This window comes from Taudactylus pleione, unplaced genomic scaffold (genome assembly GCF_031769625.1).
Source record: "Taudactylus pleione unplaced genomic scaffold, aTauple2 ptg001720l, whole genome shotgun sequence".
Classification (NCBI taxonomy): Eukaryota; Metazoa; Chordata; class Amphibia; order Anura; family Myobatrachidae; genus Taudactylus; species Taudactylus pleione.
This window is the reverse complement of record NW_028286117.1, coordinates 203,898-490,785: the sequence shown is the minus strand read 5'-3', so window position 1 is coordinate 490,785 and position 286,888 is coordinate 203,898. Positions and strand designations below refer to the sequence as shown.

Here is a 286,888-nt window from a genome sequence, read left to right as displayed (position 1 = left end):
GCTGTCACCCTGTGCGCTGGGCTGCAGCAGCCTCTCTCCCCAAACCAGCAGACATGCTGCTGTCACCCTGTGCGCTGGGCTGCAGCAGCCTCTCTCCCCAAACCAGCAGACACGCTGCTGTCAGCCTGTGCGCTTGGCTGCAGCAGCCTCTCTCCCCAAACCAGCAGACATGCTGCTGTCTCCCTGTGCGCTGGGCTGCTGCAGCCTCTCTCCCCAAATCAGCAGACACGCTGCTGTCACCATGTGCGCTGGGCTGCAGCAGCCTCTCTCCCCAAACCAGCAGACATGCTGCTGTCACACTGTGCGCTGGGCTGCAGCAGCCTCTCTCCCCAAACCAGCAGATGCGCTGCTGTCACACTGTGCGCTGGGCTGCAGCAGCCTCTCTCCCCAAACCAGCAGACATGCTGCTGTCACCCTGTGCGCTGGGCTGCAGCAGCCTCTCTCCCCAAACCAGCAGACACGCTGCTGTCAGCCTGTGCGCTTGGCTGCAGCAGCCTCTCTCCCCAAACCAGCAGACATGCTGCTGTCTCCCTGTGCGCTGGGCTGCTGCAGCCTCTCTCCCCAAACCAGCAGACACGCTGCTGTCACCCTGTGCGCTGGGCTGCAGCAGCCTCTCTCCCCAAACCAGCAGACATGCTGCTGTCACACTGTGCGCTGGGCTGCAGCAGCCTCTCTCCCCAAACCAGCAGATGCGCTGCTGTCACACTGTGCGCTGGGCTGCAGCAGCCTCTCTCCCCAAATCAGCAGACGCGCTGCTGTCACCCTATGCGCTGGGCTGCAGCAGCCTCTCTCCCCAAACCAGCAGACACGCTGCTGTCACCCTGTGTGCTGGCTGCAGCAGCCTCTCTCACCAAACCAGCAGACACGCTGCTGTCACCCTGCGTGCTGGGCTGCAGCATCCTCTCTCCCCGAAACCAGCAGACACGCTGCTGTCACCCTGTGTGCTTGGCTGCAGCAGCCTCTCTCCCCAAACCAGCAGACACGCTGCTGTCACCATGTGCACTGGGCTGCAGCAGCCTCTCTCCCCCAAACCAGCAGACACGCTGCTGTCACCCTGTGTGCTGGGCTGCAGCAGCCTCTCTCCCCAAACCAGCAAATGCGCTGCTGTCACCCTGTGTGCTGGGCTGCAGCAGCCTCTCTCCCCAAACCAGCAGATGCACTGCTGTCACCCTGTGTGCTGGGCTGCAGCAGCCTCTCTCCCCAAACCAGCAGATGCGCTGCTGTCACCCTGTGTGCTGGGCTGCAGCAGCCTCTCTCCCCCAAACCAAGCAGACACGCTGCTGTCACCCTGTGCGCTGGGCTGCAGCAGACTCTCTCCCCAAACCAGCACCCCTGCTGCTGTCACCCTGTGCGCTGAGCTGCAGCAGCCTCTCTCCCCAAACCAGCAGACACGCTGCTGTCACCCTGTGCGCTGGGCTGCAGCAGCCTCTCTCCCCAAACCAGCAGACACGCTGCTGTCAGCCTGTGTGCTGGGCTGCAGCAGCCTCTGTCACCCTGTGCGCTGGGTTGCTGCAGCCTCTCTCCCCAAACCAGCAGACATGCTGCTATCACACTGTGCGCTGGCCTGCAGCAGCCTCTCTCCCCAAACCAGCAGACACGCTGCTGTCACCCTGTGTGCTGGGCTGCAGCAGCCTCTCTCCCCAAACCAGCAGATGCGCTGCTGTCACCCTGTGCGCTGGGCTGCAGCAGCCTTTCTCCCCAAACCAGCAGACACGCTGCTGTCAGCCTGTGCGCTGGGCTGCAGCAGCCTCTGTCACCCTGTGCGCTGGGCTGCTGCAGCCTCTCTCCCCAAACCAGCAGACATCCTGCTGTCACACTGTGCGCTGGCCTGCAGCAGCCTCTCTCCCCAAACCAGCAGACACGCTGCTGTCACACTGAGCGCTGGGCTGCAGCAGCCTCTCTCCCCAATCCAACAGACACGGTGCTGTCACCCTGTGTGCTGGGCTGCAGCAGCCTCTCTCCCCAAACCAGCAGACGCGCTGCTGTCACACTGTGTGCTGGGCTGCAGCAGCCTCTCTCCCCAAACCAGCAGACGCGCTGCTGTCACACTGTGTGCTGGGCTGCAGCAGCCTCTCTCCCCAAACCAGCAGATGTGCTGCTGTCACCCTGTGTGCTGGGCTGCAGCAGCCTCTCTCCCCAAACCAGCAGACGAGCTGTTGTCACCCTGTGTGCTGGCTGCAGCAGCCTCTCTCCCAAAACCAGCAGACATGCTGCAGTCACACTGTGCGCTGGGCTGCTGCAGCCTCTCTCCCCAAACCAGCAGACATGCTGCTGTCACCCTGTGCGCTGGGCTGCAGCAGCCTCTCTCCCCAAACCAGCAGACACGCTGCTGTCACCCTGTGTGCTGGGCTGCAGCAGCCTCTCTCCCCAAACCAGCAGACACACTACTGTCACACTGTGTGCTGGGCTGCAGCAGCCCTCTCTCCCCAAACCAGCAGAGACGCTGCTGTCACCCTGTTTGCTGGGCTGCAGCAGCCTCTCTCCCCAAACCAGCAGAGACGCTGCTGTCACACTGTGTGCTGGGCTGCAGCGGCCTCTCTCCCCAAACCAGCAGACACACTGCTGTATACTGTGTGCTGGGCTGCAGCAGCCTCTCTCCCCAAACCAGCAGACACTCTGCTGTCACACTGTGTGCTGGGCTGCAGCAGCCTCTCTCCCCAAACCAGCAGACACGCTGCTGTCACCCTGTGTGCTGGGCTGCAGCAGCCTCTCTCCCCAAACAATCAGACACGCTGCTGTCACACTGTGTGCTGGGCTGCAGCAGCCTCTCTCCCTAAACCAGCAGACATGCTGCTGTCACACTGTGTGCTGGTCTGCAGCAGTCTCTCTCCCCAATCTATCAGACACGCTGCTGTCAACCTGTGTGCTGGGCTGCAGCAGCCTCTCTTCCCAAACCAGCAGACACGCTGCTGTCACACTGTGCGCTGGGCTGCAGCAGCCTCTCTCCCCAAACCAGCAGACGCGCTGCTGTCACCCTGTGTGCTGGGCTGCAGCAGCCTCTCTCCCCAAACCAGCAGACACGCTGCTGTCACCCTGCGTGCTGGGCTGCAGCATCCTCTCTCCCAAACCAGCAGACACGCTGCTGTCACCCTGTGTGCTGGGCTGCAGCAGCCTCTCTCCCCAAACCAGCAGACACGCTGCTGTCACCTTGTGCGCTGGGCTGCAGCAGCCTCTCTCCCCAAACCAGCAGACATGCTGCTGTCACCCTGTGTTGCTGGGCTGCAGCAGCCTCTCTCCCCAAACCAGCAGACACGTTGCTGTCACCCTGCGTGCTTTGCTGCAGCAGCCTCTCTCCCCATACCAGCAGACACACTGCTGTCACACTGTGCGCTGGCCAGCAGCAGCCTCTCTCCCCAAACCAGCAGACATGCTGCTGTCACACTGTGTGCTGGGGCTGCAGCAGCCTCTCTCCCCAAACCAGCAGACATGCTGCTGTCACCCTGTGCGCTGGGCTGCAGCAGCCTCTCTCCCCAAACCCGCAAACACACTGCTGTCTCCCTGTGTGCTGGGCTGCAGCAGCCTCTCTCCCCAAACCAGCAGACACGGTGCTGTCACCCTGTGCTCTGGGCTGCAGCAGCCTCTCTCCCCAAACCAGCAGACATGCTGCTGTCACCCTGTGCGCTGGGCTGCAGCAGCCTCTCTCCCCAAACAGCAGACACGCTGCTGTCACACTGTGCGATGGGCTGCAGAAGCCTCTCTCCTCAAACCAGCAGACACGCTGCTGTCACCCCTGTGCGCTGGGCTGCAGCAGCCTCCCTCCCCAAACCAGCAGACATGCTGCTGTCACCCTGTGCGCTGGGCTGCAGCAGCCTCTCTCTCCCCAAACCAGCAGACATGCTGCTGTCACCCTGTGCGCTGGGCTGCAGCAGCCTCTCTCCCCAAACCAGCAGACACGCTGCTGTCAGCCTGTGCGCTTGGCTGCAGCAGCCTCTCTCCCCAAACCAGCAGACATGCTGCTGTCTCCCTGTGCGCTGGGCTGCTGCAGCCTCTCTCCCCAAATCAGCAGACACGCTGCTGTCACCATGTGCGCTGGGCTGCAGCAGCCTCTCTCCCCAAACCAGCAGACATGCTGCTGTCACACTGTGCGCTGGGCTGCAGCAGCCTCTCTCCCCAAACCAGCAGATGCGCTGCTGTCACACTGTGCGCTGGGCTGCAGCAGCCTCTCTCCCCAAACCAGCAGACATGCTGCTGTCACCCTGTGCGCTGGGCTGCAGCAGCCTCTCTCCCCAAACCAGCAGACACGCTGCTGTCAGCCTGTGCGCTTGGCTGCAGCAGCCTCTCTCCCAAACCAGCAGACATGCTGCTGTCTCCCTGTGCGCTGGGCTGCTGCAGCCTCTCTCCCCAAACCAGCAGACACGCTGCTGTCACCCTGTGTGCTGGGCTGCAGCAGCCTCTCTCCCCAAACCAGCAGACATGCTGCTGTCACACTGTGCGCTGGGCTGCAGCAGCCTCTCTCCCCAAACCAGCAGATGCGCTGCTGTCACACTGTGCGCTGGGCTGCAGCAGCCTCTCTCCCCAAATCAGCAGACGCGCTGCTGTCACCCTATGCGCTGGGCTGCAGCAGCCTCTCTCCCCAAACCAGCAGATGCGCTGCTTTCACCCTGTGCGCTGGGCTGCAGCAGCCGCTCTCCCCCAAACCAGCAGATGCGCTGCTGTCACCCTGTGTGCTGGGCTGCAGCAGCCTCTCTCCCCAAACCAGCAGATGCGCTGCTGTCACCCTGTGTGCTGGGCTACAGCAGCCTCTTCCCCAAACCAGCAGATGCACCTGCTGTCACCCTGTGCGCTGGGCTGCAGCAGCCTCTCTCCCCAAACCAGCAGACACGCTGCTGTCACCCTGTGCGCTGGGCGGCAGCCAGACTCTCTCCCCAAACCAGCAGTCCCGCTGCTGTCACCCTGTGCGCTGGGCTGCAGCAGCCTCTCTCCCCAAACCAGCAGACATGCTGCTGTCACCCTGTGCGCTGGGCTGCAGCAGCCTCTCTCCCCAAACCAGCAGACACGCTGCTGTCAGCCTGTGCGCTGGGCTGCAGCAACCTCTGTCACCCTGTGCGCTGGGCTGCTGCAGCCTCTCTCCCCAAACCAGCAGACATGCTGCTGTCACACTGTGCGCTGGCCTGCAGCAGACTCTCTCCCCAAACCAGCAGACACGCTGCTGTCACCCTGTGTGCTGGGCTGCAGCAGCCTCTCTCCCCAAACCAGCAGATGCGCTGCTGTCACCCTGTGCGCTGGGCTGCAGCAGCCTCTCTCCCCAACCAGCAGACACGCTGTTGTCACCCTGTGCGCTGGGCTGCAGCAGACTCTCTCCCCAAACCAGCAGTCCCGCTGCTGTCACCTGTGCACTGGGCTGCAGCAGCCTCTCTCCCCAAACCAGCAGACACGCTGCTGTCACCCTGTGCGCTGGGCTGCAGCAGCCTCTCTCCCCAAACCAGCAGACATACTGCTGTCAGCCTGTGCGCTGGGCTGCAGCAGCCTCTGTCACCCTGTGCGCTGGGCTGCTGCAGCCTCTCTCCCCGAACCAGCAGACATGCTGCTGTCACATTGTGCGCTGGCCTGCAGCAGCCTCTCTCCCCAAAACCAGCAGACACACTGCTGTCAGTCTGAGCGCTGGGCTGCAGAAGCCTCTCTCCCCAAACCAGCAGACACGCTGCTGTCACCCTGTGTGCTGGGCTGCAGCAGCCTCTCTCCCCAAACCAGCAGACGCGCTGCTGTCACACTGTGTGCTGTGCTGCAGCAGCCTCTCTCCCCAAACCAGCAGACGCGCTGCTGTCACACTGTGTGCTGGGCTGCAGCAGCCTCTCTCCCCCAAACCAGCAGATGCGCTGCTGTCACCCTGTGTGCTGGGCTGCAGCAGCCTCTCTCCCCAAAGCAGCAGACACGTTGCTGTCCCCCCTGTGCGCTGGGCTGCAGTAGCCTCTCTCCCCAAACCAGCAGACACGTTGCTGTCATCCTGTGTGCTGGGCTGCAGCAGCCTCTCTCCTCAATCTAGCAGACACGCTGCTGTCACCCTGTGTGCTGGGCTGCAGCAGCCTCTCTTCCCAAACCAGCAGACACGCTGCTGTCACACTGTGCGCTGGGCTGCAGCAGCCTCTCTCCCCAAACCAGCAGACACGCTGCTGTCACCCTGTGCGCTGGGCTGCAGCAGCCTCTCTCCCCAAACCAGCAGACATGCTGCTGTCACCCTGTGAGCTGGGCTGCAGCAGACTCTCTCCCCAAACCAGCAGTCCTGCTGCTGTCACCCCTGTGCGCTGGGCTGCAGCAGCCTCTCTCCCCAAACCAGCAGACACGCTGCTGTCACCCTGTGCGCTGGGCTGCAGCAGCCTCTCTCCCCAAACCAGCAGACACGCTGCTGTCAGCCTGTGCGCTGGGCTGCAGCAGCCTCTGTCACCCTGTGCGCTGGGCTGCTGCAGCCTATCTCCCCAAACCAGCAGACATGCTGCTGTCACACTGTGCGCTGGCCTGCAGCAGCCTCTCTCCCCAAACCAGCAGACACGCTGCTGTCACCCTGTGTGCTGGGCTGCAGCAGCCTCTCTCCCCAAACCAGCAGACACACTGCTGTCACCCTGTGCGCTGGGCTGCAGCAGCCTCTCTCCCCAAACCAGCAGACATGCTGCTGTCAGCCTGTGCGCTGGGCTGCAGCAGCCACTGTCACCCTGTGCGCTGGGCTGCTGCAGCCTCTCTCCCCAAACCAGCAGACACGCTGCTGTCACACTGTGCGCAGGGCCTGCAGCAGCCTCTCTCCCCAAACCAGCAGATGCACTGCTGTCACCCTGTGAGCTGGGCTGCAGCAGCCTCTCTCCCCAAACCAGCAGATGCGCTGCTGTCACCCTGTGCGCTGGGCTGCAGCAGCCTCTCTCCCCAAACCAGCAGATGCGCTGCTGTCACCCTGTGCGCTGGGCTGCAGCAGCCTCTCTCCCCAAACCAGCAGATGCACTGCTGTCACCCTGTGTGCTGGGCTGCAGCAGCCACTCTCCCCAAAACAGCAGATGCGCTGCTGTCACCCTGTGCGCTGGGCTGCAGCAGCCTCTCTCCCCAAACCAGCAGACATGCTGCTGTCACCCTGTGCGCTGGGCTGCAGCAGACTCTCTCCCCAAACCAGCAGTCCTGCTGCTGTCACCCTGTGCACTGGGCTACAGCAGCCTCTCTCCCCAAACCAGCAGACACGCTGCTGTCACCGTGTGCACTGGGCTGCAGCAGCCTCTCTCCCCAAACCAGCAGACACGCTGCTGTCAGCCTGTGTGCTGGGCTGCAGCAGCCTCTGTCACCCTGTGCGCTGGGCTGCTGCAGCCTCTCTCCCCAAACCAGCAGACATGCTGCTGTCACACTGTGCGCTGGCCTGCAGCAGCCTCTCTCCCCAAACCAGCAGACACGCTGCTGTCACCCTGTGTGCTGTTCTGCAGCAGCCTCTCTCCCCAAACCAGCGGATGCGCTGCTGTCACCCTGTGCGCTGGGCTGCAGCAGCCTCTCTCCCCCAAACCAGCAGACATGCTGCTGTCACCCTGTGCGCTGGGCTGCAGCAGACTCTCTCCCCAAACCAGCAGTCCCGCTGCTGTCACCCTATGTGCTGGGCTGCAGCAGCCTCTCTCCCCAAACCAGCAGACATCCTGTGTGCTGGGCTGCAGCAGCCTCTCTCCCCCAACCCAGCAGACACGCTGCTGTCAGCCTGTGCGCTGGGCTGCAGCAGCCTCTGTCACCCTGTGCGCTGGGCTGCTGCAGCCTCTCTCCCCAAACCAGCAGACATGCTGCTGTCACACTGTGCGCTGGCCTGCAGCAGCCTCTCTCCCCAAACCAGCAGACATGCTGCTATCACACTGTGCGCTGGGCTACAGCAGCCTCTCTCCCCAAACCAGCAGACACGCTGCTGTCACACTGTGTGCTGGGCTGCAGCAGTCTCTCTCCTCAATCTAGCAGACACGCTGCTGTCACCCTGTGTGCTGGGCTGCAGCAGCCTCTCTTCCCAAACCAGCAGACACGCTGCTGTCACACTGTGCGCTGGGCTGCAGAAGCCTCTCTCCCCAAACCAGCAGACATGCTGCTGTCACCCTGTGTGCTGGGCTGCAGCAGACTCTCTCCCCAAACCAGCAGTCCTGCTGCTGTCACCCTGTGCGCTGGGCTGCAGCAGCCTCTCTCCCCAAACCAGCAGACACGCTGCTGTCACCCTGTGCGCTGGGCTGCAGCAGCCTCTCTCCCCAAACCAGGAGACACGCTGCTGTCAGCCTGTGCGCTGGGCTGCAGCAGCCTCTGTCACCCTGTGCGCTGGGCTGCTGCAGCCTATCTCCCCAAACCAGCAGACATGCTGCTGTCACACTGTACGCTGGCCTGCAGCAGCCTCTCTCCCCAAACCAGCAGACACGCTGCTGTCACCCTGTGTGCTGGGCTGCAGCAGCCTCTCTCCCCAAACCAGCAGACACACTGCTGTCACCCTGTGCGCTGGGCTGCAGCAGCCTCTCTCCCCAAACCAGCAGACACGCTGCTGTCAGCCTGTGCGCTGGGCTGCAGCAGCCACTGTCACCCTGTGCGCTGGGCTGCTGCAGCCTCTCTCCCCAAACCAGCAGACACGCTGCTGTCACACTGTGCGCAGGCCTGCAGCAGCCTCTCTCTCCAAACCAGCAGATGCACTGCTGTCACCCTGTGCGCTGGGCTGCAGCAGCCTCTCTCCCCAAACCAGCAGATGCGCTGCTGTCACCCTGTGCGCTGGGCTGCAGCAGCCTCTCTCCCCAAACCAGCAGATGCGCTGCTGTCACCCTGTGCGCTGGGCTGCAGCAGCCTCTCTCCCCAAACCAGCAGATGCACTGCTGTCACCCTGTGTGCTGGGCTGCAGCAGCCACTCTCCCCAAACCAGCAGATGCGCTGCTGTCACCCTGTGCGCTGGGCTGCAGCAGCCTCTCTCCCCAAACCAGCAGACATGCTGCTGTCACCCTGTGCGCTGGGCTGCAGCAGACTCTCTCCCCAAACCAGCAGTCCCGCTGCTGTCACCCTGTGCGCTGGGCTACAGCAGCCTCTCTCCCCAAACCAGCAGACACGCTGCTGTCACCGTGTGCGCTGGGCTGCAGCAGCCTCTCTCCCCAAACCAGCAGACTCGCTGCTGTCAGCCTGTGTGCTGGGCTGCAGCAGCCTCTGTCACCCTGTGCGCTGGGCTGCTGCAGCCTCTCTCCCCAAACCAGCAGACATGCTGCTGTCACACTGTGCGCTGGCCTGCAGCAGCCTCTCTCCCCAAACCAGCAGACACGCTGCTGTCACCCTGTGTGCTGGGCTGCAGCAGCCTCTCTCCCCAAACCAGCGGATGCGATGCTGTCACCCTGTGCGCTGGGCTGCAGCAGCCTCTCTCCCCAAACCAGCAGACACGCTGCTGTCACCCTGTGCGCTGGGCTGCAGCAGACTCTCTCCCCAAACCAGCAGTCCCGCTGCTGTCACCCTGTGTGCTGGGCTGCAGCAGCCTCTCTCCCCAAACCAGCAGACATGCTGCTGTCACCCTGTGTGCTGGGCTGCAGCAGCCTCTCTCCCCAACCCAGCAGACACGCTGCTGTCAGCCTGTGCGCTGGGCTGCAGCAGCCTCTGTCACCCTGTGCGCTGGGCTGCTGCAGCCTCTCTCCCCAAACCAGCAGACATGCTGCTGTCACACTGTGCGCTGGCCTGCAGCAGCCTCTCTCCCCAAACCAGCAAACACGCTGCTGTCACCCTGTGTGCTTTGCTGCAGCAGCCTCTCTCCCCAAACCAGCAGACGCGCTGCTGTCACACTGTGTGCTGGGCTGCAGCAGCCTCTCTCCCCAAACCAGCAGACGCGCTGCTGTCACACTGTGTGCTGGGCTGCAGCAGCCTCTCTCCCCAAACCAGCAGATGCGCTGCTGTCAACCTGTGTGCTGGGCTGCAGCAGCCTCTCTCCCCAAACCAGCAGACATGCTGCTGTCACCCTGTGCGCTGGGCTCCAGCAGCCTCTCTCCCCAAACCAGCAGACACGTTGCGGTCCCCTGTGCGCTGGGCTGCAGTAGCCTCTCTCCCCAAACCAGCAGACACGTTGCTGTCACCCTGTGCGCTGGGCTGCAGCAGCCTCTCTCCCCAAACCAGCAGACACGCTGCTGTCACACTGTGCAATGGGCTGCAGCAGCCTCTCTCCCCAAACCAGCAGACATGCTGCTGTCACCCTGTGCGCTGGGCTGCAGCAGCCTCTCTCCCCAAACCAGCAGACATGCTGCTGTCACACTGTGCGCTGGGCTGCAGCAGCTTCTCTCCCCAAACCAGCAGACACGCTGCTGTCACCCTGTGTGCTGGGCTGCAGCAGCCTCTCTCCCCAAACCAGCAGACACGCTGCTGTCACCCTGTGCGCTGGGCTGCAGCAGCCTCTCTCCCCAAACCAGCAGACACGCTGCTGTCACCCTGTGTGCTGGGCAGCAGCAGCCTCTCTCCCCAAACCAGCAGACATGCTGTTGTCACCCTGTGTGCTGGGCTGCAGCAGCCACTCTCCCCAAACCAGCAGACATGCTGCTGTCACACTGTGCGCTGGGCTGCAGCAGCCTCTCTCCCCAAACCAGCAGACACGCTGCTGTCACACTGTGTGCTGGGCTGCAGCAGTCTCTCTCCCCAATCTAGCAGACACGCTGCTGTCACCCTGTGTGCTGGGCTGCAGCAGCCTCTCTCCCCAATCTAGCAGACACGCTGCTGTCACCCTGTGTGCTGGGCTGCAGCAGCCTCTCTTCCCAAACCAGCAGACACGCTGCTATCACACTGTGCGCTGAGCTGCAGCAGCCTCTCTCCCCAAACCAGCAGACACGCTGCTGTCACCCTGTGTGCTGGGCTGCAGCAGCCTCTCTCCCCAAACCAGCAGACACGCTGCTGTCACCCTGTGCGCTGGGCTGCAGCAGCCTCTCTCCCCAAACCAGCAGACACGCTGCTGTCACCCTGTGCGCTGGGCTGCAGCAGCCTCTCTCCCCAATCCAGCAGACACGCTGCTGTCACCCTGTGCGCTGGGCTGCAGCAGCCTCTCTCCCCAAACCCGCAAACAAGCTGCTGTCTCCCTGTGTGCTGGGCTGCAGCAGCCTCTCTCCCCAAACCAGCAGACACGCTGCTGTCACCCTGTGTGCTGGGCTGCAGCAGCCTCTCTCCCCAAACCAGCAGACATGCTGCTGTCACCCTGTGCGCTGGGCTCCAGCAGCCTCTCTCCCCAAACCAGCAGACACGTTGCGGTCCCCTGTGCGCTGGGCTGCAGTAGCCTCTCTCCCCAAACCAGCAGACACGTTGCTGTCACCCTGTGCGCTGGGCTGCAGCAGCCTCACTCCCCAAATCAGCAGACACGCTGCTGTCACACTGTGCACTGGGCTGCAGCAGCCTCTCTCCCCAAACCAGCAGACATGCTGCTGTCACCCTGTGCGCTGGGCTGCAGCAGCCTCTCTCCCCAAACCAGCAGACATGCTGCTGTCACACTGTGCGCTGGGCTGCAGCAGCTTCTCTCCCCAAACCAGCAGACACGCTGCTGTCACCCTGTGTGCTGGGCTGCAGCAGCCTCTCTCCCCAAACCAGCAGACACGCTGCTGTCACCCTGTGCGCTGGGCTGCAGCAGCCTCTCTCCCCAAACCAGCAGACACGCTGCTGTCACCCTGTGTGCTGGGCAGCAGCAGCCTCTCTCCCCAAACCAGCAGACATGCTGTTGTCACCCTGTGTGCTGGGCTGCAGCAGCCACTCTCCCCAAACCAGCAGACATGCTGCTGTCACACTGTGCGCTGGGCTGCAGCAGCCTCTCTCCCCAAACCAGCAGACACGCTGCTGTCACACTTTGCGCTAGGCTGCAGCAGCCTCTCTCCCCAAACCAGCAGACACACTACTGTCACACTGTGTGCTGGGCTGCAGCAGCCTCTCTCCCCAAACCAGCAGAGATGCTGCTGTCACCCTTTTTGCTGGGCTGCAGCAGCCTCTCTCCCCAAACCAGCAGAGACGCTACTGTCACACTGTGTGCTGGGCTGCAGCGACCTCTCTCCCCAGAACAGCAGACATGCTGCTGTATACTGTGTGCTGGGCTGCAGCAGCCTCTCTCCCCAAACCAGCAGACATGCTGCTGTCACACTGTGTGCTGGGCTGCAGCAGCCTCTCTCCCCAAACCAGCAGACACGCTGCTGTCACACTGTGTGCTGGGCTGCAGCAGCCTCTCTCCCCAAACAATCAGACACGCTGCTGTCACACTGTGAGCTGGGCTGCAGCAGCCTCTCTCCCCAAACCAGCAGACACGCTGCTGTCACACTGTGTGCTGGGCTGCAGCAGTCTCTCTCCCCAATCTAGCAGACACGCTGCTGTCACCCTGTGTGCTGGGCTGCAGCAGCCTCTCTTCCCAAACCAGCAGACACGCTGCTATCACACTGTGCGCTGGGCTGCAGCAGCCTCTCTCCCCAAACCAGCAGACACGCTGCTGTCACCCTGTGTGCTGGGCTGCAGCAGCCTCTCTCCCCAAACCAGCAGACACGCTGCTGTCACCCTGTGCGCTGGGCTGCAGCAGCCTCTCTCCCCAAACCAGCAGACACGCTGCTGTCACCCTGTGCGCTGGGCTGCAGCAGCCTCTCTCCCCAAACCCGCAAACACGCTGCTGTCTCCCTGTGTGCTGGGCTGCAGCAGCCTCTCTCCCCAAACCAGCAGACACGCTGCTGTCACCCTGTGCGCTGGGCTGCAGCAGCCTCTCTCCCCAAACCAGCAGACACGCTGCTGTCACACTGTGTGCTGGGCTGCAGCAGCCACTCTCCCCAAACCAGCAGACATGCTGCTGTCACACTGTGCGCTGGGCTGCAGCAGCCTCTCTCCCCAAACCAGCAGACACGCTGCTGTCACACTTTGCGCTAGGCTGCAGCAGCCTCTCTCCCCAAACCAGCAGACACACTACTGTCACACTGTGTGCTGGGCTGCAGCAGCCTCTCTCCCCAAACCAGCAGAGATGCTGCTGTCACCCTTTTTGCTGGGCTGCAGCAGCCTCTCTCCCCAAACCAGCAGAGACGCTACTGTCACACTGTGTGCTGGGCTGCAGCGACCTCTCTCCCCAGAACAGCAGACACGCTGCTGTATACTGTGTGCTGGGCTGCAGCAGCCTCTCTCCCCAAACCAGCAGACATGCTGCTGTCACACTGTGTGCTGGGCTGCAGCAGCCTCTCTCCCCAAACCAGCAGACACGCTGCTGTCACACTGTGTGCTGGGCTGCAGCAGCCTCTCTCCCCAAACAATCAGACACGCTGCTGTCACACTGTGAGCTGGGCTGCAGCAGCCTCTCTCCCCAAACCAGCAGACACGCTGCTGTCACACTGTGTGCTGGGCTGCAGCAGTCTCTCTCCCCAATCTAGCAGACACGCTGCTGTCACCCTGTGTGCTGGGCTGCAGCAGCCTCTCTTCCCAAACCAGCAGACACGCTGCTATCACACTGTGCGCTGGGCTGCAGCAGCCTCTCTCCCCAAACCAGCAGACACGCTGCTGTCAACCTGTGTGCTGGGCTGCAGCAGCCTCTCTCCCCAAACCAGCAGACATGCTGCTGTCACCCTGTGTGCTGGGCTGCAGCAGCCTCTCTTCCCAAACCAGCAGACACGCTGCTATCACACTGTGCGCTGGGCTGCAGCAGCCTCTCTCCCCAAACCAGCAGACACGCTGCTGTCACCCTGTGTGCTGGGCTGCAGCAGCCTCTCTCCCCAAACCAGCAGACACGCTGCTGTCACCCTGTGCGCTGGGCTGCAGCAGCCTCTCTCCCCAAACCAGCAGACACGCTGCTGTCACCCTGTGCACTGGGCTGCAGCAGCCTCTCTCCCCAAACCCGCAAACACGCTGCTGTCTCCCTGTGTGCTGGGCTGCAGCAGCCTCTCTCCCCAAACCAGCAGACACGCTGCTGTCACCCTGTGCGCTGGGCTGCAGCAGCCTCTCTCCCCAAACCAGCAGACACGCTGCTGTCACACTGTGCGCTGGGCTGCAGCAGCCTCTCTCCCCAAACCAGCAGACACGCTGCTGTCACCCTGTGCGCTGGGCTGCAGCAGCCTCTCTCCCCAAACCAGCAGACACGCTGCTGTCACACTGTGCGCTGGGCTGCAGAAGCCTCTCTCCTCAAACCAGCAGACACACTGCTGTCACCCTGTACGCTGGGCTGCAGCAGCCTCCCTCCCCAAACCAGCAGACACGCTGCTGTCACCCTGTGCGCTGGGCTGCAGCAGCCTCCCTCCCCAAAACCAGCAAACAGGCTGCTGTCACCCAGTGCGCTTGCCTGCAGCAGCCTCTCTCCCCAAACCAGCAGACACGCTGCTGTCACCCTGTGCGCTGGGCTGCAGCAGCCTCCCTCCCCAAAACCAGCAAACAGGCTGCTGTCACCCAGTGCGCTTGCCTGCAGCAGCCTCTCTCCCCAAACCAGCAGACACGCTACTGTCACCCTGTGCGCTGGGCTGCAGCAGCCTCTCTCCCCAAACCAGCAGACATGCTGCTGTCACATTGTGCGCTGGGCTGCAGCAGCCTCTCTCCCCAAACCAGCAGACATGCTACTGTCACCCTGTGCGCTGGGCTGCAGCAGCCTCTCTCCCCAAACCAGCAGACATGCTGCTGTCACATTGTGCGCTGGGCTGCAGCAGCCTCTCTCCCCAAACCAGCAGACACGCTGCTGTCACCCTGTGCGCTGGGCTGCAGCAGCCTCTCTCCCCAAACCAGCAGACGCGCTGCTGTCACCCTGTGCGCTGGGCTGCAGCAGCCTCTCTCCCCAAACCAGCAGATGCGCTGCTGTCACCCTGTGCGCTGGGCTGCAGCAGCCTCTCTCCCCAAACCAGCAGATGCACTGCTGTCACCCTGTGTGCTGGGCTGCAGCAGCCTCTCTCCCCAAACCAGCAGATGCGCTGCTGTCACCCTGTGTGCTGGGCTGCAGCAGCCTCTCTCCCCAAACCAGCAGATGCGCTGCTGTCACCCTGTGCGCTGGGCTGCAGCAGCCTCTCTTCCCAAACCAGCAGACACACTGCTGTCACCCTGTGCGCTGGGCTGCAGCAGACTCTCTCCCCAAACCAGCAGTCCCGCTGCTGTCACCCTGTGCGCTGGGCTGCAGCAGCCTTTCTCCCAAACCAGCAGACACGCTGCTGTCACCCTGTGCGCTGGGCTGCAGCAGCCTCTCTCCCCAAACCAGCAGACACGCTGCTGTCAGCCTGTGCGCTGGGCTGTAGCAGCCTCTGTCACCCTGTGCGCTGGGCTGCTGCAGCCTCTCTCCCCAAACCAGCAGACATGCTGCTGTCACACTGTGCGCTGGCCTGCAGCAGCCTCTCTCCCCAAACCAGCAGACTCGCTGCTGTCACCCTGTGTGCTGGGCTGCAGCAGCCTCTCTCCCCAAACCAGCAGATGCGCTGCTGTCACCCTGTGCGCTGGGCTGCAGCAGCCTCTCTCCCCAAACCAGCAGACACACTGCTGTCACCCTGTGCGCTGGGCTGCAGCAGACTCTATCCCCAAACCAGCAGTCCCGCTGCTGTCACCCTGTGCGCTGGGCTGCAGCAGCCTCTCTCCCCAATCCAGCAGACACGCTGCTGTCACCCTGTGCACTGGGCTGCAGCAGCCTCTCTCCCCAAACCAGCAGACACGCTGCTGTCAGCCTGTGCGCTAGGCTGCAGCAGCCTCTGTCACCCTGTGCGCTGGGCTGCTGCAGCCTCTCTCCCCAAACCAGCAGACATGCTGCTGTCACACTGTGCGCTGGCCTGCAGCAGCCTCTCTCCCCAAACCAGCAGACACGCTGCTGTCACACTGAGCGCTGGGCTGCAGCAGCCTCTCTCCCCAAACTAGCAGACACGCTGCTGTCACCCTGTGCACTGGGCTGCAGCAGCCTCTCTCCCCAAACCAGTAGATGCGCTGCTGTCACACTGTGTGCTGGGCTGCAGCAGCCTCTCTCCCCAAACCAGCAGACGCGCTGCTGTCACACTGTGTGCTGGGCTGCAGCAGCCTCTCTCCCCAAACCAGCAGATGCGCTGCTGTCACCCTGTGTGCTGGGCTGCAGCAGCCTCTCTCCCCAAACCAGCAGTCACACTGCTGTCACCGTGTGCGCTGGTCTGCAGCAGCATCTCTCCCCAAACCAGCAGACACGTTGCTGTCCCCCTGTGCGCTGGGCTGCAGTAGCCTCTCTCCCCAAACCAGCAGACACGTTGCTGTCACCCTGTGCGCTGGGCTGCAGCAGCCTCTCTCCCCAAACCAGCAGACACGCTGCTGTCACACTGTGTGCTGGGCTGCAGCAGCCTCTCTCACCAAACCAGCAGACATGCTACTGTCACCCTGTGCGCTGGGCTGCAGCAGCCTCTCTCCCCAAACCAGCAGACATGCTGCTGTCACACTGTGCGCTGGGCTGCAGCAGCTTCTCTCCCCAAACCAGCAGACACGCTGCTGTCACCCTGTGTGCTGGGCTGCAGCAGCCTCTCTCCCCAAACCAGCAGACACGCTGCTGTCACCCTGTGCGCTGGGCTGCAGCAGCCTCTCTCCCCAAACCAGCAGACATGCTGCTGTCACCCTGTGTGCTGGGCTGCAGCAGCCTCTCTCCCCAAACCAGCAGACACGCTGTTGTCACCCTGTGTGCTGGGCTGCAGCAGCCTCTCTCCCCAAACCAGCAGACATGCTGCTGTCACACTGTGCGCTGGGCTGCTGCAGCCTCTCTCCCCAAACCAGCAGACATGCTGCTGTCACCCTGTGCGCTGGGCTGCAGCAGCCTCTCTCCACTAACCAGCAGACACGCTGCTGTCACACTTTGCGCTGGGCTGCAGCAGCCTCTCTCCCCAAACCAGCAGACACACTACTGTCACACTGTGTGCTTGGCTGCAGCAGCCTCTCTCCCCAAACCAGCAGAGACGCTGCTGTCACCCTGTTTGCTGGGCTGCAGCAGCCTCTCTCCCCAAACCAGCAGAGACGCTGCTGTCACACTGTGTGCTGGGCTGCAGCGGCCTCTCTCCCCAAACCAGCAGACACGCTGCTGTATACTGTGTGCTGGGCTGCAGCTGCCTCTCTCCCCAAACCAGCAGACATGCTGCTGTCACACTGTGTGCTGGGCTGCAGCAGCCTCTCTCCCCAAACCAGCAGACACGCTGCTGTCACCCTGTGTGCTGGGCTGCAGCAGCCTCTCTCCCCAAACAATCAGACACACTGCTGTCACACTGTGTGCTGGGCTGCAGCAGCCTCTCTCCCCAAACCAGCAGACACGCTGCTGTCACACTGTGTGCTGGGCCGCAGCATTCTCTCTCCCCAATCTAGCAATCACGCTGCTGTCACCCTGTGTGCTGGGCTGCAGCAGCCTCTCTTCCCAAACCAGCAGACACGCTGCTGTCACACTGTGCGCTGGGCTGCAGCAGCCTCTCTCCCCAAACCAGCAGACACGCTGCTGTCACCCTGTGCGCTGGGCTGCAGCAGACTCTCTCCCTAAACCAGCAGACACGCTGCTGTCACCCTGTGCGCTGGGCTGCAGCAGCCTCTCTCCCCAAACCAGGAGACACACTGCTGTCACCCTGTGCGCTGGGCTGCAGCAGCCTCTCTCCCCAAACCAGCAGACACGCTGCTGTCAGCCTGTGCGCTGGGCTGCATCAGCCTCTGTCACCCTGTGCACTGGGCTGCTGCAGCCTCTCTCCCCAAACCAGCAGACATGCTGCTGTCACACTGTGCGCAGGCCTGCAGCAGCCTCTCTCCCCAAACCAGCAGATGCACTGCTGTCACCCTGTGCGCTGGGCTGCAGCAGCCTCTCTCCCGAAACCAGCAGATGCGCTGCTGTCACCCTGTGCGCTGGGCTGCAGCAGCCTCTCTCCCCAAAACAGCAGATGCGCTGCTGTCACCCTGTGCGCTGGGCTGCAGCAGCCTCTCTCCCCAAACCAGCAGATGCGCTGCTGTCACCCTGTGTGCTGGGCTGCAGCAGCCACTCTCCCCAAACCAGCAGATGCGCTGCTGTCACCCTGTGTGCTGGGCTGCAGCAGCCTCTCTCCCCAAACCAGCAGTCATGCTGCTGTCACCCTGTGCACTGGGCTGCAGCAGACTCTCTCCCCAAACCAGCAGTCCCGCTGCTGTCACCCTGTGCGCTGGGCTGCAGCAGCCTCTCTCCCCAAACCAGCAGACACGCTGCTGTCACCCTGTGTGCTGGGCTGCAGCAGCCTCTCTCCCCAAACCAGCAGACACGCTGCTGTCAGCCTATGTGCTGGGCTGCAGCAGCCTCTGTCACCCTGTGCGCTGGGCTGCTGCAGCCTCTCTCCCCAAACCAGCAGACATGCTGCTGTCACACTGTGCGCTGGCCTGCAGCAGCCTCTCTCCCCAAACCAGCAGACACGCTGCTGTCTCCCTGTGTGCTAGGCTGCAGCAGCCTCTCTCCCCAAACCAGTGGATACGCTGCTGTCACCCTGTGCGCTGGGCTGCAGCAGCCTCTCTCCCCAAACCAGCAGACATGCTGCTGTCACCCTGTGCGCTGGGCTACAGCAGACTCTCTCCCCAAACCAGCAGTCCCGCTGCTGTCACCCTGTGTGCTGGGCTGCAGCAGTCTCTCTCCCCAAACCAGCAGACATGCTGCTGTCACCCTGTGTGCTGGGCTGCAGCAGCCTCTCTCCCCAAACCAGCAGACATGCTGCTGTCACCCTGTGCGCTGGGCTGCAGCAGCCTCTCTCCTCATCCCAGCAGACACGCTGCTGTCAGCCTGTGCTCTGGGCTGAAGCAGCCTCTGTCACCCTGTGCGCTGGGCTGCTGCAGCCTCTCTCCCCAAACCAGCAGACATGCTGCTGTCACACTGTGCGCTGGCCTGCAGCAGCCTCTCCCCCCAAACCAGCAGACACACTGCTGTCACACTGAGCGCTGGGCTGCAGTAGCCTCTCTCCCCAAACCAGCTGACATGCTGCTGTCACCCTGTGTGCTGGGCTGCAGCAGCCTCTCTCCCCAAACCAGCAGACGCGCTGCTGTCACACTGTGTGCTGGGCTGCAGCAGCCTCTCTCCCCAAACCAGAAGACGCGCTGCTGTCACACTGTGTGCTGGGCTGCAGCAGCCTCTCTCCCCAAACCAGCAGATGCGCTGCTGTCACCCTGTGTGCTGGGCTGCAGCAGCCTCTCTCCCCAAACCAGCAGACACGCTGCTGTCACCCTGTGCACTGGGCTGCAGCAGCCTCTCTCCCCAAACCAGCAGACACGTTGCGGTCCCCTGTGCACTGGGCTGCAGCAGCCTCTCTCCCCAAACCAGCAGACATGCTGCTGTCACACTGTGCGCTGGGCTGCAGCAGCTTCTCTCCCCAAACCAGCAGACACGTTGCTGTCCCCCTGTGCGCTGGGCTGCAGTAGCCTCTCTCCCCAAACCAGCAGACACGCTGCTGTCACACTGTGTGCTGGGCTGCAGCAGTCTCTCTCCCCAATCTAGCAGACACGCTGCTGTCACCCTGTGTGCTGGGCTGCAGCAGCCTCTCTCCCCAAACCAGCAGACGCGCTGCTGTCACACTGTGTGCTGGGCTACAGCAGCCTCTCTCCCCAAACCAGCAGATGCGCTGCTGTCACCCTGTGTGCTGGGCTGCAGCAGCCTCTCTCCCCAAACCAGCAGACACGCTGCTGTCACACTGTGCGCTGGGCTGCAGCAGCCTCTCTCCCCAAACCAGCAGACATGCTGCTGTCACCCTGTGCGCTGGGCTGCAGCAGCCTCTCTCCCCAAACCAGCAGACATGCTGCTGTCAAACTGTGCGCTGGGCTGCAGCAGCTTTTCTCCCCAAACCAGCAGACACGCTGCTGTCACCCTGTGTGCTGGGCTGCAGCAGCCTCTCTCCCCAAACCAGCAGACATGCTGCTGTCACACTGTGCGCTGGGCTGCTGCAGCCTCTCTCCCCAAACCAGCAGACATGCTGCTGTCACCCTGTGTGCTGGGCTGCAGCAGCCTCTCTCCCCAAACCAGCAGACACGCTGCTGTCACACTTTGCGCTGGGCTGCAGCAGCCTCTCTCCCCAAACCAGCAGACACACTACTGTCACACTGTGTGCTTGGTTGCAGCAGCCTCTCTCCCCAAACCAGCAGAGACGCAGCTGTCACCCTGTTTGCTGGGCTGCAGCAGCCTCTCTCCCCAAACCAGCAGAGACGCTGCTGTCACACTGTGTGCTGGGCTGCAGCGGCCTCTCTCCCCAAACCAGCAGACACGCTGCTGTATACTGTGTGCTGGGCTGCAGCAGCCTCTCTCCCCAAACCAGCAGACACGCTGCTGTCACACTGTGTGCTGGGCTGCAGCAGCCTCTCTCCCCAAACCAGCAGACACGCTGCTGTCACCCTGTGTGCTGGGCTGCAGCAGCCTCTCTCCCCAAACAATCAGACACGCTGCTGTCACACTGTGTGCTGGGCTGCAGCAGCCTCTCTCCCCAAACCAGCAGACACGCTGCTGTCACACTGTGTGCTGGGCTGCAGCAGTCTCTCTCCCCAATCTAGCAGACACGCTGCTGTCACCCTGTGTGCTGGGCTGCAGCAGCCTCTCTTCCCAAACCAGCAGACATGCTGCTGTCACACTGTGCGCTGGACTGCAGCAGCCTCTCTCCCCAAACCAGCAGACACGCTGCTGTCACCCTGTGTACTGGGCTGCAGCAGCCTCTCTCCCCAAACCAGCAGACATGCTGCTGTCACCCTGTGTGCTGGGCTGCAGCAGCCTCTCTCAACAAACCAGCAGACACGCTGCTGTCACCCTGTGCGCTGGGCAGCAGCAGCCTCTCTCCCCAAACCAGCAGACACGCTGCTGTCACCCTGTGCGCTGGGCTGCAGCAGCCTCTCTCCCCAAACCAGCAGACATGCTGCTGTCACGCTGTGTGCTGGGCTGCAGCAGCCTCTCTCCCCAAACCAGCAGACACGCTGCTGTCACACTGTGCGCTGGCCAGCAGCAGCCTCTCTCCTCAAACCAGCAGACATGCTGCTGTGACACTGTGTGCTGGGCTGCAGCAGCCTCTCTCCCCAAACCATCAGACACGCTGCTGTCACCCTGTGCGCTGGGCTGCAGCAGCCTCTCTCCCCAAACCCGCAAACACGCTACTGTCACCCTGTGTGCTGGGCTGCAGCAGCCTCTCTCCCCAAACCAGCAGACACGCTGCTGTCACCCTGTTTGCTGGGCTGCAGCAGCCTCTCTCACCAAACCAGCAGAGACGCTACTGTCACACTGTGTGCTGGGCTGCAGCGGCCTCTCTCCCCAGACCAGCAGACACGCTGCTGTATACTGTGTGCTGGGCTGGAGCAGCCTCTCTCCCCAAACCAGCAGAAACGCAGCTGTCACACTGTGTGCTGGGCTGCAGCAGCCTCTCTCCCCAAACCAGCAGACACGCTGCTGTCACCCTGTGTGCTGGGCTGCAGCAGCCTCTCTCCCCAAACAATCAGACACGCTGCTGTCACACTGTGTGCTGGGCTGCAGCAGCCTCTCTTCCCAAACCAGCAGACATGCTGCTATCACACTGTGTGCTGGGCTGCAGCAGCCTCTCTCCCCAAACCAGCAGACACGCTGCTGTCACCCTGCGTGCTGGGCTGCAGCAGCCTCTCTCCCCAAACCAGCAGACATGCTGCTGTCACCCTGCGTGCTGGGCTGCAGTATCCTCTCTCCCCAAACCAGCAGACACGCTGCTGTCACCCTGTGCGCTGGGCTGCAGCAGCCTCTCTCCCCAAACCAGCAGACATGCTGCTGTCACCCTGTGCGCTGGGCTGCAGCAGCCTCTCTCCCCAAACCAGCAGACACGCTGCTGTCAGCCAGTGCGCTGGGCTGCAGCAGCCTCTCTCCCCAAACCAGAAGACATGCAGCTGTCACCCTGTGCGCTGGGCTGCAGCAGCCTCTCTCCCCAAACCAGCAGACACGCTGCTGTCACCCTGTGCGCTGGGCTGCAGCAGCCTCTCTCCCCAAACCAGCAGACATGCTGCTGTCACACTGTGCGCTGGGCTGCAGCAGCCTCTCTCCCCAAACCCACAAACACGCTGCTGTCAAACTGTGCGCTGGGCTGCAGCAGCCTCTCTCCCCAAACAAGCAGACGTGCTGCTGTCACCCTGTGCACTGGGCTGCAGCAGCCTCTCTCCCCAAACCAGCAGACACGCTGCTGTCACACTGTGCGCTGGGCTGCAGCAGCCTCTCTCCCCAAACCAGCAGACACGCTGCTGTCACCCTGTGTACTGGGCTGCATCAGCCTCTCTCCCCAAACCAGCAGACATGCTGCTGTCACCCTGCGTGCTGGGCTGCAGCATCCTCTCTCCCCAAACCAGCAGACATGCTGCTGTCACCCTGTGTGCTCGGCTGCAGCAGCTTCTCTCCCCAAACCAGCAGACACGCTGCTGTCACCCTGTGCGCTGGGCAGCAGCAGCCTCTCTCCCCAAACCAGCAGACACGCTGCTGTCACCCTGTGCGCTGGGCTGCAGCAGCCTCTCTCCCCAAACCAGCAGACACGCTGCTGTCACCCTGTGTGCTGGGCTGCAGCAGCCTCTCTCCCCAAACCAGCAGACACGCTGTTGTCACACTGTACGCTGGCCAGCAGCAGCCTCTCTCCGCAAACCAGCAGACATGCTGCTGTGGCACTGTGTGCTGGGCTGCAGCAGCCTCTCTCCCCAAACCATCAGACACGCTGCTGTCACCCTGTGCGCTGGGCTGCAGCAGCCTCTCTCCCCAAACTCGCAAACACGCTGCTGTCTCCGTGTGCTGGGCTGCAGCAGCCTCTCTCCCCAAATCAGCAGACACGCTGCTGTCACCCTGTGCGCTGGGCTGCAGCAGCCGCTCTCCCCAAACCAGCAGACATGCTGCTGTCACCCTGTGCGCTGGGCTGCAGCAGCCTCTCTCCCCAAACCAGCAGACACGCTGCTGTCACACTGTGCGCTGGGCTGCAGAAGCCTCTCTCCTCAAACCAGCAGACACGCTGCTGTCACCCTGTGCGCTGGGCTGCAGCAGCCTCCCTCCCCAAACCAGCAGACACGCTGCTGTCAACCTGTGCGCTGGGCTGCAGCAGCCTCTCTCCCCAAACCAGCAGACACGCTGCTGTCAGCCTGTGCGCTGGGCTGTAGCAGCCTCTGTCACCCTGTGCGCTGGGCTGCTGCAGCCTCTCTCCCCAAACCAGCATACATGCTGCTGTCACACTGTGCGCTGGCCTGCAGCAGCCTCTCTCCCCAAACCAGCAGACATGCTGCTGTCACCCTGTGTGCTGGGCTGCCGCAGCCTCTCTCCCCAAACCAGCAGATGCGCTGCTGTCACCCTGTGCGCTGGGCTGCAGCAGCCTCTCTCCCCAAACCAGCAGACACGCTGCTGTCACGCTGTGCGCTGGGCTGCAGCAGACTCTCTCCCCAAACCAGCAGTCCCGCTGCTGTCACCCTGTGCGCTGGGCTGCAGCAGCCTCTCTCCCCAAACCAGCAGACACGCTGCTGTCACCCTGTGCACTGGGCTGCAGCAGCCTCTCTCCCCAAACCAGCAGACACACTGCTGTCAGTCTGTGCGCTGGGCTGCAGCAGCCTCTGTCACCCTGTGCGCTGGCCTGCAGCAGCCTCTCTCCCCAAACCAGCAGACACGCTGCTGTCACACTGAGCGCTGGGCTGCAGCAGCCTCTCTCCCCAAACCAGCAGACACGCTGCTGTCACCCTGTGTGCTGGGCTGCAGCAGCCTCTCTCCCCAAACCAGTAGATGCGCTGCTGTCACACTGTGTGCTGGGCTGCAGCAACCTCTCTCCCCAAACCAGCAGACGCGCTGCTGTCACACTGTGTGCTGGGCTGCAGCAGCCTCTCTCCCCAAACCAGCAGATGCGCTGCTGTCACCCTGTGTGCTGGGCTGCAGCTGCCTCTCTCCCCAAACCAGCAGACACGCTGCTGTCACCCTGTGCGCTGGGGTGCAGCAGCCTCTCTCCCCAAACCAGCAGACACGTTGCTGTCCCCCTGTGCGCTGGGCTGCAGTAGCCTCTATCCCCAAACCAGCAGATACGTTGCTGTCACCCTGTGCACTGGGCTGCAGCAGCCTCTCTCCCCAAACCAGCAGACACGCTGCTGTCACACTGTGTGCTGGGCTGCAGCACCCTCTCTCCCCAAACCAGCAGACATGCTGCTGTCACCCTGTGCGCTGGGCTGCAGCAGCCTCTCTCCCCAAACCAGCAGACATGCTGCAGTCACACTGTGCGCTGGGCTGCAGCAGCTTCTCTCCCCAAACCAGCAGACACGCTGCTGTCACCCTGTGCGCTGGGCTGCAGCAGCCTCTCTCCCCAAACCAGCAGACACGCTGCTGTCACCCTGTGTGCTGGGCTGCAGCAGCCTCTCTCCCCAAACCAGCAGACACGCTGCTGTCACCCTGTGTGCTGGGCTGCAGCAGCCTCTCTCCCCAAACCATCAGACACGCTGCTGTCACCCTGTGCACTGGGCTGCAGCAGCCTCTCTCCCCAAACCCGCAAACACGCTACTGTCTCCCTGTGTGCTGGGCTGCAGCAGCCTCTCTCCCCAAACCAGCAGACACGCTGCTGTCACCCTGTTTGCTGGGCTGCAGCAGCCTCTCTCCCCAAACCAGCAGAGACGCTACTGTCACACTGTGTGCTGGGCTGCAGCGGCCTCTCTCCCCAGACCAGCAGACATGCTGCTGTATACTGTGTGCTGGGCTGCAGCAGCCTCTCTCCCCAAACCAGCAGACACGCTGCTGTCACACTGTGTGCTGGGCTGCAGCAGCCTCTCTCCCCAAACCAGCAGACACGCTGCTGTCACCCTGTGTGCTGGGCTGCAGCAGCCTCTCTCCCCAAACAATCAGACACGCTGCTGTCACACTGTGTGCTGGGCTGCAGCAGCCTCTCTCCCCAAACCAGCAGACACGCTGCTGTCACACTGTGTGCTGGGCTGCAGCAGTCTCTCTCCCCAATCTAGCAGACACGCTGCTGTCACCCTGTGTGCTGGGCTGCAGCAGCCTCTCTTCCCAAACCAGCAGACACGCTGCTGTCACACTGTGCGCTGGACTGCAGCAGCCTCTCTCCCCAAACCAGCAGACACGCTGCTGTCACCCTGTGTACTGGGCTGCAGCAGCCTCTCTCCCCAAACCAGCAGACATGCTGCTGTCACCCTGCGTGCTGGGCTGCAGCATCCTCTCTCCCCAAACCAGCAGACATGCTGCTGTCACCCTGTGTGCTGGGCTGCAGCAGCCTCTCTCAACAAACCAGCAGACACGCTGCTGTCACCCTGTGCGCTGGGCTGCAGCAGCCTCTCTCCCCAAACCAGCAGACATGCTGCTGTCACGCTGTGTGCTGGGCTGCAGCAGCCTCTCTCCCCAAACCAGCAGACACGCTGCTGTCACACTGTGCGCTGGCCAGCAGCAGCCTCTCTCCTCAAACCAGCAGACATGCTGCTGTGACACTGTGTGCTGGGCTGCAGCAGCCTCTCTCCCCAAACCATCAGACACGCTGCTGTCACCCTGTGCGCTGGGCTGCAGCAGCCTCTCTCCCCAAACCCGCAAACACGCTACTGTCTCCCTGTGTGCTGGGCTGCAGCAGCCTCTCTCCCCAAACCAGCAGACACGCTGCTGTCACCCTGTTTGCTGGGCTGCAGCAGCCTCTCTCCCCAAACCAGCAGAGACGCTACTGTCACACTGTGTGCTGGGCTGCAGCGGCCTCTCTCCCCAGACCAGCAGACACGCTGCTGTATACTGTGTGCTGGGCTGCAGCAGCCTCTCTCCCCAAACCAGCAGAAACGCAGCTGTCACACTGTGTGCTGGGCTGCAGCAGCCTCTCTCCCCAAACCAGCAAACACGCTGCTGTCACCCTGTGTGCTGGGCTGCAGCAGCCTCTCTCCCCAAACAATCAGACACGCTGCTGTCACACTCTGTGCTGGGCTGCAGCAGCCTCTCTTCCCAAACCAGCAGACACGCTGCTATCACACTGTGTGCTGGGCTGCAGCAGCCTCTCTCCCCAAACCAGCAGACACGCTGCTGTCACCCTGCGTGCTGGGCTGCAGCAGCCTCTCTCCCCAAACCAGCAGACATGCTGCTGTCACCCTGCGTGCTGGGCTGCAGCATCCTCTCTCCCCAAACCAGCAGACACGCTGCTGTCACCCTGTGCGCTGGGCTGCAGCAGCCTCTCTCCCCAAACCAGCAGACATGCTGCTGTCACCCTGTGCGCTGGGCTGCAGCAGCCTCTCTCCCAAACCAGCAGACACGCTGCTGTCAGCCTGTGCGCTGGGCTGCAGCAGCCTCTCTCCCCAAACCAGAAGACATGCAGCTGTCACCCTGTGCGCTGGGCTGCAGCAGCCTCTCTCCCCAAACCAGCAGACACGCTGCTGTCACCCTGTGCGCTGGGCTGCAGCAGCCTCTCTCCCCAAACCAGCAGACATGCTGCTGTCACACTGTGCGCTGGGCTGCAGCAGCCTCTCCCCAAACCCAACAAACACGCTGCTGTCACACTGTGCGCTGGGCTGCAGCAGCCTCTCTCCCCAAACAAGCAGACGTGCTGCTGTCACCCTGTGCACTGGGCTGCAGCAGCCTCTCTCCCCAAACCAGCAGACACGCTGCTGTCACACCTGTGCGCTGGGCTGCAGCAGCCTCTCTCCCCAAACCAGCAGACACGCTGCTGTCACCCTGTGTACTGGGCTGCATCAGCCTCTCTCCCCAAACGAGCAGACATGCTGCTGTCACCCTGCGTGCTGGGCTGCAGCATCCTCTCTCCCCAAACCAGCAGACATGCTGCTGTCACCCTGTGTGCTCGGCTGCAGCAGCCTCTCTCCCCAAACCAGCAGACACGCTGCTGTCACCCTGTGCGCTGGGCAGCAGCAGCCTCTCTCCCCAAACCAGCAGACACGCTGCTGTCACCCTGTGCGCTGGGCTGCAGCAGCCTCTCTCCCCAAACCAGCAGACACGCTGCTGTCACCCTGTGTGCTGGGCTGCAGCAGCCTCTCTCCCAAACCAGCAGACACGCTGCTGTCACACTGTACGCTGGCCAGCAGCAGCCTCTCTCCGCAAACCAGCAGACATGCTGCTGTGACACTGTGTGCTGGGCTGCAGCAGCCTCTCTCCCCAAACCATCAGACACGCTGCTGTCACACTGTGCGCTGGGGCTGCAGCAGCCTCTCTCAACAAACCAGCAGACACGCTGCTGTCACCCTGTGCGCTGGGCTGCAGCAGCCTCTCTCCCCAAACCAGCAGACATGCTGCTGTCACGCTGTGTGCTGGGCTGCAGCAGCCTCTCTCCCCAAACCAGCAGACACGCTGCTGTCACACTGTGCGCTGGCCAGCAGCAGCCTCTCTCCTCAAACCAGCAGACATGCTGCTGTGACACTGTGTGCTGGGCTGCAGCAGCCTCTCTCCCCAAACCATCAGACACGCTGCTGTCACCCTGTGCGCTGGGCTGCAGCAGCCTCTCTCCCCAAAACCCGCAAACACGCTACTGTCTCCCTGTGTGCTGGGCTGCAGCAGCCTCTCTCCCCAAACCAGCAGACACGCTGCTGTCACCCTGTTTGCTGGGCTGCAGCAGCCTCTCTCCCCAAACCAGCAGAGACGCTACTGTCACACTGTGTGCTGGGCTGCAGCGGCCTCTCTCCCCAGACCAGCAGACACGCTGCTGTATACTGTGTGCTGGGCTGCAGCAGCCTCTCTCCCCAAACCAGCAGAAACGCAGCTGTCACACTGTGTGCTGGGCTGCAGCAGCCTCTCTCCCCAAACCAGCAGACACGCTGCTGTCACCCTGTGTGCTGGGCTGCAGCAGCCTCTCTCCCCAAACAATCAGACACGCTGCTGTCACACTGTGTGCTGGGCTGCAGCAGCCTCTCTTCCAAACCAGCAGACACGCTGCTATCACACTGTGTGCTGGGCTGCAGCAGCCTCTCTCCCCAAACCAGCAGACACGCTGCTGTCACCCTGCGTGCTGGGCTGCAGCAGCCTCTCTCCCCAAACCAGCAGACATGCTGCTGTCACCCTGCGTGCTGGGCTGCAGCATCCTCTCTCCCCCAAACCAGCAGACACGCTGCTGTCACCCTGTGCGCTGGGCTGCAGCAGCCTCTCCTCCCCAACCAGCAGACATGCTGCTGTCACCCTGTGCGCTGGGCTGCAGCAGCCTCTCTCCCCAAACCAGCAGACACGCTGCTGTCAGCCTGTGCGCTGGGCTGCAGCAGCCTCTCTCCCCAAACCAGAAGACATGCAGCTGTCACCCTGTGCGCTGGGCTGCAGCAGCCTCTCTCCCCAAACCAGCAGACACGCTGCTGTCACCCTGTGCACTGGGCTGCAGCAGCCTCTCTCCCCAAACAGCAGACATGCTGCTGTCACACTGTGCGCTGGGCTGCAGCAGCCTCTCTCCCCAAACCCACAAACACGCTGCTGTCACACTGTGCGCTGGGCTTGCAGCAGCCTCTCTCCCCAAACAAGCAGACGTGCTGCTGTCACCCTGTGCACTGGGCTGCAGCAGCCTCTCTCCCAAACCAGCAGACACGCTGCTGTCACACTGTGCGCTGGGCTGCAGCAGCCTCTCTCCCCAAAACCAGCAGACACGCTGCTGTCACCCTGTGTACTGGGCTGCATCAGCCTCTCTCCCCAAACGAGCAGACATGCTGCTGTCACCCTGCGTGCTGGGCTGCAGCATCCCTCTCTCCCAAACCAGCAGACATGCTGCTGTCACCCTGTGTGCTCGGCTGCAGCAGCCTCTCTCCCCAAACCAGCAGACACGCTGCTGTCACCCTGTGCGCTGGGCAGCAGCAGCCTCTCTCCCCAAACCAGCAGACACGCTGCTGTCACCCTGTGCGCTGGGCTGCAGCAGCCTCTCTCCCCAAACCAGCAGACACGCTGCTGTCACCCTGTGTGCTGGGCTGCAGCAGCCTCTCTCCCCAAACCAGCAGACACGCTGCTGTCACACTGTACGCTGGCCAGCAGCAGCCTCTCTCCGCAAACCAGCAGACATGCTGCTGTGACACTGTGTGCTGGGCTGCAGCAGCCTCTCTCCCCAAACCATCAGACACGCTGCTGTCACACTGTGCGCTGGGCTGCAGCAGCCTCTCTCCCCAAACTCGCAAACACGCTGCTGTCTCCCTGTGTGCTGGGCTGCAGCAGCCTCTCTCCCCAAATCAGCAGACACGCTGCTGTCACCCTGTGCGCTGGGCTGCAGCAGCCGCTCTCCCCAAACCAGCAGACATGCTGCTGTCACCCTGTGCGCTGGGCTGCAGCAGCCTCTCTCCCCAAACCAGCAGACACACTGCTGTCACACTGTGCGCTGGGCTGCAGAAGCCTCTCTCCTCAAACCAGCAGACACGCTGCTGTCACCCTGTGCGCTGGGTTGCAGCAGCCTCCCTCCCCAAACCAGCAGACACGCTGCTGTCAACATGTGCGCTGGGCTGCAGCAGCCTCTCTCCCCAAACCAGCAGACACGCTGCTGTCAGCCTGTGCGCTGGGCTGTAGCAGCCTCTGTCACCCTGTGCGCTGGGCTGCTGCAGCCTCTCTCCCCAAACCAGCATACATGCTGCTGTCACACTGTGCACTGGCCTGCAGCAGCCTCTCTCCCCAAACCAGCAGACACGCTGCTGTCACCCTGTGTGCTGGGCTGCCGCAGCCTCTCTCCCCAAACCAGCAGATGCGCTGCTGTCACCCTGTGCGCTGGGCTGCAGCAGCCTCTCTCCCCCAAACCAGCAGACACGCTGCTGTCATGCTGTGCGCTGGGCTGCAGCAGACTCTCTCCCCAAACCAGCAGTCCCGCTGCTGTCACCCTGTGCGCTGGGCTGCAGCAGCCTCTCTCCCCAAACCAGCAGACACGCTGCTGTCACCCTGTGCACTGGGCTGCAGCAGCCTCTCTCCCCAAACCAGCAGACACACTGCTGTCAGCCTGTGCGCTGGGCTGCAGCAGCCTCTGTCACCCTGTGCGCTGGCCTGCAGCAGCCTCTCTCCCCAAACCAGCAGACACGCTGCTGTCACACTGAGCGCTGGGCTGCAGCAGCCTCTCTCCCCAAACCAGCAGACACGCTGCTGTCACCCTGTGTGCTGGGCTGCAGCAGCCTCTCTCCCCAAACCAGTAGATGCGCTGCTGTCACACTGTGTGCTGGGCTGCAGCAACCTCTCTCCCCAAACCAGCAGACACGCTGCTGTCACACTGTGTGCTGGGCTGCAGCAGCCTCTCTCCCCAAACCAGCAGATGCGCTGCTGTCACCCTGTGTGCTGGGCTGCAGCTGCCTCTCTCCCCAAACCAGCAGACACGCTGCTGTCACCCTGTGCGCTGGGGGTGCAGCAGCCTCTCTCCCCAAACCAGCAGACACGTTGCTGTCCCCCTGTGCGCTGGGCTGCAGTAGCCTCTATCCCCAAACCAGCAGACACGTTGCTGTCACCCTGTGCGCTGGGCTGCAGCAGCCTCTCTCCCCCAAACCAGCAGACACGCTGCTGTCACACTGTGTGCTGGGCTGCAGCAGCCTCTCTCCCCAAACCAGCAGACACGCTGCTGTCACCCTGTGCACTGGGCTGCAGCAGCCCTCTCTCCCCAAACCAGCAGACACACTGCTGTCAGCCTGTGCGCTGGGCTGCAGCAGCCTCTGTCACCCTGTGCGCTGGCCTGCCAGCAGCCTCTCTCCCCAAACCAGCAGACACGCTGCTGTCACACTGAGCGCTGGTCTGCAGCAGCCTCTCTCCCCAAACCAGCAGACACGCTGCTGTCACCCTGTGTGCTGGGCTGCAGCAGCCTCTCTCCCCAAACCAGTAGATGCGCTGCTGTCACACTGTGTGCTGGGCTGCAGCAACCTCTCTCCCCAAACCAGCAGACACGCTGCTGTCACACTGTGTGCTGGGCTGCAGCAGCCTCTCTCCCCAAACCAGCAGATGCGCTGCTGTCACCCTGTGTGCTGGGCTGCAGCTGCCTCTCTCCCCAAACCAGCAGACACGCTGCTGTCACCCCTGTGCGCTGGGGTGCAGCAGCCTCTCTCCCCAAACCAGCAGACACGTTGCTGTCCCCCTGTGCGCTGGGCTGCAGTAGCCTCTATCCCCAAACCAGCAGACACGTTGCTGTCACCCTGTGCGCTGGGCTGCAGCAGCCTCTCTCCCCAAACCAGCAGACACGCTGCTGTCACACTGTGTGCTGGGCTGCAGCACCCTCTCTCCCCAAACCAGCAGACATGCTGCTGTCACCCTGTGCGCTGGGCTGCAGCAGCCTCTCTCCCCAAACCAGCAGACATGCTGCAGTCACACTGTGCGCTGGGCTGCAGCAGCTTCTCTCCCCAAACCAGCAGACACGCTGCTGTCACCCTGTGCGCTGGGCTGCAGCAGCCTCTCTCCCCAAACCAGCAGACACGCTGCTGTCACCCTGTGCGCTGGGCTGCAGCAGCCTCTCTCCCCAAACCAGCAGACACGCTGCTGTCACCCTGTGTGCTGGGCTGCAGCAGCCTCTCTCCCCAAACCATCAGACACGCTGCTGTCACCCTGTGCACTGGGCTGCAGCAGCCTCTCTCCCCAAACCCGCAAACACGCTACTGTCTCCCTGTGTGCTGGGCTGCAGCAGCCTCTCTCCCCAAACCAGCAGACACGCTGCTGTCACCCTGTTTGCTGGGCTGCAGCAGCCTCTCTCCCCAAACCAGCAGAGACGCTACTGTCACACTGTGTGCTGGGCTGCAGCGGCCTCTCTCCCCAGACCAGCAGACACGCTGCTGTATACTGTGTGCTGGGCTGCAGCAGCCTCTCTCCCCAAACCAGCAGACACGCTGCTGTCACACTGTGTGCTGGGCTGCAGCAGCCTCTCTCCCCAAACCAGCAGACACGCTGCTGTCACCCTGTGTGCTGGGCTGCAGCAGCCTCTCTCCCCAAACAATCAGACACGCTGCTGTCACACTGTGTGCTGGGCTGCAGCAGCCTCTCTCCCCAAACCAGCAGACACGCTGCTGTCACACTGTGTGCTGGGCTGCAGCAGTCTCTCTCCCCAATCTAGCAGACACGCTGCTGTCACCCTGTGTGCTGGGCTGCAGCAGCCTCTCTTCCCAAACCAGCAGACACGCTGCTGTCACACTGTGCGCTGGACTGCAGCAGCCTCTCTCCCCAAACCAGCAGACACGCTGCTGTCACCCTGTGTACTGGGCTGCAGCAGCCTCTCTCCCCAAACCAGCAGACATGCTGCTGTCACCCCTGCGTGCTGGGCTGCAGCATCCTCTCTCCCCAAACCAGCAGACATGCTGCTGTCACCCTGTGTGCTGGGCTGCAGCAGCCTCTCTCAACAAACCAGCAGACACGCTGCTGTCACCCTGTGCGCTGGGCTGCAGCAGCCTCTCTCCCCAAACCAGCAGACATGCTGCTGTCACGCTGTGTGCTGGGCTGCAGCAGCCTCTCTCCCCAAACCAGCAGACACGCTGCTGTCACACTGTGCGCTGGCCAGCAGCAGCCTCTCTCCTCAAACCAGCAGACATGCTGCTGTGACACTGTGTGCTGGGCTGCAGCAGCCTCTCTCCCCAAACCATCAGACACGCTGCTGTCACCCTGTGCGCTGGGCTGCAGCAGCCTCTCTCCCCAAACCCGCAAACACGCTACTGTCTCCCTGTGTGCTGGGCTGCAGCAGCCTCTCTCCCCAAGCCAGCAGACACGCTGCTGTCACCCTGTTTGCTGGGCTGCAGCAGCCTCTCTCCCCAAACCAGCAGAGACTCTACTGTCACACTGTGTGCTGGGGCTGCAGCGGCGTCTCTCCCCAGACCAGCAGACACGCTGCTGTATACTGTGTGCTGGGCTGCAGCAGCCTCTCTCCCCAAACCAGCAGAAACGCAGCTGTCACACTGTGTGCTGGGCTGCAGCAGCCTCTCTCCCCAAACCAGCAGACACGCTGCTGTCACCCTGTGTGCTGGGCTGCAGCAGCCTCTCTCCCCAAACAATCAGACACGCTGCTGTCACACTGTGTGCTGGGCTGCAGCAGCCTCTCTTCCCAAACCAGCAGACACGCTGCTATCACACTGTGTGCTGGGCTGCAGCAGCCTCTCTCCCCAAACCAGCAGACACGCTGCTGTCACCCTGCGTGCTGGGCTGCAGCAGCCTCTCTCCCCCAAACCAGCAGACATGCTGCTGTCACCCTGCGTGCTGGGCTGCAGCATCCTCTCTCCCCAAACCAGCAGACACGCTGCTGTCACCCTGTGCGCTGGGCTGCAGCAGCCTCTCTCCCCAAACCAGCAGACATGCTGCTGTCACCCTGTGCGCTGGGCTGCAGCAGCCTCTCTCCCCAAACCAGCAGACACGCTGCTGTCAGCCTGTGCGCTGGGCTGCAGCAGCCTCTCTCCCCCAAACCAGAAGACATGCAGCTGTCACCCTGTGCGCTGGGCTGCAGCAGCCTCTCTCCCCAAACCAGCAGACACGCTGCTGTCACCCTGTGCGCTGGGCTGCAGCAGCCTCTCTCCCCAAAGCAGCAGACATGCTGCTGTCACACTGTGCGCTGGGCTGCAGCAGCCTCTCTCCCCAAACCCACAAACACGCTGCTGTCACACTGTGCGCTGGGCTGCAGCAGCCTCTCTCCCCAAACAAGCAGACGTGCTGCTGTCACCCTGTGCACTGGGCTGCAGCAGCCTCTCTCCCCAAACCAGCAGACACGCTGCTGTCACACTGTGCGCTGGGCTGCAGCAGCCTCTCTCCCCAAACCAGCAGACACGCTGCTGTCACCCTGTGTACTGGGCTGCATCAGCCTCTCTCCCCAAATGAGCAGACATGCTGCTGTCACCCTGCGTGCTGGGCTGCAGCATCCTCTCTCCCCAAACCAGCAGACATGCTGCTGTCACCCTGTGTGCTCGGCTGCAGCAGCCTCTCTCCCCAAACCAGCAGACACGCTGCTGTCACCCTGTGCGCTGGGCAGCAGCAGCCTCTCTCCCCCAAACCAGCAGACACGCTGCTGTCACCCTGTGCGCTGGGCTGCAGCAGCCTCTCTCCCCAAACCAGCAGACACGCTGCTGTCACCCTGTGTGCTGGGCTGCAGCAGCCTCTCTCCCCAAACCAGCAGACACGCTGCTGTCACACTGTACGCTGGCCAGCAGCAGCCTCTCTCCGCAAACCAGCAGACATGCTGCTGTGACACTGTGTGCTGGGCTGCAACAGCCTCTCTCCCCAAACCATCAGACACGCTGCTGTCACCCTGTGCGCTGGGCTGCAGCAGCCTCTCTCCCCAAACTCGCAAACACGCTGCTGTCTCCCTGTGTGCTGGGCTGCAGCAGCCTCTCTCCCCAAATCAGCAGACACGCTGCTGTCACTCTGTGCGCTGGGCTGCAGCAGCCTCTCTCCCCAAACCAGCAGATGCGCTGCTGTCACGCTGTGCGCTGGGCTGCAGCAGACACTCTCCCCAAACCAGCAGTCCCGCTGCTGTCACCCTGTGCGCTGGGCTGCAGCAGCCTCTCTCACCAAACCAGCAGACACGCTGCTGTCACCCTGTGCACTGGGCTGCAGCAGCCTCTCTCCCCAAACCAGCAGACACACTGCTGTCAGCCTGTGCGCTGGGCTGCAGCAGCCTCTGTCACCCTGTGCGCTGGCCTGCAGCAGCCTCTCTCCCCAAACCAGCAGACACGCTGCTGTCACACTGAGCGCTGGGCTGCAGCAGCCTCTCTCCCCAAACCAGCAGACACGCTGCTGTCACCCTGTGTGCTGGGCTGCAGCAGCCTCTCTCCCCAAACCAGTAGATGCGCTGCTGTCACACTGTGTGCTGGGCTGCAGCAACCTCTCTCCCCAAACCAGCAGACACGCTGCTGTCACACTGTGTGCTGGGCTGCAGCAGCCTCTCTCCCCAAACCAGCAGATGCGCTGCTGTCACCCTGTGTGCTGGGCTGCAGCTGCCTCTCTCCCCAAACCAGCAGACACGCTGCTGTCACCCTGTGCGCTGGGGTGCAGCAGCCTCTCTCCCCAAACCAGCAGACACGTTGCTGTCCCCCTGTGCGCTGGGCTGCAGTAGCCTCTATCCCCAAACCAGCAGACACGTTGCTGTCACCCTGTGCGCTGGGCTGCAGCAGCCTCTCTCCCCAAACCAGCAGACACGCTGCTGTCACACTGTGTGCTGGGCTGCAGCACCCTCTCTCCCCAAACCAGCAGACATGCTGCTGTCACCCTGTGCGCTGGGCTGCAGCAGCCTCTCTCCCCAAACCAGCAGACATGCTGCAGTCACACTGTGCGCTGGGCTGCAGCAGCTTCTCTCCCCAAACCAGCAGACACGCTGCTGTCACCCTGTGCGCTGGGCTGCAGCAGCCTCTCTCCCCAAACCAGCAGACACGCTGCTGTCACCCTGTGCGCTGGGCTGCAGCAGCCTCTCTCCCCAAACCAGCAGACACGCTGCTGTCACCCTGTGTGCTGGGCTGCAGCAGCCTCTCTCCCCAAACCATCAGACACGCTGCTGTCACACTGTGCACTGGGCTGCAGCAGCCTCTCTCCCCAAACCCGCAAACACGCTACTGTCTCCCTGTGTGCTGGGCTGCAGCAGCCTCTCTCCCCAAACCAGCAGACACGCTGCTGTCACCCTGTTTGCTGGGCTGCAGCAGCCTCTCTCCCCAAACCAGCAGAGACGCTACTGTCACACTGTGTGCTGGGCTGCAGCGGCCTCTCTCCCCAGACCAGCAGACACGCTGCTGTATACTGTGTGCTGGGCTGCAGCAGCCTCTCTCCCCAAACCAGCAGACACGCTGCTGTCACACTGTGTGCTGGGCTGCAGCAGCCTCTCTCCCCAAACCAGCAGACACGCTGCTGTCACCCTGTGTGCTGGGCTGCAGCAGCCTCTCTCCCCAAACAATCAGACACGCTGCTGTCACACTGTGTGCTGGGCTGCAGCAGCCTCTCTCCCCAAACGCTGCTGTCACACTGTGTGCTGGGCTGCAGCAGTCTCTCTCCCCAATCTAGCAGACATGCTGCTGTCACCCTGTGTGCTGGGCTGCAGCAGCCTCTCTTCCCAAACCAGCAGACATGCTGCTATCACACTGTGCGCTGGGCTGCAGCAGCCTCTCTTCCCAAACCAGCAGACACGCTGCTGTCACCCTGCGTGCTGGGCTGCAGCAGCCTCTCTCCCCAAACCAGCAGACATGCTGCTGTCACCCTGCGTGCTGGGCTGCAGCATCCTCTCTCCCCAAACCAGCAGACACGCTGCTGTCACCCTGCGCGCTGGGCTGCAGCAGCCTCTCTCCCCAAACCAGCAGACATGCTGCTGTCACCCTGTGCGCTGGGCTGCAGCAGCCTCTCTCCCCAAACCAGCAGACACGCTGCTGTCACACTGTGCGCTGGGCTGCAGCAGCATCTCTCCCCAAACCAGCAGACACGCTGCTGTCACCCTGTGTACTGGGCTGCAGCAGCCTCTCTCCCCAAACCAGCAGACATGCTGCTGTCACCCTGCGTGCTGGGCTGCAGCATCCTCTCTCCCCAAACCAGCAGACATGCTGCTGTCACCCTGTGTGCTGGGCTGCAGCAGCCTCTCTCCCTAAACCAGCAGACACGCTGCTGTCACCCTGTGCGCTGGGCAGCAGCAGCCTCTCTCCCCAAACCAGCAGACACGCTGCTGTCACCCTGTGCGCTGGGCTGCAGCAGCCTCTCTCCCCAAACCAGCAGACACGCTGCTGTCACCCTGTTTGCTGGGCTGCAGCAGCCTCTCTCCCCAAACCAGCAGACACGCTGCTGTCACACTGTGCGCTGGCCAGCAATAGCCTCTCTCCGCAAACCAGCAGACATGCTGCTGTCACACTGTGTGCTGGGCTGCAGCAGCCTCTCTCTCCAAACCATCAGACACGCTGCTGTCACCCTGTGCGCTGGGCTGCAGCAGCCTCTCTCCCCAAACCCGCAAACACGCTGCTGTCTCCCTGTGTGCTGGGCTGCAGCAGCCTCTCTCCCTAAATCAGCAGACACGCTGCTGTCACCCTGTGCGCTGGGCTGCAGCAGCCGCTCTCCCCAAACCAGCAGACATGCTGCTGTCACCCTGTGCGCTGGGCTGCAGCAGCCTCTCTCCCCAAACCAGCAGACACGCTGCTGTCACACTGTGCGCTGGGCTGCAGAAGCCTCTCTCCTCAAACCAGCAGACACGCTGCTGTCACCCTGTGTGCTGGGCTGCAGCAGCCTCCCTCCCCAAACCAGCAGACACGCTGCTGTCACCCTGTGCGCTGGGCTGCAGCAGCCTCTCTCCCCAAACCAGCAGACACGCTGCTGTCAGCCTGTGCGCTGGGCTGTAGCAGCCTCTGTCACCCTGTGCGCTGGGCTGCTGCAGCCTCTCTCCCCAAACCAGCAGACATGCTGCTGTCACACTGTGCGCTGGCCTGCAGCAGCCTCTCTCCCCAAACCAGCAGACACGCTGCTGTCACCCTGTGTGCTGGGCTGCCGCAGCCTCTCTCCCCAAACCAGCAGATGCGCTGCTGTCACCCTGTGCGCTGGGCTGCAGCAGCCTCTCTCCCCAAACCAGCAGACACGCTGCTGTCACCCTGTGCGCTGGGCTGCAGCAGATTCTCTCCCCAAACCAGCAGTCCCGCTGCTGTCACCCTGTGCGCTGGGATGCAGCAGCCTCTCTCCCCAAACCAGCAGACACGCTGCTGTCACCCTGTGCACTGGGCTGCAGCAGCCTCTCTCCCCAAACCAGCAGACACACTGCTGTCAGCCTGTGCGCAAGGCTGCAGCAGCCTCTGTCACCCTGTGCGCTGGGCTGCTGCAGCCTCTCTCCCCAAACCAGCAGACATGCTGCTGTCACACTGTGCGCTGGCCTGCAGCAGCCTCTCTCCCCAAACCAGCAGACACGCTGCTGTCACACTGAGCGCTGGGCTGCAGCAGCCTCTCTCCCCAAACCAGCAGACACGCTGCTGTCACCCTGTGTGCTGGGCTGCAGCAGCCTCTCTCCCCAAACCAGTAGACGCGCTGCTGTCACACTGTGTGCTGGGCTGCAGCAACCTCTCTCCCCAAACCAGCAGACGCGCTGCTGTCACACTGTGTGCTGGGCTGCAGCAGCCTCTCTCCCCAAACCAGCAGATGCGCTGCTGTCACCCTGTGTGCTGGGCTGCAGCTGCCTCTCTCCCCAAACCAGCAGACACGCTGCTGTCACCCTGTGCGCTGGGCTGCAGCAGCCTCTCTCCCCAAACCAGCAGACACGTTGCTGTCCCCCTGTGCGCTGGGCTGCAGTAGCCTCTCTCCCCAAACCAGCAGACACGTTGCTGTCACCCTGTGCGCTGGGCTGCAGCAGCCTCTCTCCCCAAACCAGCAGACACGCTGCTGTCACACTGTGCGCTGGGCTGCAGCACCCTCTCTCCCCAAACCAGCAGACATGCTGCTGTCACCCTGTGCGCTGGGCTGCAGCAGCCTCTCTCCCCAAACCAGCAGACATGCTGCTGTCACACTGTGCGCTGGGCTGCAGCAGCTTCTCTCCCCAAACCAGCAGACACGCTGCTGTCACCCTGTGTGCTGGGCTGCAGCAGCCTCTCTCCCCAAACCAGCAGACACGCTGCTGTCACCCTGTGCGCTGGGCTGCAGCAGCCTCTCTCCCCAAACCAGCAGACACGCTGCTGTCACCCTGTGTGCTGGGCTGCAGCAGCCTCTCTCCCCAAACCAGCAGACACGCTGCTGTCACCCTGCGTGCTGGGCTGCAGCATCCTCTCTCCCCAAACCAGCAGACATGCTGCTGTCACCCTGCGTGCTGGGTTGCAGCATCCTCTCTCCCCAAACCAGCAGACATGCTGCTGTCACCCTGTGTGCTGGGCTGCAGCAGCCTCTCTCCCCAAACCAGCAGACACGCTGCTGTCACCCTGTGCGCTGGGCTGCTGCAGCCTCTCTCCCCATACCAGCAGACATGCTGCTGTCACCCTGTGTGCTGGGCTGCAGCAGCCTCTCTCCCAAACCAGCAGACACGCTGCTGTCACCCTGTGTGCTGGGCTGCAGCAGCCTCTCTCCCCAAACCAGCAGACACGCTGCTGTCACACTGTGCGCTGGCCAGCAGCAGCCTCTCTCCGCAAACCAGCAGACATGCTGCTGTCACACTGTGTGCTGGGCTGCAGCAGCCTCTCTCCCCAAACCATCAGACACGCTGCTGTCACCCTGTGCGCTGGGCTGCAGCAGCCTCTCTCCCCAAACCCGCAAACACGCTGCTGTCTCCCTGTGTGCTGGGCTGCAGCAGCCTCTCTCCCCAAACCAGCAGACACGCTGCTGTCACCCTGTGCGCTGGGCTGCAGCAGCCTCTCTCCCCAAACCAACAGACATGCTGCTGTCACCCTGTGCGCTGGGCTGCAGCAGCCTCTCTCCCCAAGCCAGCAGACACGCTGCTGTCACACTGTGCGCTGGGCTGCAGAAACCTCTCTCCTCAAACCAGCAGACACACTGCTGTCACCCTGTGCGCTGGGCTGCAGCAGCCTCCCTCCCCAAACCAGCAGACACGCTGCTGTCACCCTGTGCGCTGGGCTGCAGCAGCCTCTCTCCCCAAACCAGCAGACATGCTGCTGTCAGCCTGTGCGCTGGGCTGTAGCAGCCTCTGTCACCCTGTGCGTTGGGCTGCTGCAGCCGTTCTCCCCAAACCAGCAGACATGCTGCTGTCACACTGTGCGCTGGCCTGCAGCAGCCTCTCTCTCTCCAAACCAGCAGACACGCTGCTGTCACCCTGTGTGCTGGGCTGCCGCAGCCTCTCTCCCCAAACCAGCAGATGCGCTGCTGTCACCCTTTGCGCTGGGCTGCAGCAGCCTGTCTCCCCAAACCAGCAGACACGCTGCTGTCACCCTGTGCGCTGGGCTGCAGCAGACTCTCTCCCCAAACCAGCAGTCCCGCTGCTGTCACCCTGTGCGCTGGGCTGCAGCAGCCTCTCTCCCCAAACCAGCAGACACGCTGCTGTCACCCTGTGCACTGGGCTGCAGCAGCCTCTCTCCCCAAACCAGCAGACACACTGCTGTCAGCCTGTGCGCTGGGCTGCAGCAGCCTCTGTCACCCTGTGCGCTGGGCTGCTGCAGCCTCTCTCCCCAAACCAGCAGACATGCTGCTGTCACACTGTGCGCTGGCCTGCAGCAGCCTCTCTCCCCAAACCAGCAGACACGCTGCTGTCACACTGAGCGCTGGGCTGCAGCAGCCTCTCTCCCCAAACCAGCAGACACGCTGCTTTCACCCTGTGTGCTGGGCTGCAGCAGCCTCTCTCCCCAAACCAGTAGACGCGCTGCTGTCACACTGTGTGCTGGCCTGCAGCAGCCTCTCTCCCCAAACCAGCAGACACGCTGCTGTCAACCTGTGTGCTGGGCTGCAGCAGCCTCTCTCCCCAAACCAGCAGACATGCTGCTGTCACCCTGTGCGCTGGGCTGCAGCAGCCTCTCTCCCCAAACCAGCAGACATGCTGCTGTCACACTGTGCGCTGGGCTGCAGCAGCCTCTCTCCCCAAACCAGCAGACACGCTGCTGTCACACTGTGCGCTGGGCTGCAGCAGCCTCTCTCCCCAAACCAGCAGACGCGCTGCTGTCACCCTGTGCGCTGGGCTGCAGCAGCCTCTCTCCCCAAACCAGCAGATGCGCTGCTGTCACCCTGTGCGCTGGGCTGCAGCAGCCTCTCTCCACAAACCAGCAGACGCGCTGCTGTCACCCTGTGCGCTGGGCTGCAGCAGCCTCTCTCCCCAAACCAGCAGACACACTGCTGTCAGCCTGTGCGCTGGGCTGCAGCAGCCTCTCTCCCCAAACCAGCAGGCATGCTGCTGTCACCCTGTGCGCTGGGCTGCAGCAGCCTCTCTCCCCAAACCAGCAGACATGCTGCTGTCACACTGTGCGCTGGGCTGCAGCAGCCTCTCTCCCCAAACCAGCAGACACGCTGCTGTCACACTGTGCGCTGGGCTGCAGCAGCCTCTCTCCCCAAACCAGCAGACGCGCTGCTGTCACCCTGTGCGCTGGGCTGCAGCAGCCTCTCTCCCCAAACCAGCAGATGCGCTGCTGTCACCCTGTGTGCTGGGCTGCAGCAGCCTCCCTCCCCAAACCAGCAGATGCACTGCTGTCACCCTGTGTGCTGGGCTGCAGCAGCCTCCCTCCCCAAACCAGCAGACACGCTGCTGTCACCCTGTGCGCTGGGCTGTAGCAGCCTCTCTCCCCAAACCAGCAGACACGCTGCTGTCACCCTGTGCGCTGGGCTGCAGAAGCCTCTCTCCTCAAACCAGCAGACACGCTGCTGTCACCCTGTGTGCTGGGCTGCAGCAGCCTCCCTCCCCAAACCAGCAGACACGCTGCTGTCACCCTGTGCGCTGGGCTGCAGCAGCCTCTCTCCCCAAACCAGCAGACACGCTGCTGTCAGCCTGTGCGCTGGGCTGTAGCAGCCTCTGTCACCCTGTGCGCTGGGCTGCTGCAGCCTCTCTCCCCAAACCAGCAGACATGCTGCTGTCACACTGTGCGCTGGCCTGCAGCAGCCTCTCTCCCCAAACCAGCAGACACGCTGCTGTCACCCTGTGTGCTGGGCTGCCGCAGCCTCTCTCCCCAAACCAGCAGATGCGCTGCTGTCACCCTGTGCGCTGGGCTGCAGCAGCCTCTCTCCCCAAACCAGCAGACACGCTGCTGTCACCCTGTGCGCTGGGCTGCAGCAGATTCTCTCCCCAAACCAGCAGTCCCGCTGCTGTCACCCTGTGCGCTGGGATGCAGCAGCCTCTCTCCCCAAACCAGCAGACACGCTGCTGTCACCCTGTGCACTGGGCTGCAGCAGCCTCTCTCCCCAAACCAGCAGACACACTGCTGTCAGCCTGTGCGCAAGGCTGCAGCAGCCTCTGTCACCCTGTGCGCTGGGCTGCTGCAGCCTCTCTCCCCAAACCAGCAGACATGCTGCTGTCACACTGTGCGCTGGCCTGCAGCAGCCTCTCTCCCCAAACCAGCAGACACGCTGCTGTCACACTGAGCGCTGGGCTGCAGCAGCCTCTCTCCCCAAACCAGCAGACACGCTGCTGTCACCCTGTGTGCTGGGCTGCAGCAGCCTCTCTCCCCAAACCAGTAGACGCGCTGCTGTCACACTGTGTGCTGGGCTGCAGCAACCTCTCTCCCCAAACCAGCAGACGCGCTGCTGTCACACTGTGTGCTGGGCTGCAGCAGCCTCTCTCCCCAAACCAGCAGATGCGCTGCTGTCACCCTGTGTGCTGGGCTGCAGCTGCCTCTCTCCCCAAACCAGCAGACACGCTGCTGTCACCCTGTGCGCTGGGCTGCAGCAGCCTCTCTCCCCAAACCAGCAGACACGTTGCTGTCCCCCTGTGCGCTGGGCTGCAGTAGCCTCTCTCCCCAAACCAGCAGACACGTTGCTGTCACCCTGTGCGCTGGGCTGCAGCAGCCTCTCTCCCCAAACCAGCAGACACGCTGCTGTCACACTGTGCGCTGGGCTGCAGCACCCTCTCTCCCCAAACCAGCAGACATGCTGCTGTCACCCTGTGCGCTGGGCTGCAGCAGCCTCTCTCCCCAAACCAGCAGACATGCTGCTGTCACACTGTGCGCTGGGCTGCAGCAGCTTCTCTCCCCAAACCAGCAGACACGCTGCTGTCACCCTGTGTGCTGGGCTGCAGCAGCCTCTCTCCCCAAACCAGCAGACACGCTGCTGTCACCCTGTGCGCTGGGCTGCAGCAGCCTCTCTCCCCAAACCAGCAGACACGCTGCTGTCACCCTGTGTGCTGGGCTGCAGCAGCCTCTCTCCCCAAACCAGCAGACACGCTGCTGTCACCCTGCGTGCTGGGCTGCAGCATCCTCTCTCCCCAAACCAGCAGACATGCTGCTGTCACCCTGCGTGCTGGGTTGCAGCATCCTCTCTCCCCAAACCAGCAGACATGCTGCTGTCACCCTGTGTGCTGGGCTGCAGCAGCCTCTCTCCCCAAACCAGCAGACACGCTGCTGTCACCCTGTGCGCTGGGCTGCTGCAGCCTCTCTCCCCATACCAGCAGACATGCTGCTGTCACCCTGTGTGCTGGGCTGCAGCAGCCTCTCACCCAAACCAGCAGACACGCTGCTGTCACCCTGTGTGCTGGGCTGCAGCAGCCTCTCTCCCCAAACCAGCAGACACGCTGCTGTCACACTGTGCGCTGGCCAGCAGCAGCCTCTCTCCGCAAACCAGCAGACATGCTGCTGTCACACTGTGTGCTGGGCTGCAGCAGCCTCTCTCCCCAAACCATCAGACACGCTGCTGTCACCCTGTGTGCTGGGCTGCAGCAGCCTCTCTCCCCAAACCCGCAAACACGCTGCTGTCTCCCTGTGTGCTGGGCTGCAGCAGCCTCTCTCCCCAAACCAGCAGACACGCTGCTGTCACCCTGTGCGCTGGGCTGCAGCAGCCTCTCTCCCCAAACCAACAGACATGCTGCTGTCACCCTGTGCGCTGGGCTGCAGCAGCCTCTCTCCCCAAGCCAGCAGACACGCTGCTGTCACACTGTGCGCTGGGCTGCAGAAACCTCTCTCCTCAAACCAGCAGACACACTGCTGTCACCCTGTGCGCTGGGCTGCAGCAGCCTCCCTCCCCAAACCAGCAGACACGCTGCTGTCACCCTGTGCGCTGGGCTGCAGCAGCCTCTCTCCCCAAACCAGCAGACATGCTGCTGTCAGCCTGTGCGCTGGGCTGTAGCAGCCTCTGTCACCCTGTGCGTTGGGCTGCTGCAGCCGTTCTCCCCAAACCAGCAGACATGCTGCTGTCACACTGTGCGCTGGCCTGCAGCAGCCTCTCTCTCTCCAAACCAGCAGACACGCTGCTGTCACCCTGTGTGCTGGGCTGCCGCAGCCTCTCTCCCCAAACCAGCAGATGCGCTGCTGTCACCCTTTGCGCTGGGCTGCAGCAGCCTGTCTCCCCAAACCAGCAGACACGCTGCTGTCACCCTGTGCGCTGGGCTGCAGCAGACTCTCTCCCCAAACCAGCAGTCCCGCTGCTGTCACCCTGTGCGCTGGGCTGCAGCAGCCTCTCTCCCCAAACCAGCAGACACGCTGCTGTCACCCTGTGCACTGGGCTGCAGCAGCCTCTCTCCCCAAACCAGCAGACACACTGCTGTCAGCCTGTGCGCTGGGCTGCAGCAGCCTCTGTCACCCTGTGCGCTGGGCTGCTGCAGCCTCTCTCCCCAAACCAGCAGACATGCTGCTGTCACACTGTGCGCTGGCCTGCAGCAGCCTCTCTCCCCAAACCAGCAGACACGCTGCTGTCACACTGAGCGCTGGGCTGCAGCAGCCTCTCTCCCCAAACCAGCAGACACGCTGCTTTCACCCTGTGTGCTGGGCTGCAGCAGCCTCTCTCCCCAAACCAGTAGACGCGCTGCTGTCACACTGTGTGCTGGCCTGCAGCAGCCTCTCTCCCCAAACCAGCAGACACGCTGCTGTCAACCTGTGTGCTGGGCTGCAGCAGCCTCTCTCCCCAAACCAGCAGACATGCTGCTGTCACCCTGTGCGCTGGGCTGCAGCAGCCTCTCTCCCCAAACCAGCAGACATGCTGCTGTCACACTGTGCGCTGGGCTGCAGCAGCCTCTCTCCCCAAACCAGCAGACACGCTGCTGTCACACTGTGCGCTGGGCTGCAGCAGCCTCTCTCCCCAAACCAGCAGACGCGCTGCTGTCACCCTGTGCGCTGGGCTGCAGCAGCCTCTCTCCCCAAACCAGCAGATGCGCTGCTGTCACCCTGTGCGCTGGGCTGCAGCAGCCTCTCTCCACAAACCAGCAGACGCGCTGCTGTCACCCTGTGCGCTGGGCTGCAGCAGCCTCTCTCCCCAAACCAGCAGACACACTGCTGTCAGCCTGTGCGCTGGGCTGCAGCAGCCTCTCTCCCCAAACCAGCAGGCATGCTGCTGTCACCCTGTGCGCTGGGCTGCAGCAGCCTCTCTCCCCAAACCAGCAGACATGCTGCTGTCACACTGTGCGCTGGGCTGCAGCAGCCTCTCTCCCCAAACCAGCAGACACGCTGCTGTCACACTGTGCGCTGGGCTGCAGCAGCCTCTCTCCCCAAACCAGCAGACGCGCTGCTGTCACCCTGTGCGCTGGGCTGCAGCAGCCTCTCTCCCCAAACCAGCAGATGCGCTGCTGTCACCCTGTGTGCTGGGCTGCAGCAGCCTCCCTCCCCAAACCAGCAGATGCACTGCTGTCACCCTGTGTGCTGGGCTGCAGCAGCCTCCCTCCCCAAACCAGCAGACACGCTGCTGTCACCCTGTGCGCTGGGCTGTAGCAGCCTCTCTCCCCAAACCAGCAGACACGCTGCTGTCACCCTGTGCGCTGGGCTGCAGAAGCCTCTCTCCTCAAACCAGCAGACACGCTGCTGTCACCCTGTGCGCTGGGCTGCAGCAGCCTCCCTCCCCAAACCAGCAGACACGCTGCTGTCACCCTGTGCGCTGGGCTGTAGCAGCCTCTCTCCCCAAACCAGCAGACACGCTGCTGTCACCCTGTGCGCTGGGCTGCAGAAGCCTCTCTCCTCAAACCAGCAGACACGCTGCTGTCACCCTGTGCGCTGGGCTGCAGCAGCCTCTCTCCCCAAACCAGCAGACTCACTGCTGTCAGCCTGTGCGCTGGGCTGCAGCAGCCTCTCTCCCCAAACCAGCAGGCATGCTGCTGTCACCCTGTGCGCTGGGCTGCAGCAGCCTCTCTCCCCAAACCAGCAGACATGCTGCTGTCACACTGTGCGCTGGGCTGCAGCAGCCTCTCTCCCCAAACCAGCAGACACGCTGCTGTCACACTGTGCGCTGGGCTGCAGCAGCCTCTCTCCCCAAACCAGCAGACGCGCTGCTGTCACCCTGTGCGCTGGGCTGCAGCAGCCTCTCTCCCCAAACCAGCAGATGCGCTGCTGTCACCCTGTGCGCTGGGCTGCAGCAGCCTCTCTCCCCAAACCAGCAGATGCGCTGCTGTCACCCTGTGTGCTGGGCTGCAGCAGCCTCTCTCCCCAAACCAGCAGATGCGCTGCTGTCACCCTGTGTGCTGGGCTGCAGCAGCCTCTCTCCCCAAACCAGCAGATGCGCTGCTGTCACCCTGTGCGCTGGGCTGCAGCAGCCTCTCTTCCCAAACCAGCAGACACACTGCAGTCACCCTGTGCGCTGGGCTGCAGCAGACTCTCTCCCCAAACCAGCAGTCCCGCTGCTGTCACCCTGTGAGCTGGGCTGCAGCAGCCTCTCTCCCAAACCAGCAGACACGCTGCTGTCACCCTGTGCGCTGGGCTGCAGCAGCCTCTCTCCCCAAACCAGCAGACACGCTGCTGTGAGCCTGTGCGCTGGGCTGTAGCAGACTCTGTCACCCGGTGCGCTGGGCTGCTGCAGCCTCTCTCCCCAAACCAGCAGACATGCTGCTGTCACACTGTGCGCTGGCCTGCAGCAGCCTCTCTCCCCAAACCAGCAGACTCGCTGCTGTCACCCTGTGTGCTGGGCTGCAGCAGCCTCTCTCCCCAAACCAGCAGATGCGCTGCTGTCACCCTGTGCGCTGGGCTGCAGCAGCCTCTCTCCCCAAACCAGCAGACACGCTGCTGTCACCCTGTGTGCTGGGCTGCAGCAGACTCTCTCCCCAAACCAGCAGTCCCGCTGCTGTCACCCTGTGCGCTGGGCTGCAGCAGCCTCTCTCCCCAAACCAGCAGACATGCTGCTGTCACACTGTGCACTGGGCTGCAGCAGCCTCTCTCCCCAAACCAGCAGACACGCTGCTGTCAGCCTGTGCACTAGGCTGCAGCAGCCTCTGTCACCCTGTGCGCTGGGCTGCTGCAGCCTCTCTCCCCAAACCAGCAGACATGCTGCTGTCACACTGTGCGCTGGCCTGCAGCAGCCTCTCTCCCCAAACCAGCAGACACGCTGCTGTCACACTGAGCGCTGGGCTGCAGCAGCCTCTCTCCCCAAACTAGCAGACATGCTGCTGTCACCCTGTGTGCTGGGCTGCAGCAGCCTCTCTCCCCAAACCAGTAGATGCGCTGCTGTCACACTGTGTGCTGGGCTGCAGCAGCCTCTCTCCCCAAACCAGCAGACGCGCTGCTGTCACACTGTGTGCTGGGCTGCAGCACCCTCTCTCCCCAAACCAGCAGACACGTTGCTGTCCCCCTGTGCGCTGGGCTGCAGTAGCCTCTCTCCCCAAACCAGCAGACACGTTGCTGTCACCCTGTGCGATGGGCTGCAGCAGCCTCTCTCCCCAAACCAGCAGACACGCTGCTGTCACACTGTGCGCTGGGCTGCAGCAGCCTCTCTCACCAAACCAGCAGACATGCTGCTGTCACCCTGTGCGCTGGGCTGCAGCAGCCTCTCTCCCCAAACCAGCAGACATGCTGCTGTCACACTGTGCGCTGGGCTGCAGCAGCTTCTCTCCCCAAACCAGCAGACACGCTGCTGTCACCCTGTGTGCTGGGCTGCAGCAGCCTCTCTCCCCAAACCAGCAGACACGCTGCTGTCACCCTGTGCGCTGGGCTGCAGCAGCCTCTCTCCCCAAACCAGCAGACATGCTGCTGTCACACTGTGCACTGGGCTGCAGCAGCTTCTCTCCCCAAACCAGCAGACACGCTGCTGTCACCCTGTGTGCTGGGCTGCAGCAGCCTCTCTCCCCAAACCAGCAGACACGCTGCTGTCACCCTGTGCGCTGGGCTGCAGCAGCCTCTCTCCCCAAACCAGCAGACATGCTGCTGTCACCCTGTGTGCTGGGCTGCAGCAGCCTCTCTCCCCAAACCAGCAGACACGCTGTTGTCACCCTGTGTGCTGGGCTGCAGCAGCCTCTCTCCCCAACCAGCAGACATGCTGCTGTCACACTGTGCGCTAGGCTGCTGCAGCCTCTCTCCCCAAACCAGCAGACATGCTGCTGTCACCCTGTGCGCTGGGCTGCAGCAGCCTCTCTCCCCAAACCAGCAGACACACTGCTGTCACACTTTGCGCTGGGCTGCAGCAGCCTCTCTCCCCAAACCAGCAGACACACTACTGTCACACTGTGTGCTTGGCTGCAGCAGCCTCTCTCCCCAAACCAGCAGAGACGCTGCTGTCACCCTGTTTGCTGGGCTGCAGCAGCCTCTCTCCCCAAACCAGCAGAGACGCTGCTGTCACACTGTGTGCTGGGCTGCAGCGGCCTCTCTCCCCAAACCAGCAGACACGCTGCTGTATACTGTGTGCTGGGCTGCAGCAGCCTCTCTCCACAAACCAGCAGACATGCTGCTGTCACACTGTGTGCTGGGCTGCAGCAGCCTCTCTCCCCAAACCAGCAGACACGCTGCTGTCACCCTGTGTGCTGGGCTGCAGCAGCCTCTCTCCCCAAACAATCAGACATGCTGCTGTCACACTGTGTGCTGGGCTGCAGCAGCCTCTCTCCCCAAACTAGCAGACACGCTGCTGTCACCCTGTGTGCTGGGCTGCAGCAGCCTCTCTTCCCAAACCAGCAGACACGCTGCTATCACACTGTGTGCTGGGCTGCAGCAGCCTCTCTCCCCAAACCAGCAGACACGCTGCTGTCACCCTGTGTGCTGGGCTGCAGCAGCCTCTCTCCAAAAACCAGCAGACACGCTGCTGTCACCCTGCGTGCTGGGCTGCAGCATCCTCTCTCCCCAAACCAGCAGACACCCTGCTGTCACCCTGTGCGCTGGGCTGCAGCAGCCTCTCTCCCCAAACCCTCAAACACGCTGCTGTCTCCCTGTGTGCTGGGCTGCAGCAGCCTCTCTCCCCAAACCAGCAGACACGCTGCTGTCACCCTGTGCGCTGGGCTGCAGCAGCCTCTCTCCCCAAACCAGCAGACACGCTGCTGTCACACTGTGCGCTGGGCTGCAGAAGCCTCTCTCCTCAAACCAGCAGACACGCTGCTGTCACCCTGTGCGCTGGGCTGCAGCAGCCTCCCTCCCCAAACCAGCAGACACGCTGCTGTCACCCTGTGCGCTGGGCTGCAGCAGCCTCTCTCCCCAAACCAGCAGACACGCTGCTGTCACCCTGTGCGCTGGGCTGCAGAAGCCTCTCTCCTCAAACCAGCAGACACGCTGCTGTCACCCTGTGCGCTGGGCTGCAGCAGCCTCCCTCCCCAAACCAGCAAACACGCTGCTGTCACCCTGTGCGCTGGGCTGCAGCAGCCTCTCTCCCCAAACCAGCAGACACGCTGCTGTCACCCTGTGCACTGGGCTGCAGCAGCCTCTCTCCCCAAACCAGCAGACACACTGCTGTCAGCCTGTGCGCTGGGCTGCAGCAGCCTCTCTCCCCAAACCAGCAGACATGCTGCTGTCACCCTGTGCGCTGGGCTGCTGCAGCCTCTCTCCCCAAACCAGCAGACATGCTGCTGTCACACTGTGCGCTGGGCTGCAGCAGCCTCTCTCCCCAAACCAGCAGACACGCTGCTGTCACACTGTGCGCTGGGCTGCAGCAGCCTCTCTCCCCAAACCAGCAGACGCGCTGCTGTCACCCTGTGCGCTGGGCTGCAGCAGCCTCTCTCCCCAAACCAGCAGATGCGCTGCTGTCACCCTGTGCGCTGGGCTGCAGCAGCCTCTCTCCCCAAACCAGCAGATGCGCTGCTGTCACCCTGTGTGCTGGGCTGCAGCAGCCTCTCTCCCCAAACCAGCAGATGCGCTGCTGTCACCCTGTGTGCTGGGCTGCAGCAGCCTCTCTCACCAAACCAGCAGATGCGCTGCTGTCACCCTGTGCGCTGGGCTGCAGCTGCCTCTCTTCCCAAACCAGCAGACACACTGCTGTCACCCTGTGCGCTGGGCTGCAGCAGACTCTCTCCCCAAACCAGCAGTCCCACTGCTGTCACCCTGTGCGCTGGGCTGCAGCAGCCTCTCTCCCAAACCAGCAGACACGCTGCTGTCACCCTGTGCGCTGGGCTGCAGCAGCCTCTCTCCCCAAACCAGCAGACACGCTGCTGTCAGCCTGTGCGCTGGGCTGTAGCAGCCTCTGTCACCCTGTGCGCTGGGCTGCTGCAGCCTCTCTCCCCAAACCAGCAGACATGCTGCTGTCACACTGTGCGCTGGCCTGCAGCAGCCTCTCTCCCCAAACCAGCAGACTCGCTGCTGTCACCCTGTGTGCTGGGCTGCAGCAGCCTCTCTCCCCAAACCAGCAGATGCGCTGCTGTCACCCTGTGCGCTGGGCTGCAGCAGCCTCTCTCCCCAAACCAGCAGACACGCTGCTGTCACCCTGTGCGCTGGGCTGCAGCAGACTCTCTCCCCAAACCAGCAGTCCCGCTGCTGTCACCCTGTGCGCTGGGCTGCAGCAGCCTCTCTCCCCAAACCAGCAGACACGCTGCTGTCACCCTGTGCACTGGGCTGCAGCAGCCTCTCTCCCCAAACCAGCAGACACGCTGATGTCAGCCTGTGCGCTAGGCTGCAGCAGCCTCTGTCACCCTGTGCGCTGGGCTGCAGCAGCCTCTCTCCCCAAACCAGCAGACATGCTGCTGTCACACTGTGCGCTGGCCTGCAGCAGCCTCTCTCCCCAAACCAGCAGACACGCTGCTGTCACACTGAGCGCTGGGCTGCAGCAGCCTCTCTCCCCAAACTAGCAGACATGCTGCTGTCACCCTGTGTGCTGGGCTGCAGCAGCCTCTCTCCCCAAACCAGTAGATGCACTGCTGTCACACTGTGTGCTGGGCTGCAGCAGCCTCTCTCCCCAAACCAGCAGACGCGCTGCTGTCACACTGTGTGCTGGGCTGCAGCAGCCTCTCTCCCCAAACCAGCAGATGCGCTGCTGTCACCCTGTGTGCTGGGCTGCAGCAGCCTCTCTCCACAAACCAGCAGACACACTGCTGTCACCCTGTGCGCTGGGCTGCAGCAGCATCTCTCCCCAAACCAGCAGACACGTTGCTGTCCCCCTGTGCGCTGGGCTGCAGTAGCCTCTCTCCCCAAACCAGCAGACACGTTGCTGTCACCCTGTGCGCTGGGCTGCAGCAGCCTCTCTCCCCAAACCAGCAGACACGCTGCTGTCACACTGTGCGCTGGGCTGCAGCAGCCTCTCTCACCAAACCAGCAGACATGCTGCTGTCACCCTGTGCGCTGGGCTGCAGCAGCCTCTCTCCCCAAACCAGCAGACATGCTGCTGTCACACTGTGCGCTGGGCTGCAGCAGCTTCTCTCCCCAAACCAGCAGACATGCTGCTGTCACCCTGTGTGCTGGGCTGCAGCAGCCTCTCTCCCCAAACCAGCAGACACGCTGCTGTCACCCTGTGCGCTGGGCTGCAGCAGCCTCTCTGCCCAAACCAGCAGACATGCTGCTGTCACCCTGTGTGCTGGGCTGCAGCAGCCTCTCTCCCCAAACCAGCAGACACGCTGTTGTCACCCTGTGTGCTGGGCTGCAGCAGCCTCTCTCCCCAAACCAGCAGACATGCTGCTGTCACACTGTGCGCTGGGCTGTTGCAGCCTCTCTCCCCAAACCAGCAGACATGCTGCTGTCACCCTGTGCGCTGGGCTGCAGCAGCCTCTCTCCCCAAACCAGCAGACACGCTGCTGTCACACTTTGCGCTGGGCTGCAGCAGCCTCTCTCCCCAAACCAGCAGACACACTACTGTCACACTGTGTGCTTGGCTGCAGCAGCCTCTCTCCCCAAACCAGCAGAGACGCTGCTGTCACCCTGTTTGCTGGGCTGCAGCAGCCTCTCTCCCCAAACCAGCAGAGACGCTGCTGTAACACTGTGTGCTGGGCTGCAGCGGCCTCTCTCCCCAAACCAGCAGACACGCTGCTGTATACTGTGTGCTGGGCTGCAGCAGCCTCTCTCCCCAAACCAGCAGACATGCTGCTGTCACACTGTGTGCTGGGCTGCAGCAGCCTCTCTCCCCAAACCAGCAGACATGCTGCTGTCACCCTGTGTGCTGGGCTGCAGCAGCCTCTCTCCCCAAACAATCAGACACGCTGCTGTCACACTGTGTGCTGGGCTGCAGCAGCCTCTCTCCCCAAACCAGCAGACACGCTGCTGTCACACTGTGTGCTGGGCTGCAGCATTCTCTCTCCCCAATCTAGCAGACACGCTGCTGTCACCCTGTGTGCTGGGCTGCAGCAGCCTCTCTCCCCAAACCAGCAGACACGCTGCTGTCACCCTGTGTGCTGGGCTGCAGCAGCCTCTCTCCCCAAACAATCAGACACGCTGCTGTCACACTGTGTGCTGGGCTGCAGCAGCCTCTCTCCCCAAACCAGCAGACACGCTGTTGTCACACTGTGTGCTTTGCTGCAGCATTCTCTCTCCCCAATCTAGCAGACACGCTGCTGTCACCCTGTGTGCTGGGCTGCAGCAGCCTCTCTTCCCAAACCAGCAGACACGCTGCTGTCACACTGTGCGCTGGGCTGCAGCAGCCTCTCTCCCCAAACCAGCAGACACGTTGCTGTCACCCTGTGCACTGGGCTGCAGCAGCCTCTCTCCCCAAACCAGCAGACACGCTGCTGTCACACTGTGCGCTGGGCTGCAGCAGCCTCTCTCACCAAACCAGCAGACATGCTGCTGTCACCCTGTGCGCTGGGCTGCAGCAGCCTCTCTCCCCAAACCAGCAGACACGCTGTTGTCACCCTGTGTGCTGGGCTGCAGCAGCCTCTCTCCCCAAACCAGCAGACATGCTGCTGTCACACTGTGCGCTGGGCTGCTGCAGCCTCTCTCCCCAAACCAGCAGACATGCTGCTGTCACCCTGTGCGCTGGGCTGCAGCAGCCTCTCTCCCCAAACCAGCAGACACGCTGCTGTCACACTTTGCGCTGGGCTGCAGCAGCCTCTCTCCCCAAACCAGCAGACACACTACTGTCACACTGTGTGCTTGGCTGCAGCAGCCTCTCTCCCCAAACCAGCAGAGACGCTGCTGTCACCCTGTTTGCTGGGCTGCAGCAGCCTCTCTCCCCAAACCAGCAGAGACGCTGCTGTCACACTGTGTGCTGGGCTGCAGCGGCCTCTCTCCCCAAACCAGCAGACATGCTGCTGTATACTGTGTGCTGGGCTGCAGCAGCCTCTCTCCCCAAACCAGCAGACATGCTGCTGTCACACTGTGTGCTGGGCTGCAGCAGCCTCTCTCCCCAAACCAGCAGACACGCTGCTGTCACCCTGTGTGCTGGGCTGCAGCAGCCTCTCTCCCCAAACAATCAGACACGCTGCTGTCACACTGTGTGCTGGGCTGCAGCAGCCTCTCTCCCCAAACCAGCAGACACGCTGCTGTCACACTGTGTGCTGGGCTGCAGCATTCTCTCTCCCCAATCTAGCAGACACGCTGCTGTCACCCTGTGTGCTGGGCTGCAGAAGCCTCTCTTCCCAAACCAGCAGACACGCTGCTGTCAAACTGTGCGCTGGGCTGCAGCAGCCTCTCTCCCCAAACCAGCAGACACGCTGCTGTCACCCTGTGCGCTGGGCTGCAGCAGACTCTCTCCCTAAACCAGCAGACATTCTGCTGTCACCCTGTGCGCTGGGCTGCAGCAGCCTCTCTCCCCAAACCAGCAGACACACTGCTGTCACCCTGTGCGCTGGGCTGCAGCAGCCTCTCTCACCAAACCAGCAGACACGCTGCTGTCAGCCTGTGCGCTGGGCTGCATCAGCCTCTGTCACCCTGTGTGCTGGGCTGCTGCAGCCTCTCTCCCCAAACCAGCAGACATGCTGCTGTCACACTGTGCGCAGGCCTGCAGCAGCCTCTCTCCCCAAACCAGCAGATGCACTGCTGTCACCCTGTGCGCTGGGCTGCAGCAGCCTCTCTCCCCAAACCAGCAGATGCGCTGCTGTCACCCTGTGCGCTGGGCTGCAGCAGCCTCTCTCCCCAAAACAGCAGATGCGCTGCTGTCACCCTGTGCGCTGGGCTGCAGCAGCCTCTCTCCCCAAACCAGCAGATGCACTGCTGTCACCCTGTGTGCTGGGCTGCAGCAGCCACTCTCCCCAAACCAGCAGATGCGCTGCTGTCACCCTGTGCGCTGGGCTGCAGCAGCCTCTCTCCCCAAACCAGCAGACATGCTGCTGTCACCCTGTGTGCTGGGCTGCAGCAGACTCTCTCCCCAAACCAGCAGTCCCGCTGCTGTCACCCTGTGTGCTGGGCTGCAGCAGCCTCTCTCCCCAAACCAGCAGACACGCTGCTGTCACCCTGTGCGCTGGGCTGCAGCAGCCTCTCTCCCCAAACCAGCAGACACGCTGCTGTCAGCCTGTGTGCTGGGATGCAGCAGTCTCTGTCACCCTGTGCACTGGGCTGCTGCAGCCTCTCTCCCCAAACCAGCAGACATGCTGCTGTCACACTGTGCGCTGGCCTGCAGCAGCCTCTCTCCCCAAACCAGCAGACACGCTGCTGTCACCCTGTGTGCTGGGCTGCAGCAGCCTCTCTCCCCAAACCAGTGGATGCGCTGCTGTCACCCTGTGCGCTGGGCTGCAGCAGCCTCTCTCCCCAAACCAGCAGACACGCTGCTGTCACCCTGTGCGCTGGGCTACAGCAGACTCTCTCCCCAAACCAGCAGTCCCGCTGCTGTCACCCTGTGCGCTGGGATGCAGCAGCCTCTCTCCCCAAACCAGCAGACATGCTGCTGTCACCCTGTGCGCTGGGCTGCAGCAGCCTCTCTCCCCATCCCAGCAGACACGCTGCTGTCAGCCTGTGCACTGGGCTGCAGCAACCTCTGTCACCCTGTGCGCTGGGCTGCTGCAGCCTCTCTCCCCAAACCAGCAGACATGCTGCTGTCACACTGTGCGCTGGCCTGCAGCAGCCTCTCTCCCCAAACCAGGAGACACACTGCTGTCACACTGAGCGCTGGGCTGCAGCAGCCTCTCTCCCCAAACCAGCAGACATGCTGCTGTCACCCTGTGTGCTGGGCTGCAGCAGCCTCTCTCCCCAAACCAGCAGACGCGCTGCTGTCACACTGTGTGCTGGGCTGCAGCAGCCTCTCTCCCCAAACCAGCAGACGCGCTGCTGTCACACTGTGTGCTGGGCTGCAGCAGCCTCTCTCCCCAAACCAGCAGATGCGCTGCTGTCACCCTGTGTGCTGGGCTGCAGCAGCCTCTCTCCCCAAACCAGCAGACACGCTGCTGTCACCCTGTGCACTGGGCTGCAGCAGCCTCTCTCCCCAAACCAGCAGACACGTTGCGGTCCGCTGTGCGCTGGGCTGCAGTAGCCTCTCTCCCCAAACCAGCAGACACGTTGCTGTCACCCTGTGCGCTGGGCTGCAGCAGCCTCTCTCCCCAAACCAGCAGACACGCTGCTGTCACACTGTGCACTGGGCTGCAGCAGCCTCTCTCCCCAAACCAGCAGACATGCTGCTGTCACCCTGTGCGCTTGGATGCAGCAGCCTCTCTCGCCAAACCAGCAGACATGCTGCTGTCACACTGTGCGCTGGGCTGCAGCAGCTTCTCTCCCCAAACCAGCAGACACGCTGCTGTCACCCTGTGTGCTGGGCTGCAGCAGCCTATCTCCCCAAACCAGCAGACATGCTGTTGTCACCCTGTGTGCTGGGCTGCAGCAGCCTCTCTCCCCAAACCAGCAGACATGCTGCTGTCACACTGTGCGCTGGGCTGCAGCAGCCTCTCTCCCCAAACCAGCAGACATGCTGCTGTCACACTTTGCGCTAGGCTGCAGCAGCCTCTCTCCCCAAACCAGCAGACACACTACTGTCACACTGTGTGCTGGGCTGCAGCAGCCTCTCTCCCCAAACCAGCAGAGACGCTGCTGTCACCCTGTTTGCTGGGCTGCAGCAGCCTCTCTCCCCAAACCAGCAGAGACGCTACTGTCACACTGTGTGCTGGGCTGCAGCGGCCTCTCTCCCCAGACCAGCAGACACGCTGCTGTATACTGTGTGCTGGGCTGCAGAAGCCTCTCTCCCCAAACCAGCAGACACGCTGCTGTCACACTTTGCGCTAGGCTGCAGCAGCCTCTCTCCCCAAACCAGCAGACACACTACTGTCACACTGTGTGCTGGGCTGCAGCAGCCTCTCTCCCCAAACCAGCAGAGACGCTGCTGTCACCCTGTTTGCTGGGCTGCAGCAGCCTCTCTCCCCAAACCAGCAGAGACGCTACTGTCACACTGTGTGCTGGGCTGCAGCGGCCTCTCTCCCCAGACCAGCAGACACGCTGCTGTATAATGTGTGCTGGGCTGCAGAAGCCTCTCTCCCCAAACCAGCAGACACGCTGCTGTCACACTGTGTGCTGGGCTGCAGCAGCCTCTCTCCCCAAACCAGCAGACACGCTGCTGTCACCCTGTGTGCTGGGCTGCAGCAGCCTCTCTCCCCAAACAATCAGACACGCTGCTCTCACACTGTGTGCTGGGCTGCAGCAGCCTCTCTCACCAAACCAGTAAACACGCTGCTGTCACACTGTGTGCTGGGCTGCAGCAGTCTCTTTCCCCAATCTAGCAGACACGCTGCTGTCACCCTGTGCGCTGGGCTGCAGCAGCCTCTCTCCCCAAACCAGCAGATGCGCTGCTGTCACCCTGTGTGCTGGGATGCAGCAGCCTCTCTCCCCAAACCAGCAGATGCGCTGCTGTCACCTTGTGTGCTGGGCTGCAGCACCCTCTCTCCCCAAACCAGCAGATGTGCTGCTGTCACCCTGTGCGCTGGGCTGCAGCAGCCTCTCTTCCCAAACCAGCAGACACGCTGCTGTCACCCTGTGCGCTGGGCTGCAGCAGACTCTCTCCCCAAACCAGCAGTCCCGCTGCTGTCACCCTGTGCGCTGGGCTGCAGCAGCCTCTCTCCCCAAACCAGCAGACAAGCTGCTGTCTCCCTGTGCACTGGGCTGCAGCAGCCTCTCTCCCCAAACCAGCAGACACACTGCTGTATACTGTGTGCTGGGCTGCAGCAGCCTCTCTCCCCAAACCAGCAGACACGCTGCTGTCACCCTGTGCGCTGGGCTGCAGCAGACTCTCTCCCTAAACCAGCAGACATGCTGCTGTCACCCTGTGCGCTGGGCTGCAGCAGCCTCTCTCCCCAAACCAGCAGACACACTGCTGTCACCCTGTGCGCTGGGCTGCAGCAGCCTCTCTCCCCAAACCAGCAGACACGCTGCTGTCAGCCTGTGCGCTGGGCTGCATCAGCCTCTGTCACCCTGTGCGCTGGGCTGCTGCAGCCTCTCTCCCCAAACCAGCAGACACTCTGCAGTCACACTGTGCGCAGGCCTGCAGCAGCCTCTCTCCCCAAACCAGCAGATGCACTGCTGTCACCCTGTGCGCTGGGCTGCAGCAGCCTCTCTCCCGAAACCAGCAGATGCGCTGCTGTCACCCTGTGCGCTGGGCTGCAGCAGCCTCTCTCCCCAAAACAGCAGATGCGCTGCTGTCACCCTGTGCACTGGGCTGCAGCAGCCTCTCTCCCCAAACCAGCAGATGCACTGCTGTCACCCTGTGTGCTGGGCTGCAGCAGCCACTCTCCCCAAACCAGCAGATGCGCTGCTGTCACCCTGTGCGCTGGGCTGCAGCAGCCTCTCTCCCCAAACCAGCAGACATGCTGCTGTCACCCTGTGCGCTGGGCTGCAGCAGACTCTCTCCCCAAACCAGCAGTCCCGCTGCTGTCACCCTGTGTGCTGGGCTGCAGCAGCCTCTCTCCCCAAACCAGCAGACACGCTGCTGTCACCCTGTGCGCTGGGCTGCAGCAGCCTCTCTCCCCAAACCAGCAGACACGCTGCTGTCAGCCTGTGTGCTGGGCTGCAGCAGCCTCTGTCACCCTGTGCGCTGGGCTGCTGCAGCCTCTCTCCCCAAACCAGCAGACATGCTGCTGTCACACTGTGCGCTGGCCTGCAGCAGCCTCTCTCCCCAAACCAGCAGACACGCTGCTGTCACCCTGTGTGCTGGGCTGCAGCAGCCTCTCTCCCCAAACCAGTGGATGCGCTGCTGTCACCCTGTGTGCTGGGCTGCAGCAGCCTCTCTCCCCAAACCAGCAGACACGCTGCTGTCACACTGTGCGCTGGGCTACAGCAGACTCTCTCCCCAAACCAGCAGTCCCGCTGCTGTCACCCTGTGCGCTGGGATGCAGCAGCCTCTCTCCCCAAACCAGCAGACATGCTGCTGTCACCCTGTGCGCTGGGCTGCAGCAGCCTCTCTCCCCATCCCAGCAGACACGCTGCTGTCAGCCTGTGCGCTGGGCTGCAGCAACCTCTGTCACCCTGTGCGCTGGGCTGCTGCAGCCTCTCTCCCCAAACCAGCAGACATGCTGCTGTCACACTGTGCGCTGGCCTGCAGCAGCCTCTCTCCCCAAACCAGGAGACACACTGCTGTCACACTGAGCGCTGGGCTGCAGCAGCCTCTCTCCCCAAACCAGCAGACATGCTGCTGTCACCCTGTGTGCTGGGCTGCAGCAGCCTCTCTCCCCAAACCAGCAGACTTGCTGCTGTCACACTGTGTGCTGGGCTGCAGCAGCCTCTCTCCCCAAACCAGCAGACGCGCTGCTGTCACACTGTGTGCTGGGCTGCAGCAGCCTCTCTCCCCAAACCAGCAGATGCGCTGCTGTCACCCTGTGTGCTGGGCTGCAGCAGCCTCTCTCCCCAAACCAGCAGACACGCTGCTGTCACCCTGTGCACTGGGCTGCAGCAGCCTCTCTCCCCAAACCAGCAGACACTTTGCGGTCCCCTGTGCGCTGGGCTGCAGTAGCCTCTCTCCCCAAACCAGCAGACACGTTGCTGTCACCCTGTGCGCTGGGCTGCAGCAGCCTCTCTCCCCAAACCAGCAGACACGCTGCTGTCACACTGTGCGCTGGGCTGCAGCAGCCTCTCTCCCCAAACCAGCAGACATGCTGCTGTCACCCTGTGCGCTTGGCTGCAGCAGCCTCTCTCCCCAAACCAGCAGACATGCTGCTGTCACACTGTGCGCTGGGCTGCAGCAGCTTCTCTCCCCAAACCAGCAGACACACTGCTGTCACCCTGTGTGCTGGGCTGCAGCAGCCTCTCTCCCCAAACCAGCAGACATGCTGTTGTCACCCTGTGTGCTGGGCTGCAGCAGCCTCTCTCCCCAAACCAGCAGACATGCTGCTGTCACACTGTGCGCTGGGCTGCAGCAGCCTCTCTCCCCAAACCAGCAGACACGCTGCTGTCACACTTTGCGCTAGGCTGCAGCAGCCTCTCTCCCCAAACCAGCAGACACACTACTGTCACACTGTGTGCTGGGCTGCAGCAGCCTCTCTCCCCAAACCAGCATAGACGCTGCTGTCACCCTGTTTGCTGGGCTGCAGCAGCCAATCTCCCCAAACCAGCAGAGACGCTACTGTCACACTGTGTGCTGGGCTGCAGCGGCCTCTCTCCCCAGACCAGCAGACATGCTGCTGTATACTGTGTGCTGGGCTGCAGCAGCCTCTCTCCCCAAACCAGCAGACACGCTGCTGTCACACTGTGTGCTGGGCTGCAGCAGCCTCTCTCCCCAAACCAGCAGACACGCTGCTGTCACCCTGTGTGCTGGGCTGCAGCAGCCTCTCTCCCCAAACAATCAGACATGCTGCTGTCACACTGTGTGCTGGGCTGCAGCAGCCTCTCTCCCCAAACCAGCATAGACGCTGCTGTCACCCTGTTTGCTGGGCTGCAGCAGCCAATCTCCCCAAACCAGCAGAGACGCTACTGTCACACTGTGTGCTGGGCTGCAGCGGCCTCTCTCCCCAGACCAGCAGACATGCTGCTGTATACTGTGTGCTGGGCTGCAGCAGCCTCTCTCCCCAAACCAGCAGACACGCTGCTGTCACACTGTGTGCTGGGCTGCAGCAGCCTCTCTCCCCAAACCAGCAGACACGCTGCTGTCACCCTGTGTGCTGGGCTGCAGCAGCCTCTCTCCCCAAACAATCAGACATGCTGCTGTCACACTGTGTGCTGGGCTGCAGCAGCCTCTCTCCCCAAACCAGCAGACATGCTGCTGTCACACTGTGCGCTGGGCTGCAGCAGCTTCTCTCCCCAAACCAGCAGACACGCTGCTGTCACCCTGTGTGCTGGGCTGCAGCAGCCTATCTCCCCAAACCAGCAGACACGCTGTTGTCACCCTGTGTGCTGGGCTGCAGCAGCCTCTCTCCCCAAACCAGCAGACATGCTGCTGTCACACTGTGCGCTGGGCTGCAGCAGCCTCTCTCCCCAAACCAGCAGACACGCTGCTGTCACACTTTGCCCTAGGCTGCAGCAGCCTCTCTCCCCAAACCAGCAGACACACTACTGTCACACTGTGTGCTGGGCTGCAGCAGCCTCTCTCCCCAAACCAGCATAGACGCTGCTGTCACCCTGTTTGCTGGGCTGCAGCAGCCAATCTCCCCAAACCAGCAGAGACGCTACTGTCACACTGTGTGCTGGGCTGCAGCGGCCTCTCTCCCCAGACCAGCAGACATGCTGCTGTATACTGTGTGCTGGGCTGCAGCAGCCTCTCTCCCCAAACCAGCAGACACGCTGCTGTCACACTGTGTGCTGGGCTGCAGCAGCCTCTCTCCCCAAACCAGCAGACACGCTGCTGTCACCCTGTGTGCTGGGCTGCAGCAGCCTCTCTCCCCAAACAATCAGACATGCTGCTGTCACACTGTGTGCTGGGCTGCAGCAGCCTCTCTCCCCAAACCAGCATAGACGCTGCTGTCACCCTGTTTGCTGGGCTGCAGCAGCCAATCTCCCCAAACCAGCAGAGAGGCTACTGTCACACTGTGTGCTGGGCTGCAGCGGCCTCTCTCCCCAGACCAGGAGACATGCTGCTGTATACTGTGTGCCGGGCTGCACCAGCCTCTCTCCCCAAACCAGCAGACACGCTGCTGTCACCCTGTGTGCTGGGCTGCAGCAGCCTCTCTCCCCAAACAATCAGACATGCTGCTGTCACACTGTGTGCTGGGCTGCAGCAGCCTCTCTCCCCAAACCAGCAGACATGCTGCTGTCACACTGTGTGCTGGGCTGCAGCAGTCTCTCTCCCCAATCTAGCAGACATGCTGCTGTCACCCTGTGTGCTGGGCTGCAGCAGCCTCTCTTCCCAAACCAGCAGACACGCTGCTATCACACTGTGCGCTGGGCTGCAGCAGCCTCTCTCCCCAAACCAGCAGACACGCTGCTGTCACCCTGCGTGCTGGGTTGCAGCATCCTCTCTCCCCAAACCAGCAGACATGCTGCTGTCACCCTGTGCGCTGGGCTGCAGCAGCCTCTCTCCCCAAACCAGCAGACATGCTGCTGTCACCCTGTGCGCTGGGCTGCAGCAGCCTCTCTCCCCAAACCAGCAGACACGCTGCTGTCAGCCTGTGCGCTGGGCTGCAGCAGCCTCTCTCGCCAAACCAGAAGACATGCAGCTGTCACCCTGTGCGCTGGGCTGCAGCAGCCTCTCTCCCCAAACCAGCAGACACGCTGCTGTCACCCTGTGCGCTGGGCTGCAGCAGCCTCTCTCCCCAAACCAGCAGACATGCTGCTGTCACACTGTGCGCTGGGCTGCAGCAGCCTCTCTCCCCAAACCCGCAGACACGCTGCTGTCACACTGTGCGCTGGGCTGCAGCAGCCTCTCTCCCCAAACAAGCAGACGCGCTGCTGTCACCCTGTGCACTGGGCTGCAGCAGCCTCTCTCCCCAAACCAGCAAATGCGCTGCTGTCACCCTGTGCGCTGGGCTGCAGCAGCCTCTCTCCCCAAACCAGCAGATGCGCTGCTGTCACCCTGTGTGCTGGGCTGCAGCAGCCTCTCTCCCCAAACCAGCAGATGCGCTGCTGTCACCTTGTGTGCTGGGCTGCAGCAGCCTCTCTCCCCAAACCAGCAGATGTGCTGCTGTCACCCTGTGCGCTGGGCTGCAGCAGCCTCTCTTCCCAAACCAACAGACACGCTGCTGTCACCCTGTGCGCTGGGCTGCAGCAGACTCTCTCCCCAAACCAGCAGTCCCGCTGCTGTCACCCTGTGCGCTGGGCTGCAGCAGCCTCTCTCCCCAAACCAGCAGACAAGCTGCTGTCACCCTGTGCGCTGGGCTGCAGCAGCCTCTCTCCCCAAACCAGCAGACACGCTGCTGTATACTGTGTGCTGGGCTGCAGCAGCCTCTCTCCCCAAACCAGCAGACACGCTGCTGTCACACTGTGTGCTGGGCTGCAGCAGCCTCTCTCCCCAAACCAGCAGACATGCTGCTGTCACCCTGTGTGCTGGGCTGCAGCAGCCTCTCTCCCCAAACAATCAGACACGCTGCTGTCACACTGTGTGCTGGGCTGCAGCAGCCTCTCTCCCCAAACCAGCAGACACGCTGCTGTCACACTGTGTGCTGGGCTGCAGCAGTCTCTCTCCCCAATCTAGCAGACATGCTGCTGTCACCCTGTGTGCTGGGCTGCAGCAGCCTCTCTTCCCAAACCAGCAGACACGCTGCTATCACACTGTGCGCTGGGCTGCAGCAGCCTCTCTCCCCAAACCAGCAGACACGCTTCTGTCACCCTGCTTGCTGGGCTGCAGCAGCCTCTCTCCCCAAACCAGCAGACACGCTGCTGTCACCCTGCATGCTGGGCTGCAGCATCCTCTCTCCCCAAACCAGCAGACACGCTGCTGTCACCCTGTGCGCTGGGCTGCAGCAGCCTCTCTCCCCAAACCAGCAGACATGCTGCTGTCACCCTGTGCGCTGGGCTCCAGCAGCCTCTCTCCCCAAACCAGCAGACACGCTGCTGTCAGCCTGTGCGCTGGGCTGCAGCAGCCTCTCTCCCCAAACCAGAAGACATGCAGCTGTCACCCTGTGCGCTGGGCTGCAGCAGCCTCTCTCCCCAAACCAGCAGACACGCTGCTGTCACCCTGTGCGCTGGGCTGCAGCAGCCTCTCTCCCCAAACCAGCAGACACGCTGCTGTCAGCCTGTGCGCTGGGCTGCAGCAGCCTCTCTCCCCAAACCAGCAGACAAGCTGCTGTCACCCTGTGCGCTGGGCTGCAGCAGCCTCTCTCCCCAAACCAGCAGACACGCTGCTGTCAGCCTGTGCGCTGGGCTGTAGCAGCCTCTGTCACCCTGTGCGCTGGGCTGCGGCAGCCTCTCTCCCCAAACCAGCAGACATGCTGCTGTCACACTGTGCGCTGGCCTGCAGCAGCCTCTCTCCCCAAACCAGCAGACACGCTGCTGTCACCCTGTGTGCTGGGCTGCAGCAGCCTCTCTCCCCAAACCATCAGATGCGCTGCTGTCACCCTGTGCGCTGGGCTGCAGCAGCCTCTCTCCCCAAACCAGCAGACACGCTGCTGTCACCCTGTGCGCTGGGCTGCAGCAGACTCTCTCCCCAAACCAGCAGTCCCGCTGCTGTCACCCTGTGCGCTGGGCTGCAGCAGCCTCTCTCCCCAAACCAGCAGACACGCTGCTGTCACCCTGTGCACTGGGCTGCAGCAGCCTCTCTCCCCAAACCAGCAGGAACGCTGCTGTCAGCCTGTGCGCTGGGCTGCAGCAGCCTCTGTCACCCTGTGCGCTGGGCTGCTGCAGCCTCTCTCCCCAAACCAGCAGACATGCTGCTGTCACACTGTGCGCTGGCCTGCAGCAGCCTCTCTCCCCAAACCAGCAGACACGCTGCTGTCACACTGAGCGCTGGGTTGCAGCAGCCTCTCTCCCCAAACTAGCAGACACGCTGCTGTCACCCTGTGTGCTGGGCTGCAGCAGCCTCTCTCCCCAAACCAGTAGACGCGCTGCTGTCACACTGTGTGCTGGGCTGCAGCAGCCTCTCTCCCCAAACCAGCAGACGCGCTGCTGTCACACTGTGTGCTGGGCTGCAGCCACCTCTCTCCCCAAACCAGCAGATGCGCTGCTGTCACCCTGTGTGCTGGGCTGCAGCAGCCTCTCTCCCCAAACCAGCAGACACGCTGCTGTCACCCTGTGCACTGGGCTGCAGCAGCATCTCTCCCCAAACCAGCAGACACGTTGCTGTCCCCCTGTGCGCTGGGCTGCAGTAGCCTCTCTCCCCAAACCAGCAGACACGTTGCTGTCACCCTGTGCGCTGGGCTGCAGCAGCCTCTCTCCCCAAACCAGCAGACACGCTGCTGTCACACTGTGCGCTGGGCTGCAGCAGCCTCTCTCCCCAAACCAGCAGACATGCTGCTGTCACCCTGTGCGCTGGGCTGCAGCAGCCTCTCTCCCCAAACCAGCAGACATGCTGCTGTCACACTGTGCGCTGGGCTGCAGCAGCTTCTCTCCCCAAACCAGCAGACATGCTGCTGTCACCCTGTGTGCTGGGCTGCAGCAGCCTCTCTCCCCAAACCAGCAGACATGCTGCTGTCACACTGTGCGCTGGGCTGCTGCAGCCTCTCTCCCCAAACCAGCAGACATGCTGCTGTCACCCTGTGTGCTGGGCTGCAGCAGCCTCTCTCCCCAAACCAGCAGACACGCTGCTGTCACACTTTGCGCTGGGCTGCAGCAGCCTCTCTCCCCAAACCAGCAGACACGCTGCTGTATACTGTGTGCTGGGCTGCAGCAGCCTCTCTCCCCAAACCAGCAGACACGCTGCTGTCACACTGTGTGCTGGGCTGCAGCAGCCTCTCTCCCCAAACCAGCAGACACGCTGCTGTCACCCTGTGTGCTGGGCTGCAGCAGCCTCTCTCCCCAAACATTCAGACACGCTGCTGTCACACTGTGTGCTGGGCTGCAGCAGCCTCTCTCCCCAAACCAGCAGACACGCTGCTGTCACACTGTGTGCTGGGCTGCAGCAGTCTCTCTCCCCAATCTAGCAGACACGCTGCTGTCACCCTGTGTGCTGGGCTGCAGCAGCCTCTCTTCCCAAACCAGCAGACACGCTGCTGTCACACTGTGCGCTGGGCTGCAGCAGCCTCTCTCCCCAAACCAGCAGACACGCTGCTGTCACCCTGTGTACTGGGCTGCAGCAGCCTCTCTCCCCAAACCAGCAGACACGCTGCTGTCACCCTGCGTGCTGGGCTGCAGCATCCTCTCTCCCCAAACCAGCAGACATGCTGCTGTCACCCTGTGTGCTGGGCTGCAGCAGCCTCTCTCCCCAAACCAGCAGACACGCTGCTGTCACCCTGTGCGCTGGGCAGCAGCAGCCTCTCTCCCCAAACCAGCAGACACGCTGCTGTCACCCTGTGCGCTGGGCTGCAGCAGCCTCTCTCCCCAAACCAGCAGACACGCTGCTGTCACACTGTGTGCTGGGCTGCAGCAGCCTCTCTCCCCAAACCAGCAGACACGCTGCTGTCACACTGTGCGCTGGCCAGCAGCAGCCTCTCTCCGCAAACCAGCAGACATGCTGCTGTCACACTGTGTGCTGGGCTGCAGCAGCCTCTCTCCCCAAACCAGCAGACACGCTGCTGTCACCCTGTGCGCTGGGCTGCAGCAGCCTCTCTCCCCAAACCCGCTAACACGCTGCTGTCTCCCTGTGTGCTGGGCTGCAGCAGCCTCTCTCCCCAAACCAGCAGACACGCTGTTGTCACACTGTGTGCTGGGCTGCAGCAGACTCTCTGACCAAACCAGCAGACACGCTGCTGTCACCCTGTGTGCTGGGCTGCAGCAGCCTCTCTCCCCAAACAATCAGACACGCTGCTGTCACACTGTGTGCTGGGCTGCAGCAGCCTCTCTCTCCAAACCAGCAGACACGCTGCTGTCACACTGTGTGCTGGGCTGCAGCAGTCTCTCTCCCCAATCTAGCAGACACGCTGCTGTCACACTCTGCGCTGGGCTGCAGCAGCCTCTCTGCCCAAACCAGCAGACACGCTGCTGTCACCCTGTGTGCTGGGCTGCAGCAGCCTCTCTCCCCAAACCAGCAGACACGCTGCTGTAACCCTGCGTGCTGGGCTGCAGCATCCTCTCTCCCCAAACCAGCAGACACGCTGCTGTCACCCTGTGTGCTGGGCTGCAGCAGCCTCTCTCCCCAAACCAGCAGACACGCTGCAGTCACCCTGTGCACTGGGCTGCAGCAGCCTCTCTCCCCAAACCAGCAGACACGCTGCTGTCACCCTGTGTGCTGGGCTGCAGCAGCCTCTCTCCCCAAACCAGCAGACACGCTGCTGTCACCCTGTGTGCTGGGCTGCAGCAGCCTCTCTCCCCAAACCAGCAGACACGCTGCTGTCACCCTGTGCGCTGGCCAGCAGCAGCCTCTCTCCGCAAACCAGCAGACATGCTGCTGTCACACTGTGTGCTGGGCTGCAGCAGCCTCTCTCCCCAAACCAGCAGACACGCTGCTGTCACCCTTTGCGCTGGGCTGCAGCAGCCTCTCTCCCCAAACCCGCAAACACGCTGCTGTCTCCCTGTGTGCTGGGCTGCAGCAGCCTCTCTCACCAAACCAGCAGACATGCTGCTGTCACCCTGTGCACTGGGCTGCAGCAGCCTCTCTCCCCAAACCAGCAGACAAGCTGCTGTCACCCTGTGCGCTGGGCTGCAGCAGCCTCTCTCCCCAAACCAGCAGACACGCTGCTGTCACACTGTGCGCTGGGCTGCAGAAGCCTCTCTCCTCAAACCAGCAGACACGCTGCTGTCACCCTGTGCGCTGGGCTGCAGCAGCCTCCCTCCCCAAACCAGCAGACACGCTGCTGTCACCCTGTGCGCTGGGCTGCAGCAGCCTCTCTCCCCAAACCAGCAGACACGCTGTTGTCACCCTGTGCGCTGGGCTGCAGCAGCCTCTCTCCCCAAACCAGCAGACATGCTGCTGTCAGCCTGTGCGCTGGGCTGCAGCAGCCTCTCTCCCCAAACCAGCAGACATGCTGCTGTCACACTGTGCGCTGGGCTGCAGCAACCTCTCTCCCCAAACCAGCAGACACGCTGCTGTCACCCTGTGTGCTGGGCTGCAGCAGCCTCTCTCCCCAAACCAGCAGACACGCTGCTGTCACACTGTGTGCTGGGCTGCAGCAGCCTCTCTCCCCAAACCAGCAGACATGCTGCTGTCACCCTGTGCGCTGGCCAGCAGCAGCCTCTCTCCGCAAACCAGCAGACATGCTGCTGTCACACTGTGTGCTGGGCTGCAGCAGCAACTCTCCCCAAACCAGCAGACACGCTGCTGTCACACTGTGCGCTGGCCAGCAGCAGCCTCTCTCCGCAAACCAGCAGACATGCTGCTGTCACACTGTGTGCTGGGCTGCAGCAGCCTCTCTCCCCAAACCAGCAGACACTCTGCTGTCACCCTGTGCGCTGGGCTGCAGCAGCCTCTCTCCCCAAACCTGCAAACACGCTGCTGTCTCCCTGTGTGCTGGGCTGCAGCAGCCTCTCTCCCCAAACCAGCAGACACGCTGCTGTCACACTGTGTGCTGGGCTGCAGCAGACTCTCTCCCCAAACCAGCAGACACGCTGCTGTCACCCTGTGTGCTGGGCTGCAGCAGCCTCTCTCCCCAAACAATCAGACACGCTGCTGTCACACTGTGTGCTGGGCTGCAGCAGCCTCTCTCTCCATACCAGCAGACACGCTGCTGTCACACTGTGTGCTGGGCTGCAGCAGCCTCTCTCCCCAAACCATCAGACATGCTGCTGTCACCCTGTGCGCTGGGCTGCAGCAGCCTCTCTCCCCAAACCCGCAAACACGCTGCTGTCTCCCTGTGTGCTGGGCTGCAGCAGCCTCTCTCCCCAAACCAGCAGACACGCTTCTGTCACCCTGTGCGCTGGGCTGCAGCAGCCTCTCTCCCCAAACCAGCAGACATGCTGCTGTCACCCTGTGCGCTGGGCTGCAGCAGCCTCTCTCCCCAAGCCAGCAGACATGCTGCTGTCACACTGTGCGCTGGGCTGCAGAAGCCTCTCTCCTCAAACCAGCAGACACGCTGCTGTCACCCTGTGCGCTGGGCTGCAGCAGCCTCCCTCCCCAAACCAGCAGACACGCTGCTGTCACCCTGTGCGCTGGGCTGCAGCAGCCTCTCTCCCCAAACCAGCAGACACGCTGCTGTCAGCCTGTGTGCTGGGCTGTAGCAGCCTCTGTCACCCTGTGCGCTGGGCTGCTGCAGCCTCTCTACCCAAACCAGCAGACACGCTGCTGTCACCCTGTGTGCTGGGCTGCAGCAGCCTGTCTCCCCAAACCAGCAGACACGCTGCTGTCACCCTGTGCGCTGGGCTGCAGCAGACTCTCTCCCCAAACCAGCAGTCCCGCTGCTGTCACCCTGTGCGCTGGGCTGCAGCAGCCTCTCTCCCCAAACCAGCAGACACGCTGCTGTCACCCTGTGCACTGGGCTGCAGCAGCCTCTCTCCCCAAACCAGCAGACACACTGCTGTCAGCCTGTGCGCTGGGCTGCAGCAGCCTCTGTCACCCTGTGCGCTGGGCTGCTGCAGCCTCTCTCCCCAAACCAGCAGACATGCTGCTGTCACACTGTACGCTGGCCTGCAGCAGCCTCTCTCCCCAAACCAGCAGACACGCTGCTGTCACACTGAGCGCTGGGCTGCAGCAGCCTCTCTCCCCAAACCAGCAGACACGCTGCTGTCACCCTGTGTGCTGGGCTGCAGCAGCCTCTCTCCCCAAACCAGTAGACGCGCTGCTGTCACACTGTGTGCTGGCCTGCAGCAGCCTCTCTCCCCAAACCAGCAGACGTGCTGCTGTCACACTGTGTGCTGGGCTGCAGCAGCCTCTCTCCCCAAACCAGCAGATGCGCTGCTGTCACCCTGTGTGCTGGGCTGCAGCAGCCTCTCTCCCCAAACCAGCAGACACGCTGCTGTCACCCTGTGCGCTGGGCTGCAGCAGCCTCTCTCCCCAAACCAGCAGACACGTTGCTGTCCCCCTGTGTGCTGGGCTGCAGTAGCCTCTCTCCCCAAACCAGCAGACACGCTGCTGTCACACTGTGCACTGGGCTGCAGCAGCCTCTCTCCCCAAACCAGCAGACATGCTGCTGTCACACTGTGCGCTGGGCTGCAGCAGCTTCTCTCCCCAAACCAGCAGACACGCTGCTGTCACCCTGTGTGCTGGGCTGCAGCAGCCTCTCTCCCCAAACCAGCAGACATGCTGCTGTCACCCTGTGCGCTGGGCTGCAGCAGCCTCTCTCCCCAAACCAGCAGACACGCTGCTGTCACACTTTGCGCTGGGCTGCAGCAGCCTCTCTCCCCAAACCAGCAGACACACTACTGTCACACTGTGTGCTTGGCTGCAGCAGCCTCTCTCCCCAAACCAGCAGAGACGCTACTGTCACCCTGTTTGCTGGGCTGCAGCAGCCTCTCTCCCCAAACCAGCAGAGACGCTGCTGTCACCCTGTGCTGGGATGCAGCGGCCTCTCTCCCCAAACCAGCAGACACGCTGCTGTATACTGTGTGCTGGGCTGCAGCAGCCTCTCTCCCCAAACCAGCAGACACGCTGCTGTCACACTGTGTGCTGGGCTGCAGCAGCCTCTCTCCCCAAACCAGCAGACACGCTGCTGTCACCCTGTGTGCTGGGCTGCAGCAGCCTCTCTCCCCAAACAATCAGACATGCTGCTGTCACACTGTGTGCTGGGCTGCAGCAGCCTCTCTCTCCAAACCAGCAGACACGCTGCTGTCACACTGTGTGCTGCGCTGCAGCAGTCTCTCTCCCCAATCTAGCAGACACGCTGCTGTCACCCTGTGTGCTGGGCTGCAGCAGCCTCTCTTCCCAAACCAGCAGACATGCTGCTGTCACACTGTGCGCTGGGCTGCAGCAGCCTCTCTCCCCAAACCAGCAGACACGCTGCTGTCACCCTGTGTGCTGGGCTGCAGCAGCCTCTCTCCCCAAACCAGCAGACACGCTGCTGTAACCCTGCATGCTGGGCTGCAGCATCCTCTCTCCCCAAACCAGCAGACACGCTGCTGTCACCCTGTGTGCTGGGCTGCAGCAGCCTCTCTCCCCAAACCAGCAGACATGCTGCTGTCACCCTGTGCGCTGGGCTGCAGCAGCCTCTCTCCCCAAACCAGCAGACACACTGCTGTCACCCTGTGTGCTGGGCTGCAGCAGCCTCTCTCCCCAAACCAGCAGACACGCTGCTGTCACACTGTGTGCTGGGCTGCAGCAGCCTCTCTCCCCAAACCAGCAGACACGCTGCTGTCACACTGTGCGCTGGCCAGCAGCAGCCTCTCTCCGCAAACCAGCAGACATGCTGCTGTCACACTGTGTGCTGGGCTGCAGCAGCCTCTCTCCCCAAACCAGCAGACACGCTGCTGTCACCCTGTGCGCTGGGCTGCAGCAGCCTCTCTCCCCAAACCCGCAAACACGCTGCTGTCTCCCTGTGTGCTGGGTTGCAGCAGCCTATCTCCCCAAACCAGCAGACACGCTGCTGTCACACTGTGTGCTGGGCTGCAGCAGACTCTCTGACCAAACCAGCAGACACGCTGCTGTAACCCTGTGTGCTGGGCTGCAGCAGCCTCTCTCCCCAAACAATCAGACACGCTGCTGTCACACTGTGTGCTGGGCTGCAGCAGCCTCTCTCTCCAAACCAGCAGACACGCTGCTGTCACACTGTGTGCTGGGCTGCAGCAGTCTCTCTCCCCAATCTAGCAGACACGCTGCTGTTACCCTGTGTGCTGGGCTGCAGCAGCCTCTCTTCCCAAACCAGCAGACACGCTGCTGTCACACTGTGCGCTGGGCTGCAGCAGCCTCTCTCCCCAAACCAGCAGACACGCTGCTGTCACCCTGTGTGCTGGGCTGCAGCAGCCTCTCTCCCCAAACCAGCAGACACGCTGCTGTCACCCTGCGTGCTGGGCTGCAGCATCCTCTCTCACCAAACCAGCAGACACGCTGCTGTCACCCTGTGTGCTGGGCTGCAGCAGCCTCTCTCCCCAAACCAGCAGACACGCTGCTGTCACCCTGTGCGCTGGGCTGCAGCAGCCTCTCTCCCCAAACCAGCAGACACGCTGCTGTCACCCTGTGTGCTGGGCTGCAGCAGCCTCTCTCCCCAAACCAGCAGACACGCTGCTGTCACACTGTGTGCTGGGCTGCAGCAGCCTCTCTCCCCAAACCAGCAGACACGCTGCTGTCACCCTGAGCGCTGGCCAGCAGCAGCCTCTCTCCGCAAACCAGCAGACATGCTGCTGTCACACTGTGTGCTGGGCTGCAGCAGCCTCTCTCCCCAAACCAGCAGACACGCTGCTGTCACCCTTTGCGCTGGGCTGCAGCAGCCTCTCTCCCCAAACCCGCAAACACGCTGCTGTCTCCCTGTGTGCTGGGCTGCAGCAGCCTCTCTCACCAAACCAGCAGACACGCTGCTGTCACCCTGTGCACTGGGCTGCAGCAGCCTCTCTCCCCAAACCAGCAGACAAGCTGCTGTCACCCTGTGCGCTGGGCTGCAGCAGCCTCTCTCCCCAAACCAGCAGACACGCTGCTGTCACACTGTGCGCTGGGCTGCAGAAGCCTCTCTCCTCAAACCAGCAGACACGCTGCTGTCACCCTGTGCGCTGGGCTGCAGCAGCCTCCCTCCCCAAACCAGCAGACACGCTGCTGTCACCCTGTGCGCTGGGCTGCAGCAGCCTCTCTCCCCAAACCAGCAGACACGCTGCTGTCACCCTGTGCGCTGGGCTGCAGCAGCCTCTCTCCCCAAACCAGCAGACATGCTGCTGTCAGCCTGTGCGCTGGGCTGCAGCAGCCTCTCTCCCCAAACCAGCAGACATGCTGCTGTCACCCTGTGCGCTGGGCTGCAGCAGCCTCTCTCCCCAAACCAGCAGACACGCTGCTGTCACCCTGTGCGCTGGGCTGCAGCAGCCTCTCTCCCCAAACCAGCAGACATGCTGCTGTCACACTGTGCACTGGGCTGCAGCGACCTCTCTCCCCAAACCAGCAGACACGCTGCTGTCACCCTTTGTGCTGGGCTGCAGCAGCCTCTCTCCCCAAACCAGCAGACACGCTGCTGTCACACTGTGTGCTGGGCTGCAGCAGCCTCTCTCCCCAAACCAGCAGACACGCTGCTGTCACCCTGTGCACTGGCCAGCAGCAGCCTCTCTCCGCAAACCAGCAGACATGCTGCTGTCACACTGTGTGCTGGGCTGCAGCAGCAACTCTCCCCAAACCAGCAGACACGCTGCTGTCACCCTTTGCGCTGGGCTGCAGCAGCCTCTCTCCCCAAACCCGCAAACACGCTGCTGTCTCCCTGTGTGCTGGGCTGCAGCAGCCTCTCTCACCAAACCAGCAGACACGCTGCTGTCACCCTGTGCACTGGGCTGCAGCAGCCTCTCTCCCCAAACCAGCAGACAAGCTGCTGTCACCCTGTGCGCTGGGCTGCAGCAGCCTCTCTCCCCAAACCAGCAGACACGCTGCTGTCACACTGTGTGCTGGGCTGCAGAAGCCTCTCTCCTCAAACCAGCAGACACGCTGCTGTCACCCTGTGCGCTGGGCTGCAGCAGCCTCCCTCCCCAAACCAGCAGACACGCTGCTGTCACCCTGTGCGCTGGGCTGCAGCAGCCTCTCTCCCCAAACCAGCAGACACGCTGCTGTCACCCTGTGCGCTGGGCTGCAGCAGCCTCTCTCCCCAAACCAGCAGACATGCTGCTGTCAGCCTGTGCGCTGGGCTGCAGCAGCCTCTCTCCCCAAACCAGCACACATGCTGCTGTCACCCTGTGCGCTGGGCTGCAGCAGCCTCTCTCCCCAAACCAGCAGACACGCTGCTGTCACCCTGTGCGCTGGGCTGCAGCAGCCTCTCTCCCCAAACCAGCAGACATGCTGCTGTCACACTGTGCACTGGGCTGCAGCAACCTCTCTCCCCAAACCAGCTGACACGCTGCTGTCACACTGTGCGCTGGGCTGCAGCAGCCTCTCTCCCCAAACCAGCAGACGCGCTGCTGTCACCCTGTGCGCTGGGCTGCAGCAGCCTCTCTCCCCAAACCAGCAGATGCGCTGCTCTCACCCTGTGCGCTGGGCTGCAGCAGCCTCTCTCCCCAAACCAGCAGATGCGCTGCTGTCACCCTGTGTGCTGGGCTGCAGCAGCCTCTCTCCCCAAACCAGCAGATGCGCTGCTGTCACCCTGTGTGCTGGGCTGCAGCAGCCTCTCTCCTCAAACCAGCAGATGTCCTGCTGCCACCCTGTGTGCTGGGCTGCAGCAGCCTCTCTCCCCAAACCAGCAGATGCGCTGCTGTCATCCTGTGTGCTGGGCTGCAGCAGCCTCTCTCCCCAAACCAGCAGATGCGCTGCTGTCACCCTGTGCGCTGGGCTGCAGCAGCCTTTCTCCCCAAACCAGCAGACATGCTGCTGTCACACTGTGCGCTGGGCTGCAGCAGCTTCTCTCCCCAAACCAGCAGACACGCTGCTGTCACCCTGTGCGCTGGGCTGCAGCAGCCTCTCTCCCCAAACCAGCAGACGCGCTGCTGTCACCCTGTGCACTGGGCTGCAGCAGCCTCACTCCCCAAACCAGCAGATGCGCTGCTGTCTTCCTGTGCGCTGGGCTGCAGCAGCCTCTCTCCCCAAACCAGCAGATGCGCTGCTGTCACCCTGTGTGCTGGGCTGCAGCAGCCTCTCTCCCCAAACCAGCAGATGCGCTGCTGTCACCCTGTGTGCTGGGCTGCAGCAGCCTCACTCCCCAAACCAGCAGATGCGCTGCTGTCACCCTGTGCGCTGGGCTGCAGCAGCCTCTCTTCCCAAACCAGCAGACGCGCTGCTGTCACCCTGTGCACTTGGCTGCAGCAGACTCTCTCCCCAAACCAGCAGTCCCGCTGCTGTCACCCTGTGCACTGGGCTGCAGCAGCCTCTCTCCCCAAACCAGCAGACACGCTGCTGTCACCCTGTGCGCTGGGCTGCAGCAGCCTCTCTCCCCAAACCAGCAGACACGCTGCTGTCAGCCTGTGCGCTGGGCTGCAGCAGCCTCTGTCACCCTGTGCGCTGGGCTGCTGCAGCCTCTCTCCCCAAACCAGCAGACATGCTGCTGTCACACTGTGCGCTGGCCTGCAGCAGCCTCTCTCCCCAAACCAGCAGACACGCTGCTGTCACCCTGTGTGCTGGGCTGCAGCAGCCTCTCTCCCCAAACCAGCAGATGCGCTGCTGTCACCCTGTGCGCTGGGCTGCAGCAGCCTCTCTCCCCAAACCAGCAGACATGCTACTGTCACCCTGTGTGCTGGGCTGCAGCAGACTCTCTCCCCAAACCAGCAGTCCCGCTGCTGTCACCCTGTGCGCTGGGCTGCAGCAGCCTCTCTCCCCAAACCAGCAGACACGCTGCTGTCACCCTGTGCACTGGGCTGCAGCAGCCTCTCTCCCCAAACCAGCAGACACGCTGCTGTCAGCCTGTGCGCTGGGCTGCAGCAGCCTCTGTCACCCTGTGCGCTGGGCTGCTGCAGCCTCTCTCCCCAAACCAGCAGACATGCTGCTGTCACACTGTGTGCTGGCCTGCAGCAGCCTCTCTCCCCAAACCAGCAGACTCGCTGCTGTCACACTGAGCGCTGGGCTGCAGCAGCCTCTCTCCCCAATCCAGCAGACACGCTGCTGTCACCCTGTGTGCTGGGCTGCAGCAGCCTCTCTCCCCAAACCAGTAGACGCGCTGCTGTCACACTGTGTGCTGGGCTGCAGCAGCCTCTCTCCCCAAACCAGCAGACGCGCTGCTGTCACACTGTGTGCTGGGCTGCAGCAGCCTCTCTCTCCAAACCAGCAGATGCGCTGCTGTCACCCTGTGTGCTGGGCTGCAGCAGCCTCTCTCCCCAAACCAGCAGACACGCTGCTGTCACCCTGTGCGCTGGGCTGCAGCAGCCTCTCTCCCCAAACCAGCAGACACGTTGCTGTCCCCCTGTGCGCTGGGCTGCAGTAGCCTCTCCCCAAACCAGCAGACACGTTGCTGTCACCCTGTGCGCTGGGCTGCAGCAGCCTCTCTCCCCAAACCAGCAGACACGCTGCTGTCACTCTGTGCGCTGGGCTGCAGCAGCATCTCTCCCCAAACCAGCAGACATGCTGCTGTCACCCTGTGTGCTGGGCTGCAGCAGCCTCTCTCCCCAAACCAGCAGACATGCTGCTGTCACACTGTGCGCTGGGCTGCAGCAGCTTCTCTCCCCAAACCAGCAGACATGCTGCTGTCACCCTGTGTGCTGGGCTGCAGCAGCCTCTCTCCCCAAACCAGCAGACAACCTGCTGTCACCCTGTGTGCTGGGCTGCTGCAGCATCTCTCCCCAAAGCAGCAGACACGTTGCTGTCACCCTGTGCGCTGGGCTGCAGCAGCCTCTCTCCCCAAACCAGCAGACACGCTGCTGTCACCCTGTGCACTGGGCTGCAGCAGCCTCTCTCCCCAAACCAGCAGACACGCTGCTGTCACCCTGTGCACTGGGCTGCAGCAGCCTCTCTCCCCAAACCAGCAAACACACTACTGTCACACTGTGTGCTTGGCTGCAGCAGCCTTTCTCCCCAAACCAGCAGAGACGCTGCTGTCACCCTGTTTGCTGGGCTGCAGCAGCCTCTCTCCCCAAACCAGCAGAGATGCTGCTGTCACACTGTGTGCTGGGCTGCAGCGGCCTCTCTCCCCAAACCAGCAGACACACTGCTGTATACTGTGTGCTGGGCTGCAGCAGCCTCTATCCCCAAACCAGCAGACATGCTGCTGTCACACTGTGTGCTGGGCTGCAGCAGCCTCTCTCCCCAAACCAGCAGACACGCTGCTGTCACCCTGTGTGCTGGGCTGCAGCAGCCTCTCTCCCCAAACAATCAGACACGCTGCTGTCACACTGTGTGCTGGGCTGCAGCAGCCTCTCTCCCCAAACCAGCAGACACGCTGCTGTCACACTGTGTGCTGGGCTGCAGCAGTCTCTCTCCCCAATCTAGCAGACATACTGCTGTCACCCTGTGTGCTGGGCAGCAGCAGCCTCTCTTCCCAAACCAGCAGACACGCTGCTGTCACACTGTGCGCTGAGATGCAGCAGCCTCTCTCCCCAAACCAGCAGACACGCTGCTGTCACCCTGTGTGCTGGGCTGCAGCAGCCTCTCTCCCCAAACCAGCAGACATGCTGCTGTCACCCTGCGTGCTGGGCTGCAGCATCCTCTCTCCCCAAACCAGCAGACACGCTGCTGTCACCCTGTGTGCTGGGCTGCAGCAGCCTCTCTCCCCAAACCAGCAGACACGCTGCTGTCACCCTGTGTGCTGGCCTGCAGCAGCCTCTCTCCCCAAACCAGCAGACACGCTGTGTCACCCTGTGTGCTGGGCTGCAGCAGCCTCTCTCCCCAAACCAGCAGACATGCTGCTGTCACACTGTGTGCTGTGCTGCAGCAGCCTCTCTCCCCAAACCAGCAGACACGCTGCTGTCACACTGTGTGCTGGGCTGCAGCAGCCTCTCTCCCCAAACCAGCAGACACGCTGCTGTCACCCTGTGCGCTGGGCTGCAGCAGCCTCTCTCCCCAAACCCGCAAACACGCTGCTGTCTCCCTGTGTGCTGGGCTGCAGCAGCCTCTCTCCCCAAACCAGCAGACACGCTGCTGTCACCCTGTGTGCTGGGCTGCAGCAGCCTCTCTCCCCAAACCAGCAGACACGCTGCTGTCACCCTGTGTGCTGGGCTGCAGCAGCCTCTCTCCCCAAACAATCAGACACGCTGCTGTCACACTGTGTGCTGGGCTGCAGCAGCCTCTCTCCCCAAACCAGCAGACACGCTGCTGTCACCCTGTGCGCTGGGATGCAGCAGCCTCTCTCCCCAAACCCGCAAACACGCTGCTGTCTCCCTGTGTGCTGGGCTGCAGCAGCCTCTCTCCCCAAACCAGCAGACACGCTGCTGTCACCCTGTGCGCTGGGTTGGAGCAGCCTCTCTCCCCAAACCAGCAGACACACTGCTGTCACCCTGTGTGCTGGGCTGCAGCAGCCTCTCTCCCCAAACCAGCAGACACGCTGCTGTCACACTGTGTGCTGGGCTGCAGCAGCCTCTCTCCCCAAACCAGCAGACACGCTGCTGTCACACTGTGCGCTGGCCAGCAGCAGCCTCTCTCCGCAAACCAGCAGACATGCTGCTGTCACACTGTGTGCTGGGCTGCAGCAGCCTCTCTCCCCAAACCAGCAGACACGCTGCTGTCACCCTGTGCGCTGGGCTGCAGCAGCCTCTCTCCCCAAACCCGCAAACACGCTGCTGTCTCCCTGTGTGCTGGGTTGCAGCAGCCTCTCTCCCCAAACCAGCAGACACGCTGCTGTCACACTGTGTGCTGGGCTGCAGCAGACTCTCTGACCAAACCAGCAGACACGCTGCTGTCACCCTGTGTGCTGGGCTGCAGCAGCCTCTCTCCCCAAACAATCAGACACGCTGCTGTCACACTGTGTGCTGGGCTGCAGCAGCCTCTCTCTCCAAACCAGCAGACACGCTGCTGTCACACTGTGTGCTGGGCTGCAGCAGTCTCTCTCCCCAATCTAGCAGACACGCTGCTGTTACCCTGTGTGCTGGGCTGCAGCAGCCTCTCTTCCCAAACCAGCAGACACGCTGCTGTCACACTGTGCGCTGGGCTGCAGCAGCCTCTCTCCCCAAACCAGCAGACACGCTGCTGTCACCCTGTGTGCTGGGCTGCAGCAGCCTCTCTCCCCAAACCAGCAGACACGCTGCTGTAACCCTGCGTGCTGGGCTGCAGCATCCTCTCTCCCCAAACCAGCAGACACGCTGCTGTCACACTGTGTGCTGGGCTGCAGCAGCCTCTCTCCCCAAACCAGCAGACACGCTGCTGTCACCCTGTGCGCTGGCCAGCAGCAGCCTCTCTCCGCAAACCAGCAGACATGCTGCTGTCACACTGTGTGCTGGGCTGCAGCAGCCTCTCTCCCCAAACCAGCAGACACGCTGCTGTCACCCTTTGTGCTGGGCTGCAGCAGCCTCTCTCCCCAAACCCGCAAACACGCTGCTGTCTCCCTGTGTGCTGGGCTGCAGCAGCCTCTCTCACCAAACCAGCAGACACGCTGCTGTCACCCTGTGCACTGGGCTGCAGCAGCCTCTCTCCCCAAACCAGCAGACAAGCTGCTGTCACCCTGTGCGCTGGGCTGCAGCAGCCTCTCTCCCCAAACCAGCAGACACGCTGCTGTCACACTGTGCGCTGGGCTGCAGAAGCCTCTCTCCTCAAACCAGCAGACACGCTGCTGTCACCCTGTGCGCTGGGCTGCAGCAGCCTCCCTCCCCAAACCAGCAGACACGCTGCTGTCACCCTGTGCACTGGGCTGCAGCAGCCTCTCTCCCCAAACCAGCAGACACGCTGCTGTCACCCTGTGCGCTGGGCTGCAGCAGCCTCTCTCCCCAAACCAGCAGACATGCTGCTGTCAGCCTGTGCGCTGGGCTGCAGCAGCCTCTCTCCCCAAACCAGCAGACATGCTGCTGTCACCCTGTGCGCTGGGCTGCAGCAGCCTCTCTCCCCAAACCAGCAGACACGCTGCTGTCACCCTGTGCGCTGGGCTGCAGCAGCCTCTCTCCCCAAACCAGCAGACATGCTGCTGTCACACTGTGCACTGGGCTGCAGCAACCTCTCTCCCCAAACCAGCAGACACGCTGCTGTCACCCTGTGTGCTGGGCTGCAGCAGCCTCTCTCCCCAAACCAGCAGACACGCTGCTGTCACACTGTGTGCTGGGCTGCAGCAGCCTCTCTCCCCAAACCAGCAGACACGCTGCTGTCACCCTGTGCGCTGGCCAGCAGCAGCCTCTCTCCGCAAACCAGCAGACATGCTGCTGTCACACTGTGTGCTGGGCTGCAGCAGCAACTCTCCCCAAACCAGCAGACACGCTGCTGTCACCCTTTGCGCTGGGCTGCAGCAGCCTCTCTCCCCAAACCCGCAAACACGCTGCTGTCTCCCTGTGTGCTGGGCTGCAGCAGCCTCTCTCACCAAACCAGCAGACACGCTGCTGTCACCCTGTGCACTGGGCTGCAGCAGCCTCTCTCCCCAAACCAGCAGACAAGCTGCTGTCACCCTGTGCGCTGGGCTGCAGCAGCCTCTCTCCCCAAACCAGCAGACACGCTGCTGTCACACTGTGTGCTGGGCTGCAGAAGCCTCTCTCCTCAAACCAGCAGACACGCTGCTGTCACCCTGTGCGCTGGGCTGCAGCAGCCTCCCTCCCCAAACCAGCAGACACGCTGCTGTCACCCTGTGCGCTGGGCTGCAGCAGCCTCTCTCCCCAAACCAGCAGACACGCTGCTGTCACCCTGTGCGCTGGGCTGCAGCAGCCTCTCTCCCCAAACCAGCAGACATGCTGCTGTCAGCCTGTGCGCTGGGCTGCAGCAGCCTCTCTCCCCAAACCAGCACACATGCTGCTGTCACCCTGTGCGCTGGGCTGCAGCAGCCTCTCTCCCCAAACCAGCAGACACGCTGCTGTCACCCTGTGCGCTGGGCTGCAGCAGCCTCTCTCCCCAAACCAGCAGACATGCTGCTGTCACACTGTGCACTGGGCTGCAGCAACCTCTCTCCCCAAACCAGCAGACACGCTGCTGTCACACTGTGCGCTGGGCTGCAGCAGCCTCTCTCCCCAAACCAGCAGACGCGCTGCTGTCACCCTGTGTGCTGGGCTGCAGCAGCCTCTCTCCCCAAACCAGCAGATGCGCTGCTGTCATCCTGTGTGCTGGGCTGCAGCAGCCTCTCTCCCCAAACCAGCAGATGCGCTGCTGTCACCCTGTGCGCTGGGCTGCAGCAGCCTTTCTCCCCAAACCAGCAGACATGCTGCTGTCACACTGTGCGCTGGGCTGCAGCAGCTTCTCTCCCCAAACCAGCAGACACGCTGCTGTCACCCTGTGCGCTGGGCTGCAGCAGCCTCTCTCCCCAAACCAGCAGACGCGCTGCTGTCACCCTGTGCACTGGGCTGCAGCAGCCTCACTCCCCAAACCAGCAGATGCGCTGCTGTCTTCCTGTGCGCTGGGCTGCAGCAGCCTCTCTCCCCAAACCAGCAGATGCGCTGCTGTCACCCTGTGTGCTGGGCTGCAGCAGCCTCTCTCCCCAAACCAGCAGATGCGCTGCTGTCACCCTGTGTGCTGGGCTGCAGCAGCCTCTCTCCCCAAACCAGCAGATGCGCTGCTGTCACCCTGTGCGCTGGGCTGCAGCAGCCTCTCTTCCCAAACCAGCAGACGCGCTGCTGTCACCCTGTGCACTTGGCTGCAGCAGACTCTCTCCCCAAACCAGCAGTCCCGCTGCTGTCACCCTGTGCACTGGGCTGCAGCAGCCTCTCTCCCCAAACCAGCAGACACGCTGCTGTCAAACTGTGCGCTGGGCTGCAGCAGCCTCTCTCCCCAAACCAGCAGACACGCTGCTGTCAGCCTGTGCGCTGGGCTGCAGCAGCCTCTGTCACCCTGTGCGCTGGGCTGCTGCAGCCTCTCTCCCCAAACCAGCAGACATGCTGCTGTCACACTGTGCGCTGGCCTGCAGCAGCCTCTCTCCCCAAACCAGCAGACACGCTGCTGTCACCCTGTGTGCTGGGCTGCAGCAGCCTCTCTCCCCAAACCAGCAGATGCGCTGCTGTCACCCTGTGCGCTGGGCTGCAGCAGCCTCTCTCCCCAAACCAGCAGACATGCTGCTGTCACCCTGTGCGCTGGGCTGCAGCAGACTCTCTCCCCAAACCAGCAGTCCCGCTGCTGTCACACTGTGCGCTGGGCTGCAGCAGCCTCTCTCCCCAAACCAGCAGACACGCTGCTGTCACCCTGTGCACTGGGCTGCAGCAGCCTCTCTCCCCAAACCAGCAGACACGCTGCTGTCAGCCTGTGCGCTGGGCTGCAGCAGCCTCTGTCACCCTGTGCGCTGGGCTGCTGCAGCCTCTCTCCCCAAACCAGCAGACATGCTGCTGTCACACTGTGTGCTGGCCTGCAGCAGCCTCTCTCCCCAAACCAGCAGATGCGCTGCTGTCACCCTGTGTGCTGGGCTGCAGCAGCCTCTCTCCCCAAACCAGCAGACACGCTGCTGTCACCCTGTGCGCTGGGCTGCAGCAGCCTCTCTCACCAAACCAGCAGACACGTTGCTGTCCCCCTGTGCGCTGGGCTGCAGTAGCCTCTCCCCAAACCAGCAGACACGTTGCTGTCACCCTGTGCGCTGGGCTGCAGCAGCCTCTCTCCCCAAACCAGCAGACACGCTGCTGTCACTCTGTGCGCTGGGCTGCAGCAGCATCTCTCCCCAAACCAGCAGACATGCTGCTGTCACCCTGTGTGCTGGGCTGCAGCAGCCTCTCTCCCCAAACCAGCAGACATGCTGCTGTCACACTGTGCGCTGGGCTGCAGCAGCTTCTCTCCCCAAACCAGCAGACACGCTGCTGTCACCCTGTGTGCTGGGCTGCAGCAGCCTCTCTCCCCAAACCAGCAGACAACCTGCTGTCACCCTGTGTGCTGGGCTGCTGCAGCATCTCTCCCCAAAGCAGCAGACACGTTGCTGTCACCCTGTGCGCTGGGCTGCAGCAGCCTCTCTCCCCAAACCAGCAGACACGCTGCTGTCACCCTGTGCACTGGGCTGCAGCAGCCTCTCTCCCCAAACCAGCAGACACGCTGCTGTCACACTTTGCACTGGGCTGCAGCAGCCTCTCTCCCCAAACCAGCAAACACACTACTGTCACACTGTGTGCTTGGCTGCAGCAGCCTCTCTCCCCAAACCAGCAGAGACGCTGCTGTCACCCTGTTTGCTGGGCTGCAGCAGCCTCTCTCCCCAAACCAGCAGAGATGCTGCTGTCACACTGTGTGCTGGGCTGCAGCGGCCTCTCTCCCCAAACCAGCAGACACACTGCTGTATACTGTGTGCTGGGCTGCAGCAGCCTCTATCCCCAAACCAGCAGACACGCTGCTGTCACACTGTGTGCTGGGCTGCAGCAGCCTCTCTCCCCAAACCAGCAGACACGCTGCTGTCACCCTGTGTGCTGGGCTGCAGCAGCCTCTCTCCCCAAACAATCAGACACGCTGCTGTCACACTGTGTGCTGGGCTGCAGCAGTCTCTCTCCCCAAACCAGCAGACACGCTGCTGTCACACTGTGTGCTGGGCTGCAGCAGTCTCTCTCCCCAATCTAGCAGACATGCTGCTGTCACCCTGTGTGCTGGGCAGCAGCAGCCTCTCTTCCCAAACCAGCAGACACGCTGCTGTCACACTGTGCGCTGGGCTGCAGCAGCCTCTCTCCCCAAACCAGCAGACACGCTGCTGTCACCCTGTGTGCTGGGCTGCAGCAGCCTCTCTCCCCAAACCAGCAGACATGCTGCTGTCACCCTGCGTGCTGGGCTGCAGCATCCTCTCTCCCCAAACCAGCAGACACGCTGCTGTCACCCTGTGTGCTGGGCTGCAGCAGCCTCTCTCCCCAAACCAGCAGACACGCTGCTGTCACCCTGTGTGCTGGCCTGCAGCAGCCTCTCTCCCCAAACCAGCAGACATGCTGCTGTCACCCTGTGCGCTGGGCTGCAGCAGCCTCTCTCCCCAAACCAGCAGACACGCTGTGTCACCCTGTGTGCTGGGCTGCAGCAGCCTCTCTCCCCAAACCAGCAGACATGCTGCTGTCACACTGTGTGCTGTGCTGCAGCAGCCTCTCTCCCCAAACCAGCAGACACGCTGCTGTCACACTGTGTGCTGGGCTGCAGCAGCCTCTCTCCCCAAACCAGCAGACACGCTGCTGTCACCCTGTGTGCTGGGCTGCAGCAGCCTCTCTCCCCAAACCCGCAAACACGCTGCTGTCTCCCTGTGTGCTGGGCTGCAGCAGCCTCTCTCCCCAAACCAGCAGACACGCTGCTGTCACCCTGTGTGCTGGGCTGCAGCAGCCTCTCTCCCCAAACCAGCAGACACGCTGCTGTCACCCTGTGTTCTGGGCTGCAGCAGCCTCTCTCCCCAAACAATCAGACATGCTGCTGTCACACTGTGTGCTGGGCTGCAGCAGCCTCTCTCCCCAAACCAGCAGACATGCTGCTGTCACACTGTGTGCTGGGCTGCAGCAGCCTCTCTCCCCAAACCAGCAGACCCGCTGCTGTCACCCTGTGCGCTGGGCTGCAGCAGCCTCTCTCCCCAAACCCGCAAACACGCTGCTGTCTCCCTGTGTGCTGGGCTGCAGCAGCCTCTCTCCCCAAACCAGCAGACACGCTGCTGTCACCCTGTGTGCTGGGCTGCAGCAGCCTCTCTCCCCAAACCAGCAGACACGCTGCTGTCACCCTGTGTGCTGGGCTGCAGCAGCCTCTCTCCCCAAACAATCAGACACGCTGCTGTCACACTGTGTGCTGGGCTGCAGCAGCCTCTCTCCCCAAACCAGCAGACACGCTGCTGTCACACTGTGTGCTGGGCTGCAGCAGTCTCTCTCCCCAATCTAGCAGACACGCTGCTGTCACCCTGTGTGCTGGGCTGCAGCAGCCTCTCTTCCCAAACCAGCAGACACGCTGCTGTCACACTGTGCGCTGGGCTGCAGCAGCCTCTCTCCCCAAACCAGCAGACATGCTGCTGTCACCCTGTGTGCTGGGCTGCAGCAGCTTCTCTCCCCAAACCAGCAGACACGCTGCTGTCACCCTGCGTGCTGGGCTGCAGCATTCTCTCTCCCCAAACCAGCAGACACGCTGCTGTCACCCTGTGCGCTGGGCTGCAGCAGCCTCTCTCCCCAAACCAGCAGACCTGCTGCTGTCACCCTGTGCGCTGGGCTGCAGCAGCCTCTTTCCCCAAACCAGCAGACACGCTGCTGTCACACTGTGCGCTGGGCTGCAGCAGCCTCTCTCCCCAAACCAGCAGACGCGCTGCTGTCACCCTGTGCACTGGGCTGCAGCAGCCTCACTCCCCAAACCAGCAGATGCACTGCTGTCTTCCTGTGCGCTGGGCTGCAGCAGCCTCTCTCCCCAAACCAGCAGATGCGCTGCTGTCACCCTGTGTGCTGGGCTGCAGCAGCCTCTCTCCCCAAACCAGCAGATGCGCTGCTGTCACCCTGTGTGCTGGGCTGCAGCAGCCTCTCTCCCCAAACCAGCAGATGCGCTGCTGTCACCCTGTGCGCTGGGCTGCAGCAGCCTCTCTTCCCAAACCAGCAGACGTGCTGCTGTCACCCTGTGCGCTGGGCTGCAGCAGACTCTCTCCCCAAACCAGCAGTCCCGCTGCTGTCACCCTGTGCACTGGGCTGCAGCAGCCTCTCTCCCCAAACCAGCAGACACGATGCTGTCACCCTGTGCGCTGGGCTGCAGCAGCCTCTCTCCCCAAACCAGCAGACACGCTGCTGTCAGCCTGTGCGCTGGGCTGCAGCAGCCTCTGTCACCCTGTGCGCTGGGCTGCTGCAGCCTCTCTCCCCAAACCAGCAGACATGCTGCTGTCACACTGTGCGCTGGCCTGCAGCAGCCTCTCTCCCCAAACCAGCAGACACGCTGCTGTCACCCTGTGTGCTGGGCTGCAGCAGCCTCTCTCCCCAAACCAGCAGATGCACTGCTGTCACCCTGTGCGCTGGGCTGCAGCAGCCTCTCTCCCCAAACCAGCAGACATGCTGCTGTCACCCTGTGCGCTGGGCTGCAGCAGACTCTCTCCCCAAACCAGCAGTCCCGCTGCTGTCACCCTGTGCGCTGGGCTGCAGAAGCCTCTCTCCCCAAACCAGCAGACACGCTGCTGTCACCCTGTACACTGGGCTGCAGCAGCCTCTCTCCCCAAACCAGCAGACACGCTGCTGTCAGCCTGTGCGCTGGGCTGCAGCAGCCTCTGTCACCCTGTGCGCTGGGCTGCTGCAGCCTCTCTCCCCAAACCAGCAGACATGCTGCTGTCACACTGTGCGCTGGCCTGCAGCAGCCTCTCACCCCAAACCAGCAGACTCGCTGCTGTCACACTGAGCGCTGGGCTGCAGCAGCCTCTCTCCCCAATCCAGCAGACACGCTGCTGTCACCCTGTGTGCTGGGCTGCAGCAGCCTCTCTCCCCAAACCAGTAGACGTGCTGCTGTCACACTGTGTGCTGAGCTGCAGCAGCCTCTCTCCCCAAACCAGCAGACGCGCTGCTGTCACACTGTGTGCTGGGCTGCAGCAGCCTCTCTCCCCAAACCAGCAGATGCGCTGCTGTCACCCTGTGTGCTGGGCTGCAGCAGCCTCTCTCCCCAAACCAGCAGACACGCTGCTGTCACCCTGTGCGCTGGGCTGCAGCAGCCTCTCTCCCCAAACCAGCAGACACGTTGCTGTCCCCCTGTGCGCTGGGCTGCAGTAGCCTCTCTCCCCAAACCAGCAGACACGTTGCTGTCACCCTGTGCGCTGGGCTGCAGCAGCCTCTCTCCCCAAACCAGCAGACACGCTGCTGTCACTCTGTGCGCTGGGCTGCAGCAGCATCTCTCCCCAAACCAGCAGACATGCTGCTGTCACCCTGTGTGCTGGGCTGCAGCAGCCTCTCTCCCCAAACCAGCAGGCATGCTGCTGTCACACTGTGCGCTGGGCTGCAGCAGCTTCTCTCCCCAAACCAGCAGACACGCTGCTGTCACCCTGTGTGCTGGGCTGCAGCAGCCTCTCTCCCCAAACCAGCAGACACCCTGCTGTCACCCTGTGTGCTGGGCTGCTGCAGCATCTCTCCCCAAAGCAGCAGACACGTTGCTGTCACCCTGTGCGCTGGGCTGCAGCAGCCTCTCTCCCCAAACCAGCAGACACGCTGCTGTCACCCTGTGCACTGGGCTGCAGCAGCCTCTCTCCCCAAACCAGCAGACATGCTGCTGTCACACTTTGCACTGGGCTGCAGCAGCCTCTCTCCCCAAACCAGCAAACACACTACTGTCACACTGTGTGCTTGGCTGCAGCAGCCTCTCTCCCCAAACCAGCAGAGACGCTGCTGTCACCCTGTTTGCTGGGCTGCAGCAGCCTCTCTCCCCAAACCAGCAGAGATGCTGCTGTCACACTGTGTGCTGGGCTGCAGCGGCCTCTCTCCCCAAACCAGCAGACACGCTGCTGTCACACTGTGTGCTGGGCTGCAGCAGCCTCTATCCCCAAACCAGCAGACACGCTGCTGTCACACTGTGTGCTGGGCTGCAGCAGTCTCTCTCCCCAATCTAGCAGACATGCTGCTGTCACCCTGTGTGCTGGGCAGCAGCAGCCTCTCTTCCCAAACCAGCAGACACGCTGCTGTCACACTGTGCGCTGGGCTGCAGCAGCCTCTCTCCCCAAACCAGCAGACACGCTGCTGTCACCCTGTGTGCTGGGCTGCAGCAGCCTCTCTCCCCAAACCAGCAGACATGCTGCTGTCACCCTGCGTGCTGGGCTGCAGCATCCTCTCTCCCCAAACCAGCAGACACGCTGCTGTCACCCTGTGTGCTGGGCTGCAGCAGCCTCTCTCCCCAAACCAGCAGACACGCTGCTGTCACCCTGTGTGCTGGGCTGCAGCAGCCTCTCTCCCCAAACCAGCAGACACGCTGCTGTCACCCTGTGCGCTGGGCTGCAGCAGCCTCTCTCCCCAAACCAGCAGACACGCTGTGTCACCCTGTGTGCTGGGCTGCAGCAGCCTCTCTCCCCAAACCAGCAGACACGCTGCTGTCACACTGTGTGCTGTGCTGCAGCAGCCTCTCTCCCCAAACCAGCAGACACGCTGCTGTCACACTGTGCGCTGGCCAGCAGCAGCCTCTCTCCCCAAACCAGCAGACATGCTGCTGTCACACTGTGTGCTGGGCTGCAGCAGCCTCTCTCCCCAAACCAGCAGACACGCTGCTGTCACCCTGTGCGCTGGGCTGCAGCAGCCTCTCTCCCCAAACCCGCAAACACGCTGCTGTCTCCCTGTGTGCTGGGCTGCAGCAGCCTCTCTCCCCAAACCAGCAGACACGCTGCTGTCACCCTGTGTGCTGGGCTGCAGCAGCCTCTCTCCCCAAACCAGCAGACACGCTGCTGTCACCCTGTGTGCTGGGCTGCAGCAGCCTCTCTCCCCAAACAATCAGACACGCTGCTGTCACACTGTGTGCTGGGCTGCAGCAGCCTCTCTCCCCAAACCAGCAGACACGCTGCTGTCACCCTGCGTGCTGGGCTGCAGCATCCTCTCTCCCCAAACCAGCAGACACGCTGCTGTCACCCTGTGCGCTGGGCTGCAGCAGCCTCTCTCCCCAAACCAGCAGACCTGCTGCTGTCACCCTGTGCGCTGGGCTGCAGCAGCCTCTCTCCCCAAACCAGCAGACACGCTGCTGTCACTCTGTGCGCTGGGCTGCAGAAGCCTCTCTCCTCAAACCAGCAGAAACGCTGCTGTCACCCTGTGCGCTGGGCTGCAGCAGCCTCCCTCCCCAAACCAGCAGACACGCTGCTGTCACCCTGTGCGCTGGGCTGCAGCAGCCTCTCTCCCCAAACCAGCAGACACGCTGCTGTCACCCTGTGCGCTGGGTTGCAGCAGCCTCTCTCCCCAAACCAGCAGACATGCTGCTGTCAGCCTGTGCGCTGGGCTGCAGCAGCCTCTCTCCCCAAACCAGCAGACATGCTGCTGTCACCCTGTGCGCTGGGCTGCAGCAGCCTCTCTCCCCAAACCAGCAGACACGCTGCTGTCACCCTATGCGCTGGGCTGCAGCAGCCTCTCTCCCCAAACCAGCAGACACGCTGCTCTCACACGTGCACTGGGCTGCGGCAGCCTCTCTCCCCAAACCAGCAGATGCGCTGCTCTCACTCTGTGCGCTGGGCTGCAGCAGCCTCTCTCCCCAAACCAGCAGATGCGCTGCTGTCACCCTGTGTGCTGGGCTGCAACAGCCTCTCTCCCCAAACCAGCAGATGCTCTGCTGTCACCCTGTGTGCTGGGCTGCAGCAGCCTCTCTCCCCAAACCAGCAGATGCGCTGCTGTCACCCTGTGCGCTGGGCTGCAGCAGCCTCTCTCCCGAAACCAGCAGACATGCTGCTGTCACCCTGTGCGCTGGGCTGCAGCAGACTCTCTCCCCAAACCAGCAGTCCCGCTGCTGTCACCCTGTGCGCTGGGCTGCAGCAGCCTCTCTCCCCAAACCAGCAGACATGCTGCTGTCACCCTGTGCGCTGGGCTGCAGCAGCCTCTCTCCCCAAACCAGCAGACATGCTGCTGTCAGCTTGTGCGCTGGGCTGCAGCAGCCTCTGTCACCCTGTGCGCTGGGCTACTGCAGCCTCTCTCCCCAAACCAGCAGACATGCTGCTGTCACACTGTGCGCTGGCCTGCAGCAGCCTCTCTCCCCAAACCAGCAGACATGCTGCTGTCACACTGAGCGCTGGGCTGCAGCAGCCTCTCTCCCCAAACCAGCAGACACGCTGCTGTCACCCTGTGTGCTGGGCTGCAGCAGCCTCTCTCCCCAAACCAGCAGACACGCTGCTGTCACCCTGTGCGCTGGGCTGCAGCTGCCTCTCTCCCCAAACCAGCAGTCCCGCTGCTGTCACCCTGTGCGCTGGGCTGCAGCAGCCTCTCTCCCCAAACCAGCAGACACGCTGCTGTCACCCTGTGCGCTGGGCTGCAGCAGCCTCTCTCCCCAAACCAGCAGACACGCTGCTGTCACCCTGTGTGCTGGGCTGCAGCAGGCTCTCTCCCCAAACAATCAGACACGCTGCTGTCACACTGTGTGCTGGGCTGCAGCAGCCTCTCTCTCCAAACCAGCAGACACGCTGCTGTCACACTGTGTGCTGGGCTGCAGCAGTCTCTCTCCCCAATCTAGCAGACCCGCTGCTGTCACCCTGTGTGCTGGGCTGCAGCAGCCTCTCTTCCCAAACCAGCAGACATGCTGCTGTCACACTGTGCGCTGGGCTGCAGCAGCCTCTCTCCCCAAATCATCAGACATGCTGCTGTCACCCTGTGTGCTGGGCTGCAGCAGCCTCTCTCCCCAAACCAGCAGACACGCTGCTGTAACCCTGCATGCTGGGCTGCAGCATCCTCTCTCCCCAAACCAGCAGACACGCTGCTGTCTCCCTGTGTGCTGGGCTGCAGCAGCCTCTCTCCCCAAACCAGCAGACACGCTGCTGTCACCCTGTGCGCTGGGCTGCAGCAGCCTCTCTCCCCAAACCAGCAGACACACTGCTGTCACCCTGTGTGCTGGGCTGCAGCAGCCTCTCTCCCCAAACCAGCAGACACGCTGCTGTCACACTGTGTGCTGGGCTGCAGCAGCCTCTCTCCCCAAACCAGCAGACACGCTGCTGTCACACTGTGCGCTGGCCAGCAGCAGCCTCTCTCCGCAAACCAGCAGACATGCTGCTGTCACACTGTGTGCTGGGCTGCAGCAGCCTCTCTCCCCAAACCAGCAGACACGCTGCTGTCACCCTGTGCGCTGGGCTGCAGCAGCCTCTCTCCCCAAACCCGCAAACACGCTGCTGTCTCCCTGTGTGCTGGGCTGCAGCAGCCTCTCTCCCCAAACCAGCAGACACGCTGCTGTCACACTGTGTGCTGGGCTGCAGCAGCCTCTCTCCCCAAACCAGCAGACACGCTGCTGTCACCTTGTGTGCTGGGCTGCAGAAGCCTCTCTCCCCATACAATCAGACACGCTGCTGTCACACTGTGTGCTGGGCTGCAGCAGCCTCTCTCTCCAAACCAGCAGACACGCTGCTGTCACACTGTGCGCTGGGCTGCAGCAGTCTCTCTCCCCAATCTAGCAGACACGGTGCTGTCACCCTGTGTGCTGGGCTGCAGCAGCCTCTCTTCCCTAACCAGCAGACACGCTGCTGTCTCACTGTGCGCTGGGCTGCAGCAGCCTCTCTCCCCAAACCAGCAGACACGCTGCTGTCACCCTGTGTGCTGGGCTGCAGCAGCCTCTCTCCCCAAACCAGCAGACACGCTCCTGTAACCCTGCGTGCTGGGCTGCAGCATCCTCTCTCCCCAAACCAGCAGACACGCTGCTGTCACCCTGTGTGCTGGGCTGCAGCAGCCTCTCTCCCCAAACCAGCAGACACGCTGCTGTCACCCTGTGCGCTGGGCTGCAGCAGCCTCTCTCCCCAAACCAGCATACACGCTGCTGTCACCCTGTGTGCTGGGCTGCAGCAGCCTCTCTCCCCAAACCAGCAGACATGCTGCTGTCACACTGTGTGCTGGGCTGCAGCAGCCTCTCTCCCCAAACCAGCAGACAAGCTGCTGTCACACTGTGCGCTGGCCAGCAGCAGCCTCTCTCCGCAAACCAGCAGACATGCTGCTGTCACACTGTGTGCTGGGCTGCAGCAGCCTCTCTCCCCAAACCAGCAGACACGCTGCTGTCACCCTTTGCGCTGGGCTGCAGCAGCCTCTCTCCCCAAACCTGCAAACACGCTGCTGTCACCCTGTGCGCTGCGCTGCAGCAGCCTCTCTACCCAAACCAGAAGACACGCTGCTGTCACCCTGTGCGCTGGGCTGCAGCAGCCTCTCTCCCCAAACCAGCAGACATGCTGCTGTCACACTGTGCACTGGGCTGCAGCAACCTCTCTCCCCAAACCAGCAGACATGCTGCTGTCACACTGTGCGCTGGGCTGCAGCAGCCTCTCTCCCCAAACCAGCAGACGCGCTGCTGTCACCCTGTGCGCTGGGCTGCAGCAGCCTCTCTCCCCAAACCAGCAGATGCGCTGCTCTCACCCTGTGCACTGGGCTGCAGCAGCCTCTCTCCCCAAACCAGCAGATGCGCTGCTGTCACCCTGTGTGCTGGGCTGCAGCAGCCTCTCTCCCCAAACCAGCAGATGCGCTGCTGTCACCCTGTGTGCTGGGCTGCAGCAGCCTCTCTCCCCAAACCAGCAGATGTGCTGCTGCCACCCTGTGTGCTGGGCTGCAGCAGCCTCTCTCCCCAAACCAGCAGATGCGCTGCTGTCACCCTGTGTGCTGGGCTGCAGCAGCCTCTCTCCCCAAACCAGCAGATGCGCTGCTGTCTTCCTGTGCGCTGGGCTGCAGCAGCCTCTCTCCCCAAACCAGCAGATGCGCTGCTGTCACCCTGTGTGCTGGGCTGCAGCAGCCTCTCTCCCCAAACCAGCAGATGCGCTGCTGTCACCCTGTGTGCTGGGCTGCAGCAGCCTCTCTCCCCAAACCAGCAGATGCGCTGCTGTCACCCTGTGCGCTGGGCTGCAGCAGCCTCTCTTCCCAAACCAGCAGACGCGCTGCTGTCACCCTGTGCGCTGGGCTGCAGCAGACTCTCTCCCCAAACCAGCAGTCCCGCTGCTGTCACCCTGTGCGCTGGGCTGCAGCAGCCTCTCTCCCCAAACCAGCAGACACACTGCTGTCACCCTGTGCGCTGGGCTGCAGCAGCCTCTCTCCCCAAACCAGCAGACACGCTGCTGTCAGCCTGTGCGCTGGGCTGCAGCAGCCTCTGTCACCCTGTGCGCTGGGCTGCTGCAGCCTCTCTCCCCAAACCAGCAGACATGCTGCTGTCACACTGTGCGCTGGCCTGCAGCAGCCTCTCTCCCCAAACCAGCAGACACGCTGCTGTCACCCTTGTGCTGGGCTGCAGCAGCCTCTCTCCCCAAACCAGCAGATGCGCTGCTGTCACCCTGTGCGCTGGGCTGCAGCAGCCTCTCTCCCCAAACCAGCAGACATGCTGCTGTCACCCTGTGCACTGGGCTGCAGCAGACTCTCTCCCCAAACCAGCAATCCCGCTGCTGTCACCCTGTGCGCTGGGCTGCAGCAGCCTCTCTCCCCAAACCAGCAGACACGCTGCTGTCACCCTGTGCACTGGGCTGCAGCAGCCTCTCTCCCCAAACCAGCAGACACGCTGCTGTCAGCCTGTGAGCTGGGCTGCAGCAGCCTCTGTCACCCTGTGCGCTGGGCTGCTGCAGCCTCTCTCCCCAAACCAGCAGACATGCTGCTGTCACACTGTGCGCTGGCCTGCAGCAGCCTCTCTCCCCAAACCAGCAGACACGCTGCTGTCACACTGAGCGCTGGGCTGCAGCAGCCTCTCTCCCCAAACCAGCAGACACGCTGCTGTCACCCTGTGTGCTGGGCTGCAGCAGCCTCTCTCCCCAAACCAGTAGACGCGCTGCTGTCACACTGTGTGCTGGGCTGCAGCAGCCTCTCTCCCCAAACCAGCAGACGCGCTGCTGTCACACTGTGTGCTGGGCTGCAGCAGCCTCTCTCCCCAAACCAGCAGATGCGCTGCTGTCACCCTGTGTGCTGGGCTGCAGCAGCCTCTCTCCCCAAACCAGTAGACACGCTGCTGTCACCCTGTGCGCTGGGCTGCAGCAGCCTCTCTCCCCAAACCAGCAGACACGCTGCTGTCACCCTGTGTGCTGGGCTGCAGCAGCCTCTCTCCCCAAACCAGCAGACACGCTGCTGTCACACTGTGTGCTGGGCTGCAGCAGCCTCTCTCCCCAAACCAGCAGACACGCTGCTGTCACCCTGTGCGCTGGCCAGCAGCAGCCTCTCTCCGCAAACCAGCAGACATGCTGCTGTCACACTGTGTGCTGGGCTGCAGCAGCCTCTCTCCCCAAACCAGCAGACACGCTGCTGTCACCCTTTGCGCTGGGCTGCAGCAGCCTCTCTCCCCAAACCCGCAAACACGCTGCTGTCTCCCTGTGTGCTGGGCTGCAGCAGCCTCTCTCACCAAACCAGCAGACACGCTGCTGTCACCCTGTGCACTGGGCTGCAGCAGCCTCTCTCCCCAAACCAGCAGACAAGCTGCTGTCACCCTGTGCGCTGGGCTGCAGCAGCCTCTCTCCCCAAACCAGCAGACACGCTGCTGTCACACTGTGCGCTGGGCTGCAGCAGCCTCTCTCCCCAAACCAGCAGATGCGCTGCTGTCACCCTGTGTGCTGGGCTGCAGCAGCCTCTCTCCCCAAACCAGCAGATGCGCTGCTGTCTTCCTGTGCGCTGGGCTGCAGCAGCCTCTCTCCCCAAACCAGCAGATGCGCTGCTGTCACCCTGTGTGCTGGGCTGCAGCAGCCTCTCTCCCCAAACCAGCAGATGCGCTGCTGTCACCCTGTGTGCTGGGCTGCAGCAGCCTCTCTCCCCAAACCAGCAGATGCGCTGCTGTCACCCTGTGCGCTGGGCTGCAGCAGCCTCTCTTCCCAAACCAGCAGACGCGCTGCTGTCACCCTGTGCGCTGGGCTGCAGCAGACTCTCTCCCCAAACCAGCAGTCCCGCTGCTGTCACCCTGTGCGCTGGGCTGCAGCAGCCTCTCTCCCCAAACCAGCAGACACGCTGCTGTCACCCTGTGCGCTGGGCTGCAGCAGCCTCTCTCCCCAAACCAGCAGACACGCTGCTGTCAGCCTGTGCGCTGGGCTGCAGCAGCCTCTGTCACCCTGTGCGCTGGGCTGCTGCAGCCTCTCTCCCCAAACCAGCAGACATGCTGCTGTCACACTGTGCGCTGTCCTGCAGCAGCCTCTCTCCCCAAACCAGCAGACACGCTGCTGTCACCCTGTGTGCTGGGCTGCAGCAGCCTCTCTCCCCAAACCAGCAGATGCGCTGCTGTCACCATGTGCGCTGGGCTGCAGCAGCCTCTCTCCCCAAACCAGCAGACATGCTGCTGTCACCCTGTGCACTGGGCTGCAGCAGACTCTCTCCCCAAACCAGCAATCCCGCTGCTGTCACCCTGTGCGCTGGGCTGCAGCAGCCTCTCTCCCCAAACCAGCAGACACGCTGCTGTCACCCTGTGCACTGGGCTGCAGCAGCCTCTCTCCCCAAACCAGCAGACACGCTGCTGTCAGCCTGTGAGCTGGGCTGCAGCAGCCTCTGTCACCCTGTGCGCTGGGCTGCTGCAGCCTCTCTCCCCAAACCAGCAGACATGCTGCTGTCACACTGTGCGCTGGCCTGCAGCAGCCTCTCTCCCCAAACCAGCAGACACGCTGCTGTCACACTGAGCGCTGGGCTGCAGCAGCCTCTCTCCCCAAACCAGCAGACACGCTGCTGTCACCCTGTGTGCTGGGCTGCAGCAGCCTCTCTCCCCAAACCAGTAGACGCGCTGCTGTCACACTGTGTGCTGGGCTGCAGCAGCCTCTCTCCCCAAACCAGCAGACGCGCTGCTGTCACACTGTGTGCTGGGCTGCAGCAGCCTCTCTCCCCAAACCAGCAGATGCGCTGCTGTCACCCTGTGTGCTGGGCTGCAGCAGCCTCTCTCCCCAAACCAGCAGACACGCTGCTGTCAGCCTGTGCGCTGGGCTGCAGCAGCCTCTCTCCCCAAACCAGCAGACACGCTGCTGTCACCCTGTGTGCTGGGCTGCAGCAGCCTCTCTCCCCAAACCAGCAGACACGCTGCTGTCACACTGTGTGCTGGGCTGCAGCAGCCTCTCTCCCCAAACCAGCAGACACGCTGCTGTCACCCTGTGCGCTGGCCAGCAGCAGCCTCTCTCCGCAAACCAGCAGACATGCTGCTGTCACACTGTGTGCTGGGCTGCAGCAGCCTCTCTCCCCAAACCAGCAGACACGCTGCTGTCACCCTTTGCACTGGGCTGCAGCAGCCTCTCTCCCCAAACCCGCAAACATGCTGCTGTCTCCCTGTGTGCTGGGCTGCAGCAGCCTCTCTCACCAAACCAGCAGACACGCTGCTGTCACCCTGTGCACTGGGCTGCAGCAGCCTCTCTCCCCAAACCAGCAGACAAGCTGCTGTCACCCTGTGCGCTGGGCTGCAGCAGCCTCTCTCCCCAAACCAGCAGACACGCTGCTGTCACACTGTGCGCTGGGCTGCAGAAGCCTCTCTCCTCAAACCAGCAGACACGCTGCTGTTACGCTGTGCGCTGGGCTGCAGCAGCCTCCCTCCCCAAACCAGCAGACACGCTGCTGTCAGCCTGTGCGCTGGGCTGCAGCAGCCTCTCTCCCAAACCAGCAGACACGCTGCTGTCACCCTGTGCGCTGGGCTGCAGCAGCCTCTCTCCCCAAACCAGCAGACATGCTGCTGTCAGCCTGTGCGCTGGGCTGCAGCAGCCTCTCTCCCCAAACCAGCAGACATGCTGCTGTCACCCTGTGCGCTGGGCTGCAGCAGCCTCTCTCCCCAAACCAGCAGACACGCTGCTGTCACGCTGTGCGCTGGGCTGCAGCAGCCTCTCTCCCCAAACCAGCAGACATGCTGCTGTCACACTGTGCACTGGGCTGCAGCAGCCTCTCTCCCCAAACCAGCAGACAAGCTGCTGTCACCCTGTGCGCTGGGCTGCAGCAGCCTCTCTCCCCAAACCAGCAGACACGCTGCTGTCACACTGTGTGCTGGGCTGCAGAAGCCTCTCTCCTCAAACCAGCAGACACGCTGCTGTCACCCTGTGCGCTGGGCTGCAGCAGCCTCCCTCCCCAAACCAGCAGACACGCTGCTGTCACCCTGTGCGCTGGGTTGCAGCAGCCTCTCTCCCCAAACCAGCAGACACGCTGCTGTCACCCTGTGCGCTGGGCTGCAGCAGCCTCTCTCCCCAAACCAGCAGACATGCTGCTGTCAGCCTGTGCGCTGGGCTGCAGCAGCCTCTCTCCCCAAACCAGCACACATGCTGCTGTCACCCTGTGCGCTGGGCTGCAGCAGCCTCTCTCCCCAAACCAGCAGACACGCTGCTGTCACCCTGTGCGCTGGGCTGCAGCAGCCTCTCTCCCCAAACCAGCAGACATGCTGCTGTCACACTGTGCGCTGGGCTGCAGCAGCCTCTCTCCCCAAACCAGCAGATGCGCTGCTCTCACCCTGTGCGCTGGGCTGCAGCAGCCTCTCTCCCCAAACCAGCAGATGCGCTGCTGTCACCCTGTGTGCTGGGCTGCAGCAGCCTCTCTCCCCAAACCAGCAGATGCGCTGCTGTCTTCCTGTGCGCTGGGCTGCAGCAGCCTCTCTCCCCAAACCAGCAGATGCGCTGCTGTCTTCCTGTGCACTGGGCTGCAGCAGCCTCTCTCCCCAAACCAGCAGATGCGCTGCTGTCACCCTGTGTGCTGGGCTGCAGCAGCCTCTCTCCCCAAACCAGCAGATGCGCTGCTGTCACCCTGTGTGCTGGGCTGCAGCAGCCTCTCTCCCCAAACCAGCAGATGCGCTGCTGTCACCCTGTGCGCTGGGCTGCAGCAGCCTCTCTTCCCAAACCAGCAGACGCGCTGCTGTCACCCTGTGCACTGGGCTGCAGCAGACTCTCTCCCCAAACCAGCAGTCCCGCTGCTGTCACCCTGTGCACTGGGCTGCAGCAGCCTCTCTCCCCAAACCAGCAGACACGCTGCTGTCAGCCTGTGCGCTGGGCTGCAGCAGACTCTGTCACCCTGTGCGCTGGGCTGCTGCAGCCTCTCTCCCCAAACCAGCAGACATGCTGCTGTCACACTGTGCGCTGGCCTGCAGCAGCCTCTCTCCCCAAACCAGCAGACACGCTGCTGTCACCCTGTGTGCTGGGCTGCAGCAGCCTCTCTCCCCAAACCAGCAGATGCGCTGCTGTCACCCTGTGCGCTGGGCTGCAGCAGCCTCTCTCCCCAAACCAGCAGACATGCTGCTGTCACCCTGTGCACTGGGCTGCAGCAGCCTCTCTCCCCAAACCAGCAGACACGCTGCTGTCACCCTGTGCGCTGGGCTGCAGCAGCCTCTCTCCCCAAACCAGCAGACATGCTGCTGTCACACTGTGCGCTGGGCTGCAGCAGCCTCTCTCCCCAAACCAGCAGACATGTTGCTGTCACACTGTGCACTGGGCTGCAGCAGCCTCTCTCCCCAAACCAGCAGACAAGCTGCTGTCACCCTGTGCGCTGGGCTGCAGCAGCCTCTCTCCCCAAACCAGCAGACACGCTGCTGTCACACTGTGCGCTGGGCTGCAGAAGCCTCTCTCCTCAAACCAGCAGACACGCTGCTGTTACGCTGTGCGCTGGGCTGCAGCAGCCTCCCTCCCCAAACCAGCAGACACGCTGCTGTCAGCCTGTGCGCTGGGCTGCAGCAGCCTCTCTCCCAAACCAGCAGACACGCTGCTGTCACCCTGTGCGCTGGGCTGCAGCAGCCTCTCTCCCCAAACCAGCAGACATGCTGCTGTCAGCCTGTGCGCTGGGCTGCAGCAGCCTCTCTCCCCAAACCAGCAGACATGCTGCTGTCACCCTGTGCGCTGGGCTGCAGCAGCCTCTCTCCCCAAACCAGCAGACACGCTGCTGTCACGCTGTGCGCTGGGCTGCAGCAGCCTCTCTCCCCAAACCAGCAGACATGCTGCTGTCACACTGTGCACTGGGCTGCAGCAGCCTCTCTCCCCAAACCAGCAGACAAGCTGCTGTCACCCTGTGCGCTGGGCTGCAGCAGCCTCTCTCCCCAAACCAGCAGACACGCTGCTGTCACACTGTGTGCTGGGCTGCAGAAGCCTCTCTCCTCAAACCAGCAGACACGCTGCTGTCACCCTGTGCGCTGGGCTGCAGCAGCCTCCCTCCCCAAACCAGCAGACACGCTGCTGTCACCCTGTGCGCTGGGTTGCAGCAGCCTCTCTCCCCAAACCAGCAGACACGCTGCTGTCACCCTGTGCGCTGGGCTGCAGCAGCCTCTCTCCCCAAACCAGCAGACATGCTGCTGTCAGCCTGTGCGCTGGGCTGCAGCAGCCTCTCTCCCCAAACCAGCACACATGCTGCTGTCACCCTGTGCGCTGGGCTGCAGCAGCCTCTCTCCCCAAACCAGCAGACACGCTGCTGTCACCCTGTGCGCTGGGCTGCAGCAGCCTCTCTCCCCAAACCAGCAGACATGCTGCTGTCACACTGTGCGCTGGGCTGCAGCAGCCTCTCTCCCCAAACCAGCAGATGCGCTGCTCTCACCCTGTGCGCTGGGCTGCAGCAGCCTCTCTCCCCAAACCAGCAGATGCGCTGCTGTCACCCTGTGTGCTGGGCTGCAGCAGCCTCTCTCCCCAAACCAGCAGATGCGCTGCTGTCTTCCTGTGCGCTGGGCTGCAGCAGCCTCTCTCCCCAAACCAGCAGATGCGCTGCTGTCTTCCTGTGCACTGGGCTGCAGCAGCCTCTCTCCCCAAACCAGCAGATGCGCTGCTGTCACCCTGTGTGCTGGGCTGCAGCAGCCTCTCTCCCCAAACCAGCAGATGCGCTGCTGTCACCCTGTGTGCTGGGCTGCAGCAGCCTCTCTCCCCAAACCAGCAGATGCGCTGCTGTCACCCTGTGCGCTGGGCTGCAGCAGCCTCTCTTCCCAAACCAGCAGACGCGCTGCTGTCACCCTGTGCACTGGGCTGCAGCAGACTCTCTCCCCAAACCAGCAGTCCCGCTGCTGTCACCCTGTGCACTGGGCTGCAGCAGCCTCTCTCCCCAAACCAGCAGACACGCTGCTGTCAGCCTGTGCGCTGGGCTGCAGCAGACTCTGTCACCCTGTGCGCTGGGCTGCTGCAGCCTCTCTCCCCAAACCAGCAGACATGCTGCTGTCACACTGTGCGCTGGCCTGCAGCAGCCTCTCTCCCCAAACCAGCAGACACGCTGCTGTCACCCTGTGTGCTGGGCTGCAGCAGCCTCTCTCCCCAAACCAGCAGATGCGCTGCTGTCACCCTGTGCGCTGGGCTGCAGCAGCCTCTCTCCCCAAACCAGCAGACATGCTGCTGTCACCCTGTGCACTGGGCTGCAGCAGCCTCTCTCCCCAAACCAGCAGACACGCTGCTCTCACCCTGTGCGCTGGGCTGCAGCAGCCTCTCTCCCCAAACCAGCAGATGCGCTGCTGTCACCCTGTGTGCTGGGCTGCAGCAGCCTCTCTCCCCAAACCAGCAGATGCGCTGCTGTCACCCTGTGTGCTGGGCTGCAGCAGCCTCTCTCCCCAAACCAGCAGATGTGCTGCTGCCACCCTGTGTGCTGGGCTGCAGCAGCCTCTCTCCCCAAACCAGCAGATGTGCTGCTGTCACCCTGTGTGCTGGGCTGCAGCAGCCTCTCTCCCCAAACCAGCAGATGCGCTGCTGTCACCCTGTGCGCTGGGCTGCAGCAGCCTTTCTCCCCAAACCAGCAGACATGCTGCTGTCACACTGTGCGCTGGGCTGCAGCAGCTTCTCTCCCCAAACCAGCAGACACGCTGCTGTCACCCTGTGCGCTGGGCTGCAGCAACCTCTCTCCCCAAACCAGCAGACGCGCTGCTGTCACCCTGTGCACTGGGCTGCAGCAGCCTCACTCCCCAAACCAGCAGATGCGCTGCTGTCTTCTTGTGCGCTGGGCTGCAGCAGCCTCTCTCCCCAAACCAGCAGATGCGCTGCTGTCACCCTGTGTGCTGGGCTGCAGCAGCCTCTCTCCCCAAACCAGCAGATGCGCTGCTGTCACCCTGTGTGCTGGGCTGCAGCAGCCTCTCTCCCCAAACCAGCAGATGCGCTGCTGTCACCCTGTGCGCTGGGCTGCAGCAGCCTCTCTTCCCAAACCAGCAGACGCGCTGCTGTCACCCTGTGCACTGGGCTGCAGCAGACTCTCTCCCCAAACCAGCAGTCCCGCTGCTGTCACCCTGTGCACTGGGCTGCAGCAGCCTCTCTCCCCAAACCAGCAGACACGCTGCTGTCAGCCTGTGCGCTGGGCTGCAGCAGACTCTGTCACCCTGTGCGCTGGGCTGCTGCAGCCTCTCTCCCCAAACCAGCAGACATGCTGCTGTCACACTGTGCGCTGGCCTGCAGCAGCCTCTCTCCCCAAACCAGCAGACACGCTGCTGTCACCCTGTGTGCTGGGCTGCAGCAGCCTCTCTCCCCAAACCAGCAGATGCGCTGCTGTCACCCTGTGCGCTGGGCTGCAGCAGCCTCTCTCCCCAAACCAGCAGACATGCTGCTGTCACCCTGTGCACTGGGCTGCAGCAGACTCTCTCCCCAAACCAGCAATCCCGCTGCTGTCACCCTGTGCGCTGGGCTGCAGCAGCCTCTCTCCCCAAACCAGCAGACACGCTGCTGTCACCCTGTGCACTGGGCTGCAGCAGCCTCTCTCCCCAAACCAGCAGACACGCTGCTGTCAGCCTGTGAGCTGGGCTGCAGCAGCCTCTGTCACCCTGTGCGCTGGGCTGCTGCAGCCTCTCTCCCCAAACCAGCAGACATGCTGCTGTCACACTGTGCGCTGGCCTGCAGCAGCCTCTCTCCCCAAACCAGCAGACACGCTGCTGTCACACTGAGCGCTGGGCTGCAGCAGCCTCTCTCCCCAAACCAGCAGACACGCTGCTGTCACCCTGTGTGCTGGGCTGCAGCAGCCTCTCTCCCCAAACCAGTAGACGCGCTGCTGTCACACTGTGTGCTGGGCTGCAGCAGCCTCTCTCCCCAAACCAGCAGACGCGCTGCTGTCACACTGTGTGCTGGGCTGCAGCAGCCTCTCTCCCCAAACCAGCAGATGCGCTGCTGTCACCCTGTGTGCTGGGCTGCAGCAGCCTCTCTCCCCAAACCAGCAGACACGCTGCTGTCACCCTGTGCGCTGGGCTGCAGCAGCCTCTCTCCCCAAACCAGCAGACACGCTGCTGTCACCCTGTGTGCTGGGCTGCAGCAGCCTCTCTCCCCAAACCAGCAGACACGCTGCTGTCACACTGTGTGCTGGGCTGCAGCAGCCTCTCTCCCCAAACCAGCAGACACGCTGCTGTCACCCTGTGCGCTGGCCAGCAGCAGCCTCTCTCCGCAAACCAGCAGACATGCTGCTGTCACACTGTGTGCTGGGCTGCAGCAGCCTCTCTCCCCAAACCAGCAGACACGCTGCTGTCACCCTTTGCGCTGGGCTGCAGCAGCCTCTCTCCCCAAACCCGCAAACACGCTGCTGTCTCCCTGTGTGCTGGGCTGCAGCAGCCTCTCTCACCAAACCAGCAGACACGCTGCTGTCACCCTGTGCACTGGGCTGCAGCAGCCTCTCTCCCCAAACCAGCAGACAAGCTGCTGTCACCCTGTGCGCTGGGCTGCAGCAGCCTCTCTCCCCAATCCAGCAGACACGCTGCTGTCACACTGTGCGCTGGGCTGCAGAAGCCTCTCTCCTCAAACCAGCAGACACGCTGCTGTTATGCTGTGCGCTGGGCTGCAGCAGCCTCCCTCCCCAAACCAGCAGACACGCTGCTGTCACCCTGTGCGCTGGGCTGCAGCAGCCTCTCTCCCAAACCAGCAGACACGCTGCTGTCACCCTGTGCGCTGGGCTGCAGCAGCCTCTCTCCCCAAACCAGCAGACATGCTGCTGTCAGCCTGTGCGCTGGGCTGCAGCAGCCTCTCTCCCCAAACCAGCAGACATGCTGCTGTCACCCTGTGCGCTGGGCTGCAGCAGCCTCTCTCCCCAAACCAGCAGACACGCTGCTGTCACCCTGTGCGCTGGGCTGCAGCAGCCTCTCTCCCCAAACCAGCAGACATGCTGCTGTCACACTGTGCACTGGGCTGCAGCAACCTCTCTCCCCAAACCAGCAGACACGCTGCTGTCACCCTGTGTGCTGGGCTGCAGCAGCCTCTCTCCCCAAACCAGCAGACACGCTGCTGTCACACTGTGTGCTGGGCTGCAGCAGCCTCTCTCCCCAAACCAGCAGACACGCTGCTGTCACCCTGTGCGCTGGCCAGCAGCAGCCTCACTCCCCAAACCAGCAGATGCGCTGCTGTCTTCCTGTGCGCTGGGCTGCAGCAGCCTCTCTCCCCAAACCAGCAGATGCGCTGCTGTCACCCTGTGTGCTGGGCTGCAGCAGCCTCTCTCCCCAAACCAGCAGATGCGCTGCTGTCACCCTGTGTGCTGGGCTGCAGCAGCCTCTCTCCCCAAACCAGCAGATGCGCTGCTGTCACCCTGTGCGCTGGGCTGCAGCAGCCTCTCTTCCCAAACCAGCAGACGCGCTGCTGTCACCCTGTGCACTGGGCTGCAGCAGACTCTCTCCCCAAACCAGCAGTCCCGCTGCTGTCACCCTGTGCACTGGGCTGCAGCAGCCTCTCTCCCCAAACCAGCAGACACGCTGCTGTCAGCCTGTGCGCTGGGCTGCAGCAGACTCTGTCACCCTGTGCGCTGGGCTGCTGCAGCCTCTCTCCCCAAACCAGCAGACATGCTGCTGTCACACTGTGCGCTGGCCTGCAGCAGCCTCTCTCCCCAAACCAGCAGACACGCTGCTGTCACCCTGTGTGCTGGGCTGCAGCAGCCTCTCTCCCCAAACCAGCAGATGCGCTGCTGTCACCCTGTGCGCTGGGCTGCAGCAGCCTCTCTCCCCAAACCAGCAGACATGCTGCTGTCACCCTGTGCGCTGGGCTGCAGCAGACTCTCTCCCCAAACCAGCAGTCCCGCTGCTGTCACCCTGTGCGCTGGGCTGCAGCAGCCTCTCTCCCCAAACCAGCAGACACGCTGCTGTCACCCTGTGCACTGGGCTGCAGCAGCCTCTCTCCCCAAACCAGCAGACACGCTGCTGTCAGCCTGTGCGCTGGGCTGCAGCAGCCTCTGTCACCCTGTGCGCTGGGCTGCTGCAGCCTCTCTCCCCAAACCAGCAGACATGCTGCTGTCACACTGTGCGCTGGCCTGCAGCAGCCTCTCTCCCCAAACCAGCAGACTCGCTGCTGTCACACTGAGCGCTGGGCTGCAGCAGCCTCTCTCCCCAATCCAGCAGACACGCTGCTGTCACCCTGTGTGCTGGGCTGCAGCAGCCTCTCTCCCCAAACCAGTAGACGCGCTGCTGTCACACTGTGTGCTGGGCTGCAGCAGCCTCTCTCCCCAAACCAGCAGACGTGCTGCTGTCACACTGTGTGCTGGGCTGCAGCAGCCTCTCTCCCCAAACCAGCAGATGCGCTGCTGTCACCCTGTGTGCTGGGCTGCAGCAGCCTCTCTCCCCAACCCAGCAGACACGCTGCTGTCACCCTGTGCGCTGGGCTGCAGCAGCCTCTCTCCCCAAACCAGCAGACATGTTGCTGTCCCCCTGTGCGCTGGGCTGCAGTAGCCTCTCCCCAAACCAGCAGACACGTTGCTGTCACCCTGTGCGCTGGGCTGCAGCAGCCTCTCTCCCCAAACCAGCAGACACGCTGCTTTCACTCTGTGCGCTGGGCTGCAGCAGCATCTCTCAACAAACCAGCAGACATGCTGCTGTCACCCTGTGTGCTGGGCTGCAGCAGCCTCTCTCCCCAAACCAGCAGACATGCTGCTGTCACACTGTGCGCTGGGCTGCAGCAGCTTCTCTCCCCAAACCAGCAGACACGCTGCTGTCACCCTGTGTGCTGGGCTGCAGCAGCCTCTCTCCCCAAACCAGCAGACACCCTGCTGTCACCCTGTGTGCTGGGCTGCTGCAGCATCTCTCCCCAAAGCAGCAGACACGTTGCTGTCACCCTGTGCGCTGGGCTGCAGCAGCCTCTCTCCCCAAACCAGCAGACATGCTGCTGTCACCCTGTGCACTGGGCTGCAGCAGCCTCTCTCCCCAAACCAGCAGACACGCTGCTGTCACACTTTGCACTGGGCTGCAGCAGCCTCTCTCCCCAAACCAGCAAACACACTACTGTCACACTGTGTGCTTGGCTGCAGCAGCCTCTCTCCCCAAACCAGCAGAGACGCTGCTGTCACCCTGTTTGCTGGGCTGCAGCAGCCTCTCTCCCCAAACCAGCAGAGATGCTGCTGTCACACTGTGTGCTGGGCTGCAGCGGCCTCTCTCCCCAAACCAGCAGACACGCTGCTGTATACTGTGTGCTGGGCTGCAGCAGCCTCTATCCCCAAACCAGCAGACACGCTGCTGTCACACTGTGTGCTGGGCTGCAGCAGCCTCTCTCCCCAAACCAGCAGACACGCTGCTGTCACCCTGAGTGCTGGGCTGCAGCAGCCTCTCTCCCCAAACAATCAGACACGCTGCTGTCACACTGTGTGCTGGGCTGCAGCAGCCTCTCTCCCCAAACCAGCAGACATGCTGCTGTCACACTGTGTGCTGGGCTGCAGCAGTCTCTCTCCCCAATCTAGCAGACATGCTGCTGTCACCCTGTGTGCTGGGCAGCAGCAGCCTCTCTTCCCAAACCAGCAGACACGCTGCTGTCACACTGTGTGCTGGGCTGCAGCAGCCTCTCTCCCCAAACCAGCAGACACGCTGCTGTCACCCTGTGTGCTGGGCTGCAGCAGCCTCTCTCCCCAAACCAGCAGACATGCTGCTGTCACCCTGCGTGCTGGGCTGCAGCATCCTCTCTCCCCAAACCAGCAGACACGCTGCTGTCACCCTGTGTGCTGGGCTGCAGCAGCCTCTCTCCCCAAACCAGCAGACACGCTGCTGTCACCCTGTGTGCTGGCCTGCAGCAGCCTCTCTCCCCAAACCAGCAGACACGCTGCTGTCACCCTGTGCGCTGGGCTGCAGCAGCCTCTCTCCCCAAACCAGCAGACACGCTGTGTCACCCTGTGTGCTGGGCTGCAGCAGCCTCTCTCCCCAAACCAGCAGACATGCTGCTGTCACACTGTGTGCTGTGCTGCAGCAGCCTCTCTCCCCAAACCAGCAGACATGCTGCTGTCACACTGTGCGCTGGCCAGCAGCAGCCTCTCTCCCCAAACCAGCAGACATGCTGCTGTCACACTGTGTGCTGGGCTGCAGCAGCCTCTCTCCCCAAACCAGCAGACACGCTGCTGTCACCCTGTGCGCTGGGCTGCAGCAGCCTCTCTCCCCAAACCCGCAAACACGCTGCTGTCTCCCTGTGTGCTGGGCTGCAGCAGCCTCTCTCCCCAAACCAGCAGACACGCTGCTGTCACCCTGTGTGCTGGGCTGCAGCAGCCTCTCTCCCCAAACCAGCAGACACGCTGCTGTCACCCTGTGTGCTGGGCTGCAGCAGCCTCTCTCCCCAAACAATCAGACACGCTGCTGTCACACTGTGTGCTGGGCTGCAGCAGCCTCTCTCCCCAAACCAGCAGACACGCTGCTGTCACACTGTGTGCTGGGCTGCAGCAGTCTCTCTCCCCAATCTAGCAGACACGCTGCTGTCACCCTGTGTGCTGGGCTGCAGCAGCCTCTCTTCCCAAACCAGCAGACACGCTGCTGTCACACTGTGCGCTGGGCTGCAGCAGCCTCTCTCCCCAAACCAGCAGACATGCTGCTGTCACCCTGTGTGCTGGGCTGCAGCAGCCTCTCTCCCCAAACCAGCAGACACGCTGTGTCACCCTGTGTGCTGGGCTGCAGCAGCCTCTCTCCCCAAACCAGCAGACATGCTGCTGTCACACTGTGCGCTGTGCTGCAGCAGCCTCTCTCCCCAAACCAGCAGACACGCTGCTGTCACACTGTGCGCTGGCCAGCAGCAGCCTCTCTCCCCAAACCAGCAGACATGCTGCTGTCACACTGTGTGCTGGGCTGCAGCAGCCTCTCTCCGCAAACCAGCAGACACGCTGCTGTCACCCTGTGCGCTGGGCTGCAGCAGCCTCTCTCCCCAAACCCGCAAACACGCTGCTGTCTCCCTGTGTGCTGGGCTGCAGCAGCCTCTCTCCCCAAACCAGCAGACACGCTGCTGTCACCCTGTGTGCTGGGCTGCAGCAGCCTCTCTCCCCAAACCAGCAGACACGCTGCTGTCACCCTGTGTGCTGGGCTGCAGCAGCCTCTCTCCCCAAACAATCAGACACGCTGCTGTCACACTGTGTGCTGGGCTGCAGCCGCCTCTCTCCCCAAACCAGCAGACACGCTGCTGTCACACTGTGTGCTGGGCTGCAGCAGTCTCTCTCCCCAATCTAGCAGACACGCTGCTGTCACCCTGTGTGCTGGGCTGCAGCAGCCTCTCTTCCCAAACCAGCAGACACGCTGCTGTCACACTGTGCGCTGGGCTGCAGCAGCCTCTCTCCCCAAACCAGCAGACATGCTGCTGTCACCCTGTGTGCTGGGCTGCAGCAGCCTCTCTCCCCAAACCAGCAGACACACTGCTGTCACCCTGCGTGCTGGGCTGCAGCATCCTCTCTCCCCAAACCAGCAGACACGCTGCTGACACCCTGTGCGCTGGGCTGCAGCAGCCTCTCTCCCCAAACCAGCAGACCTGCTGCTGTCACCCTGTGCGCTGGGCTGCAGCAGCCTCTCTCCCCAAACCAGCAGACACGCTGCTGTCACACTGTGCGCTGGGCTGCAGCAGCCTCTCTCCCCAAACCAGCAGACGCGCTGCTGTCACCCTGTGCACTGGGCTGCAGCAGCCTCACTCCCCAAACCAGCAGATGCGCTGCTGTCTTCCTGTGCGCTGGGCTGCAGCAGCCTCTCTCCCCAAACCAGCAGATGCGCTGCTGTCACCCTGTGTGCTGGGCTGCAGCAGCCTCTCTCCCCAAACCAGCAGATGCGCTGCTGTCACCCTGTGTGCTGGGCTGCAGCAGCCTCTCTCCCCAAACCAGCAGATGCGCTGCTGTCACCCTGTGCGCTGGGCTGCAGCAGCCTCTCTTCCCAAACCAGCAGACGCGCTGCTGTCACCCTGTGCGCTGGGCTGCAGCAGACTCTCTCCCCAAACCAGCAGTCCCGCTGCTGTCACCCTGTGCACTGGGCTGCAGCAGCCTCTCTCCCCAAACCAGCAGACACGCTGCTGTCACCCTGTGCGCTGGGCTGCAGCAGCCTCTCTCCCCAAACCAGCAGACACGCTGCTGTCAGCCTGTGCGCTGGGCTGCAGCAGCCTCTGTCACCCTGTGCGCTGGGCTGCTGCAGCCTCTCTCCCCAAACCAGCAGACATGCTGCTGTCACACTTGGCGCTGGCCTGCAGCAGCCTCTCTCCCCAAACCAGCAGACACGCTGCTGTCACCCTGTGTGCTGGGCTGCAGCAGCCTCTCTCCCCAAACCAGCAGATGCACTGCTGTCACCCTGTGCGCTGGGCTGCAGCAGCCTCTCTCCCCAAACCAGCAGACATGCTGCTGTCATCCTGTGCGCTGGGCTGCAGCAGACTCTCTCCCCAAACCAGCAGTCCCGCTGCTGTCACCCTGTGCACTGGGCTGCAGCAGCCTCTCTCCCCAAACCAGCAGACACGCTGCTGTCACCCTGTGCACTGGGCTGCAGCAGCCTCTCTCCCCAAACCAGCAGACACGCTGCTCTCAGCCTGTGCGCTGGGATGCAGCAGCCTCTGTCACCCTGTGCGCTGGGCTGCTGCAGCCTCTCTCCCCAAACCAGCAGACATGCTGCTGTCACACTGTGCGCTGGCCTGCAGCAGCCTCTCTCCCCAAACCAGCAGACTCGCTGCTGTCACACTGAGTGCTGGGCTGCAGCAGCCTCTCTCCCCAATCCAGCAGACACGCTGCTGTCACCCTGTGTGCTGGGCTGCAGCAGGCTCTCTCCCCAAACCAGTAGACGCGCTGCTGTCACACTGTGTGCTGGGCTGCAGCAGCCTCTCTCCCCAAACCAGCAGAAGCGCTGCTGTCACACTGTGTGCTGGGCTGCAGCAGCCTCTCTCCCCAAACCAGCAGATGCGCTGCTGTCACCCTGTGTGCTGGGCTGCAGCAGCCTCTCTCCCCAAACCAGCAGACACGCTGCTGTCACCCTGTGCGCTGGGCTGCAGCAGCCTCTCTCCCCAAACCAGCAGACACGTTGCTGTCCCCCTGTGCGCTGGGCTGCAGTAGCCTCTCTCCCCAAACCAGCAGACACGTTGCTGTAACCCTGTGCGCTGGGCTGCAGCAGCCTCTCTCCCCAAACCAGCAGACACGCTGCTGTCACTCTGTGCGCTGGGCTGCAGCAGCATCTCTCCCCAAACCAGCAGACATGCTGCTGTCACCCTGTGTGCTGGGCTGCAGCAGCCTCTCTCCCCAAACCAGCAGACATGCTGCTGTCACACTGTGCGCTGGGCTGCAGCAGCTTCTCTCCCCAAACCAGCAGACACGCTGCTGTCACCCTGTGTGCTGGGCTGCAGCAGCCTCTCTCCCCAAACCAGCAGACACCCTGCTGTCACCCTGTGTGCTGGGCTGCTGCAGCATCTCTCCCCAAAGCAGCAGACACGTTGCTGTCACCCTGTGCGCTGGGCTGCAGCAGCCTCTCTCCCCAAACCAGCAGACACGCTGCTGTCACCCTGTGCACTGGGCTGCAGCAGCTTCTCTCCCCAAACAAGCAGACATGCTGCTGTCACACTTTGCACTGGGCTGCAGCATCCTCTCTCCCCAAACCAGCAAACACACTACTGTCACACTGTGTGCTTGGCTGCAGCAGCCTCTCTCCCCAAACCAGCAGACACGCTGCTGTCACCCTGTGCACTGGGCTGCAGCAGCCTCTCTCCCCAAACCAGCAGACACGCTGCTGTCAGCCTGTGCGCTGGGCTGCAGCAGCCTCTGTCACCCTGTGCGCTGGGCTGCTGCAGCCTCTCTCCCCAAACCAGCAGACATGCTGCTGTCACACTGTGCGCTGGCCTGCAGCAGCCTCTCTCCCCAAACCAGCAGACTCGCTGCTGTCACACTGAGCGCTGGGCTGCAGCAGCCTCTCTCCCCAATCCAGCAGACAAGCTGCTGTCACCCTGTGTGCTGGGCTGCAGCAGCCTCTCTCCCCAAACCAGTAGACGCGCTGCTGTCACACTGTGTGCTGGGCTGCAGCAGCCTCTCTCCCCAAACCAGCAGATGCGCTGCTGTCACCCTGTGTGCTGGGCTGCAGCAGCCTCTCTCCCCAAACCAGCAGACACCCTGCTGTCACCCTGTGCACTGGGCTGCAGCAGCCTCTCTCCCCAAACCAGCAGACACGTTGCTGTCCCCCTGTGCGCTGGGCTGCAGTAGCCTCTCTCCCCAAACCAGCAGACACGTTGCTGTCACCCTGTGCGCTGGGCTGCAGCAGCCTCTCTCCCCAAACCAGCAGACACGCTGCTGTCACTCTGTGCGCTGGGCTGCAGCAGCCTCTCTCCCCAAACCAGCAGACACGCTGCTGTCAGCCTGTGCGCTGGGCTGCAGCAGCCTCTGTCACCCTGTGCGCTGGGCTGCTGCAGCCTCTCTCCCCAAACCAGCAGACATGCTGCTGTCACACTGTGCGCTGGCCTGCAGCAGCCTCTCTCCCCAAACCAGCAGACTCGCTGCTGTCACACTGAGCGCTGGGCTGCAGCAGCCTCTCTCCCCAATCCAGCAGACACGCTGCTGTCACCCTGTGTGCTGGGCTGCAGCAGCCTCTCTCCCCAAACCAGTAGACGCGCTGCTGTCACACTGTGTGCTGGGCTGCAGCAGCCTCTCTCCCCAAACCAGCAGACGCGCTGCTGTCACACTGTGTGCTGGGCTGCAGCAGCCTCTCTCCCCAAACCAGCAGATGCGCTGCTGTCACCCTGTGTGCTGGGCTGCAGCAGCCTCTCTCCGCAAACCAGCAGACACCCTGCTGTCACCCTGTGCGCTGGGCTGCAGCAGCCTCTCTCCCCAAACCAGCAGACACGTTGCTGTCCCCCTGTGCGCTGGGCTGCAGTAGCCTCCCTCCCCAAACCAGCAGACACGTTGCTGTCACCCTGTGCGCTGGGCTGCAGCAGCCTCTCTCCCCAAACCAGCAGACACGCTGCTGTCACTCTGTGCGCTGGGCTGCAGCAGCATCTCTCCCCAAACCAGCAGACATGCTGCTGTCACCCTGTGTGCTGGGCTGCAGCAGCCTCTCTCCCCAAACCAGCAGACATGCTGCTGTCACACTGTGCGCTGGGCTGCAGCAGCTTCTCTCCCCAAACCAGCAGACACGCTGCTGTCACCCCTGTGTGCTGGGCTGCAGCAGCCTCTCTCCCCAAACCAGCAGACACCCTGCTGTCACCCTGTGTGCTGGGCTGCTGCAGCATCTCTCCCCAAAGCAGCAGACACGTTGCTGTCACCCTGTGCGCTGGGCTGCAGCAGCCTCTCTCCCCAAACCAGCAGACATGCTGCTGTCACCCTGTGCACTGGGCTGCAGCAGCCTCTCTCCCCAAACCAGCAGACACGCTGCTGTCACACTTTGCACTGGGCTGCAGCAGCCTCTCTCCCCAAACCAGCAAACACACTACTGTCACACTGTGTGCTTGGCTGCAGCAGCCTCTCTCCCCAAACCAGCAGAGACGCTGCTGTCACCCTGTTTGCTGGGCTGCAGCAGCCTCTCTCCCCAAACCAGCAGAGATGCTGCTGTCACACTGTGTGCTGGGCTGCAGTGGCCTCTCTCCCCAAACCAGCAGACACGCTGCTGTATACTGTGTGCTGGGCTGCAGCAGCCTCTATCCCCAAACCAGCAGACACGCTGCTGTCACACTGTGTGCTGGGCTGCAGCAGCCTCTCTCGCCAAACCAGCAGACACGCTGCTGTCACCCTGTGTGCTGGGCTGCAGCAGCCTCTCTCCCCAAACAATCAGACACGCTGCTGTCACACTGTGTGCTGGGCTGCAGCAGCCTCTCTCCCCAAACCAGCAGACACGCTGCTGTCACACTGTGTGCTGGGCTGCAGCAGTCTCTCTCCCCAATCTAGCAGACATGCTGCTGTCACCCTGTGTGCTGGGCAGCAGCAGCCTCTCTTCCCAAACCAGCAGACACGCTGCTGTCACACTGTGCGCTGGGCTGCAGCAGCCTCTCTCCCCAAACCAGCAGACACGCTGCTGTCACCCTGTGTGCTGGGCTGCAGCAGCCTCTCTCCCCAAACCAGCAGACATTCTGCTGTCACCCTGCGTGCTGGGCTGCAGCAGCCTCTCTCCCCAAACCAGCAGACACGCTGCTGTCACCCTGTGTGCTGGGCTGCAGCAGCCTCTCTCCCCAAACCAGCAGACACGCTGCTGTCACCCTGTGTGCTGGGGTGCAGCAGCCTCTCTCCCCAAACCAGCAGACATGCTGTGTCACCCTGTGTGCTGGGCTGCAGCAGCCTCTCTCCCCAAACCAGCAGACACGCTGCTGTCACACTGTGTGCTGTGCTGCAGCAGCCTCTCTCCCCAAACCAGCAGACACGCTGCTGTCACACTGTGCGCTGGCCAGCAGCAGCCTCTCTCCCCAAACCAGCAGACATGCTGCTGTCACACTGTGTGCTGGGCTGCAGCAGCCTCTCTCCCCAAACCAGCAGACACGCTGCTGTCACCCTGTGTGCTGGGCTGCTGCAGCATCTCTCCCCAAAGCAGCAGACACGTTGCTGTCACCCTGTGCGCTGGGCTGCAGCAGCCTCTCTCCCCAAACCAGCAGACATGCTGCTGTCACCCTGTGCACTGGGCTGCAGCAGCCTCTCTCCCCAAACCAGCAGACACGCTGCTGTCACACTTTGCACTGGGCTGCAGCAGCCTCTCTCCCCAAACCAGCAAACACACTACTGTCACACTGTGTGCTTGGCTGCAGCAGCCTCTCTCCCCAAACCAGCAGAGACGCTGCTGTCACCCTGTTTGCTGGGCTGCAGCAGCCTCTCTCCCCAAACCAGCAGAGATGCTGCTGTCACACTGTGTGCTGGGCTGCAGCGGCCTCTCTCCCCAAACCAGCAGACACGCTGCTGTATACTGTGTGCTGGGCTGCAGCAGCCTCTATCCCCAAACCAGCAGACACGCTGCTGTCCACACTGTGTGCTGGGCTGCAGCAGCCTCTCTCCCCAAACCAGCAGACACGCTGCTGTCACCCTGTGTGCTGGGCTGCAGCAGCCTCTCTCCCCAAACAATCAGACACGCTGCTGTCACACTGTGTGCTGGGCTGCAGCAGCCTCTCTCCCCAAACCAGCAGACACGCTGCTGTCACACTGTGTGCTGGGCTGCAGCAGTCTCTCTCCCCAATCTAGCAGACATGCTGCTGTCACCCTGTGTGCTGGGCAGCAGCAGCCTCTCTTCCCAAACCAGCAGACACGCTGCTGTCACACTGTGTGCTGGGCTGCAGCAGCCTCTCTCCCCAAACCAGCAGACACGCTGCTGTCACCCTGTGTGCTGGGCTGCAGCAGCCTCTCTCCCCAAACCAGCAGACATGCTGCTGTCACCCTGCGTGCTGGGCTGCAGCATCCTCTCTCCCCAAACCAGCAGACACGCTGCTGGCACCCTGTGTGCTGGGCTGCAGCAGCCTCTCTCCCCAAACCAGCAGACACGCTGCTGTCATCCTGTGTGCTGGCCTGCAGCAGCCTCTCTCCCCAAACCAGCAGACACGCTGCTGTCACCCTGTGCGCTGGGCTGCAGCAGCCTCTCTCCCCAAACCAGCAGACACGCTGTGTCACCCTGTGTGCTGGGCTGCAGCAGCCTCTCTCCCCAAACCAGCAGACATGCTGCTGTCACACTGTGTGCTGTGCTGCAGCAGCCTCTCTCCCCAAACCAGCAGACACGCTGCTGTCACACTGTGCGCTGGCCAGCAGCAGCCTCTCTCCCCAAACCAGCAGACATGCTGCTGTCACACTGTGTGCTGGGCTGCAGCAGCCTCTCTCCCCAAACCAGCAGACATGCTGCTGTCACCCTGTGCGCTGGGCTGCAGCAGCCTCTCTCCCCAAACCCGCAAACACGCTGCTGTCTCCCTGTGTGCTGGGCTGCAGCAGCCTCTCTCCCCAAACCAGCAGACACGCTGCTGTCACCCTGTGTGCTGGGCTGCAGCAGCCTCTCTCCCCAAACAATCAGACACGCTGCTGTCACACTGTGTGCTGGGCTGCAGCAGCCTCTCTCCCCAAACCAGCAGACACGCTGCTGTCACACTGTGTGCTGGGCTGCAGCAGTCTCTCTCCCCAATCTAGCAGACACGCTGCTGTCACCCTGTGTGCTGGGCTGCAGCAGCCTCTCTTCCCAAACCAGCAGACACGCTGCTGTCACACTGTGCGCTGGGCTGCAGCAGCCTCTCTCCCCAAACCAGCAGACATGCTGCTGTCACCCTGTGTGCTGGGCTGCAGCAGCCTCTCTCCCCAAACCAGCAGACACGCTGTGTCACCCTGTGTGCTGGGCTGCAGCAGCCTCTCTCCCCAAACCAGCAGACATGCTGCTGTCACACTGTGTGCTGTGCTGCAGCAGCCTCTCTCCCCAAACCAGCAGACACGCTGCTGTCACACTGTGCGCTGGCCAGCAGCAGCCTCTCTCCCCAAACCAGCAGACATGCTGCTGTCACACTGTGTGCTGGGCTGCAGCAGCCTCTCTCCGCAAACCAGCAGACACGCTGCTGTCACCCTGTGCGCTGGGCTGCAGCAGCCTCTCTCCCCAAACCCGCAAACACGCTGCTGTCTCCCTGTGTGCTGGGCTGCAGCAGCCTCTCTCCCCAAACCAGCAGACACGCTGCTGTCACCCTGTGTGCTGGGCTGCAGCAGCCTCTCTCCCCAAACCAGCAGACACGCTGCTGTCACCCTGTGTGCTGGGCTGCAGCAGCCTCTCTCCCCAAACAATCAGACACGCTGCTGTCACACTGTGTGCTGGGCTGCAGCCGCCTCTCTCCCCAAACCAGCAGACACGCTGCTGTCACACTGTGTGCTGGGCTGCAGCAGTCTCTCTCCCCAATCTAGCAGACACGCTGCTGTCACCCTGTGTGCTGGGCTGCAGCAGCCTCTCTTCCCAAACCAGCAGACACGCTGCTGTCACACTGTGCGCTGGGCTGCAGCAGCCTCTCTCCCCAAACCAGCAGACATGCTGCTGTCACCCTGTGTGCTGGGCTGCAGCAGCCTCTCTCCCCAAACCAGCAGACACACTGCTGTCACCCTGCGTGCTGGGCTGCAGCATCCTCTCTCCCCAAACCAGCAGACACGCTGCTGACACCCTGTGCGCTGGGCTGCAGCAGCCTCTCTCCCCAAACCAGCAGACCTGCTGCTGTCACCCTGTGCGCTGGGCTGCAGCAGCCTCTCTCCCCAAACCAGCAGACACGCTGCTGTCACACTGTGCGCTGGGCTGCAGCAGCCTCTCTCCCCAAACCAGCAGACGCGCTGCTGTCACCCTGTGCACTGGGCTGCAGCAGCCTCACTCCCCAAACCAGCAGATGCGCTGCTGTCTTCCTGTGCGCTGGGCTGCAGCAGCCTCTCTCCCCAAACCAGCAGATGCGCTGCTGTCACCCTGTGTGCTGGGCTGCAGCAGCCTCTCTCCCCAAACCAGCAGATGCGCTGCTGTCACCCTGTGTGCTGGGCTGCAGCAGCCTCTCTCCCCAAACCAGCAGATGCGCTGCTGTCACCCTGTGCGCTGGGCTGCAGCAGCCTCTCTTCCCAAACCAGCAGACGCGCTGCTGTCACCCTGTGCGCTGGGCTGCAGCAGACTCTCTCCCCAAACCAGCAGTCTCGCTGCTGTCACCCTGTGCACTGGGCTGCAGCAGCCTCTCTCCCCAAACCAGCAGACACGCTGCTGTCACCCTGTGCGCTGGGCTGCAGCAGCCTCTCTCCCCAAACCAGCAGACACGCTGCTGTCAGCCTGTGCGCTGGGCTGCAGCAGCCTCTGTCACCCTGTGCGCTGGGCTGCTGCAGCCTCTCTCCCCAAACCAGCAGACATGCTGCTGTCACACTTGGCGCTGGCCTGCAGCAGCCTCTCTCCCCAAACCAGCAGACACGCTGCTGTCACCCTGTGTGCTGGGCTGCAGCAGCCTCTCTCCCCAAACCAGCAGATGCGCTGCTGTCACCCTGTGCGCTGGGCTGCAGCAGCCTCTCTCCCCAAACCAGCAGACATGCTGCTGTCACCCTGTGCGCTGGGCTGCAGCAGACTCTCTCCCCAAACCAGCAGTCCCGCTGCTGTCACCCTGTGCACTGGGCTGCAGCAGCCTCTCTCCCCAAACCAGCAGACACGCTGCTGTCACCCTGTGCACTGGGCTGCAGCAGCCTCTCTCCCCAAACCAGCAGACACGCTGCTGTCAGCCTGTGCGCTGGGCTGCAGCAGCCTCTGTCACCCTGTGCGCTGGGCTGCTGCAGCCTCTCTCCCCAAACCAGCAGACATGCTGCTGTCACACTGTGCGCTGGCCTGCAGCAGCCTCTCTCCCCAAACCAGCAGACTCGCTGCTGTCACACTGAGCGCTGGGCTGCAGCAGCCTCTCTCCCCAATCCAGCAGACACGCTGCTGTCACCCTGTGTGCTGGGCTGCAGCAGCCTCTCTCCCCAAACCAGTAGACGCGCTGCTGTCACACTGTGTGCTGGGCTGCAGCAGCCTCTCTCCCCAAACCAGCAGAAGCGCTGCTGTCACACTGTGTGCTGGGCTGCAGCAGCCTCTCTCCCCAAACCAGCAGATGCGCTGCTGTCACCCTGTGTGCTGGGCTGCAGCAGCCTCTCTCCCCAAACCAGCAGACACGCTGCTGTCACCCTGTGCGCTGGGCTGCAGCAGCCTCTCTCCCCAAACCAGCAGACACGTTGCTGTCCCCCTGTGCGCTGGGCTGCAGTAGCCTCTCTCCCCAAACCAGCAGACACGTTGCTGTCACCCTGTGCGCTGGGCTGCAGCAGCCTCTCTCCCCAAACCAGCAGACACGCTGCTGTCACTCTGTGCGCTGGGCTGCAGCAGCATCTCTCCCCAAACCAGCAGACATGCTGCTGTCACCCTGTGTGCTGGGCTGCAGCAGCCTCTCTCCCCAAACCAGCAGACATGCTGCTGTCACACTGTGCGCTGGGCTGCAGCAGCTTCTCTCCCCAAACCAGCAGACACGCTGCTGTCACCCTGTGTGCTGGGCTGCAGCAGCCTCTCTCCCCAAACCAGCAGACACCCTGCTGTCACCCTGTGTGCTGGGCTGCTGCAGCATCTCTCCCCAAAGCAGCAGACACGTTGCTGTCACCCTGTGCGCTGGGCTGCAGCAGCCTCTCTCCCCAAACCAGCAGACACGCTGCTGTCACCCTGTGCACTGGGCTGCAGCAGCCTCTCTCCCCAAACAAGCAGACATGCTGCTGTCACACTTTGCACTGGGCTGCAGCATCCTCTCTCCCCAAACCAGCAAACACACTACTGTCACACTGTGTGCTTGGCTGCAGCAGCCTCTCTCCCCAAACCAGCAGACACGCTGCTGTCACCCTGTGCACTGGGCTGCAGCAGCCTCTCTCCCCAAACCAGCAGACACGCTGCTGTCAGCCTGTGCGCTGGGCTGCAGCAGCCTCTGTCACCCTGTGCGCTGGGCTGCTGCAGCCTCTCTCCCCAAACCAGCAGACATGCTGCTGTCACACTGTGCGCTGGCCTGCAGCAGCCTCTCTCCCCAAACCAGCAGACTCGCTGCTGTCACACTGAGCGCTGGGCTGCAGCAGCCTCTCTCCCCAATCCAGCAGACAAGCTGCTGTCACCCTGTGTGCTGGGCTGCAGCAGCCTCTCTCCCCAAACCAGTAGACGCGCTGCTGTCACACTGTGTGCTGGGCTGCAGCAGCCTCTCTCCCCAAACCAGCAGACGCGCTGCTGTCACACTGTGTGCTGGGCTGCAGCAGCCTCTCTCCCCAAACCAGCAGATGCGCTGCTGTCACCCTGTGTGCTGGGCTGCAGCAGCCTCTCTCCCCAAACCAGCAGACACCCTGCTGTCACCCTGTGCGCTGGGCTGCAGCAGCCTCTCTCCCCAAACCAGCAGACACGTTGCTGTCCCCCTGTGCGCTGGGCTGCAGTAGCCTCTCTCCCCAAACCAGCAGACACGTTGCTGTCACCCTGTGCGCTTGGCTGCAGCAGCCTCTCTCCCCAAACCAGCAGACACGCTGCTGTCACTCTGTGCGCTGGGCTGCAGCAGCATCTCTCCCCAAACCAGCAGACATGCTGCTGTCACCCTGTGTGCTGGGCTGCAGCAGCCTCTCTCCCCAAACCAGCAGACATGCTGCTGTCACACTGTGCGCTGGGCTGCAGCAGCTTCTCTCCCCAAACCAGCAGACACGCTGCTGTCACCCTGTGTGCTGGGCTGCAGCAGCCTCTCTCCCCAAACCAGCAGACACCCTGCTGTCACCCTGTGTGCTGGGCTGCTGCAGCATCTCTCCCCAAAGCAGCAGACACGTTGCTGTCACCCTGTGCGCTGGGCTGCAGCAGCCTCTCTCCCCAAACCAGCAGACATGCTGCTGTCACCCTGTGCACTGGGCTGCAGCAGCCTCTCTCCCCAAACCAGCAGACACGCTGCTGTCACACTTTGCACTGGGCTGCAGCAGCCTCTCTCCCCAAACCAGCAAACACACTACTGTCACACTGTGTGCTTGGCTGCAGCAGCCTCTCTCCCCAAACCAGCAGAGACGCTGCTGTCACCCTGTTTGCTGGGCTGCAGCAGCCTCTCTCCCCAAACCAGCAGAGATGCTGCTGTCACACTGTGTGCTGGGCTGCAGTGGCCTCTCTCCCCAAACCAGCAGACACGCTGCTGTATACTGTGTGCTGGGCTGCAGCAGCCTCTATCCCCAAACAAGCAGACACGCTGCTGTCACACTGTGTGCTGGGCTGCAGCAGCCTCTCTCGCCAAACCAGCAGACACGCTGCTGTCACCCTGTGTGCTGGGCTGCAGCAGCCTCTCTCCCCAAACAATCAGACACGCTGCTGTCACACTGTGTGCTGGGCTGCAGCAGCCTCTCTCCCCAAACCAGCAGACACGCTGCTATCACACTGTGTGCTGGGCTGCAGCAGTCTCTCTCCCCAATCTAGCAGACATGCTGCTGTCACCCTGTGTGCTGGGCAGCAGCAGCCTCTCTTCCCAAACCAGCAGACACGCTGCTGTCACACTGTGCGCTGGGCTGCAGCAACCTCTCTCCCCAAACCAGCAGACACGCTGCTGTCACCCTGTGTGCTGGGCTGCAGCAGCCTCTCTCCCCAAACCAGCAGACATGCTGCTGTCACCCTGCGTGCTGGGCTGCAGCAGCCTCTCTCCCCAAACCAGCAGACACGCTGCTGTCACCCTGTGTGCTGGGCTGCAGCAGCCTCTCTCCCCAAACCAGCAGACACGCTGCTGTCACCCTGTGTGCTGGGGTGCAGCAGCCTCTCTCCCCAAACCAGCAGACACGCTGCTGTCACCCTGTGCGCTGGGCTGCAGCAGCCTCTCTCCCCAAACCAGCAGACATGCTGTGTCACCCTGTGTGCTGGGCTGCAGCAGCCTCTCTCCCCAAACCAGCAGACACGCTGCTGTCACACTGTGTGCTGTGCTGCAGCAGCCTCTCTCCCCAAACCAGCAGACACGCTGCTGTCACACTGTGCGCTGGCCAGCAGCAGCCTCTCTCCCCAAACCAGCAGACATGCTGCTGTCACACTGTGTGCTGGGCTGCAGCAGCCTCTCTCCCCAAACCAGCAGACACGCTGCTGTCACCCTGTGCGCTGGGCTGCAGCAGCCTCTCTCCCCAAACCCGCAAACACGCTGCTGTCTCCCTGTGTGCTGGGCTGCAGCAGCCTCTCTCCCCAAACCAGCAGACACGCAGCTGTCACCCTGTGTGCTGGGCTGCAGCAGCCTCTCTCCCCAAACCAGCAGACACGCTGCTGTCACCCTGTGTGCTGGGCTGCAGCAGCCTCTCTCCCCAAACAATCAGACACTCTGCTGTCACACTGTGTGCTGGGCTGCAGCAGCCTCTCTCCCCAAACCAGCAGACACGCTGCTGTCACACTGTGTGCTGGGCTGCAGCAGTCTCTCTCCCCCATCTAGCAGACACGCTGCTGTCACCCTGTGTGCTGGGCTGCAGCAGCCTCTCTTCCCAAACCAGCAGACACGCTGCTGTCACACTGTGCGCTGGGCTGCAGCAGCCTCTCTCCCCAAACCAGCAGACACGCTGCTGTCACACTGTGCGCTGGGCTGCAGCAGCCTCTCTCCCCAAACCAGCAGAAATGCTGCTGTCACCCTGTGTGCTGGGCTGCAGCAGCCTCTCTCCCCAAACCAGCAGACACGCTGCTGTCACCCTGCGTGCTGGGCTGCAGCATCCTCTCTCCCCAAACCAGCAGACACGCTGCTGTCACCCTGTGCGCTGGGCTGCAGCAGCCTCTCTCCCCAAACCAGCAGACCTGCTGCTGTCACCCTGTGCGCTGGGCTGCAGCAGCCTCTCTCCCCAAACCAGCAGACACGCTGCTGTCACACTGTGCGCTGGGCTGCAGAAGCCTCTCTCCTCAAACCAGCAGAAACGCTGCTGTCACCCTGTGCGCTGGGCTGCAGCAGCCTCCCTCCCCAAACCAGCAGACACGCTGCTGTCACCCTGTGCGCTGGGCTGCAGCAGCCTCTCTCCCCAAACCAGCAGACACGCTGCTGTCACCCTGTGCGCTGGGCTGCAGCAGCCTCTCTCCCCAAACCAGCAGACATGCTGCTGTCAGCCTGTGCGCTGGGCTGCAGCAGCCTCTCTCCCCAAACCAGCAGACATGCTGCTGTCACCCTGTGCGCTGGGCTGCAGCAGCCTCTCTCCCCAAACCAGCAGACACGCTGCTGTCACCCTATGCGCTGGGCTGCAGCAGCCTCTCTCCCCAAACCAGCAGACACGCTGCTCTCACACTGTGCACTGGGCTGCCGCAGCCTCTCTCCCCAAACCAGCAGATGCGCTGCTCTCACCCTGTGCGCTGGGCTGCAGCAGCCTCTCTCCCCAAACCAGCAGATGCGCTGCTGTCACCCTGTGTGCTGGGCTGCAACAGCCTCTCTCCCCAAACCAGCAGATGCTCTGCTGTCACCCTGTGTGCTGGGCTGCAGCAGCCTCTCTCCCCAAACCAGCAGATGCGCTGCTGTCACCCTGTGCGGTGGGCTGCAGCAGCCTCTCTCCCGAAACCAGCAGACATGCTGCTGTCACCCTGTGTGCTGGGCTGCAGCAGACACTCTCCCCAAACCAGCAGTCCCGCTGCTGTCACCCTGTGCGCTGGGCTGCAGCAGCCTCTCTCCCCAAACCAGCAGACATGCTGCTGTCACCCTGTGCGCTGGGCTGCAGCAGCCTCTCTCCCCAAACCAGCAGACACGCTGCTGTCAGCCTGTGCGCTGGGCTGCAGCAGCCTCTGTCACCCTGTGCGCTGGGCTACTGCAGCCTCTCTCCCCAAACCAGCAGACATGCTGCTGTCACACTGTGCGCTGGCCTGCAGCAGCCTCTCTCCCCAAACCAGCAGACATGCTGCTGTCACACTGAGCACTGGGCTGCAGCAGCCTCTCTCCCCAAACCAGCAGACACGCTGCTGTCACCCTGTGTGCTGGGCTGCAGCAGCCTCTCTCCCCAAACCAGCAGACACGCTGCTGTCACCCTGTGCGCTGGGCTGCAGCTGCCTCTCTCCCCAAACCAGCAGTCCCGCTGCTGTCACCCTGTGCGCTGGGCTGCAGCAGCCTCTCTCCCCAAACCAGCAGACACGCTGCTGTCACCCTGTGCGCTGGGCTGCAGCAGCCTCTCTCCCCAAACCAGCAGACACGCTGCTGTCACCCTGTGTGCTGGGCTGCAGCAGCCTCTCTCCCCAAACAATCAGACACGCTGCTGTCACACTGTGTGCTGGGCTGCAGCAGCCTCTCTCTCCAAACCAGCAGACACGCTGCTGTCACACTGTGTGCTGGGCTGCAGCAGTCTCTCTCCCCAATCTAGCAGACCCGCTGCTGTCACCCTGTGTGCTGGGCTGCAGCAGCCTCTCTTCCCAAACCAGCAGACATGCTGCTGTCACACTGTGCGCTGGGCTGCAGCAGCCTCTCTCCCCAAACCAGCAGACACGCTGCTGTCACCCTGTGTGCTGGGCTGCAGCAGCCTCTCTCCCCAAACCAGCAGACACGCTGCTGTAACCCTGCATGCTGGGCTGCAGCATCCTCTCTCCCCAAACCAGCAGACACGCTGCTGTCACCCTGTGCGCTGGGCTGCAGCAGCCTCTCTCCCCAAACCAGCAGACACACTGCTGTCACCCTGTGTGCTGGGCTGCAGCAGCCTCTCTCCCCAAACCAGCAGACACGCTGCTGTCACACTGTGTGCTGGGCTGCAGCAGCCTCTCTCCCCAAACCAGCAGACACGCTGCTGTCACACTGTGCGCTGGCCAGCAGCAGCCTCTCTCCGCAAACCAGCAGACATGCTGCTGTCACACTGTGTGCTGGGCTGCAGCAGCCTCTCTCCCCAAACCAGCAGACATTCTGCTGTCTCCCTGTGTGCTGGGCTGCAGCAGCCTCTCTCCCCAAACCAGCAGACATGCTGCTGTCACACTGTGTGCTGGGCTGCAGCAGCCTCTCTCCCCAAACCAGCAGACACGCTGCTGTCACCTTGTGTGCTGGGCTGCAGAAGCCTCTCTCCCCATACAATCAGACACGCTGCTGTCACACTGTGTGCTGGGCTGCAGCAGCCTCTCTCTCCAAACCAGCAGACACGCTGCTGTCACACTGTGCGCTGGGCTGCAGCAGTCTCTCTCCCCAATCTAGCAGACACGCTGCTGTCACCCTGTGTGCTGGGCTGCAGCAGCCTCTCTTCCCTAACCAGCAGACATGCTGCTGTCTCACTGTGCGCTGGGCTGCAGCAGCCTCTCTCCCCAAACCAGCAGACATGCTGCTGTCACCCTGTGTGCTGGGCTGCAGCAGCCTCTCTCCCCAAACCAGCAGACATGCTGCTGTAACCCTGCGTGCTGGGCTGCAGCATCCTCTCTCCCCAAACCAGCAGACACGCTGCTGTCACCCTGTGTGCTGGGCTGCAGCAGCCTCTCTCCCCAAACCAGCAGACACGCTGCTGTCACCCTGTGCGCTGGGCTGCAGCAGCCTCTCTCCCCAAACCAGCAGACACGCTGCTGTCACCCTGTGTGCTGGGCTGCAGCAGCCTCTCTCCCCAAACCAGCAGACATGCTGCTGTCACACTGTGTGCTGGGCTGCAGCAGCCTCTCTCCCCAAACCAGCAGACAAGCTGCTGTCACACTGTGCGCTGGCCAGCAGCAGCCTCTCTCCGCAAACCAGCAGACATGCTGCTGTCACACTGTGTGCTGGGCTGCAGCAGCCTCTCTCCCCAAACCAGCAGACACGCTGCTGTCACCCTTTGCGCTGGGCTGCAGCAGCCTCTCTCCCCAAACCCGCAAACACGCTGCTGTCTCCCTGTGTGCTGGGCTGCAGAAGCCTCTCTCACCAAACCAGCAGACACGCTGCTGTCACCCTGTGCGCTGGGCTGCAGCAGCCGCTCTCCCCAAACCAGCAGACATGCTGCTGTCACCCTGTGCGCTGGGCTGCAGCAGCCTCTCTCCCCAAACCAGCAGACACGCTGCTGTCACACTGTGCGCTGGGCTGCAGAAGCCTCTCTCCTCAAACCAGCAGACACGCTGCTGTCACCCTGTGCGCTGGGCTGCAGCAGCCTCCCTCCCCAAACCAGCAGACACGCTGCTGTCACCCTGTGCGCTGGGCTGCAGCAGCCTCTCTCCCCAAACCAGCAGACACGCTGCTGTCACCCTGTGCGCTGGGCTGCAGCAGCCTCTCTCCCCAAACCAGCAGACATGCTGCTGTCAGCCTGTGCGCTGGGCTGCAGCAGCCTCTCTCCCCAAACCAGCAGACATGCTGCTGTCACCCTGTGCGCTGGGCTGCAGCAGCCTCTCTACCCAAACCAGCAGACACGCTGCTGTCACCCTGTGCGCTGGGCTGCAGCAGCCTCTCTCCCCAAACCAGCAGACATGCTGCTGTCACACTGTGCACTGGGCTGCAGCAACCTCTCTCCCCAAACCAGCAGACACGCTGCTGTCACACTGTGCGCTGGGCTGCAGCAGCCTCTCTCCCCAAACCAGCAGACGCGCTGCTGTCACCCTGTGCGCTGGGCTGCAGCAGCCTCTCTCCCCAAACCAGCAGATGCGCTGCTCTCACCCTGTGCGCTGGGCTGCAGCAGCCTCTCTCCCCAAACCAGCAGATGCGCTGCTGTCACCCTGTGCGCTGGGCTGCAGCAGCCTCTCTCCCCAAACCAGCAGATGCGCTGCTGTCACCCTGTGTGCTGGGCTGCAGCAGCCTCTCTCCCCAAACTAGCAGATGTGCTGCTGCCACCCTGTGTGCTGGGCTGCAGCAGCCTCTCTCCCCAAACCAGCAGATGCGCTGCTGTCACCCTGTGTGCTGGGCTGCAGCAGCCTCTCTCCCCAAACCAGCAGATGCGCTGCTGTCTTCCTGTGTGCTGGGCTGCAGCAGCCTCTCTCCCCAAACCAGCAGATGCGCTGCTGTCACCCTGTGTGCTGGGCTGCAGCAGCCTCTCTCCCCAAACCAGCAGATGCGCTGCTGTCACCCTGTGTGCTGGGCTGCAGCAGCCTCTCTCCCCAAACCAGCAGATGCGCTGCTGTCACCCTGTGCGCTGGGCTGCAGCAGCCTCTCTTCCCAAACCAGCAGACGCGCTGCTGTCACCCTGTGCGCTGGGCTGCAGCAGACTCTCTCCCCAAACCAGCAGTCCCGCTGCTGTCACCCTGTGCGCTGGGCTGCAGCAGCCTCTCTCCCCAAACCAGCAGACACGCTGCTGTCACCCTGTGCGCTGGGCTGCAGCAGCCTCTCTCCCCAAACCAGCAGACACGCTGCTGTCAGCCTGTGCGCTGGGCTGCAGCAGCCTTTGTCACCCTGTGCGCTGGGCTGCTGCAGCCTCTCTCCCCAAACCAGCAGACATGCTGCTGTCACACTGTGCGCTGGCCTGCAGCAGCCTCTCTCCCCAAACCAGCAGACACGCTGCTGTCACCCTGTGTGCTGGGCTGCAGCAGCCTCTCTCCCCAAACCAGCAGATGCGCTGCTGTCACCCTGTGCGCTGGGCTGCAGCAGCCTCTCTCCCCAAACCAGCAGACATGCTGCTGTCACCCTGTGCACTGGGCTGCAGCAGACTCTCTCCCCAAACCAGCAATCCCGCTGCTGTCACCCTGTGCGCTGGGCTGCAGCAGCCTCTCTCCCCAAACCAGCAGACACGCTGCTGTCACCCTGTGCACTGGGCTGCAGCAGCCTCTCTCCCCAAACCAGCAGACACGCTGCTGTCAGCCTGTGAGCTGGGCTGCAGCAGCCTCTGTCACCCTGTGCGCTGGGCTGCTGCAGCCTCTCTCCCCAAACCAGCAGACATGCTGCTGTCACACTGTGCGCTGGCCTGCAGCAGCCTCTCTCCCCAAACCAGCAGACACGCTGCTGTCACACTGAGCGCTGGGCTGCAGCAGCCTCTCTCCCCAAACCAGCAGACATGCTGCTGTCACCCTGTGTGCTGGGCTGCAGCAGCCTCTCTCCCCAAACCAGTAGACGCGCTGCTGTCACACTGTGTGCTGGGCTGCAGCAGCCTCTCTCCCCAAACCAGCAGACGCGCTGCTGTCACACTGTGTGCTGGGCTGCAGCAGCCTCTCTCCCCAAACCAGCAGATGCGCTGCTGTCACCCTGTGTGCTGGGCTGCAGCAGCCTCTCTCCCCAAACCAGCAGACACGCTGCTGTCACCCTGTGCGCTGGGCTGCAGCAGCCTCTCTCCCCAAACCAGCAGACACGTTGCTGTCCCCCTGTGCGCTGGGCTGCAGTAGCCTCTCTCCCCAAACCAGCAGACATGTTGCTGTCACCCTGTGTGCTGGGCTGCAGCAGCCTCTCTCCCCAAACCTGCAGACACGCTGCTGTCACACTGTGCGCTGGGCTGCAGCAGCATCTCTCCCCACACCAGCAGACATGCTGCTGTCACCCTGTGTGCTGGGCTGCAGCAGCCTCTCTCCCCAAACCAGCAGACATGCTGCTGTCACACTGTGCGCTGGGCTGCAGCAGCTTCTCTCCCCAAACCAGCAGACACGCTGCTGTCACCCTGTGTGCTGGGCTGCAGCAGCCTCTCTCCCCAAACCAGCAGACACCCTGCTGTCACCCTGTGCGCTGGGCTGCTGCAGCCTCTCTCCCCAAACCAGCAGACACGTTGCTGTCACCCTGTGCGCTGGGCTGCAGCTGCCTCTCTCCCCAAACCAGCAGACACGCTGCTGTCACCCTGTGCACTGGGCTGCAGCAGCCTCTCTCCCCAAACCAGCAGACACGCTGCTGTCACACTTTGCACTGGGCTGCAGCAGCCTCTCTCCCCAAACCAGCAAACACACTACTGTCACACTGTGTGCTTGGCTGCAGCAGCCTCTCTCCCCAAACCAGCAGAGACGCTGATGTCACCCTGTTTGCTGGGCTGCAGCAGCCTCTCTCCCCAAACCAGCAGAGACGCTGCTGTCACACTGTGTGCTGGGCTGCAGCGGCCTCTCTCCCCAAACCAGCAGACACGCTGCTGTATACTGTGTGCTTGGCTGCAGCAGCCTCTCTCCCCAAACCAGCAGACACGCTGCTGTCACACTGTGTGCTGGGCTGCAGCAGCCTCTCTCCCCAAACCAGCAGACACGCTGCTGTCACCCTGTGCGCTGGGCTGCAGCAGCCTCTCTCCCCAAACCAGCAGACCTGCTGCTGTCATCCTGTGCGCTGGGCTGCAGCAGCCTCTCTCCCCAAACCAGCAGACATGCTGCTGTCACACTGTGCGCTGGGCTGCAGAAGCCTCTCTCCTCAAACCAGCAGACACGCTGCTGTCACCCTGTGTGCTGGGCTGCAGCAGCCTCCCTCCCCAAACCAGCAGACACGCTGCTGTCACCCTGTGCGCTGGGCTGCAGCAGCCTCTCTCCCCAAACCAGCAGACACGCTGCTGTCACCCTGTGCGCTGGGCTGCAGCAGCCTCTCTCCCCAAACCAGCAGACATGCTGCTGTCAGCCTATGCACTGGGCTGCAGCAGCCTCTCTCCCCAAACCAGCAGACATGCTGCTGTCACCCTGTGCGCTGGGCTGCAGCAGCCTCTCTCCCCAAACCAGCAGACACGCTGCTGTCACCCTGTGCACTGGGCTGCAGCAGCCTCTCTCCCCAAACCAGCAGACACGCTGCTGTCACACTGTGCGCTGGGCTGCAGCAGCCTCTCTCCCCAAACCAGCAGACACGCTGCTGTCACCCTGTGTGCTGGGCTGCAGCAGCCTCTCTCCCCAAACCAGCAGACAGGCTGCTCTCACCCTGTGCGCTGGGCTGCAGCAGCCTCTCTCCCCAAACCAGCAGATGCGCTGCTGTCACCCTGTGTGCTGGGCTGCAGCAGCCTCTCTCCCCAAACCAGCAGATGCTCTGCTGTCACCCTGTGTGCTGGGCTGCAGCAGGCTCTCTCCCCAAACCAGCAGACACGCTGCTGTCACCTTGTGCGCTGGGCTGCAGCAGCCTCTCTCCCCAAACCAGCAGACATGCTGCTGTCACCCTGTGCGCTGGGCTGCAGCAGACTCTCTCCCCAAACCAGCAGTCCCGCTGCTGTCACCCTGTGCGCTGGGCTGCAGCAGCCTCTCTCCCCAAACCAGCAGACACGCTGCTGTCACCCTGTGCGCTGGGCTGCAGCAGCCTCTCTCCAAAAAACCAGCAGACACGCTGCTGTCAGCCTGTGCGCTGGGCTGCAGCAGCCTCTGTCACCCTGTGCGCTGGGCTGCTGCAGCCTCTCTCCCCAAACCAGCAGACATGCTGCTGTCACACTGTGCGCTGGCCTGCAGCAGCCTCTCTCCCCAAACCAGCAGACACGCTGCTGTCACACTGAGCACTGGGCTGCAGCAGCCTCTCTCCCCAAACCAGCAGACACGCTGCTGTCACCCTGTGTGCTGGGCTGCAGCAGCCTCTCTCCCCAAACCAGCAGACACGCTGCTGTCACCCTGTGCGCTGGGCTGCAGCTGCCTCTCTCCCCAAACCAGCAGTCCTGCTGCTGTCACCCTGTGCGCTGGGCTGCAGCAGCCTCTCTCCCCAAACCAGCAGACACGCTGCTGTCACCCTGTGCGCTGGGCTGCAGCAGCCTCTCTCCCCAAACCAGCAGACACGCTGCTGTCAGCCTGTGCGCTGGGCTGCAGCAGCCTCTGTCACCCTGTGCGCTGGGCTGCGGCAGCCTCTCTCCCCAAACCAGCAGACATGCTGCTGTCACACTGTGCGCTGGGCTGCAGCAGCCTCTCTCCCCAAACCAGCAGACACGCTGCTGTCATACTGTGCGCTGGGCTGCAGCAGCCTCTCTCCCCAAACCAGCAGACACGCTGCTGTCACCCTGTGTGCTGGGCTGCAGCAGCCTCTCTCCCCAAACCAGCAGACGCGCTGCTGTCACATTGTGTGCTGGGCTGCAGCAGCCTCTCTCCCCAAACCAGCAGACGCGCTGCTGTCACACTGTGCGCTGGGCTGCAGCAGCCTCTCTCCCCAAACCAGCAGATGCGCTGCTGTCACCCTGTGTGCTGGGCTGCAGCAGCCTCTCTCCCCAAACCAGCAGATCCGCTGCTGTCACCCTGTGTGCTGGGCTGCAGCAGCCTCTCTCCCCATTCCAGCAGATGCGCTGCTGTCCCCCTGTGTGCTGGGCTGCAGCAGCCTCTCTCCCCAAACCAGCAGATGCGCTGCTGTCACCCTGTGTGCTGGGCTGCAGCAGCCTCTCTCCCCAAACCAGCAGATGCGCTACTGTCACCCTGTGTGCTGGGCTGCAGCAGCCTCTCTCCCCAAACCAGCAGATGCGCTGCTGTCACCCTGTGTGCTGGGCTGCAGCAGCCTCTCTCCCCAAACCAGCAGATGCGCTGCTGTCACCCTGTGTGCTGGGCTGCAGCAGCCTCTCTCCCCAAACCAGCAGATTCGCTGCTGTCACCCTGTGTGCTGGGCTGCAGCAGCCTCTCTCCCCAAACCAGCAGATGCGCTGCTGTCACCCTGTGCGCTGGGCTGCAGCAGCCTCTCTCCCCAAACCAGCAGTCCAGCTTCTGTCACCCTGTGCGCTGGGCTGCAGCAACCTCTCTCCCCAAACCAGCAGACACGCTGCTGTCACCCTGTGTGCTGGGCTGCAGCAGCCTCTCTCCCCAAACCAGCAGACACGCTGCTGTCAGCCTGTGTGCTGGGCTGCAGCAGCCTCTCTCCCCAAACCAGCAGACATGCTGCTGTCACCCTGTGCGCTGGGCTGCAGCAGCCTCTCTCCCCAAACCTGCAGACATGCTGCTGTCACACTGTGCGCTGGGCTGCAGCAGCCGCTCTCCCCAAACCAACAGACGCGCTGCTGTCACACTGTGCACTGGGCTGCAGCAGCCTCTCTCCCCAAACCAGCAGATGCGCTGCTGTCACCCTGTGCGCTGGGCTGCAGCAGCCTCTCTCCCCAAACCAGCAGATGCGCTGCTGTCACCCTGTGCACTGGGCTGCAGCAGCCTCTCTCCCCAAACCAGCAGATGCGCTGCTGTCACCCTGTGTGCTGGGCTGCAGCAGCCTCTCTCCCCAAACCAGCAGATGCGCTGCTGTCACCCTGTGTGCTGGGCTGCAGCAGCCTCTCTCCCCAAACCAGCAGATGCGCTGCTGTCACCCTGTGTGCTGGGCTGCAGCAGCCTCTCTCCCCAAACCAGCAGATGCGCTGCTGTCACCCTGTGCGCTGGGCTGCATCAGCCTCTCTCCCCAAACCAGCAGACACGCTGCTGTCACCCTGTGCGCTGGGCTGCAGCAGCCTCTCTCTCCAAACCAGCAGTACCGCTGCTGTCACCCTGTGTGCTGGGCTGCAGCAGCCTCTCTCCCCAAACCAGCAGACACGCTGCTGTCACCCTGTGCGCTGGGCTGCAGCAGCCTCTCTCTCCAAACCAGCAGACACGCTGCTGTCAGCCTGTGCGCTGGGCTGCAGCAGCCTCTCTCCCCAAACCAGCAGACACGCTGCTGTCACCCTGTGCGCTGGGCTGCAGCAGCCTCTCTCCCCAAACCAGCAGACATGCTGCTGTCACACTGTGCGCTGGGCTGCAGCAGCCTCTCTCCCCAAACCAGCAGACGTGCTGCTGTCACACTGCGCTGGGCTGCAGCAGCCTCTCTCCCCAAACCAGCAGACGTGCTGCTGTCACCCTGTGCGCTGGGCTGCTGCAGCCTCTTTCCCCAAACCAGCAGACACACTGCTGTCACCCTGTGTGCTGGGCTGCAGCAGCCTCTCTCCCCAAACCAGCAGACGCGCTGCTGTCACACTGTGTGCTGGGCTGCAGCAGCCTCTCTCCCCAAACCAGCAGACGCACTGCTGTCACACTGTGTGCTGGGCTGCAGCAGCCTCTCTCCCCAAACCAGCAGATGCGCTGCTGTCACCCTGTGTGCTGGGCTGCAGCAGCCTCTCTCCCCAAACCAGCAGATGCGCTGCTGTCACCCTGTGTGCTGGGTTGCAGCAGCCTCTCTCCCCAAACCAGCAGATGCGCTGCTGTCACCCTGTGCGCTGGGCTGCAGCAGCCTCTCTCCCCAAACCAGCAGACACGCTGCTGTCACCCTGTGCGCTGGGCTGCAGCAGCCTCTCTCCCCAAACCAGCAGTCCCGCTGCTGTCACCCTGTGCGCTGGGCTGCAGCAGCCTCTCTCCCCAAACCAGCAGACACGCTGCTGTCACCCTGTGTGCTGGGCTGCAGCAGCCTCTCTCCCCAAACCAGCAGATGCGCTGCTGTCACCCTGTGCGCTGGGCTGCAGCAGCCTCTCTCCCCAAACCAGCAGTCCAGCTGCTGTCACCCTGTGTGCTGGGCTGCAGCAACCTCTCTCCCCAAACCAGCAGACACGCTGCTGTCACCCTGTGTGCTGGGCTGCAGCAGCCTCTCTCCCCAAACCAGCAGACACGCTGCTGTCAGCCTGTTCGCTGGGCTGCAGCAGCCTCTCTCCCCAAACCAGCAGACACGCTGCTGTCACCCTGTGCGCTGGGCTGCAGCAGCCTCTCTCCCCAAACCAGCAGACATGCTGCTGTCACACTGTGCGCTGGGCTGCAGCAGCCGCTCTCCCCAAACCAGCAGACGCGCTGCTGTCACACTGTGCGCTGGGCTGCAGCAGCCTCTCTCCCCAAACCAGCAGATGCGCTGCTGTCACCCTGTGCGCTGGGCTGCAGCAGCCTCTCTCCCCAAACCAGCAGATGCGCTGCTGTCACCCTGTGCGCTGGGCTGCAGCAGCCTCTCTCCCCAAACCAGCAGATGCGCTGCTGTCACCCTGTGTGCTGGGCTGCAGCAGCCTTTCTCCCCAAACCAGCAGATGCGCTGCTGTCACCCTGTGCGCTGGGCTGCAGCAGCCTCTCTCCCCAAACCAGCAGATGCGCTGCTGTCACCCTGTGTGCTGGGCTGCAGCAGCCTCTCTCCCCAAACCAGCAGATGCGCTGCTGTCACCCTGTGCGCTGGGCTGCATCAGCCTCTCTCCCCAAACCAAGCAGACACGCTGATGTCACCCTGTGCGCTGGGCTGCAGCAGCCTCTCTCTCCAAACCAGCATACACGCTGCTGTCACCCTGTGCGCTGGGCTGCAGCAGCCTCTCTCCCCAAACCAGAAGACACGCTGCTGTCACCCTGTGTGCTGGGCTGCATCAGCCGCTCTCCCCAAACCAGCAGACACGCTGCTGTCACCCTGTGCGCTGGGCTGCAGCAGCCTCTCTCCCCAAACCAGCAGACACGCTGCTGTCAGCCTGTGCGCTGGGCTGCAGCAGCCTCTCTCCCCAAACCAGCAGACACGCTGCTGTCACCCTGTGCGCTGGGCTGCAGCAGCCTGTCTCCCCAAACCAGCAGACATGCTGCTGTCACACTGTGCGCTGGGCTGCAGCAGCCTCTCTCCCCAAACCAGCAGACGTGCTGCTGTCACACTGTGCGCTGGGCTGCAGCAGCCTCTCTCCCCAAACCAGCAGACGCGCTGCTGTCACCCTGTGCGCTGGGCTGCTGCAGCCTCTTTCCCCAAACCAGCAGACACGCTGCTGTCACCCTGTGTGCTGGGCTGCAGCAGCCTCTCTCCCCAAACCAGCAGACGCGCTGCTGTCACACTGTGTGCTGGGCTGCAGCAGCCTCTCTCCCCAAACCAGCAGACGCACTGCTGTCACACTGTGTGCTGGGCTGCAGCAGCCTCTCTCCCCAAACCAGCAGATGCGCTGCTGTCACCCTGTGTGCTGGGCTGCAGCAGCCTCTCTCCCCAAACCAGCAGATGCGCTGCTGTCACCCTGTGTGCTGGGTTGCAGCAGCCTCTCTCCCCAAACCAGCAGACGCGCTGCTGTCACACTGTGTGCTGGGCTGCAGCAGCCTCTCTCCCCAAACCAGCAGACGCACTGCTGTCACACTGTGTGCTGGGCTGCAGCAGCCTCTCTCCCCAAACCAGCAGATGCGCTGCTGTCACCCTGTGTGCTGGGTTGCAGCAGCCTCTCTCCCCAAACCAGCAGATGCGCTGCTGTCACCCTGTGCGCTGGGCTGCAGCAGCCTCTTTCCCCAAACCAACAGACACGCTGCTGTCACCCTTTGCGCTGGGCTGCAGCAGCCTCTCTCCCCAAACCAGCAGTCCCGCTGCTGTCACCCTGTGCGCTGGGCTGCAGCAGCCTCTCTCCCCAAACCAGCAGACACGCTGCTGTCACCCTGTGTGCTGGGCTGCAGCAGCCTCTCTCCCCAAACCAGCAGATGCGCTGCTGTCACCCTGTGCGCTGGGCTGCAGCAGCCTCTCTCCCCAAACCAGCAGTCCAGCTGCTGTCACCCTGTGCGCTGGGCTGCAGCAACCTCTCTCCCCAAACCAGCAGACACGCTGCTGTCACCCTGTGTGCTGGGCTGCAGCAGCCTCTCTCCCCAAACCAGCAGACACGCTGCTGTCAGCCTGTTCGCTGGGCTGCAGCATCCTCTCTCCCCAAACCAGCAGACACGCTGCTGTCACCCTGTGCGCTGGGCTGCAGCAGCCTCTCTCCCCAAACCAGCAGACATGCTGCTGTCACACTGTGCACTGGGCTGCAGCAGCCGCTCTACCCAAACCAGCAGACGCGCTGCTGTCACACTGTGCGCTGGGCTGCAGCAGCCTCTCTCCCCAAACCAGCAGATGCGCTGCTGTCACCCTGTGCGCTGGGCTGCAGCAGCCTCTCTCCCCAAACCAGCAGATGCGCTGCTGTCACCCTGTGCGCTGGGCTGCAGCAGCCTCTCTCCCCAAACCAGCAGATGCGCTGCTGTCACCCTGTGTGCTGGGCTGCAGCACCCTCTCTCCCCAAACCAGCAGATGCGCTGCTGTCACCCTGTGTGCTGGGCTGCAGCAGCCTCTCTCCCCAAACCAGCAGATGCGCTGCTGTCACCCTGTGTGCTGGGCTGCAGCAGCCTCTCTCCCCAAACCAGCAGATGCGCTGCTGTCACCCTGTGCGCTGGGCTGCATCAGCCTCTCTCCCCAAACCAGCAGACACGCTGCTGTCACCCTGTGCGCTGGGCTGCAGCAGCCTCTCTCTCCAAACCAGCAGTCCCGCTGCTGTCACCCTGTGTGCTGGGCTGCAGCAGCCTCTCTCCCCAAACCAGCAGACAAGCTGCTGTCACCCTGTGCGCTGGGCTGCAGCAGCCTCTCTCCCCAAACCAGCAGACACGCTGCTGTCAGCCTGTGCGCTGGGCTGCAGCAGCCTCTCTCCCCAAACCAGCAGACACGCTGCTCTCACCCTGTGCGCTGGGCTGCAGCAGCCTGTCTCCCCAAACCAGCAGACATGCTGCTGTCACACTGTGCGCTGGGCTGCAGCAGCCTCTCTCCCCAAACCAGCAGACGTGCTGCTGTCACACTGTGCACTGGGCTGCAGCAGCCTCTCTCCCCAAACCAGCAGACGCGCTGCTGTCACCCTGTGCGGTGGGCTGCTGCAGCCTCTTTCCCCAAACCAGCAGACACGCTGCTGTCACCCTGTGTGCTGGGCTGCAGCAGCCTCTCTCCCCAAACCAGCAGGCGCTGCTGTCACACTGTGTGCTGGGCTGCAGCAGCCTCTCTCCCCAAACCAGCAGACGCACTGCTGTCACACTGTGTGCTGGGCTGCAGCAGCCTCTCTCCCCAAACCAGCAGATGCGCTGCTGTCACCCTGTGTGCTGGGCTGCAGCAGCCTCTCTCCCCAAACCAGCAGATGCGCTGCTGTCACCCTGTGTGCTGGGTTGCAGCAGCCTCTCTCCCCAAACCAGCAGATGCGCTGCTGTCACCCTGTGCGCTGGGCTGCAGCAGCCTCTCTCCCCAAACCAGCAGTCCAGCTGCTGTCACCCTGTGCGCTGGGCTGCAGCAACCTCTCTCCCCAAACCAGCAGACACGCTGCTGTCACCCTGTGTGCTGGGCTGCAGCAGCCTCTCTCCCCAAACCAGCAGACACGCTGCTGTCAGCCTGTTCGCTGGGCTGCAGCAGCCTCTCTCCCCAAACCAGCAGACACGCTGCTGTCACCCTGTGCGCTGGGCTGCAGCAGCCTCTCTCCCCAAACCAGCAGACATGCTGCTGTCACACTGTGCGCTGGGCTGCAGCAGCCGCTCTCCCCAAACCAGCAGACGCGCTGCTGTCACACTGTGCGCTGGGCTGCAGCAGCCTCTCTCCCCAAACCAGCAGATGCGCTGCTGTCACCCTGTGTGCTGGGCTGCAGCAGCCTCTCTCTCCAAACCAGCAGATGCGCTGCTGTCACCCTGTGTGCTGGGTTGCAGCAGCCTCTCTCCCCAAACCAGCAGACGCGCTGCTGTCACACTGTGTGCTGGGCTGCAGCAGCCTCTCTCCCCAAACCAGCAGACGCACTGCTGTCACACTGTGTGCTGGGCTGCAGCAGCCTCTCTCCCCAAACCAGCAGATGCGCTGCTGTCACCCTGTGTGCTGGGTTGCAGCAGCCTCTCTCCCCAAACCAGCAGATGCGCTGCTGTCACCCTGTGCGCTGGGCTGCAGCAGCCTCTTTCCCCAAACCAACAGACACGCTGCTGTCACCCTTTGCGCTGGGCTGCAGCAGCCTCTCTCCCCAAACCAGCAGTCCCGCTGCTGTCACCCTGTGCGCTGGGCTGCAGCAGCCTCTCTCCCCAAACCAGCAGACACGCTGCTGTCACCCTGTGTGCTGGGCTACAGCAGCCTCTCTCCCCAAACCAGCAGATGCGCTGCTGTCACCCTGTGCGCTGGGCTGCAGCAGCCTCTCTCCCCAAACCAGCAGATGCGCTGCTGTCACCCTGTGTGCTGGGTTGCAGCAGCCTCTCTCCCCAAACCAGCAGATGCGCTGCTGTCACCCTGTGCGCTGGGCTGCAGCAGCCTCTCTCCCCAAACCAGCAGTCCAGCTGCTGTCACCCTGTGCGCTGGGCTGCAGCAACCTCTCTCCCCAAACCAGCAGACACGCTGCTGTCACCCTGTGTGCTGGGCTGCAGCAGCCTCTCTCCCCAAACCAGCAGACACGCTGCTGTCAGCCTGTGCGCTGGGCTGCAGCATCCTCTCTCCCCAAACCAGCAGACACGCTGCTGTCACCCTGTGCGCTGGGCTGCAGCAGCCTCTCTCCCCAAACCAGCAGACATGCTGCTGTCACACTGTGCACTGGGCTGCAGCAGCCGCTCTCCCCAAACCAGCAGACGCGCTGCTGTCACACTGTGCGCTGGGCTGCAGCAGCCTCTCTCCCCAAACCAGCAGATGCGCTGCTGTCACCCTGTGCGCTGGGCTGCAGCAGCCTCTCTCCCCAAACCAGCAGATGTGCTGCTGTCACCCTGTGCGCTGGGCTGCAGCAGCCTCTCTCCCCAAACCAGCAGATGCGCTGCTGTCACCCTGTGTGCTGGGCTGCAGCACCCTCTCTCCCCAAACCAGCAGATGCGCTGCTGTCACCCTGTGTGCTGGGCTGCAGCAGCCTCTCTCCCCAAACCAGCAGATGCGCTGCTGTCACCCTGTGTGCTGGGCTGCAGCAGCCTCTCTCCCCAAACCAGCAGATGCGCTGCTGTCACCCTGTGCGCTGGGCTGCATCAGCCTCTCTCCCCAAACCAGCAGACACGCTGCTGTCACCCTGTGCGCTGGGCTGCAGCAGCCTCTCTCTCCAAACCAGCAGTCCCGCTGCTGTCACCCTGTGTGCTGGGCTGCAGCAGCCTCTCTCCCCAAACCAGCAGACATGCTGCTGTCACCCTGTGCGCTGGGCTGCAGCAGCCTCTCTCCCCAAACCAGCAGACACGCTGCTGTCAGCCTGTGCACTGGGCTGCAGCAGCCTCTCTCCCCAAACCAGCAGACACGCTGCTCTCACCCTGTGCGCTGGGCTGCAGCAGCCTGTCTCCCCAAACCAGCAGACATGCTGCTGTCACACTGTGCGCTGGGCTGCAGCAGCCTCTCTCCCCAAACCAGCAGATGTGCTGCTGTCACACTGTGCGCTGGGCTGCAGCAGCCTCTCTCCCCAAACCAGCAGACGCGCTGCTGTCACCCTGTGCGGTGGGCTGCTGCAGCCTCTTTCCCCAAACCAGCAGACACGCTGCTGTCACCCTGTGTGCTGGGCTGCAGCAGCCTCTCTCCCCAAACCAGCAGACGCGCTGCTGTCACACTGTGTGCTGGGCTGCAGCAGCCTCTCTCCCCAAACCAGCAGACGCACTGCTGTCACACTGTGTGCTGGGCTGCAGCAGCCTCTCTCCCCAAACCAGCAGATGCGCTGCTGTCACCCTGTGTGCTGGGCTGCAGCAGCCTCTCTCCCCAAACCAGCAGATGCGCTGCTGTCACCCTGTGTGCTGGGTTGCAGCAGCCTCTCTCCCCAAACCAGCAGATGCGCTGCTGTCACCCTGTGCGCTGGGCTGCAGCAGCCTCTCTCCCCAAACCAGCAGACACGCTGCTGTCACCCTGTGCGCTGGGCTGCAGCAGCCTCTCTCCCCAAACCAGCAGTCCCGCTGCTGTCACCCTGTGCGCTGGGCTGCAGCAGCCTCTCTCCCCAAACCAGCAGACACTCTGCTGTCACCCTGTGTGCTGGGCTGCAGCAGCCTCTCTCCTCAAACCAGCAGACACGCTGCTGTCACCCTGTGTGCTGGGCTGCAGCAGCCTCTCTCCCCAAACCAGCAGATACGCTGCTGTCAACCTGTGTGCTGGGCTGCAGCAGTCTCTCTCCCCAAACCAGCAGACACGCTGCTGTCACCCTGTGCGCTGGGCTGCAGCAGCCTCTCTCCCCAAACCAGCAGTCCCGCTGCTGTCACCCTGTGCACTGGGCTGCAGCAGCCTCTCTCCCCAAACCAGCAGACACGCTGCTGTCACCCTGTGTGCTGGGCTGCAGCAGCCTCTCTCCCCAAACCAGCAGACACGCTGCTGTCACACTGTGCGCTGGGCTGCAGCAGCCTCTCTCCCCAAACCAGCAGACACGCTGCTGTCACACTGTGTGCTGGGCTGCTGAAGTCTCTCTCCCCAAACCAGCAGACACGCTGCTGTCAACCTGTGTGCTGGGCTGCAGCAGTCTCTCTCCCCAAACCAGCAGACACGCTGCTGTCACACTGTGCGCTGGGCTGCAGCAGCCTCTCTCCCCAAACCAGCAGACACGCTGCTGTCAACCTGTGTGCTGGGCTGCAGCAGCAGGCAATTCTCTCTACCCCAGTGTTATATGCTGGCGCTCCCCTGGGTGGCACGCGTGGCCGCGAAGATTTAATTTTTATTTAGATTTTGTAAGAAGGGATCTGGCCAAGCATCCCCGGTTTTGTTACATCCGGGCAGTGTGATCTCATGCTGTAATGCATTCGTGGGCGCTAAAACCTTGGCCAGATCGCAGTGCAATCGCAATCATTGATAAATGGGCCCCTTGGTGAAGTCAGCATGTGGGACGCAATGCCTACAGCACTTTATAGCTCCCCGGTGGCTTTACATGCGCTTGTGTAGTTTGTTCCTTACTGATGTCTCCAGTCTTTGTGCTCTATGGTGATCGGGAGCTGGGAAAGGCCAGATACCATTGGTAGGGAGTTTCACTGGACACAGCACTGGTTTAGCTCCAATGCATTTCATCAGATTGTTGAGAAAGTACACGTTGTATCCAGCTTTTGTTGTAATTGCTACAATTGCGGATATATAGTACCAGCCAATCAGCTCCTAACTGCCATGTCACAGACTGTGTTTAAAAAATGATAGTTAGAAGCTGGTTGGCTGGTACCTTATTTACATTCACTTTTTCCTCCATCCAAGGCTTAGTAAATAGACCTCAATGTTTTACAATATAATTTTGCTTATTTTGTTTAAAACCTTGATTTTTAATGACTTTTATTTCATCTTAAGGTTCGTGAACAGATTCACAGCCGCAAACCGCTGGAGATTCCTGTTTGTGAAGATCAGTGACACAGCACACCTCTAGGGACAATATGCAAAGGGATATAGTTAACTATTAATCTGTCTTGTACATTTCAGGCCTCAGTCTTTCTATAGCAACACAAGCTGTGCAAGGGCATGGAGTACAGAGGATATATATAGCTGATTCAATACACCGATATTGGAGATAGAGTCTGTATCGCTGCACTATGGGGGATTACCACGTCACGACGCTGATTATATTATTTATTGTACAGATCCAGAGCCAGAAGATACTATCAGACACGAAGAAATGTGGAGACACGTACTGTGAAAGTAAGTGACCGACCTACCTCTGATGTATCCACCAAACGGTTCAGTTCAAGTAACTGATTCTCATTTCAGTTCTCAACATTTTTTTAAATTTTTTATTTTTCCGTATTATATACGAATTTTACTGTCAGGCTTACAACAAAAACATATTATTTTCCCCCTTTAGATAAAACAAACAGCGAGAAATACACATTGCATTCGTTTGGAAGTGGTTATAGAAGAAGGGGTTCATTTTTCTATAAAAAAAAATATAAACTGTGAATTAAACGTTAACAGATCAAGGAAACGCTGCAATTATTTAGACATAGAGGTTTATTTTTCTTTTCTTTTTCGTGAGTCTTAAAATCTAGTTTAGAATGGAATTAACACATGAAGGAACAAAGTTCATAGGCCTTGTGTACAGCTAGTTTCAGATAATACAAAGCAGGATAAAGAGAATATTCAATAATCCATGCCTTATTAGGCTCCTATCAGGAAAGGCGCCCAGGGAATAGTCACTTACTGACCGGCTGGATTGTTACGTTTTCTGTACATACTGTATGTTCAGCTATTGTTCTCTTGTATATAAGGAAAGTGTGATTCTTAGGGAGACTTTTCCTTTCGCGTCATCTAATATATTTGTTTATATTGGTTCTCCTCGACTTCTTTCTTACTTTTCTACTTACTGGTTTCTCTCCTCATTTCTATATCATATTTGAAATATTGTACTGATAAGTTTTGTTTGCATTGCTCTATGTCTGTCCATGCTCTCCGGGCTATACCTCCCCCCGAGCCCCAAGTGCACAGGATGTGCTGTTTCTATCGCCCACCTTCTGCGGCCTGTTGATCAGTTGCAGTTCCTTCACTACCCCCTATCCGTTACTAATAACCTCCCCTCTACCCTTTTCACTCTGCTGTTACCCCCCAGTTGGCTGTGGATGTCTTCCATGTTTGCTATTATGTGTTATGAGCCTCATCTGTTATTATCCCGATGTCCCTTAAACTAATTTCTCTTAATGTTAACGGCTTAAATTCTCCCCATAAGCGCACTATGGCCCTTCAGTACCTGACGCGTCAGCGCATACACATAGCTTTGCTTCAAGAGACTCATTTTTTGAAAACCCATCCACAGTTAACAAATAAAACTTTTCCGCACGCCTATTATGCGTCTACTGACCATAAATCTAAAGGGGTTTCCATCCTCATTCATCAGGCCTCCCCGTTCATTGTTGAAACCTCACACATAGACCCCCGGGGTCGTTATCTTTTCCTTGATGGTTCTATTGGTAGCGTGCCCGTGACGATTGCCAATATTTATGCTCCCAATGCCTCCCAGGGTACCTTTCTCTCCATGGTCTTCTCTAGGCTCTTTAAAATAGTGAGAGGCAGAGTAATAATTGGTGGAGATTTTAACGTGATCCTCTCCTCAAATATGGATCGAACAGGCCCCTCTGGCTCCTCTTCTACTCAACTTAGGGAATCCAATAAATTAACCTCACTCCTTAAATTATACAACCTGTATGACTCTTGGAGGGTCCTGTATCCGTCAGCTCGCGAATATTCGCATTACTCCCACTCGCATAAGGTTTTCTCGCGAATAGATCTCTTTCTGGTGGACCATACTACAACTCCCATTTTACATAGTTCAGAGATCTCCCCGGTTTCCTGGTCTGATCACTCAGCAGTGTTATTGGACCTAGAGTTCCCTTCCATTTGCCCCCATAGGTTTAAGTGGAGACTGGACGACTTCCTTCTCTTACGCCCAGATGTTCGTACTCAAATCCTTCAGGCAATCACTGATTTTAATCAACACAATGACCCTGACCATACTTCACATGCGATTAATTGGGAAGCTCTAAAAGCTTTGCTCCGGGGCCATTTCCTTCAAATTTCTTCCACCCGTAGAAAAATAGAAAGAAAGGAAATCTGCAATCTGGAGGCTAAAATCTCAGTCTTAACTGAGAAGTGCCAGAGGTTTCCTAAAGATAAATTCTTTCGCCAACTTCGCTCAAGTAGAGCCCAACTGAACCAACTTCTCTCGTCAAAGGCGTCCCGTACTCTCAAATGGCTGCAACAAAGATTCTACGAGCGTGGAGATAAGGCAGATAGAATCTTAGCGCGTAAGCTCCAAACTAAGCGCACCAAAAATAGGATCCTGAAAAATTCTAGACCCTACTGGTTCCCCTCAATATGATGCCAAATCTATTGCTAATATCTTTAGGGACTTTTACTCTTCGCTTTATTCTCTTCAAAATCGTGAGCTCTCCCCCTCCTCTCTTTCTGCTGCCACTTCTACATATCTTACCTCATGTAGATTGCCTTGCTTATCTGCGTCACAGGTATCTGCCCTCAATGAAGACTTCACATATGAAAAACTGGAGCTGGTGGTGAAGTCCATGAAGTCCTCTTCTGCCCCTGGCCCAGATGGATTTACTGCAGCTTTGTACAAGAGATTCCTTCCCTCCCTCTCTCCTCTGCTGTTGAACCTTTATAACTCTGTTCTGTCGGGTCAGATGTTTGATGAGGCCATCACCAGGGCTGAGATAGTGGTTATTCATAAGGAAGGTAGAGACCCCGACTCGTGCACTAGCTACAGACCAATATCCCTTCTTAATGTTGATCTTAAAATCTTTGCTAAGCTCCTGGCTTCTCGCCTCGCCCATGTTATTCCCTCCTTGGTCCACCGTGATCAGGTGGGGTCTATCCCCGGCCGGCAGGCCTTTGACAACACCCGGAAGGTCATTGACCTCATTAATTTTGCTAACACGAGGTCGCTCTCTGCCCTGGTGGTGGCCTTAGTTGCTGAGAAGGCCTTTGACAGGGTTGATTGGACCTTCTTGAAATCCACTCTTCATGCTTTTGGTTTCAGAGGGAATTTTATAAATGGTGTCGCCTCTCTATATTTTAACCCATCTGCTTTGGTCCTTGGCAATGGTTTTGCTTCTTCTCCCTTCAGTATCTTAAATGGCACCCATCAGGGTTGTCCTCTGTCGCCGCTCCTCTTTGCCCTGATCATGGAGCCCCTAGCAGCAAGCATTCGCAACAATACGATGATCACGGGCATTTCAGTTGATCAGTCTCACCATAAAGTGGCTCTCTATGCGGACGATGTCCTTCTCACCTTGACCCACCCCATCTCTTCTCTCCCTGCGGTCTTTGAAGAAATCCAATCCTACGGTCGCCTGTCAAATTTTAAAATAAATCAGGATAAAACGGAAGTCTTACCTATACTCTTGGACCCCACAACTATCTCTCGTTTGCGTAGCTCCTATTCCTTTCGATGGTGTTCCCGATCTATAAAATATCTCGGTGTCCACCTCACCAACACTTACGATAAATTATTTGCTGCCAACTTCCCTCCACTCTTAGAGAGGATTCGTCGAGATCTGAACACCTGGGGAGCTCATTTTATTTCTTGGACTGGACGAGTTAACGCCATCAAACTGAATGTGCTTCCAAGATTTCTGTACCTGTTTCAGACGCTCCCAGTCAGAGTCCCCTCGATCTTTTTAGCTACCTTGCAGCGGATGGTCTCCAGGTTTGTCTGGTCAGGCCGTAAACCTAGAGTCCGCTTTCGTATTTTATGTTACCGTGGTAGAGAGGGGGGTTTGGGGCTACCAAACTTCCACAAATACTATTTAGCTGTCCACTTAACCCAGGCTGTTCTTGCACATGCTCCGTCCTGCACTAGGGGTTGGGTGGACTTAGAAGCTCAGCTACTTACCCTTCATTCCCCTTACTCTCTCTTTTGAATGGATCACAAGTTTAGACCGCCCTCCCTTTCTATTCCTCCAACCCTTTGCTTCTCTCTGTCTATTTGGGACTACTGCAATAGGGCATTTGCCTTGACTCAGAATCACCCCGCTATGACTCCACTATGGAATAATGGGGATTTTGTACCTGGATTGGATCCTAAATCTTTCTCCCCTTGGACGGCAAAGGATATTAAATTCTTGAGAGATATTGCTCCTGTTTGCCCGTTTCCTGAGTTCTCCAATCTGCAAGATAGGTTAGGAATACCTACAAGATACTTCTTTCAATATCTCCAATTGCGTCATCTTTTTACCACGGTAATTGGCTCAGGGTCTCATCCATCCTATTCTCTTTTGGAGTCCCTCTGCTTACTCCGTTCCGGCTCTAAAGGGCTTATTTCCACTTTCTATAACCTTCTCCTAGGTCAAAACCGGCCCTTAAAGGAGCCGCACGAACTGGCCTGGGAAAGAGACATGGGCATCCCTTTGGATCCTAAAGAATGGATTAAAATTCGCGAGCTGACGGCGAAGTCTTCCATTTGTGTCAGAATCAAGGAAAACGCATATAAGAGAATGTACAGGTGGTATCTGGTCCCTACACGAATTCGGGCCATTTTCCCTCAGTCCTCAGATAGGTGCTGGAGGGACTGTGGAGGTGAGGGGTCTCTGGCTCACATTTGGTGGCATTGCCCTAAAATTAAAGGCTATTGGGAGAAAGTACATAGGTTGATTCTACAGGTCATGAGTATCTCCATTCCCCCGTGCTTATCCTTTTCCCTTCTCCCGCGTCCTATCAATAGCTGTGATAAACTCACCCAATCTCTTATTAGACATTCTCAATGCTGCTAATTGTGCGATTGCATCTTCTTGGAAAAAACTGAACCCTCCGTCCTTAGCTGCCCTGCAGGGCTTGATTTGGCATACATATAACCTAGAATATATCACTTGCCAAATTCATGAAAATGTTGCTAAGTTTTCGGAGACGTGGGCTCCTTGGTTAGCCTATCAGGAGACGCATACTTAGCTTAGAATGACCTCTTGGAAGGGACTCCACATGCCAACTCTTCCCCTCCTGCCACTTTCCTTCCCTATTTTTCCTTACTTCCTTGCTTTCCCCCATCTTTGTTCCCCTCTGTCTCTCTCCTTCTTCTCTTTTCTGATAGTGATATCTCTTACCACATTTAAAAACATTAGGGGTTTGTTCGATTTATAATTGCTTGTGAAGCTTGACTGTGTTCGTGTTATCTCTCATATGGCTTGGAATATTATGCCTTTTGTGTCTTTTGACCCATCTAGGCCATTTTTTCTTTCTTTCTATGCAATTGTATTTTGTTTATTGTACCCTCAAAAATCCAATAAACTCTTTTTCAAAAAAAAAGAAAAGAAAAGTGTGATTCTTATATTTTTATACAGTGTAAAACAAAATGATTGAGATCATGTATATCGGGCCTGATTCAGCAAGGAAGGCAGTTGCTAATACGCACGCAATTGTCCGATAGTTGCGTACTGCTCATGCGTGAACTAGCTACTGCGATCGCAGTCACTACGCAGACCCATCACAGAGTGACTGACAGGAAGTGCCGTTTGTGGGTGGTAATGGGGGGGAGGGGTCAGGTGTGTATTGGTGCAGTGTAAAGGAACCTCCTGTTCCCCCAACTTGCCGCACATTGGGGCAGATGTATGAACCTCTGGAAAGTGATAAAATGCAGAGTGACAAAGGACCAACCAATCAGCTCGTAACGGTGTCATGTTACAGGCTGTGTTTGACTGCTGCCCAGGCCTCTGATGGATGCACATCCAGCTGGGTAGCCAGGAGTCATTAGTCCTTTGCACAGAAAACAGACATTGTAGCCCATGGGAATCCATAGTAAATATGCCAAAAAGGCATAACTTAGAAAAACTAGTATCCTGAGATGATTCATTGGACCTAAGCGCAGCAGTGCCAGTGCCGTTGCAGGGTCGTGCATAAAGCAGCCACTGCGGTGCCATATGCAGCTTAGGCTTTCACTGCTGAGGTTAGCAATTTCTAAGTAAGGTCAGACCTTGTGCAAGTGTGCGTGAGGCTGCGATGGTACTCGATGTTACCGATGGTTTTGCAGTCTTACGGATGTATGTAAGGTAAAGGGGGCGTCCTTATGTTAGGCTGCAGCCTGGGATCGGCCGTTACTCACGTCTGTGATGGTGTCTTCAGGCTCCTAAGCGTCCGGACGTCAGAAACAAGTGATGGCTGAGTATTCTGCCCAGGGACTGCTAGAGCTTTCATGTGTGCATTCTGGTTGCTGCAGGTGCAGTCCTGGGCGCCGCCATGTTGGTTCATGTAATCGATCAGCATCCTCCAATGGTAGTTCTGCGGTCAGTCAGCTGATGTCTCTGGCCAATGACCAGCTACTAAGTGGTATTTTAGGACACTTTCTGCAGCAGGAAGTTGCCTGTATAACTTCGCTCCTATAGTGGTTTCTATGTCTCAGACTCCACAGTGATCCTTTACAGTGAACCCTCCTTGTGACTACCACCGTTGTTCAGCTATTCATACCAAGTGCTGACTACCATCAATTCCCAGTGTTTCATACCAAGTGCTGACTACCATCAATTCCCAGTGTTTCATACCAAGTGCTGACTACCATCAATTCCCAGTGTTTCATACCAAGTGCTGACTACCATCAATTCTCAGTGTTTCATACCAAGTGCTGACTACCATCAATTCCCAGTGTTTCATACCAAGTGCTGACTACCATCAATTCTCAGTGTTTCATACCAAGTGCTGACTACCATCAATTCCCAGTGTTTCATACCAAGTGCTGACTACCATCAATTCTCAGTGTTTCATTCCAAGTGCTGACTACCATCAATTCTCAGTGTTTCATACCAAGTGCTGACTACCATCAATTCTCAGTGTTTCATACCAAGTGCTGACTACCATCAATTCCCAGTGTTTCATACCAAGTGCTGACTACCATCAATTCCCAGTGTTTCATACCAAGTGCTGACTACCATCAATTCTCAGTGTTTCATACCAAGTGCTGACTACCATCAATTAGTGTTTCATACCAAGTGCTGACTACCATCAATTCTCAGTGTTTCATACCAAGTGCTGACTACCATCAATTCCCAGTGTTTCATACCAAGTGCTGACTACCATCGATTCTCAGTGTTTCATACCAAGTGCTGACTACCATCAATTCCCAGTGTTTCATACCAAGTGCTGACTACCATCAATTCTCAGTGTTTCATACCAAGTGCTGACTACCATCAATTCTCAGTGTTTCATACCAAGTGCTGACTACCATCAATTCTCAGTGTTTCATTCCAAGTGCTGACTACCATCAATTCTCAGTGTTTCATACCAAGTGCTGACTACCATCAATTCTCAGTGTTTCATACCAAGTGCTGACTACCATCAATTCTCAGTGTTTCATACCAAGTGCTGACTACCATCAATTCTCAGTGTTTCATACCAAGTGCTGACTACCATCAATTCTCAGTGTTTCATACCAAGTGCTGACTACCACCGTTGTTCAGTGTTTCATTCCAAGTGCTGGCTACCATCAATTCTCAGTGTTTCATTCCAAGTGCTGACTACCATCAATTCTCAGTGTTTCATACCAAGTGCTGACTACCACCGCTGTTCAGTGTTTCATACCAAGTGCTGACTACCATCAATTCTCAGTGTTTCATTCCAAGTGCTGACTACCATCAATTCTCAGTGTTTCAGTCCAAGTGCTGGCTACCATCAATTCTCAGTGTTTCATACCAAGTGCTGGCTACCACCGCTGTTCAGTGTTTCATACCAAGTGCTGACTACCATCAATTCTCAGTGTTTCATACCAAGTGCTGACTACCATCAATTCCCAGTATTTCATACCAAGTGCTGACTACCATCGATTCTCAGTGTTTCATACCAAGTGCTGACTACCATCAATTCCCAGTGTTTCATACTAAGTGCTGACTACCATCGATTCTCAGTGTTTCATACCAAGTGCTGACTACCATCAATTCTCAGTGTTTCATTCCAAGTGCTGACTACCATCGATTCCCAGTGTTTCATATCAAGTGCTGGCTACCTTCTCCACTCAGCATCTCCTACCAACTATCAATTACCATCGATTCTCAGTGTCTCATTCCAAGTGCTGCTACCATCGATTCTCATACAAAGTGCTGGCTACCATTGCCACTCAGCATCTCATACCAACCATCAATTACCATAGTCACTCAGCGTCTCATACCAACTATCGATTACCATAGTCACTCAGCGTCTCATACCAAGTCCTCATTACCATCGCTATTCAGCATCGCATACCAGGTGCTGATTACCAGTGCAAATCACGGGATGCAATCGGGAAACCGGCTGATGTGACCCCGACAGCCGGCTTCCCGACTGCTTTATCCCGGCGTGGGTTAAATGACAGGCGTCTATATCTAAACGCCAGTCATTTTCCCGATGCCGGCAGACAGGTGTCTGGCATCCCGATCGTAGAGATGCCGGGCGCCGCGAGCGGACAGCTGCGCGGGGGAGGGTTAGGTCTAGGGCACCCGAGGGGGACTTAGGGTTAGGCAGCAGGGAAGGGGGGGGTTAGGCACTTAGAGGGGGCATTAGGGTTAGGCACTTGGGGGGGAGGGGAGGTTAGGGTTAGGCACCCCTATGGAGGGTTAGGGTTAGCGGGTTAGGTTAGGTTCGTTTTTACTTACCTTAGGACGTTCGGGATTTCCAGCGTGGTCGGGCTGCTGCTGCCAGGATCTGTTCTGCTGTCTGGCCGCCGCTGACGGGAATCAAACCGCCAGCCATGCAGCCGGCGGTATTTAATACCGATTCCCAAATCACATATCAGTCTTTGGAGCATCATCCTTGCTCATCAGTATATAGTCCTCCCATTACTATCTCTGTGTTTTATTATTATTATCCTTTATTTATATGGCGCCATAAAGGATCCGCTGCGCCTTACACAGTACATAAATGAGCACACAAGAAAACCAGTTAATAGTAATATAAAACAATGTAGGACAAGGACAAGGTTATACACATAGCTGCATAACACAAGCAGCAGGACCTGAGCAACCAGGTGTTAGGTGTCATTGTGGGGAGTTAGGAGTAAAAGATACTATAAGTAGGGGGAGGAGAAGCACGTGAGGGACGAGGGCTCTGCTCCCGAGAGCTTACATTCTAAAGGGGAAGGGCAGACAGACAGGGGCGACACAGATGGGGTAGATAGTGAGGAAGGAGCATGGAGCAGGGGGTTAGGATATGTGCTTTGGAATGTGAGGGGCAGACAGACAGGGGTGACACAGAGGGGGTAGATAGTGAGGAAGGAGCATGGAGCAGGGGGTTAGGATATGTGCTGTGGAATGTGAGGGGCAGACAGACAGGGGTGACACAGATGGGGTAGATAGTGAGGAAAGAGCATGGAGCAGGGGGTTAGGATACAAGAAGCGGAATGTGTGTGTATAAGATGACCTGGTGTTATGTCAGAATTAAGTCCTTCATTCATCTATCTCTATGACAGAAAATAGATTGTTTGTGTTATTTACATGAGAGATGTACAAAGTAAAAAAGTTGCACTTTACGTTTTGTCTGTTACATTTTAGTATCTAAATACATCCAGCTAAAAATGCAGCTATTATAGGACTGTCCTGCCATCCTAATAGTGAATACCTTTAGTCCCAGCTGCTGGGTGCTATGCCATGCTCCTGAGAGTGGGTGCTTCTCCAGGTACCTGTCTCAGGGGCCGCGACATGTTCACTTGGTGCAGCGAAACCCACATCCTGCTTGGGGGGGTCAGTGGTGAATGCCATCGAGTGGACTAGACTCCTCGCCCTGGGGTAGATCTCGCCAACACCTGGGACGTATGAAGGGGATGTATATATATTGCCTTCCCGTTTCCACACACCCGCTACCCTTAGCCTACCGACCCAAGTTCCAGTAGTTGTAGCCTATATACATCCGGGCGTGACAGTCCTTATGTTTGGCTGCGACGATATTGCGATTGCAATCATTAACATATCTTTGCAGTGAGACTGCGTGCATAATTGCTATTACGATCGCAATATCAATACTTACTGAATCAGGTCCTGAGTTGCTTACTGTATATAATAATATTATGCCACTATTTGGTTATTGTGACCTGTGAATCATTTGTCTTTAAGGTATGATGATGAGAGTCTCAGCAAAGCAGGATTACACTGGGCCAGACTGCAGATTTTTAAGCTTCAAAACAGGAGAGGAAATCAATGTCTATTATAAGCTTACCGGAGAGAGGGAAGACCTGTGGCAAGGCAGCGTAAGTATAATAGCGTTATATCCCTGAGAACAGAAAGTAACGCGTGAGCCCATAAAATGACAGTTTGATGGCAGACCTCTGCTGTAATAAGGAAAGAAAAATCACCAGGAAAATGGCCGTCGCACCATTTTCCCGGAGACCTACGCTTGCGCAATAAACTCTTGCACAGTGCCATAGACTACTCAACTCCCCCAAGAGTAGAAGGTATTAACTGCAAGCATGGAAGAAAAGTAAACTCTGTGGAGGGGGGCACTATTATGTATAATAAAACTTAACTTTTAAAAATAAATATGTAGAAAAATAGAGCAACCCTAATATACGAAAAAGACAAGAAGACATAAAACATGAAAATCGTAAGACATCTCATAGAACATATGGATGTATGTCCTATTACATTTCAGATGCCCTGATCCTGCACAGAGTGCCCCTGATTCAGAGGTGCCTGTAATGTCGATGACGCATGCAAGCGGCTGATGTTTTCAGTCTGTGTATGCGCCCGAGTCCATTGTGCATCCATCCTGATGGTTACCGCGTTATGATGCAGATAGAAAATGCACGCAGATATATGTGATTTCAGTAGCTGTTTGATGGAGGTAAGGAATTTCTGGCCAAAAACGGGCATGTTGGCTGCATCCAAAGACGCAGTGGCACTGACCCTGGCGGCCAAGTTCAGACAGAGATATTGCACCTGCCATAGGGTACGCGCAATCTCTGATGGTGCGACTAGTGGTGCGTCTTAATACGCACAGTTGCAGATTAGCGCAGCAGCTGGTGGGCGTCTCAGCATTAAGCCTATTGGCTGAGGCATTTGCATAAAGATGCAGTCACAGCTGCAATACTGTGCCCCTCTGAATCAGGCCCAGGGTATAGATACAATGGTGAATTGTGATTACATAGAAGAAAAACAAATAAATTATATACATATAAAGATTTCACATACCGCGGCCCACATGGAAAATAAATAGACAAATGTCAATGTGTAATTTTTGTGCATATACAATCTTTCATATTTTGTTTGTACCGATACCATCTCCAAAGTCACATATATGTGCATAGGTGAGTAATAGTGGAATAGACTTGCTTCAGATGTGCTAGGTGTCTGCTTTCCACCGTGTGTCATGTGACAGTGAACTGAGGATGAGAGCAACAATTTGCACAGAATCAGACAAGTTTTAAAACTGTAGACTGCATCTGCTGTCAGCCAGGTTAATGGTAATCCTAATTCTAAGAGTGGACTCAGAGCTGTTTCTAGACAATCTAGCTCCCCGTGCAAACAGTCAAAATGTGCACCCCCCTCCCACCACCCCCAATGAAATCTACAAGATCTATAATATTCTTCCAAGCGCCAAAGATGTGCATGCAAAAATAGCAGGTGTGACCATACAGCAAGGGGCGTGGCTTTGCTGGAAATCCGGCTCTGCCTCCAGCCAGCCTCCAGTGTCCCTCCACCAGCCCCCAGTGTACCGCCAGCAAGCCTCCAGTAATTATTATAAAATTATATAAACTGTAGTAATGACATCCCAGTATAACCAGTAGTAATAATATCCCATTATAACCAGCAATAGCGAGACCCCTGTACAAGGAGCAGCAGGAACTTACCTCTGCCTTCTGCTTGCCGTCTCCCAGCAGGTGGTACCAGTGGGGGAGCCAGTCCACGTTCTGCAGAAGTTTGGCCCCTGGGACACAGTTCAGCTCTGGCTGTGGGAGCTGCGCCGGGGTCTCCGGGCTGTTCCTGTGACGGGTGAGCACTGCCCCACAGTCCTCCAGCAGGTGCCGGCCCATCCCAGGCTCCATATATAGCGGACAGGGGGGGTAAGTGGCAGTCATAGGCAGGAAGTTCTCAGGCAGGCACAATCCTCTGCTCTCAGAGAGAGCTTGCGTGTGGCGTGATGTTGTCACATCTGATGACAGATTACATCACACTGCATCATTAAATTGTTAGGGGTCTATTCACTAAGCCTTGGAGAGAGAGAAAATAGAGAAAGATAAGTCCCAGCCGCTCAGCTCCTGTCAGTTTACAGGCTGTGTTTGAAAAATGACAGTTAGGAGCTGATTGGCTGAGACTTATCTTTCTCCATTTTATCTCTCTACAAGGCTTACTGAATAGACCCAATAAACCCTAAAATGGGTAATAATACAGTACATGCTCCTTGTAAATGAGGACCAGGGGAAACTGTACGTTTGCTATGTACATTGGTCTCCAATCTGAGAATAATTCACAGGATGGGCAGCTACTCCAGAAGGACTGTAACACGGGGGAGTCAATAAAGTTGTATGTCTACCAGAGTCATAAGAATGACCAGAGCCCTGTGACCTAGGGTTGAAAATGATCCAGATCTTATTGTGAGAAGCACAAGAGGTGTGACCAGTACTGTGTGGGTGTGACCAGTGCTGTGTGGGTGTGGCCAGTGCTGTGTGGGTGTGACCAGTGCTGTGTGGTGTGACCAGTGCTGTGTGGGAGTGACCAGTGCTGTGTGGGTGTGGCCAGTGCTGTGTGGGTGTGACCAGTGCAGTGTGGGTGTGGCCAGTGCTGTGTGGGTGTGGCCAGTGCTGTGTGGGTGTGACCAGTGCAGTGTGGGTGTGGCCAGTGCTGTGTGGGTGTGACCAGTGCAGTGTGGGTGTGGCCAGTGCTGTGTGGGTGTGGCCAGTGCTGTGTGGGTGTGACCAGTGCTGTGTGGGTGTGGCCAGTGCCATGTGGGCATGTAAAACCCCCTACACAATCAGCCTCAATGTCTCCCTAAATATGTTAAAGCATAGTGCCATCCACACCATTGTTAATCTGACCCTAAAATTGACTCGCCTCTAATCCAATCTGTCCAATATAAGCAGCAGCACACATGTAGATAGGTAAACAGTAAACAAATAAACATTTAAAAGTACAATAAAAGAACAATGTAAACCAGGACAGTTTAGATTGAGAAAGGACTTTGTATTTATGCCAAATGGCGTAACAAGGCAGAAGGGAAGAAGACTGACTGTGGCAGGAGATTGAAACTAGTTAGAATAAAATGTTCTGGTGAAATAACAGATTCTAGCACAATGAGAAAATACTGATAGACTATCACAGACAAAGCCTCATTGCTGGCAATTTCAAAGTGTTTGGCTGCTTTTCCATGATTGAACGGAATCGGTATAAAATACCGACAGTCGGGATCCTGGCGGTCATAATCCCGACGCCAGGATCCCGACAGGGTTAACATACCGACACTTGCTGCAGTCTTAATTCCAATGGTATATTAGGCTCCCAGACCCATTATGAACTCCTGACATTCCGCCAGCAGTAAACTAATCATTATCTATCTACCAAGTCTCTTCTCAATGTAAACCTTGGGAATGGCCTTTAAAAAAATTTTTTTTTGTTTTATTTAGTCTTCAAAACTTTTTTATTTTATTTGGGGCGGAGTGTTATTATTATTATTATTATTATTATTATTATTATATAGTGCCAATAGGTTATTCAGTACCTGTGCTTATAGGAGCTGATTCAGCGATGGAGAGCAGCTGCGATCACCTGTCGCGATCAGTACAGATCCTGCACATGCGCCAATCATTAAGCATCAGAGTTGTGCATAAAACATCAGGCCAGAACTTTTCAATATTTTTTCCAAAGCCAGTTACCCTACACTATATATATTTTACTTTCCGCAAGAACGGTGTTTTGTTAAGTGACCGAGAGAGCTGTATAAAATTGGATCAGCCACCCAGCTGGTTTCTGAGCAAGAGTCAAATACATGGACGTAGTATTTTTTTTTTAAAAACGAACAATATGAGCTCATTAATAGAGACTAGAGGGAGCGATGTATCCAGCCGTGGAGAGAGATAAAGTAGATAAATTGCCCAAAGCAGCCAATCAGCTTCAAACTGTCATTTATCTAGCACAGTCTCTGAAATGACAGTTAGAATCTGGTTGGTTATTATGGACAACTTCTCCCCTTTATCTCTCTCCAAGGTTTGATACATCTCCCCCTAGACCATCTGTTCTTATAAACCTGACACATCTATATATTACAGTGAAGCTGAAATTTTCTTCTATAAAGTACATAGCAGTGAGTGGCAGTTGGGCATGAAATTATGTCACTGTCCCTGAATACCTGGGAATATTACAACAGAAGTGTTCCATTAAATAAAAGAATCATCATTTCTGGTTTGCTTTGACTTTGCTCGTGTGTCCAGGCTGCATGGAACAAAACCTATTTTATCTTTTTCAGAAGGGAAAAGCATATGGCTTCTTTCCCAAAGATGCGGTCAGCATAGAAGAAATCTTTATGACCGAGGAAATCGAGGTCCTTGCACAGGTAAAACTATCCAAGGTCTATTATTGATTATTCTATTTAAGTGCAATTGGAGGTCATTTTCCTCTGCAGTTGAAACATAATTGCCTACTTTTGAAAAAGCATGTCAGGGAGATTGTGATAGTAACACCAAGGAGCGCAGCGGTAAAGTGGGCGTGTCCTGCTACATCTGAGAGGCGTGTCATACATGTGATGGGCGTGTACTACGACATCTGAGAGGCGTGTGATACATGTGATGGGCGTGTACTGCTACATCTGAGAGGCGTGTCATAATACTGACTTACATCCAATGTAAATGAGCCCCAAAGCAGTTAGTAAGATCTACGTGTTGATAAAAACACACTGATACTTCTCAGAAAATATATGTAGCCATAGGGATCATTGTGCCTTATACCCAATGCAGGGAAATGATACTAATGACCCCATATGAATGTATATATCTCTGTTTTTTTTTAATATAACAGTGTCATAATGGGGTGAGATCACATCAGGGAGATTGCTAGACTCTTCAGGGAGTCAGGGAGATTGCTGCTATTTCAGAGAGTCTCCCTGACAATGGCCCTCATTCAGAGTCAGTCACAAGAAGCGATCGCTCTCTCTGAATGAAGGCAGCCGCTTCTTTTTTTTAGTGCGGCCTCCTGGTCCCTAGCTAAGCTGTGGGTTACCACCCACAGCTTAGCGACCGACCAGGGTGATGGTCGCGATGGTCACACCCCCCCGCCCTGCCTACAAAATGGGCCGAGCTGCCGATCAACATCGACAGCCGGCCCTTTTGTAGTGAGCTCCGGAGCGAGAGAGTTTCTCTCTCGCTCCGGAGTTTCTCTCTCGCTCCGTGCGCAGGACCAAAACATCGACCCGGTTGCGAGCGCACAGCGCTCGCGACCGGGCATGAATGAGGTCCAATGAGTGAGCGTTAGCAAGTTTGAGTTGAAACCTTAGAAGAACTGCAGAAACCCCCCGCTGGTAGAGCCAATCAGGTGCACATTGAGGGCCCGAGTTTGACAAGACAGAACAATAGTTTTTGCTTTGTTTTTTTCTTTCTAGGAAATTGACTTTATCTGCTTGAATGGAGGAGAATATTTTTTTGAAAACGAGGACAGTGTTTTGCATAAGGAAAATGAAGACATACTACTAATGGGAGAGAACACAGCAACGGATGGTAAGTCTATCAATGCGCTTGTACATACGGGGACCAAAATCAAAATGAGTGGAACTCTGCCGCAAGCAATGAACAGAACCAGAATAAGAATACTTGCTTATATCTTATTTTCACTTATTAGTAGCAATTTTTAGGCAGTGTAAAGTTACTATATGTATTTATGTACTCACAGTGCTATTTTTCAGCAGGAACTCAAGTGCCCGGTTCAGACCCGTTCGCTAGGCTGCGTTTGCACGTAGCTGGCCGATTTTTGCTATTTGGGCATGCATAAAAGACGCAGTGCGTGTGCGCAAACCAATCATTGCCATCGGGAACTGTTCGCTTGCTTGACATAGATGACTCGCTAGAATGAGTGACAGGACGAGCCGTTTGTGGGTGGTGACAGGGGGGGTCGATGGTAATGGGGGTGTGGTGGTGCAAATGTCTGTGAGTTTAAACACCATTTCAGGGGCGTACATAATTAAGATGCATCATCAGCGTACACGTCACATGGCTAAAATAAACACAGCAGCGTTCGCAGTGCTTGCGGTATGGTCAACCACAAGTGCTGCGTATGGGTCCGATGTTACCGATTGTTTCATACACTTCCTGGAGATGAGGAATGTTACTAAGGGAAAGTGGGCGTCTTGTGTCAGGCTGGTTGGCGTCTAATTTCATACCGTGATCGCACAGCAAAACATAGTGGGCGTACTAATGTCTTGCTTGCGATCGCGGGATTTGCATACTTTGACTGCGGATGGCTGCGTGCGAACGCAGCCTTGCAACTGGGTCTGAATCAGGCCCTCAGTTCCTGAACCTTTCATTAACTATGACGTAATGTCCTGGGCCAAAATGTATTTTCCATAAGATACCTTTTAGTTTAAAGGCCCTTTTGAGTGCCTTCTTTTCTAAATACTATATATAAAGGTACTGTATGTATATAAAAAATATATAAGCGTATATAATGTACAATTGTTTTTCCATAGCTCCACCCACAGTAGCTCCACCCACAGTAGCTCCACCCACAGTTCCTTAACCTATTTTTTTCCCGAAAAATAGCCCTGTGTATTCATATCCATCAGATGCTACTGTACTGTATTTACATACATTCAGCTTAAGTCCGGCATGCTGGCAAAACATTTCAAGCCTTCTTCCCTCTATCTCTTTTGTTCTATCCCTTATACAGTAATTTCTTTCAGATTTTTATTATCTATGCAAAAAATGTTCCTATTAATGGGTTGGGTATGAAATACCAGCAGTAGGGATGCCTGCTGTCAAAATGCCAACAGCGGCATCCCGATGCTCCGTATCCCAACAGGGGTCGGGTAAGTATTCTAACCCTCCCCCCTTCTCCCCCTAACCCTCCCTTCTTGCACCCTAACCCTCCCCACCCTGCACCCTTACCCTCCCAGTTAGTGCCTAAACCTAACCCTCCCCCCCATGGCACCTAAACCTAACTGTCCCCCCTTAGTGCCTAAACCTAACCCCCCCAGTGGTGCTTAACCCTAACCTCTTCCCAAAGTCTAACTCCACCGTGGTGCCTATACCTAACCCTCCCCCCGCACCTAACAGCTAAGAAGCCCCAGTATACCTTCGTTCGGGATGGCGGCTGTCAAGATTCCGGTGTCAGGGTATAGATTGGTGTCGGGATTTCGATGCCTATTTTTAGTCCCAGGTCGAGCTTCCAATGTCAGGATTTCGATGCCTATTTTTAGTCCCAGGTCGAGCTTCCAATGTCGGGATTTCGATGCCTATTTTTAGTCCCGGGTCGAGCTTCCAATGTTGGGATTTCGATGCCTATTTTTAGTCCCGGGTCGAGCTTCCAATGTCGGGATTTCGATGCCTATTTTTAGTCCCAGGTCGAGCTTCCAATGTCGGGATTTCGATGCCTATTTTTAGTCCCGGGTCGAGCTTCCAATGTCGGGATTTCGATGCCTATTTTTAGTCCCGGGTCGAGCTTCCAATGTCGGGATTTCGACGGCCGGCATATTGTCCTACTAACATACCGTCCGGCATACTAACTACATCCAGTCTTAATGATCGCTATGAGATTCAATTGTATATTTTTATCAGCACATTTTAATGCTTTAATGAAATTACTTTATCTACACCCATACAAAAGTGGTGTATAAATAACAATTGTGTAAAAATAAGATTTGCTCAATGATGAGTAACTCAGAAAATGTGCAACTCACACCTGTAAAAGGTGATTCAAAATCTCATCCTGCCCAAATAAAGGAAAATGTCACTTCTGGTTTACGTCCCCAAAAGCACAAGGTAAATTTGGCTCCTTCCAGCAGTCATGGCCGTAATTATTATTGTTATTTACAGTACATAGCGCACACATATTCCGTGCTTTACAGCGAATATATGGCCATTCACTCCTCACCCAGTGGAGCTTACAATCTATGGCCCTCATTCAGAGCCACTCGTAAGCGGCCGTACGCTTGTAGCGGTCCGATGTTGTCCAACCACGCATGCGTTGGTGTAACAGTGCGCATGTGCGTACGGCTGATTGCGATAATTTTTCCAGTCGTTCGTCGAATAGTGAACAGGAAGTGACATATCAAATGTGATTGACAGAACTGCCCGTTTTTGGGCGGTGACGGGGGTGGAGATGGGCAAACGCAGGCGTGGCAAGGCGTTTTTTGGGCGTACATAAATTATCTGATGCGAACGGCCAATGTGAACGGAACAAGTGTTACGTCACTGTCTGATCAACTTTCCATTCAAACTGCTTGCTCAGCTTGTGGTCTGGTATTCTCTACCACAATGACGATGGTCTCTTCGTTCCTCCCGCGGCTCATCGATGGTCTCCCGATTTATCAATTGAGGCCTCAAAAACTATCACTTTTGAATTGCAAAAATGCTTGTAAGGTGTATAGCCAATAGCCTTTTTTTATTAGCCAAAAACCGTACGCAGGTGAACTACTCAGCTGATATTTTCTGGGTTATACAATCAATTAGCTTACAAATGGCTTTTACATTTGCGTGTTTTTGATATTGTACGCATGTTTTTTAAAAAAAACTGTTTTAATAAAGGCCCTAGAAAAAATTTGATTGGCTAATGTACTTGGAAAATTAACAGAACGCATTGTATTGGTTATTGTATGAGTCATGTGACCTACAGCCTCACAAATATAATGTGAGTTATGATAGGCTTGATGCAGTGACATGCGTAAGCTAATTTAAAAAAACAAATTAAAGTAATAAAATATGCCTATAAAAAACAAAGGAAAACAATAGTATCATTCCTAAAAACATTTAATTTGGAAAAAAATAAACATTGGTGAAACCGTACGTATTCTGCAGGCCAAATGACACACACTTACAAGAATAAAGTTTATTGACAATGAAAATAAAAAAAGGATTGAAAACATGTGAATAGCAATTAAGGTAATTAATATACTGATTGGCATGCAACGATGAAAGTATGTTGGAAGAATGAAAGAGAAGGCAATCAAAAACTGACAGGGCCACTTCCGGAATTGAATTGTGTGAGCGTTCCCTGCAACGAAAGAGGAGACGGAAGGTCACTATTTTGAACGTTCGCTAGCTAGAGGAGGGGTTGGGAGACTATGGGGCGGAAGATTAGCTGCGAACGAAAATAAGAGCGAGCGCTTTAATTTACATTTTCCCGCTCGTACGCCGTACGAGCGAACGGCCACTTGCGTCCGGCTCTGAATCAGGCCCTATATTCCCTACCACATGTACATGCACACATATATACTAGGTTTATTTATTTTTGTTGTCAGGAGCCAAATAATCTACATAATCTATGTTTCAGGCGTGTGGGAGAAAACCGGACTACCCAGAGGAAACCCACACAAGCACATGGAGAATATACAAACTCCACACAGTTAGGGCCATGGTGGGAATCAAACCCAAGACCTCAGTGCTGTGAGGCAGTAATGCTAACCATTACACCATCCGTGCTGCCCTAATCCATCTGCGTATCTACAAAAATGGACACAAACCTGCAGAACCAGGCAGACAATTTTTCAAAAGACTAATGATATTTCCTCCGTACTTAGGAATAATATTTACTTTCTCCACTACTACCAATGTCCTGCCGTTCCTTGTACATAGAGGTCACTGGTCAGGAAGCAGGGTGGCATTGTATGTGATATGTAGTTATTACACAGTATGCAGTTCTATTTAAAAACAGACTGACAATGTGTTTGGTGCCTGAAGGAGGGGAGAGACCGATGGAACATGCTTCATGACTAATCTCATGCACATCCAGGGGCTGATTTTGAGGTGGGAATAAAGCAAAAAAAAAAAAGCAAGTAACTTTGGAGATTGCAAAAACTGCGCCACGCCGCAGGTGGGGTATATTTAAGAGGTCCAGATGGCTTTAGATGTGAGAGATGTGTGTCCAAACTCAAATCTAAATTGCAGTGTAAAAATAAAGCATACTTGTCTATTATCCCAGAAGGTTCGGGAGCCTCGCAATTTCTCGGTCAGCCCTCCATACCCCCAGAAGAGTGACCGGATCTCCCACATCCTGCCCACTCCCTAAGAAAGGGGCAGGATGGGGAGATTGCTGAGGAATCGCGATCTGTAGGAAAGGGGCAGGATGGGGAGATTGCTGAGGAATCGCGATCTGTAGGAAAGGGGCAGGATGGGGAGATTGCTGAGGAATCGCGATCTGTAGGAAAGAGGCAGGATGGGGAGATTGCTGAGGAATCGCGATCTGTAGGAAAGGGGCAGGATGGGGAGATTGCTGAGGAATCGCGATCTGTAGGAAAGGGGCAGGATGGGAAGATTGCTGAGGAATCGCGATCTGTAAGAAAGGGGCAGGATGGGGAGATTGCTGGGGAATCGCGATCTGTAGGAAAGGGGCAGGATGGGGAGATTGCTGATGAATCGCGATCTGTAGGAAAGGGGCAGGATGGGGAGATTGCTGAGGAATCGCGATCTGTAGGAAAGGGGCAGGACGGGGAGATTGCAGAGGAATCGCGATCTGTAGGAAAGGGGCAGGATGGGAAGATTGCTGAGGAATCGCGATCTGTAGGAAAGAGGCAGGATGGGGAGATTGCTGAGGAATCGCGATCTGTAGGAAAGAGGCAGGATGGGGAGATTGCTGAGGAATCGCGATCTGTAGGAAAGGGGCAGGATGGGGAGATTGCTGAGGAATCGCGATCTGTAGGAAAGGGGCAGGATGGGGAGATTGCTGAGGAATCTCGATCTGTAGGAAACGGGCAGGATGGGGAGATTGCTGAGGAATCGCGATCTGTAGGAAAGAGGCAGGATGGGGAGATTGCTGAGGAATCGCGATCTGTAGGAAAGGGGCAGGATGGGGAGATTGCTGAGGAATCGCGATCTGTAGGAAAGGGGCAGGATGGGGAGATTGCTGAGGAATCGCGATCTGTAGGAAAGGGGCAGGATGGGGAGATTGCTGAGGAATCGCGATCTGTAGGAAAGGGGCAGGATGGGGAGATTGCTGAGGAATCGCGATCTGTAGGAAAGGGGCAGGATGGGAAGATTGCTGAGGAATCGCGATCTGTAGGAAAGGGGCAGGATGGGGAGATTGCTGAGGAATCGCGATCTGTAGGAAAGGGGCAGGATGGGGAGATTGCTGAGGAATCGCGATCTGTAGGAAAGAGGCAGGATGGGGAGATTGCTGAGGAATCGCGATCTGTAAGAAAGGGGCAGGATGGGGAGATTGCTGAGGAATCGCGATCTGTAGGAAAGGGGCAGGACGGGGAGATTGCTGAGGAATCACGATCTGTAGGAAAGGGGCAGGACAGGGAGATTGATGAGGAATCGCGATCTGTAGGAAAGGGGCAGGATGGGGAGATTGATGAGGAATCGCGATCTGTAGGAAAGGGGCAGGATGGGGAGATTGCTGAGGAATCGCGATCTGTAGGATAGGGGCAGGATGGGGAGATTGCCAAGGAATCGCGATCTGTAGGAAAGGGGCAGGATGGGGGGATTGCCGAGGAATCGCGATCTGTAGGAAAGGGACAGGATGGGGAGATTGCTGAGGAATCGCGATCTGTAGGAAAGGGGCAGGATGGGGAGATTGCTGAGGAATCGCGATCTGTAAGAAAGGGGCAGGATGGGGAGATTGCTGAGGAATCGCGATCTGTAGGAAAGGGGCAGGATGGGGAGATTGCTGAGGAATCGCGATCTGTAGGAAAGGGACAGGATGGGGAGATTGCTGAGGAATCGCGATCTGTAAGAAAGGGGCAGGATGGGGAGATTGCTGAGGAATCGCGATCTGTAGGAAAGGGGCAGGATGGAGAGATTGCTGAGGAATCGCGATCTGTAAAAAAGGGGCAGGATGGGGAGATTGCTGAGGAATCGCGATCTGTAGGAAAGGGGCAGGATGGGGAGATTGCAGAGGAATCGCGATCTGTAGGAAAGGGGCAGGATGGGGAGATTGCTGAGGAATCGCAATCTGTAGGAAAGGGGCAGGATGGGGAGATTGCTGAGGAATCGCGATCTGTAGGAAAGGGGCAGGATGGGGAGATTGTTGAGGAATCGCGATCTGTAGGAAAGGGGCAGGATGGGGAGATTGCTGAGGAATCGCGATCTGTAGGAAAGGGGCAGGATGGGAAGATTGCTGAGGAATCGCGATCTGTAGGAAAGGGGCAGGAAGGGGAGATTGCTGAGGAATCGCGATCTATAAGAAAGGGGCAGGATGGGGAGATTGCTGAGGAATCGCGATCTGTAGGAAAGGGGCAGGATGGGAAGATTGCTGAGGAATTGCGATCTGTAGGAAAGGGGCAGGATGGGGAGATTGCTGAGGAATCGCGATCTGTAGGAAAGGGGCAGGATGGGGAGATTGCTGAGGAATCGCGATCTGTAGGAAAGGGGCAGGACGGGGAGATTGCTGAGGAATCACGATCTGTAGGAAAGGGGCAGGACAGGGAGATTGATGAGGAATCGCGATCTGTAGGAAAGGGGCAGGATGGGGAGATTGATGAGGAATCGCGATCTGTAGGAAAGGGGCAGGATGGGGAGATTGCTGAGGAATCGCGATCTGTAGGATAGGGGCAGGATGGGGAGATTGCCGAGGAATCGCGATCTGTAGGAAAGGGGCAGGATGGGGGGATTGCCGAGGAATCGTGATCTGTAGGAAAGGGACAGGATGGGGAGATTGCTGAGGAATCGCGATCTGTAGGAAAGGGGCAGGATGGGGAGATTGCTGAGGAATCGCGATCTGTAAGAAAGGGGCAGGATGGGGAGATTGCTGAGGAATCGCGATCTGTAGGAAAGGGGCAGGATGGGGAGATTGCTGAGGAATCGCGATCTGTAGGAAAGGGACAGGATGGGGAGATGGCTGAGGAATCGCGATCTGTAAGAAAGGGGCAGGATGGGGAGATTGCTGAGGAATCGCGATCTGTAGGAAAGGGGCAGGATGGGGAGATTGCTGAGGAATCGCGATCTGTAAAAAAGGGGAAGGATGGGGAGATTGCTGAGGAATCGCGATCTGTAGGAAAGGGGCAGGATGGGGAGATTGCAGAGGAATCGCGATCTGTAGGAAAGGGGCAGGATGGGGAGATTGCTGAGGAATCGCAATCTGTAGGAAAGGGGCAGGATGGGGAGATTGCTGAGGAATCGCGATCTGTAGGAAAGGGGCAGGATGGGGAGATTGTTGAGGAATCGCGATCTGTAGGAAAGGGGCAGGATGGGGAGATTGCTGAGGAATCGCGATCTGTAGGAAAGGGGCAGGATGGGAAGATTGCTGAGGAATCGCGATCTGTAGGAAAGGGGCAGGAAGGGGAGATTGCTGAGGAATCGCGATCTATAAGAAAGGGGCAGGATGGGGAGATTGCTGAGGAATCGCGATCTGTAGGAAAGGGGCAGGATGGGAAGATTGCTGAGGAATTGCGATCTGTAGGAAAGGGGCAGGATGGGGAGATTGCTGAGGAATCGCGATCTGTAGGAAAGGGGCAGTATGGGAAGATTGCTGAGGAATTGCAATCTGTAGGAAAGGGGCAGGATGGGGAGATTGCTGATGAATCGCGATCTGTAGGAAAGGGGCAGGATGGGGAGATTGCTGAGGAATCGCGATCTGTAGGAAAGGGGCAGGAAGGGGAGATTGCTGAGGAATCGCGATCTGTAAGAAAGGGGCAGGATGGGGAGATTGCTGAGGAATCGCGATCTGTAGGAAAGGGGCGGGATGGGGAGATTGCTGAGGAATCGCGATCAGTAGGAAAGGGGCAGGATGGGGAGATTGCTGAGGAATCGTGATCTGTAGGAAAGGGGCAGGATGGTGAGATTGCTGAGGAATCGCGATCTGTAGGAAAGGGGCAGAATTGGGAGATTGCTGAGGAATCGCGATCTGTAGGAAAGGGGCAGGATGGGGAGATTGCTGAGGAATCGCGATCTGTAGGAAAGGGGCAGGATGGGGAGATTGCTGAGGAATCGCGATCTGTAGGAAAGGGGCAGGATGGGGAGATTGCTGAGGAATCGCGATCTGTAAGAAAGGGGCAGGATGGGGAGATTGCTGAGGATTCGCGATCTGTAGGAAAGGGGCAGGATGGGGAGATTGCTGAGGAATCACGATCTGTAGGAAAGGGGCAGGATGGGGAGATTGCTGAGGAATCGCAATCTGTAGGAAAGGGGCAGGATGGGGAGATTGCTGAGGAATCGCGATCTGTAGGAAAGGGGCAGGATGGGAAGATTGCTGAGGAATCGCGATCTGTAGGAAAGGGGCAGGATGGGGAGATTGCTGAGGAATCGCGATCTGTAGGAAAGGGGCAGGATGGGGAGATTGCTGAGGAATCGCGATCTGTAGGAAAGGGGCAGGATGGGAAGATTGCTGAGGAATCGCGATCTGTAGGAAAGGGGCAGGATGGGGAGATTGCTGAGGAATCGCAATCTGTAGGAAAGGGGCAGGATGGGGAGATTGCTGAGGAATCGCGATCTGTAGGAAAGGGGCAGGATGGGGAGATTGCTGAGGAATCGCGATCTGTAGGAAAGGGGCAGGATGGGAAGATTGCTGAGGAATCGCAATCTGTAGGAACGGGGCAGGATGGGGAGATTGCTGAGGAATCGCGATCTGTAGGAAAGGGGCAGGATGGGGAGATTGCTGAGGAATCGCGATCTGTAGGAAAGGGGCAGGATGGGGAGATTGCTGAGGAATCGCGATCTGTAGGAAAGGGGCAGGATGGGAAGATTGCTGAGGAATCGCGATCTGTAAGAAAGGGGCAGGATGGGGAGATTGCTGAGGAATCGCGATCTGTAGGAAAGGGGCAGGATGGGGAGATTGCTGAGGAATCGCGATCTGTAGGAATGGGGCAGGATGGGGAGATTGCTGAGGAATCGCGATCTGTAGGAAAGGGGCAGGATGGGGAGATTGCTGAGGAATCGCGATCTGTAGGAAAGGGGCAGGATGGGAAGATTGCTGAGGAATCGCGATCTGTAGGAAAGGGGCAGGATGGGGAGATTGCTGAGGAATCGCAATCTGTAGGAAAGGGGCAGGATGGGGAGATTGCTGAGGAATCGCGATCTGTAGGAAAGGGGCAGGATGGGGAGATTGCTGAGGAATCGCGATCTGTAGGAAAGGGGCAGGACGGGGAGATTGCTGAGGAATCGCGATCTGTAGGAAAGGGGCAGGATGGGGAGATTGCTGAGGAATCGCGATCTGTAGGAAAGGGGCAGGATGGGAAGATTGCTGAGGAATCGCGATCTGTAGGAAAGGGGCAGGATGGGGAGATTGCTGAGGAATCGCGATCTGTAGGAAAGGGGCAGGATGGGAAGATTGCTGAGCAATCGCGATCTGTAGGAAAGGGGCAGGATGGGGAGATTGCTGAGGAATCGTGATCTGTAGGAACGGGGCAGGATGGGGAGATTGCTGAAGAATCGCGATCTGTAGGAAAGGGGCAGGATGGGGAGATTGCTGAGGAATCGCGATCTGTAGGAAAGGGGCAGGATGGGGAGATTGCTGAGGAATCACAATCTGTAGGAAAGGGGCAGGATGGGAAGATTGCTGAGGAATCGCGATCTGTAAGAAAGGGGCAGGATGGGGAGATTGCTGAGGAGTCGCGATCTGTAGGAAAGGGGCAGGATGGGAAGATTGCTGAGGAATCGCGATCTGTAGGAAAGGGGCAGGATGGGGAGATTGCTGAGGAATCGCGATCTGTAGGAAAGGGGCAGGATGGGAAGATTGCTGAGGAATCGCGAGCTGTAGGAAAGGGGCAGGATGGGAAGATTGCTGAGGAATCGCGATCTGTAGGAAAGGGGCAGGATGGGGAGATTGCTGAGGAATCGCGATCTGTAGGAAAGGGGCAGGATGGGGAGATGGCTGAGGAATCGTGATCTGTTGGAAAGGGGCAGGATGGGGAGATTGCTGAGGAATCGCGATCTGTAGGAAAGGGGCAGGATGGGGAGATTGCTGAGGAATCGCAATCTGTAGGAAAGGGGCAGGATGGGGAGATTGCTGAGGAATCGCGATCTGTAGGAAAGGGGCAGGATGGGGAGATTGCTGAGGAATCGCGATCTGTAGGAAAGGGGCAGGATGGGGAGATTGCTGAGGAATCGCAATCTGTAGGAAAGGGGCAGGATGGGGAGATTGCTGAGGAATCGCGATCTGTAGGAAAGGGGCAGGATGGGGAGATTGCTGAGGAATCGCAATCTGTTGGAAAGGGGCAGGATGGGGAGATTGCTGAGGAATCGCGATCTGTAGGAAAGGGGCAGGATGGGGAGATTGCTGAGGAATCGCGATCTGTAGGAAAGGGGCAGGATGGGGAGATTGCTGAGGAATAGCGATCTGTAGGAAAGGGGCGGGATGGGGAGATTGCAGAGGAATTGCGATCTGTAGGAAAGGGACAGGATGGGGAGATTTCAGAGGAATCGCGATCTGTAGGAAAGGGGCAGGATGGGGAGATTGCTGAGGAATCGCGATCTGTAGGAAAGGGGCAGGATGTGGAGATTGCTGAGGAATCGCGATCTGTAGGAAAGGGGCAGCATGGGAAGATTGCTGAGGAATCGCGATCTGTAAGAAATGGGCAGGATGGGGAGATTGCTGGGGAATCGCGATCTGTAGGAAAGGGGCAGGATGGCGTGATTGCTGAGGAATCGCGATCTGTAGGAAAGGGGCAGGATGGGGAGATTGCTGAGGAATCGTGATCTGTAGGAAAGGGGCAGGATGGGGAGATTTCTGAGGAATCGCGATCTGTAGGAAAGGGGCGGGATGGGGAGATTGCTGAGGAATCGCGATCTGTAGGAAAGAGGCAGGATGGGGAGATTGCTGAGGAATCGCGATCTGTAGGAAAGGGGCAGGATGGGGAGATTGCTGAGGAATCGCGATCTGTTGGAAAGGGGCAGGATGGGGAGATTGCTGAGGAATCGCGATCTGTAGGAAAGGGGCAGGATGGGAAGATTGCTGAGGAATCGCGATCTGTAGAAAAGGGGCAGGATGGGGAGATTGCTGAGGAATCGCGATCTGTAGGAAAGGGGCAGGATGGGAAGATTGCTGAGGAATCGCGAGCTGTAGGAAAGGGGCAGGATGGGAAGATTGCTGAGGAATCGCGATCTGTAGGAAAGGGGCAGGATGGGGAGATTGCTGAGGAATCGCGATCTGTAGGAAAGGGGCAGGATGGGGAGATTGCTGAGGAATCGCGATCTGTTGGAAAGGGGCAGGATGGGGAGATTGCTGAGGAATCGCGATCTGTAGGAAAGGGGCAGGATGGGGAGATTGCTGAGGAATCGCAATCTGTAGGAAAGGGGCAGGATGGGGAGATTGCTGAGGAATCGCGATCTGTAGGAAAGGGGCAGGATGGGGAGATTGCTGAGGAATCGCAATCTGTAGGAAAGGGGCAGGATGGGGAGATTGCTGAGGAATCGCGATCTGTAGGAAAGGGGCAGGATGGGGAGATTGCTGAGGAATCGCGATCTGTTGGAAAGGGGCAGGATGGGGAGATTGCTGAGGAATCGCGATCTGTAGGAAAGGGGCAGGATGGGGAGATTGCTGAGGAATCGCGATCTGTAGGAAAGGGGCAGGATGGGGAGATTGCTGAGGAATCGCGATCTGTAGGAAAGGGGCGGGATGGGGAGATTGCAGAGGATTTGCAATCTGTAGGAAAGGGACAGGATGGGGAGATTTCAGAGGAATCGCGATCTGTAGGAAAGGGGCAGGATGGGGAGATTGCTGAGGAATCGCGATCTGTAGGAAAGGGGCAGGATGGGGAGATTGCTGAGGAATCGCAATCTGTAGGAAAGGGGCAGGATGGGGAGATTGCTGAGGAATCGCGATCTGTAGGAAAGGGGCAGGATGGGAAGATTGCTGAGGAATCGCGATCTGTAGGAAAGGGGCAGGATGGGGAGATTGCTGAGGAATCGCGATCTGTAGGAAAGGGGCAGGATGGGGAGATTGCTGAGGAATCGCGATCTGTAGGAAAGGGGCAGGATGGGAAGATTGCTGAGGAATCGCGATCTGTAGGAAAGGGGCAGGATGGGGAGATTGCTGAGGAATCGCAATCTGTAGGAAAGGGGCAGGATGGGGAGATTGCTGAGGAATCGCGATCTGTAGGAAAGGGGCAGGATGGGGAGATTGCTGAGGAATCGCGATCTGTAGGAAAGGGGCAGGATGGGAAGATTGCTGAGGAATCGCAATCTGTAGGAACGGGGCAGGATGGGGAGATTGCTGAGGAATCGCGATCTGTAGGAAAGGGGCAGGATGGGGAGATTGCTGAGGAATCGCGATCTGTAGGAAAGGGGCAGGATGGGGAGATTGCTGAGGAATCGCGATCTGTAGGAAAGGGGCAGGATGGGAAGATTGCTGAGGAATCGCGATCTGTAAGAAAGGGGCAGGATGGGGAGATTGCTGAGGAATCGCGATCTGTAGGAAAGGGGCAGGATGGGGAGATTGCTGAGGAATCGCGATCTGTAGGAATGGGGCAGGATGGGGAGATTGCTGAGGAATCGCGATCTGTAGGAAAGGGGCAGGATGGGGAGATTGCTGAGGAATCGCGATCTGTAGGAAAGGGGCAGGATGGGAAGATTGCTGAGGAATCGCGATCTGTAGGAAAGGGGCAGGATGGGGAGATTGCTGAGGAATCGCAATCTGTAGGAAAGGGGCAGGATGGGGAGATTGCTGAGGAATCGCGATCTGTAGGAAAGGGGCAGGATGGGGAGATTGCTGAGGAATCGCGATCTGTAGGAAAGGGGCAGGACGGGGAGATTGCTGAGGAATCGCGATCTGTAGGAAAGGGGCAGGATGGGGAGATTGCTGAGGAATCGCGATCTGTAGGAAAGGGGCAGGATGGGAAGATTGCTGAGGAATCGCGATCTGTAGGAAAGGGGCAGGATGGGGAGATTGCTGAGGAATCGCGATCTGTAGGAAAGGGGCAGGATGGGAAGATTGCTGAGCAATCGCGATCTGTAGGAAAGGGGCAGGATGGGGAGATTGCTGAGGAATCGTGATCTGTAGGAACGGGGCAGGATGGGGAGATTGCTGAAGAATCGCGATCTGTAGGAAAGGGGCAGGATGGGGAGATTGCTGAGGAATCGCGATCTGTAGGAAAGGGGCAGGATGGGGAGATTGCTGAGGAATCACAATCTGTAGGAAAGGGGCAGGATGGGAAGATTGCTGAGGAATCGCGATCTGTAAGAAAGGGGCAGGATGGGGAGATTGCTGAGGAGTCGCGTTCTGTAGGAAAGGGGCAGGATGGGAAGATTGCTGAGGAATCGCGATCTGTAGGAAAGGGGCAGGATGGGGAGATTGCTGAGGAATCGCGATCTGTAGGAAAGGGGCAGGATGGGAAGATTGCTGAGGAATCGCGAGCTGTAGGAAAGGGGCAGGATGGGAAGATTGCTGAGGAATCGCGATCTGTAGGAAAGGGGCAGGATGGGGAGATTGCTGAGGAATCGCGATCTGTAGGAAAGGGGCAGGATGGGGAGATGGCTGAGGAATCGTGATCTGTTGGAAAGGGGCAGGATGGGGAGATTGCTGAGGAATCGCGATCTGTAGGAAAGGGGCAGGATGGGGAGATTGCTGAGGAATCGCAATCTGTAGGAAAGGGGCAGGATGGGGAGATTGCTGAGGAATCGCGATCTGTAGGAAAGGGGCAGGATGGGGAGATTGCTGAGGAATCGCGATCTGTAGGAAAGGGGCAGGATGGGGAGATTGCTGAGGAATCGCAATCTGTAGGAAAGGGGCAGGATGGGGAGATTGCTGAGGAATCGCGATCTGTAGGAAAGGGGCAGGATGGGGAGATTGCTGAGGAATCGCAATCTGTTGGAAAGGGGCAGGATGGGGAGATTGCTGAGGAATCGCGATCTGTAGGAAAGGGGCAGGATGGGGAGATTGCTGAGGAATCGCGATCTGTAGGAAAGGGGCAGGATGGGGAGATTGCTGAGGAATAGCGATCTGTAGGAAAGGGGCGGGATGGGGAGATTGCAGAGGAATTGCGATCTGTAGGAAAGGGACAGGATGGGGAGATTTCAGAGGAATCGCGATCTGTAGGAAAGGGGCAGGATGGGGAGATTGCTGAGGAATCGCGATCTGTAGGAAAGGGGCAGGATGTGGAGATTGCTGAGGAATCGCGATCTGTAGGAAAGGGGCAGCATGGGAAGATTGCTGAGGAATCGCGATCTGTAAGAAATGGGCAGGATGGGGAGATTGCTGGGGAATCGCGATCTGTAGGAAAGGGGCAGGATGGCGTGATTGCTGAGGAATCGCGATCTGTAGGAAAGGGGCAGGATGGGGAGATTGCTGAGGAATCGTGATCTGTAGGAAAGGGGCAGGATGGGGAGATTTCTGAGGAATCGCGATCTGTAGGAAAGGGGCGGGATGGGGAGATTGCTGAGGAATCGCGATCTGTAGGAAAGAGGCAGGATGGGGAGATTGCTGAGGAATCGCGATCTGTAGGAAAGGGGCAGGATGGGGAGATTGCTGAGGAATCGCGATCTGTTGGAAAGGGGCAGGATGGGGAGATTGCTGAGGAATCGCGATCTGTAGGAAAGGGGCAGGATGGGAAGATTGCTGAGGAATCGCGATCTGTAGAAAAGGGGCAGGATGGGGAGATTGCTGAGGAATCGCGATCTGTAGGAAAGGGGCAGGATGGGAAGATTGCTGAGGAATCGCGAGCTGTAGGAAAGGGGCAGGATGGGAAGATTGCTGAGGAATCGCGATCTGTAGGAAAGGGGCAGGATGGGGAGATTGCTGAGGAATCGCGATCTGTAGGAAAGGGGCAGGATGGGGAGATTGCTGAGGAATCGCGATCTGTTGGAAAGGGGCAGGATGGGGAGATTGCTGAGGAATCGCGATCTGTAGGAAAGGGGCAGGATGGGGAGATTGCTGAGGAATCGCAATCTGTAGGAAAGGGGCAGGATGGGGAGATTGCTGAGGAATCGTGATCTGTAGGAAAGGGGCAGGATGGGGAGATTGCTGAGGAATCGCAATCTGTAGGAAAGGGGCAGGATGGGGAGATTGCTGAGGAATCGCGATCTGTAGGAAAGGGGCAGGATGGGGAGATTGCTGAGGAATCGCGATCTGTTGGAAAGGGGCAGGATGGGGAGATTGCTGAGGAATCGCGATCTGTAGGAAAGGGGCAGGATGGGGAGATTGCTGAGGAATCGCGATCTGTAGGAAAGGGGCAGGATGGGGAGATTGCTGAGGAATCGCGATCTGTAGGAAAGGGGCGGGATGGGGAGATTGCAGAGGATTTGCAATCTGTAGGAAAGGGACAGGATGGGGAGATTTCAGAGGAATCGCGATCTGTAGGAAAGGGGCAGGATGGGGAGATTGCTGAGGAATCGCGATCTGTAGGAAAGGGGCAGGATGTGGAGATTGCTGAGGAATCGCGATCTGTAGGAAAGGGGCAACATGGGAAGATTGCTGAGGAATCGCGATCTGTAAGAAATGGGCAGGATGGGGAGATTGCTGGGGAATCGCGATCTGTAGGAAAGGGGCAGGATGGGGTGATTGCTGAGGAATCGCGATCTGTAGGAAAGGGGCAGGATGGGGAGATTGCTGAGGAATCGTGATCTGTAGGAAAGGGGCAGGATGGGGAGATTTCTGAGGAATCGCGATCTGTAGGAAAGGGGCGGGATGGGGAGATTGCTGAGGAATCGCGATCTGTAGGAAAGGGGCGGGAAGGGGAGATTGCTGAGGAATCGCGATCTGTAGGAAAGGGGCAGGATGGGGAGATTGCTGAGGAATCACGATCTGTAGGAAAGGGGCAGGATGGGGAGATTGCTGAGGAATCGCGATCTGTAGGAAAGGGGCAGGGCTAACATGTTGCATTAGCATAATCTTAGCCCTGGCCCCTCAATACGGATCCGCGAATTGTGACATTTTGCTTTAGCGGCGGCGGAGTCTAATGATGTAAAGACCCGATCCTGTCCCTTCCTCCCTCTCCCTTACCCCCCCCCCCAAAAAAAAAAGTGGCCAGCCGCATCCCCTCTTCAGGTTTCTCCCGGAGAAGAAATTTAAAAAAACGTAGGCAAGAATGAAATAAAGGTGTCCAGCATTTGTGGGATACATGCAAATGCGGACAGTATTTACCCTGCATGCAAAATAAATAAATGAATAAATAAAATGTATTTGCATCTCTTGCATTGTGACATGGTTTGTACCAGATACAAAGTTACTTGATTTCTTTGATATGCTCCAAACTCAGAAACAGCCCTAGCTCCGTCCTGAGCTCAAAACAATCAGTAAATGTTTATACTGTCAGATAGTGAAATATTACATATTTTATTCTTCAGGTGGAATCCCTACACAAGTTGATGTCACCCACCAGGAATTAGATAAGGAAGCTCCTGATAAATCGGATTGGGGTCCATCAGGCATCGCAGTGTGGTTTGGCATGGGTAGAGCTCATGATAAACAAGATATAAAAACTGATGTCAATCTTAATCAAGAGGATGGATTGCCGAATAGAGAAACTGCAATCAATGAACAAGTTGAACCCAAAGAATTGGAGGAGAATCAGGCTGAAATATCTGGTTGGTTGGGTGGCGACATCAAAAAGTCTCTGCCTTTTAGAGAAGGAGACACAGAGGCTGAGCCTCTGGAAGAGGACAGAGATACCCTGACGCCACATGAAAACATTGCTGGTGAAACAGATGGAGTAAATATATCCGCACACACACAAGAACCTGACCAGGAAAATAATAATAGTAATGACAGTGGAGAGCCTCAGGCAAAATGGTTTAACTTTGCCATTAAAGATGTTTTAAGTTTTGCGACAAAGAATGAACTCAAGAAAGAAGAATTACACCAAAGTGTGGATGAGGGTGATGACGAAAGAACATCAAAGAACAGGAGTCCAAAACATGGTGAATCTATGGACATCAATGGTGAGGGTGATAAAGTAGATGTCTCTGTAGTGGGCCAATGGACAGATGATGAGACAAAATCCACTGAAATAAATCCTGGAAGTCCTACTGAGGATATCGCTGTAACCTCTGCACCTGAGAAAGGTGGGTCTAATGATGACAAGAAAGACAGTGCAGAAATAGTATTAAGTCAAGTTGACCAGCAAACCGTAAGTACAGTAGAACACTGTATCTGAAAGGCAAGATATCAAAAGCCCAGGGAATTCAGACAGTCTGGCTCCTGCCACAATTGTGAGCAAACATGTATCTACGGAATCAGTATGATTTTCCGCCGGCCGTTCAAATCCCGACAGCGGCAGCCCGGCAAGGGTGAAAATCCCGATCGTTAAATAAGGTAAGTATCGCTAACCTTTCTCCCACCCCTAACCCTAACCTTCCCTTAGGGGTGCCTAACCCTAACCTTCCCCCCAAGTGCGAAACCCTAACCCCCCTCTAAGTGCCTAAACCTAACACCCACTTCCCTGCAGCCTAACCCTAAGTCTCCCGGGGGGTGCCTAACCATAACCCCCCTTCCCCTACCCTAACCCTAACCCTGCCCGGGAGCTGCCTAACCCTCCCCTCCTGTGGCTGTCCACACCTGGCTTACCTTCGATCGGGATGCCGGGCATTGGGCTCCCGGCGTAGGGCTAATGACAGGCGTCAGGATTTTGATGCCTGTCATTGGACCCTTGCCGGGATTAGACAGTCGGGATGCTCACTGTATACCGTATCAACACCTTGGTTTCAGTCTGTTGTGTGAAACCTTATGAAATTAGGAAAAGATGATAGTGTTAGGATAAGGGGAAGAGATCCGCTAGCGCTTGGAGAGATGGGACATGAGATGCAGTTTTCTTACTCATCCGTAAACCATCATTGGTTCCATGTTTGCTGAATTAGCGCATTCTAGAAAAGATATTTCTTTAGCAAAGTGTTCAGAACAAAACACAGATCTTAAAGGTGGTTATACGCCTAGCAGATATATCTGCAGATGATGGTCATTCATATACTCTGAACGACCATCATCTTCCAGGCAGCCGCTGTGTCCCGCTGCGCGGGGGGGCGGATCTGGGGTGGGTCAGTCCCCCTCCCCACGGATAATGCTGCATGTGTATGGTCGATCGCCCGATCACCCGTACACACTTGCCGAATGGACAGATATGTCTGCAGATATATCTGTCCATCGGCTGTGCTGCACAGCTGACGCGATATGTCTGTGAACAGACATATGGCGGGTACACACTGGCCGACGGGCACCAGATATATTGGCCGAGCAATATATCTGCACTCTATCTTGATTCCAGTGATGCTGTAATGTCAACCAAATTGAAAGTTTGTGATAGTTGCTTTTGTCATCGTTTGGGTTCCTGCAGATGAATCATTTTGTGCTGCAGTGGGAGTGTCCACACAGTGCGAGTCCGAAGAAACAGCAGCCAGTGAACATTGTACATTTAAATCAACCTCGGACCAGCCCTACAGGAAACCACATCATCAGGAGGAGAGCTGTGCGGCAGGAGTACAACCACCATCTGACATTAGTATACTACCATTGGCAGGTGAGATCAATGGAGGATCTGTGATTTATCTATATTTATAGGGCAGAAATGCATGGGCCAATGCCGCAGGCTGATTTTCTACAAACTGAGGGGGGTGGGCTGGGACGGCTGCAGATGCGGCTACTTCCAAATATAGGTGGAGATCCATATCTATTTCCAAGACCGGATATGCGGACTAATTACATGAGACTGTGATTCAGGCCCTTCTGTTTCCTTCTAGAATCATGACAATAATATATCTAAAGGAACAAAAGGAAAATAGACGTAAGACACAGCAGAGTCTAGGGAAAATATCACTAATGGCGTATAATCCGTTAATTGTGCAGAATGAACACAGATGGATATAAAGATAGAGGGCCTCATTCAGAGGTGCACGCAATGCTGAGAAATGATTTGCTACTGCGTGAAAAGTCCTGAAAACCCCCACAGCGCATGCGTTAGACACATTGTACGCACAATTCCATTGCGATTGGGGCAGATGGTAACAGATTTGGGGCAGTATAAAGTGATGGATGATCCTGGGAGGTGGCCTGAAGTGAACGCAAAAAATATATATATGTCCCATGGGCATGTGAATGAAAGCAGCAGCATTCTCAGGCGTACGGCAGCAGCCACAGGCACCATGTTTAGACGGGGACACTTCACCTGCCATAGGGTTGGTGCACATGTTGTTGGTGCATGCTTTGGTATTACGGTGTGCAGGGACGCTGAAAGTTGGGTGTCTCAGGGCATGCACATTCATTCATGAGCAGGCTACTACACCAGGGGTAGGCAGAAACTAGCATTTACATATTATCACCGCCTCCACTACGCAAACAGACGCAGCAGCGAACGCACCGGGCGTCTACCCCTGGATCAGGCCTATAGTGTACGCACTGTTCTCATCCCCATATTTGGAACTGCATCCTACCATGAAGTGTAACTGCTGTGAGAGGATAATGATTGAGTTAGTGTTTTCCTGAAGGGGAAGGATCTCAGAGAGGAAGTGGAACAGCCAGTTACTAAAGCATGCAGTGATCGGGTTCTGCGTGGTTCATACCTTTAGAATGTGCAGAAAAACACTAGAAAACCAACATCAGATATCATTTTTGTGTGGTTTCAATAAGACAAATACTGTGCTACAAATAAAATATATGTTTAGGGCCTCTACAAAATGTTAATTCATATTCCTTGAGGATGGCTTCTATATTCATTGGCATTTGCAGGCTTGGATTAATTTATTATAGCATGCAATATTACAAAGAATACAGTGTATCTATCATGTCTTTATTACAACAGAAATATTGATGTCACTGTTTTGGAAATACTTTGAAGACCACTCGCCGATTGTCGGTCCTCTGGGATCTCCAGTTACAAATGCTATACACAAGGTACGGGACTTATTTATAAGGCAAACTATTTAAACATGTTATATGTGTTCTGTTAATAGGAAGTGACATCCTTCTCCATTTGTCATTATTTAATCAGGTGTAGAGCTTTTTGTCTGAAAAGATTTTTTTTAAATTAAAAAATATCAAAAATTTTATAATAGAGCAGATATATTGGGTCAAAAAAGAAAACCTATTGGCACTTCATAGTACATACCAAGTTTTATTCTAATAAAGCCCCAATACCAAACGCAATACAATGATAATCATTCATAACAGAGGATAATTCACTCTCGCCTTGGGCCAACGCATTTCGTCACACTTCATCAGGAATTTGTCCTGACTCCTTGGGGAATAAGTACGAATAGCATAAAAAAATCTAAATATAGATGAATCAGTGGAACACGGCGTGTGTTTCAAATAGGCAATTATTTCCATAGTTGAGATAATCAGTAAAAGTTAATCAAAATGTCCGGTTGAGAATGATTACAATTATATATTCCACAGGTTCTCAAACACGGTCCTCGGGAGCCCAAACAGTGCAAGTTTTCCAGGTCTCCTCACAGAATCACAAATGAAATAATTAGCTCCACCTGTGGATCTTTTAAAATGTGTCAGTGAGTAATGACTACACCTGTGAACCTGCTGGGTGACCTGGAAAACATGAACTGTGTGGGGTCCTGAGGACAGAGTATGTGAACCACTGATAGATTCTATATTCATTGTCTATTCTCATACAAGATCAAACAGCAAATATTCAGTATATATCTCCAAGATACAGTTATGTCTAAAACAACACAAATCAGAATAGTGTTGCATTCACTCTCTGATAACATTAAATCCATTTAATTCTCACATTCATATTGGGTCAACTCAAGTAATATATTTAACACCACAGCTACAGTTGAAATATCTAACTATAAAACACACTCACATTAAGCCATCTCCAATAGAGTTTATCAGCATATACAATTTCTATATATTACATGTATTAAATGCACTTTGTCACTGTTCTATTTTCAAAGAAGATCTACTGTATTTACTAAGAAATATGTCAAAATCTCTCACTGGGCATTCTAGGCCAGTGCCCAGAACTCATGGTTTACCTCAATGCATTTGGGGTAAACCATGAGTTCCCACCACCATTTTCTTTCTAGGATGCCTCTGTAATGCGGCATTATACAGTGTAGATGTAGAATACCCCCAGAGAGTGAGACACTATAGTTAAAGAGAGAGATGTAGAAACCCCCCAGAGAGTGAGACACTTTACAGTAGTGGAATTAATTGTGGACACTTTAAATTAAAAAAAAATTATTTGATATGTATGCAGAAAATTCATGTTCTGCTATACCAAATCAATACTTTGTTTTTATTTTCATCTATGATGTTTCTATTTAAGATTTTAACATGATTTATTAGAGAGAGAGGAAACAGAGAGAAGGGGATGGAGAGATAGTGGACCTCATTCAGAGTCGGTCGAAGCGGCTGCACGGTCGTACACCACCGATGTTCGCTATACTGCGCATGCGTACACTTCGTAACGCGCGTGCGCAAACCAGCCGCTACGATCAGAAATTTCTCTCTCCTTGAACACAGCCAGGTCGGTAGTTTGAGTGACAGATTGAGGCGTTTGTGGGTGGTAACAGGGGAAGGTGCTTGAAAACGGGGGAGTGGAGATCCGAACGCAGGCGTGCCTCATTATGCGAATGGCGTTTTGTGGGAGTGCATACGGTTTATGGGAGTGCATAATTAACAAAGTAGTGTCATGGTACATGTGACATGGGAGGTTTTTACACTGACATGATCGTAGAGCTTAAGAGAGGGTATGGTCAACCTTAAGCTCTACGACCAGTTTCGATGGTTGCCGATGGTCTTGATTAATCCTTATATGCTCGAAGATGACGTGCAATGTGTACGAGAGGGAGGCGTATTTTTTTGTCTTCTGACCGCTTCCTCCCCTTGGTCGGCCAACTACCGATCCGAACTTAGGGACACAACTTGCGAGGGAATCATTTGCATATACGGCCCCTTTTCGCGTACGACCGTGCGCCCACTTCGACCGACTCTGAATGAGGTCCAGAGTGGGAGAAAGAAAAGAGAGAGAGGAGATTTTGAAATACACTTACCAGCCACTGTCAGTGGTGAAGATGCCGGCAGTCACCAGTCACAGCAGGCAGCATGATGACAGGAGCCGGGAGCAGGTCCCACACAGCATCCATGCAGGCTCATGTGCTTTGTTCAGCACTCAATTCATCCAGACTGTGGCAGCCTTTACAATCAATCCTCAAAGCTAGTTGCAGCTCTGGTCAAAGTGTAAATAATGGCTAAACTGGCTCTGAATACCTCGAAACGTGTTGACTGGTCACCTGGGAAGATAGGCAAAACCATGATGCTTAGTGAGGAAGGGTATACCTACGAAGAAATTGCGAAGAGGTTGGGCGGTGGGGCAATGAAATCAGGTGTAAGGAAACTCTGCATAAGGGTTGTGACCAGTGGATCGACGATATCAGCCGCAAGAACTGGGAGAAAGCCCATGCTTACGAAACAAGATGTCGGTCAGAATCTGTCGCCTGGCCCTGCAGGACCGTCGAAGGTCTGCAAAAGCCATCAACAACATAATGAAAACATCTGGTGTCCAAGTTTGTGACCGAACCATACGAGAAAAACTATGTGACAATGCTTTGCGAGCTAGGACCTCGAGAAAGAAGCCGTATCTAAACCAGAAACAGAGGCAGAAACGTATAGATTGGGCTCTGGCACACAAGGAGTGGACAGAAGAAGACTGGGACAAGATTATTATCGGCGAGACCAAAATCAGCATCTTCAGGAGTGATGGAGTGAAATTTGTTTGGCGTCGGCCTGGGGAAGATCTTTTGCCCGAGTGCACCATGGCAACTATGAAGCAACCAGTGAGTGTGATGGTGTGGGGCAGCATGGCCAGCCATGGTGTGGGATGTTTGGCTGTCGTTGATGGCAATATCAATGCCAAAAAGTATGAAGAAGCAGTGCTGGAGGCGAAACTGTTGCCCACAATCGAGGATTTGTTCGAAGGTGACCCACGGAAGTGTATCTTTCAGCAGGATGGAGTGCCATGCCACACCGCCAACAGTTCCCTGAAGTGGTTCGGTGATCGCCAAATCACTGTCTTGCTTTGGCCAGGAAATAGTCCGGATTTAAATCCGATAGAAAATCTTTGGTGAAGGCTTAAAGTGATGGTATCACGAAAAAATCCAAGTAACAAGAGAGAGCTTATTGAAGCCATAATCCAGGCCTGGTACCACGTGATTTCACCTGAAGATCTGAGGCTTCTGGTTCACTCGATGCCTAGATGAATCAAAGCCGTTCTTAAAAACAGAGGATATCCAATAAAATATAAATTTTGTGTATTGCTGAAATTACGTATTTTTTTTCCATAAAAAAAGCATACCTGTAAAACTGTGGTTTTACTGAATTTTTCACTGGAAATTTGACAAATGACAATTTAAAAATAAATAGTAATGATTATACTGACATATACTTCGATTGGAATATAAATTAGAAGTGATTATAATGTAAAAATAAGGACTAAACGCAAATTTTCCACATTTCCTAAAAGTGTCCAGAATTAATTCCACTAGTGTAGATAGAGATAGATGTAACCCCCCCCCAGAGAGTGAGACACTGTAGAGTGAGAGAGAGAGAGAGAGAGAGAGAGAGAGAGAGAGGGCTCTATTTACTACAATCCGCATATTGAATGCGGATTGTAGTGTGATATTACCGAGTGAATTCGCATTGCGAATTCAGGTAATATCACAGGGATTTACTATAAATCCCTTGCAGGGACAGAGCTTGCGATAAAACTCTGTCCCTGCGGATCCCATCCGCACTCTAGTCGCGGTATTTTCGGAAAAAATACTGCGACTAAGAGCACGCGCATGCGCCGACCGACCACCGACTACCCCCCCACCGACGCTAAGCCCCGCCCCCGGTGCTAAGCCCCGCCCCCGCGATCGCGGACCCCCGCGACCCCCCCTCCCTTTATTACACTTACCTGCATCCTCCTGGCCTCCGGTGGTCTTCTCCGGGCTTCCCGATCAGGTGATCTCCCATACTGCACTGGGGCCCGATCACCTGATGTACAAAAAAGAAAAAAAAAAATTAAACATTTTTTTTTTCACTTACCTGAATCCAGGGACCGGTGATCGGGCCTCCGGTGATGGCTCCTCTCCGGTCAGCTGGTCTCCCACAGTGCACTGGGGCCCGGTCATCAGGTGATCGGGCCCCAGTGCAGTATGGGAGATCACCTGATCGGGAAGCCCGGAGAAGACCACCGGAGGCCAGGAGGATGCAGGTAAGTGTAATGAAGGGAGGGGGGGTCGCGGGGGGGAGGGGGGGTCGCGGGGGTCCGTGATCGCGGGGGGCGGGGCTTGGCGCCGGGGGGCGGGCTTAGCGTCGGTGGGGGGGTAGTAGCGGTGGTCGGTCGGCGCATGCGCGTGCTCTTAGTCGCAGTATTTTTTCCGAAAATACCGCGACTACAGTGCGGATGGGATCCGCAGGGACAGAGCTTTATCGCAAGCTCTGTCCCTGCAAGGGATTTATAGTAAATCCCTGTGATATTACCTGAATTCGCAATGCGAATTCACTCGGTAATATCACACTACAATCCGCATTCAATATGCGGATTGTAGTAAATAGAGCCCTAAGTGAGAGTATATAGCGCAACAGAATTTGCTGCACTATATAAGAAACTGTTAATAAATAATAAATAAATAGATATATGCAATATAGAAATAAAGATAACTTATTAAAAACTTATTTTCCAGCAATGCATAAAAATTAGGAACTTTGTAGTTTACAAAGCAGTGAATAAAGGACATTGCAGTGCTGGTTAATCATATTGCTGGAGAAGATAAGGGCTTGTAGTTGGTAGTCATTAAGCCACCTGGGTCACCCCCAGCATTGCATAACTGTCCAGGCAGGATCCTTTTACAGTGTGTAAGGGACAGCAGTGACCCTGCCCCTGGCACCTTATGTTTCTGTGTGAGCAGCATGTCCCTGATCTCCCAGCTGTTAGCGCCATTCTCTGAACGTCTCACTCTATATAACTAGGATGGAGCCAGGAAAGGAGGAGGTAGGTGCTGACGAGACATTATATTAACTTACGAGTATATACAAACAGCGCCCAAGCACAGGTCGTTGGGGGGGACAGTGTGTCAACATGTGCTGTGTGCAGGAGAACTAAGCGTGATCGGAATACAAGTTTAGAATGGTCTGTAATCTAGAGATGTGTGGGTTCAGTTTTATTCGGTTCTTATGGCCAAATTATCGCAAGTTCGGATTAGTTTGGAGTTCTCTTATTGGCTATCCAAAACACGTGACAACCGGATATCCAGCATGATAACGTTTTTGAGATCCGAACATATCTGAGTAAATACGGGTAAAACCGAATCTCTACTATAATCAATGTTATTCTACGGAAAGACAAAGGACCCCTGAAACGACATCTGCTCCACAAAGGAGGGGGTTATGTATAAGTGTGCAGCACTCAGCACAGCGAGCATTCAGTTGCACTATCACACACAGGGGCTGGCTGGCAACTTTAAACCGGGGGGACACACACAAGCATAAGACCCTCGATTTTCTACCAAATAACTGCGATTGAAAAAATAGCATAATAAATGTATCAGAGCTGTGGTGTATCCAATATGGTTGTGGGTTAAATAGCAATAGAACATACTTGTTATATGAAAGAGCTATAAACAAATACATAACCCACCAGCCCCATCTGAAAAAAACAGAATGTATACTAGTCATGTCCTCTCTTCAGTACAGAAACCATAACAGTGACCGCTATAGAATAATTAGACATAAAACCTGATCCACAATCTGGCCGCCTCTACGTGCTCATTAAATATCTGTCCCTCCCCCCTTTTTAAATTAGACCCCAGATTTAACTGACCCAAACCTCCATTATTTAAATTCCTACCCCAGATGTGACTCCCCACATTAAAAGCTGTACCTCAAATCTGATAGCTCCCCTTCTCCCTCATGAATAGATTTGCTCCCTCAAACACACACACACCCACATATACACACACATAGGCAAACGCAGGGGGGGTTTCCGGTTGCCTGGAAACCCCCCTCCCTAGCCCATAACCACAGTAGAAATTGTAAAATAATAGAATTTTACTGCATGTTCTTCTCAGAATCACAAATGAAATAAATAGCACCCCCTGTTGATCTTTTAATATGTGTGAGCCAGTATTAAATACACCTGTGCACCAACTAGGAGATCTGAAAAACATGCACTGTTATGGGTGCACTGCTATAGACCATCAATAGGGTATATTATTAATACAGTATAATACACTATTCAGTGCATAAGAAGACCAATATGTACATATATGTCCAGGGCAGTGCTAGGTTCTTCTGCTGCTCCCCCAGACTCCCGGACTTGCTCCAATGCTCTGGAATGGTGCCCACATATGAAATAAAAACATTTAGCTCAGGCAGGATGTCACTACTGCCACATCTAATGGCATACTGTGATCACTGGTCTTGGATATGCTGGAATTATGACACACAATACACTATGTATGACACATATAATGGGTTACTGTGATCACTGGTCTTGGATATGCTGGAATTATGACACACAATACACTATGTATGACACATATAATGGTTACTGTGATCACTGGTCTTGGATATGCTGGAATTATGACGCACATTACACTTTGTATGACACATATTAAAACAGGATTTTGGTACTTACCGATAAATCCCTTTCTCCGATTCCACAGGGGACACTGGAGTTCAAGACAGTGGGGTATAGACGGTGGTAGAGCAGAGCCTGGCACTTTAAATAATTCTGAAGTGTGACTGGCTCCTCCCCCTCTATGCCCCATCAGCCCCAGTTTTAAGAACTGAGCCCGAGAGGAGACGGTAAGGAGAAGACCACAGAACGGAACAATACCGACTGAAGGAGAACAGAGGAACCCACTGCAGGGAACACATGCAGTCACACAACTAGATAAGGACCCAACAAAACGGCAGGAACGCAGCGCTGGGCGGGCGTCCAGTGTCCCCTGTGGAATCGGAGAAAGGGATTTATCGGTAAGTACCAAAATCCTGTTTTCTCCTTCATCCACTAGGGGACACTGGAGTTCAAGACAGTGGGGACGTCCCAAAGCCAACCTCCCGGGTGGGAAGCGCGGAGAACTTGCCGACCTTTCGGCCAACCGAAACAGAGACAGCCCAAGACTGGAGGCATGTCGTAGAGCCAGGAGACAATCAGAGCTCCTTGCTGAACAGTCACAGACATTCCACAACTTACAGCGTAAATTCAATGGAATACGGCTAGAGAGTAGCCGCAGATGAGAAGCATCAGAACACCGTAAGCTCAGCCAAAAACAGACCAAGCAAGACCGCTGGGAGCAGAAAAACCCCAACTAGAATCCATAGAATGGCCGTAACATGAGAACAAAACTCGAGAAAACCGTACCAGCAACAACTACAGGAAGCTGCAACAGTCTCAGACAGCAGAATCCCAGCACTGCGGGACATCAATCATATAGATAAAAGTATAATGATACCAATATACAGAGATGGAGCTGAACCCGTCCACAGACTCCTAACCAAGCAAACAAGGAGGCAAGAGTCACGACCTAACAGTCGCCCTGAACCATTCTCGAGGTCCAACTACTAAAGGGTTGGTAACCAGTGTAAGGTTTAGACCATAGAAGTTGTCAACGAGTGGCGATCCCACTGGGCATGAGGCGGATACGAGAGGATTGAGACTACACTTCCTTCCAGTGGGTCAGACGGCAGTACCACCCCTCCTGTCAAACAGCAGACAACTTCCTACATGATGGTAGAGTGTAATCAGTACCAACTACTGGCCTGAACATAGTATGAAAACACCCAGGATACCCTTAGCAGAAAAAGAGCACGGATGCCACCTCCACCCAGGGAGAGTTACCAATATAGGGAAGTATCCCATCCGCAAGGCTAAAGCACTAGGACAACTATGAAGGTACCATTCAGGTACCTGTCAGTGTGCTGAATTTATCAACAGATACTGAACAGGAAACAAACCAGGCCCCCTGTATGGAACATAGAGACTGTCACACTTTATAGTAAAAATGTGCATTAGCCCATAGATGCGCTTCAGTCCATAAACCCAACAGATTCCAGTAGAATAGGGTCACAAATCTCAATGTTACAACTATGCACCTACATACCAGGAAAGCTCTAAAGTGTACAGCCAACTGATTTAAAAGAACTGAAGGCTGCTAGGACAGCAGCTAGGGTGCGTAAGATAGAATAACAGCTATGTCAGGATGCATGAAAAGGAAGCATCTTCCGAGGCATTAGTGGGGTAAGCCCGCTTACCTGTGAGCGACCAGAAACCCTCTGGACGCTATGTAGAATGTCACTGACCTTATTCATCTCACAGCAACCCACCACGACAGGTACAGAGAGTAGCCTCAGTGGGCAAAGATCAATGCTCTACAGCACGGACTTCAGTCTGGAGATGCTGCAGAAGAAAATACTGTAGAAACTAGCAAATTGTTAGTGGAGACAAGAAGGCCGTACAACAGGACGCTATACCTGAGCCTGTTCCATTAGGGATATGTATCCATATAGAGATTACACATACCCCAAAAACGGTCTGCTAGTGTATCCTTACATTAACACTTATAATGGTGAAGTGTGTATTACGCCCACAATCTGATACAACTCAGGCCAGACCCTGCCTATATCGGCGGGTGGCCCTAGGCCTCATGTAAATTAACTAATAAGCCATGAGGATGGAATAGATCCTGGATTCTCTATGTACTGATAGAAAATGTACCCAAGGGACCATCAGATACCCATTTTATTGAGATATGCGACAAGACAATAATATAAAGTACCAGAATCGATACTGGGAAAGGTACCTGTACATAGACATAGAATGCGTTAATTATCCCAAGTAAGAAGAGATATATATATGTAGTGATAACGCCAGACAGGGCCAAAAACAGATTTCTCCAATTATTAGGAAAATTCATACAAGGAACGGGAATATATCAGTATATATACACATACACACACATAAACATAGCTGCATGAAAAGGCAAACTCTTTGAAAGGAAGAGTTAGTACCGACATAGTAAGTCAGTTGTCAAACTCCTGCACCAGGAGATCAGCACGCTACATACATATACACACATATATATATCCCGCAATAGGAGATCAGCATGCTATATCTATATATACACACACTGCATTCCTAGTGTCTTACAAGTTGGTTACTAAGTGCGCCCTAGAGTGTAGTTGTAATTAATAGGTCCCCCGAAGTGGACGCCGTAGATATAGACTGATGGAAACAGGACTATAACCCGAGGCGGGTGTAAGTACATATACATGTGTGGACATACAGGAAGGCCCCAGGACATGTATAGAGTCCATACTAGAAGCGATGCCGTAGGAGCCTGTGACTATCCTATGTAAGCTGCAGAACATGACTCTAGTCTATAGAGCCACCATATAATATGTATAACAGACAGCTTCTGGTAAACCCTGGCAGCTTTCCAGACGTGGAATAATATGTACCTTAATGATTGTGGAAGTATAGGCATACCTACACATATCCATAATTATATACATATACACACACACCACCCAATCCCTAGGGAGAGATGGTGTTAAGCGGAGTTATAGAACAAACTACCGGATCAGGAGAGTCCAGCCTCTCGTCGCAGCATCCTCTTTAAATATGCTAGGTATCAGACATAAAACTGAGAAGAACATATCCTACCCCTGCTTTAATGGTAAGGATAAGAAGCAAAACATATATATATATATATATATATACACATACACACACACATACATATATTACACACACAAATCCCCACATGCCTACGCGTACCTACATACAAGATTAGTAGGTGACGATATAATTTGAAAAATATAACATGGGCAATAGTTAGAGCCATGGAAGGAACTGAGCCCCAGGTCTTAACGCCGGGTTTAGTTTAAAATACAAGTATATACATACATGTGGCTTACCTCCACGCAGGGAGACTGCTCATGTGCCGTGCGTGGCTGTCATTCTGCTACGGCGTTGGGGCAGGAAATGTTAGCAACGTACTATCCCAGACTGATTGCCATCCTGGGACCCTTCCGTTACCGGTGTACTCGCCTTATCAGGTGTGCCCTTCTGGCTCCAGATGATGGAAATCAAAAGATGACCTCAGTGATGCGAGACAGCAATGCCAACCACCACAACGGCCATATGTTACTACTTCGTGTTGTGTGTGCTGCCGAAGGGAATAAATAAGATATAAATCCATATAGATGCACAGATGCATACCTTCTAAGGTAAGCACCGAAGGCTGTTGAGATTTAACATATGTGCAGCCACATATGTGCCCTTCTTATGCATGAGAAGAGTACGGCTCATTGTTAAGGCGAGCCAATGTGAGGCATAAGCCTGAGGATGGGACGCACCCTTTTTGTAACCTTGAGTTAAAGATATGCAATAACCGTAATTTCTGGCAGCAGCCAGAACAGTGGCCCGACTATGCATACTATACACATTTAGGCAGAGTGATCTCTGGCAGCTATAGATGGAAGAAACACACTGCATTATTCTGTTACACATCAAGCATATTTGCCCCAGATGTTCAATGTAATAAGCCTGCCGCACCTGGTATACCCAGGCGGTCTCCCATCCAAGTACTACCCAGGCCTGGCGCTGCTTAGCGTCCAAGATCAGACGAGATCGGGCGTGTGGCCGTAGGTGCTGATAGATATGTGGTGGGCAAAGTGGCGTGGACACAACCTCTATATTAGCCTGTGACATGTTCCTCCCTGTGCTTCATTTTTTTTTATGTATTTTTTTTTTTTTTTAAATATAATATTAAACCAGTACACTACCCAGTTCCGTAGGGGAACTACCGACGTGCAATATAACAGAGATGAGGCAGAGCCAGAATCTATATAAAGACTGCAGGTTAAATTACAAACTCCACAGTTGTGCTGTTAAACCTAATAAGACCAGGTGCTGTAGGTTTAAGTAAAGAAAAAAACGGAAGAGGCCATATGCAAGCACAGGGAGAACATACAAACTCCAAACAGTTAGGGACGTACTGGGAATAAAACCCACAACCCTGTTAAGGGTTGCACCCCCCACAGAACTCCAGAGTGAGGATGCAGGAGATGCTGGCAATAAGCCCCGGCTCCTTTTAAGGCAGGTGCATATGCTGTTTAAGAATACTCGCTGGAGGTAATGGCGGCATCTGTGCACGCCAGCATGGACTAGACTCCGCCCCTTATCAATAAGCTGGCGGGGTGCAAACAATGGCTGGTATAGCAGCGCGAGTGGGGGAGCGGGAACGTAATAGCCAGCGCCGGTGCATCTTCATACAAGCACCGGCGCCGCAACCAGCAGCCGAGAGCGCTGTGAATAACAGCCTTGCTCTCCGGCGGCTGTGTGCAGAAGCCAGCGCTTCTACAAGCACCAGCGCGGCAGGGAACAGCCGCGCTGAGCAGCTCCCTAAACCCCGCCATGCGGCCAATTGTAGCCAGCGCCGGTGCAATCTCCGGCGCCGCAACCAGCAGCCGAGGGCGCTGTGAATAACAGCATCGCTCTCCGGCGGCTGTGCTCCTCCCCCTGCAGAAGCCCAGTGCTTCTTCAAGCACCAGCGCGGCAGGGAACAGCCGCGCTGCTGCGCAATGTAGACTCCCTTATGGGAGTAGCGGGTCGCGGCAGGCTCCCTCCCCGTGGGGATATAGCAGAGGGAGGATTCGGCTCTCGTGAGAGCAGCAAACAGAGCGCTGTCAGGCTCTATAAAGTAAGACAGCGCTCATCGTGCAGGGATCAGGCATGCTGCTAGGCAGCAACATTACAGACTGTCTGAACAGTCTCCCTGTACATGTATCCGCGCTCTATGCGCGGTACCTCCGCCCCTTGTAACAACGCTAGCGGCGTTATAACAGGATTCCAGGAGGGGTTATACTACAGTATATACCACCTGAGCCTGGGAGGGGGCAGAGGGGCCGCAGATTAAACTCCGTTCCCCATAAGGGGAACAGAGCTATACTTACCACTGCTGGCATCAGGGCTGCGGCTAGGCATTCGGAAGCACGGACACAGCCTCTATATTAAGCTGTGGCGTGTCCTCCCTGAGCTACTGCCAGGGTGCCTGGGACTCCGACACACACTCTTTTTAGTGGAGGCGGGTCTCCTGATGCCTCCATGTAGCAGGCTGACAGACGCAGTACTCTGTCAGCCTGTCCTCAATGCTTTGTGAAAGCTAGAAATTAAAATTAAGTTGAAATAAAAGAAAAAATACTAAGTGTGGGCTGGAGCTCAGCCCTATGTGACCGGCTCTCTCGGGCACATTCTAAAAACTGGGGCTGATGGGGCATAGAGGGGGAGGAGCCAGTCACACTTCAGAATTATTTAAAGTGCCAGGCTCTGCTCTACCACCGTCTATACCCCACTGTCTTGAACTCCAGTGTCCCCTAGTGGATGAAGGAGAAAGCTGGTTAAGTGCTAATTATTCATGGACTGGCCACACTCACTCTAAAATCAAGCATTTGGAAACCCCCCTCTAGAAATCCTGCGTTTGCCACTGACACACCCACACATATATACACATACACACACTGTACACCCACATACACACACACCCACACATATATACACATAGACATATATACACATACACACACTGTACACCCACATACACACACACCCACACATATATACACATAGACATATATACACATACACACACTGTACACCCACATCCACACATATATACACATACACATATATACACATACACACACACTGTACACCCACATACACACATATATACACATACACATATATACACATACACACACACTGTACACCCACATACACACACCCACACATATATACACATACACATATATACACATACACACACACTGTACACCCACATCCACACATATATACACATAGACATATATACACATACACACACTGTACACCCACATCCACACATATATACACATACACATATATACACATACACACACACTGTACACCCACATACACACATATATACACATACACATATATACACATACACACACACTGTACACCCACATACACACACCCACACATATATACACATACACATATATACACATACACACACACTGTACACCCACATCCACACATATATACACATACACATATATACACATACACACACACTGTACACCCACATCCACACATATATACACATACACACACACTGTACACCCACATACACACACCCACACATATATACACATACACATATATACACATACACACACACTGTACACCCACATCCGCACATATATACACATACACACACACTGTACACACACATATACACACACACACACACACTGTACACACACACATACACATATATACACATACACACACTGTACACACACATATACATATACACACACACTGTACACACACATATACACACACCCACACATATATACACATACACACACACTGTACACACACATATACACACACCCACACATATATACACATACACATATATACATATACACACACACACACACACACACACTGTACACCCACATATACACACACATATACACATATATACACATACACACACCCACACACATATACACATACACACACCCACACATATATACACATACACATATATACACATACACACACACATATACACACACACTGTACACACACATATACACACACACTCCCCTCCCCCCATCTGTGGTCCCGCAGCATGCATCCCACAGTCACCACAGCAATCAGCACCGTCACAACGGCAATCAGCACAGTCACCACAGCAATCAGCACAGGCACCACAGCAATCAGCACAGGCACCACAGCAATCAGCACCGTCACCACAGCAATCAGCACAGGCACCACGGCAATCAGCACCGTCACCACGGCAATCAGCACAGTCACCACGGCAATCAGCACAGTCACCACGGCAATCAGCACAGGCACCACGGCAATCAGCACAGGCACCACGGCAATCAGCACAGTCACCACGGCAATCAGCACAGGCACCACAGCAATCAGCACCGTCACCACGGCAATCAGCACAGTCACCACGGCAATCAGCACAGGCACCACGGCAATCAGCACCGTCACCACGGCAATCAGCACAGTCACCACGGCAATCAGCACAGTCACCACGGCAATCAGCACAGGCACCACGGCAATCAGCACCGTCACCACGGCAATCAGCACCGTCACCACGGCAATCAGCACCGTCACCACGGCAATCAGCACAGTCACCACGGCAATCAGCACAGGCACCACGGCAATCAGCACAGTCACCACGGCAATCAGCACCGTCACCACGGCAATCAGCACAGTCACCACGGCAATCAGCACAGGCACCACGGCAATCAGCACAGTCACCACGGCAATCAGCACCGTCACCACGGCAATCAGCACAGTCACCACGGCAATCAGCACAGTCACCACGGCAATCAGCACAGTCACCACAGCAATCTTGCAGGGAGTAGACATTCTGCAGTTATCTGCTGCCAGGGAGCCGGCACAGTCACCTGGAGGAAGTGCCTTACAGGGCTGCCATAGTGGCGCCTCCCATGTGACTTCAGGCGGTAAAGAGGCAAATGCCGGCGCGGAGGAGTGGTCATCTAAGCGGCGCAGGAATGGCTTGTGAAGCCTTCTACTCTGCCGCTAGCCAGAGCAGATGAATGCTTCCGGTTTGCGTTCCAATTGAAGTGCAGCAGCTGGCAGGCTGTGTCAAATGGGCCGGCTGACACATTGTAAGCCAGCCCAGCAGAGGGGAGATTGGGACCGGCCCAGCGGGAACTGTCCCGCTTTCCTCTGTCGGGAAGCATCTTCTCTCCTGACAACCGGGCATGTGAGGCAGTGTGCAGCCGGCCCCTATCTTTAAAATTGTAGCGGCCCGGGGGGCAGATGGCACCCTGCCCCCCGGCCCAGCCCGCCACTGATCACACATGTATCATGTCGCAGCTGGAATTAGGTGACACTGAGTCATAGGGGCTGCAGAGCCGTAACTAGACTTTTTGGTGCCCTGTGCCAGAAAGAGCATTGGCGCCACCTTCATTTTTCAAAGGTACATAATGCACCCAAAAAAGGGCCATGGCTTCTGGGGAGGGGCCAGGGAAGAGATAGGAGAGGCCAGGAGATGCTGGACAGGCTCAAACAGCACCCCCTGACCTGTGGTGCCCTGTGCGATGGCACCGGCCGCACTACCCTAGCTATGGCCCTGCGGGCTGGTGTAGAGTTGGATGGGTTTTATGAAAAAATTCAGGCGTCTGAAAAAAAAGTCACATTTTGTACAGTTTGCAGAGTTGGACAGATCTCAAGATGCGTTCAGCTCTGTCAGTGAAACATAAGCACCATATTTACCCCAGAAGAAAACACCAGAATATGCACCATGTTGACGTTAGTATGTAAGAGTAGTATATGCACCAGGTTTACGCCAGGACATGTGGCTTCAGAAGTAATAGTATTAAATGCTAAAGTAACAGCAACTGATTGATACAAAATATTGCACTTTGATGAAGAATCAGATACATAAGGTGCATTCTGTGTTTGGGCAGTCTTATTAAGGGAAATTATTTCCCAGGGAAATAATTTATACAACGTTATTTACTAACTTTTATTTGTAATGCGGCATAAACTCTCCAGACAATCAATCCAGGGGGTAAGAAAATGAATTCACAACTTAAGGATCCTGCACCCAATGTACGGACAAGCTAACAGAATCAGAGTGTTGCGATACAAAATGTCGGAATTCGGAATGTTGACATGTCATATGTCGACGTTCACAATGCTGATAATGACTGATGTGAATGGCCAAATATTCCTTGTAAAGCACTGTGGAATATGTGTGCGCTATATAAATAACTGGAAATAAATAAATAATGACATAATGTTGACATTACCTGGTCAGTATGTCAACATAGCGTTGTCAGCTGATTGTACCCTATCCGCAGACTAACACTAACTGCAGCCTAACCCTAACTGCCGCCTAATCCTAACTGCAGCCTAATCCTAACCGCAGCCTAGCCCTAACCGCAGCCTAGCCCTAACCGCCGCCTAACCCTAACCGCAGCCTAACCCTAACTGCCGCCTAACCCTAACTGCCGCCTAACCCTAACCGCAGCCAAACCCTAACCGCAGCCTAACCCTAACCGCCGCCAAACCCTAACCGCAACCTAATCCTAACCGCAGCCTAGCCCTAACCGCAGCCTAGCCCTAAACGCCACCTAACCCTAACCGCCGCCTAACCCTAACTGCAGCCAAACCCTAACCGCAGCCTAACCCTAACCGCAGCCTAACCCAAAATACAGCCTGATCCTAACCCTAACTGTAGCCTGACTCTAACCACAGCCTAATCCTAACCGCAGCTTAACCTTATCTATAGCCTGACCCTAACTGCAGCCTACCCTAACTGTAGCCTGACTCTAACCACAGCCTAATCCTAACCGCAGCCTAACCTTAACTATACCTGACCCTAACTGCTGCCGGACCCTAATCACAGCGTAACCCTAACCGCAGCCTGACTCTAATCACAGCCTAACCCTAACTGCAGCCGAACCCTAACCGCAGCCTAACAAAAAACACAGCCTGATCCTAACCCTAACTGCAGCCTAACCCAAAACAAAGCCTGATCCTAACCCTAACTGTAGCCTGACTCTAACCACAGCCTAATCCTAACCACAGCTTAACCTTACCTATAGCCTGACCCTAACTGCAGCTTACTCTAACTGTAGCCCAACTCTAACCACAGCTTAACCTTAACTATAGCCTGACCCTAACTGCAGCCTACCCTAACTGTAGCCTAACTCTAATCACAGCCTAATCCTAATCGCAGCCTACCCTTAACTATAGCCTGACCCTAACTGTAGCCTACCCTAACTGTAGCCTGACTCTAACCACAGCCTAATCCTAACCGCAGCCTAACCTTAACTATACCTGACCCTAACTGCAGCCGGACCCTAACCGCAGCCTGACCCTAATCACAGCGTAACCCCAACCGCAGCCTGACTCTAATCACAGCCTAACCCTAACCGCAGCCTAACCAAAAACACAGCCTGATCCTAACCCTAACTGCAGCCTAACCCAAAACAAAGCCTGATCCTAACCCTAACTGCAGCCGACCCTAACTGTAGCCTGACTCTAACCACAGCCTAATCCTAACCGCAGCTTAACCTTAACTATAGTCTGACCCTAACGGCAGCCTAACGCTAACTGCAGCCTACTCTAACTGTAGCCCGACTCTAACCACAGCCTTACTTTAACTATAGCCTGACCCTAACTGCAGCCTACCCTAACTGTAGCCTGACTCTAACCACAGCCTAATCCTAACCACAGCTTAACCTTAACTATAGCTGACCCTAACTGCAGCCTACCCCAACTGTAGCCTGACTCTAACCACAGCCTAATCCTAACCACAGCTTAACCTTAACTATAGCCTGACCCTAACTGCAGCCTACCCTAACTGTAGCCTGACTCTAACCACAGCCTAATCCTAACTGCAGCCTAACCTTAACTATAGCCTGACCCTAACTGCAGTCTAACGCTTACTGCAGCCGGACCCTAACTGCAGTCTGACCCTAACGGCAGCCTAACGCTAACTGCAGCCTACTCTAACTGTAGACCGACTCTAACCACAGCCTTACCTTAACTATAGCCTGACCCTAACTGTAGCCTGACTCTAACCACAGCCTAATCCTAACTGCAGCCTAACCTTAACTATAGCCTGACCCTAACTGCAGCCTACCCTAACTGTAGCCTGACTCTAACCACAGCCTAATCCTAACCACAGCCTAACCTTAACTGTAGCCCAACTCTAACCACAGCTTAACCTCAACTATAGCCTGACCCTAACTGCAGTCTAACACTTACTGCAGCCGGACCCTAACTGCAGTCTGACCCTAACGGCAGTCTAACGCTAACTGCAGCCTACTCTAACTGTAGCCCGACTCTAACCACAGCCTTACCTTAACTATAGCCTGACCCTAACTGCAGCCTACCCTAACTGTAGCCTGACTCTAACCACAGCATAATCCTAACTGCAGCTTACCCTTAACTATAACCTGACCCTAACTGCAGCCTAACCTAACTGTAGCCTGACTCTACCAACAGCCTAATCCTAACCGCAGCCTAACCTTAACTATACCTGACAATAACTGCAGCCTAACGCTAACTGCAGCCAGACCCTAACCGCAGCCTGACCCTAACCACAGCATAACCCTAACCGCAAGCCTGACTCTAATCACAGCCTAACCCTAACTGCAGCCGAACCCTAACTGCAGCCTAACCAAAAACACAGCCTGATCCTAACCCTAACTGCAGCCTAACCCAAAACAAAGCCTGATCCTAACCCTAACTGCAGCCTACCCTAACTGTAGCCTGACTCTAACCACAGCCTTACCTTAACTATAGCCTGACCCTAACTGTAGCCTGACTCTAACCACAGCCTAATCCTAACTGCAACTTAACCTTAACTATAGCCTGACCCTAACTGCAGCCTACTCTAACTGTAGCCAACTCTAACCACTGCTTAACTTTATCTATAGCCTGACCCTAACTGCAGCCTACCCTAACCACAGCCTAATCCTAACTGCAGCCTAACCTTAACTATAGCCTGACCCTAACTGCAGCCTACCCTAACTGTAGCCTGACACTAACTACAGCCTAATCCTAACTGCAGCCTAACCTTAACTATAGCCTGACCCTAACTGCAGCCTGACTCTAATCACAGCCTAACCCTAACTGCAGCTGAACCCTAACTGCAGCCTAACCAAAAACACAGCCTGATCCTAACCCTAACTGCAGCCTAAGCCAAAACAAAGCCTGATCCTAACCCTAACTGTAGCTTGACTCTAACCACAGCCATATCTTAACCGCAGCTTAACCTTGACTATAGTCTGACCCCAACGGCAGCCTAATGCTAACTGCAGCCTACCCTAACTGTAGCCTGACTCTAACCACAGCCTAATCCTAACCGCAGCTTAACCTTAACTATAGCCTGACCCTAACTGCAGCCTACCCTAACTGTAGCCTGACTCTAACCACAGCCTAATCCTAACTGCAGCCTAACCTTAACTATAGCCTGACCCTAACTGCAGCCTACCCTAACTGTAGCCTGACTCTAACCACAGCCTAATCCTAACCGCAGCCTAACCTTAACTGTAGCCCAACTCTAACCACAGCTTAACCTTAACTATAGCCTGACCCTAACTGCAGCCTATCCTAACTGTAGCCTGACTCTAACCACAGCCTAATCCTAACTGCAGCCTAACCTTAACTATAGCCTGACCCTAACTGCAGCCTACCCTAACTGTAGCCTGACTCTAACCACAGCCTAATCCTAACTGCAGCCTAACCTTAACTATAACCTGACCCTAACCAATTGTAGCCTGACTCTACCAACAGCCTAATCCTAACCGCAGCCTAACCTTAACTATACCTGACCCTAACTGCAGCCTAACGCTAACTGCAGCCGGACCCTAACCGCAGCCTGACCCTAACCACAGCATAACCCTAACCGTAGCCTGACTCTAATCACAGCCTTACCCTAACTGCAGCCGAACCCTAACCGCAGCCTAACCAAAAACACAGCCTGATCCTAACCCTAACTGCAGCCTAACCCAAAACAAAGCCTGATCCTAACCCTAACTGCAGCCTACCCTAACTGTAGCCTGACTCTAACCACAGCCTAATCCTAACCGCAACTTAACCTTAACTATAGCCTGACCATAACTGCAGCCTACTCTAACTGTAGCCAACTCTAACCACTGCTTAACTTTATCTATAGCCTGACCCTAACTGCAGCCTACCCTAACTGTAGCCTGACTCTAACCACAGCCTAATCCTAACTGCAGCCTAACCTTAACTATAGCCTGACCCTAACTGCAGCCTACCCTAACTGTAGCCTGACACTAACACCAGCCTAATCTTAACTGCAGCCTAACCTTAACTATAGCCTGACCCTAACCGCAGCCTGACTCTAATCACAGCCTAACCCTAACTGCAGCTGAACCCTAACTGCAGCCTAACCAAAAACACAGCCTGATCCTAACCCTAACTGCAGCCTAACCCAAAACAAAGCCTGATCCTAACCCTAACTGTAGCTTGACTCTAACCACAGCCATATCTTAACCGCAGCTTAACCTTGACTATAGTCTGACCCCAACGGCAGCCTAATGCTAACTGCAGCCTACCCTAACTGTAGCCTGACTCTAACCACAGCCTAATCCTAACCGCAGCTTAACCTTAACTTTAGCCTGACCCTAACTGTAGCCCAACTCTAACCAAAGCTTAACCTTAACTATAGCCTGACCCTAACTGCAGCCTACCCTAACTGTAGCCTGACTCTAACCACAGCCTAATCCTAACTGCAGCCTAACCTTAACTATAGCCTGACCCTAACTGCAGCCTACCCTAACTGTAGCCTGACTCTAACCACAGCCTAATCCTAACCGCAGCCTAACCTTAACTGTAGCCCAACTCTAACCACAGCTTAACCTTAACTATAGCCTGACCCTAACTGTAGCCTGACTCTAACCACAGCCTAATCCTAACTGCAGCTTACCCTTAACTATAACCTGACCCTAACCAATTGTAGCCTGACTCTACCAACAGCCTAATCCTAACCGCAGCCTAACCTTAACTATACCTGACCCTAACTGCAGCCTAACGCTAACTGCAGCCGGACCCTAACCGCAGCCTGACACTAACCACAGCATAACCCTAACCGTAGCCTGACTCTAATCACAGCCTAACCCTATCTGCAGCCGAACCCTAACCGCAGCCTAACCAAAAACACAGCCTGATCCTAACCCTAACTGCAGCCTAACCCAAAACAAAGCCTGATCCTAACCCTAACTGCAGCCTACCCTAACTGTAGCCTGACTCTAACCACAGCCTTACCTTAACTATAGCCTGACCCTAACTGCAGCCTACTCTAACTGTAGCCCAACTCTAACCACTGCTTAACTTTAACTATAGCCTGACCCTAACTGCAGCCTACCCTAACTGTAGCCTGACTCTAACCACAGCCTAATCCTAACTGCAGCCTAACCTTAACTATAGCCTGACCCTAACTGCAGCCTACCCTAACTGTAGCCTGACACTAACCACAGCCTAATCCTAACTGCAGCCTATCCTTAACTATAGCCTGACCCTAACTGCAGCCTGACTCTACTCACAGCCTAACCCTAACTGTAGCCGAACCCTAACCACAGCCTAACCAAAAACAAAGCCTGATCCTAACCCTAACTGCAGCCTAACCCAAAACAAAGCCTGATCCTAACCCTAACTGTTGCCTGACTCTAACCACAGCCTTATCGTAACCGCAGCTTAACCTTAACTATAGTCTGACCCCAACGACAGCCTAATGCTAACTGCAGCCTACTCTAACTGTAGCCCCACTCTAACCACAGCCTTACCTTAACTACAGCCTGACCCTAACTGCAGCCTGACTCTAACCACAGCCTAATCCTAACCACAGCCTAACCTTAACCGTAGCCTGACTCTAACTGCAGCCTAACGCTAACTGCAGCCGGACCCTAACCGCAGCCTGACCCTAACCACAGCGTAACCCTAACTGCAGCCTGACTCTAATCACAGCCTAATCCCACATGTAACCTAATCCTAACTGCACCCTGACCCTAACCACAGCCTAACCATTACCACAACCTAACCCTAATCGCAGCCTAACCAAAGCCTAAACCTAACCGAAGCCTAAGCCTAACTGCCGTCTGACCCTAACCAAAGCCTAACCCTAACTGCCCAACCACAGCCTAACCCTAACCATTACCGCAGCCTAACCCTAACTGCAGTTTAACCCTAACACTAAAATGGACTGTTGACATTCACAATGTCGACATACTGACAATTATGACAATGTCAACATGGTATCCATTTTGATTTTCAACATTTTGTTCATGGCTACATTGTGGTGTTGACATTCTGAATGTGAACATAATGCCTGCACAGCTGTCAGAGTCACCGATGGAGAGTAGGAGACAAGGGAGAGGAGCACCGGTGACGTGGATAGTGCTAAGAGGAGGACATGAGGTTGCTGGGCCCTGCACATTTCAGCTTACATACTAAGGGGAAGTGGTGAAGAGCTGGAGGATGAGCTGGGAAGGTTCCATAGAGGAGGGGTAAAGAATAGGACTGATCCTTTATGAGCAGGGCTGGTAAGTGTTTATAAGGGCACGTTTATAGCTGGGTACAGTTATTGTCTGACTTAGTGAGGCAGTGAGTCCCAGAGGAGGCAGGCACATTGGAGCAAAGCCTTGGAGGTGAGTGTGAGAGGAATTGAAGTTGAGGCAGCGAGGTGAGGCGGGGTCACAGGCGGAGTGGAGAGGGTGGGAAGGAGTGCGGATAGAGATAAGGTTAGAGCTAGTTGCATTACTTTAATAATAATTTATATTCCTGAGCGTATTGTTTAGAAAGTGGTTCCATAGCCCAAGAAACTAGTCCCTCTAGGAACTAGAGACTGTGGGAGTCATTCAGACACGGTCGTTAGCGCCGATGCGCTCGGACCGGGTCGATGGCCCCCCACAGAGCATGCGCATGACGGCGCCGGCGCCGTCGTGCGCATGCGTGAGACCCGCTACGACCGACAGCGCCGGTCGTAGCGGGTCTCGATCCGAAGGGGGCGAGCTGTCGATGTTGATTGACAGCTCACCCCGTTTGGAAGGCGGGCCGGGGGGGTGGCAGCCCAAACGGGGGCATTCCCATGGACAGAGCCGAAAGCTCTCCGGGGCTTACGACAAGGGAGACCCTACCCTAGGGTCTCGTCGTAAGCCCCGATGGTCTTGACCATCGCGACCATCACCTTAGGCGGTCGTAAGGCTGTGGGTGTTAACTCACAGCCTTACCACCGCAAAGGAGGACGTCTTGAAAATTCAAGACGTCCTCCCCTCATTCAGACCGACCGCAAGCTCTGTGCGACCGGCTCTGAATGAGGTCCTGTATCCATGAGTTCCAGCCAATCTTTACTATATACATGTCTATGGTTATAAGCAGATCACTACCATAAGGGATCAATGTAAATAGAAATGAGTGCTGACTAACCATCTTTGAGAGAATAATAGAAATTTGAACTCACTCATGCATCTACTGACCACCTGCAGACACTGGCAAATAACAGACATTATTAGAAGTATGGTGTAGTGATAAAACCCATACCAGACATCTCAGACAGGGGCGTATCTACCCATTGGCCAGGATGGCACTCGCCAGGGGCGCCGACCAAAGGGGGGGCACTGCCCGGCAGTGCCACCAGTAGCCAAGGGGTGGATAAGTCTCCCGGCCCCACAAGTGTAGGGCAGACCGCAGTGATAGCGGTCTGCCCTAGACAGTTTACAAACAGACAGCCGCCGCCGCCGGCTGTGTGTTAGTAATAGCAGCCAACCAATGAGAGTCAGACAGACTCTCATTAGCTCCTGCGTCGTCCGCGGAGGGAGCCGGCTGGAGCTCACTCATGAGCTCCCTGTGCCGGCTCCCCCCGCAGCATGTGATGGGAGAGACGTCATACGTCATGACGTCTCTCCCATGCAGGAGAAGAGCGGGCCGGGACTCATAGCGGACAGCGGCGGTCATGTCAGGAGTGGGGACCAGGTAAGTTAAATTTTTATTTGTTCTTTGTGTGTGTGTGTAAGCCTGCCACTACAGGGGGGGGGGGCACTGAAATAGGGGGTGTCCACTATAGGGGACTACTACTGGGGGCACTGTATAGGGGGGCTACTACTGGGGGCAATGTATAGGGGGGACTACTGGGGGCAATGCAGCATAGGGGGGATCACTACTGGGGGCACTGTATAGGGGGGCTACTACTGGGGGCACTGTATACTACTGGGGCAATGCAGCATAGGGGGGATCACTACTGGGGGCACTGCATAAGGGGTAGGGGGGCGCCAGTACATTACATTGCCAGGGGCGCTTGGATCCCTAGATACACCCCTGATCTCAGATTCCTTACATCATTCACTACACGAGTGAGGGATTTCACAAAGTGCTAAATACAAAGATTTATATATCTATTTATATGTTATCTGAGGAATCATCTCCTTCCTCACAAGGTGAACCCCAGCAAAACTGTAATCTAACTATACACAGCCGACTTTAGAGAAAATGCAAAACTTCTCCCTTGGCTGAGATCTACCAGCGACTAGAAACTGTTTATAGTACTGATAAGCTGGGTACACATAGAATGATATATCGGGCACATCGGCTAATGTGTACCCCCAATTACGCGCTCCTTTGGGTTGAATGCAATATTGTGTGATTGGCCGGGCTGCACGCCCAATCATATACGATATTGCATGCGGGGCTGTGTAGTTTAATGAGGGACGGAACGTGTGATCATCCTAACTTACTGCTACATGCTCCTTCCTCCCAACTACCCCGTCTGTGGCACGCCTGTTTCTCTGCCCCTCCCCTTTAGAATGAGCAGGACCCTCTACCCTCTTGTGTTTCTCCTTCCTTTATTTTCATCTACTAGGGCACCTAACACTTGGTTGCTTATGCTGTTGCTATTTTGGTGTTATGGTTGCTAATGTAGCAATGTATTATTATCCATGTCCTCGTCCTGCATTGTATTGTAAGTCACTGGTCACTTATTTGTTTAAGTAAGGCGCTGCAGAACGCTTGTGGCGCCATATAAATAAAAGATGCTAAAAATAATAATAATAATAATCCATCCTTCATTAAATCTTCTGAGTGTGTACCGGCAATCTTCATGGTCCGGGGCGAAGGGTAATCTCCTGATCATCAGTAAGATTGACGGTCGTTTGCGGTGTACCCACCATAACACTTTGATACATATGTAAGAACTGATACAAGTTTGAAACAAATGTACCAGGTAAATACTTTGTACCTATTATCAGTCTCTAGTACCGGGTATGCAGGCGGGAAGCCAGCGGACCTAATCTCGACAGCCAGCTTCTCGACTGTCGTATGCCGGCAAGGGTCTAAAGACAGGCGTCGATATGCCGATGCCTGTCATTAGACATAGGCCAGGAGCCCGACGCCCGGCATCCCAATCGAAGGGACACCGGGCACCGAGTGCGGATAGCTGCGGGGGGAGGGTTAGGGTTGCCAGGGTTGACTTAGGGTTTAGGCACCCCCCTGGGAGGTTAGGTTTAGGCTAGGAGAAGGGGGGGTTAGCGTTAGGCACCCCCGGGTGGGGACTTAGGTTTAGGCGGTGGGGTTAGGTTTAGGCACTTAGAGGGGGGATTAGGGTTAGGCACCCCTAAGGGAGGGTTAGGGGGCAGAAATAGGTTAGTATATACTTACCTTTGACGATGGGGATTTCCTCCTCTGCCGGGCATGGGTAAATCATACTTATTCCCTAGTTCTAAACCTGCAGGAGGACACTTACAAGCACATCTAGCCACCTTTATAGCATTTTATTTTCATACACTGACACTATTTTAATGCAGCTTTCTTACTTTTTCTATATATCTATTGTTTTAATATTTTGTTATGTATTGTGATAAGGTCGGGGTAGGGGGTCCCTCTCCTGGGGTAGATGGACACCACCTTACACACAGCAGCCAGGAAACAGCAATTCCAGACGTGGATTTTCGTACAAGCTGGTCGGCGCCAGTTTTTATTGTGCAATATCAATAATCACAGAAACAAAACATAAAATAAACCCTGGCCCGGCTGGGTAGTAACTAGACAGTAAGTTCCCTTACTAACAGAACACTAAATAAATCCCCATCCACAGTGCCTTCTGGTTTGTAGCCAACAGTGGCCCTGATTCAGAGCCGGACGCTCTGACGGAGCGCTCGCTCTGAATCAGGGCCGTCCTTCTTAATTTTTAGAGCGGCCTCCTGGCCGCTCATATAGCTGTGGGAGACCACCCACAGCTATAGTGAGCGGCCAGGAAGATGGTCGCAATGGTCAAGACCATCGCGACCGTCGGGCTTGCGACGAGACCTTTGTGGTAGGGTCTTGTTGCCGCAAGCCATGGATTGCTTTCGGCTCTATCAGAGCCCAAAGCACTCCCACTGACATCACTTGTGATGTCAGTGCGGCCGGCCCCAGACAGTAGGCATTTCCATGGGAACACCTCCATCTGGGCAGCCACGCCCCCGGCATGCCCACCAAAGGGGGCATGCTGTCACTCACCATCGACAGCACGCCCCCTGTGTTACGAGACATGGAGCGTCGGCTTGCCCGTCGCTATCCGGGTCTCGCGCATGCGCACGACGGAGCCGGCTCCATCGTGCGCATGCACACTGGGCCAACATCGACCCGCTTGCGAGCGGGTCTGAATCAGGCCCTGTGTCTCAGAACAAGCTAACCTGCGGGCCTGCTCTCCCATGTATGAGACACTCAGCCCTAATTAAACCCAGCATAAATCAGCCATTTCCAGGTTCAAGCCCTAATGAGCCTGCTACCAGGCTGAAAGGCCCAACACCTGGAGTGCCCTGTGGATGGAGCCCTCCCTCTCCTCACATCCACACCCCCAGGACCCATTCCGGCTTTTCACAGAAGCCGACATTTCTAGTCTGCTTTATCCAACAGACTTCTCCTGGGGGTTTTAAAAGACATAAGACAGGAATCTGGGACAGATATAGAAGCCATTCCACACTTCTCCAGTGCTTCTATCACATATCCCCCCTTTGTTTCGACCTGTGGGGTGGAACAACTGCAGCCCCCAAACAATGGACACGTGACAAAGCATCTGCATTGGCCAGCTGGCTTCCTGGCCTGTGTTCTACTGTAAATTTAAAGGTTTGTAATGCCAAGAACCACCTTGTTATTCTCGCATTACTGTCCTTGTTTTCTGACATCCACTTCAAATGGGCATGGTCAGTGATCAATCTGAACTTCCTTCTCACCAAGTAGTACCTGAGAGTTTCTAATGCCCATTGTATGGCCAATGCTTCTTTATCGACCATAGCATAGTTTCTATCATGTACATTTAATTTCGGGCTTAAGAAAAAATCGGGTGTTCTTCACCCTCTTTGCTTTGGGACAGGATCGCTCCTATGCCTAAATCTGACGCATCAGTTTGTACAACAAACACTTTGTCAAAATCAGAGGTCATCAGAACTGGTTGGTTACATAACACTATTTTTAACTCCTGGAGAGCCTTCTCTGCTTCAGGACTCCATTCCACCATGACTTTCTGTTTGCCTTTGGTAAGGTCAGTCAGTGGGACTGCAATGGTGGCAAAATTGGGTATAAACCTCCTATAATACCCAGTGATCCCTAAGAAGGCTCTCACCTGCCTTATAGATGGAGTCCAACACTGCTTGTACTCTGGGCAAGTGAGACTACCAATCAGGACTATGAATGACTACATCATCCAGATAAGCAGCAGCATACTGACTATGGGGCCTTAGAATACTATCCATCATTCTTTGAAAGGTAGCAGGTGCCCAATGTAGCCCAAAGGGCAACATCTTGTATTGAAACAACCCCTCTGGTGCAAAAAAAAGCTGTCTTTTCTTTGGCGTTCTCAGTTAACGGCACTTGCCAATACCCTTTGGTTAAGTCAAGAGTAGTTAAATATCTGGCTGTCCCCAGCCTTTCAATTAGTTCATCCACCCTAGGCATAGGGTAGGCATCAAATATTGACACACTGTTCAATTTCCGGAAGTCATTGCAGAATTGCACACTCCCGTTGGTCTTTGGAATGAGCACAATAGGACTTGACCACTCACTATGCGATTCTTCAATTACACCCAACTCTAACATTTTTTTAATTTCCTTCGACACTGATTCTCTATGGGCTTCTGGTAACCTATAGGGCTTCAGGTTAACCTTAACCCCTGGGTCAGTGATTATGTCATGTTTAATGACCGTGGTTTTCCCTGGTAGGTCAGAAAACAGCACCCTATTTCTGATCAGAAATTCCTTAACTTCCTGCTGTTGACTGGCTGACAGGGTTTTTGCCACTGTCACTTCGGGTACCACGGGCCCTGGGTTTACTGGAGGGGCTCAGACGGCTGACAGTGCAGCTCTATCCTTCCAGGGTTTTATAAGATTTACATGCTATATATGTTCTGGCTTTCTTTTCCCCGGCTGGTAAACTTTATAATTGACCTGCCCCACTTTTTCTAAGATTTCAAAGGGTCCTTGCCATTTAGCCAAAAGTTTATTTTCTACTGTGGAAACCAACACTCTGTCTCCAGGAGCAAAGATGCGTAACCACTACTTTCCTTAGCATGTTTTAAAGTTTTATTAAATCTCTCCACTAACCCATCGGTCTGGGGATGGTACACAGAGGTTCTTAACTGATCAATTTTAAACATGCATCATAACTCTTTCATGATTTTTTACATAAATGGCGTATCTTGGTCAGTCAGGATCTCCTTAGGTATTCCCAACCTGCTAAAGACATGGACTAATTCTCTAGCAATGGTCTTGGTTGATGTATTGCGTAATGGTATCGCTTCCAGGTGCCTGGTAGCGTAATCCATTATCACCAGAATATATTGATGGTCCCGGGCAGATTTAATTAATGGCCCAACCAAATCCATAGCTATTCTTTCAAACGGAAACTCAATAATGGGTACCGGAACCAGGGGACTTTTGAAATGAGGCTTTGGAGCATGATACTGACATTCAGGGCAGGATGCACAATAGTCAGATACCTCTTTATCGACCCCGGGCCAGAAAAACCTCTGCATAATTCGCTCAGTGGTTTTCTCTACCCCTAGGTGGCCTGCTGTTATATGACCATGGGACAGATCTAACACTGTTCTTCTGTAAGCTTTGGGAACTATTAATTGTTCCACAATATCTTCCCCCTTGTTAGTCACCTGATACAACAAATCCTGACATACTGCCATGTGAGGATATGACAAAGGACTATTTGGGTCTATGGGTTTACCATTGATCACCTTGACATTCTCCCTGGCTTTTACCAGAGTAGGGTCATTTAACTGCTCCACGGCAAAGACCTCTCTTCTGACCTCTAAATCAGTCAGACGATCAACTGGCTCAATAACACTTCCCACCTCAATGTGAGGCACATCACTTGGCGAGCCACCATCATGCTCCGCATTCTCTAGTTCGCCAATCATACTAGAAAAAGGGAACATCTCTGACTCTGAAGAAACTTCCTCTGCTACTACGCCAGTAACCTTCTGAAACTAGTCAGGGTGATTTACCTCTGTGCAAAATCGGCTTTCCCACAACTTCCAGAAGTGAGCAAAGTCTCTCCCCAATATTGCATCATACATTAAGCCATGTACCAAACCCACAGAGACTACTGTGGAACCACATGGTATTTGATGTTCACTTCTGCAGTAATGTAATAGCGAGTGTCCCCATGTATGCAGGTCACACCAACAGTTTTTCCCTTACGTTTCAAGGGGTTCACCAGCTCAGCTTTCATAAGTGTCACCAGGCTACCAGAATCTAACAGAGCCTGTATACGGTTGCCTTCTACAGTGAGTACACACATGTGCTTATCCGGTCAGCAGTACAGGCTGGCTGTGCAAAGAAAGACCCCCTGCGGTATTCATGAGCAGTATCACATTGCATAGGTTCAGAGGTAAGTGAACAATTAGCTGCAATATGGCCGAAGCCACCACATCGGAAACACTGAATCATATTATTATCTAGTCTTTTATGGGGTAGGAACCTTCCTGGCCTGGCTGGCCTGTCTCCAGGTTCCACACCCTCAGTCTTAAGTACATTCCATCGCCCAGCACCCTTCTCCCCTGGAACAGTCTTACCAGTGTCGATGGGAGTTCGCCGGTGCGTCATCGGGGCTCAGTGGGGCAGACTCAACAGCTCCTCAGCCACCATGTACCTCTCCACCAGTTTGACTAACTGGTCTGGGGACTTAGGGTCTGCATGGCTCACCCACTTGCGCAGAGATGTCGGTAGCGATCACAGATACCAGTCCATCATGACTCTTTCCACGATCTGTGGTCCTGTCAGCATCTCGGGCTGTAGCCATTTTGTGGTTAGATGGACGAGGTCATGCATCTGTGAACATGGAGGCTTTTACATTTGGAACTCCCAGCGATGGACTCGTTGGGCCCGAACAAATGAGGTGACTCCCAAGTGAGTTAGGATATCCCGTTTTAGCTTTGCATAGTCCTTGGCATCAGCCATGCACAAATTATAGTAGGCCTTTTGTGGTTCTCCAGACAGGAAGGGTGCTACAAGACTTGCCCACTGTTCCTTGGGCCAACTCTCCCTTTCTGCGGTTCTCTCAAAGGCCGTAAGATATGCCTCCATGTCATCACTCGGGGTCATCTTCTGCAAAAATGGCTGGCGCGTATGGAGCGAGTGTGGTTTGGAGGGTCAGTGGAAGCATCTCCAGTCCGGGCTACTAGGTGTTGTACCACCTCTTTTATAGCCTGGCTGTTCTCCACTAAGGCCTGGCGGGTTTCCTCGATGGTAACTTGCTGTTGCCTCTGTGCTGCCTCCAAGGCCAATAACTGCACCTGGGTGGATTCCTGCAGGACTCTGGTAGCTTCTTGCTGAGCGGACGTAGCCTGAAGCAAGGCCTTTACAACATCCTCCATGTTGTCCTTAGGGGTAGGCTGGAAGCAGAACCTGGCCTCTCTGAGCATCTGCTAATGCCACCTTCATGGATTACACAATTTCATGCCTGTCCGTTTAAATTTTAAAGGATACATTTTTCCTTGCTGCAACTTCAGTGTGTGCATGCCCGCATTCTCCACCAATTGTGATAAGGGCGGTGTAGGGGGTCCTCTCCTGGGGTAGATGGACACCACCTTACACACAGCAACCAGGACATAGCACTCCAGACGTGGATTTTTGTACAAGCTGGTCGGTGCCAGTTTTTATTGTGCAATATCAATAATCACACAAACAAAACATAAAATAAATCCTAGCCCATCTGGGCACTAACTAGACAGTAAGTTCCCTTACTAACAGAACACTAAATAAATCCCCATCCACAGTACCTTCTGGTTTGTAGCCAACAGTGTCTCAGAGCAAGCTAACCTGCGGGCCTGCTCTCAAAGGTATGAGACACTCAGCCCTAACTTCACAACACCTTGAGTGGCCTTTGGATGGAGCCCTCCCTCTCCTCACATCCACACCCCCAGGACCCATTCCGGCTTTTCACAGAAGCTGACATTTCTAGTCTGCTTTATCCAACAGACTTCTCCTGGGGGTTTTAAAAGGCATAAGACAGGAATCTGGGACAGATATAGAAGCCATTCCACACTTCTCCAGTGCTTCTATCACACTATATAAATCCAAAATTATGTGAAAGTGAAAAATAAGAAATAATAATAATAATAATAATAATAACAACATTATTTCATAGTTAGGATATGTGAATACTAACAAAACTGACTACATCTATTCGGTTAACAAAATTGGTTCATACACATTTTAACTTTGAGGTTGGATATAAATTCTTTTCTAATGAAATAAATAAAAAAATAGTGTTTTTATATTAAGGGTCTGAGGGACTGATTCTGAGATTTGCGCAATGTTGATTTTTTTAGTCGCTGCGCAGGTGTGAAAGCCGCACTGCGCATGCATAGCGATTGAGTTACGGTTATGCTCCCACAGAGTATTCACTAACATGGAGGAGATGTACTAAGCTCTGAAAAGTGACAAACTGGATAGTGATAAACCACCAGCCAATCAGCTCCCAACTGTCATGTTATAGGCTGTGTTTAAAAAATGACAGTTGGGAGCTGATTGGCTGCCCATATCTAAAATGTGTGAAAATTCCTGCAATGCAGAATTGCCTATTATGCAATATTCAGGTAAAGAGAATGCATTTGTTATGGATAGTTCCTAAAGGGGTAATCTCATTAGACACAGTAAGAGACCATTTCAGCCTGGTAATGACTCAGGAATTCAGTAACAGCAGCTTTGCACATGTAGTGAGGGTGGTATCCAATTAGCCCCGCACATTGTTCAGGTGCTAAGAATCCCCCTGAGCTATCCAATTAGCCCTGAAGTTCGCCCGATGCCAACACTTATCGCAGCTTTTTTTTCAAGACCTGATGTGTCCCTAGAAAAATTCCACGAAAAGTGCAGTTTTTTCGCCCCTTGAATGCCGAAAACGCATAGCTCCGTGATTTTCCGGATATTTTCAGGGGAGAATGTTTTCAGGAGAAATATCCTATTATTTCATCCAAAATAATAGGATAGGGGAAAAAAATCCCTGTTTTCCGCCGATCGCGGCTAATTGGATACCCCCTTAGGCTCTATAATTATTTGCCTGTGTCTTATATATGACTTTTGAAGAGCTTTGAGATTAAACTTTAGAACAAAGTTAAAGTGGCCACACATGGCCTAATCCTCGTTCTCGGCACACCCACTGACATGATCTCTCTGTGTCCAAATGTTCTTAGCCTTTTGTTGATGACCATCGGGTTGCATGCAGGGTTGGACTGATCCACAGGGGTACAGGGGAAATCCCCGGTGGGCCCTATGCCTGAGGGCCCACCCAACTACTCTAGGTATCAGGTTCCAGACCTCAAATCATACATTGTTACTTAATTATATGGTCAGTTACCTGGTGGAGTAGTACCACTGATCAACATGGGCGCTTGGCTCATTTCTATAGAAGCTACAACCAGATTTGCCTATTGGTTAGCCAAGCCTCTCTGGTGGCTGGCCACACCCCCTCTGGGGTCTGGCCACACCACTTAAGCATGGGCCCCTACCACTGCATTCCCCCGGTGGGCCCTTTATGCCCCAGTCCGACACTGGTTGCATGTGCACAGTGCTACTCGCATACAAGCTGAAAACATTGGCTACTTGCATGTGGCATCAAGGTAGCGGGCACCGTTGACCCACCGTGTTACCTATTCTCTGTGACCGCTGCCGAATGTTTAAGCGCCTGGTAAAAACAAAGCGTGGGGCTCACTTACAGTTCTGCTCAGCTACATCTTTGTCCATAGCGCAGCATCTCGCGTTTGTGCTGCGATCGGCTACAATGAACTTGGGCGCAACTGTATGCCCTTGTGAAATCGCCAAAAGGCTGAGCTGGAAACACACCAGAATAATAAGGAGACACCGCAGACTAAAGCAGATATTATTAAAATGAAACAAAACTTTTCCAAGTAAATAAACAACAATGTTCAAAAAATAATAATATTTCATATTTAAATAAGACATTTAAAGCATCATCAAACGATTATAAGTTGGCATGTATGAATTCAGTGTTTAATGATTAATTGCATGCTGGATTAAAAGGGAGCGGAGGAGTCAGAGCAACAAAGCCGGTTATTGGCCCATAGGATTGAGTATATGGAATAGGACAAGGATGTGGGGATGATAGAATAGCAGCAGAATGGATAGGACTGATCTATAAGAAATAACTATGAGAATGAGAAGTGGAGAAGGGCTACAGAAAATAACAGGAGCAAGAGCTGGTAATCTACTTCTGTAGTGTCACTAAGCAGCACCACCGGGCAACTATGCCACTTAGGCCCGTATTCAATTTGGAGCGAAAAGCCGAGATCGGCGATGACATCATTTTGCCAGGCGGAAAAGTATCGCCGTGTTCAATTTCAAAGACTTTCCGCCTGGGCGGTAAGACAATGCAATGTAATAGGTGAAAAAGTTTCACCTATGAATTGCAGGCGGAGAAAAGTACAGTATTGGGGTTTTGGGGTAACTGAAAATGGGGGGCAGCATATTTTAAAGTTGCTAAGGTAAAGTTTAAAAAATCGTGAAAAATCCACCTGGTGCAACATTACGGGAACCCCCGAGCAGGCTTAAGACAGTCCCCCAAAGGTAAACTGCGGCAAAAAAATGTTTTTAAAGACTTTACAAGACCCCCAAAAAAGTACTTTCATTTTGGGGGCGAAAAAAACTAAAGTTGGGGTACACACCTAAAAACTAGCGAAATAGACTCCAGGGGGGTCCCCAAGTATGCCCCAGGTGTTTTTTACTTTGCAGGTGCTTGCACCAGGTGGATTTTTCACGATTTTTTAAACTTTACCTTAGCAACTTTAAAACATGCTGCCCCCCATTTTCAGGTACCCCAAATTTGCTGGGACTAGTTATTTTCACAAAAAAACCTTCTAAATGCTATTATTCACCCCTTATGCAAAGACGCAAAACAGCACCTATTGAGAACATTTAAAAACCCTAAATACCTTCAGCGGGGCTATTCGGGGGTATCCAAAGTAAACCCCCATGTCTGTGCATCTTTTGTGGGGTGTCAGACTGATTTCCCCAAATCTGACAGGACTTTCCGCCTGTTTCAGTTTCGCCGGGTCCCATTTTCGCGTCCTTTCAAATACATTGATTGATTGTATTTTGCATGCAGGGTAAATACTACACACGATGTATTGCAAAACACTAGCCTTCCTGGTGCTGATATTTAAATATGATAAAATCATATAATTGATACCTGCTGCCAGTAACTTGGGTCTAGTTAGGACCCTATATATAATTTCCAAGAGGAAAAACGAAAAAGATTTAAGAAATAATTACTGCGCTGGTATTCAATAACCGTTTTCATTAATACTCACACATAATAAATTAAGATTTGCTTTCTATTAATATTCAGGAGGCTTGTTCAAATGCACCAATAATAGTTTTATGCAAAACATCAACATATGTTAAAAGCCAAACAACTACACATATATAGCAGCAATCCTCATATGCCACACCAATTTTGATAGTTGAAATCTATCCTCATATAGTATATACCATTGGTGTTCAAACATATAAGAAAGTGCACACATAAATACTCATAAAATGCTTCACATATATATAAATATATAAAAATCACAGATTTTGTGTCCCTTTTGCTATTTTCAGTGATTGAGAATACAAATTCCTCAACAAGATACTGTAATTGGATTCCCCCACTCTCGTAACCAGCCAATGTAATGGTAAATTACCGTTAGTCCATTTCACCGCGTGCACTAGTCTCCAGGGGCGCCGAGAGAGGGGGGGAGCGGGTACTAATTACCCAGGCCCGGGCATTCTAGAGGGGACCGGCGGGGCCCGTGTCCGACGCCACTCCACCCACCTCCCTCTTACATCACAGCAGCCCAGCACACGCTGCTGTGTGCTGGGCTGCACTGGGAGACTGCTTGCGGCTAAGCAGCAGCCGCAGCAGTCTCCTATGCCTGTGGGGGGAGCATACGCCGGGCTGAGGGGGCTCACAGCGCCCACTGCCCAACACGCGGAGCTGCCAAAATATTATCTTTACTTTTTCTTTTTCCTAAGGGGGCATGACCACGCTTCCCACGATTAATCCATGCCCCCTTTTTACCCGGGCCCGGCGCGGATCTTGGCGCGCCTGCTAATTTCACCCATCACCGTCAATTGACTTTGCCTCTCTTTCTATCACCCTACATCTCTCCTCTCCTGTGCCTCCAAGCCGAAAGGATTGTCTATCTCCACCTCACCTCTGTCACGACCAGGGTTTCTCGGCATAGTGGTCGACGGGTAATACCTGTGAGGTCACTATGGCGGTGGGCGTCTGGCGGTGGCGCTGGTGTTTGGCGAGGGGCATTGGCTGTGCGTGGTTCTGTGCGGGCATGTTGTCACTCTGGGCTGGTGAGGCCTGGTGGTGCTTCCATTCCATTCGGCATGGGCGCCACCATCTTGCCTCCGGCCACGTGATGCAACCGTCCAATCCTGGTGTGTTACGTGCTCTCTCTGGCCAGTCACGGTACGGCACTCGGTATTTAGGGAGGTTCATAGCCTCACTTCATTGCCAGTGCCACGTGTTTCCCAGCATAGCTGAGAGAGAGTTCCCTGTGCTCACCACCTGTTACCTGTGATACGCTACCTGCTTGTCTGCTCCAACCCCGCTGGTCTACCCTGCATCCTCCATTACCTTCCCCTTGCCTGAGTACCTGAGTCTGCTGTGCACCCTGCAGCTTGCCTCCACTGACACTCTGCTGGATAATCCTTCCTCAGCCTACATTCTTTATTTCAGCCACCACACCTGATTTCTCCAGCCTGTCATCAACTGGACAATTCCCTATTAACCAGTCACTACCTGGACAGTTCCCATTGTCTGCCACTACCTGAACATTTTCTATTTAACCAGTTACTACCTGGACATTTTTCATTGTCTGTCACTAACTAGACTTTTTCCCATTACTTCACCACAGTTCCCTAGTGCACTTAGGCCCTCATTTAGAGGCGGTCGTAAGCGGCCGCTCTGTCGTAGCCTAACGATCGAGAATAAAAAAACACAATCGCACGGCCGGGCGATCGCAACCAAAGTGACGCTCGTACATGAATAAAGCGCCTCCTCTAGCTAGAGAGTGATAGGTATCGTCCAAGGAGGGGCATTACTCCCCAGGCTCTTGCAGCAAACCTAGATCTTTCTGCGGTAATGGGGACCTGTGAAGATCCTTGTTCCCTTGTCCATTACTATAACAGGGATGTGACAGCTGCAATGGATATTATTGCCCCTGTGCGTATACGACCCCTCATACCACACCGTCAAGCCCCTTGGTTTGACAATAGTGTTAGTGAACTCAAGAAAAGGGGGCGTAGACTTGAAAGACGATGGAGGAAGACGAACCTGGTAGAGGATAAGTTAACACTAATCAAACATATAAGAGAATATCAATCAACACTCACACTCAGAAAACAGAGTTCCTTTCAAATTAGATCAAGGCAGCAAACAATAGCCTGGCTCAGCTTTTCCGTACAGTGGAGATGCTTTGCTAACCAGCATGCCTGCAGCACGATGAATCCCTCTCCCAGTCAAGATGCAATGAGTTTGCAAAATTCTTTGCAGATAAAGTATCCTCCATCCGGGCTGGAATCCCCACAGTGCCATCAAAGGATTGCCAAACTACCAAGCCTGCCAAGGTAAGCCACCTGTCTCCCTGGAACAGCTTTGACATAATGGATGTAAAAGACATGGCTAAAATTATCAGAATGTTGCGACCCACCACCTGTGATCTGGACCCTGCCTCAATCAAGCTTCTCATAGGGTGTATGGAAATGATTGGCCCTGTAATTGCAAAAATAGTTCAATGCTCTTTGCAAACAGCCATTTTTCCAGAACCACTAAAGGAAGCAATTGTTAGACCACTTCTTAAAAAACCTAATTTAGACCCCGACTGCATGATCAAATATAGACCAGTATGAAACCTTCCTTTTCTAGGAAAGGTCATTGAGAAAGTAGTGGCAATGCAACTGGAAACCCACCTGTCTACCCATGATATTTATGATCCATTCCAGTCAGGATTCAGGAGAAGACATAGCACTGAAACAGCCCTGGTATGTGAGCTTAATGATCTTCTGATGGCAAGAGACAGAGGTGATTGTTCAATCTTAATCCTTCTGGATCTCTCTGCAGCATTTGATACTGTGGACCACGGGATTCTAATTGAGCGCCTGAAAATTTTCTGTGGTCTGGATGGCACAGTCCTTAGATGGTTCAAATCATTTCTCACCGGCAGGTCACAGAGAGTTTCTTCTGGAGTAAACTCTTCATCACCAGTGTCACTTCCATGCGGTGTCCCACAGGGTTCTATACTATCCCCCATGCTTATTGCAGTATACATGTTGCCACTGGATGAAATAATCAGACGTCATGGCCTGGTCTACCACTGCTATGCAGATGATACACAACTGTACCTGTCCTTTGCTCCAGGTACAAAGGACCCCATAACAACCCTAAATGGCTGCCTAGCTGAGCTCCAGGAGTGGATGAGTGCCAGTTGGCTGCGACTGAACCCTGATAAAACAGAGGTTCTTATGATAGGTCACAGGACAGGGCTACAGCATAGCCAACCAACAGGACTTATGCTTGGGGGATCAGAATTACAAAACACTAAACATGTGCGGAATCTTGGTGTTGTCCTGGATAGTAGCTTGACACTTAAACATCAGGTATCAGCCATAATCAAATCCTCATTCTTTCATCTGAGGAACATAGCCAGAATCAAGCACTTAATTCCCTCAGAAGATCTGCCTAAAGTCATACATACATTTATATCATCACGCCTAGACTACTGCAACGCCCTCTACCTCAGTCTCCCAGCAAAAGAATTGCACCGCTTGCAGATGGTACAAAACGCAGCTGCCAGGCTATTAACCAACCAGCCCCGTTCCAGCCACATAACAACCATTCTCTACTCCCTTCACTGGCTGCCTGTCACATGGCGAATTGCTTTCAAGATTGGACTAATAACTTACAAAGCCCTTCATGACCATGGCCCAGGGTACCTGAAGCAGCTTCTGATTCCTTACTGTCCCACTCAATTACTGCGATCCGTTGACGAAGGACTATTAACAGTACCTAGAATCTCACGGAATTCGTCTGGGGGTCGAGCTTTCAGTTTTGTGGCTTCAACCTTATGGAACTCACTTCCCCGCACAGTTCAAGAGGCCTCCACTCTAGAATCCTTCAAAAATAGACTCAAGACCTATTCACCCAGCATTTCACTAATGTCCCTTGTTTAAGCTTATTTTGTATTTTGTACTGTAAATGTAAAGCACTTTGAGTCCTTTAGGAGAAAAGCGCTATATAAATAAAATTATTATTATTATTATAGCAGTTAGCGATCGAGTCGATCGTTGTCAGTCGCTGTATGTTAATTTTCTTCTGATGGTTGCGGCCGCTTGTGTTGTGTGCAAATGACATAAAAAATTAACGAAAAAACGCATAGAATAAGCCGTCCCCATGAAATATATTTATTCTTATTATTCTCTATTGCAAACGCAACTGAATCAATTACAAGCCAATTAGCAGTGTTATTAGCAACAACAAACGATTATTAGCTGCTTGCATTGTGTGGCACAAAATAGAAACATCAAACATAACATCAGTCGCATTCGATAGTATCGATTGTACTCTGGTGCTTGAGAGAGCACGTACCCAACCTCAAGCTGTACGATCAGCCAGGCCTCTAACCTGCTCGCAGAGTGACGTTTTACTACTTCCTACCTTCTATGTCGGTCATAGCAGGTAATTTATGTACGCCCCTGAAACGCCCTGAAAACGGTGAGGAACGCCTGCGTTTTTAGACCACCACCCCGTCAACACCCACAAACGGCCTTTCATGTCAATCAACTCCCGGAAGCCACTTCCTGCTCGTAAGCCGTACGATCGACACTTTTTTGGATTGCAAGTTCTCGTACGCACATGCGCACAACTAACCGTACGCATGCATGGTTTGGAAACATCGGATGCGTACGACCGAGGGGCCGTTTACGACCGACTCTGGAATGAGGTCCTTAGTGCTATATCTGGACTTTAGTTTTTGTCATATTCATGTCTATCAAACCACTCATTAAAAGTTCCACCTTTTCATTTAAACCTGCTTCAGTGTCTGCTCCTATCACCACCCCGGGCCCACAACAAAACCAGAACCTCACAACCTCATTCCTCTCCACCCACTCACTTCTTGTACCACTTCAATCTGGTTTCTGACCTAGTGACCTTCTCATGGCTAAATCCATGGGTTACTTCTCCCTCCTCATCCTCTTAGTTCTGTCTGCTGCATTTTACACTTCTCCTCCCCCATTCCATCAGACTTTGTGACTCTTTATTATCATGGATCACCTCATACCTCATTATTAGCTCTCTTCTGTCTTTACCTGTGACTCCCCCCTCCTCCTCACATCCTCAACCAGTAGGTGTCCACCAAGGGTCCGTTCCCAGGACCTATGTCTTCTTCCTCTACACCTACTCCCTTGGAAGTCTCATCAGCTCATTCAGCCTCCAGTACTATACGCTGACCTCACCAGCTCGCTGCCTAGGTGTCATCCTTGACTCTGAACTGTCTTTTGTTCCCCACATTCAATCTGTCTCTAAATCCTCTTACATACATCTAAAAAACATTGCCAAAATTCGTCCATATCTTACACAAGACACTGCAAAAACTCTAATACATGCACTTATTATTTCCCGTATTGACTATTGCAATAATCTCCTTATTGGTCTTCCCAAAAACAGGCTCTCCCCACTACAATCCATTTTGAATGCAGCTGCGAGGTTGATCTTTCTAACCAAACGTCCAGTGTCTGCTGATCCACTATGTCAGTCCCTCCATTGGCTGCCGGTCTTCTACCGTATTCAATTTAAAATACTTACACTCACACATAAAGCTATTAACCTAACCACAACAACATACATCACTTCACTTATCTCAAAATATCTTCCAACTTGACATCTCCGTTCAGCACAAGATCTGCGTCTGTCATCCCCGCGCATTACTTGTTCCCATGCACGGTTACAGGACTTTTTTCGGGCTGCACCCACCCCATGGAATGCCCTCCCACGCACAATAAGACTTTCCACTAGTTTCCAAACATTCAAGTGTTCTCTGAAAACTCACCTTATCAGCTTATCAGATTCCAGGACCACCCACCTAACCTTTTATAGCTCCCTATCTAACTCTCTTCTTATAGTAAATACCTATCACATCTTCTCATTCTTCAATTTAACATCCTCGAGTCCTAACCCTAGGCCAACTTTCCAGTGTGATTGGATTATACAGCTCACCAAGAACATCTGCAGTCGGGCTGGACCAATTTGCAATATGTAGCACCTATCCTTGTGTATCAACACCTATTTCCCTATAGATTGTAAGCTTGCGAGCAGGGCCCTCTTACCCTTATGTATGTCTGTCTGTCTTTTACAACCCAGTAAAATGTTAATTCAAACGGAATTTGCTGCGCTATATAAGTAACTGGTAATAAATATATAATCATGCTTAAAAGTATCCTTCAGTGGCGTAACTAGGGGGGGTCGAGCAGGGTGCTTGCCCTGGGCGCCGTGGGACCAGCGGCGCGGGGGGGCGCCGCTGGCCACGGTCCGGCCCGCCCTAGTTAGCCACCAGTGTAGCGCCGACCACAGTGAGTGCGGTCAGCGCTACACATTTACACAGGACCGGCGCTAGGCTTCCAGCGCCGGTCCTGTGCTGCACGCCTGAGCCCGTTCCCTCCCCCTGAGCGCTTGCCCAATAGCGCCAGGAGGCGGGCTCAGGCTGTGCATAACACACGCATCGCTGCCAGCGCTGGCGGCGATGCGTGTGTTAAACAGCAGCCAATCAGAGTCAGATAGACTCTCATTGACTGCTGCACCACCCACTGCAAGAGCCGGGCTTCCATCCGGCTCCTGCAGAGGGTAATGGGACTGACGTCATGACGTCTCTCCCATAATGCTGAGCGCGCCAGCCCAGGAGGACTGGCGGGCGGCGGCGGGAGCGGTGTCTTGGTCCGGAGCAGCAGCGTGGATTCAGGTAAGTATATTTTTATACTGCAAGCGCCATTGCTCAAGTACCTTGGCGTGTGCACAGTGCGATCAGGGCACACGCAGTCAGCCGATTATCGCTCAACTGCGTAAATATTGGCACTGCGTACCAGTGATGTGCGGTCAGGTGAGGCAGATCCTTTCCTGTCATACTTCGCTATACTCACAAGTTTTAACTATAAAAATGATAAGAAACATGATAAGAAACATGATAAGAAACATGTAAAAGCAGGCAAGCATCCCGGCTGGCCACCGACCCCACTGGACCCCCCACAAACCCCCGCAGCAGAGGGTCTGATGACGCAACTTGCAATGAATCGCGTCACCATCATGACCCCGCCCCCTGCATCACAATGCCGGTAATTTCGGCATTGTGTAGTGGGGACGGGAACCAAATTACGCAATCACGTGACTACGCCCCCGCCCCGCCCCTAATGCAGTGTAATATCCTCAGCCACGCCCCCCGCTACACCGACCTGGCTGCTCAATCCCCCGGGAGGGACAGCGAGAATGTGGACAAGCCTGGCCCAGGGTCATTGAGTACTATATTGATTCCAACCAGTGACTCACATGACATGCTCAGGGCAGTGACTCACATGACATGCTCAGGGCAGTGACTCACATGACATGCTCCAGGGCAGTGACTCACATGACATGCTCCAGGGCAGTGACTCACATGACATGCTCCAGGGCAGTGACTCACATGACATGCTCAGAGCAGTGACTCACATGACATGCTCAGGGCAGTGACTCACATGACATGCTCCAGGGCAGTGACTCACATGACATGCTCAGAGCAGTGACTCACATGACATGCTCAGGGCAGTGACTCACGTGACATGCTCAGGGCAGTGACTCACATGACATGCTCCAGGGCAGTGACTCACATGACATGCTCAGGGCAGTGACTCACGTGACATGCTCAGGGCAGTGACTCACATGACATGCTCAGGGCAGTGACTCACGTGACATGCTCCAGGGCAGTGACTCACGTGACATGCTCCAGGGCAGTGACTCACGTGACATGCTCCAGGGCAGTGACTCACGTGACATGCTCAGAGCAGTGACTCACATGACATGCTCAGGGCAGTGACTCACATGACATGCTCAGGGCAGTGACTCACATGACATGCTCCAGGGCAGTGACTCACATGACATGCTCAGAGCAGTGACTCACATGACATGCTCAGGGCAGTGACTCACATGACATGCTCCAGGGCAGTGACTCACATGACATGCTCAGGGCAGTGACTCACATGACATGCTCCAGGGCAGTGACTCACATGACATGCTCAGGGCAGTGACTCACATGACATGCTCAGGGCAGTGACTCACATGACATGCTCCAGGGCAGTGACTCACATGACATGCTCAGGGCAGTGACTCACATGACATGCTCAGGGCAGTGACTCACATGACATGCTCCAGGGCAGTGACTCACATGACATGCTCCAGGGCAGTGACTCACATGACATGCTCAGGGCAGTGACTCACATGACATGCTCAGGGCAGTGACTCACATGACATGCTCCAGGGCAGTGAGTTGCACTGCATGTGTCTTTGTTATTCCTTCTTCTCTGTCTGTGGTGTGATTGTAATGTTTGGAATGTATACTATGGTTTGCCTTTTTGTATTGTGCTTAGGCTCTTAAGGGGTCTATTTACTATGCCTTGCATGGAGATAAAGTTGATGGAAATAAAGTACCAACCAACCAGCTCCTAACTGCCATTTCACAGGCTGTGGTTGGAAAATGACAGTTAGGAGCTGATTGGTTGGTACTTTATCTCTGTTAACTTTATCTCCACCCAAGGCTTAGTAAATAGACCCCTTAATATTCTCATTGTGAACATTTTGTTACACTGATCGGTGCTATGGGCACTTTTTTATGCCTTATAAGTTATAAATACATTTATTGTAATGTTTGCAATGTATGCTATGGTCTGCCTTTTTGTATTGTGCTTAGGCTCTAAAGGGTCTATTTATCAAGCAGTGAAAAGTGTGGAGAAGTGGACCAGTGGAGAAGTTGCCCATAGCAACCAATCAGCTCCTACCTATTATTTTATAGACTGTACTTGATAAATGCTACTTCAAAGCTGATTGGTTGCTATGGGCAACTTCTCCACTGGTCCACTTCTACACGCTTTTCACTGTTAGATAAATAGACCCCCACGGGGTCTATTTACTAAGCAGTGTTAGGAAAAAGAGTGAAAAGTTATAAGAATGTGATAAGGTGCCAACCAATCAGCTCTCAACTGTAATTTTTTAAACAGCCTGTGAGATGACAGTTAGGAGCTGATTGGCTGGCACCTTATCACTTTTCAATGTCTCCTATCTCTGCTTAGTAAATAGACCCCTAATACTCTTATTGTGAACATTTTCGTTACACTGATTGCCGCTGTGGACACTTTTTTATGCCTTATAAATAAATTAATAATAATTGTACAGAGGCCCATATTCAGTGATATTATTATTATAATTTATTTATATGGCGCCACAAGTGTTCCGCAGCGCCTTACAAAGTACATAAATAGATTGATATACAGTGACTTACAGTACAGTACTATACATTACAGGACATGGATAATATACATTGCTACATTCACGACCATAACACCCAGATAAGCAACAATGCAAAGCAATCAAGTGTTAGGTGCCCTGGTAGAGAGTAAGAAGTAGATGAAGGTATAGTAAGGAGATGCACAAGAGGGTAGAGGGCCCTGCTCATAGGAGCTTACATTCTAAGGGGGAGGGACAGACAAACAGGGGTGAAACAGATGGGGTAGGCAGGGAGGAAGAAGTATGTAGCAACAAGTTAAGATGAGAGCTGGAAGGCTTTGATGAAATAGTGGGTCTTGAGAGCCTGTTTGAAGGATTGTAGAGAGGTGGAGAGTCTGATGGAAAGTGGGAGAGAGTTCCAAAGGTGGGGAGCAGCACGGGCAAAATCTTGGAGGCGGGAGTGGGAGGAAGTAATCAGCTGGCATGAGAGGCGGTGTGCATTTGCTGAACGAAGAGGGCGGACAGGAGAGTGAAGGGAGATGAGATCAGAGATGTAAATGGGAGAGGAATGGCTGAGGGCTTTGTAAGTGAGCGTGAGAACCTTAAATTGGGTTCTAAAGGGGAAGGGGAGCCAGTGGAGGGCTTGTAGGAGAGGGGAGGCAGATGCAGAGCGTTTTGAGAGGAAGATGAGCTGAGCAGCAGCATTAAGGATAGACTGGAGAGGAGAGAGATGGGATTTGGGGAGGCCAGATAGGAGAAGGTTACAGTAGTCCAATCTGGAGATGACCAATGAGTGTATGAGGGTTTTAGTGGCATCCTGGGTGAGAAAGGGTCTAATCTTGGAAATATTTTTAAGATGAAAGCGACAGGACTGTGAGAGATTCTGGATATGTGGTTTGAAGGAGAGGGTGGAGTCCAGGATAACTCCAAGACAGCGCACTTTGGGGCTAGAGGAGATAGTTGTGCCATCAATTGATAAAGAAATGGTGGGAAGTGTGGTTATGTAGGGGGGAGGGAAGATGATTAGCTCAGTCTTAGACATATTAAGTTTAAGAAAGCAAGGAGGTCATTGCTGACTTTTGTGAGGGCAGTTTCAGTGGAGTGGAGAGAACGGAAGCCAGACTGAAAAGGGTCAAGGAGGGAATGAGAGGAAAGAAAGGTGGTAAGGCGCTTGAAAACAGCACGCTCAAGGAGCTTGGAAGCAAAAGGGAGGAGAGAGATGGGACGGTAGTTGGAGAGAGTGTTGGAATCAAGGGTTGGTTTTTTTAGTATGGAGGAGACAAGGGCATGTTTAAATGCAGACGGGACAGTGCCTGATGATAGGGAGAGATTAAGGAGGTGGGCAAGATGGGAGCAGGCAGAAGGAGAGAGGTAGCGGAGGAGACGTGAAGGGATAGGGTCAAGGGGGGAGGTGGAAGGGGGGGGGAGGACTGGATGAGGGACATGACTTCCTCTCCAGATACAGGGGAGAAGAAAGTTAGAGTTGGTAAAATTGAAGGAGAGGGGTGATCTGGGAAGAGAGGAGGTGGATGGCAGGGGGACTGGTGGGATATGATGTCCTGACGTATGGAGTCAATTTTAGATGTAAAGTAGGTAGCAAAATCAAGGGCAGAGAGCAAGGAGGGGAGGCGAGGAGAGGGTGGGCGGAGGAGGGAGTTGAAGGTGGTGAAGAGACGTTGGGGATTTGAGGACTGAGAGGAGATGAGGTTCTTGAAGTATGACTGTTTAGAGAGGGAAAGGGCAGCACTGTATGATGAGAACATAAATTTGAAATGGAGAAAATCAGCCTTAGAGCGTGATCTTCTCCACTGTCGCTCGGCAGTTCGCGAACACTTTTGCAGGTATCTGGTGCATTTGGAATGCCAGGGTTGAGGTGTAAATCTGCGGGGGTGAATAGTGATCGCCGGAGCAACAGAGTCCAGAGCAGAAGTAAGGGAGGTATTGTATAGAGAAATGGCTTGTTCAGGGCAAGAGAGAGAGAGAGAGGATAGGGGAGAGAAGTGAGTCAAGCTGGGAAGAAAAAGAAACGGTGTCAATAGCATCAATGTTACGCTTAGTGATAGTGGCCAAAGGAGGTAGAGGAAGGGAAGGAGAGAGGGATAGGTTAAAAGAGATGGTCTGAGAGGGGGAATGGAGAATTGAAGTAATCAGAAATATCACAACGGTGTGTAAAGACCAGGTCAAGCGAATGCCCACTCACATGGGAGGGTGAGGAGGTCCATTGGGAGAGACCAAATGAAGACATGAGGGTGAGGAGTTTGGAGGCAGGGGCTTCTGTGGGGATATCAATAGGAATATTGAAGTCACCTAGGATAATAGAGGGAAGGTCAGAGGAGAGAAAGTGAGGAAGCCAGGAAGCGAAGTTGTCAATGAATTTGGAAGGAGGGCCAGGGGGACGGTAAATGACAGCTACTCTAAGGTGAACTGGTTGGAAGAGGCGTATAGCATGAACCTCAAATGTAGAGAAAGTAAGAGATGGTTCAGAGGGTAGGAGTTGGTAGGAGTAACCGGGGGATAGAAGGACCCCTACCCCACCACCATGGCGACCCCCAGGCCGAGGGGTATGAGAGAAGATGAGACCCCCAGAGGAGAGAGCAGCAGGGGAAGTGGTGTCAGAGGGTGAAATCCAGGTTTCAGTAATGGCTAGGAGATGCAAGTTTTTAGAGATGAAAAGGTCATGGGTGGGTACGAGTTTGTTACATACTGATCTGGCATTCCAGAGGGCACAGGATAGAGGGACAGTGTTTGTGGGAGAAATGTGAATTAGATTATTTGGGTTGCTGTAGCGAGAAGGTGAGTTTAATATGGGTGGCTGAGATGAATGTAGTGGAGAGATTATGTGGGGACCAGTGCTGGGAAGGGAGCCTGTAGGTGGTTGGCAGGGAGGGAGTTTAATATGATGGGGGTGGTATGGGGTGACATGGAGAGGAGGTTTGGAGGAAGGATTATCAGTGGGGTAGTAGGACAAAGAGGGGTAGAAGAGAATGAAAGTGTATTAGTGGGAGAGGAGAGGGAGGACTGCAGACAGAGGAGGGGAGATAAAGGAAGGAGGAGGTGGAGGAGACAAGGGGGAAATGATATAGGAGGAAAAAGGGGGTAGAGTAGAGTATTAGGTAGACAGTGAGTGGAGGGGAAGGTACACATGATAATGGTGTGGAAGAGTTGGGTAGGGGGAGGAAAACTAGATGTAGGAATAAAGTATCAGTGCAGAGACGCAAGTAATAGTACAATGGAGGAAAATGTGCCTGCAACATTACCAAACTATTATAGGAAAAGAGGAGAAATGGAAAATTAAAGTAAACTGAATTAGAAGACAGATGACAGGCTAGGGAAAGGAGAGAGGTGGGAAGATATTATTTCTAAAGCTGGCCACACACTAAACCAACTTACATCCAACCATCCAACTAGTTGGTTGGTTGGAATGAAAACCTGGTAAGGGATGAAAGCAAATGACAATCAGCTGTTCGCTCCCAAACGCCGGAAAATGGGCTAAAAACTGTTGTTTGAACAAGTAGTTTAGATGAAACATTTAACAGACTTGTCTGAACGACCATTTCATCTGCTTTCTGGCATTTAGGAGCAAATTGCTGATCATCATTTACTCCCATACGTTACCAGGTTTTCATTCCAACCAATCAACAAGTTGGCTGGTTGGATGTAAGTTGGTCTAGTGTGTGGCCAGCTTAAGACATATACTAAAATTGGCACTGAATACAGTAAGCTATGAGTTGTTTGTGAAACGAGCGAGTCAGTACAAATATTAGCAGGTGTAAGTTCTTATAGTGAGAGAACAGAGGCCAGTGAGGATTGTCCAGGTGATGCAGACAGCAGGTGTAAGTTCTTATAGTGAGAGAACAGAGGCCGGTGAGGATTGTCCAGGTGATGCAGACAGCAGGTGTAAGTTCTTATAGTGAGAGAACAGAGGCCGGTGAGGATTGTCCAGGTGATGCAGACAGCAGGTGTAAGTTCTTATAGTGAGAGAACAGAGGCCGGTGAGGATTGTCCAGGTGATGCAGACAGCAGGTGTAAGTTCTTCTAGTGAGAGAACAGAGGCCGGTGAGGACTGTCCAGGTGATGCAGACAGCAGGTGTAAGTTCTTCTAGTGAGAGAACAGAGGCCGGTGAGGATTGTCCAGGTGATGCAGACAGCAGGTGTAAGTTCTTATAGTGAGAGAACAGAGGCCGGTGAGGATTGTCCAGGTGATGCAGACAGCAGGTGTAAGTTCTTATAGTGAGAGAACAGAGGCCGGTGATGCAGACAGCAGGTGTAAGTTCTTATAGTGAGAGAACAGAGGCCGGTGATGCAGACAGCAGGTGTAAGTTCTTCTAGTGAGAGAACAGAGGCCGGTGAGGACTGTCCCGGTGATGCAGACAGCAGGTGTAAGTTCTTCTAGTGAGAGAACAGAGGCCGGTGAGGACTGTCCCGGTGATGCAGACAGCAGGTGTAAGTTCTTCTAGTGAGAGAACAGAGGCCGGTGAGGACTGTCCCGGTGATGCAGACAGCAGGTGTAAGTTCTTCTAGTGAGAGAACAGAGGCCGGTGAGGACTGTCCCGGTGATGCAGACAGCAGGTGTAAGTTCTTCTAGTGAGAGAACAGAGGCCGGTGAGGACTGTCCCGGTGATGCAGACAGCAGGTGTAAGTTCTTCTAGTGAGAGAACAGAGGCCGGTGAGGACTGTCCAGGTGATGCAGACAGCAGGTGTAAGTTCTTCTAGTGAGAGAACAGAGGCCGGTGAGGACTGTCCAGGTGATGCAGACAGCAGGTGTAAGTTCTTCTAGTGAGAGAACAGAGGCCGGTGAGGACTGTCCAGGTGATGCAGACAGCAGGTGTAAGTTCTTCTAGTGAGAGAACAGAGGCCGGTGAGGACTGTCCAGGTGATGCAGACAGCAGGTGTAAGTTCTTCTAGTGAGAGAACAGAGGCCGGTGAGGACTGTCCAGGTGATGCAGACAGCAGGTGTAAGTTCTTCTAGTGAGAGAACAGAGGCCGGTGAGGACTGTCCAGGTGATGCAGACAGCAGGTGTAAGTTCTTCTAGTGAGAGAACAGAGGCCGGTGAGGACTGTCCCGGTGATGCAGACAGCAGGTGTAAGTTCTTCTAGTGAGAGAACAGAGGCCGGTGAGGACTGTCCAGGTGATGCAGACAGCAGGTGTAAGTTCTTCTAGTGAGAGAACAGAGGCCGGTGAGGACTGTCCAGGTGATGCAGACAGCAGGTGTAAGTTCTTCTAGTGAGAGAACAGAGGCCGGTGAGGACTGTCCAGGTGATGCAGACAGCAGGTGTAAGTTCTTCTAGTGAGAGAACAGAGGCCGGTGAGGACTGTCCAGGTGATGCAGACAGCAGGTGTAAGTTCTTCTAGTGAGAGAACAGAGGCCGGTGAGGACTGTCCAGGTGATGCAGACAGCAGGTGTAAGTTCTTCTAGTGAGAGAACAGAGGCCGGTGAGGACTGTCCAGGTGATGCAGACAGCAGGTGTAAGTTCTTCTAGTGAGAGAACAGAGGCCGGTGAGGATTGTCCAGGTGATGCAGACAGCAGGTGTAAGCTCTTATAGTGAGAGAACAGAGGCCGGTGAGGACTGTCCAGGTGATGCAGACAGCAGGTGTAAGTTCTTCTAGTGAGAGAACAGAGGCCGGTGAGGACTGTCCAGGTGATGCAGACAGCAGGTGTAAGTTCCTCTAGTGAGAGAACAGAGGCCGGTGAGGACTGTCCAGGTGATGCAGACAGCAGGTGTAAGTTCTTCTAGTGAGAGAACAGAGGCCGGTGAGGACTGTCCAGGTGATGCAGACAGCAGGTGTAAGTTCTTCTAGTGAGAGAACAGAGGCCGGTGAGGACTGTCCAGGTGATGCAGACAGCAGGTGTAAGTTCTTCTAGTGAGAGAACAGAGGCCGGTGAGGACTGTCCAGGTGATGCAGACAGCAGGTGTAAGTTCTTCTAGTGAGAGAACAGAGGCCGGTGAGGACTGTCCAGGTGATGCAGACAGCAGGTGTAAGTTCTTATAGTGAGAGAACAGAGGCCGGTGAGGACTGTCCAGGTGATGCAGACAGCAGGTGTAAGTTCTTATAGTGAGAGAACAGAGGCCGGTGAGGATTGTCCCGGTGATGCAGACAGCAGGTGTAAGTTCTTCTAGTGAGAGAACAGAGGCCGGTGAGGATTGTCCCGGTGATGCAGACAGCAGGTGTAAGTTCTCATAGTGAGAGAACAGAGGCCGGTGAGGATTGTCCAGGTGATGCAGACAGCAGGTGTAAGTTCTTATAGTGAGAGAACAGAGGCCGGTGAGGACTGTCCAGGTGATGCAGACAGCAGGTGTAAGTTCTTCTAGTGAGAGAACAGAGGCCGGTGAGGATTGTCCAGGTGATGCAGACAGCAGGTGTAAGTTCTTATAGTGAGAGAACAGAGGCCGGTGAGGATTGTCCAGGTGATGCAGACAGCAGGTGTAAGTTCTTATAGTGAGAGAACAGAGGCCGGTGAGGACTGTCCAGGTGATGCAGACAGCAGGTGTAAGTTCTTATAGTGAGAGAACAGAGGCCGGTGAGGACTGTCCAGGTGATGCAGACAGCAGGTGTAAGTTCTTATAGTGAGAGAACAGAGGCCGGTGAGGACTGTCCAGGTGATGCAGACAGCAGGTGTAAGTTCTCATAGTGAGAGAACAGAGGCCGGTGAGGACTGTCCAGGTGATGCAGACAGCAGGTGTAAGTTCTCATAGTGAGAGAACAGAGGCCGGTGAGGATTGTCCAGGTGATGCAGACAGCAGGTGTAAGTTCTTCTAGTGAGAGAACAGAGGCCGGTGAGGACTGTCCAGGTGATGCAGACAGCAGGTGTAAGTTCTCATAGTGAGAGAACAGAGGCCGGTGAGGACTGTCCAGGTGATGCAGACAGCAGGTGTAAGTTCTCATAGTGAGAGAACAGAGGCCGGTGAGGACTGTCCAGGTGATGCAGACAGCAGGTGTAAGTTCTTCTAGTGAGAGAACAGAGGCCGGTGAGGACTGTCCAGGTGATGCAGACAGCAGGTGTAAGTTCTTCTAGTGAGAGAACAGAGGCCGGTGAGGACTGTCCAGGTGATGCAGACAGCAGGTGTAAGTTCTTCTAGTGAGAGAACAGAGGCCGGTGAGGACTGTCCCGGTGATGCAGACAGCAGGTGTAAGTTCTTCTAGTGAGAGAACAGAGGCCGGTGAGGACTGTCCAGGTGATGCAGACAGCAGGTGTAAGTTCTTCTAGTGAGAGAACAGAGGCCGGTGAGGACTGTCCAGGTGATGCAGACAGCAGGTGTAAGTTCTTCTAGTGAGAGAACAGAGGCCGGTGAGGACTGTCCAGGTGATGCAGACAGCAGGTGTAAGTTCTTCTAGTGAGAGAACAGAGGCCGGTGAGGACTGTCCAGGTGATGCAGACAGCAGGTGTAAGTTCTTCTAGTGAGAGAACAGAGGCCGGTGAGGACTGTCCAGGTGATGCAGACAGCAGGTGTAAGTTCTTCTAGTGAGAGAACAGAGGCCGGTGAGGACTGTCCAGGTGATGCAGACAGCAGGTGTAAGTTCTTCTAGTGAGAGAACAGAGGCCGGTGAGGATTGTCCAGGTGATGCAGACAGCAGGTGTAAGTTCTTCTAGTGAGAGAACAGAGGCCGGTGAGGATTGTCCAGGTGATGCAGACAGCAGGTGTAAGCTCTTATAGTGAGAGAACAGAGGCCGGTGAGGACTGTCCAGGTGATGCAGACAGCAGGTGTAAGTTCTTCTAGTGAGAGAACAGAGGCCGGTGAGGACTGTCCAGGTGATGCAGACAGCAGGTGTAAGTTCTTCTAGTGAGAGAACAGAGGCCGGTGAGGACTGTCCAGGTGATGCAGACAGCAGGTGTAAGTTCTTCTAGTGAGAGAACAGAGGCCGGTGAGGACTGTCCAGGTGATGCAGACAGCAGGTGTAAGTTCTTCTAGTGAGAGAACAGAGGCCGGTGAGGACTGTCCAGGTGATGCAGACAGCAGGTGTAAGTTCTTCTAGTGAGAGAACAGAGGCCGGTGAGGACTGTCCAGGTGATGCAGACAGCAGGTGTAAGTTCTTCTAGTGAGAGAACAGAGGCCGGTGAGGACTGTCCAGGTGATGCAGACAGCAGGTGTAAGTTCTTATAGTGAGAGAACAGAGGCCGGTGAGGACTGTCCAGGTGATGCAGACAGCAGGTGTAAGTTCTTATAGTGAGAGAACAGAGGCCGGTGAGGATTGTCCCGGTGATGCAGACAGCAGGTGTAAGTTCTTCTAGTGAGAGAACAGAGGCCGGTGAGGATTGTCCCGGTGATGCAGACAGCAGGTGTAAGTTCTCATAGTGAGAGAACAGAGGCCGGTGAGGATTGTCCAGGTGATGCAGACAGCAGGTGTAAGTTCTTATAGTGAGAGAACAGAGGCCGGTGAGGACTGTCCAGGTGATGCAGACAGCAGGTGTAAGTTCTTATAGTGAGAGAACAGAGGCCGGTGAGGATTGTCCAGGTGATGCAGACAGCAGGTGTAAGTTCTTATAGTGAGAGAACAGAGGCCGGTGAGGATTGTCCAGGTGATGCAGACAGCAGGTGTAAGTTCTTATAGTGAGAGAACAGAGGCCGGTGAGGACTGTCCAGGTGATGCAGACAGCAGGTGTAAGTTCTTATAGTGAGAGAACAGAGGCCGGTGAGGACTGTCCAGGTGATGCAGACAGCAGGTGTAAGTTCTCATAGTGAGAGAACAGAGGCCGGTGAGGATTGTCCAGGTGATGCAGACAGCAGGTGTAAGTTCTTCTAGTGAGAGAACAGAGGCCGGTGAGGACTGTCCAGGTGATGCAGACAGCAGGTGTAAGTTCTCATAGTGAGAGAACAGAGGCCGGTGAGGACTGTCCAGGTGATGCAGACAGCAGGTGTAAGTTCTCATAGTGAGAGAACAGAGGCCGGTGAGGACTGTCCAGGTGATGCAGACAGCAGGTGTAAGTTCTCATAGTGAGAGAACAGAGGCCGGTGAGGACTGTCCAGGTGATGCAGACAGCAGGTGTAAGTTCTTCTAGTGAGAGAACAGAGGCCGGTGAGGACTGTCCAGGTGATGCAGACAGCAGGTGTCATTTCTTCTAGTGAGAGAACAGAGGCCGGTGAGGACTGTCCAGGTGATGCAGACAGCAGGTGCTTGTAGTGTAGATATTGTGAACTTACATTTCTGGATTATATTTTGTCCATATGTTCGTGTTAAAGAATAGTTTCAGGTTAGAGTGGTCTCCTGCAGTTTAACTTCGGTTTAATGCCGGTATAATGCTGAATTCGGTAAGAAATGCACTTTTACAAATTATGCACTTCTAATAATTATGCCCTACTCAGCCCAGGGGCCTTCACTATATGTAAGATGTATTGTGTATGTGGCTGCATGTGAGGGTATAAGTAGGTATTTTTGTTATAGCTATGAATTATACGTGTGCGATTGCGTGACGGTATATGCAGGTATTTTGGCTACCTGAGAAATGTGATATGAAGCTATATGCAGGTGCTTTAGCTATATTCGTGGACATTGCCAGGAAACAACATGGCGCCTGTTTGCTTCACAAGCCCCGCCCTTCCCTTTACACGTACTCTTTCCTCTTCCCTTGACGTTCAATAGGTCAAACCAAATTACATGGGGGGGGGGGTACATTATGTAAAGTTCGGGTTATAACGGAACTGGACGAGCGTAATGTGACGGTGACCCCGTAGTAACGGTGTAACCGCACGGAGAGACGCTGCGGGGGAGTCAGGGAGGCTGACAAGACTTCGGCAGCGCCGGCGGCACTCCCCCGGCCTCAGGATCTGGTGGTACAGACCAGCCGGCGGCTGAGCCTGGGCTCAGGGATGCCGCAGCAGGGACAGGGTGCCTCAGTTACGTGACACCGACCAGGAACGCCAGCAGCGGGGAGGGATGGCCGGGATGGCGGACACGGTGCGGCAGGTGAGTCATGGTGTACAACGAGTACCCTGCAGGGGATGTGGCTAGGGGACTGGGTACAGATCAATAGTGACCCAGTCATGTGGGTAGGTTAGTAGTCCCGATCCAGTGATGTGGGTAGGTTAGTAGTCCCGATCCAGTGATGTGGGTAGGTTAGTAGTCCCGATCCAGTGATGTGGGTAGGTTAGTAGTCCCGATCCAGTGATGTGGGTAGGTTAGTAGTCCCGATCCAGTGATGTGGGTAGGTTAGTAGTCCCGATCCAGTGATGTGGGTAGGTTAGTAGTCCCGATCCAGTGATGTGGGTAGGTTAGCAGTCCCGATCCAGTGATGTGGGTAGGTTAGTAGTCCCGATCCAGTGATGTGGGTAGGTTAGTAGTCCCGATCCAGTGATGTGGGTAGGTTAGCAGTCCCGATCCAGTGATGTGGGTAGGTTAGTAGTCCCGATCCAGTGATGTGGGTAGGTTAGTAGTCCCGATCCAGTGATGTGGGTAGGTTAGTAGTCCCGATCCAGTGATGTGGGTAGGTTAGTAGTCCCGATCCAGTGATGTGGGTAGGTTAGCAGTCCCGATCCAGTGATGTGGGTAGGTTAGTAGTCCCGATCCAGTGATGTGGGTAGGTTAGTAGTCCCGATCCAGTGATGTGGGTAGGTTAGTAGTCCCGATCCAGTGATGTGGGTAGGTTAGTAGTCCCGATCCAGTGATGTGGGTAGGTTAGTAGTCCCGATCCAGTGATGTGGGTAGGTTAGTAGTCCCGATCCAGTGATGTGGGTAGGTTAGCAGTCCCGATCCAGTGATGTGGGTAGGTTAGCAGTCCCGATCCAGTGATGTGGGTAGGTTAGTAGTCCCGATCCAGTGATGTGGGTAGGTTAGTAGTCCCGATCCAGTGATGTGGGTAGGTTAGTAGTCCCGATCCAGTGATGTGGGTAGGTTAGTAGTCCCGATCCAGTGATGTGGGTAGGTTAGTAGTCCCGATCCAGTGATGTGGGTAGGTTAGTAGTCCCGATCCAGTGATGTGGGTAGGTTAGTAGTCCCGATCCAGTGATGTGGGTAGGTTAGTAGTCCCGATCCAGTGATGTGGGTAGGCCACTTAAACATTTAGGGCCTGATTCATTGCAATAGCGATTACGCACGCAGTCTCAATTTGAAGACATGCTTATCCTCTGTGATCGCTATGCCTTTGCAGCAGAACATAAGGACGCCCACTTTACCTTACACACATCCGTAATACTTAGCAAGACTGCAAAACCATCGGTAACATGGAGTACCATCGCAGTCTCACGCACACTTGCACAAGCTCTGACCTTACTCAGGAATTGCTAACCTCATCGCACGCAGTGAGTACACAAGCTGCGTATAGCATCGCAGTGGCTAATTTATGCACGCCCATGCAATGGCGTACAAACGCACTGACACACCTACATTTCGCCGACCACCCCCTCATCACAACCCCCAAACGGTACTTCCTGTCTGCGATTGGTCTGCATAGAGACTGCGATCGCCGTGGAGTGTACACGCCCTGCGATGCATGCACAAAACGCAACAATCGGCCGATTGCGTGTGTAATCGCAGTTGCGATCCGTCTGTAGACTAAAAGGATGTTTTCTTCGTCTAGGTTGTTTCTCTCTTACCAGAGGATCTCCAGCCTGGCCAGGACTTCTATGGCTGTTCCTGGGAGGTGGTCATTTTCACAGCGTGCTTCGGGTTCCTCTCAGTGTTCCTGTTTATCTGCAGGACTGTCCGATGTGTGAGTATCACGGACCCGATCTGTGTAATGATCTCTGTAAACAATCTGTAATTTTATAAGCCGTTCTGTCAGCGCGTGCCTGCCTGTTCTTGTGGCTCCATCTGGCCAGACAGGGTACAGAATATATTGTGAAAACATTTACTGAAGGTTTGGGTGGAGATCTCCATCACGGCTTCAGTATGTTAGAAACTTCGTAGGATGGGTGAATTTTGTTCCACACAATCTCTAACTAGTCCTCCTACCTCTGTGGCCATCTTAAAGCCAACTGTTTAGCGGAGGCTGCCTACCTTAACTATTATTCCTAGGCCCAAATGTAATAACCTCAGATTTGCAGACACCAGCAACAGATTTACAGCGTCAATAATTTAAAAACCATCCTGGACTAAATCGCTGAAATCGCACCAGTCCATGCATTTGCAGGCTATTACATGTGGGCCCTACTTTGTAATCCTGAATCTCACGCATTTTGTTTTGCTCCTGTGTTAATCCCTTTCTTGTGTTTTTTTATTTGTAGATTAAAAGCAGATGCTATGCAAGTAAGTGTCCACTGCCCTAAGTTATTTCGTTTGCGCCTATAAATGAGGGGTCCGTCCAGATAAAGTGGTCCAACCTGTATTCAAATAGTTCATGACCATAAATACCACTTCCCAGTCCTGAGCTTTCTCCATTTGCGTGACACCTAAAAACATGAATATCCCCGTCTGCCATGATTTAAAGATAGCTGCCATTTCTAAAATTAAGCGAGTAAAAGAAAAATATTTCCGCCTTTGAACTGTTGGCACATAGCTGTGACCGCTGACAAAAAGATGAAATGTAACTATTTTATTCTGTCATTTTCAGGCCGAGAATGTAAACTTGGTGATCAAGTCACTGAACTTTTGAGCAAAAAATGTGAAGTTCTGGAAAAACTCAGCATTGTACAAAAACAGGTATAGAGGCTGCAGATAAGTTATACCGAAGTGGGTTTAGTGAGCCCTCGGTATATGTCCCACAAAACTGGGCATTTAACTGGCAACGCAAATATTTATATGGGTGACTAAACTTAAAAATTCATCTTCTATTTAAAATATAAATCTCGGGAATAGCCTTTGTGGAAGGAACAGTTGGTCCGACCTGTTAAATCTTTGCAATATGTCTTTAGTGAATAGGTACAGAACAGTGAAGTAAAAACAAATCACTGATGGGTTTTCGCCAATTAGAACGTCCCTGAAACCTCAGACTAGGGATGGATATCTGTGTGTGATTGCCATCGATGGTGAAACTGTAAGGAAGCATCAATGGTAGTAAACTATAGACTGGTGGACCGTGAGTGGTTTTGCCCACCGATGGTAATCCCTACTATTTTACTCACTGACTTGTGGGCCAATAAGAAGTGGGGGTGGAGCTTTGGGGGTCATGTTGGGGTGGAGCTATGCTCCATGTCTTGAAAAAAAAAAGAAGAATCGACCATCAGGGGAGCTGTGTTCCTTCGATCGTGGAGAACCATTGGATCTCTGCCATCGATGGCAAAACTATCTAATATTAGATGTTAACCATCAATGGTTTACAACTATCCATGGTCGATGGCCAACCCTACCACAAACCGTCACTAGAAATGCGCGATGCTGAAAGTCACTGCAGAATTGAATCTATAGACGTAAGCCTTCCTTTTACCACTATGGTCCACTCATTATTCATAAGGCAGCAGGCTGCAATAACTGGCAGTTTTAATGCATCTAAATAAAAATGTAACCGCTGGGATTTTTGCAGGACTTCCAATGTAATCTATTTCTTTATGTGTTTATTGTGAAGGTTTAGTTTCTCTTTAATGTGGGTGGAGGAAATGACAGCTTAAATATAAGTGAATACAGAAGTCTGTTCTATCGCCCAATCTCAGTATGAAGAGGTCCAGCGGACGTTCGAGGCATCTGGTCAGCAGAGGTTACTGGAGGAGATCTCAGAACAGAAGGTGAGTGAAAAGAGGAACCTCCGTATCTGCTTCTCCAGCGAGGTCAGAATACATTCTGTGGTCTCGTTTTTCTCAAGCGTATTCTTCCTGATTGTATAAGAGGGTGAAATTGTTCCTCTGAAACACTAGCTATGGAGGAGGGGTATGACTAACAATCTAAAGTAATTGGTTAAGGGACAATTAAGTTTGAATGTATTCATTTTTATTTATGTAGCTACAAGATACAGTTCGGTCCGAATGCGGATTTCCATTGCTGTCACCAATAAAGTGTAGTAGAGATTTCCTACCACCCTCGTTCAGAAAAAGGCAAAGAACATTTTTTATTTTTTTTTATAACTATGAGATTGCATTCACACATCGGCTCTTTGGTGTATCGTAATCAATGCACTAAAGGTGTGTGCAGAGTTTCTGTTTAGATGTATTTTAATTTGCATTGAATTAGTGCAGGGCTCGACAAATCTCGGGGACCAGGTCGCCATGGCTACCAGATTTTGTTGCCTGGCTACTAGATTTTTCAGTGAGGGAGGAAGCAGATCCTCATCAGCTTCGGCGGAGACTCGTGCCTATAGTATTGCGGTGGTCATATGATGCACAGGAGTGCATGTGCTGAGTGTCGCCTGCGGTGACTGCTGTGCCTCTGTCCGTCCCGGCCTGCGCTGACGACTCCTCTCCATCCTGGCCTGCTCTGATCCCTGCTGTCTGTCCCTGTCTACGCTTATCCTCCTGTAGACCCGGCTGTCTAGTCTCCTATCTCCGGCTGCATAGAGCTCTCCGGTAGTAGGGTCTATGGTGTGACCATGAGGGGAGGGGGGGCTTTGTTGTACTTTCTGGCACCATTGTTTTATGTGAAATGTGGTCCGTTATTACTGGAGGGTGGGGGGTGGAGCAGGGGAGCTGTGCAGGGCAGTGAGGGGGCCTCCACGTTACTGTATCCATTCAACTGTGACCATTTTGTGGACTAGTATAGTGTGTATAACCGTTATATAACACACAGGGCTGTGCACCTCACTCCAGGAATTTTTTGGGGGGGGCAGTGATCTGGCTCCTACACTTTCATCCTGGCTCCTAGATTTTATAAAAACTTGTCAAGCCCTGAATTGGTGAAATGTGTCCCCTTTCCCATGAACGTGTGCAGAATGCAGTATGACGGTAAAAAGTGTATTACCATCTGCTTATATTTCTATTATAAGGTGGGAACTACATTGTTACATTCTCTGCTTTTTATTTCTTTATTAGTCTTTTGTGTGTTTAAAACTACTCAAAGACCAATGAGAAATACAGTTGTAGAGGAGTTCTTTGGCAATACGTTAAGGGTGTTGATATAGGTCAAAAAGCTCAACTGGCAAAGCATAGCATGTTCCTTCAAACTCACACCTATATAAATTCACCCTACGGTACTGAGCCTCTGCTATACCATTCAATAATGGTGCAAGTTAGAATTTGTTACCATGCACATTCTCAAGTCTATTTCTCCAGGAAAATGGGACGTACAGTAGTATTTTATAGAAGTACTTGCAGATAAACACCTAATTTGTGTTGTTTTGTATTTTATTTTCCAATATTCAGGCTGTTGTATATATTTTTAAAGGTTTACATGCTCTTTTAATGTCTTTTAGGCATTGCAGGAATCACTGCAGGCTTCAAATAGGGAACTGGAGGAGAACATTGTGAAACTGGAGCAGGATCTGGAAGAAGAGAAGCAGCGGGGTCCAGAGCTGGACAATATGGTGAGAGTTTCAACATGCGGTATATGCTGCTAAAGCCTATGGCGCATAGTCCTTCATGTGAACTTCATTGCTCTCTGGTTTTGGAGTTGGCTTTTTGTAAATAGAAGCAGGAACTCGGATGACCCCCAGCGAAGCTCAGTCAGCAGTAATGAAATGTAATTTCTTGTGTTTCCAGTTTGCAGAATTAAATGAGAAAATCAAAGATCTGGAAGATAAATTCACGAAGGAGAAATCTCAGAAGGAAGAGGTGAATACTAATGCAAATATAAGTTGTGTCATCTCATTGTTCGTCGTTCTAGGACAGGCTGGCCTGTCCTATCGTTCTCTAGTTGTGAAACTACAGGTCCCAGCATGCCCTGCCACAGTTTTAGCTTTCCCTAATAGTAAAATGTGGCAGGGCATGCTGGGACTTGTAGTTTCACAATAGCAGGAGAGCCAAAGGTTGGCCAGGCCTGTTCTAGGATGTACTACTGCTTACACAGCTGCCAATTTCCTTTAGATTGCAGACGCTAAGGGTCTATTTACTAAGCTTTGTTTGGAGATAAAGTGAACGTATATAAGGTACCAGCCAATCAGCTCCTAACTGCCATGTCACTGGCTGTGTTTGAAAAATGAAATTTAGGAGCTGATTGGCTGGTACCTTATCTCCATTCACTTTATCTCTTAATAAAGCTTAGTAAATAGACCCCTATAGGTTTTAAAGGTTTGTCCCTAGGAACGTGCCTCTGGGAATGTCCTTGTATTTTATAGACTAACTGTACAGTGACATTTCTGCTTTCTATACATTAGTTGTAGTTATTCCTGCATATTATGGCTCAGGTCCTTGTAAGTTATTATTTATTGTACAGTACATAAATATATGGCAACACTGTACAGTGCATCACATGCCGTTGGTTTATTACAGCTGATATTGAGCTCTTGGCTTGATATCTCAGGAGGGGTGGCCCTTTAAGACTGAGATACCGAATAATGTTGATATCATTATCTGGATGGAGGGAAATCTGGTCGGTAGATGCTATTGGCTTGTGAACGCAGTCATTATACATCTAGATTTTATTTTACATTGGATTTGAGAATGGGTGGTAGTGTTGGGCACGGCAGAATATTTTCGGGATATGGGGAGGCAGGATAGGGATTTAAAGAGTGGTGCAGCAGATGTTGGGGCTGTGACGTTGGTCTAGGAAGAAGGGTATGAATCTTCCGGAGAACTGGGCAGTCTTCATTTATGGGTTTATGTGGGAAAAGATTTGAGACAAATCTTGTAAAATTCTAAGTTTAAGCAAAAATATCAATACAGGTTGTCTCCCATATCCAAATATTCCGAAATACGGATTTATTTATTTTTTAGCATGACTGAGATAGTGACACCTTTTTGGTTTTTGATGGTTCAGTGTACAAAAACTTTGTTTAAGGCACAAAATTTATTAAAAATATTGTATAAAATAACCTTCAGGCTTTGTGTATAAGGTGTATATGAAACATAAATGAATTTCATGTATGTACACAAACTTTGTTTGAGCCACAAAGTTATAAAAATATTGTATATGATGACCTGCAGGCTGTGTGTATAAGGTGTATATAACACACAAATTCATTCTGGGTTTAGATTTGGGTCCCATTCCCAAGATATTTCATTGTGATATGCAATTATTCCAAAATACGGAATATTCCGATATCCAAAATACCCCTGGTCCCAAGCATTTTGGATATGGGAGACTGAACCTGTATCATGGTTACAAAGCTATGACATTTCCAAAGAAAATTGCTGACCTATAATTAGTGATTATATAAAATTGTGATCTAGTGGGTCTAAGGGGGGATTTCAATTTGCCATGTGGTGTAGTGCGTGGCCTGAGCTCCAGGGTAAAGGAGTTGTACTCTGTATTACTTACTAACATAGACGCAAACTTTCCCAGTGCAGTCACCTGTAGCATCCAATCGGGACATTTTCATTCACTAGTCTACCCTGTACTAAATTAGTTCAAGCTAATTGCTGATAGGTGGGAACTTGCACATAGTCACCAATGTTAATGAATAGCCCTCTATTCCTTACTTAATCATCATCCTGTATATCCCGGTGTTCTGGGCCTGCTGTCACATATCCTTGTTTCCTTCTGCAGATCCGCACAACTCAGAAAGTGTTTGAAATCAACAAGGAGCGTCTGGAGCTGTCACGCCAAGACGCCAGGGAAGAGCAGTCTCGCCTGCAGGAGAGCATAAAGCAGGTGTGTATTGTCATTTGCTTGCGTATTTGGTAAGTGCTGCGCTGTGGCTCTTACCATTACGTTTCCAAACAGCACAGGTGCGAGTATACTGCCGTCTAAATACTCCCAGCAAGAGATTCATTGATGACTGGTATACTGTCCACATGGAAAACAATGACATAGGCAACACAGAACTCAACGTTAGGAAATTATGTTACTTTGTTGCTGAGTATTTAATTGATGATTATTAGGACAGCAGACGGCAAATACTGGGGACAAGACTTCCTCTTCCGGTGATTCCTAACAGGCCCTTTGTTCCATTTGCAATGCGAGACTTCCCCTTGTATACAACAGTCTTTTATATTGTGAGAAATTAGAGGGACATTATTTAAAAAAAATTTTTTATAATAACCTTAAGCTGGGTACACGCCGTGCGACCCAACTTTGCGATGTAACAATACATCGTGTGCGCCATACACACAATCTGGTTTACAACGGCGCAATGCATTGTTACGCGATGCGTGTAATGGCACCGCGTCATCCATTGCATCGCCCCATCCACCTTGCAGATGAGAGATGGCGACGAACGACGGATCAGGCATACACATTATACAATGTGTACATATATCGTTCTAATCTGCGCCTGAACGATATATTCTATGATACATCGTATGTGTGTGTACCCAGCTTAAGAGACACATTTATATCCCTTTATATAAAGTGGGTGTTCCTCCACCAAATGTAGTATGGAGACACAGACGCTGGGGTATATTCCGCCATCTAGGATGCAGGACACTGGATAAATAAAATAATTCCTCTTCTCCTCTGCTCCAATATTGTTACAATCAAGTTAAAGTTAATTTGTTTTGGATAAACCTGGTAGTGTCCAGGGTTATGGCGCATACACGCGGTCACTTGCCACTTTCATAGATGCCAGCACGTTATAACATTTATCCTACAGCGAGTGTTTCTCTCTTTTTTTGTTATATGTTGTATGTGTCTTTGTACGTTCATAAATGAGTCTATTTGGTCAGGTTGGGTCAATAACTAATGTGACCTACTTTTTTAATTACTCTTATTAAAAGTTGAATTTTAAGGGGTCTATGAAGACTTATGTTTGTCCTTTTTTCTGTATCTGACCAAGAGCGCTCACCAAATAGTTTCTTTTCTTTTTATACTACATTGTGTATTACTCTAGTGAGCACCGCCACTTTTTCTACTATTATAAATATGTATATGTAGGATTCACTTACATTGTACTAGATCAGTATCTATAGTGGCTTTGTCAACATATGTTTAATGGATATTACTGATATAACAAGCCTGTGCGACATATTTCCCTTCCCTTTTCCCCTGGAGCACACGGTCAGATCTGTCAGATGAACGATTTCACCATTGATTTGAACGATTGAGCGATCTGACTGCATTAAAATGAATGGAATCGTCCCAAGTCTGACTGCAAACACATCAGATGTCAGATATCGTTATCTGACCATTGGGAACGCGAATCGTTCAAATCGTTCATCTGACAGATATGTCAGATTTTCCTTCAGATATGAACGATTGAACGACTTTTTAAATCGTTATCGTTCATATCTGAAGAAAAATCTGACCGTGTGTATGCACCATTACACTTTGCTGTCTTATAACTTAAGCAGCTTCTGTAGGTGTGGCATCCTCCATAAATAACTCTGCCCCCCGCCGCCGGACCAACCCGGGCTGAATAGTTTATTCTAAGCAAATTTCTGTTCTGCAGCTTTCAAAGGAAGCGGAGGGCTGGGAGGAGAGGTTCAGTGAGCTTTCTGAGAACTCCAGAATGCTCAGCGTGTCTGCGGGACCTATGCAGGAGGACCTGAGCAACAGGCAGAGCCAGATTAAGGTCAGTCTTATAGTTGTGCCTGCTTGTTCTGTCTGATTTCCCCCAGGTGGACATCTATTATCTTTTGCAATTGTGTGTGTGGATGTTATAACATGACTTCCAAGCCAGAATGAGTACCTAACATATTCTGCTAATTCTTATGCTGAAAATGATGTTTCTCTTTGCAAAAGTATAAGATTTGTGGCATAGTATTAATAGGCAAGTTGTTGTCACTAGAAAAACAAAAGAAACCCCATACATTTTACAAGCTCTTAAAGAATTATCTGTAATGGTGCCCATCCACTAGTAGATCAGGGAAAGACTGTACTATTACCACATTGTAATCGTACCGAACGATTGATCGTTCAGTGTAGGCACATCAATCATCCACGAACATGGCCAATCTGTCGTTATCGGCAGATTGGCCTGCATGTTCGGGCCGATGATTGATGTCGGAAACGACCAGCGGGAGCGCGCATCGCTGGTTGTTTCCAACATTCAGATGCACGATTTGCGGCCGATTACTGAGCGATTGCACGAATACGATGTCGTAATCTTGATCGGCTAGTGGATGGGCACCTTAACTTAGCCTTGCCAGCTTTTTTGATACCTATACCGTACTGGATGGTCTCGAAGGTAGACATCATCGTACCGAGTAACTTCATGCCCAGCCAGACGGATGGGCGAGGGGCAGACAGCACTTTCCTGACTGTCCTGTAATGCCCGGGCTTTGGGCTCGGGCAGGAAGACTCCTTGTAGTGCTGTATTGAAGATCACCTCCAGAAACATCAGGCGTTGGCAAGGCGTGAGATGAGACTTCTCGAGATTCAGTATCCAGCCGTGATACTGTAACAACTGAACCGTGCGATCCAGGTGGGCCTGAAGTTGGGCAGTCGAATCCGCCTTCACTAGCAAATCGTCCAAGTAGGGCACGATCATTATCCCCTCGGAATGTAGCAGACTCCATCGCTGCCATGATCTTTGTAAAAGACCCGCGGGGCTGTTGTCAGTCCAAAAGGCAGGGCTTGGAACTGGTAATGAGCTCGCCCAGCTGTGAACCTGAGCAGAGAATGATGCCCCGCTCAAATCGGCACGTGGAGATACGTGTCTCTCTCGAGCCGCCAAAAATTTGTTTGCCGACTTACCCTGGATCACTGATCGGAGCGATTCCATGCTGAACCGATCCACCCACAGGCTGGCATTCAGGGCTCGCAGATTTAAAATCGTCTGATAAGTGATGTTGGGCTTTCAGACCAGGAACAGGTTGGAGTAAAAACCCCGGTTCTGTTGGGGCTGCGGAACTAGAGCTATAACTCCCTAGGAACAGATTGAGCTGATGGCCAGTCTCTTGTCCGGAACCCTGGGCAATGCCGTGGCGAAGAAACGTTGAGGCGGTGGCCCCCTTAGGTCGATTACATAACCTCGGGAGACAACGCCCCTCACCCAGGCATCTGCTCCTGAAGTCACCCACCAGTCCCGGAAAAGGAGGAGGTGGCCGCCCACCCCCTTCGGGACTGGATGGGCTTAGCTCCCGAGCGCTTGAATGTACCGGAGAATCTACCCTGTGGCGCAGAACTTCTGCTGGGGAAATGGTGTCCTCGGGCCGTCTGACCTCTAACCGGTCCACCCCCTCGAAAGGGAGAACGCTAAACCCGGAATCATGAGCCCTTTTGCTTCTGGGGCACCACTGGAATAAAAGTGCTCTTTCCCCCTGTCACCTGGGATATGATGGTATCTAGCGCAGGGCCAAACAGGATACCTCCGCCAAAAGGGAGAGATTCCAAGGAGCATTTAGATTCAGCGTCCGCCTCCCAGGCGCGGAGCCAAAGTGCTCTGTGCGCCGTGACTGCCGTAACTGAGACTCTGGAGGAAATCTGCTCCCCCATCCTGGACGGCCTCACACACAGTCTGCTGCCGCATGAACCTGTTCCGCCAGTTCCAGCAACTCCTCTCTGGACGAATCACCGGAAAGGCCCGCCAATAGTTTGTCAACCCACTTCTCCATGGCCCGAGAAACCCATGCAGATGCCATCAATGGGCGAATAACGACCCCAGAGCCCATAAAAATGCTCCTAAGGCATCCTTCCAATTTTTTTTATCCAGCCGATCCCTAAAGGAAGCCACACCCTGGACCGGAAGAGCCATGTGCTTGGCCAAACGAGCTACAGCCGCATCCACTTTCGGGGGGAGCTCCCACTTGGCGACCTGCTCCTGCGGAAATGGATAAAGGGCTGCAAACTTACGAGGAGTGGCGTACCTCTTATCCGGGGTCTTCCACGCTTCCTCGACGAGATCCGAAGAAGCCGGAAAAGCAATGACCCTCTTACACCTACGCTTGAACGGTCCCTCCGTAGCTGCTGAGCCGTCAAGGTCCAGGCAGTCCAGAGACTGTCGTACCGCCATAATAAGGTCCTCCACGCCGTGACTTAACGCGGGCTCTGAGCCTTCCTCTTCGGGCAGAACCTCCTCTTCTTGGAGTTCCCCCTCCTCCTCCTCGGGATCTGGCACATCTAACGGGCCCCTGGATGGAGGAAGACGCTTATGCGCAGTGCGGAGCTTAGGATCCTCAAAGAAGCATTCCATAAAAGAGGATACCTTCTCTAACCCTGCAGCTGAGCGCTCCACGGTGGATCAGGGCCTTGGTGACGGATACAAGGTGGATCAGGGCCTTGGTGACCGACCCCCACTACTGCGGGCGGCGATGGCAAGATGGGGGTTGGCGCTGCTTGAGCGTCTTCCTCTCTCTGGCGGACCATGAGCCTCACCAAGCCAGAGAGTGAACGATTCATAACCTGAGCCCATGCGGGTTCTTCCGTAACTGAAGCGGCTCCCCTCACTGGCTGCGCACAAGTGGGCCCCAGCTGACAGTCCACACACAATGCCCCCGCATCCAGTTGTGCACATGGCAATTTAACCTGACAATGGGCGCACGTGAAAAAAATATAGCAATCGTGGGGGTTTGGTCCTTTGCGGGCTTTGACTTGTTCGTCATTTGAGCCCTCCCGCCTGCACTACCCTGCTGCGGCAGGTAGTCACGGCAATAATAATAAAGACTATATATAAATATATAGTGCGGCAATGAGCACTGCAAAGACTCCCCAACAGGCACAAGAAAGATTAAAAATAATTGAAAAGTACTTAGCTGCACCGCACAGAGGAAAAGGAGCTCGAGTCTTCTCTGTCCTTCCTCTGTGATGGCCAGGCTTGTTCCACTATAAAGACTGGGAGCAGCCTAGGCAGCTCCAGGGAGTCCTCCATTCTGCTGCTGGAGAGCGGGGGGAACCAGCAGTCCATGGCTCCTCCCCCGCTATACTGAGAGCCCAAGGCTTCTACCTTCAAGTGTTACTACCTTCAAGGCTTCTACCTTAAAGTCTGCTAAGCTGTGAACCAGAGCAGAGAATGATGCCCCGCCCAAATCAGCACGTGTAGATACGCATCTCTGATGTCGAAAGCCGCCAAAAATTTGTTAGCTGACTTACCCTAGATCACCTGATTATATGCGGAACCGATCCATCCACAGGCTGGCATTCAGGGCTCGTAGATTTAAAATCGGTCGATAAGTGCCGTTGGGCTTTCGGACCAGGAACAGGTTGGAGTAAAAACCCAGTTTCTGTTGGGACTGCAGAACTGGAGCTATAACTCCCTCAGAACAGAGGGAGCTGATGGCCAGTCTCTTGTCCGGATCACTGGGCAATGTCGTGGCGTTTGGGGAAAACACTTGGGATGTCCCGCGCACACTGTGGGTGGTCTGTAGTCGGCGCTCTCCCTACAGGAGCTGCCAACAAGAAGTCAGGCAAGTGGCGCCTGCCATCCAGGACCACACTGTCCCTGGGCCCAGGAGTGTTAAAACGGGGAATACTCTGTCAGCGCATCCCCCCCCCCCCCCATTGATGCGGCTCTCACCGCCGCTGCACTCCCGCTGTAAGCAGCGCACAGCACCTATAATACAAATAAGCATTATAAACAAAAATAAATAGCCCTATGCTAAGAGTGCCTTCCTCCACAGGCACTAAAACTACACTGGTGTCGGGGGCTGCAGAGGGGAGGAGCTTGGGTTTGAAGTTTCAGTAGTTCGTGCCAACTCCAGACCTTCCCACAACCCCATGGTCCAGTGTCGCCCAGACGAAAGAGAAAAGGAGTTTGGAACGGATTTAAGTGGCTATAAAATGTTTTTACTTATGTAAATGGACATCTCATATATAAAACTGGTGATTTAATATTTAGGGGGTTATTGCCACTTAAAATCATGTGGAAAGCACAGCCGGTCCTGCACCATGATAAAATGAACCGCCAGGTGGCCATCTTTTTATCTGTGAGGTACATTTGGCAAGAGTCCGATTGCTCGCTGGTTTCCCTCTCCAGTAGCCCTCACATTCAGTGTATGGCGCTGGTTTCCATCTCCAGTAGCCCTCACATTCAATGTATGGCTCGCTGGTTTCCATCTCCAGTAGCCCTCACATTCAGTGTATGGCTCGCTGGTTTCCCTCTCCAGTAGCCCTCACATTCAGTGTATGGCGCTGGTTTCCCTCTCCAGTAGCCCTCACATTCAGTGTATGGCGCTGGTTTCCCTCTCCAGTAGCCCTCACATTCAGTGTATGGCGCTGGTTTCCCTCTCCAGTAGCCCTCACATTCAGTGTATGGCGCTGGTTTCCCTCTCCAGTAGCCCTCACATTCAGTGTATGGCGCTGGTTTCCCTCTCCAGTAGCCCTCACATTCAGTGTATGGCGCTGGTTTCCCTCTCCAGTAGCCCTCACATTCAGTGTATGGCGCTGGTTTCCCTCTCCAGTAGCCCTCACATTCAGTGTATGGCGCTGGTTTCCCTCTCCAGTAGCCCTCACATTCAGTGTATGGCGCTGGTTTCCCTCTCCAGTAGCCCTCACATTCAGTGTATGGCGCTGGTTTCCCTCTCCAGTAGCCCTCACATTCAGTGTGTGGCGCTGGTTTCCCTCTCCAGTAGCCCTCACATTCAGTGTGTGGCGCTGGTTTCCCTCTCCAGTAGCCCTCACATTCAGTGTGTGGCGCTGGTTTCCCTCTCCAGTAGCCCTCACATTCAGTGTGTGGCGCTGGTTTCCCTCTCCAGTAGCCCTCACATTCAGTGTGTGGCGCTGGTTTCCCTCTCCAGTAGCCCTCACATTCAGTGTGTGGCGCTGGTTTCCCTCTCCAGTAGCCCTCACATTCAGTGTGTGGCGCTGGTTTCCCTCTCCAGTAGCCCTCACATTCAGTGTGTGGCGCTGGTTTCCCTCTCCAGTAGCCCTCACATTCAGTGTGTGGCGCTGGTTTCCCTCTCCAGTAGCCCTCACATTCAGTGTGTGGCGCTGGTTTCCCTCTCCAGTAGCCCTCACATTCAGTGTGTGGCGCTGGTTTCCCTCTCCAGTAGCCCTCACATTCAGTGTGTGGCGCTGGTTTCCCTCTCCAGTAGCCCTCACATTCAGTGTGTGGCGCTGGTTTCCCTCTCCAGTAGCCCTCACATTCAGTGTGTGGCGCTGGTTTCCCTCTCCAGTAGCCCTCACATTCAGTGTGTGGCGCTGGTTTCCCTCTCCAGTAGCCCTCACATTCAGTGTGTGGCGCTGGTTTCCCTCTCCAGTAGCCCTCACATTCAGTGTGTGGCGCTGGTTTCCCTCTCCAGTAGCCCTCACATTCAGTGTGTGGCGCTGGTTTCCCTCTCCAGTAGCCCTCACATTCAGTGTATGGCTCGCTGGTTTCCCTCTCCAGTAGCCCTCACATTCAGTGTATGGCTCGCTGGTTTCCCTCTCCAGTAGCCCTCACATTCAGTGTATGGCTCGCTGGTTTCCCTCTCCAGTAGCCCTCACATTCAGTGTATGGCTCGCTGGTTTCCCTCTCCAGTAGCCCTCACATTCAGTGTATGGCTCGCTGGTTTCCCTCTCCAGTAGCCCTCACATTCAGTGTATGGCTCGCTGGTTTCCCTCTCCAGTAGCCCTCACATTCAGTGTATGGCTCGCTGGTTTCCCTCTCCAGTAGCCCTCACATTCAGTGTATGGCTCGCTGGTTTCCCTCTCCAGTAGCCCTCACATTCAGTGTATGGCTCGCTGGTTTCCCTCTCCAGTAGCCCTCACATTCAGTGTATGGCTCGCTGGTTTCCCTCTCCAGTAGCCCTCACATTCAGTGTATGGCTCGCTGGTTTCCCTCTCCAGTAGCCCTCACATTCAGTGTATGGCTCGCTGGTTTCCCTCTCCAGTAGCCCTCACATTCAGTGTATGGCTCGCTGGTTTCCCTCTCCAGTAGCCCTCACATTCAGTGTATGGCTCGCTGGTTTCCCTCTCCAGTAGCCCTCACATTCAGTGTATGGCTCGCTGGTTTCCCTCTCCAGTAGCCCTCACATTCAGTGTATGGCTCGCTGGTTTCCCTCTCCAGTAGCCCTCACATTCAGTGTATGGCTCGCTGGTTTCCCTCTCCAGTAGCCCTCACATTCAGTGTATGGCTCGCTGGTTTCCCTCTCCAGTAGCCCTCACATTCAGTGTATGGCTCGCTGGTTTCCCTCTCCAGTAGCCCTCACATTCAGTGTATGGCTCGCTGGTTTCCCTCTCCAGTAGCCCTCACATTCAGTGTATGGCTCGCTGGTTTCCAGATCATACTTTTGAAGGTGCATCTGAGTAGGGTTTGAGCAGGTTTTATTGTTTTTGTGTCTCTGTCCTTCACGTCTTCTAGGTCTCTGAGTTGAAGTGGTTGGGGCTAGAATAACCTTGTAGCCAATCGGACAATAAGAACAGACGCAAGGATTTCATGAGATGAGTGGGTGGATCTTTTTGGAGGCCGCGACCTGTCTGCTCCTTGTTTTATTAATGAGGACAGATCTGCATGAGATAGGAGCGGCGTCGTGATGTGAGGCAGTAAGGGGCGGAGGGAGGGTAAGATGGAAGCCGCAGGCACCTGGAAAGCACAGAACAGTGATATGAGGTTCCTGTCACACTGATGCAGGAAGATTGTGGGGTAACCGGCACCCCCTATAGGAAACCAGATTCATCCATCTAACTTGTTTCTGTGTGATTTAACACAGATATATTAGCGACGTCGTGTGAGGGTATTTGATGTATACATTGTTATATATGAAAATAGCCAATATTTGTGTAATATGTATGTATCTCTAAGCCCTGTTTGTGTTTTGATTTATAATGTTCTATAGTAATTATCATGCAATGAATGATCAAATAAATAATAACATAGGGTAAACAATGTGTATGACCCGTGTATGTGTATGACCGTTGTATGTCTTCTGTATGACCCGTGTATGTTCTCTGTATGATCTGTATTTGTGTATGACCGTTGTATGTTCTCTGTATGACCCGTGTATGTGTATGACCGTTATGTGTATGTCCTCTGTATGACCTGTGTATGTGTATGACCGTTGTATGTGTATGTTCTCTGTATGACCCGTGTATGTTTGTGACCGTTGTATGTCCATGTAGTCTGTATGACCGTTGTATGTTCTCTGTATGACCCGTGTATGTTTATGACTATTGTATGTTCTCTGTATGACCTGTGTTTGTGTATGACCGTTGTATGTTCTCTGTATGACCCGTGTATGTGTATGACTATTGTATGTCCTAGTCCTCTGTATGACGTGTATGACTATTGTATGTTCTCTGTATGACCTGTGTTTGTGTATGACCGTTGTATGTTCTCTGTATGACCCGTGTATGTGTATGACTATTGTATGTTCTCTGTATGACCGGTGTATGTGTATGATCGTTGTATGTCCATGTCCTCTGTATGACGTGTATGTGTATGACCGTTGTATGTTCTCTGTATGACCTGTGTTTGTGTATGACCGTTGTATGTCCTCTGTATGACCGTTGTATGTCCTCTGTATGACCGTTGTATGTGTATGATCGTTTTATATCCATGTACTATGTATGACGGGTTTGTGTATGACTGTTGTATGTGTATGACCCGTGTATGTGTATGACTGTTGTATGTCCTCTATATGAACTGTGTATGACCGTTGTAGGTTCTCTGTATGATCTGTGTTTGTATATGACCCGTGTATGTGTATGACCGTTGTATGTCCATGTCCTCTGTATGACGTGTATGTCCATTGTATGTGTATGTCCTCTGTATGACCCGTGTATGTGTATGACCGTTGTACATCCATGTACTCTGTATGACGTGTATGTGTATGACCGTTGTATGTTCTCTGTATGACCCGTGTATGTGTATGACTATTGTATGTTCTCTGTATGACCCATGTATGTGTATGACCGTTGTATGTCCTAGTCCTCTGTATGACGTGTATGACTATTGTATGTTCTCTGTATGACCGGTGTATGTGTATGACTATTGTATGTTCTCTGTATGACCTGTGTTTGTGTATGACCTACTCCTGATACTCTTAGCTTTGTGCAGTCACTAGTGGACAGTTTGCTGACGATGAAAGACTGGATCTCAGAGGTGGATGAGCTTATTGAGGATGACGACACGATCTCCTGTATTAAGTGGGATTTTGAGAACGGAGAACCCCTGGGTAAGGAACCTGACATAATAAGCCCCATGTCTGGCACATACTATGTTACTGTACAAAAGTCTTTTCAGTTTACATTTAACTCATTCTGCGCCACGCTCTGGTTATGGATCTGTCACCATGTGGTAGCATGGAGGAAATGCATAAGAGCCTAGAACCATCTCCCGTGTGTCACTAGAACAGGGATTCGGCTCCTGTAAATGATGAGCTTATTCTACAGTAGGTAGAAGAGACAGCTAAGCATTCAGCCCAGTAGGAGCCTTATATAAGTAACGTGGAGCGCATGGGGGAGTCTGAGGAATCTACGCCCCAATACGTAAAGTACCACTCAACCTAAAATCCAAGTTGTTACATATGAAGCTTTTAAAACCACTCACACGTGTAGGTGATGCGGCTGATTATTCTGTGTTAGACACAGTGGCTGTGTTTGCCTGATGCATCGGAACCAGATTTACTACCTTATGCTAATACGCGGATGTGTACGGCTACAAGCGGGAAGCCACCCCGCAGCCGCAACTGTTATCCTGAGTATCGGCACGTGCTCCAGCCCCACGCTGGGAACAGGCCCTCCTCCCCGTACACACGACTCCGAATGGCACAGAACTCTGGCTAAACTCCTATGAGAGGGATTGTGAGCACCAGGAGCGTTGCTGGCCAGTGCCCCCCTGAAACGCCCATTCCAAGCACGAGATCCGCCCAAGATTTGTCTGACCCATAAATACCTGTGTGAATTGCAGAAATGCTAAGACTCGCTATTTGTGCCTGTGACCAGACCATCTTAGGGGTCAATCCTATTGGGTGCGAATTGCGAGCAGCACATTTATTTCTTGAAACTCACACACTTTGCATCGAAAAGCCTTCCCAATAATTCTCCAATCCAATGAACAATGTTTATTCACTCTTCTCCCAGCGGAGGGGTGCGAATTGACTGCCAAACGAGATTTGAGAGAAAAGCATGTAAATGAGGGGAGACCATCCTGGACCCCCCAAAATGGATAATTTTGTTAGCAGGACCATATAGAAGGCTGTTTGTGGGCATTAGGAAGGTACTGTAGGTTTTTAAATGGTGTCAAATGGCTGATTTTTTTTTGTTTTTTTAAATGCAAGAAAATTGTAAAAAAAACTTTTTTTTTTTTTAGTTTAAAACGAATGAAACGAAAAATGCAAAAAAACAGTAGGAATAGGATTGATTTTCGGGTACTTTGAGGGCACCTTGAAAAAAAAATGATAAACCATTATTTTTCAACTAAAAAATTATTATAATTACATTTGGGGTGCCTAAACTAACAAAGTAGATTTTTTGGGCTAATTTGAGGACTTTTTTTTTTTTTATCCCAAAAAATTACATGTAATTATTGGACTAATTAAGCTAATTGGAAACTTCCAAATGCCTAATTAGTCATTATGGGGGGTGTCCAAGGGGTAGCACAGTGTCCCAACATTTTACCTTTAAAATAAAGATTTTCCTTTCCATCTCACCCTCAGGGAGGTGCGAGTGGAAAATTGCGAATTCAGTCTGACTGACTCGGTGCGAGTTGCTAATTGGATTGCAAAATGCGAATTCAAAGTGAAAATAGCACCTCGCAATTTGCACCTAATTGGATTGGCCCCTTAGAATCCGGTTGTTTATGTAACGGTTTGACAACGTATTTAAAGGAACAGTTCGATAATGTGGAATCATCTCTTCTCACCGTAATGAAAGGCGGATTAGGTTCCTGGAATGACTTTTTTACATATGCACTTGTGAGAATACTGGATGAGGATGGGTGCGCTTTTTGCTAACATTTTGTTTAATCTTCATTTTAGGGGATCCTCAGAAACAAACCATAAAGAAGTTGATCTTTGCTGCAATGGTAGGTGTCATTATTTCTAAATTCCACTATGAATGTAGGAGAACAGTCCATTTCCTTCTGTTTGTGTCCATAGTTTTATCAATCGTTCCACCCGTCCAGTATGTGACAAGGGCCAAACGTGACTTGGCTGCAGGTGACTTGTATATAGCTAGCACAGGTTGTAGGGAAGTTCATTCTTATGTGGGCATCTCCCAGTATAGAGAGTGTAGTAATATAGGGTTTTCTCTGACATGCAATCTGGGGGACATCCGATAACCAAACTGTTTGGAATAGGCTCTTGTAGCTGTTTTACTACAATCATAATCCAGAAGGAAACAAGATCATAGACTGAGCAAACTCCATGGCACCACATCTGCTTTCAATCCCTGAGGCCAGGCTAAATGTCTTTAAAGGCCTGAGAGTCACCTGTAGCCATAGGATTATTTAGTAAGATGGCAGCACATCGCCCCATCCTAGATACGTGGGGGACCGGATTATCTGAAAGCTGCTGGACCATTTCAAACTTTATTGTGCCCTGTTAGTGCACCAAGTGTTGTCATCTATATTCCATAGGATGAATACTGTGCATTGTGTTCTCCGTGCCATATACAGCAATATGGTATTATTTGCACAAGATTGGCTGTGATATTTAGGTGTATGTCCAAGTATTTGTGCATTTCCAAGACAATACACCTGTATGTCATCTAGGTTGGTCTTGCAAGGAATATCCAGACAAAGTTACCCCTTGCTCTGTCAGTGATCCAGGTAGTGGACAAGAATAGTGAAAATCCTAATATGTAATCACCAAATAGGGCGGTCATTCGTCATGCGCAGTCTGTATGCTTGGTAGCATGGTCTATGAAGATCTGGAGATGCACAGGTGGGTAGCAGAAGGAAGTCACTCAGTAGGCGCGTGGTGATTCGGGGTGGGGGCACTTGGTCTCAGACGGCATTCTAGAATATCCATGAAATACTCTATTGGGTTTATATGGTGGCTGAGATGGCCAATGACATATGGAGAACATCAATGTCACACAGTTGGGTGACCAAACATAGCCTTCTGAAGATGATGGTGACATGTTATCCTGGAAATCGCACCTTCCACCTGGCCAGGACAGGAAGGCTGCATCACTGATGATCTCTCGGTATTAAGCAGGGAATGACCTGGTTCTAGAGTTCTTTAGGTTGGCACCATATGTGGACTTGTCTTTTTGCTGACAACATGGTGAAGAATAATCCATTTGGCCATTTCACCATATTGCCTACCACCTTTGCTTTGTAGCCTCAGATTAATCTCTGTGCCCAGTAACCATGCTGCACCCGCTTCTGCCTTCGCTATGCATGAAGTTGCGTTTGCTAACGGAAGACACATGTATTCGTGAAGACAAAACACAGAAGAGGGAGCTCACAAAATCGCTGAACATGGTAACGTGAATTGCTGAGTGTGATGAGTGATCTGCCATTCGCTTCACGCTGTTTTCAATTGTTGCTCTCTCATATTCATAAGGCACTGCAAAGTGCCCGTAGCGCCTTACATGGAGAATACAATAGGATAAACAATACAATATGAAAGGGGATCAAACGGGCATTTCAGGGGCAAAAAACAAACCGTGAGAAAATGAGATATGGTTATATCAGGAGCAATTGCCGACTCGTGTTTGGGGAGGGCAGACAGAAGGGATCAGTGTCACTGAGTGTACCTCTGAGTAAGAGCACACTGACACAAAGATAAGGCAGGGCGGAGGGCCCTGCTCGTGAGAACTTGCAATCAAAGAATTGTAAAACTGGGAGGTAAACTGAAAAGATGAGAGTAGGGAGGACAGATGAAACTGGCTTCTTGCTCCACAGCGTAACATTTGCAGTCAGGTGATCTGCGGCCTAATGTGCCCTTAGTGTTATGAGTATCACTGTCCTGATGTATGTACTGTGCCTGATGCTTTGTCCTCTGCGTTTCTTGCGTACGCCGCCTTTGACCGCGTTCTACTGAAACATTAGCAAGCTGGGCTGTCTAGGCCAGTACAATTTACATGACCCTGACCATGATTTAGTGCAGGGGTAGGCAAACTGTGGCGCTCCAGCTGCTGTGGAACTACACATCCCAGCATGCCCTAACAGCACAACTGGGATGTGTCGTTCCACAGCAGCTGGAGTGTCCCAGGTTGCCTATCCCTGATGTCATTTAACACATGAGCCCCCTTTCAGTATGGTTGGTTGAACCATTCTTTTCTTCGCGGCCACTGCCTGTATATCTGGTGAAGTGAGGGGGCTGTAATCCATATTTACCAGCAAATGGTTGTTTGGTTTAATTTATTAGACTACTAGAGACGTGGCTCGTTACCATCTGAGAAGACCTCTTATCACTAGCCAGTCCATGTATAGCTTATGGTTAAGAAGAGCATTTTTTATATGTTTATACTTTCTGTGGTCCTCAGCCCTCAAATACCCCCAACAGAGGCCATGTTTTGAGGGTTTTTGTCTTTGGAAGCAGGTGGGATAATTACTGGCCCAGCAACATAGATGAACTCCAGAAAACATGACCTGCTGGTGGGCCCGGGGTTGGGAAGCACCGCTGTGGCGCTCGGCATGGTAATCATTGACTTAGATCTGTGTGTTTTATTACTGTAGTTAAATGCTTCACTAAAGAGTGTTGGGTCTGAGAAGAAACAGCTGTATGATAATCTCTCAGATGAAATGAAGGCGAAGGAGCAGCTGGCAGGTAAGTAATACCTGTATATAAGGGGGGTGGGGGGTGGCTGCCCCATTGCTATACACTTATTCTGTATTGTAATATATCAGGACAAAATGAACAATCATCCAGTACACACGCTGTGTAAATCTGACCTCATGACCAAGTTTACTTTCTCATTACATATTCATAAGCCGCAGTGCATGGTCGCTGCCTGCCCACCACTGTCTGCATCACTAGCAACTACCAGAATTATTATTGTAACTTTGGGACTGAGGGCCTGATTCAGACCCGCTCGCTAAATGTGTTCTCTCGCACCCAGCGTATGCAAATTGCGTAGGCAGGGCGATCGCATAGCAAGGCATTAGCACGCCCACTATGTCTTAGTGTGCGATCACATTGTGTATACAGACTCCCACTTGCGCACGTCATCTCTAGGAAGTGTATGCAACCATCGGTACATCGGGTAACATCAGATGTGATCGCAGCGCTTTAGGATGACCATACCCTGCCGCGAGCACTTCAGTGTAAAATCCAACAAGGTGACGTGTACTGTGACGCTCCCTCTAAATTATGCACGTCTCTGAAACGGCGTTGGGGCGCTCAGGCACGCCTGCGTTCACACCTCCACTTCCCCGTTTTTAATGTCCAGCCCCTGTCACCACCCACAAACGGCTTCTCCTGTCACTCTGCTGGGCAATCTCTGCGCAGCGAGCGAACGCTTCCCGATCTCTCGCAGTGGTTCGCGCACTGCGATGCACACACACAATGCGAACCATCGGCAGCTGCGAGCGAACGCATCCTAGCGAGCGGGTCTGTATCATCTCCTGAGTCTGTCATTGTGTCTTCATGTGCAGAGTGTATCACAAATCTCCGCAATACAAACCGGTCCGTGGCCCTAGAAAAGGAGCAGCTAGATGGCGAATTGGAGAAGCTGAAGCAGAAAATGAGCGTCATGACGGAAGTGTATCAGGAAAATGAACGAAAACTTCACAGGTATAACTAGTAATTAGGCCAGCACAGCGGCACTGGTGGAACCTTTCTAATCAGTCACAATAGGTGTGAGTCCAACAGAAGGGTCGTTGTATATTACTCACCGGTGTCCACAACAGCTATTCCGATAGGCCATTGTCGGGTTGTACTTGGGGATCTTATTTTACTTGTTTAAATGTTTGTCCTTCAGTAAGTAACTGATATCATGTCTAGCTGCTACGTCTCATCCCCCCTCCTCCTCGTTTAATGTCCAGACATTGGCAGCGGTCCGTGGGCGAGGTCTTTGCTGTATATTCTTACTCTGCCACCTTCCTCTGTTTCATCTAAAGTAATATATTGGGGAGCAGAGGGAATGTGGGACATAAAGTACTTCCATGTGGACAGTAATTATTCCTGTAATTGTCTCATTGCTCTCTGGATCCTGTGAGTCTCTTATTTACAACTAAAAGAAAAAGGGAACATGTGCTTTATGTGAATGTAGCCGTCTGTCTTGCAGAAAACTTACTGTACAAGAAAAGGAAAGGACTCAGAAAGAAGCAAAACTGTGCAAAGCGGATGAGAAAGTGACCCTGGCCGCCAGCGAGCTTGTCACCGTCAAGTAAGACTCTGTTTTAGGCCTCGCACCCTCAGGGGTCAATACGGCGCTCCCTGTCCCAATGCCTCGTATTCCTACTCCTGCCTTTGTACACAGCGAGTGCCCGCGCATAGGGCTTCAATTCGCTGTAACGGAGCGTGCGCATTGCAGACGCTTTATCAGCACCATGTGTAGGAGGCCTTCCGTCATTGCGTTACCTGCCAGGTGCTAAGTACTGAGCAGTCTGCTCTTCCCTAGGACACGAGTAACAGAACTGGAAGATGAGACGGAGAGGACGGTCTCCTCCTACCAAAGCCAGGTTAGTTTCAGTAATATCCTGTTTGCAAAGCTTTTCATTCCTTGACAAAACTTTACATATGTAGTATATATACACTTGTTAATTATCCACAAGCAAAATGTTCTCCAATGAAAACAAAAAGCCTGCGCAAGACCAAAAACAAACCCCACAAGATATGAATTTCAATTTGATTGGTTACAGAAAACTGGTGTCAGACTATAGATAGTCAATAAAAAGATAGACAGTCTAGATAGACACCAGATGTTAGACAGTCAATAGGTCGACAGGGACAAAAGGTCGACATACTAAAGGTCGCCATGTAAGAAGGTAGACCGGTACAAAAACACGACCTAAAAATGCTTGCCACGTTATTTTTGGGTTTGGTTAGGCACTTGCCCCGATGGTTAAACTGCAAACACACACAACGATTTTATGAGCGATTTTCTGTCAGGTTTTTTAAAGTGTAATGAACGATTTTTTTGAACTTCAAGCGATTTTTGCATATTCCCTTAATGAAAATCGTTGAGTTGATAAGTCTGACTAAACTACAAACGTGAACGTGCATGAATGATTATCGTTCATTGTTTGACTCAGAAAGTGAACGATTTTTTCAAACGATTATCGTTAAACGATATTGTTTAACGATAATCGTTCAAAAAATCATGTGTATGCAGCTTTAGGGTTAGGCTCCTGGAGGGAGGGTTAGGATTAGGCATTTTCCGGAGGGTTAAGTTTAGGCACTAGAAGGGACTGTTAAGGGGCCTATCCATAATCCGACTGGTCGCATTGTTCACAAAGTCGGGTAATGGATAGCAGGCAAGGACCAGCGTTGCGCGTGCACGCTGGGTCCTTGCTGTCCCCGACTATCTACTGAACATGCTGGTCAACCTGACAACGCTCGTCAGGTTTGGCATGTTCAGATTTAGGAGGTCTGGCTCCTTCACTGAATGACTATTAGTGAACGGCGTTCAGTGCGGGCACCACACCTTGGCGACCTGAAGGTCTGAATGCTAGTCGTTCAGTCTTTCAGGTCAGAGGGGCCTAGTGGAGAGTTAGGGTTAGGCACCAGGAGGGAGAGTTAGGGTTAGGCACCAGGAGGGGGAGTTAGGGTTAGGCACCAGGAGGGGGAGTTAGGGTTAGGCACCAGGAGGGGGAGTTAGGGTTAGGCACCAGGAGGGGGAGTTAGGGTTAGGCACCAGGAGGGGGAGTTAGGGTTAGGCACCAGGAGGGAGAGTTAGGGTTAGGCACCAGGAGGGGGAGTTAGGGTTAGGCACCAGGAGGGGGAGTTAGGGTTAGGCACCAGGAGGGGGGGGGGGTTAGGGTGAAAATTAAGGTTAGAAAAAAACCAGCAAAAAAAAATGTCAACCATTCTTGTGTCGATATTTTGTCCCTGTTGACCTATTGTCTAACATCTGGTGTCTATCTAGACACTGTCGACCTTTTTACGGTCTGTCTCTTATATCACACCCACCGAAAACACCACTGAATGGAAATGAACATCGTGTAATTTAATATCACTGGCGCTGATGCAGGGTTGGGCCTTCATGGTTTTGCTCTGCGCATACACCAGAGCGGAGCGCCCGGAAGTACAGGCGATGCCCGAGTCATATGCAGCTCGAACACATCTCTACTCATGGCTGACAGGGCGTACCTCCTTTCGCACATAAGCAATATTTAGCTTATCATTGGGATTGTGGACCGTACGGAGGCCCTGATTCAGAGGCGCTCGCTATTTGCGTGCGCACACTCTGAATCAGGGCGGAGAGTATTTATTTTTTCCTGTCCGCTCACTAAGATGAGGGTGCCCACCCTCATCTAGTGTGAGCGGCCAGGAGATGGTCGCGATTATCGCGACCATCGGGCTTGCGAGGAGACTCTGTGGTAGGGTCTCAGGTCTCGCAAGCCCGAGTGGACTTCCTGCTCTAATCACTAATGATGTCAGTAGGGCAGCCCACAAACGGCAGCCGTTCCTAAGGGAACGCCTCCGTTTTTTCAGCCACCCCCTCTACCCGCCTACAAAACTGGGTGAGCTGTCGATTAACATCAACAGCCGCCCCGTTTTGCTGCGAGCCCCGGAGCGAGTGACGTTCTCACTGGGCCACCATCTACCAGCTTACGAGCGGGTCTGAATCAGGCCCTGAGTATTGTGTATGCAGTGCACTACGGGAGCGACGTCATGACGTCTCTTCCGTAGCTCAGTCAGAAGAGCAGCCGGGCAGACCGGAGGCAGCAGACACTGGAGCGGGGTTTAAGGTAAGTAGTAGTTTTTTGTTTTTATTTGTAAGTGGCTTCACTACTGGGGGCACTACTACTAGGGGGCATTACTATTAGGGGCACTACTACTAGGGGGCATTACTATTAGGGGCACTACTACTAGGGGGCATTACTATTAGGGGCACTACTACTAGGGGGCATTACTATTAGGGGCACTACTACTAGGGGGCATTACTATTAGGGGCACTACTACTGGGGGGCATTACTACTAGGGGGAATTACTATTGGGGGCATTACTACTAGGGGGCATTACTATTAGGGGCACTACTACTGGGGGCACTACTACTAGGGGGAATTACTATTAGGGGCACTACTACTAGGGGGCATTACTATTAGGGGCACTACTACTAGGGGGCATTACTATTAGGGGGCATTACTATTAGGGGCACTACTACTAGGGGGAATTACTGTTAGGGGCACTACTACTAGGGGGAATTACTATTAGGGGCACTACTACTAGGGGGAATTACTATTAGGGGCACTACTACTAGGGTGCATTACTATTAGGGGCACTACTACTAGGGTGCATTACTATTAGGGGCACTACTACTAGGGGGAATTACTATGAGGGGCACTACTACTAGGGGGCATTTCTATTTGGCGGCACTACTACTAGGGGGCATTACTATTAGCGGCACTACTACTAGGGGGAATTACTATTAGGGGCACTACTAGGGGGCACTACTACTAGGGGGCACTACTACTAGGGGGCACTACTATTAGGGGGCACTACTATTAGGGGGCACTACTATTAGGGGGCACTACTATTAGGGGGCACTACTATTAGGGGGCATTACTATTAGGGGGCATTACTATTAGGGGGCATTACTATTAGGGGGCATTACTATTAGGGGCACTACTATTAGGGGAATTACTATTAGGGGCACTACTACTAGGGGGCATTACTATTAGGGGCACTACTACTAGGGGGCATTACTATTAGGGGCACTACTACTAGGGGGCATTACTATTAGGGGCACTACTACTAGGGGGCATTACTATTAGGGGCACTACTACTAGGGGGCATTACTACTAGGGGGCATTACTACTGGGGGCATTACTATTGGGGGCATTACTACTGGGGGCATTACTATTGGGGGCATTACTATTGGGGGCATTACTATTGGGGGCATTACTATTAGGGGCACTACTACTAGGGGGAATTACTGTTAGGGGCACTACTACTAGGGGGAATTACTGTTAGGGGTACTACTACTAGGGGGAATTACTATTAGGGGCACTACTACTAGGGGGAATTACTATTAGGGGCACTACTACTAGGGTGCATTACTATTAGGGGCATTACTATTAGGGGCACTACTACTAGGGGGAATTACTATTAGGGGCACTACTACTAGGGGGCACTACTATTAGGGGGCACTACTATTAGGGGGCATTACTATTAGGGGGCATTACTATTAGGGGGCATTACTATTAGGGGGAATTACTATTAGGGGCACTACTACTAGGGGGAATTACTATTTGGCGGCACTACTACTAGGGGGAATTACTATTGGGGGCATTACTATTGGGGGCATTACTATTGGGGGCATTACTATTGGGGGCACTACTATTAGGGGGCACTACTATTAGGGGGCACTACTACTAGGGGGCATTACTATTAGGGGCACTACTACTTGGGGGGCATTACTATTAGGGGCACTACTACTGGGGGGCATTACTATTAGGGGCACTACTACTGGGGGGAATTACTATTAGGGGCACTACTACTAGGGGGTATTTCTATTAGGGGCACTACTACTAGGGGGTATTTCTATTAGGGGCACTACTACTAGGGGGCATTACTATTAGGGGCACTAATACTAGGGGGCATTACTATTAGGGGCACTAATACTAGGGGGAACTAGTACTGGGGGTGCTAATACTGGGGCACCACTAATAGGGGCATTGTATAGGGGGCACTGCATGCGGGGCACCACTCCTGGGGGAACTGAATAAGGGGTACTACCACTACTGGTGGCACTACATAAGAGGCATTGCCACTGTGGGCATTGCATAATAGCAGCACTACTGGGGGCACTGAATAAGGGGTATTACCACTACTGGGGCACTACATAAGAGGCATTGCCACTGTGGGCACTGTATAAGGAGCACTTCAGTACCACTACTGGGGGCACGGCATATGGGGCATTACCACTACTGGGGGCAATGCATATGGGGCATTACCACTACTGGGGACACGGCATATGAGGCACTACCAATACTAGGGGCATGGCATATGGGACACTACTACTACTACTGGGGGCACTGCACATGGGGCACTACCACTACTGAGGGCACTGCATAAGGGGCATCACTACAGTCGGCATTGCATTAGGGGCTCTACTGCTGTGGGCATTATGTGTAAGGGGCACAAATGTGGGCATTGTGTAAAAGGGGGCATTGCTGTGTGTCATACATGAATAAGGGACACGACTATGTGGTGTAATGTGAATTGGGTGAATCAAGATTGTGCTGCTGTGTGGTGTATAGCTTAGTGGCCCTCGGGCTTCGTTGAATTTTTTAATGTGGCCCACACTGTGTAAAAGGTTGAAGTCCCTTGTTCTAGAAGATAATAGCTAGAATCTGATTGATTGCTATGGGCAACATCTGCACTTCTAAAAACTCTCACTTCAGTAAATATCCCCCTGAGGGTCTGAATGCCTCTCTCGTGACACTTAAGTGCAGCTCGCTTGCCTTATAAACATAGATGCAGGTCATCCTCAGACAAATGGTGCCATTTCCCCCCCATGACGTGATCCATCTTTACAAGCAGACTAAAGAAATACACAGGGACGGTATAACAAATATAATATACACTAGAATTAGAAGCACAAATATACAAATTGTCCCTGGAAAGTGTAGATGGGTGCTGGCATCTATGGGGGAGATGTATCGAACAGTGTAAAGAGTAAAAAAGTGGACCAGTGGAGAAGGTGCCCATAGCAACCAGTTGGCTTCAACCTATCATTTTAAAGAATGTACTTTTTAAATGTTACCTCGAAGCTGATTGGTTGCTATGAACAACGTCTCCACTGGTCCTCCTCTCTGTCTTTTCACTGCTTGATACATCTCCCACTATGTATGATGGGCCAGTTCAGCTGTTGCAGGACCTATGGTTTATACCAATGTAAAAGTTTCATCCAGAGTAATTCTATTCAGATGTCTGTAATAATTAGACATGGAGAAGACCTCGGAATCTTGTGTTTTTTTTTTTTTTATTAAGGGGAGAAAGAGTTCTGTAACCTGTGGTGTAAGGGGTCAGCGTAGAATACAGTCTATTGTTTTGTGGTCTTTTCACTGAAAAGCATTTATACGCTCGGTAACTTGAAACAACGGATCGGAATGGGTATGTAATGCCGGCTGTCGGGATTCCTCCTGTCAGAATACCGACAGCGGCATCCCGATGGTTGGTATCCCGACAGGGATCGGGTAAGTATACTTACCCTGCCCCCTTCCAGCCCTAACCCACCCCACCCTGCACCCTAATCCACCCCATTAGTGCCTAAACCTATGTCTCTCCCCCCTACGTGCCTAAACATAACCCTAACTTCCTCCCCCCTAGAGGTGCCTAAACCTAACCTCCTCCCCCAAAACCTAACCCCGCTACGCTCCCTAACCCTCCCCCCACGCGCCTAACTCTAAGGGCGCCCAGGACTTACCACATTCGGGCTGGCGTCTTTCAGTGTTCCGGCGTTGGGATTAAAATCGGCATCGGTATTTCAACGCCTATCAAAAGTCCCTTGTCGAGATTCCGATGTCAGTGTTGAGACCACATCCCCAATAACTGATAAAATTCTGTAATTACAACTACAGACCATAAACTATTTCTGGAGTCTTTACAAAGTTTTATTTTAGAACAGAACTGATTTCTGTAAAATAAATGTTCCTTTATTCCCCCCAGGTCACATCATATGAAAAGAAATCTCATGATAACTGGGTGAGTGTTAATCCTCCCACATGTAGTCACTAATACACCCCTCTCACAATCCATGGATCCATATGTGTTTCCATGTGTGTTCAGTTTAACTTGCATTTGTGCAAACTGCTCATTATACTGCACAACAATGATAATGTTTCCGATGTGACAATAGTTACTTCTAATTGATGTCAGCATGCAAAGAATGAATATGACATGTAAAACTCTGTTAGCTCTGAGTTGCGAGATATAGCCCATTTATGACGATGTCGGGGTATTCCTAGTGACGTGGGCAGAATGGAGAGAATCTTACCAGCGATCTGCGTTCCGCACAGAGGGGGCGGGGCCTAATGACCCAATTAAATCAGTTATTTGTCCCCTCCCCTATTCAAATATATGCGATTCACGGGATTCCCCCCCCACAAGATAACTGTGGTGCACTGAGTGACAGCATAGGGAGCGATTCCACCAAGACATCTCAGCAATGGCACAAAGATATCAGGGTAGGTGACAGTGACAAGAGACGCCCCAGAGGAGGAGTACAAGCGCCAAGCAAAGAGAAAGCACCCCCATGTATAGGCCCCTATATTACATAGTACTATCCTATGCTGTATGTTTGTTTCCTATGCTGTATGTGTGTTTCCTATGCTGTATGTTTGTTTCCTATGCTGTATGTTTGTTTCCTATGCTGTATGTTTGTTTCCTATGCTGTATGTTTGTTTCCTATGCTGTATGTTTGTTTCCTATGCTGTATGTTTGTTTCCTATGCTGTATGTTTGTTTCCTATGCTGTATGTTTGTTTCCTATGCTGTATGTTTGTTTCCTATGCTGTATGTATGTTTGTTTGTTTCCTATGCTGTATGTATGTTTGTTTGTTTCCTATGCTGTATGTATGTTTGTTTGTTTCCTATGCTGTATGTATGTTTGTTTGTTTCCTATGCTGTATGTATGTTTGTTTGTTTCCTATGCTGTATGTATGTATTTTTGTTTCCTATGCTGTATGTATGTTTGTTTCCTATGCTGTATGTATGTATGTATTTTTGTTTCCTATGCTGTATGTATGTTTGTTTGTTTCCTATGCTGTATGTATGTTTGTTTGTTTCCCATGCTGTATGTATGTTTGTTTGTTTCCTATGCTGTTTGTTTCCTATGCTGTGTGTTTTTGTATGCTGTGTGTTTTTGTCTGCTGTGTGTTTCGTATGCTGTTTCGTTTTGTGCTCTTATTTGTGTTAGAAAATAAACAGTTGTTTTAATTCAATCAAGAAAATATCAGATTATTTTAAAATAGCTTTTCACTATGACTATATTACTAATGTACATACAGTATAGTGCAAGTAGTGTAGCTCAAAAAATAGAGCTCGTAAAAACATTCACTAGGAGGCGGTGACATCCCTAAGAAGGCATCCCATTCACTAGGAGGCGGTGACATCACTAAGGAGGCACCTTATGCACTTGGCGGCAGTGGCATCACTAAGGAGGCACCCTTTGCACTAGAAGGCGGTGGTATCATTAAGGAGGCATCCTATGCACTAGGCAGCCGTGGCATCACTAAGGAGGCACCCTATGCACTAGGCAGCCGTGGCATCACTAAGGAGGCACCCTATGCACTAGGCAGCCGTGGCATCACTAAGGAGGCACCCTATGCACTAGGCAGCTGTGGCATCACTAAGGAGGCACCCTATGCACTAGGCAGCTGTGGCATCACTAAGGAGGCATCCCATTCACTAGGAGGTGGTGACATCACTAAGGAGGCATCCCATTCACTAGGAGGCGGTGACATCACTAAGGAGGCACCCTGTGCACTAGGAGGCGGTAACATCACTAAGGAGGCACCCTGTGCACTAGGAGGCGGTGACCTCACTAAGGAGGCACCCTATGCACTAGGAGGCGGTGACCTCACTAAGGAGGCACCCTGTGCACTAGGAGGCGGTGACATCACTAAGGAGGCATCCTGTGCACTAGGAGGTGGTGACATCACTAAGGAGGCATCCTGTGCACTTGGAGGTGGTGACATCACTAAGGAGGCACCCTATGCACTAGGAACCAGTGACATCACTAAGGAGGCATCCTATGCACTAGGAACCGGTGACATCACTAAGGAGGCATCCTATGCACTAGGAACCGGTGACATCACTAAGGAGGCATCCTATGCACTAGGAACCGGTGACATCACTAAGGAGGCATCCTGTGCACTACAGCAGTGATGTAACTGAGGCATTTCCGGTCACCTGGTGAATTGATAAATTACGTTCTCATGGAGATTTTTGTTACCAACAACATAGCTGCCCCCACTGTGCTTATCAGAAACATGTTTTGTTTTCCCAACATCATCTGCTTGTTACAGCATCTAATGTTGTTTTAGTACAATAATATACTTGTAACATAACTTAAGTTTCAGACAGTGTCCTCTGTGTTTCTGAAATGTAACTTACTCTAAACCCCCCCCCATAAAAAAGAAAAATCCCCCTCACCAGTGATGTGTGTGTCTGTCTGTGTCTGTGTCTGTGTCTGTCTGTGTCTGTCTGTGTCTGTCTGTGTCTGTCTGTGTCTGTCTGTGTCTGTCTGTGTCTGTCTGTGTCTGTCTGTGTCTGTCTGTGTCTGTCTGTGTCTGTCTGTGTCTGTCTGTCTGTGTCTGTCTGTGTCTGTCTGTGTCTGTCTGTCTGTGTCTGTCTGTGTCTGTCTGTGTCTGTCTGTGTCTGTCTGTGTCTGTCTGTGTCTGTCTGTGTCTGTCTGTGTCTGTCTGTGTCTGTCTGTGTCTGTCTGTGTCTGTCTGTGTCTGTCTGTGTCTGTCTGTCTGTGTCTGTCTGTGTCTGTCTGTGTCTGTCTGTCTGTGTCTGTCTGTGTCTGTCTGTGTCTGTCTGTCTGTGTCTGTCTGTGTCTGTGTCTGTCTGTGTCTGTGTGTGTGTCTGTGTGTGTGTCTGTGTCTGTGTCTGTGTCTGTGTCTGTGTCTGTCTGTGTCTGTCTGTGTCTGTCTGTGTCTGTCTGTGTCTGTCTGTGTCTGTCTGTGTCTGTCTGTGTCTGTCTGTGTCTGTCTGTGTCTGTGTCTGTCTGTGTCTGTGTCTGTGTCTGTGTCTGTGTCTGTGTCTGTGTGTCTGTGTCTGTGTCTGTGTCTGTGTCTGTGTGTCTGTGTCTGTGTCTGTTAGTTACAGGGATTATCCAATGAATCAACATTTCTATGATTTGATCTTTGCGCTGGCAAATAAGGACATGTCCCCTCCCTGTGACTCCCTGTTCCCCTCAGTGTTGTGCGCAGCAGGAGGGCACAGATCTCGTATCTTAATATATTTTAATACAAATGCAGATGTCCCCAGCACCCCCCATGTCTCTGGAGAATGCAATAAGTTTCATGCACTCTGTGTGTTCTTCATCCAGCTCACTGCACGGGCGGCCGAACGGTACTTGTCTGACGTCAAGAAAGAAGCTGCACATCTCAGACAAAAGTGAGTACAGCGCTTCTCTAATCATGGATGTAACTGCGTGAGCTGCTTCATCATGGTGCTATATATCACTGTGCTATATGCCTCCCTTATTCTATATGGGAGGTGTGTGCTATATATCACTGTGCTATATGCCTCCCTTATTCTATACGGGAGGTGTGTGCTATATATCACTGTACTATATGTCTCCCTTATTCTATACGGGAGGTGTGTGCTATATATCACTGTGCTATATGTCTCCCTTATTCTATACTGGAGGTGTGTGCTATATATCACTGTGCTATATGCCTCCCTTATTCTATACGGGAGGTGTGTGCTATATATCACTGTACTATATGTCTCCCTTATTCTATACGGGAGGTGTGTGCTATATATCACTGTACTATATGTCTCCCTTATTCTATATGGGAGGTGTGTGCTATATATCACTGTACTATATGTCTCCCTTATTCTATACGGGAGGTGTGTGCTATATATCACTGTGCTATATGTCTCCCTTATTCTATACTGGAGGTGTGTGCTATATATCACTGTGCTATATGCCTCCCTTATTCTATACGGGAGGTGTGTGCTATATATCACTGTACTATATGTCTCCCTTATTCTATACGGGAGGTGTGTGCTATATATCACTGTGCTGTATGCCTCCCTTATTCTATACGGGAGGTGTGTGCTATATATCACTGTGCTATATGTCTCCCTTATTCTATACGGGAGGTGTGTGCTATATATCACTGTACTATATGTCTCCCTTATTCTATACGGGAGGTGTGTGCTATATATCACTGTGCTATATGCCTCCCTTATTCTATACGGGAGGTGTGTGCTATATATCACTGTGCTGTATGTCTCCCTTATTCTATACGGGAAGTGTGTGCTATATATCACTGTACTATATGTCTCCCTTATTCTATACGGGAGGTGTGTGCTATATATCACTGTGCTATATGCCTCCCTTATTCTATACGGGAGGTGTGTGCTATATATCACTGTGCTATATGTCTCCCTTATTCTATACGGGAGGTGTGTGCTATATATCACTGTGCTATATGTCTCCCTTATTCTATACGGGAGGTGTGTGCTATATATCACTGTGCTATATGCCTCCCTTATTCTATACGGGAGGTGTGTGCTATATATCACTGTGCTGTATGCCTCCCTTATTCTATACGGGAGGTGTGTGCTATATATCACTGTACTATATGCCTCCCTTATTCTATACGGGAGGTGTGTGCTATATATCACTGTGCTGTATGCCTCCCTTATTCTATACGGGAGGTGTGTGCTATATATCACTGTACTATATGCCTCCCTTATTCTATACGGGAGGTGTGTGCTATATATCACTGTGCTATATGCCTCCCTTATTCTATACGGGAGGTGTGTGCTATATATCACTGTGCTGTATGCCTCCCTTATTCTATACGGGAGATGTGTGCTATATATCACTGTGCTGTATGCCTCCCTTATTCTATACGGGAGGTGTGTGCTATATATCACTGTGCTATATGCCTCCCTTATTCTATACGGGAGGTGTGTGCTATATATCACTGTGCTATATGTCTCCCTTATTCTATACTGGAGGTGTGTGCTATATATCACTGTGCTATATGTCTCCCTTATTCTATACTGGAGGTGTGTGCTATATATCACTGTACTGTATGTCTCCCTTATTCTATACGGGAGGTGTGTGCTATATATCACTGTGCTGTATGCCTCCCTTATTCTATACGGGAGGTGTGTGCTATATATCACTGTGCTATATATCACTACCCCCCCATACACCTATATGTGCTTATTCTATACGGGAGGTGTGTGCTATATATCACTGTGCTATATGTCTCCCTTATTCTATACGGGAGGTGTGTGCTATATATCACTGTGCTATATGCCTCCCTTATTCTATACGGGAGGTGTGTGCTATATATCACTGTGCTATATATCACTACCCCCCCATACACCTATATGTGCTTATTCTATACGGGAGGTGTGTGCTATATATCACTGTGCTATATGCCTCCCTTATTCTATACGGGTGGTGTGTGCTATATATCACTACCCCCCCATACACCTATATGTGTTTCTCTTGTACAGTAGGTGATCGACTGCTGCTGTTCAGCTTGGATTGTTCCATATATCCACATTATATACTTCCATGTCATTGTCTATGTATCTCTATTTTATTCATATATGGAGCTGAATGCTTAAAGCTCACTATTATGTAACTTAGTAGATTTGTAAACAGAAATCTTACACTCCTGCAATTCCTGAGACCCTCTCTCACTCCTGCAATTCCTGAGACCCTCTCTCACTCCTGCAATTCCTGAGACCCTCTCTCACACTCTTGCAATTCCTGAGACCCTCTCTCACACTCTTGCAATTCCTGAGACCCTCTCTCACACTCTTGCAATTCCTGAGACCCTCTCTCACACTCTTGCAATTCCTGAGACCCTCTCTCACACTCTTGCAATTCCTGAGACCCTCTCTCACACTCTTGCAATTCCTGAGACCCTCTCTCACACTCTTGCAATTCCTGAGACCCTCTCTCACACTCTTGCAATTCCTGACACTTCTCTTTATTCTCCTAATCTGCAGGTTAACTGAGGCGGAATATAAACTGGAGCTCCTGGAAAAAGATCCCTTTGCCCTGGATGTGATCCAAGCGATCAGCAGAGGTAAGAGGATCATTTCTCACCTCATTATTATTTTCAGGGTCATTTTATCCTTGTCCTTTACATTGGCGTATGTTGTGCAGACGTTGTTACATGTAACACTGGGGAAATGTATGTAAAGTGTTGTAGCAACAGGTTTACGTGAAAGCATTTCAATAGCTTTGAATTTATGAACATCAGTAAAAAAATCCCTTCTCTATGTAGAGCCCATAAAAGCAATATTGGGGTGGATGGTCTCTCACGAGCAGGGCCCTCCCTCTCTGTGTTTCTTATGTCTGCCTTATGTCCCTGTTTTTAGGTAGGGTTTTCCTGCTGGATAATGTGGAGCTCTGTAAATCAATGACAAATATAATGGTTTAGGTGCGTTTCCTGAGCAATATAATGTTCCTGTCTAGCTCCCTGTGTAATGCCTGCTGCCAGGCCTGGCGTCTGGACTCGAGGACACTGTCTTGGGTCATAACCAGCACAGCAGCTTCAGGAAGCCGCAGAACATGAAGCAGGGAGATTGAGGTCATACGCAGCTCTGCATGAAAGTGAATTAATAATCCAACATGTTATGTATGTGCTGTGTGACAGCGTTATCCTGTCAGTACTGATTTAGTAACCTTATGCTGGCCACACACATAGCGATATTTTACCCGATGTGGCCGATTCTGACACATTGGAACGACCGATCGTGTAAAATATCGCCAAATCCTGAGTCCACAATGCGATGCGTGTCCCTGCTGGTCGCACATCGCATCGTCAGATCTGCCATGCAGTAGGGCAGATCTGACAATCTAGGAGGCGACGCACTGTGACAGTCTGACTGCAGGAGAGATCATATGAAGATAGGACACCAGATCGGTCGCAGAGCTGCCGGGGAGAGTTTCAGGGGAAATCGTACAGAAATCGTACACATGGGCTGATCGTGAGCACATCGCTATGTCTGTGGCCAGCTTTACACCCCATCTGACACTGATAATTTCATAAAGTCCTCCCGTAGCTTTGCCTAAAGGGGTCTTCCACCCTCAGGTCGTCTGGCTTTGATCAGTGTCTTTCGTCAAAGCCGTTATATCATCCAGAAATAGATGCTTAACTCTTTCCTGACCTTTTACTAGTCATCCATGTATATGGTTTGTGCTGAGTGGACACGACGACCATTGGGGCTTGCGGAAGGCTAATAAAAAAAAAAAAAAAAATGACTACAAAGTAAATCTGCATTTTTGCACTGTGATCTGAACCGTCATTGTATATGTGGTCAGGCACCGATGTCTTACACTGTCTGAGGGTACCCGTTGTAAATGATCTTGTGTTTTTCTCCCTTTTCCTGGTAGCCTATGCAGATGTTTATATTAACCACCAAGGTAGATATGTTTATGCTGATTCCTTGCATGCAGTGACAATAACTTCTAGTCTTTTGGTGTCTGGATGCCAGGTTCAATGCTCTACTGTGACGTTCTAAGAGCCAGAGGGTCCCTCACATCATTATCATTATTACTAGTTATTTCTACATCAGGGTCCATAGGGTTCCACAGCATACCTTGGGGTATAGGTGATGACGTCAGGCTTCGGGCACCATAGAGTTACGTTTTCAGCCTCCCAGGATGCACTAGGGTCCCCCTCCTATACTCCGCCCCCGAGCCAAGGCATCTCAGTTTCGTTGGTGCCCGGCTCTGAGTCGGAGCACCTGTTTAGAGGGGGGCTAAGGATAGCCCCTGAAGTTTTCTTCAAGGCAGCTGTGGCTGCACATCTGGGAGTACAGCATGGACAGTCACTGCTGACGTCCATGCTGTCTCCCCTACACCCCCGCCGGTACCAGAACGCCGGTACTGATCCGGGGATGCTGGTAAGGATCTGGGGTCATGGCTAGCGGTGACCCCAGATGCTTTGGACCATGGCCGGATTCAAGAGGAGCAGGTAAGCAGTCCCTGCTGAGAACATGGTCCACAGTCCCCAGGCAGGGGGCTCCCTGGGGATTTGCTGCAGCGTGGAGCCAGGTACCTAACCTGCGCTTCCACTATCCCCCTGGGACAGCGGGCCGCAGCTGATTGGCAAGCGCTGCGGCGTCCCAGGGGTTAATTGCATGCCAGGGGAGCACACCTTCCCTGTACACAGCCGGTGCCTCCCCCGCTGCATGCAGCCCTCTCTGCGCTGCCGATTGGTCCTGTGGCAGCGCTCCTCCCCCAGGCTGGCCTCCTCTCTGCTCCTCGGTGGCCATCTTTGCATGGTGAACGCTGCTGGGAGCTGCTGATCGGTGGAATCACGGTCTGGGTCCCCCAGCATACCTCTCCTCCGTTGGCTTAAGGTCAGTGTATCCAGCGCTGTGTCGTACTAGACTCTGTGTAGTTGAGGATCAGCGCTGATAGTGCAGGGATTAATTTCTTCTGCATTGTATGTGACTTCTGCTAGCGCTGCTGCCTGTACTTTCACTTTCTACTGTCAGCCATTTCACTGTCCCTGGTCTTACTCTGCTAAAGCCCTTGCGGTGCGGCGATTGCAGGGTGGTTCTCCCACTATACTAACGAGTATCAGTGAGAGGGGTCACATACTTACCATCATGTCTGAGAGTGAATTTCCTCTCCAGGTTATGTGTACTAAGTGCAATGTACCAATAGCGGAGGGGGAGGGTAACGCGGAGGGGCTATGTCGGCAGTGTTATTTATTGGCGCGGCCAATTACTGTCACGCCTCCGGTACAGGAACCTCCCTGGGCTTGTTTCGCTAAAGCGCTTACAACCCTAGTGGGCCAGTTAGCGCCGCCACCTGCGTTTTCTCAGATGGAATTGTCCCAGCAGTCAGTGGTGTCGTCACCCATGCAGGGGTTCCCGAGACAACTGATGGTACCCCACAGTCTCCCTATTTCCCCTCCTCAGGTTCCCCAGGAGCCTGCGTGGGTTAATTCTCTGACAAGTTCTGTACAGCATTTGTCGGATGTGTTACAAGGGGAGTCTGTGTTGCGGCCACATAAGCGGCCGGTGGCGTCTCTGTCCGCTCCTTATGAGGATGATGACGTGACGTCTGATGATGGGGAGATTCTGGATCTATCTGACCAGGAACCTCTCCGTACTAAAGAGTCGGACGCTAAATCAAAGGTGTATATTCCTGGCCTTATTCGGGCAGTCCGCACGGCTTTAGTTATTGAGGATGACGATCCTCCGGTGTCCAAGTCCAAATATGCCTTTTTTAAGCATATTAAGAGTAACGCCACAGTGTTTCCTCTTTCGGGTCAGTTGGTAGACCATTTAGAGGAGGCGTGGAAACACCCAGTAAAACGGTATCCTCCCCAGAAAAATAATTGTCCGCAAACGGATAAGCCACAGCTAAGAACCTCTAAGTGGGAATCCCCTCCACAAGTGGATTCTCATGGGACACGCCCTAGTCTGAAGTGCCACATTGCCCATGTCCTCCTTGAAGGATGCTACGGACCGCAAGGTGGAGATCTGCCTAAAGTCCATTTATTCCCTTGCGGGGGGGGGGGCATCCAGACCGGCTATGGCCGTATGTTGGGTAGCCAGAGCTATGGAGCGCTGGGCTGATAGTTTGGAGGCGTCTTTGGATTCCGACTGTTCGGCTGAACAGGCGGAGTTGGTAGGCAATCTCCGGGATTCGGCCACTTACATCAATGAAGCGGCATTGGGATATCAATATCCTCACATCTCGGATTTCTTCGGCAGCTGTTGCTGCTCGTCGCACCTTATGGTTGCGATCTTGGAAGGCGGACGCTGATTCCAAAAAGGGCTTAGAAGCTTTGCCTTTTAATGGAGAAGTCCTATTTGGTCCGGATCTGGACAAAATTGTAGCCACGCTGGCGGCAGCCAAATCTGCATGTCTCCCGTCTGCTGCGGTCCCCTCCAATTCGGGTACGTCGTTCTTTCGGCCTTACAGGGCCCAGGGTAGGCCTATGGCACAGTCTTTTCCCCGACAGGCTGGGCCCAAGAAATCGGCCAAGCCCAGGAAACAGGCCTGGAGTACCAGACGTCCGGCCCCTAAGTCAGATGACAAACTTGCGGCCTGACGGTCCGGTCCTCCCTTTGTGGGATCCCAAAGTGGGAGGCCGCCTGCTGCTGTTCGCCCAGTGTTGGTCGTTAACCACGACAGACAATTGGGTTCACGAGGTGGTTTCTCACGGGTATGCCCTCTCCTTTCGGCACAGGCCCCCATCCCGGTTCTTCACCATGGGTCTTCCATTAGACAGGAACAAAGCCTTGGAACTGCGGAAGGTTTTGCACACTATGCTCCAGGCTGGAGTTATAGTGCCTGTTCCATTCTCCCAGAGGGGCCAGGGTTTCCTATTCCAATCTATTTTTGGTGCAGAAACCCAATGGGTCGTACCGTCCGATTCTCAACCTCAAGGCCCTCAACAAGTCCTTGCGGGTGCCGCGGTTTCGGATGGAGACCCTACGGTCCATCATTCTGGCGCTGGAACCTGGGGATTACATGGTGTCATTGGACATACAGGACGCTTACCTGCATGTCCCTATTCTTTTACGCCATCAACAGTTCCTCAGGTTTGCAATCCGCAACGATCACTTCCAGTTCCGGGCGTTACCTTTTGGCCTGGCGACAGCACCACGAGTGTTCACCAAGGTCATGGCGGCTTACCTGCGGCTGCAGGGAGTCCGCATGTTGCCGTACCTAGACGACCTTCTGTTGGGGGCAGGATCTCCAGAGCTCCTTCTACGCCACTTGGACCTGACGATTGCAGTACTGCAACGTCACGGCTGGTTAATAAACTGGCAAAAGTCCACCCTGATCCCGTCTCAGAGGATTCTGCACCTCGGAGCCTTATTGGACTCCAGACAGCAGAGGATCTTTATGACGGGGGGAAAGATCTCTGCCTTACAGTTGAGGGTTCGCAGTTGTCTGCAGAGTCGCCGAGTGTCTCTGCACTCGGCGATGAGGTTACTGGGCTCCATGGTGTCAGTATTCGACATGGTGGAATATGCCCAGTTTCACTTCAGACCTCTGCAGCAATTGATCCTTTCCAAATGGAATGGACTGCCTCAGAGTCTAAAGTCCCAGACGATGGTGCTCACTCCGGAGGTTCGCCTGTCTCTAGCCTGGTGGTTGCAGACGACCCACCTTAACCAGGGTCGTCCATTTTGGGTGGCGAACTGGGTCCTGTTAACAACGGACGCCAGCCTTCGGGGCTGGGGAGCTGTCACGGGTCCACACCTTGTTCCAGGGCAGGTGGACTCAAGCGGAAAAGAGCTTCCAATAAACATCTTGGAACTCCGCGCGGTTTTCAATGCTCTCCAGCAGGCACATCGGGTTCTCCAAGGTCACCCCGTGCAGGTCCAGTCGGACAACGCCACCACCGTGGCCTACATAAATCGGCAAGGAGGAACCCGAAGTCGGGCGGCACTCGTAGAGGTGTCCCGCATCCTGGTCTGGGCGGAGCGCAATCTCCCGGCCATATCAGCAGTATTCATCCTAGGAGTCCTCAACTGGGAGGCGGACTTTCGCAGTCGCCAGGACTTTCATCCCGGGGAATGGTCTCTGCACCAGGACGTCTTTCAACTTCTGGTGGACAGGTGGGGTCTTCCAGAGATAGACCATGGGCTTCGCCTTGCTTCTCTGAAGGTGCAGGTTTCTGTCCTGTCAGTCTGGCTCCATCATAGGATTGCTGCAATCCCTGATGTGCGCACCTTTATGCAAGGTGGTGTTCGAATTCAGCCACCTTTTGTTCCACCGGTGGCACCTTGGGATTTAGCTGTGGTCCTGAGGGCTCTCCAAGGACCGCCGTTTGAACCACTGGGCTCAGTGGACCTTAAATGGCTAACAGCTAAAACAATATTCTTCTGGCTATTGCTTCGGCCAGACGTGTTTCTGACTTAGGGGCTCTCTCCTGTAGACCCCTTTCCTGATTTTTCATAGGAACAGGGCGGTGCTGCGCACTCGTCCTAGATTCCTTCCCAAAGTTGTTTCAAGTTTCCATATCAACGAGGAAATCGTTGTGCCGGCTTTTAACTCACCTGATCTTTCAGTGGGTGAGGCCACTTTGGACGTTGTGGAGGCCTTAAGGATTTATGTTGACCGCACTTCTTCTTTTAGGAAGTCGGACGCCTTGTTTGTCCTATGGCTTCCGTAAAAAGGGTTGGCCTGCTTCAAAGCAAACTTTGGCAGGTTGGATTCGTATGGCCATTTCAGAAGCTTATCTTCATGAAGGCCTTCTGGTTCCATCCTCTGTGAGGGCTCTTTCCACTAGGTCTGTGGGTCCTTCGTGGGCAGCTCAACGTGGTGCCTCTGCAGTCCAGATCTGCAAGGCTGCCACGTGGTCCTCTGTCCATACCTTTGTGAGGTATTACGCGTTTGACACCTTTGCCTCTCAGGATGCTTCCTTCGGGTGGCGGATTCTCCTTTCAGCACAGGAGCGTCCCCACCCTTAAAGGATAGTGCTTTGGGACATCCCCAAGGTATCCTGTGGATACGCTATGGACCCTGATGTAGAAAATAAGAGATATGGTAAGAACTTACCTTTGTTATCTCTATTTCTACGAAGTCCATAGGGTTCCACAGGACTCCCGCCCTGTCGCACCTGTACTGCAGATGGGCTTTACACTGGTCACTGTTTTTTTCCGTCTCCCTCTGGTGAGAATGTGATTCTTGTGTGTGTCCAGATCTTTTTTCTCTCTTCCTTCTCCTCCTCCGGCCTATGGCTTGGTACGGAACTGAGATGCCTTAGCTCGGGGGTGGGGTATAGGAGGGGGACCCTAGTGCATCCTGGGAGGCTGAAAACTTAACTCTATGGTGCCCGATGCCTGACGTCATCACCTATACCCCAAGTTCCCCTATGGACTTCGTAGAAATAGAGAAGTCCTTGCGGGTGCCGAAACTGCGGCATCCGCAAGGACTTATTTTATACAGCGCACACGCATATTCCGCAGCGCTTTAAAGAGTATTTGGTTATTCACATCAGTCCCTGGAGCTTGCAATCAATATCCCATATCACACGGACACACATACACCACACTAGGGTTCATTGTATTGTCTGAAGCCAATTAATCTACAAATATGTTTTTGGATTGCGAGGCGGAACCCTCGCAAACATGAGAACATACAAACTACACACAGGTCCCTTGTTGACAGTTTGCAAATCCAATGTATCCCCCATGCAAACCCCTGAACCCATCTATATACAGCAGCAGAGCAGCTTCACGCATAGAGGTTACGTGTAGATAGACTCCTACACTGGCAGGCCTGGCACCAAGACGGGAGCGACAGAGAGGCGCCAGTGAGCCACAGCCGTGCTGGTGTCACTTCATCCTATCTCTTCCTCCTGCTTTGCCTGTACGGCTGGCTCTGGTACTCGATTCGGTACAGTGTTGAGGGTTTGTCCGAATCCGTGGGAAAATGGGTGGATTTGTCCAGAATATGCAGGGTTTGCTAGTGTTAATGCTCTCCCCTCATTTTCTCCTTAGGATGAAAGATTATTTCTAGTATGTTAAAGACAAACAACAATAATACTATAATTGCCAGGCGTATTTGGCCAGTGGGGGGGTCCTGTTTCCTATCCATATAGTATACATGTCCGTATGTAAGCTGTCCAGAAATGCTACGATTTTAACAGCCAGTTAAGGTTGTTTTAGGCTTAATGGCAAATCGCAATGTGCATGGACCGAAAAACATGACCGAGCCCCATGTGGTTGTGTATGCGATCATCGCCATCTGCCCCGATAACACGGTCTATGGTTTTAGCCAGACACTGATTAGGCCTCTTCACAGATGCGTCTAGCGTATGATCAAACCATATATATATATATATATATATATATATATACATATATATATATATATATATATATATATATATACATATATATATAGGCAGCAGTGGCAGCGGCACTCCTCAGTAAAGAATATGAGACTGGTTACAAAGAACCTAATTTACTTCTTCAACGTTTCAATCACAATAATGATTTTCATCAGGAAGACAATATATATATATATGACACGTTTACTACTAGGTCCCAACATACCCTGCAGATCAGGAATATACAAGTATTGATCAGAGTCCAGCAGTCATCTGTACAATAGGCATGCTGGTCTCCGTCACTGATCCCCCCCCCCCCCCCCCACCCCCCCATATGTTCCTGTCACCTAGACCTGTGTGTAATTGGTCCAGTCTCGTGTCTTGTGTTTACCCTGATACCAATGCATAGAAGGAGGAGGGGCACAGGAGAGAACCCAATGCTTTGTGTTATGCTGTATAGCGACTTGCTTGCCTTGAGAACCTTATGGGGAAAACACACAGCGCAGAATGGATGTATTATACATTTCATATCCAGCAGCGTTGTGGGGATTTCACTTACTCTCTGATCACCGGTCCCATGTACATGAAAAACCAAAAATGGCTGAATCAAAAAAGATCTCCTATATAATGATTTGGATCAAGGTCTCATTGTGTCATGTGCTCCCTAATGCTTCTAGACGGCTCACCATACGGATTGTCCCCGATTGGCCGACTCCCTGAAAGCCGGGCTTTCCTCTCCCCTCCCACTCTCCTGGAGGGTCCCCTGAGGATCTCCCCGATGCTTCCCACAGCAGACAGAGGTGTGTTGAATGTACTTTTTATGTTCTAAATAGATGTGTAAGTTATCTATATAAAACAATAGAACGCTACCCAACTTTTACAATCATTTTTGCTTATATTTGTTTCTTCCTGCCTTGTGGTTGAAATACAACACTTTTATGAACGCTGTTTATATTTCTCTTCTCTTATGAAGCTGGAATTACAGTTGCTCAATAGGAGAATTGTTAAGAAATGAGCCGGGGTTTTCAGACCATAGACCGTGGCAGGTGGCCAGTCCTCGTTTGTCAGTGCCGCCGATTTAGCACAATTATGGCATAACGTTAGTCCATTTCGTGTAGAAGAGGATGTAGATCACCACCTAGAACCTGATTGTGCCTAGAAGGGACTTCTAACCAGTGGCGGCTGAGGTCACAGACTAGCAGGGCCGTCGCCCGGAGCCCCATAGCTTGAAGGGCACAGCCCTGCCTGAACATTGTCAGTGCGTCCGCCCCACAACCTGCCCCGCTCCGGAAAAACCCACCCATCTGCTGGCATTGGTATACGCTCAGGGAGAGGGCAGGGGCGACAGCACAGGATGGCGCTGAGAAACCCATTAGCCCTGCTAATAACGAGAACATGTTTACACATAGCTGTGACCGAGCTGACGTTTCCTCTCATTAGTGTCATTTGCAGTAAACCGAGGAAAGTGAATAATGGTCGCTACAGCAGCGCTGTTTACATAGTGTTCATAAATAAACCTGCTTATGTCTGGTATATAGATCCATGTTTTGTAATCATAACACATTGTCTTCAGTATGATGTACAAATGGAATACTTGGTCACATTGACAGGTGCAAGGCTACCTGGATATTACCCAGCATACCTTGGGCCTAAGGAAAGAGGGGACATAAATGCAGATAGAAAATCGGACCACCAGCGCACACTATCGGATTCCGGCTCATTGTCGCCACCATGGGACAGAGAACAGAGAAATGTCCCTCCGCCAGGTAGCCGTCTGCCAGTAACCAGAAAAATAATTTCCCATAAAAGTTGCATATCTATAATGTTTGTTTTGCCTGGATTATGGCCATAGAGCTGTCTGCAGGCAAAAGGGTTTCTCTGGGCAGAAAGTCCCAGAGTTCTGCTACCATTAATGTCCCAGGAATCTGCTTTCCTATTTTATTACCACACTTTATACTGAGCAGTTAAAATGGGACCGACACCTGCACAGCTGAGGCAGCCATTGTCTGGGCTGCACCAGCCTATCCATTCATAGCTGAGGCGTGTGGTAAAGTGGAGGCAGCCATTTTGTGGACGCGTCTATTGCTGTTTCAACTGTGCGTAAGTGATAGGTCTGCTTTAAACCAAAAAAAAAGCAAAGGTACATCTATGTCTGACAGTATATCATTCAAAAGCTAGTACAGCACATGGTAAATCCGTGCAGGCAAGTTGCTAGTTATAGTAACCGGTGTATTGGTGACATTGTCCTACAGAAGGCAAATATGCAGAACAAACATTGGCTCTGCAGTAGTTTAAGAAGCTGTAAAAAATGGGACGTGTTTAATATAGTGACGGAGGGGATTCCGGCGGTCAGAATGCCGGCTTCGGAATCCCGACATCTGTCAGAATCTCTGCGTCGGCACCCCAACTACCGGAATCCCAAAGGTATGTAGCTGAGTTAGATTGGGGGGGGGGGGGGGGGGGAGATTAGGCACAAGGGGGAGGTTTAGGGTTATGCACTAGGGGGAGGGTTAATTTTTAGGGTGTGGGTAGGGGGAGGTTAGGTTTTGGTACTGGGGGGAGATTAGGTTCAGGCACCGGGGAGGGGGACGGTTAGAATACTGACCAACAAGTGTCGGTATCCTATCCCTGTCTGTATTCTGACCGCCGGGATCCAGAATGTCGGCATCCCGTACCTGACCTGTAAAATATTGCAGCCTGCAGCTCAATTCATTTTGTGACTGCAGTCGACCGTTTTAACAAAAAAATGCGCCATTTTCTATTAATAAGTGGTGCAAAGCGGGCTGCTGGGAGTGTGCGCATAAGTGGTGCAAAGCGGGCTGCTGGGAGTGTGCGCATAAGTGGTGCAAAGCGGGCTGCTGGGAGTGTGCGCCATTTTCTATTAATAAGTGGTGCAAAACAGGCTGCTGGGAGTGTGCGCCATTTTCTTCCTCCCCCGCCTGGACAATACTTTGGTGGTCTTTGGTTGCTTCCAGCCGTACTGAGAGTACAAACAAAATAATAAAACCATTCAAATATGTGAAGGTAACACATGATGAAGGCAGTGCCAGTGGCTGTGAGGAATTGGTATAAAATACCTGGTGTCGGGATGGCTCTATTACCCAACCCCCCCCCCCCCCCCCTCCAGATTAAAGAGCACTTAGATTATAATGTACTTTATCTTCTGTGTTTTTACCCATCTCTGATGACTCCTTTGCTTCCTCTGTATCAGGTTTGCCATACCCAGAGCACCATTTTCCACAAAGGCGGGCAGAGCGGTTTTATCACTACCCGGCTCCGTCTGGTAGATTCTCGGGCCCCGCCGAGCTAACCAGAAATCAGGGCAAACCATTCATGGACTTGCCAGGTAGGTGACTCTCCTTGGCTGGCGCTTTGTGTATTGTGCCCTTTCTTACGGGATAGTAACATAGATCACTAATCACATGTTCCCCCATGGCCTGGCTTTGTGTTGCAGCAGAAATGTGCACAGAGGGGCAGTTGGGTATAGTGACGGGAATCCTCGGACAGGATGTAGTAAGCGGGTGCAGAGCAGTGTAAAACAAGACTTGGCTTTGCAGAGTGTGATTATTACATTGAGTTAGAAGTACAGATTGCACACGCTTTGGAGCATTCTTGCCATTTGGAGGGGTTAGGTACGGGATGCCAGTGCTCAGGATCTGGGCGGTCAGAACCCTGACACTGGCATCCTGACAGGGTTAGGATACCAACACCTATCGGTAGGTATCCTATCCCTCCTCCTCTCCATACCTCCCCCTCCCCTAAACCTAACCTTCCCCTTAGTGCTTAAACCTAACCTCCCCCTCCCTGCACACTAAGCCTAACCTCCCCCTCCCTGCACACTAAGCCTAACCTCCCCCTCCCTGCACACTAAGCCTAACCTCCCCCTCCCTGCACACTAAGCCTAACCTCCCCCTCCCTGCACACTAAGCCTAACCTCCCCCTCCCTGCACACTAAGCCTAACCTCCCCCTCCCTGCACACTAAGCCTAACCTCCCCCTCCCTGCACACTAAGCCTAACCTCCCCCTCCCTGCACACTAAGCCTAACCTCCCCCCTCCCTGCACACTAAGCCTAACCTCCCCCCTCCCTGCACACTAAGCCTAACCTCCCCCTCCCTGTACACTAAGCCTAACCTCCCCCTCCCTGCACACTAAGCCTAACCTCCCCCCTCCCTGCACACTAAGCCTAACCTCCCCCCTCCCTGCACACTAAACCTAACCTCCCCCCTCCCTGCACACTAAGCCTAACCTCCCCCCTCCCTGCACACTAAGCCTAACCTTAACACTAATCCTGCTACTTTCCTTCTAAATCCCAGCAGACGGGATGCTGACGCCAGTATTCTGACAAGTGTCGGTATTCCAGCGTCTGCATTCTCAATGCCGGAATCCCCACGGTCGGGATTATGACCCCATCCCATGATCTCAACTACAGCCTAAAGCTATCTCCATTCAGCTTTCATTTCCTCCCTATACGTATAATGAGACTTCCTTTACAGCGTCCGGTTTCACTTTATTAATATTAATAAAATAGACAAAAAGGATGCATGTAATAAAGACAGCCCATTGTAACCTCTCTCACGTAATTGAAACCACAAACGAGGCTTAATAAACGGTATTATATAGGAGATTTATTGAACCAGTTACTTTAATAAAAAAAAAAAAAAAGTGCTTGGAGCCTGGAATATTGATGTGACAATCACACTTCTGCACAGGGCGCCTCTCCAGATTTTACCTACGCTTTACAACTTCCAAACCTAGGTGCGCTTCTTGCTTGCAGAGGCCTCTGCCTCATGCGAGTTTGAGGCCTTTGTCTTGAACTATGCAGGATGAACCATCTAGACACACTGATTTAAAACCAAAGTGACACTCATGTTGTCAACGATCAGCGAAGGCAGGAGAACCTCTTTGTACTCAGTGAGCTATTGGTAACCAGCCTGAACGTCTGCGTCCTTGTCAGGGAGCTAATTGTACTGGACAGGTCTAGTTGTGTTCATTCAGCAGATTTTCTCCAATGCTTTAGAGCAGCGCCGGATATAGGAGTGGGGGGTTACATCTTTAAAATAGTCACTTTTTGAAAGTGCTGTCTGTTCTTTTGCACTTCACTTAGGGCATACATGACGACCTTTGACTAAAGGTGCGTACACACAGAACGATAACTATATCGTTCAACGATATATCGTTCCTTGTGTATGCAACGAACGACCAACGATACGCTGGACGATAACGATATCGGGCATGCATGCAGGCCAATCTGGACCTTATCGTTCATTTTCCGTGGGGGTTTGCGATCCTTGGTCGTTGGTGATATCTTTGGTGTGTGGATGAACAATATCGTTCATCCAGCACACCAGGAAGTTCAAGGGAGATCGTTCAGTGTTCTCTGAACAGATCGCCACGTGTGCACCCAGCATTAGGCCAGGGCCGGATCATGTTCCCAGTTTGGAAGTGGCACCTCTCGTTATTCTGGTTATGAAGATCAGTGGTACAGAGTATTTCAGGAGATGTGTGCTTGCTGAGCATGTGGTAGGCAGATACATGTTCAGATCTGTGACTATAGAACTACAATGATCTGTACTGCTGCAACACAACGTCTATTTCCATTTAATGGAACTGATCATACTATGAAAATAACACCAGTAACACAGTACAGTAGTTATAAAATGTAACTATAGAAAACATGTTTACGTCCAACTTTGAGGACCAGGGGCCCGCTCTACGGTGCACTAACACTTTAATTGATAGACATTTTAGTTGTCTTAATAACAAGTAAATATTTAATGGGCACTTGTGTGTGTGAAATGTAACAGAGGGCCTGATTCAGAGATGGATCTGCTGCGTCGGCAATGGCGGCCGCCGTTGTTACAGCGGGAGCGATATTATACAAATGCCAATGTCGGCCTTCCCCTTGTGCACCAACGTGAGAGCACAAGCTCTGAGACGCCCATTTTTAGCATCCAAGGACAGTTCAGCTGCGTTGGTGGTTCTGCGTGCTCCACCATCGGCACATCATCGTCACTTACGAAAGCTGCTCAGGGTTTCCAGATCAAATAAGCCTGAACATGGCCGCTGTGGATGTGCGCAGCCGTGTACACTGACAATCCCATAACGCCCATCAGACTTTTTTTTTTTTTTGCAATCACTTCCAGTCACTGCCCACGGTTGTGCGCCACAAGCACTGTCAGGCAGAAGTACAGTTAGGGTGACGCATGCGCTGTACAGGCTTTCAGGAGTTTGTTGCGAATGCACAATATCAAATAATCGCTCAACTGCGCAAACATCGTCCCCATCTGAATCATGCCCAGAGACCACAGTTGATCCAGGAAAGTATAAACTTTTTCTTTGGCAGATGGACGATTTTCCCCAGAATATAAGTCAAGAGTAAACACAAGTAGGAATGGGACAGAGGAATCCAATGTACGTATGCGGTAACCCCATAAGCCTATTTTGTCATGTAATACATCTAGTTATCACACACTGGATAAACAACGTAACTTACGCTTTGCAGAACGCGCCTGGGGCCCCCAATCAGGAAAGTGAACTGCCGGAAGGGCCACCTAGTGAGTATCCCATGCATCCACCACCACCAATGAGGGTTCCCCTGTTGCCCATGGACCCAAGAGCACCTTACTTCAGAAGACCATTCCCTATGCCCCCTCCTCCAATGGATATGTACGGACCCCCCGGCTACCCAGGCATGCCACCCCCTCACGTCACAAGTAAGTCAGATCTCTTACTGTATAATATTGACTTGATTATGTGAGGACAACAAAGCTGCTCCCCAGAGTACAGATGAGACGCATGAATAGACCCCGAGCACTTCTGTACTCTCTAACGCTCGTGGTCACTTGATGTTCTATAGGAATGGGTTCTGGAGGGGGGTAAATGTGCAGCAGAGACTTAAATTGGCCCTTGGCATAAATGTGATCTGTGGTCTGTTTCGTGTAATCCTTTCCATCTTTATAAAAGTATGAGGTCCATCAATTCTTCCACACATTTGTTAACACAACCTTAAAGCATCCCAAAGTACATATCTCCGGAAAGACCTACCTGCATTGAATGTACTGCGGCAGTCTTGTTATCGAAATTCTATTAACTTTCAGACCGTAGCCTGGGCATTGACCCTGCTTTTTCCTGGGATATTGAACACTGGTTGGACCCGGGTCACAGCTCTTCTACCCCTTTCACACTGCACCCTGGCGTGTCATACGAAATGTACTTTTCTATTTTGAGCATAGAAAGATGAGATAATGAAAAGTGGGTGGTGACTGCTCCATAGCTGCCAATCAGCTCATTTTAGTCATGACCCAGGTACCCGGGTCAGTCCTGGGAATAACCCTGGTGGCGACGAGGGCTTGGGTAGACCCTTTCACACAGAGAAAGGGGATGGGTTGCCCGGGTCCAAATATCTGTCTAAAGATGGGGCATTACTGTATGTCTAAAATCTCATTCACATAAGTCTATACTAAAAATAAAACAATAAATAATCCATATTAATTGCAGACTAAGGGCACTTCTAAGCATATTAAAGTCCTCATTAGCCTCTCATTAGAGGTAATTGGACTAATTCTGAGGTGGAAGTAGAATCAGATGCAGTTGCTCCCGTTGGCGGTCGGCACTCGGTCACTTATGCCGCTAAAAGTCCGTTCATGGTGCGACTTCGATGCAGTAGCATAAAATCACTCCACTGTATAGTGTTCATTCTAGCACCCTGCACCTGTCACAACCTGTGCAGATCCTCTTTCCGGCCAGGGGGTGTCACTCTGCTCTAGTGGTTCTAGCACACTCAGCTGATGCAACCAACTGCTAGGATACAGACCAGTGTGTGCTAGAAGCACTAGAGCAGAGAGAACACCCCAGACAGGAAAGCGGAACTGCACAAATTACGACAGGTGTAGGGTACTAGAATGAACCCTAACGATGTCTGACATCGGCAGTGCGTCTGAATCGGTCCCAATATGCCATATAGCACAACTGATTACACAGGCTGCGAATGGAAAGATCCAATTGGATGCTGCTTTTCGTCACCCCTTAGTATTCCGTGAGGCATGCCCAACCAGTAAAGGGATCTAGAGTATCTCCTCCTTCACAACAAGGATCCGGAACTCGTACTAAACATCTCCTTCAAAAATGAAAGAAACTTTGATCTTGGCCGGCCAGCACTGCATTAAGATGTCTGATTCCCTTGTACAGAAAGGACTAAGGCAGAGGTTTCCAAACTCGGGCCTCAAGGCATCCGAACAGTCCCAAGTTTTAAGGATATCCATGCTGGACCCCAGGTGACTTAATTAGTACGTCAGCCAATTTGAATTAACCACCTCTGCTCAACCATGGATATCGCTAAAATCTGAACTGTTGGGTTCCTTGAGGACCGGATTTGGGAACCTCTGGACTAGGGTGTAAGGCTAGGACCAAATAGCCATTTTATCTAGATGCAGGTGCATATGGTAGCTGGAAGATGGGACTTTTCTACAGATTATAGCTTTGCACATTATTTTGTAAATGAAGTAGATTGCAGCTTCTTTAAATGGGATTTATATTTAAAGTGTTCTTTTTGGGCAACCCATTTTGCTATATAGTGCTCCCTGACAGTGCTTGCTGAAACCACCCAGGCTCTAGGTGTATGGTGGCTGCAGCACCTGCCTGGTTACATCACACTATGAACATCCAAGGTCCTCCTGGTCCTCCTGGCAGCTATTAGGTAACAGCCCAGATTGTAGGTTGAACACACTATGGAAAAGTGTTTATGGAATTAATAAATTTAATTCCAAATTCCCTGTTTATACAACCAACCTCATTTACCATCAAGCACTTTCTTAACATAAACATCACATCTCATTCCATTCCACAACGGTTTGGGCTCTGTTATAAGTGGACATTGTAAAAGAGGAAGTGATTGATTTCACCTGGTGTCTCATTGAGGGCTGAAAGAGAATCTCTACATTTGGATAAACGTCTCCCTTTTTGTGAATTTATCGCCTTTTCAAATGTATGTTAAAGGAATAGCCCATTATCTACTGCTAGTGAGATGTCAGCCGCCTTCTTTTTTTTTTTTTTTCCCTCCACTTTACCATAGTGAGAAGTCCTCTACCACCACATCCACAGCACTTCCCAGCTTATCCGATGCACGGTGAGACATTCTTCCCGCCACAGCATTTGCGGCCCCCACTAAGAAATGATCATCTCATAGAAACTGTGCCTCCTCCTGCCGGCGACGCCAACTTTGACAAGCCGTCCGGTCAAGAAACATGATTTTGCAAGTTTAGAGACTTTCTTTAAAAAAAAATAATAAAATGGAGAAAATGATGCAGCAGCCACTGGTTGAGAAATTTATATTTATAGTTTTAGCTCAAAGAGAAGATATTTTAGCACATTGATTTCTGAAGAAAATCAGGTAATTTAACAGTTGTGAATAATTGCTTTATGTACATTGCAATGGCGAGTGCATGTTTTTAGTTTTTGCTTTTTATTTGACAATTTTTTGTGTAGACAGAAATAAGATTTTTTTTTTTCCGTGCCTAATGAAATTGGACTTAAAATACATTTTAGTAACCTTTTATCATGTGCAATAAGAATCTGCTATGAATAAAGTTCAGTCCTTTATACCTTATTTTTATTTCACAAAATATTTGATTTCTGAAGAGTGTTCCCGGGGTGTGTGTATAAATGGGAAATTCTTCATGATTCCTAAGCAGTGATTGTGGTTTATGGTGGCTGCTGCTGCTCTTACAACGTTTGTCATCACTGTAGCCTTTGGTTGGTCAGTTGGATCCTTCTTGCACTGTCCACGAGCCGGGCGACTGGCGCTGTATTCTGTTGCCATTACATAGAAAGCCAAATGGATCTGGTCACCTAAGCACCTGGATGACTTTCTGCAGAACAGAGACCTGGTAGATTGATCAGAAGATGTTTACCTACGGAGGCTGGTTATCTGTAATCGGCCAATTGTATATGTACCAATATCGGTGTGTTTGTTTTGCGTAATGTAGCCCTGTCGCCTGGTGCTGAGATATCTATCTATCTATCCAAATACAAAAAATTGTGTAATAATTTGTGGATAAAGTCTCCTTTCTGTGCCAAATTCAGATAGAAATAGTGGATCCAACTGGAGAAAGGGAGACCTATCCTGAAACGCGGTGCCTGCGGATCTTCACTCCCAACCACCAATGGGCATTTTGATTGATTAAATAGGGAACCAGTGACTGGGACTGGTTTACCTGCATTATGTGGAATCAGTATGAGATGCCGGCGGCTGAATACCGTCGATGAAAGGCCAAACAGTGAAGATCCTGACTAGGGGTGGTAAGTAGCCCAACATTCCCTTCTTTCCTCTCCCCCCTATCCCTCCCTTAGTGGTGCCTAACCCTATCCTCCCCCTGATTGTGCCTAACCCATCCTTCCCACACCCTAAACCTAACCCTCCCGGTGGGGGGAGGAGGTGCCTGACCCTAACCTCCTGCCGGGGGAGCCTAACCCCTCCCCCACCGGCTAACCCTAAATATCCCCCGGGGGTGCTTAATCCTAACCCCCCCCTCCCCGGCTAAGAGCGCATAGTTACCACTGTTCAGGCTTCCGCCGGTCCGGATACAGACACTGGTATCCTGGCGTCCATCGAGCTATCAGTGTTGGCATTATGCTGGGCGGCAGGATTCCGGCGTCAGTATTTCGACTGCCAGATCCCGTCTGCCCGCATCTTAACTGCATCACCATTATGTTACATGTTTCCACCTCGGCATAACTCTGGTAAAGACTGGGGGGAACTTTGGAGGAGATTTCTTTGTATTTGAAGCCTGCATCTGTCACTCTTGAGTGCGTTTATGTACTGAGTGTATACCAGTAAAGGCAATTTATTAAACACTATGTACATCTTTTCCTTTCACATGGTATCATATATGTCGGCCTGAGGAGACCACGAATAGGGTATACAATTAGACGCATCTTCATTATATATCCTATAAGAATAACGCCATAAGGGGGACCTTTGGTGCTGGAATCTCTCATCTCTTCTTGGAGGAGGGTCATTAAATACCCATCACTATATCATCTGAATTTGGCACATAATGGCGACTTTAGTCAAATGTATTACACTATATTATTTCTCCGGCATCCACTAAGGGACACTGGAGGCTTCAAGACAGTGAGGTATAGACGTGTGTTAAGTGGGAGCTGGCACTTTAAATGTTTGAAGTGTTACTAGCTCCTCCCCCTCTATACCCCCCTACAAGCCCAGTCTAAGTTTGTGCCTGAGGGGAGCTGATAGTGGTTTTAAACTTCTCAGGGTCTTTGATTTAATTAAGTAGAGCGCTGCTGCGCTGAAGAAAAGAATAGGAACAGACAGGCAGCAGTTGCACTGCCTGTCTGCATCGTTGGAACTGCAGGGGGGACCCGCTCGCAGTTAACCTGGGGTCCCTGACTACAGAGACCACTGTCCTTGAAGAGGGTTCCGGGTGCCGCTACTTGCAGCACACAGAGTTCCCTCATTAGTCACATCGCCACCGGCAGCAGCAAGTATTCCCTGGTTCCCCCACTAGCTGGGTAGCCAGGCTAACATAATTGATGGTATTTTAGCAGTAGGCTGTATACTCTGAGTGAGGTCTCCCTCACGCATCGTGCTTAGACATGAGAAGTTAAGGCCCATAGCGGGGGGCGGAGTCTAGCTCCGGAGTCCTGCTCCTTACTCCTAGCGGCCTCAGCGTGTGCTGGCGGCCATTACTTGGAGGGACTGCTGCATTAGTAAGCTGCTGCATAAAACTGTTAGCCTAACCTAGACTGTAAGTAAGCAGTGGGGTTTAGGCTGGTCAGGAGAGCATTTAAGGCAGATAATAGCTACTTTTATCATATCAGTGGTTACTTCCTTCTATGCCTAGCGTTTTTTAGCACTGCTAGGAGCGCTATTAGGGCAAGTGTGGCTCTCTCCTTCCTCTCTGTATCTCATTTTCTACCTTTTGACCTTTTTCACTACATTTTACTATTTGTGTGGGGTCTGTATGTATCATGGCAGGAAGGGGCTTTAAGGCATCTCAACAGTCATTTACCTGCACAAAGTGTGGTGAAAAGTTTACACAGGGGCAGTCATCTAACTCCCTATTGTGTGACAATTGTGATCCTGAACAACAAGCTTCAGGGATGTCAGATCCACCGCCTTGGATGGCGCAGTTTGCATCTGTTATGTCCCATCTCTCTGCTGAGCTGGAGGCTTCTCGGAAAGAGAGAGAGTCTTCCAGTTCAGCTACTCTAGAAGAACCAGCATGGGCGCGGTCCTTAACTATATCTATGGATGGGATCACAAAAGCCATGGCTGCTTCCCGTGCCACGGCAAAGCCACAAGTCTCAAAAAAGAGATTGTTACCCTCCAGTTGGATGACTCGGAGGAGGAGGATATGCCAGTTTTAGAAAAGGAAGAGTATGCTCCAGATTTGCCCTGAAGAGCTCCAGGAGGAGCCTGAGCCTGTGTCCGAAGGGATAGAGGCGTTAATTTCTGCAATCCGGCAGGTATTGCAGATAAAGGAAGAGGACAAGGGTCCTGCACAGCAGTCTTTCTTTTTAAAGACAGGCTGCTACTTTTCAATTTCAGAAGAACTGGATTCTCTTCTGATTTTAGCTTGGGAACATCCGGATAAAAAGTTTCAGATGTCCTGGCGGTTATCATCCTTGTCCTGCAGATAACATAAAATCTTGTGAGACTCCTACAGTAAACTCTTCGGTCTCACGTCTGTCTAAGAAGACTACGCTACAGGTTCCGGGAGCCATGTCTTTGATGGGGACATCGGACAGGAGATTGGAGAATACTCTCAAGTCAATTTTATTTATTAATTACCAGTTATTTATATAGTGCACACATATTCCGTAGCAATTTACAGAGAATAGTTGTCCATTCACATCAGTCCCTGCCCCAGTGGAGCTTACAGTCTATGTTCCATATCACATGCACACAGACATACTGGTAGGCTAATTGGCATCCAACAAAAATTAACCATAGTGTGGTTTCCTCCCACACTCCAAAAATATACAGAGTACCCGGAGGAAACCCACGCAAGCACAGGGAGAATATACAAACTCTGCACAGTTAGGGCCATGGTGGGAATCGAACCCACAACCTCAGTGCTGTGAGGCATTAATGCTAACCATTACATCATCTGTGCTGCCTTTATGAGAGCGGTGTATCCCTTTCACGAAGTATCCTGTTCACAAAGTATCCAAAATGAACAGTTAAAAAACAGTTTCCATTTATCTAGACCTAACCATCTTTTATTCTTATCTCTCAGGTATGTGATATCCACCCTCCTGCAATCTTCATACTCATCTTTATTCATTGAAACTTTTAAATGTATGTGATATCTATTCTACCCTCCAGTAATCTTCATAGCGATAGGTGTGACTCAGTCCAGCAGTTTACAATCGCAGGATGCAAAGCAATTGAGCTTTGGGGAAAACAATTGGCTGACTGGATGAGAGATCAGCTGCCGATGGAGGAGCTTATTCCGTTAGCAGAGCATATAGGTGAAGCTGTGGCTTACCTTGGAGAAGCGTCCAAAGACGTTTGCAATATTGCCTCCAGGACTTCAGCTCTGGCGATTTCTGCGCGCAGGGCACTGTGGCTTTAACAATGGCAGGCAGATGCAGAATCAAAGAGAGCTGTGGAAGCCCTTCCATTCACGGGAAGTGTATTATTTGGAGAAAACTAGATAAATGGATTTCTCAGGCTACTGGGGGTAAATCCACTGATCTTCCATCTGTGGCTCCACTCCTTAGAAGATCTTACTCGGGACCCTCGTTTCAGTCCTTTCGTTCCCGTGGTCGCTTCAGAGGAGGACCATCAACTTCCCGTGGTTCCAGAAGACGTGGCAGAGCCACAACGTCAACATCTACTCAACAGGGGGTTAAATCCACTACCAAGCCTAGTGCACGATGGGTTTCCCTCTCAGATGGGGGACTCCAGAGTGGGAGCAAGTCTTTGGGACTTCAGAGAAGTATGGACGGAATCCTGTACGGACGCTTGGGTCCGGGATCTCATCACTCTGGGATACAAACTTGATATTCAGTTTCAACCTCCACCTCGGTTTTTTTACCACAGGTTTACCAGTTTCCAACAACAGGAGTGTCGTATTACAAGACGCCACAGACAAGCTATCTGTGAGAGTGGTGGTCCACATTCCCAGGAATCAGACCAGACAGGGTTTCTACTCCAGTCTTTTTGTGGTTCTGAAGCCAGACTGTTCGGTCAGACCTATTCTGAACTTGAAAATCCTCAGGTAGGGATTAAGATCCTTAAAGTTCAAGATGGAGTCCCTTCAGTCGGTGATTGCAGGCCTGGAGGAAGGCGAATTCATGGTATTTCTAGATATCAAATACGCCTACCTGCACATCCCTATCTGGCTGCCTCACCAGGCGTTTCTGAGATTCGCAGATCGGAACTCACATTTCCAGTTTCTGGCCTTACCTTTTGGCTCATCATCAGCCACCAGGGTATTCACGAAGGTCATGGCTGTGATGATGAGTCTCCTTCGGAAACCAGGGATCACAATTTCCCTTAACTGGACGATCTCCTGCTGAAGGCTCATTCCAGGGACCAATTACTGCAGAACATCGCATTTTCTCAAGTCTCATCTGCAACTGACGCAGAGGCTACAGTTTATGGGAACATGGACACAATATGTCAATGGGTGTTCCTCCCTTAGGAAAAGGCAACATCCATTCAGGAGATGGTGAGGACGGTCCTTCGACATCGTCAGGTATCGGTGCATGTCTGCATTCGACTTCTGAGGAAGATGGTTGCGGCATTCGAGGCCATTCCTTAAGGACATTTTCACTCCAGGACATTTTCAGATGGACCTCCTTTCACAATGGACATGATCCAATCTTTTCCTTCACCAACATGTAAGGTTAAGTCCCAGAACTCTGATCTCCCTTCTCTGGTGGTTGAACTTGACACACCTAATGGAGGGAAATAGATTTGGAGTGTGGGATTAGACTCTCCTCACCACACAAGTCTGAGAGGTTGGGGGGCAGTGATTCGGGAACTCCACTTCCAAGGCAGCTGGACATTACAAGCGAGTCTGCCAATAAACATATTGGAATTAAGGGCAGTGTTCTACGCTATTCTGACAGATCACCTGTTGCAGGGCCGAGCAGTCAGTCCAGTCGGACAACGCCACGACGGGCATACATAAACAGACAAGGTGGCACCAGAAGTCGAGCGGCTATGAAAGAAGCAGATTTCTAATCTAGACGGAAAAGTTTGAGGTGGCAACTTCAGCAATCTTCATTCCGGGCGTTGAAAATTGGGAGGTAGACTACCTCAGCTGGCAGGACGTGCATGCAGGGGAATGGGCGCCACATCCTCAGGTTTTTCAACAGCTTTTCCAATGGTGGGGTCTTCCGCAGGTTGACCTCATGGCATCCAGACAAAATCATCAACTGCCTCTACTGCACTCGGACGAGAGACCTGGAGGCAGTGGCAGTGGACACACTGTCAATGCCATGACAGTTCCAAATTGTCTATCTGTTCCCACCGTTTCCTCTTCTCCCTCGGATTCTACAACGCATCAAAAGGCCAAGGTTCTATTAGTGGCTCCGGATTGGCCTTGCAGAGCTTGATATTCCAACCTTCAACTTCTGCTGATCGACGATCCGTGGCTCCTACCTCCTGAGAGAAGATCTCTTACTACAGGGTCCTTTAATCTATCCAGACTCAAAGCGGCTAAGTTTGACGGCGTTTAATATTCATACATGTAAACATGTACAGGAGGTCTGCGCCTGATAAAACAACACGATACGTTATGAGTGAGTGTAGAACCAGGTGAAATAATGGCAACAAATATAATAGTAACAAAATCCCTTTTATTTATCGCGGAGAAGCAAGAGGACATCGGACAGGCGAGGCCTCACCGGAGACACTACATGCCGGTCAGGCTACGGGCTTGTCAATTGAGATACCACAGTGACGCTCTGCGGTGGGGGTGAGGGACGCCGCACAACCCACCGATCTCCATTCAGACACCTTATATTTCAATTGGCCATTGCAAACTCTGCAGTAGCCATTTATTTTAATATCACTTTATTCTTATCACCTTTCCAAAAAAAAAAAACTCCCCGCCGTGTCCCCGTCCTATTTCATTAAACCACAAAAGCATATCAATTAGATTAATTCAAGCATGTGCATAATCTATATTCCCCGAGCATTGTGACACAAATAAAAGGGATAGTTGTTGCCATTATTTCACCTGGTTCTACACATATGTATGAATATTAAACTTGTGTATTAGTGGAGAAAATCCCTTATTCTCCTAAGGTTTTTGCGGCCGACCCCCCGTACACATGGTGTGTATAGCGAGGGTCACCTCCTACAGAACTCAAACTAGCCAGATTTCAGCAAGCCGGTTTCTCCGCTGGACTGAGTCTGGATTCTCAGGCCCTGATTCAGAGCCGGACGCTCTGACAGAGCGCTCGCTCTGAATCAGGGCCGTCCCTCTTAGTTTTAAGAGCGGCCTCCTGGCCGCTCGTATAGCTGTGGGTTACCACCCACAGCTATAGCGAGCGGCCAAAAAGATGGTCGCGATGGTCAAGACCATCGCGACCATCAGGCTTGCGACGAGACTCTTGTGGTAGTGTCTCGTTGTTGCAAGCCCTGGAGTGCTTTCGGCTCTATCAGAGCCGAGAGCACTCCCACTGACATCACTTGTGATATCAGTGGGGCTGACCCCAGACGGTAGGCGTTCCCATGGGAACGCCTCCGTCTGGCCAGCCACGCCCCCGGCATGCCTACCAAAGGGGGCGTGCTGTCGATGGTGAGTGTAGCGAGACCCATAGTGATGGCTTGCCAGTCGCTATCCAGGTCTGGCGCATGCGCAAGACGGAGCCGCCTCCATCATGCGCATGCGCACTGGGCTAACATCGACCCGCTTGCGAGCTGGTCTGAATTAGGCCCTCTGTTCAAATCTCAGCTCTATCGTTTTTTTTCCAGAAGAAGCTGGCCTTTATACTGGAGGTGCAGACTTTTCTGCAAGGTGTTAGACAGTTACAACCACCCTTTGTTCCTCCTACGGCTTCATGGGATTTGGATCTCGTCCTTTCCTTCTTACAGTCTTCTCTGTTCAAACCTTTGGAATCTGTGGAGTTAAAATACTTTTTGTGGGAGGTAATACTACTTCTCGCGCTGTCGGAACTGGGATGCCTATCCTGTCGTCCTCCATTCTTGGTATTTCATGCGGATAGTGCGGAACTCCGTACAAGAATGAATTTCCTTCCAAAGGTGGTTTTGGCTTTCCACATCAACCAACCTATTATGGTACCGGTTCTTCCACAGGATTCACCTTCTTCAAGATCCTTGGATGTTATTAGGGCTCTTCGGATCTATGTGGAGAGGACTGCAGCCATACGTAAAACAGATGTGCTTTTTGTTTTGTATGATGCTCCTCTTCTTGGTTGGCTAGCTTCCAGTCGATAGCCCGCTGGATTTGTCTGACCATCAGAAAGGTGTTTGTGGCCTCATCTAGGGAGCCACCTCCTTCGATTACAGCACATTCCACTCGCTCAGTGGGTTCTTTGTGGGCGGCTGCTCGCAGGGTTTCCTTGGAGTTACTTTGCCGGGCGGCCACTTGGTCTGGCCGGCATACCTTTTTATGCCTTTTTATAGATTTGACACGT

General features: G+C 54.7%; 1 protein-coding gene and 1 pseudogene across 1 annotated transcript; one reads left to right on the top strand and one right to left on the bottom strand.

Moving 5' to 3' along the window:
* Positions 1 to 135,508: 135,508 nt before the first annotated feature.
* Positions 135,509 to 279,229, top strand: MIA2 (MIA SH3 domain ER export factor 2). The gene is made up of 33 exons (XM_088464616.1): positions 135,509 to 135,614; positions 145,481 to 145,614; positions 149,823 to 149,909; positions 150,951 to 151,065; positions 167,713 to 168,429; positions 169,716 to 169,877; positions 170,825 to 170,827; positions 171,156 to 171,251; positions 202,610 to 202,626; positions 226,484 to 226,615; positions 227,130 to 227,151; positions 227,456 to 227,544; positions 228,492 to 228,563; positions 230,180 to 230,290; positions 230,466 to 230,537; positions 232,411 to 232,515; positions 234,251 to 234,373; positions 242,714 to 242,831; positions 244,635 to 244,681; positions 247,286 to 247,376; positions 248,204 to 248,342; positions 248,836 to 248,937; positions 249,172 to 249,232; positions 255,390 to 255,425; positions 258,777 to 258,844; positions 261,437 to 261,516; positions 262,830 to 262,859; positions 269,925 to 270,047; positions 270,858 to 271,013; positions 272,459 to 272,593; positions 275,592 to 275,659; positions 275,751 to 275,961; positions 278,319 to 279,229. The coding sequence occupies exons 1-33, from the start codon at positions 135,509 to 135,511 to the stop codon at positions 278,492 to 278,494; spliced, it is 3,804 nt and encodes a 1,267-aa protein (XP_088320742.1). The 3' UTR covers positions 278,495 to 279,229.
* LOC148439540 (lamina-associated polypeptide 2-like) lies at positions 236,011 to 236,935 on the bottom strand (annotated as a pseudogene).
* Positions 279,230 to 286,888: the final 7,659 nt, after the last annotated feature.

Coding starts and splice junctions, on each gene's coding strand:
- MIA2 (XM_088464616.1), top strand. CDS start 135,509: ATGGGGGATTACCACGTCACGACGCTGATTATATTATTTATTGTACAG. Junction 149,910..150,950: donor AAATCGAGGTCCTTGCACAG/GTAAAACTATCC, acceptor TTTTCTTTCTAG/GAAATTGACTTTATCTGCTT. Junction 261,517..262,829: donor GATCCAAGCGATCAGCAGAG/GTAAGAGGATCA, acceptor TTTTCCTGGTAG/CCTATGCAGATGTTTATATT.